The sequence below is a fragment of the Podarcis tiliguerta genome (genome assembly GCF_965153285.1).
Source record: "Podarcis tiliguerta genome assembly, chromosome: 3".
In the NCBI taxonomy this organism is placed as follows: Eukaryota; Metazoa; Chordata; class Lepidosauria; order Squamata; family Lacertidae; genus Podarcis; species Podarcis tiliguerta.
In genome coordinates, this window is record NC_139536.1 from 105,056,983 (window position 1) to 105,344,214 (window position 287,232).

General features: G+C 44.2%; 3 protein-coding genes across 8 annotated transcripts; 1 reads left to right on the forward strand and 2 right to left on the reverse strand.

The window, feature by feature from the left end:
• Positions 1-11,177: 11,177 nt before the first annotated feature.
• SLX4IP (SLX4 interacting protein) lies at positions 11,178-106,962 on the reverse strand. The gene is given in 9 exon segments (XM_083432018.1): positions 11,178-13,188; positions 13,190-13,270; positions 17,646-17,740; positions 31,433-31,500; positions 35,209-35,286; positions 51,290-51,413; positions 53,139-53,228; positions 97,393-97,446; positions 106,593-106,962. Coding segments are annotated over 8 exon segments (660 nt in total). The 5' UTR covers positions 97,417-97,446; positions 106,593-106,962; the 3' UTR covers positions 11,178-13,088.
• Positions 106,963-107,062: 100 nt separating this feature from the next.
• On the forward strand, positions 107,063-129,318 carry MKKS (MKKS centrosomal shuttling protein). Of its 5 annotated transcripts, none has more exons than XM_083431976.1 (6): positions 107,063-107,327; positions 117,047-117,150; positions 121,386-122,793; positions 124,736-124,911; positions 126,039-126,149; positions 128,009-129,318. In XM_083431976.1, exons 3-6 carry the CDS (start codon positions 121,800-121,802, stop codon positions 128,447-128,449), a joined length of 1,722 nt encoding a protein of 573 aa, XP_083288102.1. In that variant the 5' UTR covers positions 107,063-107,327; positions 117,047-117,150; positions 121,386-121,799; the 3' UTR covers positions 128,450-129,318. The 5 variants fall into 5 exon arrangements, with proteins under 5 accessions (XP_083288102.1, XP_083288101.1, XP_083288099.1 ...); XM_083431975.1 differs by having other exon boundaries at positions 107,066-107,327; positions 116,912-117,150; XM_083431973.1 differs by having other exon boundaries at positions 107,067-107,327; positions 116,916-117,150.
• A 23,035-nt stretch (positions 129,319-152,353) lies between these two features.
• Positions 152,354-228,435, reverse strand: SNAP25 (synaptosome associated protein 25). Of its 2 annotated transcripts, none has more exons than XM_083432020.1 (8): positions 228,286-228,435; positions 176,942-177,078; positions 175,195-175,236; positions 168,436-168,484; positions 161,965-162,082; positions 157,580-157,705; positions 156,604-156,748; positions 152,354-154,038 (listed from the first exon to the last, which is right to left on the reverse strand). In XM_083432020.1, the coding sequence occupies exons 2-8, from the start codon at positions 177,011-177,013 to the stop codon at positions 153,970-153,972; spliced, it is 621 nt and encodes a 206-aa protein (XP_083288146.1). In that variant the 5' UTR covers positions 177,014-177,078; positions 228,286-228,435; the 3' UTR covers positions 152,354-153,969. The 2 variants fall into 2 exon arrangements, with proteins under 2 accessions (XP_083288146.1, XP_083288145.1); XM_083432019.1 differs by lacking the exon at positions 161,965-162,082 and adding an exon at positions 161,694-161,811 and having other exon boundaries at positions 228,286-228,429.
• Positions 228,436-287,232: the final 58,797 nt, after the last annotated feature.

The following is a 287,232-nucleotide window of genomic DNA, read 5'->3' on the forward strand; positions in this document are numbered from 1 at the left end:
CACGTTTTAGGGCAGGCACACATGAAATTGGGCATGGTGGCACACAGCAATTTGATATTGACTTGGAAATGTGAGTGGGTGGGTGGATGGGGGATGGAAAGAGAATATATCCCAGTGCTGCAGCTAGTCATTGAGTTCAGCCTTTCTCAACCTTGGGTTCGCATTATGTTCTTGAACTACAACCCCTCAGCATGATGGGAATTGTAGTCCCGCAATACCTAGGGACCCAAGGTTGAGAAAGGCTGAGTTAGATGCAGACTCAGTTAGTTGAACTTTGGTTTCGCAGAAACTTAGTCTAGAACAGTGTTTCCCAATTCAGTTGTTTTTGGACTACAACTCCCATCACCCCTAGTTGCAAGACCAGGGGTCGGGGGAGATGGGAACTGTAGTCCAAAAGCAGCTCGAGACCCAGGTTTGGGAAACGCTGGTCTAGAAGATCCAACCTTCTCACATATTCTGGCAAATGATCACCTCTGTGATAGAGACTGTTGCTGCAATGGAATATACAGTGGTACCTAAGGTTAAGTACTTAATTTGTTCCGGAGGTCCGTACTTAACCTGAAACTGTTCTTAACCTGAAGCACCACTTTAGCTAATGGGGCCTCCTGCTGCCGCCGTGCCGCTGGAGCACGATTTCTGTTCTCATCCTGAAGCAAAGTTCTTAACCTGAAGCACGATTTCTGGGTTAGCGGAGTCTGTAACCTGAAGCGTATGTAACCTGAAGCGTATGTAACCCGAGGTACCACTGTAAGTGGGTAAGGAAAATTACTGCACTGAAGTGACCAAGCTTGAAGAGTCACAGAGTTTCTACTATTCCCCATGTGTACCCACAGCTAGAAGCGCCATCCTTACAAGCAGCAAAGAGATGTGGGGGTGTCGCTCTTGTTAAAATACATTTTGAGATTTATTCTCCCCAAACACGCCCCCCCCCCCAAAGAAAAGCACACTGCAGCTTGCTCTGGATTCTGTGGGAGCAAACCAGTTTATAAAGGTAGTGAATTCTCTGCCCAAATGTCTAAACATACAACTCACTGGAGAAGCACGAGCCCCTGTCATTAAAAACCAGTTTTAAGATAGCTGCGGGGAGTGGGCGCTTCTATTATCTAAGACCAGCCTTTCCCAACTTGCTGCCCTCCAGGTGTTTTGAACTACAGATCCCATCCGCTTCAGCCAGCACACCATGTTGTTTTAGGATGATGGGAACTGTAGTCCAAAACAGGATTTGTGAACAGCATTCTGGCCCGCTGCTCTTAGGAAATGGCCTTAGGAGAGTTTAAATTACTGGATCGCGTAATGTTTCAGCTGCCTCCTGCAAGCCTTCCTTAGAGTAGCCCTGCTGCCTTCCTAAGGAAATGGCTCTCAAGATTAAAAGCACCACTCCCAGCTTCGGAGTGCAAAGAGCCCCGGCTTCATTCATTCCCATCAGATTGTATCTGCCAGTCACAAGGACAGTTGCTCATTTTGTAGCTGCCTCCCACTGCAGGTTCAAACAAACCAATTAGAGATAATGAGTCCTTTGCAGGGTAGCAAGCAGTGCTTGTACAGTGTGAATGCTGAGCTGAAGAGCAGCAAAGTCCCATTTGCTGGTGTGCCTGCTGCAAAGTCCCTTATGCTGGTCCCTTATGCTGGTGTGGCAGGCTCATGGCATCCCGGCATTAAAAGGCCATGTGGACCACTTCTTACATCTCTCACCTCCCTATAAAGTGGAGGTTTTCCCCAATGGACATCTGGGATTGCTTCTGCAGCCAATGGGAAGCTGCGCACACTTCCTCCATGCCAAAAGGAGCACCGGAAATAGCGTTTGCACATGCATACTTTGCCGACCCCTGCTCCAGTTGTTAGACTATACAGCTTTTATCAGCCTCAGCCAGCTTTGCCAAGCATAAGAACAATGAAAGTTGTAATCCAACAACACCTGGAAGGCACAACCTTGGCTGCTCCCTTTACAGAGGAAGCTGGGAATTCTTCTCTGGCTCGGATTAAATCCTGAGCTACTGGAGAAGTGTGGGGATGGACTCGTAAAAGCCTCTTTCTGAGCTTGGTGAACTTTGCCAGCATCCCAACTACAGATGTGGTTATTGGGCCGAGTAAATTAGCTTCAGTTCCCCGTCTGCAAGACCGTTGGGGCTCCAGTTGGAAGATAAACAAGATAAGGAACGTAAGACAAAGAGCAGCCTTAAATTCAAATTCATAATGGAGGGACCACTGATAGAATATTCACATAGCTACTCGACCGATGCATGAGAGAGCTCAAAATAAAGGATTCTGAAATATGAAACTACTATTGCAGTTCGTTGTTTCCTCTGCTGCGGAAACAAAAAGGAAAGCAAAGAATGTTTCAGCTTAAGAAACAAGACTTGGCTGTGTTTATCTGAGTGGAAATTGCATCTTACTGTTTCACAGTATACTAGTTTGGAAGAGGCACCCACAGATTTTCTTTTTTGTCTGTCAGAGAGAGGCCTCACACAGAATAATGAATGTTTGTGCTTCGGATAATGAGTCAGCTGGAGGCTGGAAAAAGTTTGCTTCTAGAGTTACTTCATAAACAAATTTGTTTTCTGTCAACTTTGTTCTTGTGAAATCCAGCCCGTTCCTTCCTGACCAAAACTCACCTACCCAAGCGCGCAATATTTATACTAGAGCCAAATACGGCAATCTCAGATCTGCCTCCCTTGCATGCTCAATGGAGGCTCCCGGCCAAAGCGGAGGGCTCTGTGCGGGCATAAATGGTAGGACAAATAGAAAGTGACAAAATGAAAGAAAGCAGATCACCCAACGTGCTAGCCATTCCTCAGCCCTGCAACTTTCACAGGGCAGTCGCTGGCAGAAAACTCGCCCCGTGGAACCTTCTTCGTGGATCTGAAACAGTGTGATGCAAATGTTTAAGGACACAGAAAGATTTTCAGGCTTATAGGGATCAAGTTGCATAAAGCAGCAACTCTAATAGTGCGCCGAAAAACAGGCAGATGCAATTTAAACATTCCCCAAATAAGGAGATGTCCTAGTATGTCCTAATTCTCAGGAGAAGTGTCTTAGGTTCGATGAAGTGCTCAAACCAGGTTTCAGCGTTGGCTTTAGAACTTGAGCAAGATGTGCCTGTGAGCATGCGCAGAGGGCATTTCCTTCATCACCGAATAACCAGAACCTGTGCCAAGAGTCCAAGGTTGAGAATGGCTACCCCAGGGCTTGTTTAAAAATCCTGTTGCTTCTTTGTTCCAGTTGTTCTGGCAGCTAAACATGAGCTTTAGAGCAACTGAGCCCAGGCCCTTTTCATTCTTTGTGGTTTTGGGGTGGGTGGTGAAGCAAAGATTTGTGCAAAGATCCGACAAACACCATTCAGCCAAGTTGTTATCCTTCTGCCAGGGATGGGCACTTAGCTGCTGTTTCTCTCTGTGGGCCTTGATCGCCACCTTTAATGCAAGAAAGGAGGCTGCTGTGATGGTAACAGATTGGAAGCAAAATTATTCTGAACGTTGAGGCTTTGTCTCCTTTCCATTGTCAAGCCTCATTCTTTCCTAAGAGCAGACTGAAAGGGTTGCCAAATCAGAGGTTAGGAAGGGAGGCAGAAACAGCCATGCTGCTTCCAGATCATCCATGTTCTACAACACAGCTATCGATACAACATGCTTTTTCTGCTGCCCTTCCTGCAAATGAGGGATAATCACATTTAATAGCAGTTCATGCTATCATTTAGACTAGGGGTGCCACCTTTGTTTTGGCAAAGTACAGGACAGGGCCAGGCGGGGCACTTGTGGGGCGCGGTTTTTTCTTTTTCATCTGGGTGCCGAAGCGAATTCAAAGCAATCCATTACAATCTGTTGCAGCCTAACAGCATGGCCCCTCTGGAATTTGTCGCACAGGCACATAAACATGAATTTGTAACTCTTGTCTGTGCTTGGCTAAAAGTAAAGGTAAAGGTACCCCTGCCCATACGGACCAGTCTTGACAGACTCTAGGGTTGTGCGCCCATCTCACTCAAGAGGCCGGGGGCCAGCACTGTCCGGAGACACTTCCGGGTCACGTGGCCAGCGTGACGAAGCTGCTCTGGCGAGCCAGAGCCGCACACGGAAACACCGTTTACCTTCCCGCCAGTAAGCGGTCCCTATTTATCTACTTGCCCCGGGGGTGCTTTTGAACTGCTAGGTTGGCAGGCGCTGGGACCGAACGACGGGAGCGCACCCCACCGCGGGGATTCGAACCGCCGACCTTTCGATCGGCAAGCCCTAGGCACTGAGGCTTTTACCCACAGCGCCACCCGCGTCCCTTGTGCTAGGCTACTCGGAGCTTAAATATATGACATTTCACACACCCTTTCAAACAAATGCATTTGGAGAGGATGCCTCACTTGGGAGAGAGAGAGAGAGAGAGAGAGAGAGAGAGAGAGAGAGAGAGAGAGAGAGAGAGAAGGCCTGAAATACAGGACAAAGCTCTTGGGCTTGCTGATCGGGAAGTTGGCGGTTCAAATCCGTGCAATGGGGTGAGCTCCCATTGCTCTGTCCCAACTTCAGCCAACCTAGCGGTTTGAAAACATACCAATGCAAGTAGATAAATACAGTGGTACATCGGGTTAAGTACTTAATTTGTTCCGGAGGTCTGTTCTTAACGTGAAACTGTTCTTAACCTGAAGCACCACTTTAGCTAATGGGCCCCCTGCTGCTGCCGCACCGCCGGAGCACGATTTCTGTTCTCATCCTGAAGCAAAGTTCTTAACCTGAAGCACTATTTCTGGGTTAGCGGAGTTTGTAACCTGAAGCGTATGTAACCTGAAGCATATGTAACCCAAGGTACCACTGTAGGTACCGCTGTGATGGGAAGGTAAATGGTGTTTCCATGAGCTCTGGTTTCTGTCACAGTGTTCTGTTGCTCCAGAAGCAGTTTAGTCATGCTGGCCACATGACTCAGAAAGCTGTCTTTGGACAAACTCTGGCTCCCTTGGCCTGAAAGTGAGACGAGTGCCACAATCCCATAGTTGTCTTTGACTGGACTTAACTGTCCAGCGGTCCTTTACTTTTTACCTTTTTTATGTACGGGACAGGAGTTTAGGCACAGGTCACATCTACTGAAATCAGCTTTAGGCAGCTGATTTGGGGTTTCATGAAAGGGCAGCAAATTCATTACATGCCTAATGTATTAGTGTTACTATATTTCCCTCCCTCCTTTGTTAGGGATGGGAAGGAAGGGAATGCTTCTAGGATTTCCTGTCTCAGCCATCAAAGTAACTTGTCTGGCCTTCACATACCTCCATGTGTGGTGGGAATGTCCCCAAATCCAACTCTTCTGGACATCAGTCACACAAGAAATATGCAAAATAACTAAGTGAGTATTAGAAGTCTCCCCAGAACTGACCCTACTGAACATTTTCCAATACAGTGGTACCTCGGGTTAAGTACTTAATTCGTTCCGGAGGTCTGTTCTTAACCTGAAACTGTTCTTAACCTGAAGCACCACTTTAGCTAATGGGGCCTCCTGCTGCCGCTGCGCCACCAGAGCACGATTTCTGTTCCCATACTGAAGCAAAGTTCTTAACCCGAGGTAATATTTCTGGGTTAGCGGAGTCTGTAATCTGAAGCGTATGTAACCTGAAGCATGTGTAACCTGAGGTACCACTGTATAATAATGCCCACTCACATCACAAAGAGCTCATAACCCACCTACTCTCAACAGCCTGAAGCATCATTGCCAGCACTAGAGAGATCTGTCGGGAGTAAATATGGATTAATGGTGTGAAATAGTACGGGAAACAGCCTTATTAGAAAAAACTAACTAACCAATAAACTGAAACTGACACGGGGACAAATAGGAGAAGACACCTTCACCCCGGTATGGTTCCCCTTCACAGCCCAACAAGACAACAACAATAGCATAAGAATCAATATGGCTGACCTGACCCCAAAACCCACACTCTCACACACATAAAGAAATCTCACTCCAGCCAACCAAAGACAACCAACCAGTGGCGTAGCGTGGGGGGTGCAGGGGGGGCTGGCCGCACCGGGCGCAACACCTGGGGGTAGGGTTAGGGGGCGCAAATCCACGGGTTAGGGGGGCGCAAATCCACGGGTTAGGGGGTGCAAATTACTTGCCTTGCCCCGGGTGCTGACAACCCACGCTACGCCACTGCAACCAACCACACCCTAGGCCACCTGTCTCATCACCAAGGAAACACAACAAGCGAATAGAAAAAGAACCCACACAAGTGACGCTGACACAACCCCCCCCCACACACAAACTAAGGAGAAGAAAAGAAGCATAATAAGCTCCGATAAGTCTCAGTTGGGAGACAATGCTAAGAACTGGATCTCCTTCCCACGCTTTTCAAAAACCCCACATTAACTTCTGGAAATCACCTTTAATTATCCAGGCACTGGGTGTACATTTAAAATTAGGCCCAATGGGCCACTGGCACAACTCAAAATTTATCTCCTGAACTAAATCAAGCAGGTAGGAACAAACCAGACCAGATTAGGAAAAGGAGGCTGCAGAGCCCAGAAAAATGTACCGTATTTTTCACTCTATAAGACGCAGCAGACCACAAGACGCACCTAGTTTTTGGAGGAGGAATACAAGAAAAGAAATATTCTGAATCTCAGAAGCCAGAACAGCAAGAGGGATCGCTGCGCAGTGAAAGCAGCAATCCCTCTTGCTGTTCTGGCTTCTGGGATAGCTGTGCAGTCTGCATTCGCTCCATAAGACGCACACACATTTCCCTTTACTTTTTAGGAGGGAAAAAGTGAGTCTTATAGAGCAAAAATTACAGTAACTCGTAAACTGAAATGGCACATAACTATGTAAACCTTTCTGAAATGGACCAGATATGACATGTTGATTTGTTCATAGAGGAGTGAGTCTCCTAACACCCAAACACAATTTCAGGCCATGTAAGATTATTTTTGGGGAGTGCCTCTGATCAGCAATATCATTTGAACTTTCCATATCTGCTATTAGATGCAATTAAATGTGCCTTGTGTATTTAAAAAAATCTCATGTCATATATGTAAATACCCTTGGCCAAAAAAAGACAAAAGAAAAAAAGACGTTGTGGGTCTGTAATAATATTGCTAGCCAACACAAAGTATAGCAAAAGTTACTACCACAAAAAAAATATGCTTCACAGATTAGGGGCAGAATAAGCCAGAATGGTCCTTTCAATGAGCCCCAATGAAAACAAACAACAACAACTACTACTACTAGTATTTATATCTCACCCTTCTTCCCAAAAGAGCCCAGGGCAGGAAACATAGCATTCAAACAAGTACAATTATATACATTCTAAAAATAATTTAAAAGCATTCTAAAAATAGACATGAACTGTTTGACAAGATTGCTAGTCTAAGGAAATAGGTTCACAGGGGGCGAACTTTGACTCATACTTGTTCCACTGTCCCCCCCCCCCCATTATTTTCATTAATTTTCTAACTTATTACAAATCCAACCTAATTACTTTAATACAATTTCTTAAAATCAGCTTTCCTGCGCCTGTTGCAAACATAGGTCCATCATTTCATCCCATCGCTGCATCATTTGTTATTTAGTTTTCAGTTGTTATCCGTCAATCTCCATTACATTATTCTTGCAGCTGACCACATTTTCCTCCTTACAAACAGTGCCTCTGTTACATCTTACAAGTACAGTGGTACCTCGGGTTACATACGCTTCAGGTTACATACGCTTCAGGTTACAGACTCCGCTAACCCAGAAATAGTACCTCAGGTTAAGAACTTTGCTTCAGGATGAGAACAGAAATCGTGCCCAGCAGCAGCGGGAGGCTCCGATAGCTAAAATGGTGCTTCAGGTTAAGAACAGTTTCAGGTTAAGAACGGACCTCCGGAACGAATTAAGTACTTAACCTGAGGTACCACTGTATTACATGTGTAAAAGGTAAAGGGACTCTCGGGTTGCAGCGCTCATCTCGCTTTACTGGCCGAGGGAGCCGGCGTACAGCGTCCGGGTCATGTGGCAAGCATGACTAAGCCGCTTCTGGCAAACCAGAGCAGTGGACAGAAACACTGTTGACCTTCCTGCCGGAGCAGTACCTATTTATCTACTTGCACATCGTGTTTTTGAACTGCTAGGTTGGCAGGAGCTGGGACTGAGCAACGGGGGCTCACCCTGTCGCAGGGATTCGAACTGCCAATCTTCTGATCGGCAAGCCCTAGGCTCTGTGGTTTAACCCACAGCACCACCCTTATGTAGTCCTCCATAAATACTGTTGTTTCAGACCTGGTATGCTGGGATAATTTATTACTATCTTCCATTGTTCAGTTCTTTGCAGTGAGATGGTACTATATATATTTTTAAAAGTTCATTTAAACCTACTGTTCGGCCTCTGCAGAAAACTTTCCTTCTTCTTCACAATTCCTCCTCCCTTGATATATGTTGCTAATCTGTGTTTTAAGAGCATCACAGATGCCTCAGAGAACAATTGCTGCCTATAAGCCTATACTGAGATCCAAATGAATGTTTACACTGGAAGACTTAATCAAAGTTCACAACGCACTGACCCCCAGTGTAATAAAATCTTCGTTCCTGGACACTCCTGGTGTGGAAATATCAGAACCAACAGCAATGAAGTGACACTCCTTGCTAATTTGTGCAAGACACCCACTCAGTTATATCCAAGTTCCCAGGCTACATTCGCTGTTATGGCCACAGCCCCTCCCCCTGCAACCCCAAACTGCACTCATCCACTCAACTCATTTGCGCTCCCAGCGCACTCAGCTCTGCAAACACACCTGCTATAAGGCCCTTTCCACATGATCTCACTAAAACAAACCTTCATCCCCTTTCGCTGGAGATAACCGTCATCAATGCCACACTGAGAGCCAGTGTGGTGTAGTGGTTAAGAGCGGTAGTCACGTAATCTGGGTAACCGGGTTCGCGTCTCCGCTCCTCCACATGCAGCTGCTGGGTGACCTTGGGCCAGTTACACTTCTCTCAGCCCCACTCACCTCACAGAGTGTTTGTTGTGGGGGAGGAAGGGAAAGGAGAATGTTAGCCGCTTTGAGACTCCTTAAAGGGAGTGAAAGGCGGGATATCAAATGCAAACTCTTCTTCTTCTTCTTCTTCACTTCCCTCAAGCGAGATTTCCAAGTCACAGCAGTCTCTGGCCCTAAGAAATGGCCTCCTTCTCTCTAGATCAGAATGCAGCCCTCTAGATGTGGTTAGACTACAGCTAAGGGAGAGTGTTGCGCTGTGATCTAAACTACTGAGCCACTTGGGCTTGCTGATTGGAAGGTCAGCGGTTTAAATCCCTGCGATGGGGTGAGCTCTCGTTGCTCTGTCCCAGCTCCTGCCAACCTAGCAGTTTGAAAGCACGTCAAAGTGCAAGTAGATAAACGCCATCTCCAATTCCTCGAAAGATTCCATCAATGGTGTCTCCGAAAAATTTTACACGTCACCTGGGAAGACAGGCGAACTAATACCAGTGTACTGGAAGAAGCAAAGATCACCAGTGTCGAAGCCATGATTCTTCAACATCAACTTTGTTGGACTGGTCATGTTGTGCGGATCGTCTTCCAAAGCAACTACTCTATTCTGAACTTAAAAATGTAAAGCGTAATGCTGGTGGTCAACAAAAGAGGTTTAAAGACTGTCTCAAGGCAAATCTAAAAAAAAAAGTAGTATAATCACTGACAACTGGGAAACACTGGCCTGCGAGAGCTCCAGTTGGAGAACAGCCTTTACCAAAGGTGTCATGGGCTTTGAAGAGACTCAAACTCAGGACGAAAGGGAGAAACGTTCTAGGAGAAAGGCACGCTTGGCAAATCCACACTGTGATCAACTCCCACCCGGAAACCAATGTCCCCACTGTGGAAGGATGTGTGGATCCAGAATTGGCCTCCACAATCACTTACGGACTCATTGTTAAAACTGTGTTTATGGGAGACAATCTTTCTCGGCTACGAGTGATTGCCAAAAAAGAAGACCAAGAATGGTGTAGTACCTAGTGGTTCTACACAACATCCATGATATCTTTTACCGATGTGTGCCCTTTCATGATGAAAAACAGGCACATTTCATTCTATTCACTATTCAATTAAGGGGAAATTTGATTAAAGGGGTATTCCCCCAAGAAATAAAATTCAGATATACCCACAGACCCATTCAGTCTAGTAATATACTCTACATGCTACATGAGATCAGATACTTTCCTTCCGGAATTGTTTAAACTGAGTACTGAGTTTCCCCCTCCTCCTTAATACAAGGAAAGGATTTGAAGTATTTAAGAAACTAAAGCTGTGATGTTTGGGCTCTACTTGCTCAAACATGCTAAGACTCATAGAATAAATCTAGTAAATGAGTCTTGACAAAGTGGGGAGAGAATCTCTTAATGGACAAAAAATGATTTTTTATTTTTTTTTAAGAAAACAAAAAAGAACAGGGCGATTTCCTATGCGCAAGTCACTGCATGCCTACTTAACTTTTTGAAAAATAAAAGAAGATTACTGTTGTAATTTAGAGCCAAACAAGGCGAGCTAGCCATTGAGAGATCCAACGCGGTTTCTTAAACGAACATTTTCTGATCAGGATCGCAATGCTGGCAAAAGGGGAGGGGTTTTTTTATCCTGTCCTCTGCGCTGTTTTTCTCAGCTGAAATCACTTTCTGAAACAGCTCTTTGCCCCATGGGGCAAGACACAAAAGGTAGAAAAAAGAAAACAGCATGTTATTCCTTGAAGGAGAACTACCTGAAAATGATTTACAGATGGTACCTAACTCCGAGTAGGTTTTCTAAGATGTATAAGACTGGATCAGATAAGTATTGGAGATGCAAAGAGGTTGAGGGTATGTTCTTTCATATGTGGTGGACCTGTAAAAGGGTAAAAGAGTATTGGGAAATGATCCATAATGAATTGGAAAAAAATGTTTAAAAAAGCTCTTTCCCCAAAACGCCACTACTGAAGCCCGTGTTTTGTTAGCCCAAAAATGGAAATGAGCGAGGTTCCAACTAAAGAAGAACGACAACTTAAACCAGGCTTCCTCAAACTTGGCCCCCCAGATGTTTTGAGACTACAATTCCCATCATCCCTGACCACTGGTCCTGCTAGCTAGGGATCATGGGAGTTGTAGGCCAAAAACATCTGGAGGGCCGAGTTTGTGGAAGCCTGACTCAAACTGATGAAATATGCGCAACTTGTGGACCTAACATATAGACTAAGAGAACAAGAACATACGTTTAAAGGCTGGAAAATGTTTATTGAATATACGGGGGCAAATTGTGTACACTTAAAAACGTTGGCGTCATTAAGGTTAGTTTTGATGGATGTAATACTGGAATACTGAATGGTTTGGTTTATATAAAACATGCAGGGATTTATGTTATGCAAAATGAACTATGGAAGGAGAAGAAGGGAAGGCATTGCTATCTTAAGGTTGGTCAAAAATGAGTATTCTAAATTGTAAAACAGAAAATTTAATAAAAATCATATATTAAAAAGAGAGAATTGAAAGCAAATTGTGGAATGAAGCGACTGCCTAGCTCACATACCAGCAATCGTCTGCCACTTTTCATGCAGCTCATAGGCAACCAACACTGGAAACAGATGAGTACACCAATCACTGCACAAGGGCAGTGACATGGGTGGAATATCACAGCAGTTTGAATCTCCACTTTCCATGAAACTTTACTAGATGATCTTGGACCAATCAGATCCTTTCGGCAGTTTTCGCAAGCATAAAAATGGGGGCAAACGTGCATCAGAGAAGTAAAGAAAATGGGTGTATTATCTCCCTGATCAATTGCACTGCCGAGCTTTGCGAGCTCTTAGATCTCAAGCCTCCTTAAAACAATTCTGATGCAGTTTTAATGTCCTCGTAAACATTTATTGCAACGGAGAAAGAAAAGTGAGTCAAGTGAATAGTAAATCTCATAATAATCCAATAATAGAGGTTCAGCTCCAAACAAATTTAAGTGGATTTGAGATACAGAGGTGGGCTTAATTCTATCCTTTCTGCCTCTCTCTCTTCCCAACCTGCTGGTTGGGAAAATACATTCCATTCAGCACACTCTATTTCTTCTAAATGGCTTTTGCATATTAAAAGCTATACAAAAAAACCCAGGAATAAGACCGAGAGAAACAGGGGCAAAAGAACCTAAATCCCAGTTTGATTCCCATGGAAGTAAATGATGACAATTAGGCTGTAAACAACTGCAGCAGATAAAGGCCCATAATGGATTCATGACAAAATGAAGAAGGGTCTTTGAGGGAAGCCAAAAACAGATCAAAACTCGCTTCTCCAATTACCTGTTGTAGATCACTACCAGGTGTAGAATACAAAGCTATATGGAACTTGTTTCTTGTTACATTTCAGTGATGTCAAGGATCTGAAACCTTAAGAAAGTTCAGGAGAAATGCCCATTTAGATGATACTTGCAGTTACTTAGCAAGCCCCCCAAGAAACCAATATATATTAACTATGGCCCTGGCAGAAGACAGAATCATGATAGCTTTAAATTTGGGGAACTGTTTTTCTGTGGCTTGCTTTTAGGATGGCCTTTTCCCCAACCCCCGCAATTCCCAGCCAACACACACACACACACACACACACACATTGAATGAGACTCTCTGCAAGCTTGGCATACAGGGGGTTAAGCGTTAAGGGTTATTCTTTGGTGACTACAGTCGGTTTTGGTCTGTCTGCATGACGGGCCCCGTCGTATTTCTCATAAAAACAAGTCTCTCAGGAAGGCTTTTTCTTCGAGTAAGCAACTCTCCATCAGACTTGGTTCCTGCCAAAGCCTTGTGTAGAAAAAACAATGTGGGATTTGGGGGTGGGGGGAACCTCTCTGAAAGATGTCCCCGGGCAACCAGCACGACTGCAAGTCTGGGAACAGAATGATCCTGCCTCGGAGACAACCTTATTGCTCCTGCAGGACAGGACAGCAGTCGTTTCAGTCACCCTTTGACTTTGGTTTGGATGCGGCAGGGCTGCTGACTCACAGCACCGCCGAGGGTTTCTGCGTCGAAGCCCTGTCTAACCACGCCGCAAAATGAAGTTTTTGCTGGCCGGCTGCACGGCTCGGCTGTCTCCAATTCACATCACTTGTCCCATTCTGAAACAGGAAGCCCCAAGCTGCTCTCAGCTGTATTTATGCAATCCTTTGGTCGAGCTCCACGCCTACGTTTTTTGCTTCGGGCTGAGCATCGGAAGGAGCTTGAGAGGCATTCTTCCTACTCCCTGTCTGAGTGCAGAGAGCCAAGATACACTTTCATGGTGTCCTTGCTGGGCTGCTTGTTCTCGTCAGCTTTCTTTGTTTTGGTCCTCTTCACTCTAATAAGAATTTTTAAAAAAGAGATATTTTTCTTTAATAATGCGTAGCTCGCAACAGCTTTGCTCTTTCTACGAATTCAGGAAGGCTACGGGAGGATCGGCTTTTGTCAATGACAAGCCTGCTTATTGTCTTGGCAAACACCTACGGCTTGCCCAGGATGGGTAGGATCAAGCAGCCGCCGTCTGCATTGGGGGAATTGGATTTACGAAAGAATGAGTTGTGCAGGGCTTCGGGTCCAAATCCACAGGACAGGGCGGAATTTTATCCAGATGTTACAACCCACAATGCCCGTTGCCTTCACATCCTTCCCCACTGAAAGACAATGTTTTCAGGAAAATAAATAAAAAAACAAGAAAAAGACGTAGGTGCCTAGAGAGGGATTCTAGACTTTTCGGCTTGCACAAATTGTATGCCGTTTTCATTAACACAGCGGACGCTAGACTACAGCAGATGAACATAGCACACAATTCTCTCTCTCTCTCTCTCTCTCTCTCTCTCTCTTTTTTAATTAAATTTCACTTAAATAACCAAAATAAAAAATAAAACAACAGTTACAGAAAAAAAGAAAAAAGAAAGAAAAAGAATGAATATTTATACACAACACAAAAATAACATCAATTTCCGTTACAGTTCCTTGTCTTATTCCTTGAATCTTTATATCTTTACATATTTAGATCTTTCCTCTACACACCTATTGACCTCCTTCCCTCCTGATTTCGGGCTTCTTGATAAAAATTCTTTCTTTTTTTCTGCAGCTAAGAGTTGTTATGGTTTGCACATCATAAGATTTATATCAGACCTGCAGTAGTTTTTAAGTTTCTGTAGTTTCCTTCAATATATACCATAAATTTATTCCAATCGCTAATAAACTTTGTATTTTTTTGGTTTCTAATTTTTTGCGTCATTTTTGCTAGTTCAACATATTCAAATAATTTTGTTTGCCAATTTCTGACCGTTGGGGTATTTGGACTTTTCCAATTTTGCATAGCACACAATTCTGAGTCCTGTGATTTAATATTAGAGAGAACCCTCCCTTCCCACTGGAAAATGATTCTGGGGGAATGATGGTGACGAACATCTTCTGGATGCTCACAGCAGCAGAGCGTGGGTAGCCAAAACATCTTCCAGATGTTTTAGACTCCGACTCCCTTCAGTGCCAGTATGGCCAAAGGGAGATGTAGTCTACAACAACTAGAGGGCAGGACGTTGGTAGTTCTGGATCGAGGAATGTTGTTTGGGAAATACATTTCCCATGTTTCCTTGCAGACTTGATATATCTTTGCAGCACTTTCCAAGACTATGGAAGTCCTTCTATGAGCTACTAAATCCAGGTAAGATAGGGGCCAAGAACAGGTGAGAGGGATGGTTCTGGGAGTCCTAGGAACTGGTCCATTTCATTTATGGATTCCAGAGAGGGAGAGTCTGAAAAATTGGGGCATGGAAGGCCACAGACCCATAAAATTTGATGACCAAACCTCCATATTTTCACAACTCGCCGGATTACTTGAGGTTTGTGCCAATGCTTACCCATTTTAGATTTTCTGTTATGCTGGTGTGCATCCTTAATTTAAATACCATGCATGTTTCTGTTTTCTCTGCCTTGGTTTTATGTTAATATGTATTTTAAAGGTAAAGGTAAAGGGACCCCTGATCATGGCCAACTCTGGGGCTGCGTGATCATAAATTGCCTTGTTGATTTTTGGACCAGGGTGAAAATATTCCAAAGAAACATTTAGCAGAGGTATGGAAGTGTTGAGATTCCCATGCTGAATTCATGTGCACCTATGGGTTGGCTGATTCATTTCAATGGAGGTAGATCCACATATGCTTTCCTTTACATCCAGGGACCTGCTGCCTCCAATTGAACAGATGAGGATGGGCAGCCCATAAACTACTTAGTCAGCCCTCTGGAAACAAACAAACTTGAAGCCAAGAGACTGAGAATCAACTGGATTTCCATCCTACTTCCCCGCTGGCCATATTCTCTTCATTGTCAGATGTATCCCTACGGTTGTGTGGAGCAAAACCTTTTGAAAAAGTCCCACACTGCCTGACACCGGGGTCTTTGGGCCCTGGAGCCCGGCCTGGCCTTGCCACTGCATCCCTGGCCCTCTCGCTGAATGACCACCTGGCCAGCGTTCGCTCGCTCGTCACTTGGATGGTGAACGAGCTCAGATAGAGGGAGGCAGGCACGGGGCAACCCCAGCGTGGCCCTCCTCTCTACAGGCATTGGGGGGGTGTTTCGCCCCCCAAGAGCCACGCCGGCTGGCCAGGCAGTACAGCGTGGCCCCACCTGGCTGTGGTGGCAAGGGCTCGGCTGGCATGGTGGGCTCCATTTGCCCTCTGTGCTCCACGCATGCCCCAGGCACCAGCAAATGCTGTTACACCACTGCCTCAAAGTGACCTACATGTGGCTTCCTGCAGCCCACCCAAGTCCTTGCTTCTCCAGACTGATGTGCCCATGGCTATAGTCGTTCCCCAGACAACATGGTATCAAATGCCTTTCCCTAGCACATGCCACTGGCACAGATGAACTTTAAACAGGCTAGGCTGTTAACCACAGGCAGAACGAAGAGGGCAGTGTCTTGGGTTTTGTCAGGAAATCTCAGCTTTAAGGCTAAGTTAAAGTGGGGGGTAAGTCCTCTGTGCAAAGGCCACAGCATAATGAAGGCTGAAGTTCAACTAACACTAATATTTGCGGTTGGCGTAAAGAGCACAGAGGAGAAAAGGAATGTTCCTTGGCCCAGTGATTACTTAAACATAAAGGACCCTCAGCTGCTTTCCAAACGAGCAGAGAAAGGACCCAAATTTTATTCTATACCTTGGGAACTGATTCAATTCCCAAGCAGTGCAAGCTCTGGGAATGCAAGGGAAGGATCAAAGGAACATTGACAAGCCAACTGGTAACTTACGAAGGGGAACAAGCATCTTTGCCCGCCCAATTCATTTGGACACGGGGCTTCATTTTGGCCTGTTGCAAAATGAATTTCTACTTTGAATTCTGAATAAATGCATCATATGTATTGCTACATGTTGGGCAGATGGCTCTGTCAGATGGGCTAGGAAGCATATCCATTTCCAGAAAGAAAGAAAAAACAGCAAGGGGGTAGAATACCTCTCATTGCACCACAAAACACGAAGTGGGCCAAGGACTGCTCCCATATACCTGGCAGCAGAAAGAAGCACACAAATGCTATAGGTCAACTCTGTGTCCAGGGCAGCTGTCTACCAGCTCCATCTGGTATGCAGGCTGAGACCCTACCTGTCCACAGACTGTCTCGCCAGAGGGGTACATGAAGGGCCGTCTTACCCATAGGTGCAAGGGGTGCAGGGCACCTGGGCACTGGGCTCTCAGGGGCGCCAGGGTAAGAGTCCGGGGCCCGAGCATTGAGTTTGGGGAAGAGCCCGCCTGTTGGTTGGAGCGCCGCAGCGGGCTCTTCTGCTGTGGCTGAGTTCTTCTTCTCTGTGCCACGAGTTCGGGGGCGACCGAGCCAGCAAGACACTGAGGCAGCCAGCCGGATACACCCTCCTGAATGCCTGGGACTGGGCAACCGGGGGGGGGGGCTGCTGGGCAGATCTTTGCACCCTGGCACCGCATATGCTTAAGACAGCCCTGGGTGCATGCTCTAGTTATTTCCCGCTTGGACAACTGCAATGCGCTCTACCTGGGGCAACCTTTGAAGGTGACCCGGAAACTACAACTAATCCAGAATGCGGCAGCTAGACTGGTGACTGGACCGCCACCCTGACCACCCAACTTTCCCCATGATCAATTAACTATGAGAGAAAGCTGGAAGGGTATGAATGAAAAACAGTCCCTTCCCACCCACCCTGTGTGGGTTCCGGTTGTTTGTCTTTGTTGTTTATTTCTAGGAAGTTGCTTTTATTAAAAATCATGCATAAGCATGAATGACTTTGGGGACTGTGCTGCAGCCTTGGCACTATCAGGTTTCCTATTCCCATCTTAAACATGTACAGTGGTGCCCCGCAAGACGAATGCCTCGCAAGACGGAAAACCCGCTAGACGAAAGGGTTTTCCGTTTTCAATGCGCTTCGCAGGACGAATTTCTCTATGGGCTTGCTTCGCAAGACGAAAATGTCTTGCGATTCTTGCGATTTTTTTTCGCTCCCCACCCCCTTTTTCTAAGGCGCTAAGCTGCTAATAGCCTTTTAGCAGCTAATCCGCTAATCCCTTAAGCCTTTAATAGCCGCTAATAGCCGCTAAACCGCTAATAGCGCTAATCCGCTAATAGGGCTGCTTCGCAAGACGAAAAAACCGCTAGACGAAGAGACTCGCGGAACGGATTCTTTTCGTCTTGCGAGGCACCACTGTATGTGGTATGAGAGAGAGAGAGAGCAGGGGAGAGCACTCACATCTTTTTCAGGGCGTCTTGCTTTTCCTGCTGAGTCAGGGAAGTTGCCGCAGATTCTCCGAAATATTCAGATGTCCCAGGAGGAAGGGTCTCTTCCTAATCCAAAAGGTAATGCAAAGCTTTCAAACGGTGACCCATCAGCACCACATTTTTCAAAACGTTACAATATACATGTACAGTGGTACCTCGGGTTAAGCATTTAATTCGTTCTGGAGGTCTGTTCTTAACCTAAAACTGTTCTTAACCTGAAGCACCACTTTAGCTAATGGGGCCTCCCGCTGCCGCCATGTCACCGCTACACTATTTCTGTTCTCATCCTGAAGCAAAGTTCTTAACCCGAGGTAATATTTCCGGATTGGCGGAGTCTGTAACCTGAAGTGTATGTAACCTGAAGCGTATGTAACCCGAGGTACCACTGTATTCTTTATACATTTCACAGATTTTACAATCATTTTGACATTTCAAAACTTGACTTCCTTCCCCCTCTTTCTGTGGTTCCTTAAATTTATTTTTAATATCTTCTGCATATCCAAATTAACTTAATTTGTTCTTTTATTCATCTTCTTTAAATATATACTCTTCTGAAACTGCACGTTATTGCAATAATCCTGCCAATGTTCTTATCTGTTTAAAATTTATCTGTAAATAGTCAACAAACCATTTCCATACTTTTTTAAAAAAGTTTGTGATCTTGATTTCTCATTCTTCTGATAAGTTTCACCATTTCTGCATATTCCATAAGTTTTTGTATCCATTCTTCCTTTGCTGGGACTTCTTCTTCTTCTTTCCATTTGGGGGCAAGTAGCATTCTTGCCGCTGTAGTCGCATACATGAATAAATTTCTATACAGTTTGGGTAGTTCTGTCCCTATAACTCCCAAATAATGTTCCTATAATGCCCTGTGTTATTATTCATCATTCATATTATTATCAGCACCAGAATGAGATCATAAAGGCCAATCTCTCTCCTTCAGGTGGACAACATGAGGACACAATGACAAGTCTCTCTCCTTCAATGGTCACTATCAACATGAGGTCACAATGGCCAATCTCCCTCCTTCAAGTGGACAACATCAGCACAAGGACACAATGACCAGTCTCTCTCCTTCATTGGCCACTATCAACATGAGGTCACAATGTCCGGTCTCTCTCTCTCTCTCCTTCAGGGAGGCAGCATCCTCATGAGGTCACAGTGGCCAGGAGAGGGTCAGAAAAAAACAGATCACAGCAGGCTGTGTGTACAGATGGTAGATCTGTCCTTATAATTCCCCAAAGAAAAGCTTCTGGTTTGTTTGTTTTTTACAAAGGTTATTTGAAACATCCTTTTCATTTCATTATATATCATTTCCCGGTAAGCCTTAACCTTACTACAAGACCACCACATATGATAAAAAGAACCTTCTTTCTCTTTACTTATTTGATTTAGATTTATACATTTTTGCCAGTTTACTCGTTTTACTCATCCCCCCCCCCAGTTTATACATGTATTCTTTATTAACTCTTCCACCTCTCCAGAAAAAAGGGACACCAGATTGCACTAAACCAAGGGCAGTCTTTCCTGCAGTAATCTCCTGCTACACATTTTTGAGCCACTGAACTGAACCACAAACAAACAAGGCCAATGAACTAGATTCCAAGCCATCTGAAGAAATTGCTGGCAAATATTTGATGTCTTTGTGGTTCGAACTGTGACAAATGCCAGGAGTCTGTGTAGCAGACAACACCAGGTTGCTTTGTCACTTGTTATTGAAGAGTTAATGGAGCCGTGTCTATTCCATTATTCTCTGAAGAATTCCCATGATTTCCCATATTAACTACATGGGATACAGAGACTTGCAAAACTCTGTCTATCCATCCATCATATTCAGCTTTGCTAGTGACTTTCATTTTGAATTATGCTTTTGAATTATGGTGCTGGAGGAGACTCTTGAGAGTCCCATGGTCTGCAAGAAGATCAAACCTATCCATTCTGAAGGAAATCAGCCCTGAGTGCTCACTGGAAGGACAGATCATGAAGCTGAGGCTCCAATACTTTGGCCACCTCATGAGAAGAGAAGACTCCCTGGAAAAGACCCTGATGGTGGGAAAGATTGAGGGCACAAGGAGAAGGGGATGACAGAGGACGAGATGGTTGGACAGTGTTCTCGAAGCTACCAGCATGAGTTTGACCAAACTGCAGGAGGCAGTGGAAGACAGGAGTGCCTGGTGTGGTCTGGTCCAAGGGGTCACGAAGAGTCGGACATGACTAAACGACAACAACAACAACAAAGTGACTTTAATAAATATATATGTTCGTACATGCACACAGAACCGTGAATGTTCTCTTCATTATTAAAACCTATATACGAACAGAATGAGAAATTTTATTTATGTATCCCCACACACTGCTCCTGTAAAAGTAACGCTCCTCGCTGCAACCCTTCTGAATACTTGAAATTGGACCATCTAGTTGAGGCAAAAAGGTGTGGCATCCATTTGCCTTCTTGCCTAGCTGATCAAAAATTGGAGGCCTCAGTCCTCAGAGCATCATTGAATCAAAACGTGCCACACTTCTCCCATGTCACATAACGCTGTGCCTTGATGACATGAAGAAGAGTCTTGCAAGGCCAGATTCATGCATGCCATTTCACTTGTGGCCTAAACCCGCTTTGCAGTTTAGCTGCAGGGAAAGTGTTGCTGAGTGGAAAAGTTTGCACTCTTTGACTTTTGGTTTGCTTTATAGTATTTGTCCGTAGAAGGAGCCGAAAAGGGTTAACGCTTTGAAAAATAACAAGGGAAAAATGATGTATATGTGAAACACTTCTCAACATGCCCAGTAAGTATAGTAGATTTTCCCCTCAGAGCCACACCCTGTAAGTGCTATATTTTGAGAACTGAACAATTAACATAAGGAATATGAGTCATTCTTTGAACGACTCTGTGGGAACCAGAGAGCCTCTTGCTTTTAGGAGGAATGTTAAGTTGCCTGAGGCTGGAACAGCACCAGATATATATATATATGGAACAAAAAGTGGACACTTCATATATCTTATTAATGGTGATACCTGATTTAATAATTAGTTGATGAGATGGGGGATGGGGGACTGGCAAGCAAGGAGGGATGAGGAGCCTGTTTTGAGAATTCTGTTGTTTATTTCCTGTGGGAATGCCAAGGCTTCTGAATGAAAAAGGGAAGATTAAATCTGTTCTCATCCTGTCTGAGAATCCCAATTTTTTTTAAGTCAGTAAAATAAAGAAAAATATCACAGGCCGAAAGAATGACTGCAGAGGTTAGACTCTGTATGAGTATTGTAAATTGTAAAGCAGAAAAATTAATTTAAAAACTATTATTATTATTATTATTAATAATAATAATAAAGTGTTACCGCGAGAGAGAAAAGGGGATGCAGAAAAGGACAAACAAATAATCAGTGGAACTCGGGCACATTCTTCACAGAAGAAAAATAATTTCCTCAATGGAAATATGGACATCCTATTCTATTATTATTATTATTATTATTATTATTATTATTATTAAATTTATACCCCGCCCATCTGACTGGGTTGCCCCAGCCACTCTGGGTAGCTTCCAACATGTATAAAAACAGAATAAAACATCAAACATTAAAAACTTCCCCATACAGGGCTGTCTTCAGATGTCTTCTAAAGGCTGTATAGTTATCTCCTTGGCTGCAACATTTATCCAATGAAAATATGGATGTCTTAAGGAAATGCAGGACATTCTGGGATGGCTTCTGTAAATCCAGGATGGTACCTGGAAAATAGGGAAACTTGACAGGTCTGAAATCACCACCCATAGTACTAGAGTTTGGGGACAAACTGATTGGCAGAATATTCAAGACAGACAAAAGGAAGGACCTCTTCCCACAGGACAGAATTAGCATATGGAATTCACTGCCACAAGAAGTGGCCACCAGCTTGGAAGGCTTTGAGAAATTCACAGAAAAAATATAGGGACAGAACTAACCAAACTGTAGAGAAACTTATTCATGTATGCGACTACAGCGGCAAGAATGTTACTTGCCCCAAAATGGCAAGCAACAGAAGTCCCAGCAAAGGAAGAATGGATACAAAAACTTATGGAATATGCAGAAATGGCAAAACTTGCCAGAAGAATGAGAAATCAGGTGAGCATTGCTACTCCTGTCCTAATTACCTTCTCTCTTCCTCTCCAAGTGCTGGGTGCTTCCTCCTATCTTTCCTCTCTTCTTCTGTACAGTGGTACCTCGGGTTAAGAACTTAATTCGTTCTGGAGGTCTGTTCTTAACCTGAAACTGTTCTTAACCTGAGGTACTACTTTAGCTAATAGGGCCTCCCGCTGCCACCATGCCGCTGCCGCGTGATTTCTGTTCTCATCCTGAAGCAAAGTTTTTAACCCGAGGTACTATTTGTGGGTTAGCGGAGTCTGTAACCTGAAGCGTCTGTAACCTGAAGTGTCTGTAACCCGAGTTACCACGGTAGTTTCCTCTTGGCTGTTCTACTGCTGCTTTGCCCATCAGTTGCTGCCTAGTCCATCTCTTCTCTCTACTCGGCCCTCAACCTGCGACAGCTACTGGACTTTGAAGGCTCACCATTGAATTTGGGGTGCCAGGCTATACTTGCATCTACCATCTGCACACACAGCCTGCTGTGATCTGGTTTTTTCTGACCCTCTCCTGGCCATTGTGACCTCATGAGGATGCTGCCTCCCTGAAGGAGAGAGAGAGACTGGCCATTGTGACCTCATGTTGATGGTGGCCAATGAAGGAGAGAGACTTGTCATTGTGTCCTCGTGCTGATTTTGTCCACCTGAAGGAGAGAGATTGGCCTTTATGATCTCATTCTGGTGCTGGTAATAATATGAATGATGGATAATAACACAGGGCATTAAAGGAACATTATTTGGGAATTATAGGGACAGAACTACCCAAACTATATAGAAATTTATTCATGTATGCGACTACAGTGGCAAGAATTCTACTTGCCCCCAAATGGAAAGAAGAAGAAGTCCCAGCAAAGGAAGAATGGATACAAAAACTTATGGAATATGCAGAAATGGCGAAACTTGCCAGAAAAATAAGAAAGCAAGATCACAAACCTTTAAATAAAAGAACGATTTATTGAATATTTACAAATAAACTGTAAACAGGTAAGAAAATTGGCAGGGTTATTGTAAAAACCTGCAGTTTTATAAGAGCATATATTTAAAGTAAATGAATAAATGAGTAAATTGAGTTATTTGGAATATGCAGAAAATAATAATAAAAATTTAAGGAACCGTAGAAAGAGGGGGAAGGAAGCTGAGTTTTGAAATGTTAAGGTGATTGTAAAATTATTGAAATGTATAAAACTGAAAAATAATATGTTTTGGGGGGGAATCATAGAAATGAGATTGATCAACCATTGTAATCTACGGTAACTAAATGGATCCCTCCTAGTTTCCTGCTAATGCATCTTGAGGAAGTAGAGGATTGTCTGTCAAAAGCTTGCACCATAGTCAAGGAGCGTTCAAGATGCTGCAAGTCATTTTGTTGTTCTTCGCCCCTGTTGCTGACTCTTGCTTCCCCAAGACTGCACCATTTTGAGTTCTAGCACAAGAAGGAATTCACCAGGAAACTGAAAACGACTATTCTCAAGACCTGGGAAAGGCCCTTGTCATTCCCAGTGCCTTGCACTCACCTGACGGATAGCCAGGTTGGTGCCCTCTTTATAACGCTTGAGGGAAAAGGAAGGGGCTGCTCCCTGACTACTTTGCCCATCACCTAAGAATGTCTCAGTTTCTGGTGCCTTCCTTTGGAACTAAGCTCTTCACTTCTGCATACTGGAATGTGTTGTTGTTTAGTCGTTTAGTCATGTCCGACTCTTCTTGACCCCATGGACCAGAGCACGCCAGGCACTCCTGTCTTCCACTACCTCCCACAGTTTGGTCAAACTCATGTTCGTAGCTTTGAGAACACTGTCCAACCATCTCGTTGTCTGTCGTCCCCTTCTCCTTGTGCCCTCCATCTTTCCCAACATCAGGGTCTTTTCCAGGGAGTCTTCTCTTCTCATGAGGTGGCCAAAGTATTGGAGCCTCAGCTTCAGGATCTGTCCTTCCAGTGAGTACTCATCCTTCAGAATGGATAGGTTTGATCTTCTTGCAGTCCATGGGACTCTCAAGAGTCTCCCCCAGCACAATAATTTAAAAGCATCAATTCTTTGGCGACCAGCCTTCTTTATGGTCCAGCTCTCACTTCCATACATCACTACTGGGAAAAGCATAACTATAACAATACGGACCTTTGTCGGCAAGGTGATGTCTCTGCTTTTTAAGATGCTGTCTAGGTTTGTCATTGACTGGAATGTACCATATTTTAAAGGAATGTAGCCATATTTTAAAGGACTGGAATGTAGCCATATTTTAAAGGAAAGGGAGAGGAGGATAGGAGGTGAAGAATACAAAGGCATGGTTCTCTTAAACTCCCCCAGGTGCATTATTTTTAAAAAATGTGCAGGGGTACTAAAAAACAAAAGAAAGTTTTCACAGTTTGCCAAAAACAAGCTGGTTTGACAGCTAGGTACTCGTTTACCTGATTGGATTTTTACTGTGGAATACAGAGCATTTCTTGCGCTGCCTTACAAAAGAGAATTGGCGGCCACATGCAAACAGCTATAGCTTGAAGACATATGCTTAATACTGTTACTCCAAGGCTAAGATGTTAATTGAGGCATGAATTGCTTCCGATTGCACATTGTGTCATGTGACTATCAACAGTGGATTCAGAGGGAATATTTGCAGAGAATGGATCTATTGTTCAGCGATAACACAAAGGCGGGGGAAAGGTCAGTGGTTTTATAGTCAAGACAACATTTGCTTAATAACATGCAAAGGAAACTGAAGCCAAGACCGTCTTTGGAGTTTTACTTCTTTCTGGTTGTTTAATGCTTTAACAATGCTGTTATATCTGCTGAACCCTCTCTATTTCCCTACTTTAAAGAAAGCATGGGAAGGCTACGGTTACGGAGGAGGGAAGACGAAACTTTTGCATTTCTGACTCGGGAATCTTGAAAGCTTATTTTATCATTTGGCTGAAAGAAACACAGGAGGAAGCAAATCAATAAACATATTTTAAGAAGAAAGAAAGTGGAAATGTTAATAAAACTACAGGGGAAAACAAACATGGATTTCCAAATACAGTGGTACCTTGGAAGCTGAACAGAAGCCATTCCGGAAGTCCGTTCGACTTCCAAAACATCCGGAAACCAAGGAGCGGCTTCTGATTGGCTGCAGGAAGCTCCTGCCAGCCAATCAGAAGACGCAGAAGCTGTGCTGGATGTTCGGGTTCCAAAAGAATGTTTGCAAACCAAAACACTCACTTCCGGGTTTGCGGCGTTCGGGAGCCAAAACATTTGACTCGCAAGTCGTTCGTTAACCAAGGTATGACTGTATCTAAGTAGTGTTGGATATCAAAATTAAGGAACACCCATGTAAGTACTAACTTATGACAGATGAACTACACACAGCAGCAGGGCATTAGCAGGGGAGAGCTGACAGAGGGAGAGAAATGTGTTAATATATTAAAACAATTTATTCCTCTTCTTTCCAATTCTCCCCCCTCACAAGTGAGTCCCAACCCTTTTGGGAAGGAAGAGGGAGGACTGGTGGGGGACTAAGGCAGGCTTTGTCAACATGGTGCCCACCAGATGTTTTGGGTTGCAATTCCCATCAGCTCCAGCCAGCCTTGGGAGTTCCACTCCTAAACAGGTGGAGGGCACCAGGTTGTCGAAGGCTGCATTCTCCCTGCATTCTCGATCATTCTCCCTTCCACAGAGTACACTTTCTGCCGACTCACCTTTGCAATATCCCAAATATCCCAAACGGTTGCTGGAAATAAACATCCTTATTTTACAAGGGTAAATTCCAAAACAGCAATAGAAGTGGCTGTTTGCTGATCTAATTATGGCAGCATGGACAATAACTGTTGATGACTTCAAAGGTCAATAGCACTTATCCTTGATCTTGCCATTTATAGTTGGATTAGGGAGGCTCAGCTGACAGTATCAACTTGCCCTCGATGAGAATAGTGGTCAGACATGGGGAGCATCACTAACCAGGACAAATCCCCTCTCTCACACTTTCATCCCAGCCATTACTCATGCGGTCTTCATCCTGGCTGCTTCCTTTCAGAAGAAGATAGCAACAGATGTCAGGTTGAAAATTGTTGTTCAGCCAAGAGATGGAAAGGAGATAAAGTTCTGACCAGAGAAGAATGGCAGATTAAGTTGATGGATTATGCCGAAATGGCAAAAATGACCAGAAGAATCAGAAATCGGGAAGACCAAAAATTTAATAAGGAATGGGGAAATATTTATAATTTATCTTAAAAACCACTGTAAATAGCTAAAACTATTAGTAGGATGGGAATAGTTTAATAGTGAATTTTGGATATAATGGAGATGTAAAAGATGTGGATTATTATAAAATATGCAGGAGGAAATGATTAACAATAGGACCCACAAAGGGGAGGAGGGAAGTCCAGGAGATTCTATGGAATCTTGTCTTTATGTTGTATGTTGGATATGTGATTGTAAAACTGTAATTTGAAAAATAAAATAAAAAGAAAATTGTTCAAGAGGCGAGCTCAGTTTTTATTGACAGGGAAAGCAAAAACAAGTCAGCACACTGTATTAATGCATTACTAGAATGCAAAGGTGAATAGGGTTTTTATCAGTACTTTGGTATAAATGCATATTTAATTGAAGAAAATGAACCTTGCCCCTACGTCAATGTCCTTCCCCTTTGTTTATTTTTCTTCTGGCTTAGATTCAGCTACCCACTGTTGGAAAGGAAGTAGGTCTGCTAATATGTGTTCTCCCAGGAAGGCTTCAGAAATCATGGCACCGACTTCCAAAAAGTTAGAAGCCAATAGGCATAAGGCAAATTTTCATGATGCTATTTTTGCTATTTTGCTATTTTGTACAACAAGCTCCTCACAAGCTTTCCCCACTGTATAAAATTGCATTGTATAAAATCACTCCAATTAAGCTTATGTACATTTTGCACAGTTGCAAACAGAAGGAAGGAGTGTCCTTCTAGACAGTTAGCAATTCAGCAAGGTATAAAACATTATTTTCAATAGGCAATAAAGCGTAATCAAATATTTAGAAAGCAAAATAGGAATCAAATTTTACAAGACCTAGGGTAAAAGCGGGACAACGAAAAGACTTCAGGAAATAAAAGCATTACAGCTGACGTAAACATACAAGCTCTTAGTTTGAAGTGACAGTTAACACTCAGAATTCCGATTTCATGAGGATTGCTTTCCACGCTTCACTATCTTGGCATCTTTGAAAAACAACCAAGGGACTTGGTGATATATATATTTTATATATATTGCAAAATCTACGGCTTATCTTTGTAAATCGGTCTACGCTAAAAGACACTTCCCTTTCTGGTGTCCCACCCGTAAAAAGCGATATCAGAACGTATCTGTTGGATAATTATTCCAGTTGAAGGTACTGACAACCATTAATCATGGTTATGGAGAGTGAAAATGTATCATTGCTCTCTTAGAAGCTATTTCCTAATCTAAGTCTGGGTGTGCCCTCAAAGTAGCTTTGTTTCATCCAGACTTCCCCGTCTTCCCAAATATCTCCATTATTTCAACACTGAACAAATACAGATCTCTCAGAAAAGCTGGAAATATTTACTGCTTAGCCCTAGGGGCCTCTCAGCTATATTCTGTGCACAGCTATTTCAAAATATTTGCCATCTTTCATAACTTTATACCACCTCCTTTTATAGGCACGCCCCATTTCCACTTTTTAGCTTTCTCGTGAGCCAGTTTATTCATTCAGCTGGATGGAGGAATAAAGCTTTCCCCAGACCATACTATTTCAGGCTACGAGTGAGGAAGGTGCTGGTTTGAACAATTGGGACGCAAGTGGCGCTGTGGTCTAAACCACTGAGCCTCTTGGGCTTGCTGATCAGAAGGTTGGCTGTTCAAATCCCCATGACAGGGTGAGCTCCCATTGCTCTGTCCCAGCTCCTGCCAACCTAGCAGTTCGAAAGTACACCAGTGCAAGTAGATAAATAGGTACCACTGCGGCGGGAAGGTAAACGGCGTTTCCATGCGCTCTGGCTTCCATCATGGTGTTTCGTTGCACCAGAAGCAGTTTAGTCATGCTGGCCACATGACCCGGAAAGCTGTCTGTGGACAAACACCGGCTCCCTCGGCCTGAAAGCAAGATGAGCACCGCAACCCCATAGTCGCCTTTGACTAGACTAAACCATCCAGAGGTCCTTTACCTTCATACCTTGTTTGAACAATTGCTTATGATAAACCTTCCTGAACAATGGCAGGGGGCGGAATGTCTGAAAGTCATCTCAAAACTTTCCCCTATCCAACTATTTTCAAATGTGTAAGGTTTTTGTGTAGACTCTTGAAAAGGGGGAAGAAGAGTCCACCACCTCCCAAGGGAGACGGTTCCATGTTTGAACAACTCTGTCAGAAATTTCTTCCTTAATGTTCAGTCAGAATGTCTGTCCTTGTTCACTTGAAGCCATTGGTTTGAGCCCTTTCCTCCACAGCTTGTTCCCTCTTCCATGTGACTGCCCTTGAGATATTTGAAGATGGCTCTCACATCTCTTCTCAGTCTCTTTCCCGGGCTAAACATACCCAGCTCCTTCAACCGTTCATCATAAGGTTTAGTTTCCATACCCCTGATCATCGTGGTCTCTCTCATCTGCACATGTTCCAGCTTGTCAATATCCTTCTCCCCTGCAACCTGAAGTGGCGCAGTCCAAGAAAAAGCTTTGTCCTTTGATGTATGGTAGCTGAATGGATATACTGGTCCTTAATCTGCCCTGAATAGAGGAGTCAGCTCAGAATCCACGCAGGGGCCAGCTCAGGACCACTAAGAACCAACACCTGCCTGTTCCAAGCAGATGCTCAGCATCTGCTAAGCGACAATGAAAAACCAATATGTTTCCATCCTGGGAAAATGTAAAAGCTGCATTAAAGGTGTTGCAGTAAGGAACGGCATCCTTTAAAAAGGCAATGCTTGTTTCTGATAACGTGGATGACATCATAGCAGTCTATCTTGGTATCGCCATTCATCTGTCATGCTTTCAGTTAGTGTTTGATGTTGGCATTCAATGTGAAACACTGGCGTAAAGATGTCCTTAGACTCCCCGCCCCCCAAGATCAAGCTAGCTTCACCTGGTTTTTAAATAATAATAATAATTTTATTATTTATAGCCTGCCTATCTGGCTGGGTTGCCCCAGTCACCCTAGCAAACAATATATTCAAGAACAGGAGGCACCATCTATTTGGCAAGATGACAGTTTAATATGAATCTTGCCACCATCAGCGGCATAAGGCATTATCAGTGGGGAAATATTATTATTTAAGCCACGTATTTAAGAATAGAACACCAGACGTATTTCAGATGTACACAAATGTATAATCAAACCTTTCTCCTACACAGGGCATTCTAAAGCAGTCTAAACAATGTATAAGAGACCACCTAAGAAGCTGGGAGCAGCGCTATCCAAAAAATCTGGTGGGGCAGGGAGAGGTCTATCCACCATCCTTGTAGTTCAAGAGACCTTCCAACTGACCCATACTTTTTAATGGAAACTGTGCTATGCTCTTTCCGTGTGTGTGTGTGTTTCTCTTAAAAAGCATCTCAAATGACAACAGACAAAAATGACTTCTGAAAGAACCTCGAACAGCTGTCTATACAGTGGTACCTTGGGTTACAAACACCTCGGGTTACAAACACTTCAGGTTACAGATTCCTCTAACCCAGAAATAGTACCTTGGGTTAAGAAATTTACTTCAGGATGAGAACAGAAATCGCGCAGAAGCAGCACGGCGGCAGTGGGAGGCCCCATTAGCTAAAGTGGTACCTCAGGTTAAGAACGGTTTCAGGTTAAAAACAGACCTCTGGAAAGAATTAAGTTCATAACCAGAGGTACCACTGTATATTTGTTCATTCACAGCCAAGAAGACATCAGTGTCCGGGAGCTTCAAATCACAGTACAAAATTATTTCATCAGAAGATTGTCCAATAATGTTATGTGCAAATATCATTTCATCTGCAGACCATCCAACAATGAAATGTGCAAAAATAAGGCAGATTCTCAACGGCTGTAGAAACACTGAATTAAATGAATGGAAGTTGGAAGTTGAAATAAGGAGGCAACTCCAAAATGGTTGAGCATACATGCATCCCATTTGACAAATTCCTTTCCGCTGTGCTCCCATGAAAGATGTGTTGGAAAGGTCTAAGTGTGAAATTGCCCTCTGAATCCAAGGCTTCCTACTGATGCTTCCTAAAGTGGTCAGAAGTGGTGGAACCTGTATGCACTCATTTTGGGCCAGCCAACCTAAAAAATAGTGTTAAATCAACTCCCTCCCTGTTTGATTTGGACATGGCTCACAAAGAATGGTTATTTTTTAAAACACACCCAGAAAAAAAAAATTCTGTTCTGAAACGCTTTATGATGTTGAGGGTTACAACAAAACAAAACTAGTCCCAGAAGCACTTTTCATTTCTCTCGTGCCAGGCTTTGCTGCCTGCCAATAGTGCCAAGAACCAATGCCCATTGCCCAATTCATTAAAAAGAGACTGGTTACTGTTAGCAGTCTCCAATAGTGTGACCGTCGCCACACACACACACACACACGCACACACAATGCTGGAGGAGACCCTTGAGAGTCCCATGGACTGCAAGAAGATCAAACCTATCCATTCTGAAGGAGATCAGCCCTGAGTGCTCACTGGAAGGACAGATCCTGAAGCTGAGACTCCAATACTTTGGCCACCTCATGAGAAGAGAAGACTCCCTGGAAAAGACCCTGATGTTGGGAAAGGGCACAAGGAGAAGGGGACGACAGAGGATGAGATGGTTGGACAGTGTTCTCGAAGCTAGAAACATGAGTTTGACCAAACTGCGGGAGGTAGTGGAAGACAGGAGTGCCTGGCGTGGTCTGGTCCATGGGGTCACGAAGAGTCGGACACGACTAAACAACAACATATACCCAAGACATTTTACATATACTTTTGATTTTTTTTTTCAGAATCACAAAACATACTTCTAATTACTAAATTGATGTTACCTTAACTTCAGCTAAAGTTGGGGATGGATGGATCAATCAAGCAGTCACTGTTAGTTTCACTTGTGATCATCCATTCCCCCTATTCATCTGCGGGCTGTTGTTTTTTAACGCAAAAATAGCATTTAAATGCATATTTTTCACAATGTATGAACGTCTAACCCTGCCCCCTGTAAACTAGGCCTTCTTATCCACATTTTCTTTTAGCATTACAAAATTTGAAGAATGGACGACTCTATTTCGCTCTGGACGTTACTGCGGGAGATGTGTATCATATTGCAATGTGGCAAATAATTAATTCTGCAATAATCCCTAGCTGCTTAGTATGGATTGCAGAAGCACTCGAAATTAAAGCATTTAAAATATTTTTTAAAAACAAGGTTGCAATTAAAAAAATAAGCTTATAAAGTCGCTTTATTCTGCACCCTAAGGAACGACCCTGCTTTGCAGAAGTGGTCCGCTTCCCAGAAGTTCTCATCATTTCCCCTGCTTGGGTGTGTAGCTTGTGATCCCAGAGAACATTTTCTTGACTCCAAGTTTTAAACTACTTGGCCTAAGTATTTTTGTAACATTTTCCATCTCCAGCACGTGCCAAGAATCTGTGAAAGGCCAATATAAAAACCACCCACGTTTCTAACCAGCGCATGGCAAAATGTGCTGTTTCTTAATACCCTTCAGTGCGTCCCGGTGCCACACTCTCACTGACCTGAGGAGGTGGACTGGAGTCAAGTCTTGTGACACAAACCACAAATCGGTCAGGAAACACTCGCAACTCTGCAAAAGAAGGAAGCACAGGGATGTTGTGTGTATCCCTCAAATACACACATACTAACAAGCTTAGACGCCCCTCTCTAAGCTGCCTCATCCCTTAAGATTTTAAACACGCAGCACTTTTTTCAACTGGCATCTATGCTAATGGCATTACTTACTTCTCTTGACAGACAAGAGCACCCAAACTGCATAAGCCTCATGGAAATATGCTGAAGTCAATCGCTAGAACTGAAGAACCCCCCCCCAAAAAAAAAACCCCAAACCACAAGATTTTGCCACACACAGAGGACAGAAAATAAAATATTACACTTCTATTTCTTTGCACCTTGCCCAATTATTTCTTTTTCTTTTTTCCTTTTTGGGAATATGTTTTATTGGGATTTAAAGATCTACACATCATGCAGCACAGAAGCAAAAAAAGAAAAAGTCTGAATTAGGTTTTCTTTTCTTTTTCTTTCTGTCACAAGATGAGAAGATAGAGTATGACACTAATGATATTCATGTGGGTAGAGACAGTGCATCATGTTGTCATAAATCTGCTGTTTTCTTTTTTCTTTACCAAAATATGTTTTAATGACACAGCTTTGCCTTTGACTTTCAGACTATTTTTAAAATTTATTTTACAAGTGTAGAGTTATAACAACACCAAATACATATCCATATTTAGAGATTTCTCTGAATCTCGAGACTTCCCTCCATGACTCCTGTTATCAACTTTTTCAACTGCATATTATTTCATAATCCATATTTTATACCTCACCATATTATTTGCTACATTACAAGTGTTATTAAAAATCCTGCTAATGTTTTCAACTGCTTACAATGGCCTCCTAAATATAAAATTTTCCCATTCTTTATTCATGTTTTTGTCTTCTTGGTTCCTGAGCTTCCTGGTCAATTTTGCCATTTCGGCGTAGTCCAATACCTTGATTCGCCATTCCTCTCTAGTAGGGATTTCTTCTTCTTTCCAATTCTCAATCATTTCTTAACCCATATCATAACACATGGCATGGAAACTAGATTCCGTGAGCCAAGCTAGTTGTGGCATTGTGAGAATAGAATGAATGTACCCTTTTTTGATCAAACCTATCCATTCTTAAGGAAATCAGCCCTGAGTGCTCACTGGAAGGACAGATCCTGAAGCTGAGACTCCAATATTTTGGACACCTCATGAGACGAGAAGACTCCCTGGAAAAGACCCTGATGCTGGGAAAGATGGAGGGCACAAGGAGAAGCGGACGACAGAGGACGAGATGGTTGGACAGTGTTCTCGAAGCTACCAGCATGAGTTTGATCAAACTGCGGGAGGCAGTGGAAGACAGGAGTGCCTGGCGTGTTCTGGTCCATGGGGTCACGAAGAGTCGGACATGACTAAACGACTAAACAACAACAACACCCTTTTTTGTTATTCAAATAGTAGCTATGGGGATGGAGTCTCTCTCTCTCTCTCTCTCTCTCTCTCTCTCTCTCTCTCTCTCTGTAGTCCTGAGAGAAACAGCACCTCTGAAATTGCCATTCACTCATACGTGGTGAACTTGTAAAAAAAAAAAAAAAGTCACAGGCTTTTGGGAAATGATACATAATGAGTTGTAGAAGATGTTTAAAATAGTCATCTCAAAAAAAGCCTGAACAAAAAAAAATTGGTTAAATTGTTTATGCACACTACTACCGCAGCCAGAATTTTGCAGGCACAGAAATAGAAAGAAGAAGTTTCAACAAAAGAGGAGTGGACTTTAAAACTATTAAGACTATGTGGGGATGGTGAAATTGACGGCGAAAATATGAGAGCCAAAAGACGAAATGCCTGTGGAAGAGTGGAAACCCTTTTCATACCATCTGAGAAAATATTATAGTCAAATGAAATTGCAGGCAGGACTTGAGATATAAGCAAAGGAATGCAAATCATAAAGGAATATCATGTAGGATGCATGTTATAGAAAAAAAAGGATTACATTTAAGGCAGTAGATCAGGCACCCCCAAACTTGGCCCTCCAATGTTTTGGGACTACAACTCCCATCATCCCTAGCTAACAGGACCAGTGGTCAGGGATGATGGGAATTGTAGTCCCAAAACATCTGGAGGACCGAGTTTGGGGATGCCTGCAGTAGATAAAGGATTTGAACAGAAACATCATGGAAGTAAGGATGGGAAGTCAAAATGTTAAGGAAAGATTGTACTGAAACTTAATTGAATTCTTCTCTCTCCCCCCCCCCCCACATGCCCCAAAAGCGAAGAACTAGACTGATGCATTTGTTTTTTTAAAAAACTAAGCTCTGCTATAAGAGTAAACATCCAGTGTTTAAAAAAATGTAGCATTAATTTAAAGACGAACATGATTCAAGCAGGGATTTCAGCCTAACTCTTAAAAGTCCTGAGAGTGATGTTATTTCTGGCAGCGTAAGATTTGATGTCATATCCTCCTATTTGCTCCTTGGCTTGAGGAAACATGAAGAGAGACCAGGTCCAATGACATCACCTAGAATCGGTTTTCTAGAAGCAGGCTGGGCAACAGTCCTTCCTTGCATGGGCTTGTACCACCCTTTGACAATAGGCCTGACTCACAGAGCAAACTCCACTGATTCACAACCTGGAGACTCGGGGAAGAGAACGCTGAGTCTTGTCCTCGCAGAAATGTGGTGTGCGGCCCAGCCAATTACCCTGACCCGAGTTAAAAGCAAACTTTAAAAAGATTAAGAAGTTAGTTAGCAGTACAGAACGAGAGGACGACAGCCAGATCCTAACACAAATATTTGGCCCCGATTCAGCAGACGGGCTTCCCTAGCAGCTGAAAGAAAGACTGTGGTTCAGGGTGCGGCCGAAATGGATCATCAGCCCATCAGTGCTTGCTGTTGTGCTTCCGGCAGCTGCGATGTGTTGTCTCCATTCTTCTCGCACAAAAGAATGGCATGTGCACTTGGTAGCATCCTCCTTCCACCCCACACTGGTGTACATAAACATGGGATTGTGTGGCACTCAATTGTGTGGGGGGGTATGTATGTGTGTGCCACATGTATACACCCTGACATGGTCAACACAACCAGAGAAAACATCACTAGTTCAAGCAGGCAAAAGGGAGAGGGCAGTGGAAGGGATCATTCCACTCCATATTTTTTTTCTTTCTGTTCCAATCCAGAACACCACTGAGCCTGGGGCCATTTTCTTTGTTTTGTAGAAGTTCTTTTTCAAACTATAAGCTTTGCTCCGAAAAATCTCCCCCCCCCCCATCTAATTTAAACATTTCATGTAACTGATGGTATTGTAACCAATCTGTAACATGGCTCCTTACATTTTCCATTGATTTCAGTTTGGGTCCCCCTCCCTGTAAAGTACAGCAATTCCCTGTAAGTTGCCCACTGTCTATCGATATTAACTCTCTTAATAGTAATAGCCTTGATAGGAGATAGCCATAAAGGTGTTTTCCTTTCCAGCAGATTTTTATATTTCTCCCAAACTCTATACAGATTCTTCCTAAGAATATGGTTCATAAAACTTTAAAAAAAAAATTCCTTCCCATACCAAAGACATGCATGCCAGCCAAATTTGAAATCATGGCCTTCTAAGTTCAGGATGCCTGCATTCTCCAGTGTAATCCATTCTTTTAACCAACACAAACAGACTGCCTCATAATACATTTGCAAGTCTGGCCATTCTGTAAATAAACCTCTCCTGCCATCACTCGCTTTCTCCAAAGTGTTAAACAAACAGCTTACCGCCATGCTTCCGACCCATAATACATCGGAGATTCGTCCATCTTTTGACAAAGTAGGCTGAGATGTGAAAGTCGCCAGCTGCAACATAAAAAACAAAAACGAGGACAGCAATCAATAGATTTTAAAAAATTGTTTATAGCCAATGGCCATCACAATATAAGCACAAATCACCAGGGCAGGCTTATTGATCCGTGCTGCTTTCACACAAGTAGCACATGTTATCAGAATATGCCTCTACAAAAATCTAGCGAACAGAAATCCACAAAGTAGACTGCAACTTAATCCTAGCTACCAAACAATCCTGAACTGAAAACAAAACAAAAATGTATGTTTTGCTGTACGGCTTTAAAGTAAGCCAAAAAGCAGTGAATCTGTCTGCTTCTTTCCTCAAACTGCAATGTCCCTTGCGGCTTCTGAGGATGGCTTGGACAAAGGGATAGCCACTTCTCCATAAGTGGTACCTCGGGTTACATACACTTCAGGTTACATATGCTTCAGGTTACAGACTCCGCTAACACAGAAATATTACCTCGGGTTAAGAAATTTGCTTCAGGATGAGAACAGAAATCGTGCAGTGGTGGCGCAGCGGCAGCAGGAGGCCCCAATAGCTAAAGTGGTGCTTCAGGTTAAGAACAGTTTCAGGTTAAGAACGGATCTCCGAAACGAATTAAGTTCTTAACCCGAGGTACCACTGTACTATTGTATTTCCCCCACTGATAATTTTTCCTCTCTGGTCTCAAGATGCTTGGGGAGGCTCAAATGTTTGTTTGCAAAGTACAGTCAAACCTTGTTTTGCAGACGGGATCTTTTCCAGAAGCCCGTCCGCAAAGCGAAAATGACGCACGTCAAAGCATCATGTCTGCGTGCGGCACAATTTAGTGCTTCTGCACATGTGTGAGCGGCGAACCCAGAAGTAACCTGTTCTGGTAGTTCTAGGTTTGCTGCGGACGTTTGCCGAAGCAGAGGCGGATGCAGAACAAGGTTTGAGTGCAGATGCAATTGTTGCGGCAAATGCTCAAGAACCAGCTATAAATTGCATTCCTTCCTGCACAGTATATACTACATCCCTGGATAAAATGCAATGGCTTCCATGGCCTTAATTCTTTTGCAAACAGTTTAATCTGAACAAGGTAAATGACACGTAGTAAATGCTGCTTGAATGGGCTTTATAGTATTACACTACAGTGGTACCTTGGGTTAAGAACTTAATTTGTTCTGGAGGTCCGTTCTTAACCTGAAACTGTTCTTAACCTGAAGCACCACATTAGCTAATGGGGCCTCCTGCTGCCGCCACCCGATTACTGTTCTCATCCTGAAGCAAAGTTCTTAACCCGAGGTACTATTTCTGGGTTAGCGGAGTTTGTAACCTGAAGTGTCTGTAACCTGAAGCATCTGTAACCCGAGGTACCACTATATTCATATTTTTCAACTGTATTGAAAAGTAAGTACAGTGGACGCTCAGGTTGCGAACATGATCTGTGCAGGATGCACGTTCACAACCTGCAACACTCGCAACCCGCAGCGTTCACAACCTGCACCTGTGATTCATTGCTCCTGTGCATGCGCAAAGCGTGATTTAGCGCTTCTGCACATGCGCGACCGCCGAAACCCGGAAGTAACTCATTCTGGTACTTCCGGGTTTCGGCGGTCCGCAACCCAAAAAAACGCAACCCGAAGCGTCTGTAACCCAAGGTATGACACTTGCTATAAATCTACCTGTCAGGGAACTGCCATCGGAGCGGGAGGCGGAGAGGAGGCTCCCGGACGATGGTGGAGAGGGTCCTAGTAGAAGGAGGGATAGCCCATCCGCTGGGGAAGGTAATCAGCGTAACACCAGTGGGAAAGGGGAGGAGATAGAGGAATCGGAGAGGTGGCTCCAGGACTCTTCGCAGGAGACCAGCGGAGAGGGTACGAGTGCTCCGTTGCCCACACCCACCTTGCGCAGGAAACTTTCGCGCAGGCAACGGGGGAGGAGACTGGGCGTCAAACAGCTTCTATGTTGGAAGCGGTTTAAGAAACGCCCACTGACGGATTCTGCCAGTGACTGAGGCAGCCACGGAACTTGAGGCTGCCTTGACAGAAAGGGTTCAACCATGCAACCTAGCCAGGAGTAAAGGCAACTTACGCACGAGCAACCCCTAGAATCATTACACTACCCACCTTATTTTTTTATTTTTTTCATAAAAATATTTATTTCGACAAAGCAATAATCATACATAAATAAGAATAAAAATGTGCACCCCGCCACTGAGACCATTCCATTGTAACTATCCAACCTCCCAAAATTTCAATGCCTCTTGTGATGGTTTGACCCCTTTCCGTTTTAACAGTACAAATTCTACAAACACCCCCCCATATCTCCCCAATATCATCTCACCTGCATATTCCCCATCTTACCTTAGTAGCCGTTAATTTACCATTAATAGCTATATCCCACACCTTTTTATACCACTCTTCCATTTTATATTCTGCTTGCCCCTTACACTTCCTAGCTATAATAATTTGTGCAGCGGTCAAAAAATTTGTGAGCAAATCCTTCCCAGCCTGTGAACCTTCTACCCCATCGTAAATTAATAATAATGCTACCTCTGGGCTTTCAGTCAGCTTTAACGCAGTGATTTCTGTTATCTCCTTAAACACCCTTTGCCAAAAGAATGTACATATTTACACCCCCACCACATGTGAACATAATTCCCGGTTTCCTGGCATCCCCTTCAACATAACACTGAATATTCATTGTTTATTTGATTTAATCTGACTGGTGTTAAATACCATGAATTTATAATAATTTTCTTTTATTCTTATGGACAACATTTTCTTTCTTTTTTTCCTTTTTTCAGATTTGATTGTTATCATTCACTTTAACACACCAAACAGAAAAAGAAAGCAAATTTCTATCACCGCCAAACAAAAAAGAACGGAATTAATACATCAACTATTAGCCTTCAAATCATAAAATAAAAGTGGTCTTTTTCTATCGACCAGACTTCCCGTCTATTCCTTATTACAGATTCTGTATCATTTGTTCACTGCCATTGCATAACTAGTTTTGTTCAAGTTTAATAACCCTTTATCCATTAATAGGTTTTACATCACTCTTACTACTGCCACTGAAATTATTCGAACGCTGCAAATGACCTTAGACTACAATTGTTATTTTTCAAATATATTTTAAAAGCTTCCCATTTTGAGATAAATACCTGTTTTGGTTTATTTTTTTTATTTTTTTTGACATCCTATCTAATTCTGCATATTCAGCCAATTTTTGAATCCATTCTAATCTTGACGGGACTTTGTCACTTTTCCAATTTGCCGCAACGAGAACTCTTGCTGCAACCATGGCATATAAGAAGATCTCTTTAACATTTCCAAGGTATGTTTCTCCCATATTTCCCCCCAGCTTTGACTATCTATCTGCCCTGTTGTCTCCTTCTCCCACACCTCTAAATCTACCTTCCTTATAAGGTCATTCCAAAGCTCCTAGTTTATCTCTAATAAATGCAATGATAAGAAAATAACTGCTGAAAATTGTGGTGTTTTGCTCCTCCTCCTCCTGTGCTATACTAGGAGCCAAGCCTTGGCATTACAGTGGTATCTCGGGTTAAGTACTTAATTCGTTCCGGAGGTCCGTACTTAACCTGAAACTGTTCTTAACCTGAAGCACCACTTTAGCTAATGGGGCCTCCCGCTGCCGCCGTACCGCCGGAGCACGATTTCTGTTCTCATCCTGAAGCAAAGTTCTTAACCCGAGGTACTATTTCTGGGTTAGCACAGTCTGTAACCTGAATGTAACCCGAGGTACCACTGTACATCTGAACCTGGTCTTGTGGTTTGTCATCCTCTAAACTAGTGTTTCTCAAACTTGGGTCCCTGGCTGTTGTTGGACTACAACTCCCATCATCCCTGACCACAGGTCCTCCTTACTAGGGATGATGGGAGTTTTAGTCAACAACAGCTGGGAACCTTAATCGAGAAATGCTGTTGTAAACAAACTACAAGCTGTAACGTCTGTTTGCAGATTACCCCTCATGGCTTTTTTGGGTAGGGGTTGTAAACTATGGCTGAGTTCCTAGAAGCCCAGCAGGAACAGGGGAAGGAGCGATGTGCTGGTGGGTTTCTCATTGTGCACCAGAAGTTCTTCATGCAGTTCCTGGTTAAACTAGGGAACTCCCTTTCACAGCCGGCTGCAACGGCCAATGACTTTGATGGCTTTAAAAGAGGAACAGGCAACTTCACAGAGGACAAGACTGGTGGCTACTAGCCACGATGGCTCGGCTTGGCAATGGAAGCAGCAATGGAAAAAACTGCCAGTTGTTGGACACAGGTGGCGCTGTGGTCTAAACCACTGAGCCTCTTGGGCTTGCCGATCAGAAGGCTGGCTGTTTGAATCCGTGCGACGGAGTGAGCTCCCGTTGCTCTGTCCCAGCTCCTGCCAACCTAACAGTTTGAAAGCACACCAGTGCAAGTAGATAAGTAGGTACCGCTATGGCAGGAAGGTAAACAGCACTTCCATGCGCTCTGGCTTCCGTCATGACGTCCCGTTGCACCAGAAGCAGTTTAGTCATGCTGGCCACATGACCCAGAAAGCTGTCTTCAGACAAACGCCGGCTCCCTTGGCCTGAAAGTGAGGTGAGCGCCGCAACCCCAGTCACCTTTGACTGGACTTAACTGTCCAGTGGTCCTTTACCTTTTTACCTTACATGCAAACCAGGCTGTTGCATTTATTTAAAGACTTGCCCAAACCGCAAGGGTGAAAGAAGGAACTGTATGTCTTTCCACACTACTCTTTAAAATGCAATAATTAGCAGTTTACCTGCATGGAGCCATCTTAATTCATGATTTACCTGCTATTAGGAACAAGTAGTAATTAAAGATATCCCATGGATCTCTAGTGTTTAGCTCCATGACACACTGACTCATATTTAACTGTTCCTGCGGAGCGGTGTTTTACTGCCGCTCTGCGTGTGACCTCACTAATACATTGGGTCCAAAAGTCACCTTTGTCTAGGGAGGTCAGGTTTGGGGGCCGAATCGGCCATTTGTCGTGCTGATGACCTGGTCCAGGAGAGAGATGGGCGACTGAGAGCCTGTTAATCTGGCTGGCTGTCTCAGCAGCTATGGATACCATTGCTCACAATATTCCCCTGCACCATTTCAAAAGCTTAGGGATCAGAGATTTTGTATTGCAGCAGTTCAGTTTTACACATGAAGAAATGTAGCTTGAAATCTTACTAATTTGGAGAGGATTTGCAAAGAAGAGTGGGACAAAATACTACCTGAGATTTCTGAAAACCTGGTGGTCACCTACAAGAAGCATCTGACCTCTGTAATTGCCACCAAGGGTTTTGCCACCAAGTACTAAGTCATCTTTTGCAAAAGGATCAAATACTTATTTCACTCATTATAATGCACATCAATCTCTGACTTTTGTCTTCTGGGTTTCTGGGGGTTGTCCTGTTGTTATTCTGTCTCTCACAGCTACAATAAACCTGCCATTAAAATTATGGACTGGTCATTTCTTCGTCAGTGGGCAAACGGGCAAAGTTAGCAGCGGATCAAATACTTTTTTACCTCACTGTATGTGGACACGGTGAAACTCAACAGCAAAAAATAGAGACCCCAAAAGACAAAATGCTTGGGGGGGGGGGGAATGCCTGGAACATTTTTCAGGCTATCTGAGAAAATACTATGATCAGATGAAATTCCAGGCAAAGACTTGAAATATAAGCAAAGAAATGAGGATGATAAAGGAATGCAATGTAGGATGCATGTTATATATAAATTAAACGATGCGGGAGCTAGGATACAACCTTGCTTAACTCCATTTGTGGCTGGTACGGATTCTGTGAGCTGCCCATTTGTACAGCAACAAACTTTCAGCATAGTGTTTTTATGTTGTTGTTGTTTAGTCGTGTCTGACTCTTCGTGACCCCATGGACCAGAGCACACCAGGCACTCCTGTCTTCCACTGCCTCCCGCAGTTTTGTCAAACTCATGCTGGTAGCTTCAAGAACTCTGTCCAACCATTTCATCCTCTGTCATCCCCTTCTCCTTGTGTCCTCCATCTTTCCCAACATCAAGGTCTTTTCCAGGGAGTCTTCTCTTCTCATGAGGTGGCCAAAGTATTGGAACCTCAGCTTCAGGATCTGTCCTTCCAGTGAGCACTCAGGTCTGATTTCCTTAAGAATGGATAGGTTTGATCTTCTTGCAGTCCATGGGACTCTCAAGAGTCTCCTCCAGTGTTTTTATACAGTCATTTAATCAAGAACAATAATCTTTTATCTATACTTGAAGAGTCCAACTTATCCCACAGTCTTACTCAAGAGATGGAATCAAATGCAGATTTCAAATCAATGAAAGCTGCGTATAGCACACCACCTGGTTATCTATAAAATGGGCTGGTATAAAGCAATGGTCTACACTGGATCTGCCTTGTCTAAACCCAGTTTGCTCTTCGGCAAAAACAGCTTCATCAGTTATCCAATCAACAAGCTTACTGTAAAGATGCTTTGCATATAATTTGCTAATTACAGGTAGCAAACTAACTGAACTATAACTAATTGTATCAGATAAAAGGCCCTTTTTGAATAGACTACCTCATAACATTTAAGGCAGTAGATAAAGGATTTGAACAGAAACATCATGGGAGTAAAGATGGGAAGTCAAAATATTAAGGAAAGATTGTACTGAAACTTAATTGAATTTGTTAAATTGTATGAAAATCTATAAAACATTTTTTTGGGGGGGAGGGGAGAGAATTTACATGCAAGGATGGTTCCAGAAAATAGCATGGTGTGGCTCCCTGGCAACTAGAGCATTGAAGGGCCCTATCCTGTTGCCAATGCAATTTAATATTTATATGCAACTGCTGAGAACGGCTATTAGGAGAGTTGGAGCAAAGTGTCATCAGTATGTGGATGACACCCAGGTCTATTTCTCTGTAACATCTGAGTCAGGAGAGGCTGCGCATGTCATGGATCTGTGCCTGGAAGCAGCAACGTAGTGGATGAGAGCCAATAAGCCAAGACTGGATCCTGACATTATTTTAGGAGGCTTAAACACCTCCACAGAAATTCAAAGTTTCCCTAAAGCCGAGTTCCTCATCGCGGCATGCAGGCTTGAGAGAAAAAGTGTGTGATCTACGAGGAGGAAAAAATCGTTTCCGCTGGGAGTTGGAACTCATTCAAATGATACCAATTTCACTTGGAAAAGTGCCTTTGATATGACAACTACAGACAAAAGCCTTCGTCACTCTGTTCACACCCCTGTGGTTAGAGATTAGAAAAATTAGAGGAGCTGATCAACAGCCGCATCCTATGTCTTTAGTGTGTTGAATGCAAAAGACCCTAAATGCGAACTGACAGCGCCAACATTTTCTTTTCGTTTGTTTTAATAATAGCTGTTTCTATTTAGGCGGCAGCAACATTTTCATTTCGAAAAAAGAATAAATTCCTGAGGGTTAGCCAGGTTAGCCCACGGCAGCCGCCACAACAAAAATTCTTGTGACTCCTTGAAGATTAATCACTTATTGTAGAATAAGCTTTTAGGGGCCATCTCATCTCAGGCACCTGCCCGTGGGCTTTCCGGCCTACTGCAAATGCTTATATTAACAAGTTGGAAATAAGTCACAATTTGGCTCGCAAGGCCACCCCAACAAGCTACACTTCCACTCTGCAGGAAAGTGGGACCGATTTGGATGGACATAAATGGTTTCCAGAGAGTAGTAGGGGATGTTTTATCTCATGTTGATGGCCTTTCAGCTGATTCCCTGGTGGCCCACTGGAACGCGGAGTTAACCAGGGCTATCGACTGTCTGGGTCTGAAGTGCCCTCTCTGATTGAATAGAATCTGGACAGCCCCATGGTTTTCACCAGGGCTAAGGGCAATGAAAGGATGCGGGTGGCGCTGTGGGTTAAACCACAGAGCCTCTTGGGCTTGCCGATCAGAAGGTCGGTGGTTCGAATCCCCGAGAAGGGGTGAGCTCCCGTTGCTTGGTCCCTGCTCCTGCCAACCTAGCAGTTCGAAAGCATGTCAAAGTGCAAGTAGATAAATAGGTACTGCTCCGGCGGGAAGGTAAACGGTGTTTCCGTGCACTGCTCTGGTTCACCAGAAGCGGCTTAGTCATGCTGGCCACATGACCCGGGAAGCTGTACGCTGGCTCCCTCGACCAATAAAGCGAGATGAGCGCCGCAACCCCAGAGTCGGCCACGACTGGACAAATGGTCAGGGGTCCTTTTACCTTTAAGGGCAATGAAACAATCACTGAGGTGGCTGAAGCGCCAGAAAACTCTTTCTGAATCAGCCTACCAAGTGGCGATAGCAACGGCGAAGAGGATCATCTTCACCGCCTCTATTGCATCTGCAGAAAACAGCAGCAAGGGACTCTTTCAGGCGGTTCACAATTTAGCAGACCCACCATCGTCATTGGGGCCCTGTAAGGACCGCAAGATCTCCTGTAATGATCTTGCCAAGTTTTTTGCAGATAAAGTTGCTCAGATTCGGAAAGAGGGAGACTCCACCGTGGGAGCAGGGTCAAGGCAGGAGAGTGCTAGTGTCCTGTCTAGTCAAGTTGCATGGGATCAATTCCAATCTGTTACCTCCGCGGATGTGGACAGGCTGCTTGGACGAATGAAACCAACCACCTGTCTCCTTGATCCTTGCCCATCCTGGCTCATAATTATTATCCTGGCTCATATTATTATGAGCCACACCTGCCTGCCTCCCTCACCTGATGTCCTCGGTTGAGGGGCAGGTACGATAGAAGAGCTGCGAAGAAATAAATTGGAAGCTTAAAGCAAACGACTGTTTGTTCCTCTGCAAGTAGGGATCTCTGACCAGAAGCCTCATTGGGAATAGCAGAAACAGGAAGCTCCCCATCAACTACTATCGAGCAGGGCTCACTTTTTCCATTTCGAAGAAGCAGTATGAATCCAAACCGCTTCCTCCAAATGGACACCCTACAACCAACGGCCCGCTGATTGGCAGTTACTGTGGCCTCCTTGGAATACTGACAGGTGCCAATCACCCAGCATCAGGTGACTGGCAGACAAAACATGCCCAGAGTGGGTGGGGCAATTAAGAATCTGCCTGTCTGCTGCATCCAGTTCCCTGTATTTGTTCCACGCAGCCAAAAAAGCAGTCAATGAAATGTGCTATTTGAAACACCACTATTTGCAAAGAAATTAAGCTTGGAGGAGGCAAGCCTCCAGCAGCAGAGGTCTTGTTGAGATTTTTGAGTTAACTTCAGATGAAGTTTACAGCATGTCATTCCTTGAAGGAGAACTACCTGAAAATGCTTTACAGGTGGTATTTAACTCTGATTAAGCTTGCTAAGATGTAGAAGACTGAATCAGGACTTCTGGGTTAGCGCCTCCGGCAATGGCGGATTTCCTCTAATCTGGAGGAATCCGCTCCGTGAAAATCAGGGTCTGGACCACCACGGCGAGGTGGAGACCCATTAAAAACCACAGGCGGGAGAAGCCTGTGGACCTGGGATTTGGCTGGCACCTTTTGCGCCTCCCCTACTCGCGGGGAAACCTGGTTTCGGGGATCCGGAGCGACGTGGGGTGAGCGGTGCGGTGCTTCGAATCGACCACTTTTTTCAAGGAGTGAAGCCGCATTGCTGTTACAGGAAAGCGTTGACTTTTTCCTGTGGACAATTGGACTCTAAACAACTACATGTAAGTAGAACGGAAAACTGGATCTCTAAACATCAGATAAGTGCTGGAGATGCAATGAGGTTGAGGGGACGTTCTTTCATATGTGGTGGACCTGTAAAAGGATAAAAGAGTAGTGGGAAATAATTCATAATGAATTGAAAAAAAATTTAAAAGCACCTTTAAAAACAACAACCCCAGAGACGTTTTTGTTGGGGATAATTCAGATGGAAATTCCCAGGTGTCAAAAAAGGTTATTTACGTATGCCACTACTGCGGCCCGTGTTTTGTTAGCACCCAAATGAAAAATGAGTGAGGTCCCAACCAAAGAAGAATGGCAACTTAAATCGATGGAGTACGCGCAGCTTGTGGACCTAACACATAGAATAAGAGAACAAGAAGAACATACATTTAAAGAAGATTGGGAAATGTTTATTGAATATATGGGGGAAATTGTGTAAAGTTGGCAGCTTTAAGATAAATTCAACAGTGTAAATAAGTTTTGATGGATGTAATAATGGAATAATGAATGGTTTAGTTTATGTAAAATATGCAGGGATTTATGTTATGCAAAATGAACCATGGAAAGAGAAGAAGGGAAGTCATTGATAGTTTAAGGTTGTTAAGCAACCTTTTAACTTGTAAAGAAGAAAATTTAATAAAAATGTGTGTGTGCGAGAGAGAGTGAGGGGGGGGGGGGAGATTTTGGAGTTAACCACAGAAACCACAGCCTGATGGACTAAGCTTGGTGCTGCAAGTAGTGTTGTTTTGCCCCTAATTATAGCATTTTGAAGGAAGTGGTATTTCAGCCTCCTTGGTTTGCTTTGCAAGTCCCTGAACTTGCCAGGTCACCTGCAGCCTCCTCCGGAAAGCTAACTAAGGCAGTACCTGACAAGTTGACTTGGACATCTACGAGGCTGCCAGCAAGAATCTGCAGCACAGGATAGAGCAGCGTAAAGCTGTCTCCCACGGCTATTAAAGACCGTTCACCTGGGGAGCCTGGGAAAATGCCTTTTTTGCTGCTGAGTTATCCAGAATAGCCTGGCAGGTGTGCCCTTCCCAGCAAAAACTGGCAGCTGAAGAGCTCTGCGACTGAATTCAGCAAAGCCTTCTTTAAAACCACAAAACAGGCCTTAGGAGGCCCACAGTGATCCAAAACATTTCTGTACGTGTCGCTCCCATTGTTTACTCTGTTCCAAAATCTCTGTATTTCCCCCCACTTTACCGCCCAGTCATTTTAGATTAGAAATACTCTGTTCTTTGCTTCTCAGTTATGCTTTAAGACAGGCCATTTTTCTTTGCTGCAGGGACTGAAAACCTCACATATCTGGAAAAAATACATTAAAATCTAAAGTATATATATATATTAAAAAATGTGACACACAGTAGACGAGATAATTGGTTGAAGCAGAAGTTCGCAAGAGTGCTAAAAGATTTGATTGTCTAATCTGGCTAATTTCTTTTAAGAGCGTAACATTTGTTAGCCCATGTAGGCACATAAATATTTAGCATCCCTACTAGCATATCCAGCTCTCTGCATTTTCGGGACGTTTAATGATATCTAATCCCTTAATTATCTTTCTCCGCTCAATATTTCAACAGCGAAGCCTCGAAGCTACAGAAAAGAGCTTTCATTTAAAGTTTGCCTGCTGCTCCCAGTAAAAAAATTCCAGAGCAGGTCAAACACTTGAGAAATCCCATTGAGACTTGTGGGGGTGGGGGGTTAATGAGAACGGTCAATGACCATCAATAGCACCCTGCTTCAAATCTTTCCTTTGGGGTTCAAAGAACTTTCGGAGCAATTTTTGGGTGGTGGTGGGAAGCTGCAGGGGAAACAGAGATTATGTTAATTCATTATGTTCCTTCATATAAATATAAAATCACAATCAATGATATCAAAATACAACAATGCCTCTTATAGGGAAGCCTGCCTGCCTGCCTGCCTCTCCTGCAATCCTTCTCTCGGAGCAATTGGTGGCAGATAGCCCTGAGAAGTAGCTGGGGAGTGAAAATGGATAGATGTATAGGAGCCAGCATGGTGTAGTAGTTAAGAGCGGTGGACTCATAATCTGGTGAACCGGGTTCGCGTCTCCGCTCCTCCATATATATCTGCTGGGTGACCTTGGGCTAGTCACACTTCTCTGAAGTCTCTCAGCCCCAGAGTGTTTGTTGTGGGGGAGGAAGGGAAAGGAGAATGTTAGCCACTTTGAGACTCCTTAAGGGGAGTGAAAGGCGGGATATCAAGTCCAAACTCTTCTTTTTCCTATTCTCACATCTATCTGCTGTCAGCAATTTGTCTGGAAACCTAGTGAGATGAACCAAAGGGTTATGAGCAGTGCTGGATTTACGTATTAAGCTAAACAAGCTATAGCTTAGGGCCCCACACTCTTGGGGGCCCCCAAAAAAAATTAAAGGGGAAAAAACCTGGATGTACATTTCCAAAATATAAGATAAAAAACAAATAAAATAAAACCTACATACAGCAACAGTGTTTTGGGTTGTGTAGGCTCCTATTATGTAAGTAATGGGCCCCACCTGCTAGCCTGCTCCCTAAAATATCACTGGTTTGCTCATTTCTATGTATAGGGTGCCTACATTTGCTCCCAGTATGTTTCCGAGCACAATTCAAAGTGCTGGTGTTGACCTTTAAAGCCCTAAGCAGCCTCGGCCCAGTATACCTGAAGGAGCGTCTCCACCCCCATCGTTCTGCCCAGACGCTGAGGTCCAGCGCCGAGGGCCTTCTGGCGGTTCCCTCATTGTGAGAAGCAAAGCTACAGGGAACCAGGCAGAGGGCCTTCTCAGTAGTGGCGCCTGCCCTGTGGAACGCCCTCCCATCAGATGTCAAAGCGATAAATAACTACCTGATATTCAGGAGACATCTTAAGGCAGCCCTGTTCAGGGAAGTTTTTAATGTGTGATTTTTAGTGTATTTTTGGTTTCTATGGAAGCCGCCCAGAGTGGCTGGGGAAACCCAGCCAGATGGGCGGGGTACAAATAATAAATTATTATTATTGTTGTTGTTATTGTTATTATTATTATTACATTCTGCATGAACTGGTTGCATGGCAACATGTGCAAATGGCTTTAGATACCTATTAGGTCCATAAATTACCATACAGCATATATTCAACACAAAGGGCACAAAATCTCAACACTCAGTGTTGAATATAGCTGCGTGCTTCCAGCGCTGGGCTCCATTGAAAAAGGCTTCTCCACGCAAACCAGGAAGTGACCTCTCCAGACAACGGAATGACTCTTCTTTTTTATCTCTACGGCTGCGATCTCCTGGTGACACAGTTGAATGTGCATGTGTACTTTGTCCATTTCCCTTCCTCCCACCCCGTCTGCATGGCCCCGGGCTCTGGCAACCCAAGCTACACCACTGAGCTCAGTGTGATCAGGACAATGCTCCCTGCTGCTATTAGACAACAACAACATCAGGGAGCTAGTGAATGTGCAGAATAATATGGTGTGATCTCCGCAGTAAGAACCAGAAGGATATAGCATGGATTTCCATGGTCTCCAGTTTTGTGTCATGCCATGCGCCCCATGGGGGCCATTTTGTGACTGGCACAATAGCACTTTCTCTCAATATTTAAATTTCCGAAAGTCCAGAGGTAGCACTGTTATCAATTTATGATGGGGTGGAAGGTTTGCAGGCTATGAAGGTCTCGCTCACAAAATTATTGACAGCTGCACGAATTGGGGTAGCTAGGGAGTGTAAGGGGCAAGAGAATATAAAATGGAAGAATGGTACAAAGAGGTGTGAGATATTAATGATAAATTAAAATGTGTCATTAAGGTAAGATGGGGAATATGTAGGAGAGATGATTTTGAGGAGATATGGAGGGTGTTTGCAGAATTTGTACTGTTAAAGATGAAGGTTATTGACTATATGGAACAAGCAGAAATGACTGGCAGAATCAGAGACCAGGGAGAAGAGAGAGTGGAGGAAGACTGGAGGAAGTTTAAAGACTGTTTACAGAAACATTATAAGATAAAGAACGTGTGAGGACATCAGATTGAATTCAAAAGAATATTAGTATAAAAATTTAACGATTAAGAAAGATTAATGTTTTAAGACATATGGAAATGTAACTATGTTAAGATATTAAGTCAATTTGAACCGAAGATATGTTAGAGGGAAAGAATTTACTGTCAGATCATAAGATCTAGAATATAGAGTGGGAAGGTTTGGGGAAGTCGCAGACCCAGGTTAATGTTAAATAATGTAAAGACACAATGATTGTTTTTAACTTTTTTCTTTATTTTTTCTTGTATTTTGTATTTTATAATGTTTGTATGTGCTGTTTTTATTCTTTTTGTGTGTATTTGTCTGTTTGTATTGTTTGTTTACTGATTGTTAAAATAAAAAAAAATCTTAAAAAAAACAGAATTTGTACTGTTAAAATGGAAAGGGGTCAAACCATCGCAAGAAATTTGGTGAGGTTGGATAGTTACGATGGAATGGTCTCAGTGGTGGGGTGCACATTTTTATTCTTATTTATTTATGATTATTACTTTGTAGGGGGGGAAATTGGCAATCTCTGGTGCAGAGTGCACTTCCTCAGGCTGCAGGTGGGACTTTACATGGCTGAAGAGAAAACATTTCCATAAAACTTAATTCAAAAGCATCCAAGCAGGAAACTAGTATGTCACAGAGAACGTGAGTCAAGAGCTCTTTCCCCCAGCACCTAGTTGTCTAATTTTTGTGTGTAGAGGTTTTCATTTTGCCAGATCAATTCATATGAGCTCCCAACCATGGTCTGAAGCAGTTTAGACCAGACACAGGTTTATCATCTTGTCTGCTATTAGTGTGAATTAGGACTACAAAGTGCGGAAGAGAAAGCAAACAGACTAGTTGCCCCACTTTCCAAGAAGCCAGGCCTGTAATAATCCAGTCAAAACAGGCACACAGGCAACTCCTCCCAGCACATACATTTATTACTGTTTATTTCCATAAAACCATCAGTGTGTGTGGCATTTTACAAAGCAACAAACAAGAAAGGCAGTCGTCTGTCCCGAGGAACTTACAATTTAAATGTCAACAGCAGGAGAGGCAACGGAGGGAGGGAAAGGCAGAGCAAAGGAGAATGGGATGGATATGCACAAATGCAAGTAAAAACGTTGTGAAAACTAGGCAGATCTTCTCTTGCTATCTGTACTACAAGAAATCCGGAGGGGTGGGGATGGGGGCTTTCCTGTCCCACCTCCTAAGAGCTTATCCAAATGATCAAACCAAAACATTCTCCAAACTCATTTTACCATTTCTTTTGCAGGACATCCTTTTCACACTATCCCTTCCAGACACAGTAGCCGTAGGGAGAAAAACTTGGGGTGAACAAAGACTTCTGAAAATGGAGAAAGGATATCCATGCTGCTTTTAGAAATACAGTGGTGCCTCGCAAGACGAAAAGAATCCGTTCCGCGGGTCTTTTCGTCTTGCGGTTTTTTCGTCTTGCGAAGCAAGCCCATTGACGGAGTAGCGCTATTAGTGCTATTGGCTAAAAAAGGGCTAAAAACGGCTTTTTAACACTTGGGAGGTTAGCGGTTTTGCTGCTAAAATGCTTTTAGCAGCTTAGCGATTCAAAATAAGGGGTTTTGGAGCGGGAAAAAAATTCAATTTTTTTCGTCATTTTTCGTCTTGCGAAGCAAGCCCATAGGGAAATTCGTCTTGCGAAGCACCTCTGCAAACGGAAAACCCTTTCGTCTTGTGGGTTTTCCGTCTTGCGAGGCATTCGTCTTGCGGGGCACCACTGTAAGACTAAGCAACATGAGCCCCAAAACAGGAGATGGAGAGCATAGAGATGCAATTTCTTGCTTTTCTAGTAAAAAAAAAAAAAAAAAAAAGCTTTAGAATAGCAGTAGGCTCGTGGGGCAAATCCAGTTCACCAGATGCCCTACTATTCACTCATGATATAACCTAGTGGCTATTTTAAAGAAGCAAGCCAGCAAAAAAGAACACATGTCCTTCTAGTTCCATGAAGCTGTGTTCACCCTATATGAGACAGTTTTCATCCTAAGGCCGAAGCAAACCAAGAGACCAGCCTGAGCCATGGAGTTTTGCTAGTCGGCCCTATCAGTCACTAGCTAATTTGCTGCCATCCAGTGAAATTCTTCTTTCTATTCACCCCAACAGTTTTTTCAGGTGGTAGACTGTCTTATGGGTCAATTCTGAATTCTGGACCATTGTACCCCAATGGACAGAATGCCTTGTGCTGGCTTGACCCAATGACTGTATCCCTCTCCAAGCCAACGTTATCATAGGAAAAATAATTTCTAATGGCGCTCAGCTATTTCCAGGGTGTTCAGCCTGACTATTTGATGGCCGTCTAGGTAATGAGACAATTCAACACTCAAAAGCTTAAGCAAAAAAACAACTGTGGGGAAATCGCACTGTGTTTGTTGTTATAAGCAGCGCCTACCTTTCAGAGACAAAGGATTAACTTTTGTGTGTTCCGTTTCCTTCGCCTGTCCGTGCCGTTTGCGACCTTTCAGGTACTGCGTCACCCTTGAATCAACCACATCTTTTAGCAGCAAGCAGACATCCTAGAAGAAATATTTGTTTTCAGACAGGTTGGAGCATCTTCTACAAAGTTTGAGAAACCACTTGTGAATTCTCAGATTTGTTTATCGTGCAGTGTCCTTGCAAACAAGCTGAAAAGCAATGCAGGCTGCAGTTCTAAACTTGATTTGAAATCAACTGCATATATTTCTAAGTACATCGTGGTCATTCCTAGATCCACGTATACTAAGTGAGCATTTTGGATATCGGAGAGGAGGGAAATAATAGAAAACAGATTAGTGACAAATCCCAGAGCAATCTTACAGCTGAGGGCAGGGGCAGCAAAGTGACTGCTCTTTGCTTTTGTACCGTACTTTGTACACATCAGTCAAAATAAAGAGACATCCCTCAAGCTTGCAGGCAAAGGGATTTGGCAAACAGGAGAAGGCAAGCAAAGTGGGGGAGGCAGAAAGGTAAGCATCAAGATTGACGCTGCTTAGTTGCTGTCTTTTAAATGGAAAGGCAGAATATAGATGCAACACATCACTGCCCTTATTCTTCCTTAGGCAAATTTAAATGTTTTCTTTTCTACATACAGGAATCAGCGAGACAGGCACACCCCTCCAGTTGGGAGTGAAGAGAAGCAAGAAGAAGCAAGGAAGAGAGATGCTCCTTTGCCGCAGTAGCACAAATACCTGCAGCTTCAGCTGTTCTAGAAGATCATGAACTCCAGATCATACATGCAGGCAGTATCTTCAAATCTATCATCTATCTATCTATCATCTATCTATCTATCTATCTATCTATCTATCTATCTATCATCTATCTATCTATCATCTATCTATCTATCTATCTATCATCTATCTATCTATCATCTATCTATCTATCTATCATCTATCATCTATCTATCATCTATCTATCAATCTATCATCTATCATCTATCTATCTATCATCTATCTGTTTTTGATTAAATTTTCTGTTTTACAATTTAAAATACTCATTTAAACCTCCTTAAAATATCAATGACTTCCCTTCTTCTCATTCCATGGTTCATTTTACATATCATAGATCCCTGCATATTTTACAAAAACTATACTATTCAGTATTCCATTATTGCATCCATCAAAACTTGTTTACACTGCCGAATTTATCTCAATGCTGCCAGCGTTTTCAGCTGTACACAGTTATTTCTCATATATTCATTAAATGTTTTTCAGTCTTCTTTAAGTTGTCAATCTCCTTTGGTTGGGACCTCGCTTGTTTTCCATTTTGGGGCTAACAAAACAGTTGTTGCATACATAAATAACCTTTTCTGACAACTGAATTATCCCCAACAGAAAGGACTCTGGGTTTTTTGGGAAAGTACTTTAAAACATTTTTTTTTCAACATTTCCCGCTACTCTTTTACCCTTTTACAAGTCCACCACATATGAAAGAACGTTCCCTCCACCTCTTTGCATCTCCAGCACTTATCTGATTCAGTCTTATACATCCTTAGCAAGCCTACTCGGAGTTAAATAACATCTGTGAATCATTTTCAGGTAGTTCTCCTCCAAAGAATGACATGCTGTAAACTTCAGGTTACTTTTCCAGAGTTTTTCCCTGCAGTATTTTCAAATATCATATCAATTCCAACAAAAAAGGGAGCACAAATAAAAATTCCCAAGATATTTGGAACATGCAATAACCAAATGTGGATAAGCCAATGCAATCTCCTGCTTCCCCTGCTTAAATTGTGTGCTCTTAAAGCACAAACGATTGAGCCTTACCTCTCTCTTACGATCAGAAAACCACACAGTGTCCTTACTGGAGTCACGCGACGTAACATGGAAATCCACCAGAACAGCAAAGTTTCCACACTTCGGATGTTTGTGGTAGAAAGAAGAAGAGGGAGATAACAGAAAATATTTTTTATTCTGTGTTATTATACACATCATCATAGAATCATAGTTGGAAGGGACAACAGGGGTCAGCTAATCCAACCCCGTGCAATGCAGGAATCTCAACAAGCTGTTCCTCATCCAATTTGAAACCATACCGGACCCTGCTTAGCTTTGCAAACATGCTAGCCGTTTTATTGCTGCAAGCTCAGTGTGGTTCTTATAGGTCTTATATGACTGAATATTACCCATGTGCAGGATACAACATAGCATCATAACTGCCCTATGAACATGCCGTTTATCATAGGAATCTTAATATTTTGTTATGAAAACCTAATCAATTCAAAATCAATGCATCAACTAGCATGTATAAACTTTAACATAAAAATTTACCCCATTCACGCCAGCTTAATTTTTTTTAAAAATGAATTGAGAAATTCTTCTTTGAATAGTGTGCCTGACATTTCATGTTAGCCTATCAAACTGTTCACGTTACTTTTTTAAAAAAATTAATAACTGCCTTTTCCGAGCAGAGGCAAGTTACGTTGGCCTAAACAGAAATGAATGCATGAGGAACATTCTGTGGTGTTCTAGGTCTCACCTGTGGCAAGACCAGGTGAGGGTCTGGGGGTCACCTCTATCACCAAGAACCTCAAGTATCCCTTTTCCAGCAGATGAGGTGGTTTGGTAGGGAAGAGGAAGATGTGATTGACGAGTACCCAAGAGAAAGTTGGCATCCTTATTGGTGGATATTCATCCGTGGAAGCACAGAGAGATACAGGGGCTATGTGGTCATCACTGTTCAGCTGCCCAGCACAAATATGGGTCATGACATCAGAAATACATCATCTTCTTTGGCGATCACTTGTAGACAAGTAAGATTGTCTTCCATGAACACAAACTTAACAGTGAGTCCGTAAGTGAAGTCCATAAGTGACCGTGGAGGCCAATTCTGGATCCACATATCCTTCCACAGTGGGGACATAGGTTTCCGGACAGGATGTTGATCACGACGAAGGTTTGCCAAACGTGCCTTCCTCTTAGTACATTTCTCCCTTTCACCTTGAGCTTGAGCGTCTTCAAAGCCCATAGTTCTACTTACAGGTAGGCAGTCGTGTTAGTCTGCTGTAGTCAAAAATAAAATATAAAAAATCCTTCCAGTAGCACCTTAGAGACTAACTAAGTTTGTTATTGGTATGAGCTTTCGTGTATCATATAGTAAGAGGGTGGGGAGTGGTATTACTCAGAAGGGTGTATATAAGGGTCTGTTGATTTCTGTTTCAGTATATCTGAAGAAGTGTGATTGCACACGAAAGCTCATACCAGTAACAAACTTAGTTGGTCTCTAAAGTGATGCTGGAAGGAATTTTTTTATTTCAAAGCCCACGACACCTTTGGTAAAGGCTGTTCTCCAACTGAAGTGCTCCCAGGCCAGTGTTTCCCAGTTGTCGGTGTTTATGCTACATTTTTTTTAAAAAGATTTGCCTTGAGAGAGTCTTTAAACCTCTTTTGTTGACCATCACCATTAAGCTTTCCATTTTAAAATTCGGAATAGAGTAGTCGCTTTGGAAGACGATAATCAGGCATCCGCACAACATGACCAGTCCAATGAAGTTGATGTTGAAGAATCTTTGCTTTGACACTGGTGATCTTTGCTTCTTCCAATACACTGGCATTAGTTCGCCTGTCTTCCCAAGTGATGTGTAAACATTTTTGGAGACACCGTTGATGGAATCTTTCGAGGAGTTGGAGATGGCATTTATAAGTGGTCCATGTTTCACAAGCGCACAGTAAGGTTAGCAGTACAATAGCTTTGTAAACTATTACTCTGTAGACATACTGACCACAGTACTCATGCCTTCACCGCATAGCAGAACTTGCAAGCAAGGGTGCTGACCCTCCTAGTCCTTAGTTGTCTTTCAAAGGCAGTAGCCTCATGGTTACCAATTGCCACCATCCACAAAATGTTGCCATCAAACAAGCATAAACTGGAGGTGTCAGTAACTCATCTATCTGAACTACCTGTGCAGAGTGAGTGAATTGTTTGGTGCAACTCGCCATGCAAAGAAATCTCAAGTTCTCCCCGAGGACCATAAATCTACATTTATGCGGGTTTGGCCCTGCTACCGAAGGCTCCTATCTACATGGAGGCATCAACATGACGTTCTTTTCTGTCTAAAAGGGCAGACCACTGTTTCCATTTCCCACCGTTTGGGACTGGGATCAGGACGCTAATTCAGAGAGAAAGAGAGCTACCTGCTGGAAGAATGCAAATTCTTATCCCGACGAGTGAACGAGACTACAGAGGTTCAAAAGTTCACAAGGAGTTGCTCATGTTCGCGGCGAGCAATGATAGCCAAAATATGACACAAGTGGGAAATCATCTGTAGACAGGTGTCAAAACATGTTCGGTTGATTTCTAAATGCTATGGGATCTTCTTTTTTTAAAAAAAAAAAATGTTATTTTGCAATGTATGACTTCTCGGTGAAGATTTATGTGTGCCCTGTAAATTTATTTGCGAAGGGAGAAAGAATTTGTGCGGCATGTAAGTACTTAATATAAGTGCTATTTATAGACAGCTGGTCATACGCAATTCAAGTAACCACGAGAAATATTACACGGGGCACCATGGTAATGCAAACATACGTAAGCCAGGTTTGAATCCCCCATTCTAGCAGTAAATGAGGTGGAGTTAGCAGCCTTTCATCAATTCTTTCCTCCAAAACCACTTTTCGCTAACACAAGCTCTATTACTTTAAGACACGAAGGAACCAGCAGGCGATGAGGCAGAGCAAGATTTTCCCACCCACAGAACTTGGCTGTATCTGAAAACATTAACAGGTACAATACAGCTGACTTGCCTTCCTGTCTTAACCCTTTAGTAAGAAACCTCCGAAAGGAAGGCAGTGAGAACGTTTCCTCTCTCATCTACCAAGTCCTTCTCCAAGCTGTGTAAATTGGGATGAAACCTGGGGGTCTAAAAATGGGGATATTAATGCTGACAGGTGTAATGGGTGGCCCTTATCAAGGAGCTCATAAGATAAACTCAAGCTGGCCCTTACAGTGGTACCTCTGGTTACTTACTTAATACGTTCCGGAGGTCCGTTATTAACCTGAAACTGTTCTTAACCTGAAGCACCACTTTAGCTAATGGGGCCTCCTGCTGCCGCCACGCCGCAGCTGCACGATTTCTGTTCTCATCCTGAAGCAAAGTTCTTAACCCGAGGTACTATTTCTGGGTTAGCAGAGTCTGTAACCTGAAGCGTATGTAACCTGAAGCGTATGTAACCTGAAGCGTATGTAACCTGAGGTATCAAGAAGGCCCTTGGAGCTGGACCTCAGTGTCCGGGCAGAATGATGGGGGTGGAGACACTCTTTCAGGTATACTGGGCCGAGGCTGTTTAGTGCTTTAAAGGACAGCATCAACACTTTCAATTGTGCTCGACAACGTACTGGGTATTGGTCATTACTCATATTGACCATCCTTACTTAGCCAGAATGGCACCATTTACACATAAGGTGACTGGGAGAGGCCGCCGAGACCATATAACACCGGTCCTGAAAGACCTACATTGGCTCCCAGTGCGTTTCCGAGCCAATTCAAAGCGTTGGTGCTGACCTTTAAAGCCCTAAACAGCCTCGGTCCAGTATACCTGAAAGAGTATCTCCATCCCCATCGTTCTGCCCAGACACTGAGGTCCAGCACCGAGGGCCTTCTGGCGGTTCCCTCACTGCGAGAAGCCAAGTTACAGGGAACCAGGCAGAGGGCCTTCTCGGTAGTGGCACCCACCCTGTGGAACGCCCTCCCACCAGATGTCAAAGAGAACAACAACTACCAGACTTTTAGAAGACATCTGAAGGCAGCCCTGTTTAGGGAAGCTTTTAATGTTTGCTGTATTACAATATTTTAATATTTTTTTGGTAGCCGCCCAGAGTGGCTGGGGAAGCCCAGTCAGATGGGCGGGGTATAAATAAGAAATTATTATTATTATTATTATTATTATTAGTAGTAGTAGTAGTAGTAGTAGTAACAGAGGCTCAGGAAATTCCCGAGGTTTGCAGAAGTACAAACAACTTTTCAGTGGAAAGATCCCAAGGTGGGGAACCCCCAAACATGTCAGCGAGGATGCTCAGGTGGTACAAAATACTGAATGACTCTTATCAGGGTCGACTGGGAAACTGGGGTGGGTGGAGTGGAGCTTGAATGGGCACCCTGAGCAGGAACACTCCACCCTGTGACCCCTGGATTCATGCCTCACTTGTTGAATGTAACATGCTAGGTTTTTTTTATATGATATACTGGGAGTACATTTTAAAATGGCCACAGAATGTTCCCAGATCCATTCAGTGTTAACTATTGACTGGCTAGATATTTTTCAGGAGCTCTTTATCTCATCAGATTAAAAACATGAAAAGTTTCGGTCCAGCCGCCATCTGTTAATTCTTCATTCTTGGGAAGAAAACAGAGGGCAGGCTTTTGATAAAAGAAGATCAAAGCATTCTGTTCTTTCGGTGAGTGATACCTGTAACACAGAAGCCTAGCAAAACTGATTTCACAATGACCCAGTTGTAAAGGTGCCCTCCTGCTATTGATATGATATTTCTAGTACTCGAATAACCTTCAATACTTTAAAACTGCCTCGAGTAATTCTACGTCTGCAGCGGGATGAGGTAGCTAGGTAAAGGTAAAGGTATCCCTGCCCGTACGGGCCAGTCTTGCCAGACTCTAGGGTTGTGCGCTCATCTCACTCTATAGGCCAGGAGCCAGCGCTGTCCGCAGACACTTCTGGGTCACGTGGCCAGCGTGACAAGCTGCATCTGGCGAGCCAGCGCAGCACACGGAACGCTGTTTACCTTCCCGCTGGTAAGCGGTCCCTATTTATCTACTTGCACCCGGAGGTGCTTTCGAACTGCTAGGTTGGCAGGCGCTGGGACTGAACGACGGGAGTGCACCCCGCCACGGGGATTCGAACCGCCGACCTTTCGATTGACAAGTCCTAGGCGCTGAGGCTTTAACCCACAGCGCCACCCGCGTCCCTCGCCACCCGCGTCCCTGATGAGTTAGCTAGACCCAGGCAAATGCAAACTAAGCTCTTCAGGAGTGCAACCGTGGCCAACTTGGGGGGAAGAGTTGTGGAAGCTGGACCTACCAAAAGACAACGATGAAGGTCTGCCCCTAAGCACCTCCGACAGCGTCTTTGAAATTAGCCAGGCGCCAGGAGCATTTTGCATGCAGTTATCAACCACTTACGACCAAGTGAAGGTGCCTGGATGGCACCTGACATCTCCACCACCTGGAGATAATTGGATCTGGACTTTTTTCACACACTAATATCCCATCCTGTAGAATTCAATCCGTTATATTTTATCAGCACAATCAGAATGAATTTCTGGGACCAAATTGCTTTTTCCTGTGCATCCTGAGTAGCAGTCACCATTCAGAAAAAGAGGTCGGAATAGGCCAGATGGGAGAGGTATAAATAAAATAATAATAATAATAATAATAATAATAATAATAATAATAATAATAGTAAGCTTTTCTTCCTTAAGTTTTCAAAGCTCTTAACCGAGCTCAAAGTTGTCATCTGAACTAGCAATCAATCACATTCAGGACATCCTTTGGAAAATAAGACTTTAGAGCCGTGTGGCGCTATGGGTTAAACCACAGAGCCTAGGACTTGTCAATCAGAAGGTCGGCGGTTCGAATCCCCACGACGGGGTGAGCTCCCGTTGCTCGGTCCCTGCTCCTGCCAACCTAGCAGTTCAAAATTTGCATGTCAAAGTGCAAGTAGATAAACAGGTACCGCTCTGACGGGAAGGTAAACGGCGTTTCTGTGCGCTGCTCTGGTTCACCAGAAGCGGCTTAGTCATGCTGGCCACATGACCAGGAAGCTGTCTGCGTACAAATGTCGGCTCCCTCGGCCAGTAAAGCAAGATAAGCACTGCAACCCCCGAGTTGGCCACGACTGGACCTAATGGTCAGGGGTCCCTCTACCTTAACCCAAAATGACAACTAGATATTCTGTTTGGGGGACTGTACCTCTGGGCTAAGAAGCCATTTGGGGCCTAGCTTTTATATCCGAGTTTCTACACTGGCAACAACCCATGTGACATCAGGGAGTTCATGCAATGGATGGTTACATCTTCGCCAGTTAGTATCTGCATGCTGTAAAACCGTGGGCGGGGAACTTGCTATTCTATTTGATTAAATTTAATCATGCATCCCATCTTTCTGACAACGTACTTTGAGTTCAAAGCAGCTCACAATAATGTGGCCCTCCTGGTGTTACTGGGGAACATCTCCCCTGACCATTGGTCATGCTGGCACTTGACATCTCTGCCACCTGGAGGTGCATCCCTGAGGATCATTGGATCATTTTGCACACTAATACCCCATCCTGTAGAACAGGGGTGGCCAACTCTCAAGAGACTGTGATTTACTTTCAGAATTAAAAACTGGCAGTGATCTACCCCCCCCCCCTCGGGTTTTGGGGTTCAGTGGTTGAGTTTTATTTAGGGAGCAGTTAAGGGGGGGCTTAAATATGACTGTTTGGGGGGAAGGTTCCATGTTGGGGGTTAAAGGCAAGAGACAAAGGGGTAAAGTCACTCACAAAAAGATTGAAGCACAGAGAAAGCTCCGTCTTCCCATCCGGAGATCATACAACAATGGAGGGTGGGGCAGGAGTCAGTTTTAGGGATGCTAAGGAAAGGGAGTCAGAGATCGACTGCGATCTACCAAAACCTCGCAGGGATCTACCAGTAGATCGCAATCGACCTGTTGGACATCCCTGCTGTAGAATTCTACCAGTTATATTTCATCTGCACAATTGGAATGCTTTCTCTCTGCAGCCAGAGCAGTCACCATTAAGAAAAAGAGGTCGGAACAAGTATATATATATATATATGTTTGTGTGTGTGTATATATATTATATATATGTATATGCATATGTATATGTTGTGTGTGTGTGTGTGTATATATATATATATGTATGTATATGGACTGTCCCTGGATCAAGTGACTTTTCTTCTTTCTCAAAGCTCTCAACCTAGCTCAAGGTTGCCATCTGAACTAGCCAGATGTTCAACTGAGAATCAATCACAGTCAGTCCATCAATTTCCATTTGGGTGATTGTAACCTTGGTTTTAAGGAGAATATACATACAAACACTCTAACACACAGCCATATAAACAATAATAGAAGCATATATGGTGCATATTCAGTATAAAAACAAAAAGAAATTCCAGACGTGCAGTGACATATAACAAAGTTTTAAAGATGAGTCTATAGTCCAGCCACAATGAACAGTGAGTCATGGGAGGAGGTACTTGTATGAGTCTCCCTACTGGGAAAAAATGGAAACAGATCCATATGAAACTGTCTGATTCGACTTTGCTCCAGACTACCTCCTACTTTTCAATGTGAAACGCCCTTCCCCTGCAGCCAAGGGTTAGAAATCATCAACTTTAAGATTCCCTTAATTGTCTAAGAGAACCAACAGTTCCATGATAAATCATTGCAGCTCCTCCAGTTTCATATGCAGCGCTGGGAACTGACGGACAGGCTTTCATCCCTGGATTCACTGTCCCCCTCCCCATGTCCTCTGTTAATAAATAGCTAACTGGATTGAGGAGGGGGAAACAGCTGGTTGCTAAGGAAACTGGGGTTTTTCACTCATGCTCTTAATTTGTGGCCAGTTGCCAGTAGGTTCACAGTGCATCAGAGCAGAACTTGAGGAGGACAAAACCCGAATGTAGCTTATTGATTGCTTATTGGAAACTCTTCAAAGCAAGCGCACAGAAAAGCCAAGCAGCCAGGATGATCTGTTTTGAAGGAGATCCAAGAGATAGTAACAGAACAAAACCTATCTTAGGGCCAACCGAAAAAGAAGTGTGGTTGCTTCAGACAGAGACACCTCTCCAGATGTTGATGGACTTTCAACAGCCCCAGCCAACGAATGGAGATGGTGGAATTTGTAGTCCCAACAACATCTGTGGGGGCCACAGATTCCCCACTCCTGCTTTTGGCTTTCACAGAACTCTTCCTCGGATTGTAGTTAAAACAAGTGAAGGAGAATATGTTGTGTGTGAACAAAGGTAAAAGGTAAAGGGTAAAAGACCCCAGGCAGTTAAGTCCAGTCAAAGGCGACCACAGGGTTGCACCGCTCATCTCACCTTCAGGCCGAGGAAACCGGTGTTTGTCCACAGACAGCTTTCCGGGTCATGTGGCCAGCATGACTAAACCGCTTCTGGTGCAACGGGACACTGTGACGGAAACCAGAGCGCATGGAAATGCCGTTTACCTTCCCGCTGCAGTGGTACCTATTTATCTACTTGCACTGGTGTGCTTTCGAACTGCTAGGTTGGCAGGAGCTGGGACAGAGCAATGGGAGCTCACCGGGTCATGGGGATTCAAACCGACAACCTTCCAATTGACAAACCCAAGAGGCTCAGTGGTTTAGACCACAGCGCCGCCCGCATCCCTTTACAGTGGTGCCCCGCAAGACGAATGCCTCGCAAGACGGAAAACCCGCTAGACGAAAGGGTTTTCCGTTTTCAGAGGTGCTTCGCAGGACGAATTTCTCTATGGGCTTGCTTCGCAAGACGAAAATGTCTTGCGATTCTTGAGGGTTTTTTCCGCTCCCCACCCCCTTTTTCTAAGGCGCTAAGCTGCTAATAGCCTTTTAGCAGCTAATCCGCTAATCCCTTAAGCCTTTAATAGCCGCTAATAGCCGCTAAACCGCTAATAGCGCAAATCCACTAATAGGGTTGCTTCGCAAGACAAAAAAACCGCTAGACGAAGAGACTCGCGGAACGGATTAATTTCGTCTTGCGAGGCACCACTGTATTTGCAAAAAAATAATAACAGTTGCTCATGATTTAAGAAAATGGAACTGGTGAGACACTGCCATGGGAGGAGCTCCTTTGTTAAGAACATGCTAAAGTTCCACAACTGCAGAGAGAATGATGTCCAATGGATCTGGGAGCATTACAAGTAGGGCCATGCTGAATTTTGGCAAGGTTTGGTTTTTACTGCAAATGTTCCCATTTGCGGATGGGGATATTTTACAAAAAACCAACAACAACCCGTACTTTCAATGTTTTTTTTGTGTGCATTCTCCTCCCCACTCTGTTGCTTGGCAGGCATGGCGGATGAGAACTTCTGCATGTTGACGAAGAGCTGGATGCATCTCAGAGAAAGTAAAACGTAGCACAGTGGAATGGCACCCGAGTGTGTTGTTTCCTCTTGGTGCATTTCTTTCACCGGGGTGAAAATTGGATGTACATTCCACTGGAAGGGAGGGGTGGCCTGGTCTGCCCAGAAAGGGGGCGGCATTCCTTTGCCCTCCCAACAACACTCTCCCTTCCAAAACAGAATGCCACAAAAGTCACCTTCTTTAAGCTCATCGTGGCTCACAAGCGGGGCAGCAATTTCTCCAAAATTGGTACTGCCATATTTCGTAACCGAAGAGTCACCTCGCTATTTTAATTGTTGGGAATTTTGAGTCTCTCTGATGCTGCCGGAGCACTTTTCCTTCTTCTGAAAGCCAAGAGATGATGAAACACAAGCTCTTTCTGAGTAAGGAACAACTGGAGATAGCATCTGAAACTGCAACCTCATTACACATCATCTGACAGCTTCCTAGTTGCAGAGGTGCATGGAAATCCAAAGGCCGGTTGCCCACAACAAGAAAAATAATAATAACAACTGCAGGAAAGGCTTTTATTTTCCTAGCTGACTGCTGCTTCATGAGGGTGACTCACCAGATCTGCTCAGTCACAAAAACAGTCTATTCCCTGCCCCCTGAAACAGTGGCGTAGCATGGGTTGTCAGCACCCGGGGCAACGCAAGTAATTTGCGCCCCCTAACCCGGGGCAAGGCAAGTAATTTGCGCCCCCCCCCCCCGCTGCACTGTCCCTCCCCCAGATAGTCCCTCGCTCTCTCTCCGCACCACACCGCACGCCTGGCACCCTCCCCTCCACAGTGGGCGGCGACCCGGCGGTTCGGATCGGATTCGCACAGCCAGCACTGCAGTGAGAGAGAGTGAGTGAGCCAGGTAGGGGCAGAGAGCTGCGAGTGCGAGCGCGGCCCCCCCAGATGTTGCGCCCAGTGCGGCCGGCCCCCCCTGCACCCCCCACGCTACGCCACTGCCCTGAAAAAAATGGTCTGGTGAGGCAGTGGTAAGTTAATCACAAAGCAGAAGGAAAACACTGGCTGAACTGGATAGATCAACGTAGAGCAGGACAAAAGGAAACATGTCTGATCTCCTTCGTGTCCAAAGCAAAACAGAAAGCTATACACAAACAGAAGTTCCCAGCATGCAATGCTGATATGTGTTACAGACACATGACACACAACAGTCCCACGTCTGTTCCTTACGGTGGAATGGAACGTCCCAACTCATGCAACCTCACTCACTTTGCATCAAATATTCCCTTGAAGTGAAAATTGGCAGCAGAAGTCCATTGGTAAATGGCATTTCAAGTTTCACATGGCACTCATGTTGCAATCTTACGTATGCCTCCTTGGGAGGAAGCCCCACAGGATGCAGTGGTACTTGCTCCTGAGTAAACATGCCTAGGATCCTGCTGTCTGTACTCAATTTACGGGTTTAAATGGAGACTTCCAACACCAACGTCACTTGTATATTTGCTGCAAGTCTACTGAAGTAACAGCAGTACTTCGCTGAAGTGAGGACTTTGCAAAATATTGTCCCGTCATTTCGCTGGGAGCATCTCTGTCGGTGTGAATCCACTATATAGTTCAGCAGCACAGAATCGCACCGTACTCACAGGCACTCATAATGTGTGGCAATTTCATTCGAAAGCATCAGAAAATGCCGATGAAATTCAAAGCGGCAAACTATTTTGTCTAAGGAGCTGCAAAGGAAATGGAAGAAAGCAAGGGGTAAAGAGGAGCTGCTTGAATTGCCTGTATGAGATGGAGTGGATCTACACAAAGGGGGGGGGGGGCGCCTTTAAATCAGAATTAAATCATTATAACAAAAGGGGGTGGGAAACACTATGTAAAAAAATCACATAGAATTATTTTATTTTATTTTTGCTCTCTGCCACCACCTGGTGTTGCAGGTTTATAACATATTCAAATTGTTGTTTTTTGGCTAATTTCGCTGAGTCCATGGAAACAAAAACAAAAATGGCTTGGGAAAAAAGAAAGAATTCTCTTTGGTGGGCAGCGGTGGATGCCTTGCCATTTGAGCTGTTCGAAGGGAGTGGGCAGGATATGTTTGCAGGTTTCCCAATCCAGCTCTAGCCTGGCACAGTAAACAGGCCTGGCTTGGATTTCTTTGCACAATGTGCTGGTAGCTGGATTATTTTAGGATCTGGCAGATCCTTGCCGTAGCTCCACCTCCTCCCCATTACACCGGCACGACACACCCCATTACACCGGCTATTGCTTCCAGGGATACCACCAGCAGTAGCTTCTGCCTGCTCATGATTTTTGGATGCCAGAGAAGCAACCTTTTCACGTGCTGCCAATCTTCCTGACATATGCAAAACAGGTCACCTAAGCAAAACTTCATAGTCCAAAGGTAACGCTGTCCTGGCTGGATTTTCCGAGATCAGTTGATGTGAAAGTATAAACACTTCCATAATTTATTTTTTAAAGTATTATTAAATGTACTACTATATCCATCAAGGGGGCTGTTGAAAGTGCAAAGCAAAATGAAATTTTCTCATCTATATATATAAAAACTGCAAAGCAACAGGAATGAAGGGCTCTGCTCTGAGCTCTTTTGATTTAATGAAGCACAAGAACACATTCAATTACAATAAAATAGAGAAATATCTAGGAAGGAGATTATCATCTTTGCAGCTTTTGATGTGCTTTATTACTCCACTAAGAAGCTCACCTAAGTCAGACAGAGCCTGAGAAAGGCTTTCAAAGCTATGAAAGTTCGGGTAAGGTAATGCTGGATGGAAGAGCATTGAAAGGCACCCGCACCCTTCAGGCGAGTTTGGAAAGAGTTAACATCCTGAGGCATCTCTGCGCATACTGTCTGGCAGAAAGCTGGGAAGTGGAAGAAGTTTACTTTTCAGCCATGCCACTAAAGGATTGTCAAGCAGGGAATAGATTCCTCCAAATTTGCAATTAATTCCATAAAAAGTCAGCTTCCCAGCTCCACTGACAGAAGGGAGGAGAGGGTCCCATGTGCCTCAGTTCTCTTCATTTTCCCATTATTTTATGTTACCTACCGCAGCAATCAACTCATTAAGTCATCATGTGCGCACCATATTCCGGCACACACAAAAAAAACATCTGCAGATGTTACATTCCTATGCCAAAAGACTGCAGTGCATTAAAAGATGTGTTGATTGCGCAGGCATGAACTTGTAACACGGCAAAGCTTCAGCTCGTGCATTTGACTCGGTTCATATTCTTCCTTGAAGAATAGACCTGACTAGGTAAAGGTAAAGGACCCCTGGACGGTTCAGTCCAGTCAAAGGCGACGATGGGGTTGCGGCACTCATCTCGCTTTCAGGCCGAGGGAGCCGGCATTTGTTCGTAGACAGCTTTCTGGGTCATGTGGCCAGCATGACTAAACCGCTTCTGGCACAATGGAACACTGTGACAGAAGCCAGAGTGCAGGGAAATGTTGTTTACCTTCCCACCGCAGTGGTACCTATTTATCTACTTGCACTGGTGTGCTTTCAAACTGCTAGGTTGGCAGGAGCTGAAACAGAGTGACAGGAACTCACTCTGTCATGGGGATTCAAACCGCCGACCTTTCAATTGGCAAGCCCAAGAGGCTCGGTGGTTTAGACCCATGTCCCTAGACTTGACTAAGCCACCCCGCGCCTTGCTGTTTTGTATCCCACCTTTTCACCAAGGGTTGCCCCAGAGGGAGAGAAGAGAAGCAGAACCAGACTATTTGCACTTCTGAGAGACCAGAGCTCCTCTCCTTGAACAGTTTCCATTCCACCTAGTCCTTCTAAGAACTTTGCAGCCAATAATCTTAGAATCATAGCATGGGAAGCAACCTGAGAGTCATCTAGCCAGGAATCTCAACTATAGCATCCATAACAGACTACCGTCCAACCTCTGCTTAAAAACCTCCAAGGAAGAAGAAGAAGAAGAAGAGGTTGGATTTGATATCCCGCTTTATCACTACCAGAAGGAGTCTCAAAGCGGCTAACATTCTCCTTTCCCTTCCTCCCCCACAACAAACACTCTGTGAGGTGAGTGGGGCTGAGAGACTTCAGAGAAGTGTGACTAGCCCAAGGTCACCCAGCAGCTGCATGTGGAGGAGCGGGGAATCGAACCCGGTTCACCAGATTACGAGACTACCGCTCTTAACCACTACACCACACTGGTGAGAGTCCGCCACCTCTTGTGGGAATCAAACAGCTCTTACTGTCAGAAAGTTCTTCCTGATGTTTTGTCGGAATCTCCTTGTAATTTGAAGCTTTTGACCTGAGTCCTACCTTTTTTTTCAGTTACAGCCGGTACACCGGCTACAGGGGTGGCGGGGCCACAGTAGTGCAGGGCTTTGCGGACTCTTTCAATGCGCTCCCCATGGGGCTGGCATTGAGGCTGGTCTGGAAACGTCACCTAGCGCAGAACGCTGCAGCCTGGCTTTGGGCTGGAGTCGCTCTGTGTCAGCATATTACACCGGTGACGAAAGCTCTGCGCTCCCTGCCAGTGCATTCCTGTGCTGACCTAAGTTCTAGGTGTTCCTTCTAGTGCACATGACCTAGAACCACATGACCTAGAACCAGGTGACCTGAGGCAGCCCCTCCCAGCCTGTGGGAGCCTGTGCAAGTGGGTCACAGGCTCCGTAAGGGAATCCAAAACAATCATGACTTCTAATTTGTAGCTAGATTTGTCGAAAGGATGCCTGCCAGCGGTGTCACCCGCCCCTGGCCGCAAACCAGCACACCCCACGATGTAGATTTTCTGGACATCCTGCTAGGACTGAATGCCAAACAAACCCCTGTGTTGCAAAGAGAACGTCAGCAATGTCTAGGCAACACGATGACCATGTACATACACAATAGACAATCTTTATAGAATTCCTTCAGACCATAACAAGTACAAAATGAAATCTTTAGTCTCAAAGTCTCTGAAAATCTTTAAATGAAGTGAGGTACCAGACTTTGTACGATGAAAGACAAGCTGTGAAGCTCAGTGTATTCAGCAAATATGAGGTCCAACACTGAACAGTGATTCTGGATATTGACTACTGTTTCGTAGAATTCTTCGTCAGCGAGGTGGGAGGATACAGAATTGCTTCATAAACCCATCTTATTTCGAATGAATGTATGTAAATGAAAATATCAAATGCTGTGGAAGAGTGCTCATGTAATAATGTAGTCAATATCCAGAATTTTCAGAGACTTTGAGACTATTTTGTACTTGTTATGGTTTGAAGGAAATCTATAAAGATTGTCTATTGCGTATGTACACGGTCATCATGTTGCCTAGACATTGCTGAAGGACTGAATGCCAGCAGGGTCTCGCTTGCTCCCACTCCCTCCAGCCCAATTGGAGAGGAGTTATAACTTTTCACAATGGCCATGCCTTGCATCCCCTCCAACCCATCCCTTGGCAGAGCAGCTCTGGGAAGGAGAAGCAGAAAGGACCTTCAAGGGGTGGGCATGAGAGAGAGAGAAGATGCTGGAGGAAAGACCAAAGGCTGTTTGGTGTGGATGGGTCTGAGCCAAAGAGGCATAGGTGCCTGCTTTTTCTGAAGCCCACCAGATTTCTGCAAAATGAATTTCAACTGTCTTAAAGAACCGGTTATTATTATTATTACTATTATTATTATTATTAGTTCCACAAGCGTACACAAAAAGCCTCAAAAACAAAACACGTTTAGGGCAGGGTTCAAAATTAACAGGGCACTACACACATTTTGCGCCCAAAGATTCTCCATTTGCGTGCACCTCAAAAAGCCTGGGTGCCATTTTTTTTGCTCCTGGCTGATGTTCAAGAATTACCGAAATGTATGTGCTTTGAAGTCTCGAAGTATATGTTAAGGACAGACAATATGTTTAACAAGAAAGAGTGTCTTGAAAACTGAAGGAGGGTACCAATATTTTTATTGCAAGCACCAAATTAAACATGCATGAACCATTTCTGCTAAAAATGCGGTGTTAACCGTGTGTCACTTATGTGAATAGTGTAATAATTCATGCTTATCAAAATAATAAATAAGAAGTGTTGCTGACCCTCTACCAGTGGTGACTAGACATTCTGTTTTGGCACCCACCACCCAGGTGGCACTGTGGGTTAAAGCCTCAGCGCCTAGGGCTTGCCGATCAAGAGGTTGGCGGTTCGAATCCCCATGGCGGGGTGCGCTCCCGTTGTTCGGTCCCAGCGCCTGCCAACCTAGCAGTTCGAAAGCACTCTCGGGTGCAAGTAGATAAATAGGGACCGCTTACTAGCGGGAAGGTAAACAGCGTTTCCGTGTGCGGCTCTGGCTCGCCAGAGCAGCGATGTCACGCTGGCCACGTGACCCAGAAGTGTCTTCGGACAGCGCTGGCCCTCGGCCTCTTTGAGTGAGATGGGCGCACAACCCTAGAGTCTGTCAAGACTGGCCAGTACGGGCAGGGGTACCTTTACCTTTTTTTACCCAGGTCCCAGGAGCCATTTGGCTCCTAGTTTTTTTTATCCCAGGAGCCAAATGGCTCCTAGTTTTTTTTTCTAACACTGCGTTTAGGATTATATTGCTACTCAACATTTAATCCACATGTACTGAAGATCAGCACTTACTAGGTGCTAAGGCCAGAGCTTCTCTTAACTGAGATGGTCAGATTCATTGTCGTGGCTGTTGTGGAATAATACTGGACCTCTGCATAACTGGGATCGGGGAAAAGGGCTACAATACCACTGAACATAATTGTTGAGAACATTAAAACCTTTGTATCTCTCAAGATTGTCCTCTATGGTGGTTTATGGCAATCTCCTTGTCTCTAGGCTGCCGGAAGATTTTTTCATTTGTTTTGATTTTCTGGAATGCAAGCCTAATAAGAATCATTAGGCTTGGAATAGCATTCCTGTCAAGATGCAACAGGCACACCTTCCGGAAACAATTGAAAATACATCTTTTGTTCTGACAAGTTTTCCCAGCCGGATGAAAAGACCTCTGCCACGGGTGTCCACTTAGTATTGTTTTTAATTCCATCTGCTGCTATTTTGTGCGTAGTGCTTTTTAGTTGTTTTTACTGCCTTGAGACGTGTGTGGAAGGAAACAAATACATAAATAAGCAAATAGTAAACGCTGAGTTACAGGCCGTTAGCTGCCTTGGTACATTTTGCAAAGGATGACACAAAATATGTATTTTAACAAAAAAACTTTACTTGAAGATGCGGGTACTTTGCATCGCCTGCTACTTATTTTGGGTACAGACGTACCTTGGTTTTCAAACAGCTTAGTTCTCAAACATTTTGGCTCCTGAACGCTGCAAACCGGGAAGTGACTGTTCTGGTTTGCAAACTATTTTTGGAAGCCGAACGTCCAACAGGGTTTTTCCGGCTTCCGATTGGCTGCAGGAGCTTCTCGCAGCCAATCAGAAGCCGCACTTTGGCTTCCAAATGTTTTGGAAGTCGAATGGACTTCTGGAACAGATTCTGTTCCACTTCCAAGGTACGAATGTATTTCCAACGCCCGCATTACAAAGTACATATTTAATCACAGCCTATTCCTCCCTACAGCAAAATAGGAATGCAATGCTCCCTCTGCCCCACCAGTCACACGAGAAGGACCAAAGCTTAGTGGAAGGACAATTGCTTGGCACATGAAATATTACAGCTTCAATTCCTGGCAAATGAAAGACAATTCTTCACTGAAGCCCTGGACAGCCTCTGCTAGTCAGTGCTATATAGACTAGTGTTTCCCAAGCAGGGGGCATATGGCCCCAGGGAATACCTGGGTTGGCACAGGTTCAAATTGCGTGAATGGGGGGCCACAGCACAAGACTTGGGGGCCACAGAGGGAAGCGAGAAGTGAAGGGGGAAAATCATTTTACTTTTTTTTAAAATCCAGATTAACTGGCTATCTGCTTGGTCAATCAGAAGTGGGTAAGGGGGCAGCCCAACAGGGCCTAGTGCCCCTTTTTGGCACGTGCATTTTCTTATAGCAGTCCTGGTATGTTTCTGGTGGGAGAGGGCAATTGCTGAGGCTCCCGTTTTGACCTGTAGAGCCCATGATCCGGGGCCCCCAGGTCAGGTAGGTGCGGTGGTAGGTGTTAGAAGCTTGGCCTACACTCGAGTAGGACTCTGGCAGAGACACATGCCTGACTGGCATGTTCTCTCCCTCCTGGACATTTGGACATGAGCTTCAAAAGCTTTCTTCTGCCCGAACATCACAGCGACCGATGCCAACAGACATTGGCACACTTAGGGATCCGCAGAGTGTTCGCAGTTTGCGTAGCATACCTCAGCAACTCAGCATTTTGGCTAATCTACTTTATTTACATATAAACACACACAGAGCACTGCAACATGGCTCCCTCTCTCTCTAGCATCAGACAGCAAAGAGAAAAAGAACAAAGGACAATAGTTCCACTTCATGGAACACAGTAACACACACATCCTGTCTCCGTCACTTCCCACTCTGTGGAGTCAAAACATACACCGTCATGTGATAGACAAAAATCCCATGACTGCAATCATGGAGCAGGAATTCTAACAGTAGGGTGGCAATGGGTTAGGACTGGGCAAGCCCGATCTGCTTGTTGCTGCCACCAGTGCTGGGCCTGGTGGCAGCCTGGGCCTGACTCTGCAAGGCGCAGGGTGCAATCCACCCCAGCGCCCAGTGCAGACAATCCTGAGTTGGTTGAACCAATGGTTTCACTTGGTATTAGCAGAATGTTCCTGTTTTCTGAGGAATGCTGGAGGGTATGAGCATAAGTTAGCTTCCTATGTTTATATATGAAATGTCATGCTTTAGACAACTGGGCATCCTTCATAATAGATGCAAGATGTGAGTATTTCACACCAAAAACCAAGTAGAATTTGCACCCTTCAAAATAGATGCAAGATGTGAGCATTTCACACCAAAAACCAAGTAGAATTTGTTTTACAAGAATCGGGAATCGGTCCAGCCAAGGTGGAAAGGGTGTGCCATGCAGCCAGGAGAGGGGAGCTTGCTGAGGATCCTGCAAACGGGAGCTCAGCCACAGCTCTCCTGTCTGCGAGGGAGAAGACAGCACTTGCCCGGATCTTCACAGGCTTCCGATTTGCAGATAAAGCATTCAAGAATCCACATGTTCCATTTATAGAAACATTACTGACCAAAGGCGACTATTTCCAAATATACTTCCCAAAAGCAAAGATGCAAGTCCTGAGAAGTGCATTTCCAAACCTGCCCTTACAAGTTTTAATACTTCAAAGCCTCCTTTTTTAATTTCCATTGGATTGTGTTGCTACGCGGAAAATATTTCCCACAGTTAACGATTATCATGTCAAGCGGCTGCGGTAATGGGCAGTAATTAGGAAAACGAAGACACCCACCCACCTGGGAAATACGACATTGATTCAAATTATGAATGCTGCTCTTCAAAATCTAAAAAAACCAACAACAGCAAAACTGCATGGAACATCCTTTCGCCTTATGAAGTGACTTCATCGTAAAAGCTTGACAGATTTTGTAGTGCCATTAATATAACCAACCAAAACGAAAAATCTGTGAAAAGCAGGATATCTTTGCCAGATTCGTAAATGGGAGAGCTGCTTCTGATTCAGAAATAAATTAAAATGGCATTCCCCGCCCCAAGTTCAAATTTTATTTCTCGGTTAATGTTATTTCGTCACACAGATGCTCTACTTAGGGGTCAGCAAACTTTTTCAGCAGGGGGCCAGTCCACTGTCCCTCAGATCTTGTGGGGGGGGCGGACTATATTTTTTTTGGGGGGGGGGAATGAATGAATTCCTATGCCCCACAAATAACCCAGAGATGCATTTTAAATAAAAGCACACATTCTACTCATGTAAAAACACACTGATTCCCGGACCGTCCGCAGGCTGGATTGAGAAGGCGACTGGGCCGGATCTGGCCCCCAGGCCTTAGTTTGCCTACCCATGCCCTACCTTCTTAGTCCATGCCTTGGATGGACTGCAACTGAACAGAAACGGACTAGCCTTTTTAACGCCTCCTCAATAAGTGCTACCCTATTAAAAGGTAAAGGGACCCCTGCCCATTAGGTCCAGCCGTGGCCGACTCTGGGGTTGCGGCGCTCATCTCATGTGGCCAGCATGACTAAGCCGTTTCTGGCAAACCAGAGCAGCGCACGGAAACGCTGTTTACCTTCCCGCCAGAGCAGTACCTATTTATTTACTTGCACTTGACGTGCTTTTGAACTGCTAGGTTTGCCGGAGCAGGGACCAAGCAACGGGAGCCCACCCTGTCGCAGGGATTCGAACCGCCGACCTGCTGATCAGGAAGCCCTAGGTTCTGTGGTTTAGACCACAGCGCCAGCCGCATGCTGCCTAAAGGTTTACTTCTGCTCTCTCTGATATTTTTGTAGAGATTGCCATGTTCCTTTTGGCAGGAACATGGGTGTATTTGGCTTCTAGTCTTTCTCTTTTAATATTCTGTTATCTTACATTTTTGTAACTTTTTTGCACTGCGACTTTCGATTTGTACTTCACCCTTCACAAGCTACTCTTTTTGGGTGAAAGGGAGCACAAAAAGGATCTCTGGCGCAGTAATAATCTGAATGTGGTATTTGGTAGAATCTCGGCGAGCAAACTGTACATAGGAGAGAATAAAGTCACAAGGAAAGGAGAATATTCAACTCTCCCAGCACACTAGGTTTGAGACAACATAAAGATTATGAAAGACTGCGCATGAGAAATGGATTTAATGTTGAAAAGACAGAGGTGCCGTCTGTGAGGAGAAAATACGGCTGGCTGCAAGTTGGACAACAACGAGTAATGGTTGAAATGGAAATGAAAGATGAGAAGAAGTGGCAACAGGAGGAAGAGATGGACATAAGTTTGCAACAGGAATGGGAAACCTGATTTTAAAGAAATTGCATTAAATTAAAGTAATTTGATCGGATTTGTAATAATTGGGAAAACTAATAAAAATAAATATAAAAAAGAAAAAGAAAGGAGACAATGCATTTCCTTTGGAAAGAAAAATAGGTATTGATCATGTTTCTGAAAGTAAAAGATGTCAGGGGATGCTCAACTCAATATGCCAAGATGATGATGATGATGATAATTTATTCTTTATATCCCGCCTGGGCAGCTCCCAACAGAATATTAAAAACATGATAAAACATTAAACATTAAAAACTTCCCCAAACAGGGCTGCCTTCAGGTGTCTTCTAAAAGTCAGATAGTTGTTTATTTCCTCGACATCTGATGGGTGGCACCACCACCGAGAAGGCCCTCTGCCTGGTTCCCTGTAACCTCACTTCTCCCAGGGCCTCGGCGCTGGACCTCAGTGTCTGGGCTGAACAATGGAGGTGGAGACACTCTTTCAGGTATATTGGGCCGAGGCCGTTCAGGGCTTTAAAGGTCAGCACCAACACTTTGGTGTTGAAACACACTGTGAGCCAATGTAGGTCTTTCAGGACTGGTGTTATATGGTCTTGGGGGCCACTCCCATTTACCAAGAGTGGCGAACTATCGCTCTTCCGGATGTTGCGGAACCAGAAATCCCATTAGCTTGCATAGGCAATGCCAAAGGTTCCCTGCAACTGCAATGGACCCGTGGATATCCATCTGCCTTGCATGCACTTGATTAAAAGGATTATAATCTATTACATGACTTACTGTCATGTCCATGCCACAGTTATTTCAACATTTTTAATGAAAAATATATGTAATAAAGCCATCAATTCAAGTTAATCAAGGCTAAATCCTTCCAGATGTCTTCGCTGTTCTAGCAGTTATACCAAGAAATAACTGGGTAATGCATACAGTCACTTTTCGTAAATGTTCCGAAAATACACCCCAATAGGCCAGCATCTTATGCACACTTTCCTGGGACTGAGGCCCATCGAACACAACCGGGCTTACTCACAAGCAGACATGCATGAGAGTTCAATGGCAAATAAATCTCCAAAGAGAGACTTCCAAACCCTTCAGGAGTGTCTGAATCATAAAGAACACTTCGGCAGAAAGTAAGGCATTCTACACTTAAACGGGGTTTTTAGAAAATGTAAATTATGAGCTTTTAAACTGGGGGGGGGGGTCTTCTCCCCCTTCCCATGTGTCTTATGCGCCAACAAAAGCAATAATGTTTTAGCTCTCCGTTTCTTTTTATCTATCATCACAGCAAGATTAGAAATAATAATAAAAAGAAAGAAATTCTGGTTTATACAACCCGTGAATAATTGCTGGCACACTAATATTTTAAAGATTGCTTTTCTCCCTCCTACTTGCTGAAATGCAGCTCTGGTCTTCATCAGTCTGGGTTCCCAAGTGCCCTTCAACTTGCACTAATCTCTTTCAGAGGTTCCCACTGTCAAAAACCTGCTCTTGCAAGCAAGCAAAGCTGCAGTAAAGAGCGGGGATATTCCTCAGTGCTGTTGCCCTTTAACCTTGCTATCAGATGCTTGTGTAGCAGAGATCTCGGGCAAAAAGGAATGATTTCCCCCATAAATACTGACTGAAGGCATTTAGCATCCTGAATTTAGAGCTTGGTTGCTCCAGAATATCAACTATACATTCAGTTTTGGTGACTGAAACCTTGGTTTAAGCAACCATTTTGGTGCACAGCTTATATATCATGAGTTTCTAACCTGCAGCCTGAGGTGCATAGCTGTCAACTTACAGATTTGAAAATAAAGGACCAGCAGCCTTGAAAATAAGGGACCAGCAGCCTAAATAAGGGATTTTCCCAGCACAGGTATGTTCAAACTCTGAGCCCCTCTGAGCCAAAGGCAGAAAGCCCAGCCAGCAGCCAAACAAAGCCTCAAGCGGTGGTTCCCACAGCGCAGCAACCCGCCAAAGGGGATGCAGCAAGGAAAACCACCGTCACCTCCCCGCTGGGAAGCTCTGAGCAAAGGCGAGTCCCCAGGCAACATGGCCGATTTGATCAGCACAAGGCATGCAAGTTCCACCCCCCAAGTCGTTCTTAGACTCCTTATTGGGTGAGCAACGCAGCCAAGCAACACAGTTGGAGCCTCCCTCCTCCCTGGCTAGCAGGGAGGGAGGGACAGGAGCTGCTTCCTTTGAAACCCGGGAAATTTAAGGGACATCATCAATAAGGGACAGCAGCGGGACATGGCGCTGGGATAAGGGACTTTCCCGCCAAATAAGGGACGGTTGACAGCTATGCTGAGGTAGTCACCTCACCTTGACTTGTGGATGAGCTGGCCCTGGTCTCAGCCTTGAGTTCTGTTCAGGGATTCCCAACCCAAACTACAAGTAAATAAAAACTCTGAAATGGAAGGAAACTCCAATGTCAACTGAAACTTGTCAACACTTGATCATTATCACAGGGTAGAAATTATGTATCAAACAGATGGAAAGCTCATTAAACTGAGTAGGCTGAAAGCAAAGATTAAGGTAACCATAACTTCCGCCATAGAGTTTCAATATGCAGATAACAATGTAGTGTGTGTACACTCATCCTAAATATCTTTGCAGAGGCTTACGGAAAGCTTGGCCTATCGCTCAATACCCATAAAACCAAAGTGCTGCACCAACAAGAACAAATCAACCCCTCCACAGCGCCACAAATACAACTTAACAGAGTAACGCTGGAAAATATTGATCACTTTTCCTACCTGGGCAGTTAACTTTCCACAAGTGTCAACATCGATGCTGAAACCCAACATCCTCTGAGCTCTGCGAGTGCAGCTTTCTTCCGATTGAGGACCAGGACATTTGCAGGGAAACCAAAATGCTTGTTTACAAAGCTATTGTACCACCAACTTTCCTGTACGCTTGTGAAACATGGACCACTTATAAACACCATCTCCAACTCCTCAAAAGATTCCCTCAACAGTGTTTCCAAAAATGTTTACACATCACTGGAGAAGACAGGTGAACTAATGCCAGTGTACTGGAAGAAGCAAAGATCACCAGTGTCAAAGCAATGATTCTTCAACATCAACTTCATTGGACAGGTCATGTTGTGCGGATGCCTAATTATCATCTTCCAAAGCAACTACTCTACTCCCAGCTTAAGAATGGGAAGTGAAATACCAGTGGAGAACAAAAGAGGTTTAAAGACTCTCTCAAGGCAAATCTTTGAAAATGTGGTATAAGCACAGAAAATTGGGAAGCACTGGCCTGCAAGTGCTCCAATTGGAGAACAGCCTTTACCAAAGGTGTGGTGAGCTTTGAGGAAGCACAAACTCAGGATGGAAAGGAGAAACGAGCCAAGAGGAGGACACATTTGGCAAATCCTCACCGTTGATCAACTCCCACCCGGAAACCTATGTCCCCATTGTGGGAGGACGTGTGGATCCAGAAGTGGCCTCCACAGTCACTTACGGGCTCACTGTTAAAACCACTTTCATGGAAGACAATCTTACTCGGCCACGAGTGTTTGCTAAAGAAGAAAGATAATCAAATGCAGAGCTATTACTGCTCATAAATGGGTTCTTTCAACACATTATTTTGGTCACCTCCAAGAACATGGAGTCTCCCTTTGCTTTAAAGGCAGCTGACACAAAACTATGAATAATACTTAACTCGGTCCAGACACTAATTCCTGCATAAAATCTGCATAAGTAAACAGTTTAGTTCCACATTAATGGGAGGCTACAGAATGGAAGAGTTCGCCAAACAGGGCTGACATAGTTGCACACAGAACTTTTAACATGCTGATCATATTAAGAACAGGGCACAATAAATGTTTCCACTTCGTAAGAATCCAGACTGTTTACATGCTTAAGTGGCTAGAGACTTGGCTGTCTGTGTGTGGTCTATCTTTCAGTATTATAACCTCAAATATAAAGAGCAGCAGCATGGAAATCATTTTAGTTGCAAGGGAGGCCACAATTTGGTTACTGAAATTCTCAAGATACAACTTAAAGCGTGTTCTAAACACACACACACTGAATAAAAATGATTCAGCAGAAGATAAACAGCAGCAGAGGAGACAGGAAATCTAACGAGCAATTTCGGGATTTACTGAAGACACAAGTCAAACTAAGATGCTCTTAGCAATCCACAAAAGGGGAGACAGGAGGCAGAGCTTTCCATCTTAAGTTTTACCTACACGAAACAATTATTTGCCATTATAGCTGCGGTTGCTCAGATAATAAATCCTGCTCAGGAATTCAATCTGACTGGATCTCCTTGCTGCTTGAGAGTAGTAGGAAAACAGTTGTGTTTAAGTAGCATACCAAAATCTCAGGTGGTGGATGGCGTGCAGAAATGGCAAGTTATTTCTAGGGCAAAATCAGGTGATGGGAATTGTGCTGTCCGAGCTGTGTTTGAAAACTTAAAGGTAAAGCGACCCCTGACCGTTAGGTCCAACCGATGACTCTGGGGTGCAGCACTCATCTCGCTTTATTGGCCGAGGGAGCTGGCGTACAGCTTCTGGGTCATGTGGCCAGCATGACTAAGCCGCTTCTCAGTGCAGAGATTGCATTAAGTAGCATGTTTGAATGTTGAATGTGTAAGCATATGTCTAGAAACAACGGATAAAACAAACACCATTAGCTGTAACTGCTGGCTAAGTGTTTAATGGTTACTGTACAGCGGACGCTTGGGTTGCAAACGTGATCCATGCGGGAGGCACATTCGCAACCCGAGGCGTTCGCAACCCTCAGCGCCGCGTCTGTGCATGCGCGGGTCGCGATTCAGTGCTTCAGCACATGCGCAAAGCGCGATTTAGCACTTCTGTGCATGCGCAAGCGCTGAAACCCGGAAGTAACCCGTTCCGGTACTTCCAAGTTTGGTGTGGTGTGAAGCGTCTGTAACCTGAGGTATGACTTTTTTTAAAAAAAGAACAATTACCAGAGAATATGAAGATCTCGCCACCAGCCCAAGAGCATTCGTAATCATTTCAGGCGCATTTCAGAAAGCAAACATGTGTCTGGAGTATCACTTACTCACTGCATGCTTGTCAAGGAAAACCACCACAGCAGAGAAACACACTATCTTTAAATATAAAAAACTACCCAAAAAAACCACTTGACAGAGAAAAGTGATGTATTATCCTGGAATTAGATCAGGTTTCCTGGGCCATTTTGTCTCTCCTTTTGCTTTGCTGGGTTGTTTTATTATTAAAGAGAAGCAATTCAATCTGCCAGAAGGGGAGGATAACCAAACCTCTGTACTAATTGTGGTTAACACCTGCCTGCAGTTTCAAAGGGCAGATAGTGCCGGTGGCATACAAGCCGAGTGCTAGACTCACCAGGGACCTGCAAAAAGATGTGGATGGTTATCTCAATTGGTATGTGAAAATCACCTCCGTCTCTCTCACATGCACACAGGCTAATCCGTCTCTTTCCCTCAGTTGCCTGGACTTTAGTCCCACCCACCCCGCATTTCCTGCCCAGCCCTATCCCTTAGCTCTATTACCTCTTGGGCCTTCGTCCCAATTATTTTCTCAGATTCCCTGCCCACCCAGAGAGATGGAGAAAGGGCAAGCAGAAGAATAAGCATTCAGATAAGCATGCAACCGACACACACGAACATGGCAGGGATATATTGCAGAGCGCAAGATTCCTTTGTGCACCAGGGATGAGGAACCTGTGGTGTGCCGAATATTACTGAACTACAAGTCTCAAACCGGCCGGGAGTGGATTACAACAATATCTGGCAGGTCGCAGGGTGGCATCACTGCTGTGCGCCCTTACGCAACCAAACGTTGGTACATGTTGGACAACTTCTGAAGAGCTCCTGCAGGGATATATAAGCTTGCCTTATGCCAGAACCTGTTTCTGTGTAAAGGTGAAAGGTAAAGGGCCCCTGGACGGTTAAGTGTGTTTGGGTGCGGTTCATTTTGTGTATGCACAGGCAACATCTAACTGATGCGCAACCACACACATCATGGTGCATGTAAGTGGCCGGAAAAGGAGGTGTAAGGTAAAAATAAAGGACCATTGGACGGTTAAGTCCAGTCAAAGGCGGCTATGGGGCTGCGGCACTCATCTCGCTTTCAGGCCGAGGGAGCCGGCGTTTGTCCACAGACAGCTTTCCGGGTCATGTGGCCAGCATGACTAAACCGCTTCTGGCACAAGAGAACACTGTGACGGAAACCAGAGTGCATGGAAATGCCATTTCCCTTCCCGCCACAGTGGTACCAATATATCTACTTGCACTTTGATGTGCTTTCGAACTGCTAGGTTGGCAGGAGCTGGGAGCTCACCCCGTGGTGGGGATTCGAGCCTCCGACCTTCTGATTGGCAAGCCCAAGAGGCTCAGTGGTTTAGACAGGCTTCCTCAACCTCAGCCTTCCAGATGTTTTTGGCCTACAACTCCCATGATCCCTAGCTAGCAGGACCAGTGGTCAGGGATGGTGGGAATTGTAGTCTCAAAATATCTGGAAGGCCGAGGTTGAGGAAGCCTGGTTTAGACCGCAGCGCCACCCACGTCCCTTTTTGTTTCTGTGTATGTGTCCGTGTCTATAATGACAATGCTTGATGGCTTCTCCCCAAACACAGGGAACGGATCAGATAGGCTACTGAAACTTCTTCTACAAATGTGCACACTCTGAGATCAGGGCAGGAATGCCAAAAGGCCGATAGATCGCCGTTGGCTTTGGGATTTCCTCTGCTGCACAGAATTACACCGCAGCGTTACGAGGAGCTCAGGTTTCATGCAGAGGTGGCTGTGCAATGCCGTAAAGTGTTTCTGGTCACATAAGATGGCGCATCCAGTTTTCACTTATCACGCTGCAGGCTTACATGCTTTATCCAAAGCCTCCAACATTTCTCCAGTGAAACTAGGGGCTCCTTGTTCAATAGCAGTAGTTGTAGTAGTAGTGGTGGTAGTAATAGTAAAGGTAAAGGGACCCCTGACTCTGGGGTTGCGGCGTTCATCTCGCTTTATTGGCCAAGGGCGCTGGCGTACAGCTTCCGGGTCATGTGGCCAGCATGACTAAGCCGCTTCTGGCAAACCAGAGCAGCGCACGGAAACACCGTTTACCTTCCCGCCAGAGCGGTACCTATTTATCTACTTGCACTTTGACGTGCTTTCGAACTGCTAAGTTGGCAGGAGCAGAGACCGAGCAACGGGAGCTCACCCCGTCGCGGGGATTCGAACCGCCGACCTTCTGATCAGCAAGTCCAAGGCTCTGTGGTTTAACCCACAGCGCCACCTGTGTCCCTTAGGTGGTAGTAATAGTAGTAGTAATTTTCTTATTTACACCCTGCCTATCTGAGTGGGTTGCCCCAGCCACCCTGGGGGCTTCCAACATATATAAAAACATAATAAAACATTTTTAAAAAACTTCCCTATACAGGGTTGCCTTCAGATGTCTTCTAAAGGTTGTATAGCTACTTATCTCCTTAACTTGGGAGTTGGATAACTCCATACCCACCAACATTTCATGGATGGAAATAGGGTTAACGGTTCGAATCCCTGCAACTGGGCGAGCTCCCGTTGCTCGGTCCCTGTTCCTGCCAACCTAGCAGTTCGAAAGCAAGCCAGTGCAAGTAGATAAATTGGTACCACTGTGGCGGGAAGGTAAACAGCATTTCCGTGTGCTGCTCTGGTTCGCCAGAAGCGGCTTAGTCATGCTGGCCACATGACCCAGAAGCTGTACGCCGGCTCCCTCGGCCAGTAAAGTGAGATGAGCGCCACAACCCCAGAGTCGTCCGCGACTGGACCTAAAGGTCAGGGGTCCCTTTACCATACCATTCTGCATTTCTACACTGAAAATACAGATGTCCTGAGGAAAAGCAGGACATTCCAGGATCAAATCAGAAATCAGGACAACTTCTGTAAATCCGGGACTGCCCCCTGGAAAACAGGGATACTTGGAGGGCCTGTATTTCCAGAGGATCCGCTAACCCTCAAGAGCAGCTTGGTGTGTGTGGGTGTGGGTGCCCGTGTGTGTGAAAACTAAACAATACTTTCTGCTTGTGCAAAGCCACCCACTGGATACAACCCCTTTGTTTTGGGAAGGCCCGACTTCCTTGCACAGAAGTGGTGAGCTGCAGGATCTTATCTTAGCTTGAAAGTGGTTCCCACCCCCCCTTAAATCATTTATATTACTGCACTTAGCTAACTTCTCCAGGTTTAGTTTGGAGACTAACCTTTTGTCCCGAGGAATTCCATTAGAAGCCCTTAAATATTAAAGTTTCATGTTGCAGCCTGAGACCGTATTTCCCATGTCAGAAGCAAAGACAAATGGTAATATAATCTTCAAATGATTCAATATATGGAAGAATGAAGAATGGCATTTTTTCGGCCGTGCAAACCTTGCCCAGCTCTGCTGTAAGAGAGTATCCATGTGAACCAGGATAATGTTTCAATTGCTATAGCAACAGAAACTGGAGTTCCCCAAGCTTGCTACAGAGCCGTTCTGTCGGCTAAGGAGGTAGTTTTCTAGATGTGTGTTTAAGAGGGGGAAATGCAAGCCCTTGCTTGCAGAACGAAAGCAGCGCTCTTCTGACAAACTGTTTCCAAATGCATGGAAATGTTAAGATCATGACACCCCAAATGACCTAGGAAGAAAACCCACGCTTTGCCGCTACAGCTGGTGAAATCGTGGGGAAGTCTAAAGCAACAGAGAGAAAATTACTAAAACTAAAAACGAAGGGCGAAACGATTTTGCAATTGCAGCGAATACGTTTTAGGAAAGCGAGAAACATTCTCCTTTTTCTTTTCTTTCTTGAAATGATTTTTTATTTGATTTTACAAGCACAAATACCAAATAGATAACCATATATTGAGATTTCCCTGACTCTCCCAACTCCCCCCCCCCCCCCCGTGGGTCCAATTATCAAACATCTTCAGCTACATATTGTTTCACAATCCATATATTATCTCTCTCCATGTTTATCCACAGTGTTTGTTACATTACAAGTGTTATTAAAATCCTGTTAATGTTTTTATCTGCTTACAGTGGTCTCCTAAATAAATTGTAAATTTTTCCATTCTTTCTTAAAAGTTTGTCTTCTTGGTTGCTGAGCTTTAGAGACATTCTCAAAACAAATGCTGGTCAGAGGAATCGATATAATATGGTCAGGAAAGCGATGTTCAAAACCAAACAATGCTATACGGAAAAGAATTTGGAAGCTGCCCTAAAGGCAGAATGGGGTAGCCAGATTTTTTTTAGCAGTACAGGGAACCTGTAGCACATTAACTCCAATACAGAAAAACATGCACTGGTTGCCTATATGCTACAGAGCCCAGTTAATGGTGATGGAATTGAATCACTAATGATTTCTCCCTTCACCCAAACTTTTATAGGGATTTAATTCAGCCAGGCGAGATGTAAATTAGCTGTGAAATTGTTGCTAATTGGTTTTAATAGATGTTTTAGATATATGGTTATGCTAACCTACAAGCCTTGAAGAACTGAAAAGGGTTTATTTCTGAGTAGACACGGCTAGGATGCTCCTGTTAGGGTGTTCTCCAACTAAGTTAAACTCTATTAAAATTAAGGAACCCAAGCTAGCCATGTTCATTATTTTCAATGTGACCACTCTGCGTTTAACTAATTGATACAACCCTTAATCAGCGTTGTGCATTTTATTGTAGGATTGTGTTATTTTGTAACCTTGAGAGCATGGCTGATGAAGAGCGGAATTAAAAATGAGCAAATAAATGCTCAAGAAAAAAGGCAGGAGCAAAACCCCTCCTTTTCAAGTTTTCACTTTTGCATCTCTGTTTATCCAATGTCACTCTGTTGCAAATGACACTGGATTACACCGGCTCAGAAACGTACTGCAGGGAAACTCCCAAGAAGTTCCACTATTTCAAGTGATGCTTCTTAGCACAGAACCAAAATTTGCCAAATGATTCAGCTATCGAACGAAAGCTTGACTCACAAAGATTACGGCTGCTGGAGCTGGCCAAGCAAAAGGCTTCCTTTGTTTTCATCCCACTCTGCCTGAGTCTCTCCTCCCCACCACCTTATAAGACTCAATGAAGCAAGTGCAGTGGTACCTCGGGTTACAGATGCTTCAGGTTACAGACTCCGCTAACCCAGAAATAGTACCTCGGGTTAAGAACTTTGCTTCAGGATGAGAACAGAAATCGTGCTCCGGAGGCGCGGCAGCAGCGGGAAGCCCCATTAGCTAAAGTGGTACTTTGGGTTAAGAACAGTTTCAGGTTAAGAATGGAGCTCCAGAACAAATTAAGTTCTTAACCCGAGGTACCACTGTACTCTATTTACTACGCCCCACTCCCTAGAAAAAATAGGTGCCGGTACTCACCATGAAGTTGTTACAGCAAGTGTCACACTTTTTAACCGAAAAGAGGGGGGGGGTACTCACTAGGCTTGAGCAATACATCAATACGTCACCCAGGACCAGTCTGAGGAGCAGACCACAATGTCGGCTTAACTTAGTGGTATATCACAGGTGAAACCACCCCCGAGTCCCAGCAGCATCCGCTGGAGGGTGTTAAGAAGATAAAGGTAAAGGTAAAGGGACCCCTGACCATTAGGTCCAGTCGTTGCCGACTCTGGGGTTGCAGTGCTAATTTCACTTTATTGGCCGAGGGAGCCGGCGTACAGCTTCCGGGTCATACAGCCAGCATGACTAAGCCACTTCTGGCGAACCACAGCACCGCATGGGAACGCCGTTTACCTTCCCGCCAGAGCAATACTTATTTATCTACTTGCACTTTGACGCGCTTTCAAACTGCTGGGTTGGCAGGAGCAGGGACCGAGAAACGGGAGCTCACCCCGTCGTGGGGATTCGAACCGCCGACCTTCTGATCGGCAAGTCCTAGGCTCTGTGGTTTAACCCACAGTGCCACCCGCATCCCTGTTAAGAAGATACCACATTGCAATTTAAAAGGTGGTTCCTAACTCGCAGAAACCCATTCCGGATCACGTGGAATCTCTGACCACGGGCAAATGACACGTGGGTCCACTTACAAGATCCAGTGGATCGACAAACAGGCATTGCAACGCCACCCATCGATTATCTCTTGCTCAGAATACAACAAGAGGTGGAGGGTGGGGAGAGGGCTAGGGTCCTAGGTGGGACTCCTAGGAAGAGGAAATGTTCACTGGCGGGTTCCCTTTAAATAAGGAGGGCTTTGAATACTCCTGGCCCAGAAATGGAAGCAACAAGAACTCCCCACATTGGAAGATTGGGAAGTAAAGATGGTCGAATACATGAAGCTGGCGAAGCTGACGGAGAAGATTCGGAATCGCTGTGATGATTTGTTCCAAAAGGACTGGGGCAAATTTATACTCTATATGAAAGAAAATTGCAAACAGTTGAATACATTTGTAGGTTTACCGGTAAGTTGAAATGTTTGGTAATGGGAAATTAAGGAGCTGATTTACTTATAAGTAGGTGATTGTTAAAAGATTGATTTAAGGTAAAAAAGTGAATTTAGGAATGTGGAGAAATTGGTAATGAGATATGGAAGTCTGTTAGAGGGAAGGAAGGAGGTCAATGCTTTATTTAAGCAATGTCTTAAGTTATTTTTTGATACTGAAATGTAATAAAATATGGGAAACTTAATAGAAATTATATTTAAAAAAGGAAGGCTTTGGTTACAGTTTTGTGCATATTTACTTGGGAATAAATCCTTCTGAACTTAAATGGGACTTTCCAAGTAACTAGGCATAGGGAAGGTATATGGTTTTCAACAACGTCTCATGGGTTTTCCATAAGCAGTTATCTAGCCAGACAGTACAGGGAACAGGATGATGGCCTAGAGCAACGGTTCTCAACCTGTGCGTCCCCAGATGTTGTTGGACTACAACTCCCATCATTCCTGAGCTCTGGCCTTGCTAGCTAGGGGTGATGGGAGTTGTAGTTCAACAGCATCTGGCGACCCACAGGTTGAGAAAGGCTGGCCTAGAGGAAGCTTGATGAACCAGTGGCTCACTAGATATTGCTGGACTCCATCCCTGACCCTTGGCTTTGCTGCCTGAGACTGATGGGGTTCCCCGTCTCTGGATTAGAAGGAATTTTGGCTTGACCAGCAGGGCTATTGTTATGTTGGATCACATTTTATTTCTGTATCATTCTTCAGCTGATGTTGTGCTATGCGCCTTCTCAATAACTCAGAAAAGTTTGCCTCCTACTTCTGCTTTGAATTAAAAATAATAATAATCAGGCAGCCATTGAGTAGAATTTTTTTTTTTTAAGGAATGGGTAAGAAACATGAAAATTAAGTGTTGGAGAAAGGGGGATTAGCAAGAAAGATGGCTAAGACAAGGGAAGTCCCATATTATTAATGCTTTGATCAAACTTAACATAGGCAGGCAGTTTGGGGAAAAAACCTCTACATGTGCTCATAAACTTGTGTGGATGTATTTGCAAGGCTGCCGCTGATCAAGGAAAAAAACAGAGAATGTGACGGTGTTCTCTTTAATATCTCGCCCCCCCCCTATAAATCAGAATAAAACTTTATTCTGCCATAGCGACTTCCACTAGAAGTCTAAATCACCTCATAACTCTTGGGTTCTAACTGATAGCAAGATACTGGTGCCTGGCAATTTAAAGAGAAATCTAGAATGATGTTGGATAAATGAAAAGTTACTCTCTCAGTTACACATCATGGCATTCTAACAAACAATATAAGGAAGATAGATGTACAGAATAGGCTTCAAAAGTAACCACGAACCATATTCCTTGGCTTCAGTTGATTTAACTGACAATGAGGTAGGCAATATAACATTTTACTAGCACCACTCATGTCAGAAAACACCAAGCAAGACATACTTCCATAGATGTTTCATGGAACAACTGCGATTTCTTCACCTTCCAGACAGATTTTCAGTTCCTGAATTTATTTTTAGCCAAGGGGAGTTTATACATGCAGCTTTCACAATTATGGTGGCATTTTATGGATGAAGTACATGAGTACTTTGGCTAGACCGTCAGCGTGAATGAACATCCATTGCAACCAGCTGACCATCAGTCAGCGTTGAAAAGGGGTTTCTCCAAAAGCCATGAGTCAGATGCTTACTAGTCGCAATGACAGAGGCATTTTTTAAAAAACCAATCAACACAAAGCTGTCAAAATGCAGTAACTTTTTGCAGAGTCATGGTAGAGTGCTAAGAATAACAGTTTGTGTGTGATGCTCAAGTAACACCCTGGTGATTAGAGAAGTGAAACTATACCCACATCCTCACTACACAATGAACTAAACTAGCTTATTTGTGTTTGACTGGGTTTGGGATTTGTGTGGAGGAAATAACCGAGTAAAAACGTCAACAGAAAAAGGGAAGTCCATGTGGAGAAGCTGCAAGCTTTTCGTTTATCTGTTTTGTTCCGGCTTATATCATCACAGTTTATCTCACAATGCTGAAAAATTATCTGACAGAGCATTACTGGGCTGGTCCAGACATAATGCTGAGTCACGGTTTAGTGCCAACTGCACACACCTTTGGCTGGTGTGTTCGCTTCCACACAGCCACGAGAAAGAGATTACATTCATTTCCATTTTCAACTAAACGGTCTGGCATTATGTCCATACCTAGATAAAATAACTATGGCTTAATGCAAACAAGATGCAGCTCACTTTTTTCAATGAATCATAGTTAACATAATAATAATAATAATAATAATAATAATAATAATAATTTATTTATGCCCCGCCCATCTGGCTGAGTTTCCCCAGCCACTCTGGACGGCTCCCAATCGAGTATTAAAAACAATACAGCATTAAATATTAAAAACTTCCCAAAACAGGGATGCCTTCACATGTCTTTTAAAAATAGGATAGCTGTTTATTTCCTTGACATCTGATGGGTGGGTGTTCCACAGGGTGGGCGCCACTACCGAGAAGGCCCTCTGTCTGGTTCCCTGTAACCTCACTTCTTGCAATGAGGGAACCATCAGAAGGCCCTCGGCGCTGAATCTCAGTGTCCGGGCTGAATGATGGAGGTGGAGACGCTCTTTCAGGTATACGGGACCGAGGCCATTTAAGGCTTTAAAGGTCAGCACCAACACTTTGAATTGTGCTAGTGATCTTTGTTTTCGTGTGTGAGTGGGGTGGGTGGGTGTTTTGGATCAGGTTAGCCATAGTGATTTGTATGCTGTTGGTGGATTTCTGTTGTTGTCTTGTTGGGCTGTGTATGTGATAAAGGGGAGCCATACCGGGGTGAAGGTGTCTTCTTCTATTTGTTCCTGTGTCAGTTTCAGTTTATTGGTTAATTTTTCTAGTAGGGCTGTTTCCCATACTATTTGGTACCATTGGTCCATGCTCACTCCTGGCAGGTCTCTCCAGTGTCTGGTTATGATGTTTCTGGCTGCTGAAAGTAGGTGGGTTATGAGTTGTTTGTGATGTAAATGGGCGTTATTGTCTTGGAAGATGTTTAGTAGGGCCAGTTCTGGGGTGATTTCTAATACCTGCTTAGTATTTCTTATATGGCTGTTGTCCAGAATAGTTGGATTTTGGGGCATTCCCACCACATGTGGAGGAATGTGCCTGTGGAGGGGCACCCTCTCCAACATTTGTACCATGCTCTCAGTTCTCACCTTCCTACTTTCAGCCGGAGGTCTAACCCAGCACCTTTGAAGAAGTTGTTAAAACATAGTGGATAACCTTCATCAAAGGCTGGTTCCAGAAACCTGCTTTTCTCCTTTGCTCCTGTGCTATGGGCATTGTCCTGTTTCTTACTGTACCAAGTTAAACGAATCAATTCGCATTCCAGGACAGAAGAAATATCGACAGTGTATTGCTTGGAACGACCTTAGACGAGGCAGCATCGCCAACTGCGAATGCAGTCAAGGGCCTGGCGACATGTTATAGTCATCATGATAAAAGTCCAGTGTGGATCAGGATAAAGGTTGAAACCAGTTCTGATGACTATTGAGAACTCCCCCAAAGACAGCCAGAGAAAGCTTCAGAGGATTGATGTTAGGCCAAGGAACAGAGAAGCAGGAGGCATTGGCCATTTGCCACCTGTTTAACGGTGCTTATCCCATCTCTTCTCACTAATTTGCCTTGGGGATTGGAACAGGGAGGAGGGACAATTAGACACTTAAGGAAATGGAAGATAAGTGGTGATAACAGCTTCTAGAGAGAGGTGGTTCCAGCTTCCCTGCTTTGATCCCCTCCAGCTTTCTCTGCTTATCTTCAGAGATGAGCTTGGCTGGTTTTGATGTTCTGAACGCAACAGTTTGCCCAGCACAAGCCTGGCTCTCGAGACTGAGCAGTCTTGCAGAGGAGCAGTCACGGCAGCAAACCCCTGCACAAACTGGCTTCACGGGAACTTCACAGAAAGCCCCCGCAGTCGATTGCAACTATGATGATGTCAACATCAGCTACATGAGCCATTTTCCGCGACGAGCTCCAACATAGCTTGGATCACATCTGAATGGCCCTCTTCTCTTTCTCTTTGACAATCACTCATAGCCGAGTAAGATTGTCTTCCATAAACACGGTTTTAATAGTGAGTCCGTAATTGACTGTGGAGGCCGATTCTTGATCCACATATCCTTCCACAGTGGGGACATAGGTTTCCGGGAAGGAGTTGATCACAGTGAGAGTTTGCCAAACATGCATTCTGCTTAGCACGTTTCTCCCTTTCGTCCTGAGTTTGAGAGCATCTTCAAAGGCCACGACACCTTTGGAAAAGGCTGTTCTCCAATTCAAGTGCTCGCAGGCCAGTGTTTCCCAGTTGTCGGTGTTTATACTGCATTTTTAAAGATTTGCCTTGAGAGAGTCTTTAAACCTCTTTTGTTGACCACCAGAATTACGCTTTCCATTTTAAAGTTCGGAATAGAGTACAGTGCTACCTCGTTTTACGAACTTAATCCGTTCTGGAATTCCGTTTTTAAACCAAAACTGTTCTTAAACCAAAGTGCGCTTTCCCTAATGAGGCCTCCTGCCGCCAGTGCCCTTCCACTGTTCAGATTCTGTTCTTAGACCGAGGTAAAGTTCTCAAACCAAGACACTATTTCCGGTTTTGCAGAGTTTGTAAACCAAATCGTTCTTAAACCAGACTGTTCTTAAACCAAGGTACCACTGTAGTTGCTTTGGAAGATGATAACCAGGCATCCGCACAACATGACCAGTCTAATGAAGTTGATGTTGAAGAATCATTGCTTTGACATTGGTGATCTTTGCTTCTTCCAGTACACTGGCATTTGTTCACCTGTCTTCCCAAGTGATGTGTAAATTTTTCAGAGACACTATTGATGGAATATTTTGAGGAGTTGGAGATGGTGTTTATAAGTGGTCCATGTTTCACAAGAATACAGTAAGGCTGGTAGTACAATAGTCAACCGTGTTGGGGGGAGCCAATAAAACAAGCCATTCCTGTGGATTCGCTATGGTCCTTAAAAGCCGGAGTGTTGACCTTCAGCCAGACCTGAACAATTTCCAAGCATCCCTGGCCTTACCTAGAGTTGGTGGGAAGTAAACCTGGGACCTTCTGCATTAAAAACAGATAATTTCCGTGCGCTGCTCTGTTTTGCCAGAAGCGGCTTAGTCATGCTGGCCACATGACCCGGAAGCTGTTCGCCGGCTCCCTCGGCCAGTAAAGCGAGATAAGCGCCGCAACCCCAGAGTCGCCCGCGACTGGACCTAATGGTCAGGGGTCCCTTTACCTTTTTAATCTACTACTGAACTACAATGAGGCCATTTCTCACTTCCCCCCAAACTGACACTCCTTGGCCCCCCCATTTTTGTTGACCGGCCCCCCACAGATCATTTCCCCTGCCAAAACACCAACAGGACATGGCACACACAACCTGCGCTGTCCTGAGAAAACCCCTTATTCCTCATTTCATTTCATTCTTTGGAAGATTTGCACAATGGAAAACGCACACCAAGAAATAAATTTTAGAAAGGGGCAAGATTAGACAGCTAAAACCGTTAATAGGATTTGAATAACACTTGAATTTTGGAATCTGAAAAACCAAATAAATAATAATTATTTTTTAAAGAAAGAAAGAAAAAAGAGGGGAAGTAACTGGATTTAGGCCAAAGGGTGCGCTCAGACTTGCATTCTGCTCTCAAAAGCTCCTCTAGACAGTGCATCCACGTCTTGGTTTTGGCCAAATTCTTGCAGTTCACTGATACGAATCCAAAAAGGTGCACGCTGCCTGGCAAGGAAACAATTTCTCAGGGGAACCAGTAGGGAAGTTAGGGAATGAGCAGATAATCCCAGTTTTATTAGGAGTCTACTTTAAAGCCTCCCAGAGGGTGCCCTAAGGAAGTACAAAGAACTCAAACTTGTTTTTTTGTTTTGTTTTTGTGGGAGAGCATTTCATATTTCATCTTTTAATCACGGCTGTCATTTCCATCAGAGATGGCAAGAGCACATTCATTTGTTGGGCAACATCTTATTTATTTTCTGGAGGCAGGGGGAGGAGGTAGGCTGCATCCCCTCAAGGAGGTATGGAGCACAGAAAGATAAAAAGCTCTTGAAAAAACAACATTGAAGGCGAAGGAGGCTGGCACACCTAAGAGCCAAGAGAAATACGAGCAGGAGAAGGAGAAACGAGATTATTTTGATAATCCAACACCACTTCAGAGCGCTGAGCCCTTTTGAAAATTTGGTCCAGGGGGTAGTATTCTGTCATCTTTGCAAATGATAACAAACCTAAAGCTGTGGATGATTGACGTTTACTCTGAGTGAGATGCTGCCATTAATTTGGCAACCTCTTACTTTAATGCCCACAAGTTTAGTTTTGTGTAACAAATAATTTCTTTGTTTATGCTGTTTTAAAATAAAATCTGGATACCGCTGAAATTGGAGGAACAGGCAGTATTGTTGCCAAGATTAAATGGATCCATCTCTTACGGATTTAAAGATTATTTTATACACCTTATCTAAGATAGTGGAGTCAGAGAGAAACCCTACCACGTTTACCGAGAAGTAAGACATTCAGTGCGTACTCCAAATGCATAGCATTGCTGCCTCCGCTTGCTCCCCCCCCCCAATCCCCAAGTATTCGTATTTTAATGCAAATGTCAATTGTAGTATGGTTGGTTATGTTCTAAGGACGCGGATGACGCTGTGGTCTAAACCACTGAGTCTCCTGAGCCAGAAGGTCAGTGGTTCGAATCTCCGTGACAGGGTGAGCTCCTGTTGCTCTGTTCCACATCCTGCCAACCTAGCAGTTTGAAATCACACCAGTACTACTAGTGCTGTGGTGGGAAGGTAAACGGTGTTTCCATGCACTCTGGTTTAGTCACCTTGTCCCATTGTGCCAGAAGCAGTTTAGTCATGCTGGCCACATGACCCGGAAAGCTGTCTGTGGACAAACGCCGGCTCCCTCGGCCTGAAAGCGAGATGAGCGCCGCAACCCCACAGTCGTCTTTGACTGGACTTCACTGCCCAGAGGTCCTTTACCTTTAACAGCTGCTTTAAGGACAGCCAATGACTGCTACTCTGCGTACTTACTTGTTATTTTAGCACCCTTTTTAAAAAAAGGCAATGTAAAGAAATGAAAAAGCAGTGCTACCACCAGCATTGCATTTGAATCTACATGCAGTTATGTGGCTTTGTGCGTGTCAACAGGGCTTATGTTCAACTGCATTCACACGTCACTTTAACGTGTTAAATTCCACATTGTATTTGACCTTCCACATGATGTCAACACCACTTCTTGGAATACGGTGGACTATAGAGTTAAGTAGGGACGCGGATGGCCTAGGACTTGCCGATCAGAAGGTCGGCGGTTCGAATCCCCGTGATGGGGTGAGCTCCTGTTGCTCGGTCCCTGCGCCTGCCAACCTAGCAGTTTGAAATCACGTCAAAGTGCAAGTAGATAAATAGGTACCAATCCGGCGGGAAGGTAAACGGCGTTTCTGTGCACTGCTCTGGTTCGCCAGAAGCGGCTTAGTCATGCTGGCCACATGACCCGGAAGCTGTACGCCGGCTCCCTCGGCCAATAAAGCGAGATGAGCGCCACAACCCCAGAGTCGTCCGCGACTGGACCTAAAGGTCAGGGGTCCCCTTTACCTATAGCGTTAAGTGAAGCGTTGTTCACTTCCATGTTATTTGCTTCCAGAAAGAAATAAAAAAATCTGTGCGAATGCTGAAATGTAATGTGGAAATTAGGAGACAGGAAAACGCCGGGAGATGGGGAATAAACTGATGTGTGAATGCAACCTGAGGGCTGCTTTGCAGCACATGTCTGTTTGAAATATATATTATTGCAGCACATTTTGCCATTCCAGCCAAGGAACAACCAAAATGCATGCATTTGGAATGTTAACAACCTCCATAGCATACCATAAGATTAGTCAAACAATCCTCCGTTAATATGGTGTTAATTTTTCAACTAAAGATTTGCAGTTCAAATGTAGATCAAGTGCTCCCTCTTCAGAAAATGCTGCATAACTGCATCAGGAAAACTGCACTGCAATCCTTCAAATATGATACTTGTGCTGCCGTGATGAAAAGCTATTAAGACTGTAGGTGTTCTCCTCCTCCTAAATTGCATTTGAAACCACCGAGGCACAAACAGATGAGCAGGCGAATTTTCCAGAGTCTTCTTAGTGAAAACATTTTGGGCAATATATTACAGAACAGAAAACAAAATCTATTCAGCACAGAAAACAAAATCAGTTTGATACCAAACGCATTATCATGCAAACTGCTACCGATTTATCGTTTGAAACCAATTGCAAGGAATGATTTTTATACTCCCACGTTTCCTGCACTGCCTGGGCAACTGTAAAGCATTCAGGGAGAGACATTCTGGGTAAACAGCTTAGAAAATGAAATGTGTGCAAGTTCAAAAAGAAGAGAACAGAGAAAACACTTATTCTGGGGAGGAAAAAAGAGTTATAAACATCCATACCTAGAAAACATCCGCTTTCTCCACCAGTGAGCAGAAGGAAGTCTTTTGGCCTTCATGATTTAGCAAAACATTAACAAAACACTGTTTACTCAGATGTAAGTCCCTCTATGTTCAATGGCATTTACTCTTGGGTGAGTACACTCATACCTTAGTTCTCGAATGTTTGGGCTCCTGAACGTCACAAACCCGGAAATGAACTGTTCTAGTTTTTTGGAAGCCAAACGTCCGGCGGGACTTCTGTGGCTTCTGATTGGCTGCAGGAGTTTCAGAAGCCGCACTTTGGTTTGTGAACGTTTTGGAAGTCGAACGGACTTCCGGAACAGATTCCATTCAACTTCCAGCTGTATGTGTATAAGATTGCAGAGAATGAGGTGGGCCAGAATGATCCCAATGTATTTGCAGATACCATAGTGAAGAAGACAGTTCAGATCCTCCTTCACACTGTTTTCTTTTTTAAAAAAGAAAATGTTCAGATTTATTATCATTTCACAAGTAGAAATACAAGTATGTCTGTATTGTTAAATGTGTCTCTCTCATTCTGCGGAAGCTACGCTGAGAGTATGTTTACTTGTGTGGCAGTAATAAGCCCTCCAGAGGAAGCTACTGTTTTGCTTAACTATCCTGATGTCACGGCCAAAGGCTGATTGCCAAAATAAATGGAGAGGTAGACTACGAATGTCTGAATTTCTGCATTTGTACCAGGAGTCTACACAAGATTGCTGATCAGCAACCATAACAATTTCTGGACTCCCGATACGGCATGGAAACTTAACCCACTTATTTACTTTGGCAGCCGCACGTCTCCTAAGGAAACAAGGAGGACTCGAATAATCAAGCCTAATAGCCCTTCTTAGAACTGTTCCTCTCATCACATGATGAGGGTTTGCTGTTTACAAGTCAGTGGTCTCCAGACCACAGCATGGTTTGGACATTCACGGTAAAATTAGCTGGGCTCTGCCGGGGACCGAAAATACTAACAGCAGCCTATATCCCCTGACGCATTCCTTGGTGGAAGTTAATCGCAGTAGCACATGAACAATGCCAAACATTGACAGAAGACTGCTGGACTGTCATTCCTTCCATCCTGAGTTGATGGTATTATGCGTGAAGAACATTAGTCATCTTAATTTGTGACGTAACAGCACATAGCGTTAACCAAGGCTGGCTATTCTTGCACACTGAGATAATGCGTCGCTCTCGTGCTCTTCAAGCTGTTAAATCCATTACTAAATTGTGGGTGGGTGGGCTTCACATGAGGCAGGAATCTCGACCTATCAAACGACTGCTCAGGACCCTTCCCCAAGATTGTCCAGAGACTCAACTGTGTAAGGAAGTCTTTTGGAAGAGACATCCGTGTGAGAAACCCATGGCCCTCGAAAAGTTATGGACTCCCCATCAGTCCCAGCCAACATTCCCTATGACCAGGGATTATGAAATCCAAGATCTGAGACCACAGGTTCCTCGCCCTTGCGTTGCACAAAGGCAACTAGAAACGCCATCAATGTAACTTAATTGTGGGCTGGCTCGCTGCTTAATAGCTTTTTGATATCCTAGATAGCTAAAGCATGCTAAAAAGGCAGCCTCTTCTAAGGCTTTTGTTGAGAGAAGCGGGGAGATATTAATTTGTGTTGCCTCCTTGGCTGGCTGGAGGAGAGGCATAGGAAGTGCCACAGACTAAGGGTGTAATTACCCCATGGATAGCTCTCTCTTTTTGGAGGGAACATCAAGTTTCTTTCTGCAAGAGAAATCAACTGTACACCTCTACGCATCTGGCAAACTAGGCTGCTACCCACAAAACTTGTTATGTACTGAAGTTCTCACCCTGGGCCAGCAGGGAGATACTGTAGATAGTTATGCAAATAAGGGATCCAAAGTGACATTCAGTGATTGGATAGTTTTAGAAAATTGTTACAGTTACATTGTACTGGAGCTCTATATAAGCAGGCTGACTGAACCCTTCAGTTCAGTTCTGTTCTGGCCTGTGAATAAACAGCTGTTTGAAGAATCGCTGTGTCGTCTGATATGTTCACCCACAACTTAACAAAACTCATGCCACAATGAACTCTTATTTGCATGTAAATTGTCACAGCATATTTCCCCAGCAATATGAGGTGCAGAAACTCAAAAGATCTGTTTCCTAGGGTTTCTTTGCTTCCTCTTTAGAAGATACAGTGATACCTCGGGTTACAGATGCTTCATGTTACAGACGTTTCAGATTAGAGACTCCACTAACTCAGAAATAGTACCTCAGGTTAAGAACTTTGCTTCAGGATGAGAAGAGAAATCGTGTGATGGCGGCGCGGCAGCAGCGGGAGGCCCCATTAGCGAAAGTGGTGCTTCAGTTTAAGAACAGTTTCAGGTTAAGAACAGACCTCCAGAATGAATTAAGTTCTTAACCCAAGGTACCACTGTATTTAATTGCACTTAGGCTAGGAAACATACATTCCAGCTGGATTGCTTTCCTTCGCCCTACAACTTAGTAGCGTTTGATATTTAAGCGCATCCACTCAAGTCACTAGCGAAAGCAGCCCAACTGAACTTAGTGGGATTGCTGTAAATTGAATAGTTTCAGAACTACATTATCTGCAACTCAAAAATAGCCATATAATCCTAAGTGTGCTCCCAAAGCACTTCCTCTGCCCTCCGTATTACACTGAATGCAGCAGGGATTTTAAATGCCTCCAGCTTTTTGACCCTACCCAGGTCTGCCTGATCAGTACGACTTGACATTATGCAAAGCCATGCAATGGGGGGAACTGTGAAAATGCACCTCAACAGAGCAGAGATGCACTGTGCTAGAAGCCCATAAATGTTCCCCTTAACTTTTAAACTCGGAAAGTCCGGAAGATGGGTTAAGATAAGCTGCTATAGGAAAAATGAAAGATTTCGTGCAGGCATTACCAATGTGATAGACTGACCACCCAAGTGTGCAATTACTTCCAAGACACACACACAAAATTCATTTGTTTTTCCACACAGCTGACATGGGAAAATCTTGCAAGAAGAACAGACTAATTTTAATAACTAATGGTTATCCACTCAAGGTTTTTTTAAAAAATGATATTATACGAAAATGACAAAACATTGGGTTTGGATTTGATTTAAATCAATTGATTTAAATCACTAGTCAGTAAGACTCGATTTAAACCCCCCCCCTTTTTTTTTTACAGAAAGACTCATTCTTGCTGGTATAATCTTAATATTTTCAACCAGATCAAGGTTTCATTTTTTGGAATAATAAATTTTCAGAGTAGTTTTTACAGTTGTATCAAAAATGACTGATTTGGTTATACTATTTGAATACTATTGCATAGATAATTATAAAATGATTGTGCGGTTTAATAAGTTAACTGTTTTATATTTGGACGTTTCTGCTGTACTTTATTAGAAGGAGAAAAACAATCATTTTCTTAATAACAATTTAAACCATTTATTTAACTAAAGCAATAACATTATAGCACATGTATCCATGTTTGTTAACTGATGTGGTTAAACAATTTAAAACACAAACAAAAACAGACTGAGTTTTAGCACACAAGAAAAACTTAAAACAAATCCTTATTTCCTGACGGACAGCCTTTGGACTATAATGTAACTTAAATAAAAAACTATCTTTAGAAAGATTTTTCCTCCAAAAGCATTTTATTTTAAAAATCCAATTTAAATTTTAAAAAATCCGATTAAAATTTTAAAAAATCCAATTTAAATTTTAAAAAATCCAATTTGATTTTTTTTTTTAATCATTGCTTTTTATCCACCTTGGCTGAATCCAAAGATGTCCTTCTCCATGCAGAAGGCATCTTCAGCCCTCGAAAACACTGTTATACCATGTGCTATTGCACAGAAAAGTGAACTTGAATTTAGATGTGTTTTTCCACCCAGCAAGCATCATCCTTGCAGACTGATGAGATTTGTCCTAGAACGTATCAGTTATGATACTGCACAAACTCTTCCGAATACCCAAAAAAAAAAAAAAAATTTGGACAAAACTCTTCTGAATACAATTTGCTGAGCAGCTGTACTGGCTATCTGATTTCCATTCATGCCTCCTGGGATCCAACTTAGTAACATCTTTTGCCAACAACCAATAATACAGCTGGTATATTGCTTTTATTTGGTTTTATAGTATTTGATCACCTATATGGCTTATTTTTTCAGCATATTAGGTGCACTTAACACATGGTTTAGAAAGCTGCAAGCTTTGCTGCTGTCTGTCCACAAGACCACAATTTGCCATGCTAATCTGCCGCTGTACCGGAATAAGTTGAGATCCTAAGGCTGTGCACTTCAAAGCGAGAAAAGTTCACCAAGTCAGTAATCTGCTGCTATTTAGGTTCCGAAAAGCAGCTTACCTTTATAACCAATTTGTGCAACATCACGGCAGTCTCTTCGATTTCGGATGGAGCCTGCAAGTAAAGTGGAAGGAGAGTCGCTTTAGCAAAAAGGGAAGATACCCTGGCAATTGAAGTCAGCGTTCCAAAAAGAACACAGTTGAGGAAGTACCATACTCTTCTGTGTATAAGACTAGGTTTTTTATATACTTTAAAATAAGGTTAAAAATCTGGAGGCGTCTTATGCACAGATAGTGCATATGCCCATATTCTGAATTTGATGTCCCCAAAAGTAGGGGGCGCCTTATACACGAAAAAATACGGTACTTAAGAGGGAGAAATGTTGTGTGCATGTATGTACATCATTAGGTATGTATCTCTTTACTTAACAACTCACATCCAAGGTCCGAACCAGGTGTCCCCAGATGTGTGACATCATGGGAGAGTTGTTGTTCCAAGGACTAAGATGAAACTTGTCATTTTTGCTATGGGACGCTGCATATTGTTTAAGTGATCTTGTTATATTTACAGTATTGATTGGGATGTGGTTTCCGGGGATGTTATTGTATTTGCTATCAATCTGCTGCGTTACGAAATCGCTGCTGTGTTGCTTTGCTATGTTGTTAGGAATTTGTTTTTGTAGCGTCTGCTCAAAGTGCATAATAATAATAATAATAATAATAATAATAATAATAATAATATTTTTTTATTAAAGGTAAAGGTAAAGGTACCCCTGCCCGTACGGGCCAGTCTTGACAGACTCTAGGGTTGTGCGCCCATCTCACTCAAAGAGGCCAAGGGCCAGCGCTGTCCGAAGACACTTCCGGGTCACGTGGCCAGCGTGACATCGCTGCTCTGGCGAGCCAGAGCCGCACACGGAAACGCCGTTTACCTTCCCGCTAGTAAGCGGTCCCTATTTATCTACTTGCACCCAGGGGTGCTTTCGAACTGCTAGGTTGGCAGGCGCTGGGACCGAACAGCAGGAGCGCACCCCGCCGCGGGGATTCGAACCGCCGACCTTTCGATAGGCACTGAGGCTTTAACCCACAGCGCCACCCGCGTCCCCAATAATAATTTTTTATTATTGTTTCCCCAGCCACTCTGGGCTGCTTTCAACAAAGGCCAAAAATACACTAAAATGTCACACATTAAAAACTTCCCTGAAGTTTCTTCTGAATGTCTGATGTCTTCTGAATGTCAGGTAGTTGTTTATCTCTCTGATATCTGATGGGAGGGTATTCCACAGAGTGGGCGCCACTACCGATAAGGCCCTCTGCCTGGTTCCCTGTAACTTTGCTTCTCGCAATGAGGGAACCGCCAGAAGGCCCTCGACGCTGGACCTCAGCGTCCGGGCAGAACGATGGGGGTGGAGGCGCTCCTTCAGGTCTCTAACAGCATCCCTGTTTCTTTGTTGCAGGCAGCTGAGCATGATTCCTTTGTGTGGGAATGTTCAGGGAGGCAGGAGAGGATATATTGTTTATTAATTCCCTTCCTAACTTGCACTAGCAAGTTCTATAATTTAGCAGAGTTTTAACACCCCCCTTTTAAGTGCATAGCAGGTAGCTGGTTGCAAGCTTGCTTAAGCTTTTCAATATAGATTCCTGGTAAGAGCCCTTGTTTCCCTCTTAAAAGTATAAATACACCACAATCTTATTTAAGATATATAAAAGTAGTTTACTCACAGCATCATCAGTTCACAGATGGATCCCTGAAGGCAGACTTAAGTTACAGATAAACATATGAGCCTATCCCATATAGAGATAGTCTCTTTGTCCTCTGTTGGCTGAAAGCCAACGGGGCATCTCTAGCTAAAAGCTGTTGTTCCAACAACAAAGTCAAAGAGAGAGAGAGAGTGGCTGCGTGCTTTGTGCTTTTGTTACCTGCACAGGTAAGGTGATGCCCACCTCTAGTCACATACAAGAGGAAGGATGCTCCAGGCCAGGAGGAAACAGGAAGTTTTTGACTGGCTGGAACAAACATCCCCTTTGCATGTCCACTCTAGGCAAACAAGGAATGTTGTACTTGACTGCTACTTATGTATCACATCCCACACTTTGTTGCAAAAGCGGTATGCAAATTGAATGAATGAATCCTGTGGCCACAGGATTGGATCAGAGCATTGGGAACCAGTTAATGTGATTGGAGCATTGGGAACCAGAAAAAGGGACATATTTGTGGTGGCCCCCTATGTGTAGAACTGCTGAGGAACACAGGGTCGGATCCATCAAGCATTACATTGTTTCCAAATGTCTTCATTTCTGTGAGAGTTTTCAGCTAGGCTGTGAGATGCTTCAACTGCTGTTTTCAGATTACAATAGAACAAATGAAGCAATTGTATGTTTTACGTAAGGTTGCATCGGAAGGCCTTTGCCTAAAAATATTTATATTTCTATCTCTGTCTGTGGGTTGTGCTTCTGATCAAATCCCTAATCTCTGATCATATACGATGTAAGACATGAGACAAAATAAAGAAATGATGGACTGCGCATCATTGGTACTTGCAAAGACACGGGTTTTGCATGCACTGATGATCAGCGATGCTTGAAAATGCTGAGCCTCTATATGCTGGTTTAATTTCACACAGGCAAAGGAAAACAGGCCACACAGGGTGTCACTGCGGCATCAGGTAATTGATAGCCGGGTAGTCCTGCCAAAGTTGTCTCTGATGGAGGAGGTAAAGATCTGGCCTCCCAGCTAAATCTGTTTTGCTGACTGCAGACTATGAGATGAATAGGCATTTCTAAACCGCAGAAGATTGTCCTGCTATCACTTCTGCACTTACTCCAATAGCTGATTAATATCAAACATCATGCCGGCATATATATTCCTTTTTAACAGAGGCAATAAAGACTTTAACAGAGGCAATAAATAAGCAAGCATTTTCTATCCTTTTACATTAGGGAATTTTAAAAAAGCACACCACTTCAAATAAAAGAAGAGTGCCACACGCTAAATGCTATTTGCTCATTTGTTGCTTTGATGAACTGGAATATTTTTGCGAAAGGATGCAGGTTACTGAAGTGAATTTATTGCCTAGCTCCAACAGAAATAAACAGACAGGAGAAGAAAAATTACGGGCTCTGGACCACTCCATTTCTCTCCTAGTTCCCACATTTTATTAAACATAAGCCTGATTCAACTGAGCCTAAAATCCGCCATGCTGATGGAGTGCCAGAAAAATCCCAGCCCAATTACCAAAAAAATAAAATAAAAATAAGGCATTTGAAGAATTTGATCCAGCGTCAATTATAGCTTCCGATTACAGTGGTATCTCAGGTTACATACGCTTCAGTTTACATACGCTTCGGGTTACAGACTCCGCTAACCCAGAAAAAGAGCTTCAGGTTACATACACTTCAGGTTACAGACTCCGCTAACCCAGAAATAGAGCTTCAGGTTAAGAACTTTGCTTCAGGATGAGAACAGAAATCGTGCTCCGGCGGCGCGGCAGCAGCAGGAGACCCCATTAGCTAAAGTGGTGCTTCAGGTTAAGGACAGTTTCAGGTTAAGTATGGACCTCCGGAACGAATTAAGTACTTAACCTGAGGTACCACTGTATGTGCAAACCCAGAAGCAATGGCTAACAGCTTCAGAACAAGCCATGGTTTACAGTAGCCTTATTGGGAAGCTGTTAACCATGGTTGACAGTTCGCACAGCCTGGGACGCTATGGTGAACAACTTCCAGATAAAGTTAATTCAGTGCTTGGTGTAAGAGGGTGAGAGCAGGATTGCAACCCAATCCACTTTTCCAGAAACTTTTGCGCTCTGCTTCTGTGGGCTGAGACTGTTGGGAGAAGGGCAACACAAGGATATTGAATCAGCCTTCTATTTGCCAGGCAATCAAATGGGTCACAAAGTGGGGAAGAGCTCAGCTCAATTTGTCACAGTTCCAAAACTGAATTCATGTCCGCATAGACCCGAATGAAGGAATTGGCCTATTTTTTATTTTCCTGGCCGGGGAGACAATCCTAAGATTGAAAAAAGGCTTCCCAATGTTCCATCCTGTATCGTCTGCTGCCATAAATGCTTAGTTTCCCTTTTGCCTTTCCAGACACTGCCCTGAATCGTGCTTCAGGCTAAAGGGAGGGAGGGGTGGATTTGCAACACAGGCCATTCATCAGACCGACCAAAATGCTTTCTGCATTCCTCAAGTCCTGGGAAAAATAGGCTGGATTCTTTTATTACTAATCTTTGCACTTCAACACTTAACGGCCTGACAGAAGGGCTAATGCTGTGTAATTAAAAGCAAATGTTTCCTGGATTCAAAATAAAGCAGGGCAGGATAAAAGCTGGTTGAGAAGAGCAGCGGAGCAAAGGGGAAGAGAGGGAACAAGCTATTCAGACAGAATTTAAGCTTTTTTAATAAGAATGAAAAACCCACCCAATAAAAGCAAAGCAAATTAGGACCATAAAGGCACTGAATTCTATTCTGAAGCCTCCAAACAGCTATTAAGAATCCTTTAGCTAAGCAGTTTTAAGACAAGCCACTGTGTTTGTGTGCGCTTTCATTGTGTGTATGCACAGGCAACATCTAACTGATGCGCAACCACGCACATCATGGTGCATGGAAGTGGCCGGAAAAGGGGGTGGAAGGTAATGGACCCCTGGACGGTTAAGTCCAGTCAAAGGCGACTATGGGGTTGCGACGCTCACCTCACTTTCAGGCCGAGGGAGCCGGCATTTGTCCACAGACAGCTTTCTGGGTCATATGGCCAGCATGACTAAACCGCTTCTGGCGCAACGGGACACCGTGACGGAAACCAGAGGCACGGAAATGCTGTTTAACTTCCTGCCGCAGTGGTACCTATTGATCTACTTGCACTGGCGTGCTTTTGAACTGCTAGGTTGGCAGGAGCTGGGACAGAGCAACGGGAGCTCACCCCATCACGAGGATTCAAACCGCTGACCTTCTGATTGGCAAGCCCAAGAGGCTCAGTGGTTTAGGCCACAGCGCCACTGTGTCCCTCCAAAAAGGGGTGAAACCGGGATGGAACAGGGCGTAACCCATAACCCTAGAGAAACAGAGTAGTTACAACTGGGAGCCAATCTACAGTCATACCTCTTGTTACGTTTGCTTCAGGTTAAATCTTTTCAGGTTGTATCCCGCGGTGACCTGGAAGTACAGGAAAGGGTTACTTCCGGGTTTCGCCGCTCGCACATGAGCAGACGCTCAAAATGACGTCACGTGCATGTGCAGAAGCGGGTTGCGTTCTGCTCATGTTGCGAATGGGGCACCGGAACGGATCCCATTAGCAACCAGAGGTACCACTGTATTTTAGGTGGTTGTAGCCAATTTTATGACAATTATTATTAAAATTTGTATACAGGCCCTTCATCCGTGGATATCAGGGCAGTTTGCCACATAAAAATACAAGATAAAACAGAGAATACACAATATATACAAGAACAAAAATCCCCATTCCCACAACACATTTAAAAGGGTATCAGATGTTATTCAGCCCAAGGCCTGGTTGAAGCAGAACATTTTCGACCAAAGGTGTGCATTCCACACTCGTTCCTATGCTGCCACCCTCAGGACCTTTTGTGGAGTAGGTGCACCAAGAAGGTGCTCAGAGGATCATCTCAGGATCCACCCAAATTCCTGCAGAGAGAGGTGGCCTTTGAGGTCTTGTTCTCTCCTTCTGTGCCAGGGCTATGCTTGTCTGTTGTGGGCAAGGATGCTAATAGATACAGGTGTGTTCACATCACATGATCCACAAAGGCAAAAATAAATAAACAAAAAATGAGAAGAAGAGAAAGGAAGGAAATTGTTCTACTGCCACCGCTAATGGTGAACGTCCCACAGACATGAGACTGTCAAAGAACTTCTCATCCTCCCCGGACAAATTTGGTGCAATCCCACCAGCAATGCAAGCAGGTTCCATCATTCCAGGAGGCCAATTGCGTGCAGTTCTTTATTTGTAAATTACTTTTTTTGCAATCCTTCCTCTTCCCTATACTGTAATGGCCTGTTTATTTTTGATTGCAGGCCTGCAGGCAAGCCACATTTAACTGCAAGGTGCTTAGCCGCTTGTAGTAACTCAACAAACAATGAAAGACCGAAGACATGATGATGCGATCACCTTACCCTGCTTCGAAGTGGATGGGAATATTCTGGTATGTCAACATTAAAATCCCTTTATACCCTTCTGCTTTTCCATTCTGCACAGTTTCATACCAAGCTAGATGAAAACCTGACTGCTTGTGCAGTCTTATCATGAACTTCTGTTTTGCTCAGCCAGAGGCAATTAATAATTATTTTATATTACAACAAAAATGGCGCGCCACTGAAAATATGACGGACAAATAATATAAGCTGATGCAATAGCCAATATATGTAACAGCAGCAACACTCAATTAGAAAAAGAAATACAACGCCACACTTTAACAACAGAAACCCTCCCAAAATTCTTCATCCACCTCAAGCTTATAATACAACAGCAACATCTAGTGTCCAAAGGAATTATTACTGCAGAGACAGCAAAGGATAAAGAAAAGTCACTTTATCCAGGGACAGTCCACATATATATTGGCTTACTCCTCCCTCCCTCTTTTTTCTTTTGATAACAGAGGAATATTCTTCACAACTGTGAGCAGAGCAGTGGGGTGAGGGGTAAGTGAAGACGAAGTGACATTTACCGTATTTTTCGCTCCATAAGACGCACCAGACTATAAGGCGCACCTGGGTTTGGGAGGAGGAAAACAAGAAAAAATTATTCTGAATCCCAGAAGCCAGAACAGCAAGAGGGATCTGGCTTCTGGGATACCGTGTGGCTGTTCTGACTTCTGGGATAACTGCGCCAAGCCTCTTCAGGGCAGCGGGATGAAGGCTTCGCAGGAAAGGCACTGTGCAGAGAGGGAGAACTGCGCAGCGCCCCTTCAAGCGAAGCTGGAGAAGGAACAGAAGGAGACCCTTCTGTTCCTCCTCCGGCTTCACAGGACAGGCGTGTCACTAAAGGGGCGTTGCGCAGCTCTCCCTCTCTGTGCAGTGCCATTCGCTCCATAAGACACACTCACATTGCCCCTTACCTTTTAGGAGGAAAAAAGTGCATCTTATGGAGCAAAAAATACAGTAACTATAACGTTGTTTGCTGCTCCTGCTCAGGCTCCACAGAAAAAGCATTTTGGTTCCTGAAATTCATTCCGATTGTGCAGATAAAATATAATGGATAGAATTCTACAGGGTGGGCTATTAGGGTGTGAAAACAGTCAAGATCCAAGGATTCCCAGGCATGCAACTCCAGAAGATGAAGATGTCGGGCACCCAGATCTTGGCACCCAGGCATTGTCACTTGTTTGCAAGTTGCTGATAGGCTGGTGCAAAATGCTAATTCCAAACACGCCTGTTTTTTAATATATATAACTTTTATTAAATTTTCTGTAAAACAATGTAAAACACTCATTTTTCATCCTTAAAATATCAATGACTTCCCTTCTTCTCTTTCCATGCTTCATTTTACATATCATAGATCTCTGCATATTTTACAAAAACTATACCATTCAGTATTCCATTAATCCATCAAAACTTGTTTACACTGTTGAATTTATCTTAATGCTGCCAGCTTTTTCAGCTATACACAATTCTTTTTCATATATTCAATCAACATTTTCCAATCTTCTTCAAACGTATGTTCTTCTTGTTCTCTTATTCTATGTTAGGTTTGCAAGCTGCCCATATTCCAACAGTTTAAGTTGCCACTCTTTCTTTAGTCAGGACCTCGCTCGTTTTCCATTTTTGGGCTAACAAAACACAGGCCGCAGTAGTGGCATTCATACATAACCTTTTTTGACACCTGAGAATTTCCGTCTGAATTATCCCCAGCAGAAAGGACTTTGGTTTGGGGGGGGGGAGTACTTCTGAACATTTCCCCCCCAATTCATTATGGATCATTTCCCAATACTCTTTTACCCTTTTACAGGTCCACCACATATGAAAGAACGTTCCCTCTACCTCTTTACATCTCCAGCACTTATCTGATTCTGTCTTGTACATCTTAGCAAGCCTACTTGGAGTTAAATACCACCTGTGAATCATTTTCCGAACACTTCTGAGCATCCGTATTTTCACATCAAGAATCACAGACTAAGTCAGGGGCAGGGAGCTTGAGGCACATTTTTGCTGGACTACAAATCCCATCGTTCCTGACCACTGGCCATAATGGCTTGGGCTGATAGCAGTTAAGAGCCCAACCACACCTGGAGGGACAGGTTCTTGGTCCAAGTTCATCTCACTCCCTGAACATATGCGAGAAAGTTCTTCTCTGAAAAATGTATTAACGTTCATTTGCTCTGCACAAAGTTACTAAAGCAGAGAATGGAATGTCGAATTATTACCTCCAATGAAATCCCAACGGAGCACAAAGGACTATGGTAATAGGATTGCAGTCCGGGCCAATAATCCCTGGATCTCTGAGATGCCAAAATCCCAAGGGAGCAGAAAAGATTATTTATGTATGTGATCATAGCTGCACAAATGTTATTGGTCCAGAGATGGAAAGAAGAGAAGAATGGGAGATCAAATTGATGGGTTATGGCAAAATGGCTAAAATGACTGGAAGAATCAGAAATCAGGAAGACCAAATTTTTAATAAGGAATGGGGGGAATTATAACTTATCCTAAAAACCACTGCAAACAGTTAAAATGGTGTAGTATGATTGGAATAACACTTATAGTTTAATGGTGAATTTTGGACACAACGGAGAGGTAAAAGATTTGGATTGTCATAAAAGATGCAGGGGGAAATGATTAACAATAGGACCCACAAAGGGGAGAAGGGAAGTCCAGGAGATTATCTGGAATCTTGTTTTTATGTTGTTGGATATGCGACTGTGAAATTTGAATCTGAAAAACCAAATAAATAAAATTTAAAAATGCTTAAGGTTCGTGTGCTGTAGAAATGAAGGCAGCGGGATGGCTCGGTCGATCAAAGCCTGGGAGACTCTTCATTTCAGGGTACTGTAGTGGGTTCGAGCAAAAAAAATAAAAAGATTCCTGGCTGGCAGAGGGGGTTGGACTAGATGACCATCGGGTGTCCCAACTCTGCAATTCTAGGAATCTAACCTAGGGGCATAAAGCGGCACATCTTGGTGTAAAAGGCTCCAAAATAAGAGGCACCAAGGGGAAACAGAGGTTAATTCCACTATGAGAGGCCCAAACCCCCAGCTGAGCCCCTGATTCCGGTAGCAGCTCCCCTCTCTGCTTTCTCCCGCCGTAACTCACCGCGGCAACCTTGAATTCGGCTCCTCCACCGCCTTTTTTTCCTTAGAGAGAAAGAGAGGCGAGGCTAGCGCACGAGACTTCCGGCTGTGTTCGGAGTGGGTGGGTGGGAATGGAACGGACTACACCGCGAGGCGCTTTTCTCAGCTCCACTTGAGCCTCGCATTTTGCTTCCATCCCCAAAACATTTAGTCGGCTTTTCTGTTGCTTCTCTATAACGCGCCGTTTGTCGGCCTTGCCACTCTCTCTCGCTTCGAAAACGACTCGGAAATGTAGCGCGCGAGCAGCAGAGCTCGGCCCTTGGGATCCCCCCGCCCCGTTCAAAAGAGCCGATACGCGAATAGGAAACGAGGAAGGTTCCTCTCGGCTCGACGTCTTCCGGCCCATTCAAAGATATCCGCCGACTACTTCCGTTTTCCCCCCTTACGTAAGGCCTTTTCTACGGGGCCACGTGCCGGGCGGCAGCCAATAGCTCCTTCACAGCCCACGCTCCGGCAATTGGCCTGCCGGTTTCATGGGAGAGAGGCCTAGTCTCCCTCCTACATGCGCACTACAGCTCCCAGAATGCACAGAGGGCCCCTTACCGTGGACGGCCTAGCTCTTCGCGTTCGTGGTGCATCCTGGGATATGTAGTCTCATTTCTCCTTGAAGTCCATTTCAGGAGAGCTGCGGAGCTTGAGAGGTTTGGAGAATATTTGCTGGCCCGTCCAAGAGAGAGAGAGAGAGATAGAGATAGAGGTACTGGAGCAGCAGGGGGAGGAAACCCTCTGTTATTTATTATTATTATTATTATTATTATTACTACTACTACTACTACTGGGGTGGACATTGAATTGTGGAGATTTAACCTTCTCTCAGCAGCAGAGGAAGATAAGAGACTTGGCTACTTTTACTCTTCCCTTCCTCCCCTTTTTCAAAAATTCTAAATGCTGGAGAAGGGCAATTGGAAAACACGAAAAATTAATCTCAAATTCCTGACACCTGCAAAGTTGTTGAATTTTTTCTTAGGAAGACCCCAAAATTGATAGTTGTTTATTTCCTTGACATCTGATGGGAGGGCGCCACCACCGAGAAGGCCCTCTGCCTGGTTCCCTGTAACCTCACTTCTTGCAGGGAGGGAACCGCCAGAAGGCCCTCTGAGCTGTACCTCAGTGTCTGGCCTGAATGATGGGGGTGGAGACGCTCCTTTCGGTGTACTGGGCTGAGGCCGTTTAGGACTTTAAAGGTCAGCACCAACACTTTGAATTGTGCTCGGAAATGTACTGGGAGCCAATGTAGGTCTTTCAGGACCAGTGTTATGTGGTCTCAGCGGCCGCTCCCAGTCACCAGTCTAGCTGCCGCATTCCAGATTAGTTGTAGTTTCCGGGTCACCTGCAAAGGTAGCCCCACCTAGAGCGCACTGCAGTAGTCCAAGCGTGAGATAACTAGAGAATGCACCACTCTGGCGAGACAGTCTGCGGACAGGTAGGGTCTCAGCCTGCATACCAGATGGAGCTGGTAAACAGCTGCACTGGACACAGAATTGAACTGCGCCTTCATGGACAGTTGTGAGTCCAAAATGACTCCCAGGCTGTGCACCTGGTCCTTCAGCGGCACGGATACCCCATTCAGGACCAGGGAGTCCTCCACACCTGCCCTCCCCCTGTCCCCCAAAAACAATACTTCTGTCTTGTCAGGATTCAACCTCAGTCTGTTAGCTGCCATCCGTCCTCCAACACTCCAGACACTCACACAAGACATTCACCGCCTTCAGACACTCACACAAGACATTCACCGCCTTCACTGGCTCTGATGTAAAAGAGAGGTAGAGGTAGGGAAGGTGTCTGGCCCAAGGTCATCCAGCAACCTTCATGACCAAGTAGGGATTCGAACCCATGTCTTGATAGTTTCTGTTCAGCACTTCAACCACTATAACACAACTGCTTTCAAGCCCTTAGCAGCAGAATCCCCATTTATCCATGTGTGCACTGAGAGGGTAACAAAAGTCTTCTTTATTTTGGGGTTTCGGGGTGCTGCAAGACCAGAGGAAAGGACATATTGCCACCACTTGCTGACTATGGTGCTATTGTTTCACAAATGTAAAAAAGGATCATGCCAGAGAGGAGCTTTCTTGTGTAAGAAACTAGTTTCTAAACAGGAAGTTATTTTGTCTGCAGAAATAAGTCCGTCCACATGCAATCTGGAGTTTTATGTAGCCCAGAAACCAGCTTAACATCTCATTTAGAACTGGGAAGCTCATTGCATAATGTGAAAAGTTGGGTCATCCTCATTGTGATCTTGAATATTGGAGTCCAGATATTGAATTTTAACTATCCAGATATGCTTAGTTGGTAGAGCATGAGATTCTTAATCTCAGGGTCATGGGTTCGATTGGACTAGATGACTAGATCGTGGTCCCTTCTAAGTCTACAAGTGTACGAAATGAACTACTGTAATTTATCAAACTGGAAGTTTGCTCGTGTGACTTAAATTTTAAAACCTGTCATTGCTTGTAATATTTATGCAAATCTAGCATACAGAACATACAAATCTAGCTACAAACATGAGTCTGACCAAACTGCGGGAGGCAGTGGAAGACAGGAGTGCCTGGCGTGCTCTGGTCCATGGGGTCACGAAGAGTCATACACAACTAAACAACTAAACAACAACAAAGCATACAGAACTGAGCCCTGAATAGTGTCTCTCTCTGCCCGTTGTAGTTCATAGCCTATGACCAGTCACAGCAAAACCCAGAATTGATTTGTTTTGCATTTCCACTAGGCATATAAATCCTGCTTTGGGGCTTACTGCAAGCATCTGCTTGATCACTCTGAGAATAATACGTTGAACTAAATGGTCTTTTGTCCTGATCCAGAAGGCTCTTGTTCATAGCTGTCAGCCTTCCCTTTTTTTGCGGGAAGTTCCCTTATTCCAGCGCCGTTTCCCGCTGCTATCCTGGATTGTTAGATATCCCGTAGACTGTCCCCGGGACAGGTGAGGCTGCTGATCCCTTATTTTCAAGGCTGCTGATCTCTTATTTTCAAATCTGAAAGTTAACAGCTATGCTCTTGTTACGTCTTTAAATTCATGTAGACTTGGGTGTAGTTAATGATCATGCAGGCATCTGTATTGCAAGCACTGTTTTTCTGCGTTTGGTGTTCTTAAACTATGGTATTATGAGTTTACAAGTGGGACGGCAACAAAATATTGCAATATAAAATGCTTCTGTCAGGGTTCCACCCACCCAACCAGCCATGTTGTTTTCCAAGGTACTCCATTCTGACCCCTGATACGATCCTGTCAGCACTTGCCAATTGATTTTGGCCTTAAAGGGGATTATTTTGACCAAGGGCAGCTGCACATGCCCATTTTGACTAACAGCTTGCCATTTTGCTTGGGCATTAAAGTTTGCATTTGCAAAACACTGTCACCCTAGTGCAGATAATGGGATCCACCCTCAGGAGCAAGGCTTCCACATGCATGTCACTTGCTGGAGCAGGAACCACCGTCATAAATCGGACGCAGCTTCAGCTGCAGAGCTGTTCTATCTGTACTGCATTGCTTTCAGTAGGGCAGAACTGAACTTTTACTTCGTCTACGTGACTGTGCAAGCAGTAAATGTCATTGTTCCTTTTTATGTCACTAGGATGGATTATATAACCCCACCCCACCCTAAAATACTGACTTTAATTCAGCTATTTAATTCATATATTTTCTGAACAAGATAACACATGTTACTGTTTGCTGTAACAATTATAATGTTTGTTTGTTACGAAGCAGAGCATTTACACAATCTAGGACAGGAGCACAAACCTAAACCTTCATTTGAAGTCAATTGGCTTTAAAATGTCTTAACTCTAGGTGGATTGTGACCTAAATGTCCGTGCCATTTGTTTGACAGTCCTATGACCTAAATTCAGATTGTCCCTCCCACCTCCCGTTCGTTCTTCCATGTAGAAAAGCAAAAGGGTGTTTGACAGAGGAGCACGGATTTATTTTCAGTGTCATTTAAAACATGTTGGCTTGTATTAAAAGCCAGCTTCATGTTAAACCGAATAATGGGGGGGGGGGGTGTTTTTTTAAAAAAGAAGATTTTGCTTATTTTAAAAGAAAAAAAGATGTGAAATTGTAAAAATCATTTATGGTTTTTTGTTCATCCTGCCTGCAGCTCGAACTGAATTGGGACAGATGTCTCTGACTGGTCATTTATTGGAAGCAAAAGACTAGTTCATTTTAAAACTGAATCTATATATGCTCTTTAACACGGGGGAGGTGGGTCTGCAGATTAAACGTAGTTCTCACTGAGATGATATGGTGTGCCTGAGCTTTACCAATTTAGCATAGTCATATGTATGAGGCTCATATCTATGAATAATGTGCCTTAGGATGATGGACTGGCTCCTACAAAAATATTCCCTTAGCATAGAACAGGCATGTCCAACAGGTAGAGTGTGATCTTCCGGTAGATCAATGGACGTCTGTGGTAGATCACTTGCTCCCCTCCAAAGAAGCTCAACAAGTTTGGCTCCCCTACAAAAAGGGGGTTCCCTCCTCCCTACAAAAAACTCAACAACTTTGACCTGAACCCCCCAAAAGGGTGTAGATCACTACCAGTCTTTAACTCCGTGAGTAGATCGCAGTCTCTTGGGAGTTGGCCACCCCTAGCATAGAAGACTAGGCATCGAGTGAAAGATTCTAGCCTCATCTTTTCTATGTGTAGAGATCTATTAGTTGTTTTTTAAGAAATTCGTTTCTACATGACCCTTGGAGTCCCTTCCAACTCTACAGCTCTGTGATCATGGAAGTCTCCAGTGGACTTCCAAAGTTGTCTTCCTCTTTGGCGATCACTCGTAGCCGAGTAAGATTGTCTTCCATAAACATGGTTTTAACAGTGAGTCCGTAAGTGACTCTGGAGGCCAATTCTGGATCCACACATCATTCCACAGTGGGGGCATAGGTTTGCAGGCGGGAGTTGATCACGGTTAGGGTTTGCCAAGCGTGCCTTCCTCTTAGCATGTTGTGTAACCCTGGCATTACCATTTTAATTAAAAGGGAAGAATGTTCTCGAATCTGAAGAAAGAGAAATATATTGTCAGAGCTAATACGAAAGCTTTCAAGAAGCACGCACACACTTGTATAAGGAAATGAAGAATTGTTAAAAATAAACGCCTAGGAGAATATGCAGCCCACAGAACAATCAGCCCTGCAGAGATTTACTTGTAGAATCGGGAACAGACTGCGTAAAATCAAATGGTAGCCCCTGAAAGGCAGTTTATTTTATTAAATGTAAACAGATCACTAGGGAAACATGCTCAATTGATGGCCAACCTATATTTTATGACTATCTAATTTTTCAGACTAGGAAATACTGATAGCAGTAGTTAGGAGTAGGGCATTGAGTCCTGCCCAGGATAGTTCTAAGGGCAAAAATACACACTCTGGAAGGCCAAACAGTATAAATAAATAGTTTCCTTGGTTTAACAGATAAGAGAGGTATAAGCCCCTACAGTCCAAAGACAATTGGAAAGCTTTTCCCATTTCTTTCCTCCTTGCAGAGAAATGTTTGAGGTAAATTTGGGAGAGTCAAAATGGCTTCCGGATTGTTCTCCTGTACAGTGGTACTTCTGGATACAAACGGGATCCGTTCCGGAGCCCCGTTCGCATCCTGAAGCGAACACAACCTGCGCGGGTCGCGATTCGCCGCTTCTGCGCATGCGTGTGACGTCATTTTGACCGTCTGCACATGCACGAGCAGCGAAACCCAGAAGTAGCGCATTCTGTTACTTCCGGGTCGCCGTGGAGCGCAACCCGAAAACACTCAACCTGAAACAACTTCAACCCAAGGTATGACTGTACTATTTCAGACACATGATTTATATCAGGCTTCTTCAACCTCGGCCCTCCAGATGTTTTTTTGGCCTACAACTCCCATGATCCCTAGCGAGCAGGACCAGTGGTCAGCGATAATGGGAATTGTAGTCTCAAAACATCTGGAGGGCCGAGGTTGAGGAAGCCTGGTTCATATGCTGTACTTATGTATGTGTTTGCTGTGTACATTTATGAACATTTATTCTATATTTGAGACCTTGGAATTCTTGTTAACAGAGGTTGTAGGCAGAATCCAGTGAAGTCTGCGTACTTGTGCATCAAAGATCCATTTGCGCTATGGGGATCCTGGTCTTTTGGTTTTTCCCCCTTCCTCCTCCACTACTCTGCCCCGCACCCACCCCATAATCTACTCTGGAGGTTTCATGAAGCATCAACCTATATAGAGCACAGTCATACTTCCATGCAATTATTGCAACTAGAGCAAGAACTGCCTGCCCCCAGAAGTCAAATGTGCTCTTGCTCTCAAACCCAGAAGTAATCAGGATATGTGAAGAACTGCATTCCCCTCCCTGTTAATAATGCTCCAGAGACAGCAAGTGTGGGATGCTAGCAGAGCATTTCTAAGAGGTATTCTGAACCCACTCAGTGCTTATCGTGAAAAAGAACAGGCAAAACAGAAAAACGAATTTGTACTGGAGAGTAATAACCAAGAAAAAGAGCATAAGAAGGCAGCCTCTTACAACAGTTCTTAATAAATTACCGTATTTTTCGCCCTATTGGACGCACCGGCCCATAGGACGCACCTAGTTTTCAGGGGGGGAAATCAAGGAAAAAAATATGATTTCCCCCCCGCAGCTCTGGGAGCAGCGGACAGGCTGCACGCAGCCTGTGCGCTACTCCAAGACCTTCTCCCTGCTTTTGCGGGAGGTGGCGGAATTCCCCCACCTCCCGCAAAAGCTCACAGGAGCCGTGCGCGACTCCTACGGGCTTTTCGACCAGGAGGGAAAAGGGACGGACTCGGCCAGTCACTCCCTTCTCCCTCCTCGGGGAAAAGCCCCCAAGAGAGGCGCTCTTCAAAGGGTGTGCGGCTCCTGCGGGCTCCTAGAAAAGCCCGCAGAAGCCGCGGAGCCCCTTTAAAGAGCGCGCGGCTTTTGCGGGAGGTGGGGGAATTCCCCCATCTCCTGCAAAAGCCCACAGGAGGGAGAAGGGACGGACTCGGCCAGTCAGTCCCTTCTCCCTCCTCGGGGAAAAGCCCCCAAGAGGGGCGCTCTTCAAAGGGTGTGCGGCTCCTGCGGGCTCCTAGAAAAGCCAGCGGAAGCCGCGGAGCCCCTTTAAAGAGCGCACGGCTTTTGCCTGCTTTTGTGGGAGGTGGGGGAATTCCCCCATCTCCCGCAAAAGCCCACAGGATGGTTGGAGAGTAGCGGGATGGCGTCGCGCGCCTTCCTGCTGCCCCCCATCCTCTGGGGCTGGCGAGGGGGGAAGCGCTGCTTTCCCCCCGCCAGCCTCAATGCCGGGATGGAGAGTAGCAGGAAGGCGTCGCGCGCCTTCCTGCTGCCCCCCATCCTCTGGGGCTGGCGAGGGGGGAAGCGCTGCTTTCCCCCCCGCCAGCCTCAATGCCGGGATGGAGAGTAGCAGGAAGGCGTTGCGCGCCTTCCTGCTGCCCCCCATCCTCTGGGGCTGGCGAGGGGGGAAGCGCTGCTTTCCCCCCGCCAGCCTCAATGCCGGGATGGAGAGTAGCAGGAAGGCGTTGCGCGCCTTCCTGCTGCCCCCCATCCTTTGGGGCTGGCGAGGGGGGAAGCGCTGCTTTCCCCCCCGCCAGCCTCAATGCCGGGATGGAGAGTAGCAGGAAGGCGTCGCGCGCCTTCCTGCTGCCCCCCATCCTCTGGGGCTGGCGAGGGGGGAAGCGCTGCTTTCCCCCCGCCAGCCTCAATGCCGGGATGGAGAGTAGCAGGAAGGCGTTGCGCGCCTTCCTGCTGCCCCCCATCCTTTGGGGCTGGCGAGGGGGGAAGCGCTGCTTTCCCCCCCGCCAGCCTCAATGCCGGGATGGAGAGTAGCAGGAAGGCGTTGTGCGCCTTCCTGCTGCCCCCCATCCTTTGGGGCTGGCGAGGGGGGAAGCGCTGCTTTCCCCCCCGCCAGCCTCAATGCCAGGATGGAGAGTAGCAGGAAGGCGTTGCGCGCCTTCCTGCTGCCCCCCATCCTCTGGGGCTGGCGAGGGGGGAAGCAGAATCTCCTGGCTTCAGCGGAAGCAACGCAAAGACTCCGGAGCGCAGGCTTCGGAGGCTTCGCGTTGCTATCGCTGAAGCCAAGGAGCCTGCATTCGCCCCATAAGACGCACACACATTTCCCCTTCATTTTTGGAGGGGGAAATGTGCGTCTTATAGGGCGAAAAATACGGTAAGTATCTGCTAACAAATGAACTTGGAACTTTTAGAAACACAGACTCTTAATTTCAGTAAACAAAACAAAATGAATGTGGGACTAAACTGCTTGAGTTACCTGCATATCAGGTTAAAGAAAGAACAACATATGAACCCAGTTCCTCCAATAAAAAGGAGAATTGATATAGCTAGGTCTTCAGAAGAGATTATTTATTTAGGGCACTTACAAAACATGCCAGAGAATACGGGTGTTTGCAATGTTTTGGTGTTCAGCTTTGGATTGGTGGGGGATGAAGCATTCTATTCCGACTCTGTTTTTAACATGCTTATGTGGTTTCTTTTTTGTGTATTTAATTTGTTTTCAAATCACTTCAGGGTATTATTTTTTATTATTATTATTTTGTCGTGGAAAGCAATATATACATTTAATAAACCTGACCGAAACGTCATTGTACCATTTTGAAACAAACAAAAAATACAAATCAAGTTACCAAACAAATTGACTTTAAATCAGCTAAATGCCTGGGTAACGAAAATATATTAACATGCAGGCCTGGGTTAAGACCTTTAGAGGCCCTAAGCGCTTAAAAGATTTGGGTTCCTCTTCATATATATCTAATTCAAAATCTAAACTATAGAATAAAATTTTATTTTTCGAAATGAAACAACCTACAGTAAGATGGAAAATGATGTTTATTTTTCCATATAAATAATGTTTATTTTTGTTCAGCTGCGCCATATGGTTCATGGTAAATCCAGCAATGGAATTTTTTTGTGGTGCCCCCCTTCCCTTGATGCCCTAAGCATGTGATTATTTTGCTTAATGCTTAATCCAGCCCTGTTCAAAAGACACCTCCAAAACCTACCAGGGCCAAGGCCAGCTAGATTCCATAATCACTGTTCTCTTGTTGAGAAAGCCCTCTCACATATTGCTGCATATCACACAGTTGGTAAGTACGTTTCCGAGCACAATTCAAAGTGTTGGTGCTGACCTTTAAAGCCCTAAACGGCCTCGGTCCAGTATATCTGAAGGAGCGTCTCCTCCCCCATCGTTCTGCCCGGACACTGAGGTCCAGCTCCGAGGGCCTTCTGGCGGTTCCCTCACTGCGAGAGGCCAAGTTACAGGGAACCAGGCAGAGGGCCTTCTCGGTAGTGGCGCCTGCCCTGTGGAACGCCCCCCCATCAGATGTCAAAGCGATAAACAACTACCTGACATTCAGAAGACATCTGAAGGCAGCCCTGTTCAGGGAAGTTTTTAATATGTGACATTTTAGTGTATTTTTCATCTTTGTTGGAAGCCACCCAGAGTGGCTGGGGAAACCCAGCCAGATGGGCGGGGTACAAATAATAAATTATTATTATTATTATTATTATTATTATTAGTGCAGGATTTTTAAGAGTGCACCCCCACATAGAATCATATAATTGTGGAGTTGGAAGGGACCCTAAGGATTATCTAGTCCAACCCCCCTAGAATTCAGGAATCGGCAACTGCCCCATACGGGGATCAAACCTGCGACCTTGGAATTATCAGTACCATGCTCTAACCAACCAAGCTATCCAGACTCTGATCTTGTGCTGCAAGTAGTTAAGGATTTCATTATTTAATGGGCACAGAACTTAGGGAGGGAATTGTGGGGGAAAGAGCACAGGTTTTCTCCAAACATGAATCGAAAATAAAATTGCTATAAGATTATGGCTAGATGGCATGTCCTTGGAAACAAGTACAGTCGTACCTTGGAAGCTGAACACCTTAGGAGTCTAACCTTTTGGCTCCCAAACGCTGCAAAGCCGGAAGTGAGTGTTCCGGTTTGCAAACATTCTTTGGAAGCCAAATGTCCAACGTGGCTTACGCATGCAAGAAGCTCCTGCAGCCAATCGGAAGCTGCGTCTTGGTTGTCAAATGTTTCTGGAAGTCGAACGGACTTCCGGAACGGATTCCGTTCGACAACCAAGGTACGACTGTACTCCTTAAATTTGTGGGGCTTATTTCTGAGACAATATCATTAGGATCATGCTACCCAAATGCAAACGTTCAGTCTTTGCTTGATTGCACAATTATTACTGTTGGGGTATGAGGGTGCATGCGTGTTTAAATTGTGTTCAGTATTTCAAATTTTCCTATTCTTTACATAGGTAGCAGCCAGACACGCTATGGGCATTAAAACCATTTGGAAGAACTACAAAGTTTTGCTTGTTATGGGACCTAGCCTTGTGTTGATACACTGGGGCTGGTATAACATCAAATCCAATCCTATGTTCCAGCCAAAGAGTGAGGACACTGTCCCGGACCCTGGCCTTGTGACATACGCACTGCAACAGGACAGCAAAAGTAAAAAAAATAGCCAATAACGGTGCTGCAGAAAAATCGAAAGGTAAGTTCCTGCTGCAGCGAGAACAAAACCATTAAGGCAATGCAAATAAAAGAGAATCTTGTATTGCAGCAAAATTATAGAAATCGTTCCCTTTTCCTGCAGCTCTACAATCCAGAGCTTCTTCCTGTGCCCAGAACACTAGTGGTCCATAATAGGCAGTCCTTGGCTCTGCCTATTGTCGAGGACAGGCACAGATTTTACGCTAGCAACTTCCGAAAGTCAGTCCATAAGAGAGGTGGGTTTAGAAAGCACATTTGGAAGCAAATCTGCTCCACTTCCATTAATAGCATAGTTACTACGAGGCTGAACTACAAACCGGGAAGTCCTTGGTTGAGATTTAACTTCTGCTCTGAGCTCACTAAGCTTTCCTAGGCAAGGTGTTCTCCCTGGGGCTTGAGAGAATTACACAGGCCCTACCTTACAGGGTTGTTGTAAAGAGCAAAAATGCGAAGCACTTTGAAAACCCGACAGTGGTCTAGATATGCATCCATTCTGAAGGAAATCAGCCCTGAGTGCTCACTGGAAGGACAGATCGTGAAGCTGAGGCTCCAATACTTTGGCCACCTCATGAGAAGAGAAGACTCACTGGAAAAGACCCTGATGTTGGGAAAGATGGAGGGCACAAGGAGAAGGGGACGACAGAGGACGAGATGGTTAGACAGTGTTCTCGAAGCTACAAACATGAATCTGACCAAACTGCAGGTAGCAGTGGAAGACAGGAGTGCCTGGCGTGCTCTGGTCCATGGGGTCACGAAGAGTCGGACACGACTGAACGACTAAACAACAACAACAATGTCGTCGTCGTGTACAGCTCCATGACTAAAATTGTTTTCACGGAAAAACCCAATAAAAACCTGGTTTGATTTTTCTTCCTGCTAACTGAAAACCAGGCAGCTGCGTGACCCAGGAAAATGCACCGGGATTAGCGACACTTAAATTGGCGGTGGGCAACTGGGTTCTTTAAGAATCCGAGCTTTCGTTTTGGTTTTCATTTCATCCTGGTTGTGGGGCGTACGTCTGAATATGGATTTGCTGCTTTAAATTTAAGGTGCAGCCATTCCCCCAACGCCGCCGCCTGTTTATCTTTTTTAAAATGTGCTTTCCTGGTTGCTTGAATTCATCTGCTGTGACATTTTTCATCAGTTTACATTTTCATACAGGGTGGCAAAATGGGATGCGGGCACTGATCAGATCAGTAATGAATGTGAAGCATCCCAGCTGCGGTTCACCAGCTGCCTTTGCAGAGCTGCTGCAGATACGGTTCTCCATGCATAATGCATAGAAGCACATGCCTAACCTAATTTTTCTGAACCCGCCTGTCTGCAAGCTTCAATAATTATTACTAAGGTTGTTTTTTTAAAAAAATAAAAATAAAAACCGGGGTTTCTGTAAACATAGAAAAGAAAAGAGGTTTGCCATCAATACTGCAGTCCTTCGGCTAATTTATACCGACAGATTGTAGTGCATTAACATAATGCAGTCTTTATGCAGAAGTGTGTCTTAAACATTGTCTCAGGGTTTGGTTTTAAATCTGCTGTAGATCTTCATTGGGCTCTTCAGTTGTGTTTCTTTTAATTGCATTGTAATTATGTCTGCAGGAATTGGGGTGGGGATGAGAATAGAGCAGGTATAGGCAAACTCGGCCCTCCAGATGTTTTGGGACTACAACTCCCATCATCCCTGACCACTGGTCCTGTTAGCTAGGGGTGATAGGAGTTGTAGTCCCAAAACATCTGGAGGGCCGAGTTTGCCTATGCCTGGAATAGAGAGTCGAACACTAAAAGGGGGAGCTGGCAATATGGAAATGTTGCATTTGTGTTTTGCCTCATATCTCTGCAAATGCTAAATATAAATATATATTTTCAACAAGAAAGCTGAGGCTTAGAAGATCCCATTGCCCTCTTCCTCTCCTCCTGTGGACTCCCATAATTGTAGCATGATCCGAGATTGGTTGTGATGAAGAATGGGCTCATAAACATACATTTAACATAGGCAGGGGGTGCTGAGCCAATTCCAAAAGCAAACAAATAATAATTAAGCGTATTAGGTCAGATCCTTACAGCAATGATCCAAATCACACACTCCCACCCCAACAATCATTGTAATCACCAGTGCAGCACCCAAACCATCCTCCAGCATTGGTCAAAGGTGATGTGTGACTGATGTGGCCGTCGGCCCCCAGTAGGAAAACAAGCCTAATGGGCAAAGGCAGCCAAGAGGTGGCCACTGGCAGAGCAAATCTAGGAATAGCAAATTCATTCCAGCTGCTTCAAGAATTGCAGATAAATTGCCCAGGCGCAATAAATTCATTCCAGACTCGTCCTGTTTAGAGTAGGCCCATTGACTATTTCTTTTAAAAAAATTATTTATATTTTTCAAGGTTATACATTTCATTAGTTTGACAATCAGTTTAACATTTCAAAGTTTGACTCCCTTCCCCCTCTTTCTGTGGTTTTTAAATTTATTTTTTAATATCTTCTGCATATCCAAATTCATTTAATTATCTACTTTAAATATATACTCTTAGGAAATTGCAGGTTATTACAATAATCCTGCCAGTGTTTTTATCAGTTTGCATTTTATCTGTAAATATCCAACAAACCATTTCCATTCTTTAATAAAAAGTTTGTTATCTTGATTTCTTACCCTTCCGGCAAGTTTCGCCATTTCTGCATATTCCATAAGTTTTTGTCTCCATTCTTCCTTTGCTGGGACTTCTGCTTCTTTCCACTTTTGGACAAATAGCATTCTTGCTGCTGTAGTAGCATACATGAATAAGTTTCTATACAATTTAGGTAGTTCTGTCCCTATAATTCCCATTGGCTAAGTATAGGAACCACCACGGTTCCAGTTCTGCCCTCCATACCCCAATGCCCATGACAAGGTGCAGCCAGCAAATGGCTGAGATCCCTTTCCTGCCCACCTACAGGGATGGGCATGGCAACTGTGGCTTTTATTTTCCACCAGCATATGAAGTTTTGAAGGCCACGTAGTCTGACACCAACCAAGAACTACCCATGGCCAATGACACTCACGGATCCCATCTGCAAACCTGATCATATGCATTGTGGGTGCTCTTGCTACTCCCTTGTTTGGTTGGGCCATGATGGAAAGATGTGCAGCTGCATTGTCTGAACCTTGTGGCCATGCTGGCAGTACTGCTTGGGCGCATGGGTTGATTTCGGGAACCTTCTGCTGCATTGCACTGCCTACTGTTGCATTCTGATGTTTGTCCTTGGTCTGAAGGTTGGCTGTGTGGGTTTCGGCTGCAGTGGGAAGTTGTGGATTGTGGCTTCCTTTCTTCTGGCTCTTCCCCCACCCCCCAATTTAGAATTTCATTGCCAAGGACTCATGGGGCACCTGTTGGAGACCAATGTGGTTGGATATGGGAGCAGACAAAGAACTGATTGGCCAAGAAAGGATGCAACACTTACAGTGAAGAATTCCACTTTTCCTAGTTTCATCTTCAAACTCTGTATTAAACTGATAATTCCCCTAAAATTCAAGAGGTCAATAGGCTTTCTGTTTCATTTAAAATTAAATTAAAATGACATATCAGGTTTCTGAAGAGACAGTTAAAGTCTATACCATTCAGCCATGCCCCCTAACATCTTGTCGCTGGGATGTGTTGTGTCTAAAGATTCACACTAGGGTTTTTTTTGGGGGGGGTACCAGTTCCCTAACATAAACAGGATGTTTCCAATATTTCACACACCTTGCTCGTGCAGCCAGAGTTATCGGATACCCGATCACATGATGTGCCTCCTGTCAAATACATGATAGGACTTTAAATGAGCCCCAACGGTGTTAAAAAGATAAGCAGAGTGATCCGTTTGGTGTGAATTGTCTTGCTAAAATGTGAGCTGAGAAAATGCATGATTATTTCGGTCACATTTCTGCTTTGTACGCCAAAATATAGGTGAAATGAAGCCCTGCAAGTCAAAATTAGGGTGTTTCCTTGGCTGGTTGCTTTGGTTACTGTTTCTCTCTCCCAGCATTTTAAAAGAACACGGGATTTTTGCATTGTGCTTGCATAACCGATTATACAGGGAAGGACTTGTGAGGGTCTTTTAACCAGTTTGAATGCACATTATGCTATAATCACATTCTGCTGAGCTGGCCTGCTGTTTGCCCGCAGGTCTCATTGAAATATATTGTATCTACAACAAATAACAAGCAACTGTGCCTCTAACGGCAGCCTCATTCACCACCCGTCTCTTTTTCTAAAACTGTAGGTGCACTTCACTTTGTTCATTTGAGTTTTGGGCCGTGAACAAAAGAGATGAAGAAGATCAGCTGGATTCGGAAAAACTGGCTCCTTGTGGCTGGACTGTCATTTGTCGGTGTCCATCTTGGGACCTATTTCATTCAACGAGCCGCAAAGTCCTCTGCTAAATCAAACTTGGAAATCAAATCAAAGGGTCTTGACGAATGACGCAATCTCTGCATCTTCACATTGGTAGCTAGCATAGCAAGTGTGCATTTGTTTTGTCATTGACTCCATAGTTGATTAAATGTGCTTTGTGGAAACGGAAACATATCCTTTTTCTTCTTCTTTTCCTTTTAACATTTCCGTAAGTGCCGGGAAGAAGAGACAACTATATGGGGTGTAGTAAGTCCTGAATGGAATCTTACCTGGGGAGAGAAAAATGTCTCGCCTCGATGCTAAAAAGCCCTCATTGTGTACCAGCGAACCTTTGACTAAGGAAGCCATTAGCTGTGTTCTGTCTGTGTTCAGTGAAATAGTCAAGTCTTGCTATGGCCCCACAGGTAGGTTTAAACAGCTCCACAATGGTATGGGAGGATATGTCCGCACCACATCGCAGTCATCCGCGTTGCTCGCTGGCCTCTGCATCACCCACCCAGTGCTAAAACTTCTGACAGCCTCCATGCAGAGTCACCTCTCCCGTTTCAGCGACTGCGGCTTATTCACGGCCATTCTCTGCTGCAGCCTGCTTGAAAAAATCCGAGCCTTGAACGTTGCTCCATGCACTTCCATTAAAATCTGCCAGCACCTTTTGAGCCTGTGCACTGACTATCTCTCATCCGAAGCATGCGGCTGTAGAATGCCGGTGGATTTCGGCAGCTCCAAGATACCTCTCGGTTTGGTGCGCAGTGTGCTGACCAGCAAACGGGCCTGCATGCTTAGCAGGAGTGAGGCAGAGCATATCAGCACTCTGGTGCTGAAGGCCTTTGTGTTGACCATCAGCCCACAAAACATGGAGACCAGCGTTGCGTTCGGGAAATGTCTTTATATACCTGTGAAAGATAGGAGAGCTATGGATTCTGCTGTCTATCCTGGACTTCTGATTGAAACACCCGACTTGAATCTGACCACAGAGCTTCCCATCAGAACAGCTTCTTCGGGCGCAATCAAGATGGCGCTTTTCTCTCTGTCCCTATCAGGAGACTTGTCCGACACAGGAGAAGGAACCATCTTTGTCCATCAAAGAGTGTTTCTGGAAGCGGAAGTCTTGGGCCAGTTGCTTAATTTAGGCAGGCAAATGGTAGACGATGGTGTGAGCCTTGTGGTGTGCCAAAAAGTTATCCACCCAGCCTTGAAGCAGTACTTGAAAGAGGAACAGGTTGTGGCTGTAGAAAGGGTTGGGGCGGCAATGATGGAGCCGCTGAAGCAAATGACAGGTAACAAGCAGATTTTTGTTCTTATCATGTGAAAGGGGACGCGGGTGGCGCTGTGATTTAAACCACTGAGCCTAGGGCTTGCCGATCAGAAGGTCGGCGGTTAGAATCCCCGTGATGGGGTGAGCTCCCGTTGCTCGGTCCCTGCTCCTGCCAACCTAGCAGTTCGAAAGGACGTCAAAGTGCAAGTAGATAAATAGGTACCGCTCCGGTGGGAAGGTAAACGGCGTTTCCATGCGCTGCTCTGGTTCGCCAGAAGTGGCTTAGTCATGCTGGCCACATGACCCGGAAGCTGTACGCCAGCTCCCTCGGCCAGTAAAGCGAGATGAGCGTCGCAACCCCAGAGTCGGTCACGACTGGACCTAATGGTCAGGGGACCTTTAGTCATGTGAAAATGCCAAAATGAAGACTTTAAAAAGAGTTTTCGATCTTGAAAGGTTCATGATGTGCTTCTCGGGGAAGAGTAATGCTATAAGCAGTATTCTCGCTCGTGACAATTCCTCCGATGTGCTACTTTCCATCCCCATGTTTTGGTTCGTTAATGAGGGTGCGCCGTTCAAATATAGTCCATGTAGCTAATGGTGCATGTGGCTCTTCATTGGCTCTGCTGATGCAGCCCAACTATGATGATGCATATAAATTTAATAGCAATAAGAATAAACAGTGTTAAGTTAAGTTAATCGCCTTTTAGGCTTCCTCTACATGAATAGGAGTTCACTTTTTGAATAATGAGAATTATATGCCACGGGGGGAGTGGAGCACCAGGATTTTAGAGATGCTTTGCTGGGGCATGACCAAAAAAAGGTTGGGAACCACTGGTCTAGACTTAAGAGGGCACATGGTGGCGCATATAACTGACGGCAACATTTTTCAGCCCAGCCTTCTCTTGGCAACCTTGTGGGCAGAGGAACTAATGTGAATGTTACCTTTCGTACAGCAGGCTAGTTTCTAAAAACTCTCCTCCATGCAGGCAAGCAAGAGCCCTCACTGGAATTCAAGGATTTATTATTTTTTATTATTATAATTTTTTTAACTCGAAGCAACATACAACCAGATCAAAAAAAACCAGGCAATAAACCCCACTTAGATGCATTAAAACCAATAGGAAAGAGAAACATATCTCAGCTAGGCAAAAACACTGAGGGAGGGCTCCAAGCAGGACATGTGAGGGGGATGGGCTGGGGGAGAGGGAGGTGGAAGGGGGCATGACCTCTGGGAAGGTCCTGAGGGCCAGATAAGGGAGGTGGGGGCCTGCATGCCCCTGGCCTGAAGTTCCTCATCCCTGGGCTACAACCCAGGGGAAGAAGAATTAAGAATTAGAGAACCATGTAGAAAATGATAGGGACGCAGGTGGCGCTGTGGGTTAAACCACAGAGCCTAGGACTTGCCGATCAGAAGGTCGGCGGTTCGAATCCCTGCAATGGGGTGAGTGCCCGTTGCTTGGTCCCAGCTCCTGCCAACCTAGCAGTTCAAAAGCACGTCAAAGTGCAAGTAGATAAATAGGTACCGCTCTGGCGGGAAGGTAAACAGCGTTTCCGTGCGCTGCTCTGGTTCGCCACAAGCGGCTTAGTCATGCTGGCCACATGACCCGGAAGCTGTACGCCAGCTCCCTGGGTCAATAAAGCGAGATGAGCGCCACAACCCCAGAGTCGGTCACAACTGGACCTAATGGTCAGGAGTCCCTTTACCTTTACCTTTTATAGAAAATGATATGAGCCCACCCCTACATTTTGATATAATTATTTGCCTTGTGCCTCAAGGTGTCTAATGAAGGCGCCAGCCAAACCTATCTGGGGAGAGCATTCCGCAAACGGGGAGCCACTGCAGAAAAGGCCCGTTCATTCTTTTGCCTTTGAAAAATGCTCGGTTCACTTCGGTTCCATGCAACGCTACGCGCAATGTTTGTGAGATAATGCCATGCCGTGACTTCCCCTCGTTTGAACAGGTTCTCAGCCGATGCCTTCTTTGCAATTTCTGTCCCCTGCTTGCTACGGCCGCCTGAAGGACTTGCGGGCCGAGTCGTTTGCTTCAAAGCGATTCTTGCATCTAATCCCTGACGACCCGGTTGTCTGCAGCTTGGTGCTCTGTAGCAGGAACGAAACTGCATGGGAGGAGCTGAGGGTAGGTGTAATCTCTTTAAATATCGGCTGCGATGCCTATTCTTGGAGAAGCATTGAGGGGACGAATCATTAATAGTTTGTGGAAATCTGCCAGTCCACCACTGCTTACGCTAACTAAGGAGGCAGTTTGCAAGTGACCTTATGCCAGGCTTCCTCAACCTCTGCCTGCCAAATGTTTTGAGACTACAGTTCCCATCATCCCTGACCACTGGTCCTGCTAGCTAAGGATCATGGGAGTTGTAGGCCAAAAACATCTGGAGGGCTGAGGTTGAGGAAGCCTGCCTTATGCTATCGGGATTGTGTTTACAAGCGGGGTCTCTTGAGCTAATTCGCATAGGTAGCAAAATCAGCTGCAGCTGAGCGAGACTTTTCGCCTAAATCGGCCTTCCTCGATGTGTTGCCTCCCGGTTGTGGTTGGTCTTGGGTTCAAGTCTCCGTTCAGCTATAAAAGTACCGTATTTTTCGCACCATAGGACGCACCGGACAATAGGACGCACTTTGTTTTAGAGGGGGGAGAACAAGAAAAAAAAAAATCTCCCTCTCTCTGCCCAGCACCCCTTCAGCGAAGTGGCAGGAGGCGCTGCGCAGAGAGGGGGAGAACTTTCCCTCTCTTGTTTTCCCGCTCTAAAGCAAGGTGCCGTTTAAGGTGCGTTCAGGCGGCTACCTTGGAAGCCTGGAGAGCGAGAGGGGTCGGGAGCAGCGGAAAGGCGCAGCGGAGAGGCTCCTGCCATAGCCGCGCGTCACCTCTCTAGCCGGGAGAGGGTCGCGGGGCTATGGCATCTTCGCTCCATAGGACGCACACACATTTCCCCTTCATTTTTGAAGGGGAAAAAGTGCATCCTATAGAGCGAAAAATACAGTATCCTGGTGACGTGAGCAAGTCAGGACTTCGCAGCCTCGATCAGCTCACAAGGTTGCTGTGGACAGAATGGGATAAGCCTTATGTCCGCTACACAGAGCTCCTTGAGGGAATGTGGCAGATGCAGATACAATGAGCGAATGGCTTTTTGTTTTAGATGGGTTGCATAAGGAGACCTCCACTTTAAAACCATTTCTTTATTTCACCTGGATTTTTCTTCCTCGGCTTAAAGAACAGTAACAACAGGAAGTCCTTTGCTTCTTTCCTAGCTGGCTTGTCAAACGGCGGAGCATGTTTTGCAATTAACTGTCTCCGACCCCTGGGTACTGTTAGGTGGCGGCTGTACAGAAACTCATTTGTCGTCCTACGTAAGGCACAAGGTATGCTGAGATCCGCGTGGCTTTTTAAAGCTGTTTAATGCACTTAAATCCGCTCAGAGCATTGAGGGTTATTGGTTTATTGGCGGAGGTGAAACACCTTACCGAGGCTCTAAATGCCTGCGATTCTTAAAACCCTGTATGGTTTGGGGATTTTGTTGCTGCCGCTGCTGATGTTGTTTAAATCCAAAACAGCATGGGCGGGTTCCCAGGAAGGGTGAAGCGAAGGAAGATGCTCTCTCCTTCCTTCTTTATTCTCTTGTCAGCTCAAAATTGCCTCCCACACGGAGAAAACTCCAGCACAAAAACCTTCCCAAGTTGTTTTTATCCCCTGTTGAGAGACACGCGGAGAGGAAGGCATACAACTTCCCCCACCTCTGCCCTGCTTGGGAAGGGTAATTTTGGTCTGGAAAATGACGAGAGAGAAAAGCAGGGTCTCCCCCACCTTGCAGATATCTTCTCCGATGAGCATGACTGGACTACAAAGCATCACAGATACCTGTGTGTTACTGAGTAGTCTGAGCCATAGCATCCTCAAGCCTGTATTGCTCTTTTTTGAAAAAAGTAAACGCACAAGCACTTCTTAAAATCTTATCCGATCAGCACATTCTCTAGTGAAAGGCCTCAGCCTCATTTACTCTCCTATCTATTTCGTTCATTCTTCAGTATTGCGTAAATGGCTATTTGAAAAATGCTTTTCCTGCTGTAAATTGAAACTGTGGAATGAGATATTTGTTCATCACTTATCTGATGTTTAGTGTATGAAAGCAGTCTGAGTAATAAAATTAATCCATTAGTTGTATTATTACGACGATCATTAATAATAATAATGCAGAATGAACCCTGAGTAGTAGCTATTATTATTATTATTATTATTATTATTATTATTATTATTATTACTATTATTATACCCTGCCCTGGGTTTCCCCAGCCACTCTGGGCAGCTCTCAACAGAATATTAAAACATGATAAAAATCAAACTTCCCTAAACAGGGCTGCCTTCAGATGTCTTCTAAAAGTCAGATGGTTGTTTATTTCCTTGACATCTGATGGGAGGTTGTTCCACAGGGTGGGCGCCACCACCGAGAAGGCCCTCTGTCCGGTTCCCTGTAACTTGGCTTCTCGCAGGGAGGGAACTGCCAGAAGGCCCTTGGAGCTGGACCTCAGTGTCCAGGCTGAATGATGGGGGTAGAGACCCTCCTTCGGGTATACTGGGCCGAGGCTGCTTAGGGCTTTAAAGGTCAATGCTAACACTTTGAATTGTGCTCGGAAACGCACTGGGAGCCAATGAAGAACTTTTAGGACTGGTGTTATATGGTCCCGGTGGCCACTCCCAATGGCGAAGGTGGTTTTGTTAGATTGCAAACCACCTAAGTCTCCTGCTGCTGAGTACACGATCTTTAATAGTTTGGATCCAGACTTAATCATACGCAGAGTAAATTGTAAATTTAAAATAATACAGAAAGAGGAAGAATAAATAATCATTAAACTGTCATGACAGACTTAGTTCCCATTGATTTCATTAGGTTTACTTTGAGTATGACTAAGTCTGGAACCACCCCAGTGACATTTACTAATAAATAAAAGGAGTGGAATTGTAATTAACATTGTTTTCCAGGCAAAATATTAATTTAAGACACTTGTTTTCTAAAAATAATGCTATCGTTGCTTTGCTTTCTCTGGCTCTAACCCTATATGGAGGCTGTAATCCTATGCTCAGTTTCCTGAGAGTAATACAGCGAGACTTACCTCTAAGTAAACAACGCATAGGATTGCTCTGCACGTTGAATATCTTTATTTTGTATCTTAATCATAACATACTAGAAAATAGTTTTCTCAACCCCATCCCCTTCCTATTTTAGAGTTACGCTGTGACATGCAGCACCTTGGAAAATTTGTGCTGCTCTCGGGCAGAGTTCCAGTTGGTGGCCGATTCCTTTTGTGGCTCGCTAGAATCTGTGTCTCGCTGCCTAGAGCATGACGGCGGCGACGTTCTCACCGATACGAAATGGGGACACTTTTGGAGCGTTCCACCTGATCTTCCAAGCGGGTCTGATTGGTCTGACGTAGTTCAGAGGTGCGGCTGCGGCCTTTGTGGCCCTCAGCAAGGTCTCAATTGGAAGATTCTGCAGTGCCGTTCTGGTCCTTTCCCCCCGCAAAGTTGCATTGGCGAGTCTTCCGTAACCTCCACCAACAATCCCGTTCTGGACTGCTTTGCGGCGAAAAGGAACGGCCTACAAGTCGCCGTCGAGACGGCCAGTCTGCTTTTAGACCTGTCCTATATCGTGGAAGATCATAATTAGGTTTCTTTTGCAAGCGTTTCTGCGTTTCACAGGTGTGCTGGCATGTAGTGCCGCCCCCATCCCATCACGTCTCCTTGCACCCACTGAAAAACCTCTTGAGGGACCTGTCCGGAAGAAGCATTCGACTTTGCACAAGGAGCTGCAGTTGGAAAAGTACGTCAGCTCCTGCACACCTGAAGGCTCTTTGCACATGCACAAGATCTCATTGGGATCCCTGCCTCCATGCTTGGGATGGCTGCTTTTAAAAATGGGAACAGACGGCTGCGAAAATTGGAACATGTATTTTTTCCTTTTGGAAAAATGAATAAATCCTTATTTAATAAATACATCGTAATAAAACCTTTCTCTAGGAAGTATTACAGACTGATGGGCCAGCGATGCAATGGTGGCAGTTAATGGAGGTTGGTTACCTTACTTGGCTGATAAAATAACAGCTTAAAAACATCTGATGGGTTAGTCATGTATTAAAAGCAGGTTACAAAATGAACCATGTGTCGCAAGCGATGTCAGCTGTAGAATTCCTGTATCACATGGCAGCTCGAAGCATCGGATGAATCTATAAAGCCAATATTAGTAAGGGGGTGCTTCAATTCTGCTATAATTGCCCTCCATTTCCTCACCTCCCCCTTCCTTGTACACCCCTCCCAATCTGCTCTGGAGGGTCCCACACACGGGCTGCAGGGAACAAGAGAGAGAAAGGAATTTCCGTCAAGGGCATGGAGGTCTGTTGAGCAAGTGGAGCTGGAGTTTTGTACACAGCCCCAAATCTCTTTTCAGGCCTAATTCATGATGCAAACATCTAGCTTTTCCTGATGTCGTTTATGTTTGATGGTTATATTTTGTCAATAAAAATGACATCTCTTCTTCTGCTTGCTGCTGTTATCAATTTCTTTGGAGGCCACTATGGATGGTTTCCTTACTAGAAATTAAGAATAAATCTTGTGTTTGTGTGTGTGTTCCTTATAGACTTTTGAATTGGCCATTTTGAATCCAGCTGTATGGTTGAAGATGGGTTCAGAAGTAGTAATCCCATATATTATGTTAATTTCCTCAGATAATTATCCCCATAGCTGAAACTTAGATTTCGAAAGCACGATTCACCAGTTGAAGGCCGCAGTTGTACAGTCCACAATTAAAATACCTAAATGACATCCATGATATTGCAGGAAAAATAGAAGTCTGGGAACATAACCCTTAATTGATGAACAGACTTTTGATTGAGAAATATATGCATTCTTTGTTGGCCAAACAATCTTTAAACAGAGCCAGAGTTCAGAGGTTTACCAGCAGCCACAGACTTAAATATCTGCACTCCCAACAGCTGAATTAAAACCCGAGATGGCTTTGTAAGTGAAGCTGTTAATCAATGGCTCCCTGTTTCGTATGTCAACCACATTTTTAAAAATAAAGGTGATGATAAAAAATGTACAGTGGTACCTCGGGTTAAGTACCGTATTTTTCGCTCTATAAGACGCACCAGACCATAAGACGCAGCTAGTTTTTGGAGGAGGAAAACAAGAAAAAAAATATTCTGAATCTCAGAAGCCAGAACAGCAAGAGGAATTGCTGTGCAGTGAAAGCAGCAATCCCTCTTGCTGTTCTGGCTTCTGGGATAGCTGCGCAGCCTGCATTCGCTCCATAAGACGCACACACATTTCCCCTTACTTTTTAGGAGGGAAAAAGTGAGCCTTATAGAGCAAAAAATACGGTACTTAATTCGTTCCGGAGGTCCATTCTTAACCTGAAACTGTACTTAACCTGAAGCACCACTTTGGCTAATGGGGCCTCCTGCTGCCGCCACGCCTCCGGAGCACGATTTCTGTTCTCCTCCTGAAGCAAAGTTCTTAACCTGAAGCACTATTTCTGGGTTAGCAGAGTCTGTAACCTGAAGCGTATGTAACCCGAGGTACCACTGTACAGGGACCTGCTGTTTAAGACGGAAGAGAATCCCGTGGGACATGACCAAGTCATTAAGCTTCCTTAATGCACCTCTAAATAAGAACAGAAATTATTTTCTCACAATATCCTTTTTTTTTTAAGGCAAAAATTAGAACCAAACAAGTTGCCACAAATAACGTTTTTTATTTGTCCAAGTGAAGAAAGTGTTGCCTCTATTTTTGGAACCATGGTGGGATAGCTGTTTGGGGGGGGGAGAGAAAAGTCATGCTGGAACATCCTAACAAATATTCGCTTGGTCACTTCGAAAAGCATACTGTACCATCTGGCAGCAAGCAGTATGATGTCAAATAATCCTACTAAATAAAAACAAAATCAGCAGATGGGGAAGGGACGTGTAAACTACTTTATTTTTAAGTATTGATGTATTTAAAGCAGGCCTGATTACTATGAACAACTCTGCTTTTGATTTGCAATTTTTGAAAAGGAAGGATACTGCCGTTATGCAGACAACGTCCACCTCTTGCCTTTCTTGGTCCAGCTTTCTAGTAAAACTGCCCTGAGACCCCTAGGTATAGGGCGGTATATAAATTTAATCTAATAATAATAATAATAATAGGTATTGAACTTCATGCTTGGCACCAGGTTCTTGTTGGAAATCCAAGCCTTTATCAGGAGAAACTGGCAACTGTCCCAGGCACCCGGCTTGGTCTCCTGTTGACCTCCCTGTCTGCTTTCCCGGCAAGATCCAGGCAGAGGTCGCGATAGGCGATCCTTCTCAGCGTGAGAAGAACACACACCCTCTTTCCTGCCCCCCCCCCCGGGCAGGGGAAAGAGATAGACAGAAAACGTATTTACATGCCTTTATTTCTGTCTTTGCAGCGTTACAAAGAAAACATGTCTGCTCTCTTCAAACTCCAGCAGTCGACTGAGCAAACACTTCCTGTACAGCTCATATTACACTCTGAGCTAATTCCGGTGCCCTCTGTTTCCCACGGACAGTCCCAACATCATGTGATGTTGTTTTTAAACAAGCAGCTCGCAGCAGCATTGTTTCTATATCGTAACAGTTCTTTCATAGCCCATGTCATACAGTTCCAAGAAGTTTCATCCAGCTGCCCACCATGTCCCCATGGGAGGCAGGAACGTTTGCTATCCTCCAGCTCCAGAGGATGGCATGGGTGGGCATTTGACAGCACCCGCAAACCAACAGAAGGCAAACTAACATAATGGCGCTACTGTTGCCACTTACTGCAGAAAACCCCAAGAAGAGCAGGTGCGACTAAATAGAATTGTCAGTTTGTATGTCTAACCCTGTGGATTCCAACATGGGGCATATGTTCCACGAGGGGGCAATTTGATTTTTAAGGGAGGGACAATTCAAGAATGAGTTATTAGCAGTAAATGGCCTTTTAGGTTTCCTATACGTGAATAGTACACTTTTTGAATACAGTGGTACCTCGGGTTAAGTACTTAATTCGTTCCGGAGGTCCGTACTTAACCTGAAACTGTTCTTAACCTGAAGCACTACTTTAGCTAATGGGGCCTCCTGCTGCCGCCGCGCCGCCGGAGCACAATTTCTGTTCTTATCCTGAAGCAAAGTTCTTAACCTGAAGCACTATTTCTGGGTTAGCAGAGTCTGTAACCTGAAGCGTATGTAACCCGAGGTACCACTGTAATAAGAATTCTATGTCACGGGAGGGGGCATTAGGATTTTAGGTGGGGCATGGCCAAAAGAAGGTTGGGAACCACTGGTCTAACCTGGTTAGGGGAAGGGTATAATAATAATAATTAATAATAATAATTTATTATTTATACCCTGCCCATCTGGCTGCGTTTCCCCAGCCACTCTGGGCGGCTTCCAACAGAACACTAAAATACAATAACCTATTAAACATTAAAAGCATGTCAGAGGGTACCCCAAATCCTGGAGCTTGCACTGCTCCCCCACTTTTATTTATCTCATTCTGAGGGTTCAATCTGCAAGTCACCAAGAGTGATTGTTGGGGGAGTGATGTGGAATAAGAGTAAAACCATCAGGCTGGGGAACGAGCTGGTTGTAATGTAGCTGGCACTTGAAGATATCAGTGGAAACTTCCCTGTGTTTATATTTGTGTTGCAAAGACCTTGTGAGGTTTCCTGGAGTCAGTAGCTAGTGTTAGAGCAGAACGTGCTCTGACTTCTGAACAGTGAATCATCAGCCCAGGTCCTTTCCTGGAACGTACAGTGTGTGCCTGTGCAGATAATCTAGGATTTGTTTCTCCAGAGACAGAGAGGTATGATTCCCTAGGTGACATGTTCTCTCGAGTACTAATACTAGAGAAACTTGTGCAAAGGCATGAGGAGAGAGGCGTGGTAGAAAGCACCCTAAAAGGGCCCTGATCCCAGGGACACTGAATGCCAGTGCTGCTTTGGGGGGTTCGCACACAGTGGCGTAGCATGGGGGGTGCAGGGGGGGCCGGCCGTACCGGGCGCAACATCTGGGGGTTAGGGTTAGGGGGCGCAAATCCACAGGTTAGGGGGCGCAAATTACTTGCCTTGCCCCGGGTGCTGACAACCCACGCTACGCCACTGTTTGCACACACAGAAGCACTGCCATGTCTAGCTATCCGTACAAATCAGTCAGCCAGAAATGCAATGAGGTTATGCAACAGAGATATTAAACAGGTCTCCAGTTTTTCAAAGAATAGTTAAGCTGTCTACCTGTTCGTTTGTTTTTCTGTGACCTCGACAGAGAAATAGGCATGGGGGGTGTGTGTGATGATTTTGCAACGAAAAATGTCAGGAACGCTCGGCACAACCAGAAGAATCGCAAAGTGACTGCTGTCTTTTCAGCAGTTCCTACTTTTGCTTGTTTGTATGAAACTAGGCTTCTTCTTTACACTATTATGTAAGCCAGACCAGAGTGGGGAGGTATTTGGGTCATCGTAGAAAAGCCCAATATGGAGGACCACAGTGTGATTTCAGAAATGTGTAAAATGTGATTGCATTATCAAAACAGAAAGTTTTCTTTCATGATTTGTGAGATGGTATGTGTAGGATGGAATCATGGGATGCATGCCTTGATCTTGTTCTGTGAACCGCCCAGAGACCTCCGGGTATAGGGCGATATATAAATTGAATAAATAAAATAAATAGGGAGCGGTCCCATGTTACAAGCTGACATTTGGGCCCGGCCAGCCAACCAGGCAGTTTATGCCACCCCCTCTTCCCTTTCTGTAAGAGCTGTTCGACAGTGGAATTTGCTGCCAAGGAGTGTGGTGGAGTCTCCTTCTTTGGAGGTCTTTAAGCAGAGGCTTGACAACCATATGTCAGGAGTGCTCTGATGGTGTTTCCTGCTTGGCAGGGGGTTGGATTCGATGGCCCTTGTGGTCTCTTCCAACTATGATTCTATGATTCTGTTCTTTTCCATCAGGCACTCAACATTTCATGATCCCTGAGGGTTCCCAGTCCTCATTGGCCTGTTTGATGGAGGGGCACATTTAGTTTTTGCAACCTTGGAAGTGTTTTGTAGTTTGCAAAAGCTCAGATTTCCACCAAACATGGCAGATCTTCCAACTGCTGGCTGGTAAAGTTTAGGACAATGGGATTTCCTCCTCCCTTTTCTCAGCATGCCACTTACAAACGCCCCACTTTATCCTTTGAATGCCTTCTTCTCTTTAAGAAACAAACCAGAGTTTGGGGTGAGCGTACACAAGGAGTGGAGGAAATGACGAAAATCTCTCTCCCTCTCCATCCCCCCACCTGCCACACTTCCAATTCCCAAGCGAGATCAAACAGTTCTTGCAAAGACTCGTTTTCTGCCTACAGGGGGCAAGTTGCTTTCGGCGTCCCTTACCGTAAACTAGGTCTGAATTACTCACACAGGGAATCTTCTTGTCTCATGTTTCTTTCGAGTTGTATAAAGGAAGCAGGACTAAGACGCCACTTTGCGTAATTCAAATCAAAGCATATAATTAAGTTCGGATCTTCTTCTCAACACCCCTCCCCTTCCCACTTTCTCTTTTTTGACTGACAATTTTAGTAGCTGTGAGTAAGCAGCCTACTTCTACTGCAAAGGGGAGGTACCCCCCCACACACACACTATATAGAATTTTTTGGGTGTTTGTGTGCGGGGAATGGAGAGAATTGTAGATTAAAGTTGCAGGTCTGGAATTTCTGAAAATGTCTTAGAAAATATCTCATCTTTTTGGGGTTAGAGAGGCTGTAAAAATATGAAAATCTGGACACCCCCCCCCCCAAAATACTAGCGCCTGATGATACAGAAGGCAGTGATAAGATTGATACAAGTACCTGTTGCAAGGTGGAATGCTACACATTCCATTCTATTGCATCTCCCCGCCTGTTTTTGGTCCTCCAGCTGTCAGTCAGGATTTTGTACCCACTGAGCATGCTCAGTCCTCACCCACCTTTTTAAAAAATAAATCAATGAATTCCTTATACATTTCAGGTTTATGCATTTCACTGATTTGACAATCATTTCGACACTTCAAAACTTCCCCCTCTTTCTGCAGTTCCTGTGGTGTAGTGGTTAAGAGTGGTAGTCTCGTAATCTGGGGAACCGGGTTCGCGTCTCCGCTCCTCCACATGCCGCTGCTGGGTGACCTTGGGCTAGTCACACTTCTCTGAAGTCTCTCAGCCTCACTCACCTCATAGAGTGTTTGTTGTGGGGGAGGAAGGGAAAGGAGAATGTTAGCCGCTTTGAGACTCCTTAAATGGGAGTGAAAGGCGGGATATCAAATCCAAACTCCTCCTCCTCCTCCTCCTCCTCCTCCTCCTCTTCTTCTTCTTCTTCTTCTTCTTCTTCTTCCTCTTCCTTAAATTTATTCTTAATATCTTCTGCATATCCAAATTAACTGAATTTGCTCATTTATTCATCTTCTTCAAATATATACTGTTATGAAACTGCAGGTTATTACAATAATCCTGCCAATGTTCTTATCTGTTTACAATTCATCTGTAAATATTCAGTAAACCATTTCCATTCTTTTATAAAAAGTTTGTTATCTTGATTTCTAAATTTTCCGGTAAATTTCACCATTTCTGCATATTACATAAGTATTTGTATCCATTCTTCTTTTGCTGAGACTTCGGCTTCATTCCATTTTGGGGCAAGTAACATTCTTGTTGCTGTAGTAGCATACATGAATAAGTTTCTATATAGTTTAGGTAGTTCTATACAGTGGTACCTTGGTTCTCAAACGTAATCTATTCCAGAAGTCTGTTCCAAAACCAAAGCATTCCAAAACCAAGGTGTGCTTTCCCATAGAAATTAAGGCAAAATGAATTAATCCGTTCCAGACTTTTAAAAACGATCCCTAAAACATGAATTTAACATAAATTTTACTATCCAACAAGACCATTGATCCATAAAATGAAAGCAATAAACAATGTACTGCAGTCAAACAATCAATGCATCCGTAGCTGAACTGGGTTCCACAAAGTCACAAAAACAAAAATAGAGCCACAAAAATGAAAATGAATAGCAACCCACCCCGCCAGACCTCAGCGTAACACTCAAAATGGAAATCTTGCACTCAAATCGGAAGTGTAACACTCAAAATGGAGCATATTCAGCTTCCGAAAAACGTTCACAAACGGGAACAGTTACTTCCAGGCTTGCAGTGTTTGGGTTACAAGTTGTTTGAGTACCAAGGTATTTGAGAACCAAGGTAGCACTGTAGAGTTTAGGTGGTGAAATGTGTAAGCTCAATCTCTCTTTCAAATCAGAACCAGTGAAGGTGGTGAAGATCCTGTGTGAGTGTCTGGAGGCAGTTGGAGGACGGCTGGCGGCTAACAGATTGAGGTTGAATCCTGACAAGACAGAAGTACCATTTTGGGGGAACTGAAGGCGGGCAGGTGTGGAGGACTCCCTGGTCCTGACTGGGGTAACCGTGCCCCTGAAGAACCAGGTGCGCAGCCTGGGAGTCATTTTGGACTCACAGCTGTCCATGGAGGCGCAGGTCAATTCTGTGTCCAGGGCAGCTGTCTTCCAGCTCCATCTGGTATGCAGGCTGAGACTTTATCTGCCCGCAGAATGCCTAGCTGGAGTGGTGCATGCTCTGGTTATCTCCCGCTTGGACTTCTGTTATGCACTCTACGTGGGGCTACCTTTGAAGGCGACCCAGAAACTACAACTAATCCAGAATGCGGCAGCTAGACTGGTGACTGGGAGCAGCCACCGAGACCACAAAACACCAGTCTTGAAAGACCTACATTGGCTCCTAGTACATTTCCAAGCACAATTCAAAGTGTTGGTGCTGACCTTTAAAGCTCTAAACGGACTCGGTCCAGTATACCTGAAGGAGCGTCTCCACCCCCATGGTTCAACCTGGACACTGAGGTCCAGCTCCGAGGGCCTACTGGCGGTTCCCTCACTGTGAGAAGCCAGGTTACAGGGAACCAGGCAGAGGGCCTTCTTGGTAGTGGCACCCGCCCTGTGGAACGCCCTCCCACCAGATGTCAAAGAGAAGAACAACTACCAGACTTTTAGAAGACTTCTGAAGGCAGCCCTCTTTAGGGAAGCTTTTAATGTTTAACAGACTGCTGTATTTTAATACTTTGTTGGAAGCCGCCCAGAGTGGCTGGGGAAACCCAGCCAGATGGGCGGGGTATAAATAAGTTGTTGTTGTTGTTGTTGTTGTTATCCCTTCCCTTGATTCATTTACTATCATTATTATTATGAAAGCATAAATAAAATTTAGAAAAGAAAAGAAAGCGAGGAGGAGGCAGCCACAAGTGGAACTAAAGCGAACGATAGGAAGGGCAAAATCATTTTGCATTTGTTTCCATTCTCCTCCTTCTTGCATTATACAAAAGGCAGCACTGAGACTAGGAAGGAGGGAGATGATATTCAGAGCCACCTGTTGCGTTCGCAAAGTAAAGGAAGGACTGGACCCTGATTAAAATAAGACACGAGGCTTTGACCAGCAAGCCTCTTGGAGAAAAGTGCATCGACCACACCCCTCGCCAGGCCATTTTATTAGCAAAAGAATCTTTTACACAGTGCTCGTAAGAACCAATCATATTTCCTCTGAGCATTTCATCGAACCCCACGTGTGGAAAAAGTTACACCACTAAAACTAATTAAGCACAAATATTTCTGGGGTAAATAAGTTGAGAACTACAAAGAAGAGTATCTGGCAACCCCGGAGGTCATAAACAATCAGTACACATGATAAGAAGGATGGCCAGGAGGATAGCAATCAGTATCACCTTCATGTGAGATCTGTTTCCTGGCCCTAAGATTAACATCCTAAGATTGATATACATTAGAGAGCTACTTCAAATAAGCTTGCCCACAATCTTTATGGCCCGGGATGCCTGCCTGGCGAAGCAACTGCTGAGCTGCTGTTGTACGTGACATGTGAGGGGAGAGAAATGGGCAGTAGAGTCAAAAGGGCATAAAAAGGGCACGAATGTAGAATCTTATGGGATTTAATCAGAAATTATCGTCAATACAGTGGTGCCTCGCAAGACGAAAAGAATCCATTCCGCGAGTCTCTTCGTCTTGCAGTTTTTTTCGTCTTGCAAAGCAAGCCCATTAGCGGCTTAGCGGATTAGTGCTATTAGCGGCTTAGCGGGCTTAGCGGATCAGCTGATAAGTGGCTTAGCGGATCAGCTGATAAGCGGCTTAGCGGATCAGCTGTTAAGCGGCTTAGCGGCTTGGGAAAAAGGGGGGGGAGGGGAAAAAACCCGCAGGCACTCGCAATACATTTTCGTCTTGCAAAGCAAGCCCATAGAAAATTCGTTTTGCGAAGCACCTCCAAAACGGAAAACCCTTTCGTCTAGCGGGTTTTCCGTCTTGCGAGGCATTCGTCTTGCGGGGCACCACTGTATATCAAACCCAGTCAACACAGTGCTTTCATCGTGGACACGATGGCTTGATGTATATTTTATAATTCCTCATGGTAATCCCATCTGACCCCCACACCACCCTCTGCCCTGTTCAGGCTGGCAGGCAAGCGAGGGCAGACAGGTCTTGGTGGGACAGGGCTCCATTCGCCCTAATAGACCAGCATCCGCTGCCTCTGGGAACCTGCAGGAAAACAGGGAAATGCCTGAGAAACTTTCTGCTATATGTCCACCCTCACCCCAAGTGGGAGAAAAGATGTTGCAAAACATACCCACATCACAAAATGTGTTTGCAGTTTTAGGCTTGCATTTTAAAGAAAATTGTGATCATCCTCAACTGAAAGCTGATTGGTTTCGTTTGTTTCTTCCTGGAGCTAGCCTATCTCCATAGACTCGAATAAAAATCCGCAATGGAACTTTGACCTTAATTAAACAGATTTCATATTTGTTGTGCGAATTGTACCAATATACGTGTGCGGGTGTGTTTACCCTCCCACAGTGTCCAGGATGAGTCTGGAGTGCTATTTGCCAGTCTCATAAGCGCTAATTCAATGCATTGATTTCCACACCCTGCTTCCCTATCTTCTCCGGAGGCTGAATGTGGCGAATTATTATTATTTAGACGTGCTGAGCATTTAGGCGGCGGGTGCAATGACAAGGTTTGCATGTTTGCGTTTGGAGCTGAAACCAAATATTTGCACAGAAGGCTTTCCCCCTCGCTAGCGCAAAAGCATAGCTCTGTCACTGGGAATCTTAGGAGAGCTCTGTTGCCATCTGCTTAATTAAAAATGGCTACTAAACCTAGGGCTGGGGAGGAACCCCAAAGTGTGCTTTAGATGTGCTTGGTAAACAGCAGATGTCTCTCCTTCCTTTGGGCATGTAGAGTTGGGGAGATTGCTCGCTCGCTCGCCAAGAGATTAATTTCCTAAATTATTTATATCCTATTACCATTAGTATATGCCGAGAATTGCTTAACGCTTCTCTACTGACGGTGGGCTTTCAGCCCCGGTTAACTCCTTAAAAGAAGCAGCAGTAGAAGAAAATGCTTCCCTCCTCCCCTGTCTCCTTCCTCCACTTTTACTGCTGAGAAATCATCTGTTTCTTATGGGATGTAATCCACTGGTACAGTCAAATTCAACATTCCTTATTCCCCCTGCATGTGATCTGGGAGATGGGTGTGGCCCTGGCTGACTCCATAAAAGAGCCAAGTCATGCAGCCATTTTCTTAATCTCGTCCACCAGTCTTGCCTGATCTTGCTTGCTATCTTGTTGCTGCTCTCCTGCAGCTATTTTGCTGTATTAATGTAATTTTGCTGTCTGCTGGCTCTCAGCCAGCAGCCCATGAGTTCAGTCTCATCATCATCATCATCATCATCATCATCATTTTATTATTTATACTCCACCCATCTGGCTTGGTTTCCCCAGTCACTCTGGGCGGCTTCCAACAAAATTTAAAATACAATAAAACGGCAAACATTAAAAGCTTCCCTAAACAGGGCTGCCTTTAGATGTCTTCTAAAAGTCAGATAGTTGTTTATTTCCTTGACATCTGATAGGAGGGTGTTAGGGCAGGCGCCACTACCGAGAAGGCCCTCACAGTTTCTTTGTGCAACTACTAAGTAAAGTCTACCTTTCAGGGATCTAATTGTGAATTGAAATGTGAGTAAACTTTTTGTTACTTTACTCAGAAAGACTCTTGTGTCTTTACTGTTTTAAGAGGGATTAAAGGGGACACCAGGAAATAATCTTAACTAAGAGATTCAAACGAATTTTCAAACTAGCTTCCAGCTATATTGAGGGGAATCTCCTCTGCTACATCGCTTACTAGCATGAGTGAAGGAATAATAATAATAATAATAATAATAATAATAAATTATTTATACCCTGTGCTTTGTGGTTCAAAAACCGGGCTCAGGGCGGCTAGCAACAAATTTAAAACAATTATAAAAGCAGCATAAAATACAGTATAAAAACACAAATAACAATAAAATTAAAAAATCAATCCCCAGGGCTAGCTGGCTGAATTGGTCCTACTTGGGCCAGTGAGGAGGCCAGGGGAGAATTAGCTGTGGGGGTCTCAGAGCGGGTGATCTTCATAAAAGGGGAGGGGGAGGGAAGAGAAGGGAAATAAAAGATCAGGCTGAATTCAAATTGAAGGCCAGGCGGAATAGCTCTGTCTTACAGGCCTGACGGAAGGAGGTTAAATCCTGAAGGGCCCTAGTCTCATGGGACAGAGCATTCCACCAGGTCGGAGCCATCACTGAAAAGGCCCTGGCCCTGGTGGAGGATAGTCTGACTTCCTTAGGGCCTGGGACCTCTAAACTATGGTTATTCATGGACCTTAAGGTCCTCTGCGGGGCATACCAGGAGAGGTGGTCCCGTAGATACGAGGATAATACTTATTCAATATATCCTTTCCCAAATTAAGAAGCTCATTACCTATAAAATCCTTTCCCATCCTATCTTGAACATTCCCACATTTCTTAACTTCCTCCCTTTGGAGCCGCGGAAGAGGAGACGTCGCCCCTCGTTGCGAATATCCCGAGTGACATGGAAAGAAATGATTGCTCCCTGATGCAGAGAGGAAACCTGTATTTAGGCCAACAAAGCTCGTGCCTACGAGACAAACACAGTTGACGCATGAATAATATGCTCGGAAAGAGCTCTTCAGTATCTGCCTTTCCTCCCCACCACACTCGCAAACAGATGCTGAATGCTGATGCTCCTGATATTCTTGTTACGCAACACATAACTGCAATGAAAATGATCATTCCCTGCTCCCTCGCCCAAGTGATAGCTGATGCTGTTCAATTAATGGTTAGCACCCGAGGAGGAGGATTTGATTTATTTGGCGTTTAAAGGTGAATCTGCCTCATTTGTGCTTTTCTGGAAAAATACACAAACCGAAACACAGCCAGTCCTCAAAATTCGCACTTCTCCGAATTTTGCAATGCAGTTCTGCAGCCAAGGAATGTGTCTCAAAATGCATATGCTGGAGGGAAGTTTATAAAACATGCTTGCATAGATATATATATATAATGTTTTATACTAGGGGAAGTTGCTTTGAATCTTAGGCAAAAATGCTTGCAAAATGTGTATATTCAGGGAAAATAGCACTAAAATGCTGTTTAATTTTCGTGTGGACTTCTTTAAAAAATCACAAACTGATGTGGAGAACTGAATTGAAGATTGGGAAAATGAGAAACAGAGAAAAACTGAAATGGAGAAATTAATGCTGAGGAAATAAGGACTGGATCAGAAATATGGAGAGAGAAAAAACCCAGTACCCAATAAAACCCAGTCTAGATTACCTGCTCTCTACAATTTGCCCCTTGTTAAAGTTTCACCTCAAGTAAGTAATTGCCTTGACCCAGTACCCTGAAGCAAGCTTCTTTAAAAATCTCCAGACCTAATCCAATTGATGAATATGGCTCATCCTTGTGGGCATTTAATCTGCTCCACTTCTATATAAAGAATGCCTCAGTAATTCGAGTCAAGGAGGTCTCATTCTTACTATCTTGGCAAATTTGTCTCTGAGCTGTGCTATTTCAGATTACAGAAGAGAGCTCACAGGATTGAATTCTTCCCCGCAGTAAAAAAAATAAAAGACAATTCCCTGCATGCAGAAAATTAAATATCAAGGGGAGAAGGAGTCCGCCACAGCCACTTTGCAAGGATAAAGTCACCTCAATCCCATGTTAAAGCAATTCTAATATATATATAATTTTATTTTATAATTTTCAGGGCAATTCTAAAGTGCCCCGAGAAGCCTCTTTTGCAGAGGAAAAGAACATTTGAGAAATTGGAGGACAGATTTTGGTGCACCAGTGGAACACATCTCCACTTGCATGTGGCAAGGCTGGGTCTGCCCACAGAAATGGCATGCAGTACCATATAGGTGCCCATGATGTTGGCCTTAGAGAAGACTCTAGTTGGGAAGCTAGACAAGAACTTTATTGCCTTGCTGAATGAAGGACAGAGCAACAGCAGGGAACTCGTCTCCATCCAGCGCCACCTAGTGGATAAGCTATATAACAACACTATCCACACAGTGCATATGTCAGCAGTAAAAGCACCTATGACCTGTTTGATAGGGGATGTCCACATTTGTCTATTGCATGTGAGGATCTCTGAACTGAACAAAAATGGAAAACGAGCAAGGTCCCAACCAAAGAAGAATGGCAACTTCAACTGTTGGAATATGTGCAGCTTGCAGATCTAACTTATAGAGTAAGAGAACAAGAAGAACATTCGTTTAAAGAAGATTGGAAAATGTTTATTGAATATATGGGGGATAATTGTGTACACTTGAAAATGGCAGCATTTAGATAAATTCAACAGTGTAAATACGTTTTGATGGATGTAATAATGGAAGACGGAAAAGTTTAGTTTATTTAAAATATGCAGGGATTTATGTTATGCAAAATGAACCATGGGAAGAGAAGAAGGGAAGACATCGAGATTGTAAGGTTTTCTCAATATTCTAAATTGTAAAACAGAAAATTTAATAAAAATTATATATACCGTATTTTTCCATGTATAAGACTAGGTCCCCCCCCCCAAAAAAATAATGTCAAGAATTAAGGGGCATCTTATACATGGGGCCATCTCCCCCCATTTTCTTAAATATGGGTCCCCCCAAATAGGTGGCGTCTTATAGACGGAAAAATACGGTGTGTGTATATATATAAAGGATCTCTGAACTGAACTCCCCTTCCTTCTATTTATTCGAGGAGACATTAGTTTTATCTTAGAGCAGTTGTCTGATACTCAGCTCAAAGTAGGCTGTTCTTGTTGCTTTCCCCAGGTATGTTTTCTTATTTAACTTACCCTTGGCGAATAGGTTTGCAACACAGTCAGTAATTAAAGCCAGCAATATCCTCTTGGCAGGGCGACCCAAAAAGAAGCCTTCAGACTAAGAAATGAGTTCCAATATCCTTAGGAAATGTACCAAAGACTGCAACTCGGTGCACGCTGGCATGGAAGTCAGCCCCATTAAATAGAGTTGGTTCTACTTCTGAGTAAACATGCCTAGATCAGGGCGTGGCTGTACTCAGTGGCAGAGCGTGCTTTAATAATGCCCAGGGTGGGTGGGTGCACATGCGCACCAGGGTTCAAGCATGAGGCGGCGCATGGAAGGCGAAAGGAGTTCACCATACGCAAACACAGCCCTCGCCACTGATGCCCCCATAGCAAAACCAGCCCTGAGCCGCTTGCAAGGCTGGAATGATCCTAGCCTCACAAACCACTCTTGGGAGGGTGGTGTGCGCACCCCGGAAATGATCTCTTTCAGCTTCTGCCTTCTGGAAGAAGGTAAAAGTAAAGGTAAAGGGACCCCTGATCATTAGGTCCAGTCGTGACCGACTCTGGAGTTGCGGCGCTCATCACGCTTTACTGGCCGAGGGAGCTGGCATACAGCTTCCGGGTCATGTGGCCAGCATGACTAAGCCGCTTCTGGCGAACCAGAGCAGTGCACGGAAACGCCATTTACCTTCCCGCCAGAGCGGTACCTATTTATCTACTTGCACTTTGACATGCTTTCGGACTGCTAGGTTGGCAGGAGCAGGGACCGAGCAATGGGAGCTCAACCTGTCGGGGGATTCGAACTGCCAACCTTCTGATCGGCAAGTCCTAGGCTCTGTGGTTTAACCCACAGCGCCACCCATGTCCCCTGGAAGAAGGTACAGGGTTATAAAGACTAGGACTAGCCACCTGAGAAACAGTTTCTCTCCAAATGCGATTTTGGTTTTAAACGCAGTGTAAGGTAGTCTCTATGGGAGCATATTGTATTAAATTATGGGGTACCTCTGGTTACATACTTAATTTGTTCCGGAGGTCCGTTCTTAACCTGAAACTGTTCTTAACCTGAAGCACCACTTTAGCTAATGGGGCCTCCTGCTGCCTCCGCACCGCCGGAGCACAATTTCTGTTCTCATCCTGAAGCAAAGTTCTTAACCCGAGGTAATATTTCTGACTTAGCGGAGTCTGTAACCTGAAGCATATGTAACCTGAAGTGTATGTAACCCGAGGTACCACTGTATCAGAGTTTTTAGGGGGCTAATCAGGCTGGGATAGCTGGGATAGCAGGCTTGTTGGTTTCTGAATGTCTGATGTAGATTTTCAATTTTGTTGTTCTGTATGAAACAACGACAATAAAGATTATCGTATTGTGAGAATGACGTCTTGCGCCCTTCGATCACAGCCGCGCCCCCAAGGGCCTGGGATCGAAGTGCACATGGCTTCTCAGGCCATACTTGTCTTGCCACCTTCCTCAAAGCAGCCCTGAGCATCAGATCCCAGCCTTGCAAAGTGGCGCAGGACTGGCTGGGGGTGCATGCCCTGAAACATCTTTTGGACTTTAGTCTTGAGTATGGAGTATGGGCTGACTTGCCGAGAAGGAATAAAGGAACTGTCAAGATGGAAGTAAAGTGTAAGCATAAATTTGAAGAAGACCTGCAGATGGGACATGGAGAAGAGTTAAGAGCCTTGGATAGAAGATCACCAGGCTGATGGGCTATGTAGAACTGATAGAAAGGACTGACAGAATCCGAGACCAGGGAGAAGAGACGGTGGAAGAAGTTTGGGGGGAAATGTTAAAAAATCTATTTAGAGAAATATTGTAAAATTAATGAATGTTAGGAAATGTTGGGATGAAATTACATGACTTTAGTAGAAATATTATAAGGAGCTAAGCATAAATAAATTTTAAGGTTTTGATGATAAGATAAGGTAAAAATAAATTAAGATAACTAAAAGATAGAAAGCAGTGAAAGATGGAAAGGATTTGCTGATATAATTAACAACTGGAATACAAAAATGGGAGGTGTGAGGAGGTCGAGGAAATAAGTTAATGAAAGATAAGGATTTTGATGTATTATGGTGTTTTTTTTGATGTATTTTTTTTCCTTGTGTTTTGATGTATTGTGTTGTTTTTGCTTTTTTTCTATGTAACTTTTTATTCTTTTTTCTCTTCTCTTTTTTCTTTGTTTTTCTTTTTTGTGTAACTTTTAAACTTCTAATAAATATTTTTTTTTTTTAAAAAAAGGACTGGCTGGGGGTGGGTGGTGTGATCAGCCCCCCCCCAATGCACCCAGGGCAAACGTCCCAGCAGCAGCATCCCCCCTCCCCCGATGCTATGCCCCAGCCTCTACTGCTTCACGATTAGGCATTTAGACCACTTAGAAAATCTTAGTGTGACGGTTGTAACAGGCTAGAATCCCAATAATCCTGCTCATTTGAACACACCCCTCAATTCGAACATGTCAGATTTCTCAAAACATCAGTAAAACAGGATTAGCCTGCCTCCTGCTTTCCCCCAAATGAATGAGCATTTAGGCAGCTTTGTTCACACACAGCAGCCGTCAAAGCATTTAAGAAGGTGACAAGACTCAATTGCGTATGCCAGAACTGGAAAATAAATGTGCAAATCTGCTTAGGAATCATCCTTCCCCTTCTCCCATGAGGCCTTGTAGACACTTTTGCAGATTTGTAACATCTTTGACTCTGGCAAAGCAAAAACCCAGTCCAAATCTTAACTTCATCCCTTTATTTCTATTCTTTTCAGCAAGGGGGCATTGGTCTGCAGCAAGGGGAGCAGCAAACCCGGTGGCAACGGCTAGGCCTCAAAAATGCAATTTCAGGGTGTGCAAGAAATAGATTTCTGCAAATAACCGAGGGAAGCGGAGACACGACTCGATTCTGAGCCGCAGCCAAGAGGATTATTTCTGTACAGAGAAAGCAAATGCATTTGGTTTTATCATAATCACATGAAAAGATCCTCTCTCCCCAGGAAAAAAATAGACGAATTATATTTAGGACAGAATAGAAGCTTAGTTAAAAAGGGGGGGCAGAAGCTTGTGGTAAAGATTTTAGAGTGTTACAATGAGTAAAAGACAAGGTAAAAAGTCAGGGTCTTTTACAGTTTGGATTCATAATGCCCCGGTTTGCATGCCACATTAGGTAAAGGGACCCCTGACCATTAGGTCCAGTCGTGACTGACTCTGGGGTTGCGGCGCTCATCTCACTTTGTTGGCCAAGGGAGCCGGCGTACAGCTTCCAGGTCATGTGGCCAGCATGACTAAGCCACTTCTGGCAAACCAGAGCAGCGCATGGAAACACCGTTTACCTTCCCGCCTTACCTACTTATCTACTTGCACTTTGACGTGCTTTCAAACTGCTAGGTTGGCAGGAGCAGAGACCGAGAAATGGGAGCTCACCCCGTCGCGGGGATTCGAACCGCTGACCTTCTGATCGGCAAGTTCTAGGCTCTGTGGTTTAACCCACAGCGCCACCCATGTCCCCGCATGCCACATTAAACCATGGTTCAAAACAAACAATAGTTTAATATGAACCAGCAGTATATTGGTGCAAAAACTCTGTGATGTTCCTTCCTCCCTCTTGCTCTGCCACACCGTAAGAGTCCAGCTTGTTGCGTCATTCAAACCTGGCTTTATGGCTTGATTATCTCCAAAAAATCCAGGGGTAGAAAGCAAATATTTCTCTTTCTTTACTGCTATTTTTTTTGCCTACTTGGAAATGCACCGTTTGCAGTGCCAAACATTGCAGGGGGCAATTTGCAGGTGTTTGGCACTGTTTTCGAGTGAATTGTACGACGTCGGGTTTTTGGCCAAAACTGTCACCCCGAGGGCACGAAGGGCACCGATGACTCATTTTAGGGCCTATCACGAAACGTGGCATTTTCACTGCTAATAGTTTCAGGCGGCCATATGCCAGCCTTTGGCATCGTCTTTGAGTGAATCGCACGACGTAGGGTTTTGGGCCAAACTGTCGCCATGACATCTAGGAGAAGGAAAACTGTGATTCTAAACCTCCACTGCCTTGCAGAATACCTGTGGGAGAAGAAAAGGCTCGGAATAAACCCAATACAAGTTTAGTTTAGTTCCTAAATCGGTTGGATGGCGCCTTGTACGCCTCCTTCCGGCAGCTCCTGCAGCCAAACCTTTGCCAAAAGTCTTGCTCTGCTCTCCTTTGGACCACATCAGCGAGGCCAAAAGAGGGGTCTTATCTTTTGGGCAGCCCAGGATCTCCTTAGACTAGACACTTCCTAGACTTGTGCCCCAGGGAGGTCGCTTTGGTGCTGCTAACACAGATCAAAGTAGTCCTTTGAGACACATGGAGGCCAACCACCCCACACACTTTAATGGGGGCGAGCTTTTGGGAAAACATTCTGTCAAAATATCCTTTCCCCCTCTTGGTCTTGTTCTTGCTTATTTCTGTTGTGCATCCCATTAAACGAAACCACACGAGGTTCCCTTCCACTTCTGTCATTCTTAGTAACTGCACTCTTGTCCAGTCGCTGCACTACAAAGAGAATCACATTACATAACTCATTCTGTGTGTGGCTCTGTGACGTCGGCAGCTAATCCAGTCTAATCCTGCACTTTCTTTGAAGAGCTTCATTTAAGAGCCCCCACTTGGGTATATTTTCAGCTCAGCCTTTAATGGATGGGAGTCCAATGCCCTCCCTTCCCCCTTTGTGCCACACAAAGTACAATCCACGTTGCCTCCGCACAGAAGGCAGGCGATCAAAACAGGAAACAAGAGACCAGAGGTCAGGGTTGACTGGAATGTTATTTGCTATTTAGTGTCTCTAGAATGCTGATTCCTCAATTCCAGCTGTTCGCCTCCTGGACCATGACTGGGATTGTACACTGGATGGGATTCTTTTATTTCCTTTCCTCAATTTAGATCTTGCCTTTAAAGAACACATACCAAGGAATGTTAACCTTTTTTTATTTTTGGTAACAAAAAAATTAATTGGTTTTCTTTTCTTCTTTCCACAAAGAATAATGATTCCAGTCCAGTCAAAGGTCTTAGGGGTTGTGGCACTCATCTCACTTTCAGGCCGAGTGTTTGTCCACAGACAGCTTTCTGGGTCATGTGACCAGCATGACTAGACTGCTTCTGGCGCAACAAAACACCGTGACGGAAACCAGAGCGCATGGAAACGCTGTTTACCTTCCTGCCACAGCGGTACCTATTTATCTACTTGCTCTGGTGTGCTTTCAAACTGCTAGGTTGGCAGGAGCTGGGACAGAGCAACGGGAGCTCACTCTGTCGCGGGGATTTGAACTGCCGACCTTCTGATCAGCAAGCCCAAGAGGCTCAGTGGTTTAGACCACAGCGCCACCCGTGTCCCATAATGTGAGAGCATCAAAGCAAGAATTGGGAGTCTGTGTGGCCCTCCCAATCTTGCTGAACTACAGTTCCCACAATTGATGATCATTTACCATGCAGGCTAGGGCTAATGGGAGACAGTCCCATTTCCTCCATCCCTGCAGAAAAGCATCGTTGGTTCCATTGCTTAAGTTGCTTCATTGCTTGTCAAAAACTCTTCTTTCTGCAATCTGCAAAGCAGAGCCTTTCAAAGGCGTGAAATGAGAGGGGTGTATGAAGATTATCTGTTCATTGTGGACAGCAAAAACAGCAGCCAGCGTAACTAGCCCTTCTACTTCCCCCCTTCCAGTTTTCCCTTGTCCTTGCCCCCCTCACCACAAAGACCGTCTCTTCCTTTCTCCATCTCTTCCTAGAAGGTCCACTTTTCCGGTGAGTCCTGCGACTCCACACTTCGTCGAGTGGAATCCTCACGTTTCAGGCCACAACCATAAAGGACAGGGTGGGAGAGAGAATTGCCTGTCTTTCGCTTGTGCGGGCAAAGCGGAAGTGAGGTCAGAGCATCCTTGTGCTCCTTTGACCTTTCCTGCTTTCCTCCCTTAAAACCCAAGGGGGTGGAATTCAGGTCTCAGGTATTGACAATAATAAGTTTTATTAGTTCTCAATTACAACCCAATGATAGCCTCATTTTAACAATGCCAAATTATAATACAGTTAATAAAATCCAATCATTCAAATACCAAACTAAATAATTTAGGTGGCCTCCCGTGTGCTAGACTTGATGGTTTGATGATTTTTTTATGGTATCTGCGTTCCAAAATCTTATTAATTTCAATTACTGCAATATTAATGACTTCTATTTGTGTTAATGATTCAGGTCTATGAGGTAACGGAGTCTATTAGTAAATAGCAGAGAGAAATTCTAGGATTTTGGTTGTTTGGGATATGAAGGGAGAATGCTAACTGTGGAAGAATTCCTGGGCTAGCCTAAGCAAAATGACCTGGCCAAGCTAGGGCCATTAAGAAATAAAACAGGCCATTGACACCTCAGTTGGGAGAGCACAAGACTCTTAATCTGATTGTTGTGGGTTCAGATCCCATGTTGGACAAAAGATTTGGTTTGGACTTAGATGATCCTTGTGGTCCCTTCCAACCCTACAATTCTATTATTCAGCATGCCTTAAATCAGCGGTTCCCAAACACCTTATGGACCACTTGAAAACTGCGAAGGGTTTTGGCAGACCACGTAATGATTCAAGGCCATTGGTAATGCAAGAGATCTGTTCTCCCCCCCCCCCCCTATGAGGTGCGAAGAGAAATAGGAGGTGTGGAAGGTTGCCAGGGTAACTGGGTGTGATGTCTCAGGAAGAGTTGGTGGCCTGAGGATTGGAATGAATCTGGCCGGTTGGCTGAAGGCAGGCTGGGAGAGATGCCTTGCTCTCAAGAACTGCACTACTGTGGGGAACAAACCCCTCTGGAGATGACCATGCTGTAAGATCTGGGCTCCCTCCATCTAAATTCAGGTGAAAATATGGGACTGGTTAGGTGCAGAGGAATGGTGGGAGGACCCAGCTAGGGAACCCCCGAGGGAAAAAGGCTCAGAGTTTGGGGACTGGTGGTGGTGGGACAACGATGAGTGGTCAGAGGAAGAGAAGGGAGAAGGTTGGGAGGGGGAGGAGCCTCCACCACTCTTTTCTTCCCTCTTCTAGTTCTGAGAGACCAGGGTGGAGGGGAGCTTGCAGGAGGGAGAGATGCCTATGAATCTTCACCAACTCATCTTTGCCTCTTGGCCTCCCTCAACCCACTTTCCTGCTTCAGCTTCTGCCTTTGATTCTGGACTACTCTCTGCCACAGACTCCCCCAGCTCACTAAGCCCAGTTACCCCTTCAGCTTCCGACAACTCCTCTTCTCAGTCTTCTCCCTCTTACAACTTATCGTCACCCCACCACCATTCCCTAGGCTCTGAACCCTGAGCCTTCTTCTCTTGGGGTTCCCCAGCTGATTGCCCCCACTATTCCTCTTCATCCAAGCAGTCCATGCCAATATGTGAATGAATCCTATTTCTTAAAGCTATGATAGCCTCTGCCGCATCTTGATTCTCGCAGGGATACTGATCCTTGGGGATTGCCTAGACCCCCTAGAAACTTGCCACAGCATGGCAGAGATTGGGGGCATCCAAATTTTGCAACACTGCGTTTTGCTTGTTTTGGATCCATGTCTTCACCGAGTGTGTTTGGGGCTGGTCTACTGCACTTTCAGTTTGGAAATAAAGTGGCCTTGCAATAACTTAAACACCCTCTGTTTGGCTATGAGCCAGGCTTACCAGGATTGGATGCATGGCCACTTCTGGAGAAAAGCAGTTTCCCCAACAGTCTGGCAACAAAGCTAAGCTATAAAGCATGGGCAGGCAACATGATACTCTCCATATGCTGTTGCTCTCTAGCTCCCATCAGTCCCAGGCAGCATGATCAATGGTCAGGGATAATGGGAGCTGTGGTCCACTGGAGGGCATTGTATGGGCAATCTATCTGGAAGATAAATTGTCTTTCGAGGAGTTAGTGATCTGACATGGTTACCCTTCCTGCCTCTGTTCCTTCCCCCTTCTTATCCCTTGCTAAATTCTTTGATGCCATGAGAAAAGCCTTTAGTGTCCTAATCAATTGTGAGGAAGTGATAGTGCTAGGTAACTTATTTGATGTTGGACATTGTTTTGAGAAAGTGAGGCATTGGGAGGGGGTGGCTAATGAATAATTCTGCACATAGCCACTAATGGCTGCACATAATCTGCACATAGCCAGTAATGAATGATCTGCAGGTAGCCAGTAATGAATGATCTACATATAGCCAGTAACGAATAATCTGCAAGAAGCCAGTAATGAATACTCTACACGTATCCATTAATGAATAATCTGCACATAAAGGTAAAGGTAAAGGGACCCCTGACCATTAGGTCCAGTCGTGACCGACTCTGGGGTTGCAGCGCTCATCTCACTTTATTGGCCGAGAGAGCTGGCGTACAGCTTCCGGGTCATGTGGCCAGCATGACTAAGCCGCTTCTGGCGAACCAGAGCAGTGCACGGAAACACGTTTACCTTCCCGCCAGAGCGGTACCTATTTATCTACTTGCATTTTGACCTGCTTTCGAACTGCTAGGTTGGCAGGAGCAGGGACCCAGCAACGGGAGCTCACCCCATCGCGGTGATTTGAACTGCCAACCTTCTGATCAGCAAGCCCTAGGCTCTGTGGTTTAACCCACAGTGCTACCCGCGTCCCAATCTGCACATAGTCACTCATGAATAATCTGCACATAGCCACTAATGAATGATTTGCACAAAGTCACTAATGAATAATCTGCACATAGCCAATAATGAATGATCTACACATAGCTACTAATGAATAATCTGCACATAGCCACTAATGAATGATCTGCATGTAGCCAGTCGGGCAAGCCACACAAGCTAGCTATGTCTAAATTGGATGGTTTGGGGCCGAGTTAAGGAGAAGCTCATGCACAGATCAATTGGTCATGGGGCCGTGCCAACTGAGTCACTTTACCGCTTCTTGAGGGCTTCCCAGTGGCAGAATGAAGCACTTGCTTGGTATGTACATATTGCTTGCTGTTTAGAAGGAAATCTTTAATCTTCTCACTCACATGTTTTGTATTGCTTCTGAATCTCATTTTAAAAGAAGCACCTTGCATTTGGCAAGACATCTCCTGGCGCACTCTAGGGGAGATTCCACGGAGGTGGCGAGAAGCCCAGGGTAGCAGCATCTCCCTCTCTCTTTCTACCCTCACAAGAGGGAGAACTGAAATATCCTAGGGCTGCAGGAACGCCACAGTTCTGCAGGGCAGGGCTATTTTCTCTGCTCGCCTCAAACACAAAATTTCAGGCTGCTTGCTCAGAATCACCTGGGCCACCTGATCAGCACAGAATCCCTTTTGTTTCCTGATGGGTGGGAAATAACAAGGTATGGGCAGCAAAGAGCTAACAAAAAAACAGATTAAGAAAAAAGCCTTCAGAGGGTCTATAATTTTTAATATTTTTAAACTAGCTACAAAATGTCAATCACGTCACAAACTGACAGGAGACAGAAGGAATTTCATAGTACATGCGGCAACTATATTTAATCTCACAGTTTTATCTAGATTTTCATTCATGTAGGTTATTTTTTGTTTTTTGTTTTTTTTTAATTAATAACAGCTACTAAACATCGCAGTGATTTTGGTGTGCATAGCTCTAGGTAAGCAAACAGAGAACTCTACCAATAACAAACCACATTGGGGGAGGGGGAGAGAAATGGAAAGAGAGAGAGAGAGAGGAGAGAGAGAGAGAGGAGCTAGAAAGATAGAGAGAGAGCCTTATAAAAATTACATTTCTCTGCAACATTTCATATGATAGCCATTCCCTCCCCCCCCCGAAAAAAGACAGTCTTTGAAAGCAGCAGACAAACTATATATATTACACTTATTTCTTATTCGTTGATGCTTTTTTCTTCATTTTTAAATATATTTTTTTTGTCCTTGACAATAGTATCAGCCAAACATTTAATTTGCTGGCAATGGTTAAATGAGTGCCAAATCCATCTCTTTTTGAAATTAAAAGTAAGGGAAAAAAAGAAAAAGAGAAAAGAAAAGAAATGAACATGGCTCATAACTATATATATTTATATTTATAATATAATATATATATATATATATTGACAAGAAGAAATAAATGGCACTACTGCAAACTTGCTGGTATTATAACATAGTCCTGACAGTGTCCCAATACGGAGCATGCTAATTTTAATTTTTTTCTTTTTGTTGTTGTCGATGTTGCTACTGCCATGGAAAAGTCTCACTTAAGTTAAGGAGTCTAAAAGTCTATTTCTCATGCAATAAATGCATAAAATCACGTCACTTTTTTATTTATTAGTATTATTTCTTTTAGTGCAATGCTTGTTATAACTTATAGAATTCCACACTGTCTAATCAATGAACTCATAACGACCAATGGAGAGAGCGATGGAGAACCGAGAAAGAGAGAGAGAGAAAGAGAGAAAAACACCAAATTCTTAAGTGCTTAAACGACATGACACCCAAAGAAAATACTCTTGCGGGTGGCTCTGTGGAATGTTAACAGTTTTACAAGAACAATACTGTATAGTTAAAAGTTTAACAGCACGTTGAGCATTCCTACATTTGTTTGTCATTCAGCAGAAAACATCATAAAGTTGTTGTTGTTGTTTAAAAAAACCTCACCAACCAAAAACAGACAGACAGAAAGAAATGCGGGGAGAGGGAGGGGGGGAGGGAGAGGGCAATAGAAATCCAACAAATATATCGAACGTTGTCATGAGCTATAGCCATCGAATCAGTACTATATACAACCTTTGGAAAGGAAGAGATCTGGAAGATAATAATTTACAAGTATCATTTTTGGAAAGCTGACAACCTACACAGGACAACATTTACAACTGGGATATGGGCTGGGCTGGGAGAGCAGAAAGAGAAGGGTGGGGTGGTTGTTGTAGTGTGTATGTTCTTTTGATATGTGCATGTGTGCAAACCTAGTTGGTAAATACCATGAGAAAAAAGCATGAAAGTGCTGCCCTTGCGGACAGTGTTTAGAAGGAGAATCAGCACAGGGGCACATCTAACCGCTGCCCAGCATTTTTGTTGCACGTTGATTGGCCTCATCAATCCTGGTTTTGTTGGAAACAGCCTAGATGGGAGAAAGAGAGAGAGAGAGATGTAATTGTGGAATAGGTGCAACTGAGTTGGCTGAAGTTTATTCTGAGTAATATTCCAGTCCAGTCTACCTGGGGATGACCCAGGTTGCTTAGAGTGCTAAAAGTTCAGTGCTGGCGAGAAACGAACAAACCACCATCTTTATTTGCTTAGAGCAGCCTTTCTCAACCTTGGGTTCTGAGAAATTGTTGGGCTGCAACTATCATTCTTTTCCTTTTCCTTCTGTGATGGAACCCCTATTTGGGGACTTCCCTGGCTTTTTTCTGGCCCACGTAGGACCAGTCTGGATAGTTGGCCTTGGTGAAGATTTGACGTTTTCTCCCCCCAAACAGTTTTTGATCTGGGCTTCCACTGAAATGAGGCTGCATTTTAAGTAGCATTTTAATCTTATTTTAAGTTCTATTTTAATCAATTGTTTTTATACCTGATGTTAGCCGCCCTGAGCCGAGTCTTGGCCGGGGAGGGCAGAGTATAAAAATCAATCAATCAATCAATCAATCAATCATTTCTAGCTAGTATCATGGACGATTGGAGTTATGGTTCGAGAACATCTGGGAACCAAGATGAGAGAGGGTCTGGAAACGAACCCTTGTGAGGAACAGTTGAGGGAGCTGAGTATGTTTAGCCTGGTATAGAGGAGATTGAGAGGAGATGTGATAGCCATCTTGAAATATCTCAAGGGCTGTCACATGGAAGATGGAGCAAGCTTGTTTTCCCCTGCTCTGCTTCAAGTTACACGAACAGAGATTCCGACTAAACACCAGGAAGAACTTTCTGGCAGTAAGATGCTGTTTGACAGTGGAACAGGCTCCCTCAGAAGGCAGTGGACTTTCCTTCCTTGGAGGTTTTTAAGCAGAGGTTGGATCAGTCATGGATGCTTTACCTGAGATTCCTGCATTGCAGGGGTTTGGACTAGATGACCAACTCTACAATGCTATGATTCTTTGATTCTAGATACATGCAGAGTAGACAATAAAGCCAAATTCACATTCAGATGAGCTGAACTTTCCACTTACTGATAGCTACTGTGTGCATGTGTAAAAAGGTCTTCTGCAGTGATGAGGAGTTCCAGAACTTCAGGATAAAGCATGATGCATTTTATATTTGGATTGAAAGGGGCCGTTCCAGTTCCCTTAACAAATGGTACAGTTGGGCATTGAAAAGCTAACTTTGCTATACAGTGGTGCCTCGCAAGAATTTTGTCTTGCGAAGCAAGCCCATTAGCGGATTAGCACTATTAGCGGTTTAGCGGCTATTAGCGGCTATTAAAGGCTTAAGGGATTGCGGGTTAGCTGCTAAAAGGCTATTAGCAGCTTAGTGCCTTAGAAAAAGGGGGTGGGGAGTGGAAAAAAATCGCAGGAACTCACAAGACATTTTCGTCTTGCGAAGCAAGCCCATAGGAAATTCGTTTTGCGAAGCACCTCCAAAACGGAAAACCCTTTCGTCTAGCGGGTTTTCCGTCTTGTGAGGTATTCGTCTTGCGGGGCACCACTGTACTTATTCTCGAGTCCGGTGAGGATCTGTCACTATATTCAGTTACTGGATAAAGAAAATTACCTAGCTGCAGATTTCATTCCCTGAAGGTGTGCATTTATGGCAGTCTCAATCTTACATTTCTATCTTTTGCGCATGGTGAGATACCCATTTTTTTCTGATTTTATCTTTTGATACCTAGTCCTACACGCATTATGGAGGAATTATCTTTTGAGGCAACCAAAGACTTTGGGAAGGTTGGGAACTCTCCTTTATTGGAAGTTTCAAAGCAGATGTTGGATGGCCATCTGTCATGGATGTTTTAGTTGAGATTCCTGTCTCGTAGGAGGCTGAACTAGATGACCTCAGTGTCCCTTTCAAGTCTACAGTTCTATGATCTGGGAATTTAAGGTTGAGAAAGGCTGGCCTAGAGGTATCTATCTAGACCAGAAACAAATTGCATGCAAATGCCATGAGGCTTATGCCTTGAAGCCTTTATATACTGCTAAAAGGGAAGTCCCTGCACCCATCACTTTAGCATAGAAGCTAAATGCTTTGCCCCAAAAGGTAAAGGTACCCCTGACCATTAGGTCCAGTTGCGGATGACTCTGGGGTTACGTGCTCATCTCACTCTATAGGCCGAAGGAGCTGGTGTTTGTCCATAGACAGCTTCCAGGTCATGTGGCCAGCATGACTAAGCCGCTTCTGGCGAAACCAGAGCAGCGCACGGAAACGCTGTTTACCTTCCCGCCAGAGCGGTACCTATTTATCTACTTGCACTTTGACGTGCTTTTGAACTGCTAGGTGGGCAGGAGCTGGGACTGAACAACAGGAGCTCACCCCGTCGCGGGGATTTGAACCGCCGACCTTCTGATCGGCAAGCCCTAGGCTCTGTGGTTTAGACCACAGTGCCACCTGCATCCCTACAACCCCTACAACCCCACAAACTGGAGGGGAAATTAAACACACTCTTAGTTTTTATCCCAACATTTTGAACCAGAAAAAAAAACTTATTATCATGCTCAGAACTAGGAATATAGGGTACGAACAGCAGGCCAGCTCTTACCTTCTCCATGATCCTGTCAATTTGGCGGTTCTGTGTGTCAATCTCATTGCCCATATCCAGGGCCATATGACGGAGATTTCCAATGATGCCACTGACTTGTTCCAGATTTTCATCCATCTCACCTTCTCGGGCATCATTTGTTACCCTGTCAAGTAGTAAGGAGTAAAGGTGATCTGAACTGTATCATAAAGCTACATATTCATCCCAAACTGCTGGACTTCTTTGCCTTTTCAGAGCAATGCACTTGATCGCTTCTTACTGTCAGAAAGTCATGAAACAGGTGCTCATTTCTAAGCCACGCAGGAAAGATTTTATCCTAAAGTATGGTATATACATCCTTAAAAGACTGAGATAGTATTTTGCCACGTTACCCGAAGCATTCGTAAGGATGACGGTACGTAACCCAAGTTCCACTGTACTCTTTTAGTACAGTACAGTGGTACCTCTGGTTATATACTTAATTCCTTCCAGAGGTCTGTTCTTAACCTGACACTGTTCTTAACCTGAAGCACCACTTTAGTTAATGGGGCTTCCCGCTGCTGCCGCACCGCCGTCACACAATTTCTGTTCTCATCCTGAAGCAAAGTTCTTAACCCGAGGTACTGTTTCTGGGTTAGTGGAGTCTGTAACCTGAAGTGTATGTAACCTGAAGTGTATGTAACCTGAAGTGTATGTAACCTGAAGCATATGTAACCCGAGGTACCACTGTACTCTTTTACCCTTTTACAAGTCCACCAACCTGTGGGCCAATCTGAAGTTTTTTCAGAACCCCTCCCACATAGGACATAGGATGTCAGTGGAAATTTACAAAAGACTCGGACTCATTTGACTTGGATGTTGTCAACTTGGAGAATAAACAACAGTACAGCATCACCACAAACCCTCTCCGTAGGACCATATGGTCTGAATGTGCCAGTTACAGGAAAGAAAGAGGGGTAAGAATGGGTAAAAATAAGATTCCCAGAACAAGCCTCACCTGCGGATAAATCCACCGCTGATAGCCATCTGTTCTCGCTCATCCACAACGCGTGCCGGCTGGCTGGCTACAACCCCATCTTGATTATTCCCCCAGGCTTTTTTATAAGCATCACTCGATTTAAGCCTATGCAAAAAGAGACGGTGAGTAACGAAGCAGAAACTGGGCGGAAGCAACTGCAAGAAATGCGACGATTGTTATTTCTTCAAGCTAAGAGCCGAGTCAAGCAAATGAGCATTTCATACAAGGGGGTGGGACGGGACAGTCTGGTATACCGATATATCATACAACTGAACAAAAGGATTGATTTCATTTTCATCGTTTTGCTGCCACAACGACTGCGATGTTTAGAAATTTCATTTCCAATCAAGTCGCCTGCGATTGCCAAGCCAGCAAGAATTTGGGCTTGCGTTTTTGTTGTTGTTTTGTTTTAAAAAATTTTAAAAAATGAAACACAACTAGAAAACCTGTATTTCATGATACATGGGATATTTGGACATATGACACAGAGAACATACGGCCGTACAGACATGAAGACAGAAACCACAGAGGGTAGTGTGTACATCACAGCGACAGATTAAGATTAAAAGACACACAGATCTGGTCTCTTTTAAACACAAAACCATGGCCAACTTGCTTTTTTATGTGTGGCACAATAAACCTCTGTATCCGCCAAACTTTTCAGTGATTTCCAGTGAAATCAATCTTGGCTTGTTTGCCTTCTGGGGTCATATATGGCAATTTAGATTAGATATTTTCATAATATATCGGTACTTGGAAAGAATATACATCCAGAGTTGATGTACAAACCTTTGTCCACAGAGACAAAAAGTAAAATTAGGCCATAGTGGGATGAGTGCGGGAAAAATAAAGAAACAGATAAATAACTATAATACAAGCATGTGTAGCAGTTGAGCATCAGAAAGGGAAATTCTTCTAGATATAATTTTTTTTCATGCACCAGCTACAGGCATGAATAAGAAAGTGAAGCATTCTCCGTAAAGCACAGCTAACCCCAGTGGTTCAAACATTCTCTTAATGCACTAGCAGTAACAGCCTACGCAGCGAGTGGGACACAGGCAAAGGTGGATCTTCAGCTATGTTGCAAATCTTAAAACCTTCAGCCCTGGAAAGCCATGTCTTGGAGAGCCACGTTGCGAATTCAATTGCACAGGGCAACCGAGGAGCCATCTTTGACTGAGTCGCCACGGAGAAGTTAAAATCCAGGCATACCAGGAGGCGACAGATAATATTAGCATGCGCAGCATTCGTTTGGGTTGTTTCAGAACAAAAGCTATCCGAGATTACGTGATGGAAGCTCATTGTCAGAATTATCTCCCTTTCAGGAAGTCTCTCTTGGGGGTTTAAACCAAAGGCAGCGATTACTTTTATTAATGAGGTATGTACAAGTCTGTGTTTTAAATATGAAGCTCTCCTATCTGAGGGAAGAAAGGAGAAGATTAAAATTTGGAGTGCCGTTAGTAAGTAATGTCCAGTATTGCTACTTCATAATAGCGGCACGTATGATCTGAACACTGTTCAATGTTTTCCATTTGGCCATAGATTTCAAACAATGTGCTAATCAACAATACTTTTAATGAGCGCTGTATTTTAGAAATTGCATGAAGAAAGATGTTTCAGTTGGGTACTTTTGGAGACTGAGTGGGCTAAATGAAGAATCCTTACTACAGTCAAACCTCAGTTCTCAAAGGGCTCCGTTTTTTAACGTTTTGGCCGAAAACCAGGAAGTAACTGCTCCGGTTTTTGAACGATTTTCAGAAGCCGAACGGGCTACATGGCTTCTGTTTTGAGTTTCCCTATTGTATTGAGGCTTCCACTTTCAGTTGTCGAATGTTTCAAAAGTCTAATCCAGAACAGATTACGTTTGACAACCAGGGTTTGACTGTAGTTCCATAAACCACCATTGGATTTAATAGCACAAACATACACTTGCTGACCCAGGTGTTAGTTTCATTGCCCTCAATGTCAACACAGGAATTAATCCCATTGAACTCAGTGGGTCTTCTTTATGAGTAGACATGCATAGGACTGCATTGTTAAATTAGAAGTAAGTTACATTAAAATCAAGAGGCCTGACTTCTGAATAAATATAGTTAGGGTTGTGCAGTCCAGCTGAAATCCTAGGGATATTTGGTAGTAAGGCCCATAAAACTCATTAGGGTGTGCTTCTGAATAACCATACAGATGAACAGGCTGCATACTAGCAGGGACTGTTAGAAGAAGTTGCTTGATAAGCAATCCAGAAATTTTGTGTTGTATGCTATCTTTTTGGCTTTGACTTGATTTTATCTGTTTGGGTTTTGTCTTGTTAAATCTCTTTGAGACTCTTTTGGTATAAAGTGGCTAACAAATGTTAATAATAATAATAATAATAATAATGCATGATTGAACAGTCCTACCAGCCTGAATGCTAGTTGGATTTTGATAGTTCAGGTGCCTTTTTTTAGCACAGTAATTGACCCTTGAGATTAGAATTTCCTTTAGATTGTCAGGTGTACTTAGGACAATAGACTCTTTCCCCCTTTCAATACACACACACACACTTTACCCACTGGTTGACTCTCTTATCTATGCAAAAGGGTAGCCAGCATAAAGTTCAGCCATCCAAACTTTTTACTGCCATTGCAGATTTTGTCATCTCCTGTTTCAATATTCTCTTTAAGTTCTGCAAGGGCTCTGGCTGGTTTTTGCTGCTTGCTTTGAAGGACTGATCCAGCCTTGCACATCAGAACAAGAAACATACCTTCCCAGAAATATTTGGCAATTTATTCACCCAGAGGAATTATTATTCACCCCAGGTGAGTAGGCGAATACCCTACTGTAAAGCTGGACTAATGAAATGCTGAAACAGAAGATTACAAACACACTTGAACACAGTCACTCGCTGACATACACACCATTTGGGGCGGCCCTACTTATTAATGTATTTTTAGTAATTCCTTCATGCAGTGTCAGTGCATACTAAGTCTGCTATCCATCAGAAAGCCTGTTCTTTCACGTCTACTGCCTCCCTCCAAAGTCCAGACATCACATTTTTTAATGCTGCATTTTCATTTTGTGACAATAACATGCAAGCAAACCCAGCACATTTCAACATTTCTGCTTGGTGTACACTACCCAATTGGGGAACGACAATTAGCAAAATGGGTCTAGTTTTCCTGCCCATATATATAAATAAATTTAAAAACTCCCCATTTCTTGGGATCAGACAAGAAACTACGGCACGTCTCCAGACCTTGCAAAGAGAGATTAACTGATTAAATAGGATGTTGGTATTGTTTTTGGTTCGAAATGGTCATTTTCTGCAATTTTGGAGCACAGCTCATGGTCAAGAAAGCATTCCCTTTAAAGCTTGAGAACGAGAGAGAAAAGTCAGTATTCTGCGATAGCGCCATAATTTTTTGAAGCTTAGGTTATTACGACATAGTACACACTCTGTAAAATGTTGAAATCTTCATCATTTAAAAGTGTCCACAGTGAAGGTTTCAGTGTGGTATGCCTGATTTTAAATGCAGCTACGGTGATCTCACTGTTTTGCCAAAGATTCCCAAACATTAAACCCATAAGCCACTCGTGAACTCTGAGATGATGGCAAGTGGCTCTCAAATAGCTAACAAAGCCACCATGATCCCGACCTCGTCTAGTTCCCATGTCACACCAGTGACCATCCATGGAGGGGAAGGGCAATGTGCGACTTCTTCTCCACTGGGACTGATGTGAAGCCACAACCCCCCCGTGTCAACATTCAAGTTTCCAGGTAACTGCTTTTGGGAATAAATGGTTGGATCCATAGCGCTTGGGAATTTGGATGCTGACAGTGGGGAGAAGAGGAGGAACCTGGGAGGTTTTTATTTTTTATTTTCATAAAAGCAGGGCAAGAGTGGTTTGTCGGTCCCTAAAATTTGGGAACCTCTGGTCTCCGTTATGAGATGAACGCATTGGAACCAGAATTGTTCTCTCTGCATGCCACATGCTCATCCTGCCCAGGTGCCTTAAGCAAGGATGAGCATCACAAGGCTTGCTAGCTTGCGATCAGCCTTGGGTGCTCAAAATTTCAGGCAGGCAGGCAGGCAGGCAGGCAGGCAACACCTACTTGTTGCATGGACAGGCACAAAGACCACAGAATTTTCCTAGGTCCGTCAAATTCTTTTCTGCTTCTTTCATGTCCTTATTGATTTGGTCCATTCCCTCTTCGATGCGCTCCAGTTGTTCTGATTAAACACAAGTATTTTATCCCCACAGTATGAAGCAGATGGAAAGGGACAAAGAAAAGAAAAAAAGACAAAAAAGAAAAGAAAACTTCAGACATTCACTCATGACAAAGAACTGGACATCACAGAGCAGAGCTGGTACCCAGTACCTACTTGTTACAAGGACATATGAAAAGGCCACAGCATTTCCCTAAATCTTTTAAATTTTTCTCGGCCTCCTTCATGTCTTGGTTGATATGGTTCATGCCCTCTTCGACTCGATCAAGTTGCTCTGGTCAGGACAAAGGGATGACAGTATGGAATGAATTGTACTTTTGTTTCGTTTCGCGGTTGCAGCTGTTTGTCTTCAACAGAACATGAACAAATGACGGATGGAGGAACTGAATCGTGATGGGGGCATTTCAATGCATTAATTGCAAATGATGCATTGGAGCAAAGATGGAAGCAAACCTAGAGGCTGAAGAGTGACGCCCTTTGCTAATATGGTAAAGCACACGCACATTCACATACAATGAAAATAAAAAATAAAATGAGATCTAGTCATTTGAGCAAAATGTAAACGTGGATGTACTACCAAATACCTCAGTATCCAGAAACATAATACTATACATCTAGATACTAAGACATCAATGGCATCCAAGAGAAAGAAAGAAATGGGGTTATTACCTTGTATGTATGTACATTAATTACAAAAAAAAACCTCCAACACAATTTAAGTGGTGGCCTTCCATGGAAAATATCTACAGTACTTCCACTTATGAGTTTGATGGCGGTTGAAAATGTAATTGGTTTGACTTGAGAGTTGGTGGGAAAGCAGACAGTTAATAATGGCATTAAGAATGGATATGAGGAGTTGAGTTAAGATCCATGTCTAGATACAAACTTTTTCAAAGAATGAGGCTCTTCAGATCTGATTTTTTGGCCGTGGTCCATCTCTAAAGAAGAGAAGACCATGGGTCTTATTCCTCTGTCAGTGACAATGTTATACGTCAGGAGTAACCCCACTGCAGTAGGAGGAACTACAAGAATCAACAGACCTAGTTTGATGCCCAGGGAAGCAGTGAGAGGACTTCTATATGCTCCAAAGTAGCTTCAGAGCAGATGGACTACGTAAGGATACAAACTGTTGCATTTTCCTGTTCTTGACTAGAATAATTCCCTATTCTTGCTGCTTACCTCACTTTGCCATGACTTCCAGGACATGATTAGGCCAATGTAATTCCTTTTACTTCAATGGAGTTACACCTGTTTTTTCATCATAACAGTTTAACATAACTATCTGGTGTTATCACAGTGGGTTCACATGCAAACAATAAATGACTTTCATGAACACCCACAGCCTGGTGCTTACTTAGGGTAGCACAAATTGCACCCTCCATTTTCTCAAGTGGGAGACAGTGGTTCCATGCCACTATTATATCTACAGAAGCAAAAATAACCCACCCCAATGTAATGATATGCGCTGAGATTGCAAAAGCAACCACGCAGCACAATCTAAGCATGTGTAGAGTTGCCACCTTACTGAGAATAGGTGGTATTCAACTGTTTCACTCAAAGTAGACCCATTGAAATAAACGGCCCTAACTTAGGCATGGTCATGAATCTCAATGGGTCTACTGATTAAAACTTGGTCAGACACTACCCTCTTAGTCAATTGTTTCAACACCAGTGTAGACCAGATCACTTTACTGGCCCATCACAAGCTGGTTCTCCTTAAGAGAACAATCTGATTCAGAGCCCAGCTTTCAAACACAGTGTGGTAGCCAGTTATAGGAAATAAACATTTTAATCCAAGGAGGAAAAATCATCGCAGCTACTCAGGGAAAAGAAATGAAATGTTAGAATCCTGAAGCAAGTTCTATTCTCATTTTCTGCATTGGAACGAAAATATAGATGCATGTTTCAACAGATTAGTAGAAGAAAAGAAGAAATCAATTCACAAACAACAAATACAAGGCTGGTTCCTGAAGTTAAAGAGAAGAGAGAGAGAAAAGAATGGTTTGCATACTGTTTCGGAAAGCATTAATTGGATAGATTTGCACCAATAGCCTTACGGAACCAAATTCCTCCCTCATTCCTAAGCAAGATTGAACATAGGGTCTTATGCATGCAGAGTACCTGTTGGTCTAGGCTACATAAACTAGGACAGGGGTAGCCCATGCGGTGATCCCCAGATGTTCTGGGTAACAACTGCCATCACTCCTGATCATTGGCCGTGCTGGCTGGCGTTGATGGGAGTGGTACTCTGCAGGGCACCATATTGTCTACTCCTGAACTAGGATGCACAGCTCATATCAGCCCCAAACCACACATCCAGCTTTTAGTGATTATGAGAGTTTGAGTCTGGAGGCCTTAACTATCCATGGAACAGAGGAAGATATGAGAACATAAGGAGAAAATTCCATCCATGTTCATTGCGGAGGAAATCAAGGCCCTTGAACTTTTACAAAGTCCTCCTCTGTACAATGATCACTGGCAGACTGGTTTGTGGGAGAGGGGACAATAGTACTTTGTGAATCCTATACTGTCGTACCTTGGATCTCAAATGCCTTGGCTCACAAGCAAATCGGCTCCCCAACAATCGAGACCCAGAAGTGAGTGTTCCAGTTTTTGAACATTCTTTTAGAAGCCCAACGTCTGACGGGGCTTCCATGGCTTCCGATTGGCTGCAGGAGCTTCCTGCAGCCAATCAGAAGCCGCGCTTTAGTTTCTGAATGTTTTGGAAGTTGAATGGACTTCCATAATGGATTCTGTTCGACTTCCAAGGTACGACTGTAATAAGGATTTTGTTGTAATTGTGCTGTTTATTCTTTTAGCTGTTTTGCCAATAGCGTAATTGGGACAGATTGCAATTGTCTTACTGACGATTTGCCAATCGTTCTTTATGATTTACATTGCATTTCCGATGTTCTGTTCTGTTACAGTTATTGCTTGCTTTCAAGCCGCTTTGCGATTCACATGAATGAAAAGCAGCATAGAAACATAATGAGTAAAATCAAATCGAAGTTTCAGGGTCCTGGTTTGAGAGCTTGTTGTGGAATGGGCGAGATAGCAAGAGAGGAAGAGTCAGGTACATCAGGGCAGAGTTTGCTTGCCACAAGGGCAGCTTTACATTGCTCTGCCCGTGCAAATCTTCCAGGAAGCCAGCTTAGTTAGCCGCAGGAAGATGACCTCAGTGTAGGGCAATGTTCAGGTGGCTTTGGAGTACAAGCAGCAGCTGGTCTGTTTCTATTTCAAGACTTGAGCAGCCGGCTAAGGGACAATTGCCAGGAGTAGAGAGAATGTGCAGGATGAACGCCTGATGCAACAGACAATTAATTTTGCCGCACAGAAAGATGAAGTGGCTCATGCATGCCTGGAAACCAGGCTCTCCTGCATGACTTCCATGTCCTTAATCACTTGCTGCATGCACACTTTAACATTATTCAATTACAAAGGCTAAGCTCTCTGTACATGCTCAGAGGCCTTTTGTTGTTTACTTTGTATGTTGTGGGGACGAGCCTAGGACTGAAAGTGTGTCCCAGAATTCAGCAAAACCAAGACCTGCTGCAAATTAAGACCTAGTAAACTCCAATTAACCCAAAGCGCTTGGACTTCATCCAGTTTTGACCCCTAATATAACTCAATGTAACACAGCCACAGTGACTGAATTATATGTTTTTGGAATGGGAAAGCTATGGCTGCAGTACCGAACACAGTTTTTACAGGGTAAAATCTATTGATTAGTGGGACTTACTTCTGAGTAAATGTGTTTAGGACAGCACTGCATATTATGCTCTCTCTAGCACAGCTACACTAGTGGCCAAAATTGTGGAAACCTTTTGGGAAAAGCGTATTTCCGAGGTTTGATGGCTCATAACACCTGATTGGCTCTCTTAAATACTCATGCTCATTGGCTACATTCACATGAAGGAAAGCTACTGCATATCAACCTAAGCAAGCTGTGCTTCTTTTTCTGGTTATTTGGCTATAACTTTTAATAGAATACAGATAATTGAACAAACTTTGTTGCATTACATTCTTCATTAAATTATCTTTCCATTGATATATAATTTTATGCTATTACTCTAAAAGAAAATGGTGTTAAGAGCCATCAAACCTCAGAATTACACTTTTCCCAAAAGGTTTCTACAATTTTGGCCACTAGTGTAGTCTTATCATTTTGGGCTTGGTTTTACTAACCATTGATAGGAAACCAAAGCATATAGAACTGAAACTGGATTTTTTTTTTTTTCACCTGGAGGAGAATTAGATACATGGGACATGCCAAAACGTCTCACGAAAACACACCCTTTAAATGTGCTTAATAACCCTTCTAATGTCGGATCGTGTCCTCCATCATGGAGGGCACGTGTTGTGGTGAGATCACCTAAACTGCCTCCCTGTTGTGGGGCAACATCCCAATGGTTGCCCCTCAGATGCTGGGCAGAAATTTGGCCTGTTGGGTTGTCTATTGGCTGTTGTTGTTTTGTCGTTTAGTCGTGTCCGACTCTTCGTGACCCCGTGGACCAGAGCACGCCAGGCATTCCTGTCTTCCACTGCCTCCCGCAGTTTGGTCAGACTCATGTTTGTAGCTTATCTATTGGCTACTGAGGGGCTATTTAAGCTGCTGCACGTTGCTGGGAGCTTTCTCTTTCCTGTGATGTGCATCGGATCACCCGCCCTCCCACCCTATATTTAGGGCTGTCCTTTGGCCTTGCTATGCCTGTCTAGGGGTCATCTGTTTTGGAGCAGGGGCCCGGTAGGAATTTTGCCATTTGGCTGATTGGCTGTTGCCATTTGGTTTTTGCCTACTGTGTAGCAAATGGTCACAACTTTGTAAGGTTGGCAGTTAGGCATTGGTTCAATGTTTTGTGGAGGGGAAGTGGTTGGCTGTGCCTGCCCCTCCATCACTGCTGCTAGGGAATTCTGCTAAAGGAATCCAGAGGCTCTCCTTGCTTTTGTCCGAACCCTGTCCAGGGGCTCGGGCCACACCAGAGCCCCTGGAAGCATCTGGGGTGAGCTGTGAGATGGAAGTCAGCTTCTTACTCGCCTTTCTCTTACTGACACATGGTGGTGCCCAGTGTCAGTCCTGTTCCTGCCACTGTGCAGGTTCATGTAATCTGCAACCAATGCCTAAGCAACCACTCACATGCTGTAATCAATAAAGCTGTGGCCAAAATGAATGCCAAAAACCTTAAACTAAAATCTGTGTCTACTGTGTCTTTATTTTGGGGGTGGTTTTGGGAGTCTTCACACGCAACTGAATTTCTCAAGATATCAGCAAGGGAACCAAGAGGCTTCATGGAGGTGCTTTGTGATTTGCCATGTGGGCTACACACTCAGCACGTCACATCACTGCACTGATGACCTCAAAGGCACTTGCTTTCTATACCAGAAATAAACCCTTGTTCTCCTATATAGTGCTTTCACTGAAGTTGACTCAGGAGGCTTCTGTCTTGCAAATCACTCACAGCATCAAAGCAAACAGGTGCCTTAAGAAAACCGGGCAGGGAGAAGGGGTATGGCACACAAAGGAATGTGATACTCTTTGTCATCTGCACGTTCCAATGATCCATATCAGAATCCTCTATATAACACCTAACAATCCTAAGTAACTTCTGCTGTCAGGGTCATCTGGGAAAAGATCACATGGCAAGGTTAACAAACGGTTTCATTAATCGGATCATCTGCCGAGGCATACATTGCTAAGGCACAAACGACAGGAGGGGTCCCCGAAGACAGCAGAGACACAGCTGCTCCAGCTGCACACAATAGGCAAATCACATTTTCCCCAAGTCACATTTATCCAACCTGCACAATGCTTTAAAAAAAAAAGTGATACAAATTTGGTTAAATAACATTGAAATTGGTGCGGTGATCACTTTCAAAATCTTTTCACCTGCCTCTGCAATATGGTTGCATGCTCTCTATATCCAGCTTTGCCCTTTAGGTCTCAATGCTCAATAGGAATTGAGTATCAAAATTACTTCTTACACCCAGAGTTTAGAGAATTTGATCCCCCAAGGAACCTGTACTTAGGAGTGAAATGGAGCTTCCATCAGTCAAACTGATTATGAACTACTAAGCACCCTTGCCTCGATTTAACTACTCTGGCGAGAGCTCTAGTGAACCAACAGCAAGGTGGATGTGCCCCATTCTGTTCAATGCTGTCCATGTTCCATGTGTGCAAAGGCTTATGTTTGTTGACATCGAAGATGATGGGGCAACCTCAGGTTCTGCAGAATTCTGTAGGCACACTGCGGACTTGTAGAGCTTTGGCTTACAGATCCTTTGTGTAGATAAGCATGGCCAAAATTGAACGGTTATAGTCTTCGAACCTCACACTCTAAAAAGCAGTGGGGTTATTTTGGAAATGTTGGGTTCAGGAATTCCTGTTGATTCCGATGGGTGCTGGGAAAAGACGTTTTCAACTTTCTGTCCCTGGTAACCAGGTTCGTACATGCATGCGTTACTGATACCTTTAAAAGATATCTACAGTTAATCATTCACTTCATTGAAAAGATGCTTTTGACTTCTTATGTTAGTTGGAAGCTGCCTGGGGTAACCTAGTCAGATGGGTGGGGCACAAATAATAAAATTATTATTATTATTATTATTATTATGTAAATGATCTGAACTTACCTCCTTGCTCATCCAACATAACCAAGGTCCTGATACCAGCATCTTTGCTCTACATTCCAGCAAGAATAAGAGGATGAAACGAAGAGACAGAGATAGAGAAAGAAAGAAATTAGTGGGAGAACAAGCAGTCCTAGATCTGGAAAAAATTAGAAGCTCAAAGATCAACAGTGAAAGGAATGGCAAGGGATAAGGGAATCAACAGGAACCCATCACATGAGAGATGATGAAGCTGTCAGTTGGTTTCTTTTAGTTTCTCATTTTTCCAGTCTTAAATTTACTTCTCCACATTTCCACATTTGCTTGCAATGTTTGTAAAAAAGAAGTCACCAGCATTTTAGTGAAAATTTATCCCAATATACAGATTTTAAAATGCAATTTTGCCTAATATAGACATTTTTTCTTCAATATTTCTATTTTCCCTAATATAATGCCTTTCTGCATGCTATTGTCACTAATATATGCATTTTAATGCACATTTTACCTTGGCATATGCATACTTGAACCCATTGCTCTGCTGGAGAACTCCATTACAAAATTCAGAAAAATGTGAATTTTGAGGGATTGCTGTGTTTTGGTTTGCATCTTGTTTTGGGGGAATGTGAATCAGGTAGGTTCGGCTTTAAATGCTAAGTGAATCTAATTCCTCAATTGCATCCATTAACACTGTGAAATACATGGAAGATTCTCTACCGCATTAGTATTCATTGCAATACTTGACAGTTTGAGAAGGAGCAAAAGGAAAAGCGAGGCTCGTCTTAAAAAAAACTGGATGTGTGAACCAAATTTTGGGGCTGGGGAGAAACAGTGATTTAAAATTTGTGAAATGGACCCCATGATTCAAGGTGAAATGGTCCATTTCCCTTCTTTGTTTTTTCAATTTTTTCCCACTCATTCTTCAGCATGTTTGTCTGGGAGTAATTTCCATTGAACTCAATTATTCTTACTTCTGATTACACATACATACATACATACATACATAGGTGTACTTTGTTAACCTCCAATGCCTCTCTATCCCCAAGCAGCATTTTTAAACCTTGGGGTCTGCTTTTGAATAAATCACCTTTAGCTTTATTGCAAGACATTGTTAAAAAAGAAGGAAAGAAACAGGGGAGTTTCCCCTGGTAGCTCAGGTTTTAAAAATAAGAGCTGCATGGAATAGCTCTGTGTGATATTAGATTTTTAACAAGTCACTGCCCTTTGTCTAGACTGCACCTCTCCAATAAAATGAGCTGTTGGAGGAATGATTCACCCATTCTGTCAAAGGTTGTCTTTTTCTGTAGCTGCCATCAGTGGCAGAGCTTCATGCTCCAGCACTGGGGGGGGGGGGGGTGGAGAGCAGGTGGGAGCAGGGATGCCGTGCATCCTGGGAGCGTGGAACACATCCTGGGGGCGTGGCATGCCACCTGTGGGGGCGTGGTGCCCAGCATGGGTGTGGGGGCAGCCGTGATGGCACCCCACTGGGATTGCACTACCAGGGGCAGTGTGCTCCCTCTGCACTCGTCTTCCTCTGCCAGTGGCTGCCATAATAATAATAATAATAATAATAATAATAATAATAATAATAATTATTATTATTATAATTATATAATTATAATAATTATATTATTATAATTATTATAATTATTATAATTATTATTATTATTATTATTATTATTATTTATTACAGTCAAAGACCAGTTCAGAGTGGCTGCCATATTTTATGGCGGTAGCTACTCTGAACTTCCTAAAATTCAAAATGCACCCCAGGATAGAAAACAAAATGGCAGCAGCTCTGATCCTCTTACTTCCCCCCAAAATCCTGACACCCTTGAAATTCAATGGAAACAGAACTGCTAGCACCAAGGTGGGCAAAACAGCTAAGAAACAGTTTATATCAAATATGTGCAATCCTTGGACTAATAGTATTTGTGACCTAGGCCTCATTTGGACAATATTCTCCTCTAGTCTCTCCTACAAATGATGGGGGAATAAGATCACATCTTCTCCCTTCTCCTACAGGGCATGACTATCCAGTAGGGTGTTCATGTGAGGCAGGGATGGAGAACTTCAGAATGTGGCCTTCAAGGGTTCTTTGTCTGGTTCTGCTCCAGGCCACACCCAGTCTATCTAGACCGCACCCCTCATTGGCACTGCTTTCCACCTTGGGTGTTTTTGCCTGGCTGCAATGTATTATTAAATTTTGGCAGTGCCTTTTGCTTGCCTGGGTGAAGGACAGAGAGTTGTGATGCATAAGCACACTCACCAAGTTAGGCTAGTCACTGAGGGTAAATATGGTAAAAAAAGTTAAAGTTAAAGGACCCTGGACAGTTAAGTCCAGTCAAATTTCCATTGAACTCAATTAGTCTGACCTGTAGGAGCACAGGATCAAAATCTTTGATTACTCATAACTCATGTAATGATGCTATTGTTGATGCGAGCAGCAATTTTGTCATGGAGTCAGTGGGTGATATTCTACAGGTAAAAAAAGGTAAAGGACCCCTGGACAGTTAAGTCCAGTCAAAGGCAACTATGGGGTTGCTGCGCTCATCTTGCTTTGAGGCCGAGGGAGCCAGCGTTTGTCCACAGACAGCTTTCTGGGTCATGTGGCCAGCATGACTGAAACGCTTCTGGTGCAACGGGACACCATGACGGAAACCAGAGCGCACGGAAATGCCATTTACCTTCCCACCTCAGTGGTACCTATTTATCTACTTGCACTGGTGTGATTTTGAACTGCTAGCTTGGCAGAAGCTGGGACAGAGCAACAGGAGCTCACCCTGTCAAGTGGGTTCGAACTGCCGACCTTCCGATCGGCAAGCCCAAGAGGCTCAGTGGTTTAGACCACAGCTCCACTCGTGTCACGACAAGGGTAAATAAATACAATATTAAAAAACCAGAAATCAAGATTAAGGTGAAGGAAGGCAGAGGCAGGAATGTGGACAAGACAAAGAATAGTCTCTGCTTGAGTGAGAACCGGAAACAGAATCTGAACCTTGGTTAGTGAATGCCACACATAGTTTGATGGAGAATGGCCCTCACAAATACCCACGCTGAGTCAAACAGGGATCAGGAGTGGAGGATTTCACTGAACAGTCTCTGTTGAGGGAGGCAGAATTTCCCCAAAAGTGGAGAGGCTGGGGGGAGCTCTCGGAAAATTTATGAGAAGATTCTCTGAGATGTTATGGTTTCAGTTTGGTGGGTCAAAAGTTGTCTAAGCAAAGAGAAAGGCTTGAATCCTAAGAAGCAAAGTGGCGGCACCTACTGTAGGTTCTGGCAAGATCTCACCGAAATCAGTGTTGATGGTGGCACTGCTTCTCTGCCACCGGTGGAGGCAGGGGGACAGTGGGGCACCCACAGGGGTACCACCTTGGGAGCTTCAGCCGCCCAAGGCAGCTGCTTCCCTCTGCCTCATAGGTGGGCCAGCCCTGCTAAGAAGAGCTGATGGATGGGGGATGGTAGAAGAGGACTTGTCCATCCCTTGTTCCCACCTGCTCATGGATATGAAAAGACCCTCCTGAACAGAATGGGCTGTGCAGCAAGAGATTGTGTGTGAGAAACCACTCCAAACACTTGTATGTCATCATGTCCCATAAGCACTCCTCAAGATCGAAAGGGAACATATCATGTCTGCTTGGAGGAACTGAGCACACAGTCTAAAAGCAGACAATTAAATAGATTTTATTTCATTTACTCTGGGGTAGCAACCTTGTTTTGATTGAGGTAGGAGAGACATTAAACTACTAGGACAGCCTGACATTGCCAACAGTTAGAAGACACTAAAAGGATGTGTCAGTTGCCTAAGGACACAGGAATGGCTGCAGAACCATTTCTTAGGCATGAGTTACAATTTATTTTCTCAGTCCTGCGCCTCCCAGCTGTACAAGGAACTCCTTATTTACCATTTGCGTGTGTTGACACCATCCTGTAGCCCAGCCTTAACCACCTAGGTGCTCTCCATATGGTTTGGACTACTATGTTTTGGAGTTGTAGTCCAAAAGATCTGGAGAGCATCAGGTTAAAGGCTGGTGTAGCCCAATGGCCCATTAAAATATGGAAAGGTAATCACTTGGAAGGCAACCATCTCCCTCTAGATGCCACCCACTCCTGCTCATTTCTTGACTCCTGCAAAAAAATGGAGCCCCTTTTTAGAGAACCTTCCCCCATCATAAAGAAACCTTTTCATTTCCACTGGGGCATGCGAACATGGGAAAAAATCTTTGCCATAATGTGTGCATTTGTGTGTGTGTGTGTGTTTCAAGAGAGTCATGACTTCAGAGGAAAAGGTGATGTGCAGCACTAATTAGGCATATAGGAAGATTTCTTACACTAATAATAATAATAATAATAATAATAATAATAATAATAATTTTTATTTATACCCTGCCCTCCACAGCCAAGGCTGGGCTCGGGGCGGCTAACAAGCAATAATAAAAACAAGTTGAATGAATACAACTTAAAAACAAGATTAAAATACATTAAAATATTGAAACATTAAAATATTAAAATGCAGCCTCATCACAGGAGGAGAAAAGAAAAAGAAAGAGGGGGAGGGAATCAAATTGGCTCCAAGCCAAAGGCCAGGTGGAACAACTCTGTCTTACAGGCCCTGCGGAAAGAAATCAGATCCTGCAGGGCCCTGGTCTCATGAGACAGAGCATTCCACCAGGCCAGAGCCAGTGTTGAAAAGGCCCTGACTCTGGTTGAAGCTAATCTAAAGTCTGAAGCTAATCAGACTAATGACTCAATCTAGCTTAGTATTGTCTACACCGAATGGAAGTGGCTCTCCATGGTTTCAGGCAGGGAATACTAACAGCCCCACCTAGAGGCACCAGGGTTCGAAGCAGGCATCTTCTGCATTCAATGTTGATGCATGCAGACTCCTGAGCTATGGCCCTCCCAGTGGCCAATGAGCTTACTCTCTTAAGTAAATGTGCTCAGGACTGCAGCTTTATGCTAGGGCAGTGCTGATCTTTGGGAGAAGATTTCATACATGCTTTCCCTACCCTCCCAATTGTTATCACTGCAAAAATGAAAAATAGAACAGCACAAAAATTAAACCCATCCCTAACACCAGTAGTTCATGACATTTCCCTTGATGGCTGATCTTTTCTGAAAGCAGAATGCTTAAATGCCAAGCAGATTTATCATGAGAACTGGCCTTTTCCTTCATGTTTTTCTCCTCCAGACTTGGCCCAGAGGTCAAATGTTTCAATAGGAAAGGATGTCTGCTCCAGATTTGGTGACACTCACCTATATGTGAAAAGTGCCTCCTTACCCTTTGCAAAAGGCCTTCATTCTGCCCCAGTGCCCTGTTATAAATTTGCTGCATGATCACAGCCAAGACATCACCATCAACAGGGGAGAGGCTCAGCACTAGATCAAATAGCTTGCACTCAGCTGGTATCTGGGCTCAGTCAATGGCATCTCCAGTAGGAAAGATCAGAAAGCAGCTGATGGGCATGATCCTTGTCTGAGAGCTGCTGGTGGGCAGAGTAGCTCAGGGGTCGTGAACCTTTTGGGCTCCATGCAGGCCAGGGTCTAGTCTTGTGGGCCAAATTTGACGGGGCAGGAATGCCCACCTTGTTGCCAAGCAATTAGGAGTTTGGATGTCTCAGGACTTCAAAACACCATGCCCAGCCCAGGCACGGCATGTGACCACCAAATCCAGCTCTACTGCCTATCAGTTGATGAGCAGTAGTGCTGGAGCCTATTTTATGCACAATCTGGAGTGCACTTGCAGGTTTGGGTTTCATTTATTCTGGACAGCATAGCATTTCAAAGGGAGGGTGCAATGAGAGCTACCACCTCCATCCAGAAGTGACAGCATGGACAAAAAGAGCTCTGAATTCATGACTCACCACAGAGAAAGCCAACTTTGATACCTGTCAATCTGATGGATTCATACTGATGTCGAATTGAAAGTTGTTGGCTCTATCCATCTTAACAGGACAGCAGTAACACAACATTTCTGGTGTTATGTATTCTTCTGCCACACCACCAAAAAGCAGCTGCAGGAAGCTTTCCGTTGTGTGGCATTGCAGCAATGACTCTGTCAGTTTTATGTATGTTTATTTACAAGAAAAACACATCCAGAGCACAGCCCCCACCTGCTTGCATTAACAGTAGTTGATCAGTCTGAATCATTGTCCCTCCTCCAACAGGAAGGACACCAAAATCCCACCTTTCTTCTCCTTTTCTTCCGTTGTTCTCTGAGCTTCTCCAGTCTCCTAGTGCGGGGACTGAACAGCTAGCCCGCGTCCTCCCCGCTCCCAGAATACACAGCACCAGACTCTGGCTTATCTGCTGGCTGCCTGCCAATGCTCTGGCTGCCTTCTAACTCTCCCTCTCCTTGTGAGCTAACAGCATCTTCCTTGGGAAGGAGGGGGGCTGGGCTGCCCTTTCTAGACTCTGACAGCCAGCTCTTGTCTGCAGAGTTGGCCCCTTGCTCGCTTAGCTCAGTTTCTGAGGCTGACTCTTCCTCTGTGCTCTGGTGTGGGTGGGGGGTGGGCACGTTCCTGACATTGAGCATGGAGAAGGCACCACCACCTGGCTTAATGTATGCTGGATGAGCATGTGCCTTCACCCAAAACTGTAGAAGTGCTTTGAAATAAAAACAAACCACTGTGTTTAGAGAGGTCATTCCATAGATGGGACAATCTCCAGGAGGCAATGAGTGGGACCTTCGTCATCATGCGCATCATGGGCTTTGAGATGGGTCAACTCCTGCAAACCATTCAGCATTCCCGAGAAAACACTGAAGTTAAACCATGGATTTCTTACCTCTTCCACAAGCTGCAGCATACGACGAGTGCTTTCGAGTGACTGAGAAGGAAATGGGGGGGGGGGACAGAGGAAGAGAGTTAGAATTGCTAAACAGTTTCAGCTCAGAAACATGCAGAGCATAAGTACATCAAATAAAAAAAATGATGACATCTGTCTTATTTTAATTTATTTGCATGGTTCTCTTCCCCCTCTCACTTTATTTCCCCAACAACCCCATGACATAGGCTGGGCTAAGAGATAGTGATTGGCCCACAACCAGCCAGTGAGCTTCGTGAAGCAGGGGTTTGAATCTGGGTCCCTCTAGTCCTAGTCTAACACTATACCACTCTAACTCTTCTGATTGTTTTCCAACTACACCACACCAGACTATGGCTGCTTCAGGTGAAAAGGACAAGGTTCTTGTCCAGGTTCTAAGTAGAGGAAGTCATGAGAACCTTGCAACCAAAAATTTGCAGGTTAGTTGGGAGAAGCATTGGTGATAAATGTATCACCAATGGGGGAGAAGCTTCATTCTAAAGTTCTTTGTGATGGCGGCATATCATGGACTAAATACCACAAGGAGCAACACACCTTCAATGAGCAGTACATGTGTGGTTGCTTATTTAGATAATTTATGCCATCTTTCCCCCACCCAAAATACTGCTCAAAGAGGCTGCCCAAAGAAGCTTGTTAGATCTGTACCTAGCTAAATGCCCTAGCTTGTTTGTTGGTTGTAAAGACTAGAACAGAGAAGAGGAACCGGTAGTTCTCCAAATGTTGGTGGACTACAATTCCCACCATCCCTGGTCACTGGCTATACTGTTTGGGGCTGATGGGAACTGAAGTCCAACAACTTCTAGAGGGCCACAGGTTCTTCTTTGCTTGCCGAGGTGCATAAATGAAAGGCACAGAAAAATGACTCAATTTGCACTTTCTGGTATGTTTTAAACAAACAAAAGACACTTAAGTCACCAGAGGCGTTCTTCCTTCCTACATGAAGACTTCACAAAGTCAACAGCAGAATCTGGGAGAGGCCTTGCCGTTGGACCATATTTTGACCCCTCTAGAATTACTCTTCTGCATTCTTTCATGAGAAGGGTCACAGCTCATTAGTAGAGCACCTGGTTTTTCATGCAGAAGGTCCTGGGTTCAAACTCTTGCTTCTCTAGTTGGTGGGGAAGCCATGGCTCTTTGCTTGCTCTTGGACTCCAGCTCCCATCAGTCTCAGCCAGCATGGCCAACGGCCAGCGGTGGAGGAAGCCACTCAGGCCCAGGGATGGGGCGAGCTGCCCCTAGGGGCAGGGCACACCACGGGGTCTCTGGAGTCTGCCTGTCTCCTCCCACTCAGCCGCCCTACAGCTGGGGGCGGGGAGGCTGTGGGCAGACAATTTGGGCAGCATGGAGCCTGCGTGCGCCCAAGCCACAGAGTCTCTCCCAGGGGAGATGCATGTCTCGGGCATGCTGCAGGCCCCATGGTGAGTGTCGCCTGGCATTTTGTCACCCCCTCAGTGGTGACACCTGGGGCAGTCCGCACCCACCGCACCCCCTTCCTCCGCCCCTGCCAATGGCTAGGGATGGTGGAAGGTGTAGCAGCAGCTTTCTCATTTCTGAGTTCAGAACATCAAAATGACGGAGCTGAGAACGCAGGAACCAACAGAAAAACTCCACATTTATCTGGGTGAGGATCTTAGCCTGCAGACAACAGGCTGCATGAGGAGGCTGTGGGTTTTTTCCCTGCTTATCATTCCAGCCACATTTCCCTCACCTCATCGGTCATCTGGTCAGCACGCTGCTGCATTTCTTCCAACTCATTGCGCATGTCAGCGTCTTCGGCCATTTTGGCTGTGGGTGTGTGGGCTGGCCCTCTGCGTCAAGCAAATTTCCTTGGCTCTGCCAGCAAGCCTAGAACACAAGAAAGAAAGAAAGAAAGAAAGAAAGAAAGAAAGAAAGAGGAATAAATTCAGTGAAGCAAAATCAAACAGGTTTCACTCTGGACATTTGCGTGCTATGATGATCATTTTGAAAAGCAACATTAGATTAGTGACCTCACAGAAACAATTCTCTTCTGGATTATATCTGTGCGTCAGTGCCAGGTATTTTCAAAGAACCCTCTTAGATTACCGCTCTCACCGTCAAATCATTTAACTGTGCCAGGCAATTCTTATGAGCTAGAGAACAGTCATAGATTGTTCCCAAGGTGATGTTGTTCTATTTCTGGGGTATTAGTCACTCTCTTCAATAGGAACCCAAATGTTTGCTTCCTTGGTGCAATCACGAAGAAGAACTGATTCATTTCTGTTTTCTAAAGACACCAAGTCAGCCTCCATGGAGCTGCTAATCCGATGCAAAGTGACTGCAAGGAAAGATCTCACAAACAACGTTTTACCTCAGATGGTCAGAACTTTATTCAAAGTTGGTGACAGTATTAAAACAGCCATTTCTAAGGATCAGAATGTACCACAAAGCCCCAGCTGTTCCAGTTCCCCAAGCTTCAAAACTTGAGTAGAAATGGTTGGACTGTGGGTTGGGTCTTTGTTCTGCATGAAAGTTGTCTTCACTGAAAGAAGAAATATGGGGACACGGCCTTGTATGTTACCCCCTATGCCATCAGGAAAGGATAAAGCAATGGAGCTTGAAAACTTATTACGTAATAATACTAATACTACTACTAATAATAATTTATACCCCGCCCATCTGACTGTTTCTCCAGTCTACTTCCAGTCCATGTCAGTAGCACATTTTAAAGTTTGTTCCACACACCCCATTCCATGTTATTGTGCAGAATTTTAGAAACAAATCCATGTGAAAATGTGTATTGAAAAAGGAGGTAAGGAACAGGTCCATTCACATTGGAATACAAGCTGAACATATTCCTTGAACATCATTGCCTTGCTTGCAAAGCTGGTTTCCATAATACCATAATGCCTTCTGATCATGGGTGTTCTACAGCACAAAATGTTCCCCACCCCACTTCACACTGAGGAAGAACTTCTGAGGAAAAGCAGCAAGGACGCCCTTCTTTTTTCTATGACACACCATGGGAGGTCCCATAAACGGTGACATTTCACTATTGGCATAAACTGATGAAGCACACCTGTTGTCAGGGACCGTGCTGAGGAGGGCTGCACTGATGAGGGATGGTGGGAGTCTCCCCCTCCCCCTGCTCCAGGATCCTGAATCTTCCCAGGGACAGTGGGACAATATAGATTTGGAACAGTGGTTTGCAAAGGGACATAGTACAGAAGACAGAAATTGGGAAGAACTGGGTGGTGAACAGCTAGGAGGAGAAGAACTGGGACAGAGAGAGTTAACAGACTCACTTTCGCTGGAAAGCATCCATCTGCTCAGCCCAAGGTCAAGGAGAGCAGATAAGGTGGCAGTAAAGAAAGCACAATGGTTGCGAGATCAGGTTGCAAGACGCAGAAGTGACATGGATGACTAGGGGGGAAGTGGGTGGAACCCTTAATTGGGAGCACCTTCATCGCTCGGAATGGATTCTTTGTTCTCTCGCTGTGATCATTAAAATTTCTAACTGGTAAGAGACTCCTTTCCCTTTGTTCTACTTATCTACTGCCAAAGGGGGGGGGGGAGCTGAGTCCTTGAACTGACACCTGTCTTCTATAAGGACTGAAAACCATCAGTCATAATTTACAGCGGTTAAGGCTGACCCAGCTTTCAGAGAGCATCTAAACTACTTTGTTGTTGTTGTTTAGTTGTTTAGTCGTGTCCAACTCTTTTTGACCCCATGGACCAGAGCACGCCAGACACTCCTGTCTCCCACTGCCTCCCGCAGTTTGGTCAAACTCATGCTGGTAGCTTCGAGAATACTGTCCAACCCTCTTGTCCTCTGCCGTCCCCTTCTCCTTCTGTCCTCAACCTTTCCCTACTTTAGTTGATAGGATGAACTTGGCATCAGGGAACTCCTCTGAAACCTGTGTCCATTGACAGTGAGAGGATTTCAGTTTATGAAATCGCTTTTCCTCGATGACGCATCACCACTGTGGGAGAGAGGACTCTTCTCACTGAGATGCATCTGTTAATTAAATCTGAACAAGAGGCAATTGCCTGGATGTTGACATAACCGCTATCTCGCAGACATGACAAACCAAACAAACCTTAAATAAGCCATCAAGCGTTATATCGGAGGCTCAGATTTTCAAAACTGTATTCCACATGAATGTATTTTCAGTGTCTCCTCCATTTCAGAAATACAGTGGTACCTCAGGTTAAGAACTTAATTCGTTCCAGAGGTCTGTTCTTAACCCGAAACTGTTCTTAAACTGAGGTACCACTTTACTTAATGGGGCCTCCCGCTGCGGCTGCACCGCTGCCATGCAATTTCTGTTCTCATCCTGAAGTAAAGTTCTTAACCCGAGGTACTATTTCTGGGTTAGCGTAGTCTGTAACCTGAAGTGTCTGTAACCCAAGGTACCACTGTAATTGTGCAGCAATCTGGCTGTCAACAGGAAGATTGACTTGAAAGTGAGGGGGTAGGTAGAGATTGGGGGAGCATCCCAGGAACCCACCAGGAACCCCAATATGAAGAGGAGAAACAACCAGGAATGGCAATGAAGAGGAACTAGACATGTGCAGATGGGTGGAGCAAAAAAATGACAGAGACAGAAGTGGCCAGAGACAGAGATGGCACACATGACATTTATGTGGAGGAATATCAGTTGTGGCTCCAGATCAATCCCGAGATCCAAGATGGCTTATTTATTTTTAAAATTTATAAATCATCCTTCATCCAGAAATGGATTTCAGAGTGGTAAACATAGGCATAGGTTCCCAACAGAATAAAACATCAACTATTAAAAACTTCCCTAAACAGGGCTGCCTTCAGTTGTCTTCTAAAAGTCAGATAGTTGTTCATTTCCTTGACATCTGATGGGAGAGCTTTCCACAGGGCGGGCGTCAATACCAAGAAGGCCCTCTGCCTGGTTCCCTGTAACCTCACTTCTCACAATGAGGGAAGCACCAGAAGGCCCTCGGCGCTGGATCTCAGTGTCCTGGCTGAATGATGGGGGTGGAGACGCTCCTTCAGGTATACTGCGCCGAGGTCGTTTAGGGCTTTAAAGGTCAGCACCAACACTTTGAATTGTGCTCAGAAATGTACTGGGAGCCAATGTAGGTCTTTCAGGACCAGTGTTATATGGTCTCAGCGGCCACTCCCATTCACCAGTGTAGCTGCCACATTCTGGATTACTTGTAGTTTCCGGGTCACCTTCAAAGGTAGGCCCACACAGAGCACATTGCAGTAGTCTAAGCAGGAGATAACTAGAGCATGCACCACTCTGGCGAGACAGTCTGCGGACAGGTAGGGTCTCAGCCTGTGTACCAGGTGGAGCTGATAAACAGCTGCCCTGGACACAGAATTGACCTGTGCCTCCATGGACAGCTGTGAGTCCAAAATGACTCCCAGGCTGCACACCTGGTCCTTCAGGGGCACAGCTACCCCATTCACGACCAGGAAGATTGCAAATACATATGTGGCCACAATAAAATTGAAAGGAATAAAACCATTCAGGCAGCTATAAAGTAGGTTGCAGGAGATAGTATATTAAATGAGAACTTCTCTATGCTACTTTTGCAAGACAGGGCAAAATACAAGGACTACAGCCCAAGGCTGTGCATCTCCTCTTCACAGTAAGCTGATATACTTTTTCACACATTAATACAGTGGTACCTCGCAAGACGAATGCCTCACAAGACGAAAAACTCGCAAGATGAAAGAGTTTTTTGTTTTTTGAGTTGCTTCGCAAGACGAATTTCCCTATGGGCTTGCTTCGCAAGACGAAAACGTCTTTCGCCTTTTTCTTAAAACCGTCAATGCATTCCTATGGGAAACCATCAATACATTTCCTATGGGAAACCGTGCTTCGCAAGATGAAAAATTCACAAGACGAAAAAACTCGCAGAACGAATTAATTCCGTCTTGCGAGGCACCACTGTACCGTATTTTTCGCCCCATAGGACGCACCGCCCTATAGGACACACCTAGGTTTTTTTTGGGGGGGGGGAAATAAAGAAAAAAAATTATTCCCCCCCCCGCCAGGCATGGGGCTGGCGCGGGGGAAGCCTGAGCTTCCCCCAGCCCCCAGAACAGCCTGCTATCCGCAAGCCTAGGGAGCCGTGTCGGTCTCCCCAGGCTTGCGGACAGCTGTGCGAAGCCTGATCTTTATTAAAGGAAATGAACTGTTGCAACAGAGTCGCCACTCACCACACACAGGAGGGAGGAGAACACGGAACAATGGTGTGTGAGCCCCTATACAGACTTTTGAAATTGCCCCCTCTGTAGCTCAAGACCACCCCCTCCAAAACATACATACATCACAGAAGGAGGAGGTCTGCAGCAGAAATTTGAGCGTTGCTTCTCTCCTGTCTGCCAGGATACCTCATAATGCCTTACTTGCTTGCATTTTCTGGATAGCCTGGCCATTCCTTTGAGATGGTAAATACAGTGGTACCTTGGTTTTCAAATGCCTTGGTACTCAAATGCCTTGGTTCCCAAACACCGGAAACCCAGAAGTAAGTGTTCTGGTTTTAGAACGTTTTTCTGAAGCCGAACATGCAATGCAGCTGTCGGCTATTGTTTCCAAGGCTCCTGCACCAATCAGAAGCCACTCCTTGGTTTTCAAACATTTTGGGAGTCAAACAGACTTCTGGAGCGGATTAAGTTCGAGAACCAAGGTACCACTGTATTTGGCGCTTTTGTTTTTGCTATTTATTTTGCGTTTTTGAGGCTTTTTCGGTTCATTTGTTTTTGTGACTGTGTGGAACCCAGTTCAGCTACTGATTGATTGATTGATTGATTGATTGTGTGACTGTGGAAATGGATCAAAGCCCCCCATCCAAACAATGCCTATCATCAGTGCATGTAAGAAAAACAATTAATTTTAATTTTTATCATATACAATACCGTCTTATTTATTTTATAGTACAGTACATTGATTATTGCTTTATATTTTTGTTAGTCTTGTTAGTGAAATTCATGTTAAATTGCTGTTTTAGGGGTGGTTTTTAAAAGTCTGGAACGGATTAATCCATTTTGCATTACTTTCTATGGGATAGCGCGCCTTGGTTTTGGAACACTTTGGTTTTGGAATGGACTTCTGGAACGGATTAAGTTTGAGAACCAAGGCACCACTGTGCTTTAGTTCCTGAATTCCTTACGCATATTGATAGTTTGCTCAGCTTAACAGATATTTACCTGACTGTATTTGAAAGCCTTTGTAAGCCTCTACAGTCCAAAGACAATTGGAAAGCTTTTCCCATTTCCTTCTTCCTTGCAGATAAATATTTGAGGTCAATTTGGGAGAGTCAAAATGGCTTCAGGATTGTTCTCCTCTACTGTTTCAGACACGTGGTTTATATGCTTGTGTATGTATGGTTTGCCTTGTACGTTTATGCAGTGTTTTTTCTGGGGGGTACGCATACCCCTAAACATTTTATGAATCTTTGTACTTTTGTCCATTTACTGTTTTTATTTTTCCCAATTTGAACTATAAAGTGGTGATTTTCTTGAGTCAAAATGAGAGTACCCCTAAACATTTTCTTTTAGAAAAAAGCACTGCATTTATGAACATTTATTTTATATTTGAGATTCTTATAACAGTTGTTGTTGTTGTTTAGTCGTTTAGTAGTGTCCGACTCTTTGTGACCCCATGGACCAGAGCACGCCAGGCACTTATGTCTTCCACTGCCTCCCGCAGTTTGGTCAAACTCATGCTGGTAGCTTCGAGAACTCTATCCAACCATCTTGTCCTCTGTCATCCCCTTCTCCTTGTGCCCTCCATCTTTCCCAACATCAGGGTCTTTTCCAGGGAGTCTTCTCATGAGGTGGCCAAAGTATTGGAGCCTCAGCTTCAGGATCTGTCCTTCCAGTGAGCACTCAGGGCTGATTTCCTTAAGAATGGATAGGTTTGATCTTCTTGCAGTCCATGGGACTCTCAAGAGTCTCCTCCAGCACCATAATTCAAAAGCATCATTCGGCGATCAGCCTTCTTTATGGTCCAGCTTTCACTTCCATACATCACTACTGGGAAAACCATAGCTTTTACTATACGGACCTTTGTTGGCAAGGGGATGTCTCTACTTTTTAAGATGCTGTCTTATAACAGAGGTTTTCCTTATTCCTAGAAGTATAGCTTCCGATGAGCTGTACCACCCACATCCAGCTCCTCAGGGGTCAGAACAGCAAAAGTGTTTTGTAATATGTGGATTGCTCTGACAAGGTCATCCGTGTTTGTAAAGCACCGCAAATGATTTCTTTAAGAAAAGGGGATTGTATACCAGTATTTAGTCATAATTAACGATGCCCCACAGGAGGCCTGGCTCATCTTTATTTATAGAAACAGCAGAGCAATTCAACAAGGTTACTCATTTGCAAAAAGTACATTGCACAGAAGAATAATTCCAGATTTCCAGCTACGGACCCCGCAGAATCTGCACAATTTACTACTAATTGATATCTTTGCAATAAATTGTCTTAATTGCGTGCAATTAACGTTACAGCTGTGCTGTGGTGCATAGGCTAGAAAAGGGAGAGACAAAAAAATGTCTCAGGTAATGATTCTGAATCTGTTTGATGCTCGGAGCCTCAGACAACCACCCATTGTAGCAGCTAGAAAAATAGTTTCTCGTAGTGTTAAGCCAAAAATGGGGAAAGGATGGTGACAACATCTTTCAAGATCGTTTCATCATCCATGAATTAAGCCCCCAGGTTTGAGGTATTTTTAAAGACTCCTTTGCAGAGGGGTGTGAAATTGTAATGGAAATGGTTTATTGAATATTTACAGATAAATTGTAAACAGATAAGAACATTGGCAGGAATGGGGGAAATTTATAACTTATCTTAAAGACCACTGTAAACAGTTAAAATCATAAGTAGGCTATCACTTGTAGTTTAAGGTTGAATTCTGGACATAATGGGAGATGTAAAAGATTTGGATTATCATAAAAGATGCAGGAGGAAATGATTAATAATAGGACCCAGAAAATGTTCAAATAAAATATTTGTAAAACAAAACCAAACCCAGAAACCTTCTATCTAGGTATTTTGTCCACAGACATCCCAGGTGATAAGAAAAGGATATTTTTATACGCAACAGCAGCAGTGAGAATGTTGGTTGCCAGAGATTGGAAGGGAGAGAAAACCCCATCGAAGGAATCAAACAATCTAAAGGTTTACAAAGGTGTGGGAAGGTTATAGAGGGTATTTTAAAACAACATTGTTCCCAACTAAAATCTTTATTTACCTGGACTAATTTTCACAAATTGCATGAGTGATAAATATTGTATTGGATATAACATAGATGATGGTTAAGGTGATAAAGGACGCAGTCAGCACCAACACTTAGAATTGTGCTCAGAAATGTACTGGGAGCCAATGTAGGTTTTCAGGACATGGTCTCGCCGCTGCTCCCAGTCACCAGTCTAGCTGCCACATTCTGGATTAGTTGTAGTTTCACCAGATCTGCAATCAGGGCTAATTAACAGTTTAGCCAAGGGTGATTTGAAGTTTGTTTAGTCAAATTTTGTCACTCCTTTTCTGCTGAAGAAACAGAAGTTCATTTTCCACCGGGAAATGATATACAGTAATACCTCCACTAACGTCCACCTTGTCTAGCATCCATTCCGGCGAACGTCCGCAGCAAACCCGGAAGTACCAGAATGGGTTACTTCCAGGTTTGCCACTTGCATATGTGCAGAAGTGCTAAATTGCGCTTCCCGCATGCGCAGAAGCACAAACCACTCCACATGCATGCACAGATGTGGCGCTTTGCCCTACGTCCTTTTCGGCTAGCGGCTGGGGCTCCGGAACAGATCCCAGTCACAAAACAAGCTACAGTGGTGCCTCGCAAGACGAAAAGAATCCGTTCCGCGAGTCTCTTCGTCTTGCGGTTTTTTTCGTCTTGCGAAGCAAGCCCATTAGCGGATTAGCGCTATTAGCGCTATTAGCGGTTTAGCGGCTATTAGCGGCTATTAAAGGCTTAAGGGATTAGCGGATTAGCTGCTAAAAGGCTATTAGCGGCTTAGATCAGCTGATAAGCGGCTTAGATCAGCTGTTAAGTGGCTTAGCGATCAGCTGTTAAGCGGCTTAGCGAACAGCTGTTAAGCGGCTTAGGGGCTTGGGGAAAGGGGGGGGGAGGGGAAAAAAACCCCAGGAATCGCAAGACATTTTCGTCTTGCGAAGCAAGCCCATAGCAAATTTGTTTTGCGAAGCACCTCCAAAACGGAAAACCCTTTCGTCTAGCGGGTTTTCCGTCTTGCGAGGCATTCGTCTTGCGGGGCACCACTGTACGTCTGTACAATGTAATGAAAAGGATGTTTAAAATAACTTTTGTAAACAAACAAACAAACACCAGAAGCTTTAATTTTGGGAATTATAGGGACAAAACTACCTAAACAGTATAGAAACTTATTCATGTATGCGACTACTATGGCAAGAATGTTACTTGCCCCAAAACAAAAAGAAGTCGCAGCAAAGGAAGAATGGATCCAAAAACCTATGGAATATGCAGAAATGGCGAAACCTATCAGAAGAATAAGAAATCAAGATAACAAACTTTTAATAAAAGAATGGAAATGGTTTATTGAATATTTACAGATAAATTGTAAACAGATAAGAACATTGGCAGGATTATTGAAGTAACCTGCAGTTTCATAAGAGTACAGTGGTGCCTCGCAAGACAAAAAGAATCCGTTCCGTGAGTCTCTTCGTCTAGCGGTTTTTTCGTCTTGCGAAGCAAGCCCATTAGCGGATTAGCGGATTAGCACTATTAGCGGTTTAGCGGCTATTAAAGGCTATTAAAGGCTTAAGGGATTAGCGGATTAGCTGCTAAAAGGCTATTAGCAGTTTAGTGCCTTAGGAAAAGCGGGTGGGGAGCGAAAAAAACAACAACCCAGGAATCGCAAGACATTTTCGTCTTGCGAAGCAGGCCCATAGCAAATTCGTCCTGCGAAGCACCTCCAAAACGGAAAATCCTTTCGTCTAGCGGGTTTTCCATCTTGCGAGGCATTCGTCTTGCGGGGCACCACTGTATATATTTAAAGAAGACGAATAAATGAGCAATTTAAGTTAATTTGGATATGCAGAAGATATGAATAATAAATTTAAGGAACCACAGACAGAGGTGGAAGGAAGTCAAGTTTTGAAATGTCAAAATGATTGTAAAACTAGTGAAATGTATAAACTTGAAAAGTATATATATATATTTTTAAAAAGGAACAGATGTTCAAGTGGGTGCGAAACTCATTTGCAAATGATGTCACCAAGTTGTCTTTGATTGCGCAAGAAGAACAACCCATTGTCATGCAATACATAGGACCCTCAAGGATAGATTTTTGGAAGAGAGGTTACCTGAATTCTGGCTTCATGTTACCAGAATTACTGAATTTCCACTGACCTTGCTGATGAAGCTATATTTGTGCTGGTGCCATTTGGTGGTACATATTTTTGCAAGACAGATTTTTCAGCAGCGACTGCTGTGAAGATGAAATACAGCGGCAGGCTACATATCAATAATGCTCTGAGACCATGGGCGACAGCCATCAAACCCTGCGTTGACCTACTTGTTGGCAAAATGCAAGCTCAGCAATCCTACTGATACTTGCCCAAATGGGACTTCATTGTGATTATTTTTTTAAAAAAAGAATATTTATAGTTGGTTATATATAACATTGCTTGTGTAACCATTTTTAGAATAAACCATTTTTAGATTAAATCAATTTTATAATAATGTTTTATAGCTTACAAGGCAATATCCCGCAATTGGGTGATTGGGGTTCTGACATTCCCATCAAAATAAATGGCAAATAGCTTTGTCAGTGCTGTGCACAATTTCTTTTTCTTTTCTATTTTAGTGTTCTATACGATCGTTCCTTCTCTCTCTCTTTTCCCCCCTGATAGTAATTTTTATTAATTTTCAATTATAATCCAATAATAGCCTCATTATAACAATACCAATTTATAATACAATTAATAATATCAATCATTCAAATACCAAATTATATAATTTAGATAAGGTCGCCCCCACATAATAATAATAATAATAATAATAATAATAATAATAATAATAATAATAATAATTTTTATACTCCACCCATCTTGCTGGGTTTCCCCAGCCACTCTGGGCAGCTTCCAACAAAACACTAAAATACAATAACCTATAAAACATTAAAAGCTTCCCTAAACAGGGCTGCCTTCAGATGTCTTCTAAAAGTTTGGTAGTTATTTTTCTCTTTGACATCTGGTGGGAGGGTGTTCCACAGGGCAGGTGCCACTACCGAGAAGGCCCTCTGCCTGGTTCCCTGGTTCTTGAACGTAATCTGTTCCAGAAGTCTGTTCGGCTTCTGAAACATTTGAAAACCAAGGCACGGCTTCCAATTGGCACAGGTGCCCCCGAAACAATAGCTGACAACCTCAACTGTTTGGGGTTTTCGGTATTCAGGAGCCAATTTGTTCAGCAATTAAGCCGTTCGAGAACCAGGGTTCCACTGTATATATAAATAAAGAAATCAACACAATTGAAATAACCCTTAGTATTGGGAAGGGGGTGAACCTGCTGTAGAATCTTACTCCACACATTAATTCTGAATCACAGTAAAATTGCTGAGTTTCATCTGGTTCATACCACATGGATCTACCCATAGATAGATGACCGTTCCCAAGTACAGTGGTACCTTGGGTTACATACGCTTTGGGTTACAGACGCTTCAGGTTACAGACTCTGCTAATCCAGAAATAGTACCTTGGGTTAAGAACTTTGCTTCAGGATGAGAACAGAAATCATGCTCCAGCGGCGCGGCGGCAGCAGGAGGCCCCATTAGCTAAAGTGGTGCTTCTGGTTAAGAACAGTTTCAGGTTAAGAACGGATGTCCGGAACGAATTAAGTACTTAACCCAAGGTACCACTGTACTGGAAAGAACTTCTAAATAGTGCTGCGAGCCTTCCTCTCTGCAATTTTCCGTAGCTGGAAAGAGTTTTCAAGCAGCAGATGCCAAGCCACTGGGGGCAGAAGCTAAGTCAGAGAGAAGATCCGGCACTGGGAAATTCATTTCCCACCCTCAGGGTAGCTGTGGTGAAGTCCTATGGCTCAGAAATACTCAGAAGCACAATCATTTCTGTTCTGCTCAATCTATCCATGCAGAGATCCAAGGGAAAGTATAGGAAGTCTTTTCTTCATAGAATCATAGAATAGAATCATAGAATCATAGAGTTGGAATAGACCACAAGGGCCATCGAGTCCAACCCCCTGCCAAGCAGGAAACACCATCAGAGCACTCCTGACATATGGTTGTCAAGCCTCTGCTTAAAGACCTCCAAAGAAGGAGACTCCACCACACTCCTTGGCAGCAAATTCCACTGTCGAACAGCTCTTACTGTCAGGAAGTTCTTCCTAATGTTTAGGAGGAATCTTCTTTCTTTTAGTTTGGATCCATTGCTCCCTGTCCACTTCTCTGGAGCAGCAGAAAACAACCTTTCTCCCTCCTCTATATGACATCCTTTTATATATTTGAACATGGCTATCATATCACCCCTTAACCTCCTCTTCTCCAGGCTAAACTTGGTGAGATATATCCTTTGTTCACTTCTCCGTCTGTGGAACTGCAGGCTGTGGGAAATTTAGGTCCTTCTTTTCCTTGTGTCTCTTTCTGGTGGATAAAAGGCTATGATGCACTCCACAGTTGCAAGCCAAGATTCCTTTTCTCTTCTGCTCAACAACCCCTGGTCAAATTCAACAAATAAATCTATGCAATGGATCCATGGCTCAAGCACTAAGCCAGGGATAGCTAACCAGATGTTGCTGCAAAACTATTTCCATCTTCTCTGACTCTTGGTCATGCTGGCTGATGCTTATGGGAGTTGACATCAGGAGTGCCTCAGGTTAGCTCTCAAATGCTTGCTGCATCATACATATTAGGTCAGGTGCTAAGCTCTTTTTAAAGAGCTCTGGGTTGGGCTGATGACAATGTAATCTGACCTCTCCAAGCACAGGATCAAATCTTTGATTACTCATAACTCTTGTAATGATGCTATTGTTGATGCTGGCAGCAATTTTATCATGGAGTCTACTGTAAAGGTAAAGGACCCCTGGACGGTTAAGTCCAGTCAAAAGCGACTATGGGATTGTGGTGCTCATCCTGCTTTCAGGCTGAGGCAGCCAGTGTTTGTCCACAGACAGCTTTCTGGGTCATGTGGCCAGCATGACTAAACCGCTCTTGGCACAATGGAACACCATGACGGAAACCAGAGCACATGGAAATGCTGTTTACCTTCCTGCTGCAGCGGTACCTATTTATCTACTTGTACTGGCATGCTTTCAAACTGCTAGGTTGGCAGGAGCTGGGACAGAGCAATGGGAGCTCAACAAGTTGCGGGGATTCGAGCCGCCAACCTTCCAATTGGCAAGCCCAAGAGTCTCAATGGTTTAGACCACAGAGCCACCTGCGTCCCCTACAAAGGGCTTATCCACACTTACTTTTCCTCAACTCTTTCCAGGTGCAGGTCGCGCTTTAAAGCTTTGTGTCTGAGTGCCCTTTTTTCCTTTTGCTCCACAGTGTTCCCCTCAAAGGTTCGCTCTTTAAAGCTCAGTCGGCACAAACAGCAATCTGCAGAAATCCCAGATTGACATTTGCTCCAATTGAACGCTAAAGAGCAGGCTTTCATGGGGAAAGCTCAGGGCAAAACACACACAAAGCATAGGCTTTGGACACAGAACTTTTAAGTGTGGACCTGCCTGGATAGAACAGAGCAAAACCTAAGTGTGGATAAGCCTTATGTTTTAGTCAGAGTAGACTTGCTGAACATAATTAACCTAATTTAGGCTAGTTCATTAATTTCAATAAGTCTACTATGAGTAAAACTTAGTTGGTCCAAATCCCAGTGTACTTTTATTTAGTTCGCACAACTGGTTGGGAAGACCACAGAGCTCATCTGTTCTTACTTGATTCAAAGAATGCTTTGGCCCTCATTCCGCCCAATAGTTTTGGATGGGGATGTTCACACACAGCTACATCAAATGTGTTCAAGTACACTGAGATGATGATTGTAATGCACTTGTAATGCATATCCAAATGTGCAAATTTTTCAGTGTTGGTTACATGTGCATTGAAGGCATCTTCCACCTGCAGGAAACGGGGTGCGTATCTGCAGCGGTTCCAATCTCTTCTCTCTCCTTGAAAACCCCCAGCGACAGCAAACCCCAAACTTTCCTGAATGTTGTCTGTACACAGATAAGAGGGTTCAGACAGAAGGATGCACCTCACCCTGAATGCCTCATAATTGCTTTGTTTTTCTGCTTTTGTTTTTAGCATCCAAGTGTTTCAAATGTATATAAACCTGCAACCTTACAACAACTATGTAAGGCAAACAACCATTATTATGCCCATATTGCAGACACCAGACTGAGGCTGAGAGAAAGACTTGCAGAGAGTTCAGGACAATGGCAAGAGTCAAATCTGGAACTCCCTGAGTCATATGCTAAACTGGTTAGCATGTAATGTTAAACTATGGTTTCATGTGGAAGAGTAGCATGCAGCTGCACCAAGTCAATGCAATGCTTGCTTCATTCTTCCCTTGATCCCATATTCCTCCGATTGTTTATTTTATGGTTTGGTCACAAAACAAAGTACGCCACGTCCCCAGTGAAATTCTATAGAGGCTACTCATCAGTTTTCAGACTTCAGCCTAAGAATGAAAGGAAGTCAAACAAATACAGCCCAGCAATCAAGTGCTGCTGCTTTTATTATGAACTTGAAATTTGGATAGTATTCTATTAATGCTCAATTTTATTCCTGCCCAGATGCTGTGCTGTTATTCCACGGTTCATCTAAACTAAAATTACAAATCTTGGCAGGCAACCCAGCTGAAGTGTGTGCGTGCCTTGCAGGAAAGTCAAATAAAGTACTGTAATTTTCCACAGCAAAACCAGCACATTGGACAGACAAGGTTCTCTTTTAAAAGTCCGGCCCCTTTCAAAGCATGCACACAGGGGCAGCATCAACAAGACAGAGCTGCCTTGGGGCTATTCTGTTAAAAGGCAGTGAAGACCAACCCAAATACATTTTAGCTCTGCTGCCTGAACAAACAGCGGATATTTTATTTGTGTGCTCTATTTGCCCCCGATGTTAGGTTTTGTTTTTCTTTTCAAATGCACACGTTGCAAGCTAAGACAGTGCTTGTTTTTTTAAACATCGTTATCAGCGTCATCATCAACAAGAACAAAACAGAAGCCTTGGTTATGTAAAAAATATGATTAACGTCTACCCTGATAACATATTGTTGCATTGCACCCCAATTTCTGAGCAGTGGGAGATTCCAGGGTCTGTGTTTTCTTTTGGAGCACCAGAAACTGTGGTGTCTTGAGGATATATGGTTTATTCACACAAATATGCAACCCGAGCCAGTGATGGGGAGGTTCACAGCATTAATGCTCCAAGTTGGTCCTGTTTCTCCCATAACTGCAGCCTTGGATTCAAACAGAAATCAAACGTTGTGCTTGCTGCTTTCCCTCTCATTCACATCACAGCCCCCAAACTCTGGTTTTGTCTATTAAGGGAGGGAGCCCCCATCCATTTGACATCTAACACCAAGCCCCTTAACCCTTTGTTCTCTTACTGGCCCATCACCCAGGTGATCGGCTCATTAGAAAGCTAGCCTGGTTATATTTTAACACTGCATCCAGGGGTTAGAAGGGTATTGCAGACAGCCTACTCCCCACCCCATTCCCCCACTCATAACAAGATAATTCCAAATTGACAACAACAGAGAACTAGTATTCTGCTCTTGTATTTCACAGAACGGATGATTAACAGCTCTCCTTCTCTCACTTTTCTAGTCTCATCTCCATTGCCTGATGTTCTGGCAATGTGCATCTCTTTATTCCTTCTCGCCCCTGAGTAAAAGCTAAGCAAACAAAATATCACTGCAGAATGGCTGCTGTATTTTTTTAATAAAATAAAAAATGCAGTGAAGAGAAGAAATCACCACCGCCCTTTACGTTTTCTGAGCAGCGGAGCCACTAATATTATGATGTAGGCAGAAGGAGCTGCTGTCAGTGGAAGTATCTGATCATCTAGCATGCAAAAAATTAAAAAAAAAATTCACCAGGAGAAAACATGCACACAGCCTTGCATATGAACACACACGTGCTTGTGCATATACATGTGTGCAAACACACACATGTGTAAAGATGCACACATGCACACACAGAGGAGGCTTTCCACTAACATTTGATGCATACCCACACATGTGTGCTAATGCATAATACTGGCTAACTCCTTGTGGTGGGGGGTGGAGCTTAGGAATGGTAAACAGCCATGCAAGTCCCCACCCACCCCTCCATGTTAACTGCTGTGCATAATGCGTGCATAGAACGCACACTCTGCCCTCGCCATCTCCCTTCAGCCACCAGATATGACTGTGTTTTAATTGAGCCTTGTCATCTTACAAAGCCAACTGATCGAAGCAGCGTACGGTCATGACTAATAAGCAGGATCTGAGTGGCTCTGTGGCAAGGCCCGAGGCGAATGAGTAAGCACTAAAGGGGAGGGAGGGGGGAGGGAACAGGCAGCTTCCACCCCCTCGTGCTGCCTGCACAGAGGCCTGTCACATGGACCTTCTCCGTGAACTGTGAGGAGCAGCTCCCTGAATCCCTCTGGAAGGCGAGACCACATGCCAGACCTTTCACAGAGCTGATGTGCAGATCAGCAGACAAAGTCAGCCTGCAGAGTCTTTCCCCCAAGCTTTTTCTTAAATCCTGCAATCCTCCCGTCCCTCCACCGCAACTGAATGAGTAATCATTGGCTGACCCACACAAGTGTGTGTCCATTCTTGAAGGCAGGGGTAACACAGTGGTGCCCTCTGTGGGATAAATCCAGCTTCATTTAATCAGCATGCTTAATTCATGCATGAAGGGGTTAAGACCATAGACTAAGTTGTCCTGCCAGGGTTAGCTAGGTCACACCTCCTCTCCTTGGGTGAGGAAGGGTTACCAAACTCTTTGTTCTCCTACTTCCACCATGTGAATCCCACCAGTAAGGAGGTGTAATCTGGAGGCTCCAAGCTTAGACTCTGTGGCTTTAAGCAAGCCATCTTTGTGTTTCAAATAATTTAGAAACATTTATTGTTCTACTGCCTGTCTTTTCTTACTGCTGTATGGAAAAGCACATGATTCTGACCTTTGAAGAATTTGTAAGTAAACTTTTTAAAAAAATAAAAAATACTAAATGGGTCGTCTCTCTTTATGCTAAGGGAACTGGGGTAAATTGGGAGCAACTTAGAAGAGGATATTTTAAAGATTTAATGGTAAATCACACTTTACTTTGCTGAATATTTTGTGATTTTAAAATAATCTCTGCTGGAGTTTTCTAACTTGGTTCTTGGCATCTGAGGATTTCCCCTTTTGGTTAACCCCTCCTAGAGGTGCCACAATAAAACTACTACCACACTTGCAAAGCTAAGCAGGGTCTGGTATGGTTTCAAATTGGATGGGAGACCATGTGCTGAGATTCCTGCATCGCAGGGGGTTGGACTAGATAACCCTTGGACCCCTTCCAACTCTCAGGTTCTGCAATTCTGTGATATTACCCTAAAGTATTTTTCCCATTTAACCAAAATGCAAAAATCAACCCCCCCCTCCAGATGTGGCATGGGATCACTCTGATTTGGTAGTCTACCCACGTGACTTTAAGTGGTTCACCAGAAAGCAGAGGACTTGCATTTAGCACTGAATATAAACAGTCCTGAGTGTGCAAAGGAATATTTGGTAATACACTTCTTATCGTTGCCGAGCAGTTGTAGCTTGAGGTGGTCATTTTTACTCTTTTTCCAGAGGCTTCCCTCTTGTATTTAACTGAACTCTCTCAAATACTCCTTTAAAATTAGCAGTTAGGCAGTTGAAACAATCTCAGGCTACCATTTCTAACCCCACTTACCTGGGAATAAGCCCTGTTGACTTCAAGAGGGCTGACATAGTTAGGATTGCACTATAAGTTATTAAATTGTTTTAGCATTAGGCTCCATCTGCACTGTACATTTTGAGCAGCGTCATGCCACCTTAAAGATCCTTAAAGGATCTTGGGAACTGTAGTTTGCTAAGGGCGCTGAGGGTTGTGAGGAGACCTCCTACTCCCCCCTCCCCTCACATTTCTCAGAGTTGCCCAGGAACAGCAATTGGGTTCCTAAACTGTATTGAGAACTGTTGCTCTGTAAGGGTAATAGGGGGACGCGGGTGGCGCTGTGGATTAAACCACAGAGCCTAGGACTTGCTGATCAGAAGGTCAGCAGTTCGAATCCCTGCGATGGGGTGAGCTCCCGTTGCTCGGTCCCTGCTCCTGCCAACCTAGCAGTTTGAAAGCACGTCAAAGTGCAAGTAGATAAATAGGTGCCGCTCCAGCGGGAAGGTAAACGGCATTTCCGTGCGCTGCTCTGGTTCACCAGAAGTGGCTTAGTCATGCTGGCCACATGACCCGGAAGCTGTATGCTGGCTGCCTCGACCAATAAAACGAGATGAGCACCGCAACCCCAGAGTCGGCCACGACTGGACCTAATGGTCAGGGGTCCTTTTCCTTTAACGACTCTCAGCACCCGTAACAAACTACAGTCAGGGGCGTACGAAGGGGAGGGGCGGAGGGCGGTATGCCCCAGGTGCCACCCTGGGGAGGGTTGACAAGATGGCTCGCTGCCTCCCCCCCCAGCTCTAGAGCAGCCAAGGGTGCCGCATGTGCCCCATCTGTATGGGTGTCACACTTGCGCCGCCGGGCGGTTTGCCCTGCCCCTCAGTGCCCCGCCCCAGGTGCCAGAGCAGCTTCCTCCGCCACTGACTACAGTTCCCAGAATCCTTTGGGGGAAAGCCATGACTCTTGAAAGTGGTATGATGCTGCTTAGTTATGAATCAGTTAATGAAGACTGCATAAATATGCCTATCTGGAAGGGGGGGAGGGGAAGTTCTTTGATTTTAGCTCTGTGTTGTGTCTTCCTTATCATTTCCATCCCTTGACATCTGACTGGAATGGTCCCAAGAGCCTCAGAACCCTAGATAGTCAACACATTTGCCCAGTGCTTTCCCCCCCTAAAAACATGTTTAGGGGTACAGTGGTATCTCGGGTTACATACGCTTCAGGTTACATACGCTTCAGGTTACATATGCTTCAGGTTACAGACTCCACAAACCAAGAAATAGTGCTTCAGGTTAAGAACTTTGCTTCAGGATGAGAACATAAATCGTGCTCCGGTGGCGCGGCAGCAGCAGGAGGCCCCTTTGGCTCAAGTGGTGCTTCAGGTTAAGTACAGTTTCAGGTTAAGTACAGATCTCCGGAACGAATTAAGTACTTAACCCAAGGTACCACTGTACTCTCATTTTGACTCAAGAAAACCACCATTTTATAGTTCAGATTGGGGAAAATAAATACAGTAAATGGACAAAAGTACAAAGATTCACAAAATGCTTAGGGGTATGCGTACCCCTGAGACCCCCCCCCCCCAGGAAAAAAGCACTGTATTTGCTCATTCCATTAGTTGTTGGTCTAGGCAAAGTAAGCAAATATTCACCAACGTCAATGGTTCCCAACGTGATCATTAGACAGCAACGGCTTGACGTTGGAAATAAAATCCCTGGGTTCTCCAGGTGCGACTCGTTAAAGAAAAGGTACAAATGATTTGATTTAGGCTTGCCACCATCCCTTTTGGCAGGCATATTCATCCACTTGAAAGGCAAAATCATATAAGCATTCACGCCAATCCGTTAATTGGAGGTCAAATTGCTCCTGCGATAATGTTTCGGAGCCGAGGCCGACGACTGCATAAAAACCCGTAGCTTTGCTATTCATACACGTTTGATAGCGTTTGACATTTGTAGGCTGACTAACAAATTATATTAGCCACAGGAGTGTTCAACAGAACCCCACAGACGCATAATTCTTATTTGCTCGTTTCCAAAGCACGGTGCCGGTTCACTCCCCGACTTCTGGTCCTCAGCTACGGCACACATCCTGCTCAGCAATGTTAATACGACGAAGCCCCAAGAACCACACACCTGTGTTTTGTTAGCCCCAAAATGCAAAATGAGCGAGGTCCCAACTAAAGAAGAATGGCAACTTAAACTGATGGAATATGCGCAGCTTGCAGATTTAACATATAGAATTAGAGAACAAGAAGAACATTTGTTTAGAGAAGATTGGAAAACGTCTGTTGCATATATGGGGAGAAATTGTGTACACCTGGAAACACTGGCAGCACTAAGATAAATTCAACAGTGTAAATAACATTTGATGGATATTTTAATGGACTGTTGAATATTAAACAGCCCTGTTTAGAGAAGTTTTTAATGACTGATGCTTTAATGTATTTTTAATCTTTTGTTGGAAGCTACCCAGAGTGGCTGGGGAAACCCAGCCAGATGGGTGGGGTATAAATAAAAATTATTATTATTATTATTATTATTATTATTATTATTATTATTATTATTAAATGGTTTAGTTTTCATAAAATATGCAAGAATCTATGATATGCAAAATGAACCATGGAAAGAGAAGAAGGGAAATCATTGACATTTTAAGGATGCTATAAAGTGGTTGCACATGCCTGGTTTGGGAAGCCAGGATAGAAGAACGTGAACACCAAATTTCGTTTCCACCCCTCCGAGTACTCAACACAAACCAACACACAAACGCACAACCTTTGTGTTTCCAGCGATTAAATCATAGCTTGGCAGGAGACGATTTATCATGTACTAATATAGGCATTGAACTTGCACCCCCTCCGTCTCCCCGTGACCAATCAGCAAGGCTTCTAGGGCATCAGCATGTCGCGTGAGCAGCAGATTAATGGAAAGATGCAGCAAGCAAAATCCTTTCTGCTCAGACTGTTTCTATCCAAGGATCAAGCCCTTCCCCTCTGCAGAAGGTTTTATTGATTTGTCTTCTTTAGGTTGGTTTTGCTGCTGCGTTTCGATATGGGTGCTGATACAGAACTACGGAAAATGGCACAAGATGGGCTGATCTTCTCTTCCACCATCATAGGCTGGATAATGGATTCCATTAGTTAAAATCATTGGCAGGGATACAGTGACACTTGTAATGTGAAATGAACTTTGGAAATTATGAATCTATAACAGATAGATAACAGTAAAAGAGGGATGCGGGTGGTGCTGTGGGTTAAACCACAGAGCCTAGGACTTGCCGATCAGAAGGTCGGCGGTTCGAATCCCCGTGATGGGGTGAGCTCCCGTTGCCCGGTCTCTGCTCCTGCCAACCTAGCAGTTCGAAAGCACGTCAAAGTGCAAGTAGATAAATAGGTACCAATCCGGTGGGAAGGTAAACGGGGTTTCTGTGTGCTGCTCTGATTCTCCAGCAGCGGCTTAGTCATGCTGGCCACATGACCAGGAAGCTGTACGCCGGCTCCCTCGGCCAAAAGCGAGATGAACGCCGCAACCCCAGAGTCGGTCACAAATGGACCTACTAGTTAGGGGTCCCTTTACCTTTACTAACAGTAAAAGATGCAGAGAAAGAAAAAAGAATTTATTTTCTTTGGAAATGGAGGGAGGTAAGGAGTTCCAAAGGTTTGAAAGAACCTTTTTATTTTTATGTTTTGAAACGGTTAAAGTTATAATGCATAAATTTATATAAAACCTATATATATATATTAGATCTTATTTCACAAAGCGATTGTCCACAGAGCTCCCTGAGTTCCCCTGTTTGCTGCTGCAAACTTTGTAAAGGGACTGAAGGATGGAACGAATAAATGTGATACCTTTGCTACAACTGAATTCAAAATGGCTTCTGCTCTGGGTTTATATCCTCTCTTGGTGTTTCCCAGAACTGCTTCTCTCCATGTACTGACTCAGAGAACACTTTGATTCCTTCTATTGTTACATGGAGATTCACTCAGTGGCGTAGCGTGGGTTGTCAGCACCCGGGGCAAGGCAAGTAATTTGCGCCCCCTAACCCGTGGATTTTAGCACTCAGAGAGCTGCGAGTGCGAGCGCGCCCCCCCCCCCGATGTTGCGCCCGGTGCGGCCGGCCCCCCCTACACCCCCCACACTACGCCACTGCATTCACTGTCCATTCATTCATTCCTGTGATTGTAGAAAGGGACCACAGATCATATACAGGGCTCATATTTTCCCAAATCCCTGATACTTTTAGTTAAAAGGTGTCAAGGCTGGGCTGAGAGAGGCTATGGACTGACAACCTTGGATAGCTGCAGACAGTTCTGAGCTAAACAGATCAGAGGTTTGATTCAGCAGAAGGCATTTTTGTAGCATGTTTGTCAAATCTGTAAGATTAAATTACAGCCTGGGTACAGGCTCCTGTTATGCACTCCTGCTGATGGTTTGTGAAGCCATTTACAAATGCCATTGCCAGACCCTTCCAAGTGTCCCTGTTTTCCAGAGACAGTCCTGGATTCACAGAAGCCACCCTGGTTTCTGATCTGATCCCGGAATGTCCTGCTTTCTCTTAGGACATCCGTATTTTCATTGGAGAAATGTTGGAGGGTATGGAGTTTTGTGTCCAAGGAGATAAATAACAGTACAACCTTTAAAAGACATCTGAAGGCAGCCCTGTATAGGGAAGGTGTTTTTTTTTTAAAAAAATTAATGTTTTATTTTGCTTTTATAAATATTGCAAGCTGCCCAGAGTGGCAGGGGAGACCCAGTCAGATGCGTGGGGTATAAATAGTAAAATTATCATCATGAGAATCAGAAATCAGGAAGACCAAAATTTTAATGAGGAATGGGGAAAACGTATGACATCTTAAAGACCATTGTAAACAGTAAAAATTGTTAGCAGGATTGGAATATCACTTGTGGTTTAAGGGTGAATTCTGGACACAATGGGGATGTAAAAGACTTGGATTATTACAAAAGATGCAGGAGAAAATGACTAACAATAGGGCCCACAAAGGGGAAGAGGGAAGCCCATGAGATTCCTTGGAATCTTGTTTTTATGATTTATGTTTGATATAGCTCTGAAAATTTTTAATTTTAAAAAACAAATACATACTTTTTTTTAAAAAAAGCAAAATTATCATTATGGAATGGGATGTCCCTATTTTCATCGGAGAAACATTGTACGGAATGCATTACCTGAAATCCACAACCTGCAATCCACAACCAACCTGCCCTTTTTTTGAGAAATACTGTATTTTCATGCGTATTACTTCAGTGTGAACATTGTGAACTTGGGAGCGCATGTGTTCTGCGACATGCAAGTGCGATTTGAAATGCAGCAGTGGGTGTGAGAGGATGTTTCAAGCTACATTTCACTTCAATCTTATCAAATAGCAGCTTGGGGTTACTATCCCTCCCCTCACTCTTTTTCCCCGGCCACCTTTATATTCACTGAAAGGTTCAGGAGCTGAAACGTAAGAAAATGATTCAAGCAGCTCTGAAAGAGGAACCCCACAGAAAAAAACAAAAGGCAGTCTTGTGTAGTGGGTAGAGCAGGCATAGGCAAACCCGGCCCTCCAGATGTTTTCAGGCTACAAATCCCATCATCCCTGACCACTGGTCCTGTTAGCTAGGGATGATGGGAGTTGTAGTCCCAAAACATCTGGAGGGCCGAGTTTGCCTATGCCTGGGTAGAGCAAAGAACTGGAATCACCAAATGCTGGAATCAGATCTCTGCCTAGTCATGAAACTTACAAATGTAGCAAATAAACAGCAGCTGTGCCCAAAACCAAGTTGTTTGGGACTTATTATTATTATTATTATTTGTTAAATTTAAATACCGCCCTATACCCGGAGGTCTCAGGGCGATACACAGAAAAGATCAACATAAAAACAACAATATATACAATCAAAATACAAACAACAACCCAATAACACCCTCCCCACCCCCCAGAAAAGAGCCACATTTTAATAAGTGATGTAAATCAGATCAACCAAAGGCCTGGTTAAAAAGGAACATTTTTGCCTGGTGCCTAAAGGTATATAATGAAGGTGCCAGGTGAACTTCCCTGGGGAGAGCATTCCACAGATGGGGGCCACTGCAGAGAAGGCCTGTTCTCATGTTACCACCCTCCAGACGACTTGAGGAGGAGGCACACGAAGAAGGGCCTCAGAATATGATCTCAGGATCTAGGTAGGTTCATATGGAAAGAGGCGGTCCTTAAGGTATTGTGGTCCTGAGCCGTTTAAGGCTTTATAGGTCAAAACCAGCACTTTCATTTGTGCCCAGAAATTAATTGGTAGCCAGAGCAGTCGGACCAGGTTCAGTGTAATATGCTCAAACCGTCTTGCTCTGGTGAGCAACCTGGCCGCTGAATTCTGCACTAGCTGAAGTTTCTGACTTTGTTTAATATTGTAGGATATAGAGTATATTTTCAGCAATGTGAACATTGCAAATCAATCAAATTGAGTGACAGTTGATGTTGATGTAGCAATCTTAGTTGTAATCTTAGTAGCCTCCCTCTCTTGGGATCTCAAATATCTAAACACTCTACCCCTAAAACCAATTCAGGTGATAAGATGAGAGAAGGAAGAGCTTTCTATACCACTAATGCAGGGGTGGGTGGAATCTGTGGATTCCCAGATGTTGCTTGATTTCAAGTCTGTGCCTCCAAATTATTATTTTAATCCTCCTACCCCTCCTGTTTGGCTGATCGCCGAAGAATTGATGCTTTTGAATTATGGTGCTGGAGGAGAATCTTGAGAGTCCCATGGACTGCAAGAAGATCAAACCTCTTCTTAAGGAAATCAGCCCTGAGTGCTCACTGGAAGGACAGATCCTGAAGCTGAGGCTCCAATACTTTGGCCACCTCATGAGAAGAGAAGACTCCCTGGAAAAGACCCTGATGTTGGGAAAGATTGAGGGCACAAGGAGAAGGGGACGGCAGAGGACGAGATGGTTGCACAGTGTTCTCGAAGCTATGAACATGAGTTTGACCAAACTGCGGGAGGCAGTGGAAGACAGGAGTGCCTGGCGTGCTCTGGTCCATGGGGTCACAAAGAGTCGGACACGACTAAATGACTAAACAACAACAACAACCCCTCCTGTATCAGTCTCTACAGCCACAGCAGGCATTACAACTGTCCAACAGTTGGACCAGCCCCCAAGGTGCCCCCTTCTATTATCTCCCAAGACAGACGGATGCCCACAGCTTCTACCCCAGTCTTCAATTAAAACAAATACTCAAAGCAGCTTACAAAAGAAACCGGAACCCAATACAGAATACTAAAACCACAAAATGCAATCGTTAAAAGGAGCACTCATTAAGAGCGGCGGAAAAACAAGTATTACATTTCTCTATAAGCCTATACAGAAGTGCCCCCCTCCCATGAAAAGGGCAGGTTGGACTGTACACAAATGCTCCGTGGGCTACATTTGTTCTTATTTACATGGCTAGGAATCCAAAGTAACCTTCAGCGGAGCCACATTAGACTCTTGTCATTAGGAATTAGAGGCACATTGGGCCCCAGGCCAAGAGCAATGCTAATAAAAGTGACTCCACAGCAACATATTAAAAAAGTGGCGGGGGCCAAAGGGGGAGGAATGACTCAGAGCCAGCAGCCAAACTCGAAAGCAAAAAAATAAAAATTTTAAAAATGGCCTTAGTCACAAGGCTTTCTGAGTCTTGCTGACCACAGGGTGGCACTGAGGATGCCAAGCTCTGAATTCATTCTGCCTTATACGGAGCTGGCCTGATGAGGCAGAGGATTTGACAAGACCACCGAGGAAACAGCATGCAGGCACAAATCAGCATCATCATGGCTACAATGCTACAGGGAGGCCTCTCTCAGAGAGCCGGGCTGCATTTCAGGGCAAGCATGAGTAAGACAAACGCTGCGTTTGACATCCACTGCGGTAAGCACAGAGGGGAACCAGACACCACTGCAGATTCCTGGAGAACGGTGTAAAAATTGATCTCTCTGGGTGACAAAGCACTTTGCGCCTTTCTGCCTGTCATCTGCGGGGCTCTGGCTCGAGAGCTCTGAGTTCTCAGAGAAAAAGAGGAATCCTGAGAAGAGCTGCTGTTTCTGCCACCGCAGTGGTTTCTCGCCCGTTGCCTGGCGTGATCCCTGGTGCGCTGTGGCCTCAAATGGAGTCAGGACTCTGTGACGCCTCCACCCACTCAATGCCACTAGCTTGCTGCAATGCAGGTTCACAGGACAAAACTCTGAGCAGGTGTTCTTCCTTTTGCTGCCAACCTCATCTCGTTACCTTCATGCGCCAAGGACTGAACTGCAGGTGGAGGCAGTGTCCTTTCTGTGTCATTATAAAGTGTGATGTGATACATCACTTTAGCCGGTGGCTTGCAAGCTGCAAAGCCCTCTAGCTGGTTGGCACTCGGTACATCTCAGCAATGACCGCTCCCCACACATTAAATGGGGGGCGCCCTTTGCGTGGTCGTACGCAGCCCCCTGGACCCTATGCAGCACCATTAAAACAGGCTTGGCTTCACCTTCCCCAGGTGGGATACCTGGAGGTCTCCGCCTACTTCAGCCAGCTGCCCAATCCCGGCTGGGGAGGCGTTGCCAAGGTGATCAGGCCAGGTAGGGGGAGGGACCATCCTGCCCACACAATAGGGGGAGGATCTTGCCTGCCTCCCCCAGGCCAGGGGACAACAAAACCCACTGACCTGGCTGACACCGAGGTCGGTGTCAGAACATCCCTAACCCCACCCCAGCTCTGCCGAGCAAACTATTTCCTGTCAGGCTCTCTGGTGATTTACAACAAAGCTATTTTAAACCAGAAATACAAACAACACATTCTCAATAACCAGAGCAAAACAGCACAGGAATAAATACCTACCATAGAGACGACAGCAGGGCAAAAATACCTTAAACCCACTGAAATCCACACGGGGGTCAGGCATGCTGCTTTGGGGAGGGCGTTCTACACCCGGGGTGCTACCACCAGGAAAACACTCTGTTTCTCATAGCCACCCATCATCATTTGGCGACAGCACTCAGAGAAGCATACGGTATATGTATAGGTATAGGCTTCCATTCTAAACAATTGTTAGCACAAACCATGGCTTAGTGTGATGCCTGAATCGAGCAAGCATGTCAACTTGGAAGCAAACAATTTGAAAATTGCAGCCTGTACTTCCCCCTCGACAGCCTTCTCCTTTCTAACAGCGAACCTTAATTCCCCATTCCCCCATGACACTCCCGCCAAGGGAAAATCCAACTGCAAGCTAACTGCTTGAAACTAATTGTTACGTTAACAATCTTTGCCTTGCTTTATTACCAGGCGGCAGGAGAACTATAAAACAAGCTGATTCATACAGAGTCTTTTTCTTTCATTGTTATTCTGGTATATGAGAGGTGATGTGGGGGGATTGTGTGGGTGTGCATATAGAATCTACAGGTAGAAGCATAGAAGCATGAGTAAAATAAGATTTTTTGGGGAGGGATGGGAGGTGGGAGTTCATGGAAGTGGTTTCATGTTCAGCTGTGCCTCTTTCACAAATCGATGGCTTCAGACAACCATTCATTGTACAGTTGTACCTTGGATCCTGAACACCTTGCGAGTCGAACGTTTTGACTCCCAAATGCCACAAACCCGGAAGTGAGTGTTCCGGTTTGCAATCGTTCTTCGGAACCCGAACGTCGGACGCTGGTTCTGATTGGCTGCAGGAGCTTCCTTCAGCCAATCGGAACCTGCGCCTTGGTTTCCGAATGTTTTGGAAGTCGAACTGACTTCCGGAACGGATTCTGTTCAGCTTCCGAGGTACAACTGTAATTGTCGCCTGATAGCTGAGGAGTGCACTCCTAAAGATGCCTACTCAGAAGTAAGGCCCCTCGAGTTCAATGGGCTTTCTTCCCAGATTAAGTGTGCATTGCTACCTTAACTTCCTTGGCCTGAAAAATCTGCTTGTGATGTTCCTTTTGTTTCTCCAAAAGTGGCAGCAACGAAGGGGGAGTAAGCTCCAGGGTGAATGGCTGTGTTTAAAGACCCTCTGGATTTACCAGTGGATTTCTAATCCATCTCCTAGGAAGGTTCTGTTTACTTCCATGCACCTTTGATGTGTTTGGGGCTGGTCTACTGCACTTTCAGTTTGGAAAGAAAGTGGCCTTGCAATAACTTAAACACAATCTGTTTGGCTATGAGCCAGGCTTACCAGGAATGGATGCAAGGCCACTTCTGGAGAAAAGCAGTTTCTCCAACTGGCAACAAACCTAAGCTATAAAGCATGGGCAGGCAACATGATACTCTCCATATGCTGTTGCTCTCAAGCTCCCATCAGTCCCAGGCAGCATGATCAATGGTCAGGGATAATGGGAGCTGTGGTCCACTGGAGGGCACTGTATGGGCAATCTATCTGGAAGATAAATTGTATTTTGAGGAGTTAGTGATCTGACATGGTTGCCGGTACTGCCTCTGTTCCTTCCCCTTCTTATCTCTTGTTAAGTTCTTCGATGACATGAGAACAGCCTTTAATGCCCTAATTAGCTGGAAGGAAGGGGTAGTGCTAGGTACCTTCTTTGATGTTGGACATTGTTTTGAGAAAGTGAGGCATTGGGAGGAGGTGAATGATCTGCACATAGCTACTAATGAATAATCTGTACGTAGCCAATAATGAATAATCTGCACATAGCCAGTAATGAGTGATCTGCACGTAGTCATTTGGGCAAGCCACATAGGCTAGCTATGCCTAACTTGGATGGTTTTGGGCAGAGTTAGGGAGAAGCTTGTGCACAGATCAATCAGTCGTGGGGCCATGCAAACTGTGGCTACCTGGGGGAAGTCACTTCGCTGCTTCTTGAGGGCTTCCAAGTGGCAGTTTGAAGCGCTTGCTTGGTATGTGTATATTGCTTGCTGTTTTTTTAAAAAAATATTTAATATTCTCACTCACGTGTTTTTTATGACTTCTGAATCTCATTTTAAAAGAACCCTACCTGCCCACAGACTGTCTCGCCAGAGTGGTGAATGCTCTAATTATCTCCCGCTTGGACCACTGCAACGTGTCTCTATGTGGGGCTACCTTTGAAGGTGAACCAGAAACTGCAACTAATCCAAAATGTGGCAGCTAGACTGGTGACTGGGAGTGGCCACCGAGACCACATAACACCGGTCCTGAAAGACCTAGATTGGCTCCCAGTACATTTCCGAGCACAATTCAAAGTGTTGGTGCTGACCTTTAAAGCCCTAAATGGCCTTGGCTCAGTATACCTGAAGGAGCGTCTCTACCCCCATTGTCCGGCCCGGACACTGAGGTCCAGCTCCAAGCGCCTTCTGGTGGTTCCCTCACTGCGAGAAGCAAAATTACAGGGAACCAGGCAGACGGCCTTCTTGGTAGTGGCGCCTGCCCTGTGGAACCCCCTCCCATCAGATGTCAAGGAAATAAACAACTGTCTGACTTTTAGAAGACATCTGAAGGCAGCCCTATTTAGGGAAGTTTTTAATGTTTGAAGTTTTATTCTGTTTAATATTCTGTTGGGAGCCACCCAGAGTGGCTGGGGAAACCCAGCCAGATGGGTGGGCCATAAATGATGTGGGCAGCAGCAAGCAGGTCTACCAAGGCTGGACACTGCAGCATCTTTCCTTTTTTTCATATTGTTATAGATTTGAGAGGGGTGGACAGCCCTAAACCCTAGAAATCAATAAACAGCAGGATTTTGCTTATTTGGAATATGAAGATAGAATACAAGCTGCAGAGGAATTCTTGAGCTAGCCTGACAAAACGACCTGGCTAAGCAAGGGCTATTAAGAAACAATACAGGGCCCTTGAGAGACATTGGCAATGCAAGAGAACTGCCCTTCCACTTTGCCCTGAGATGTGAACAGAGACTGGGGATTTGGAAGGTTGCCAGGGTAACTGGGTGTGAGGTGACTGGGAAAGGGAGTCTTGCTGGGGAGAAGGAGGAGGAAGAAGAAAGACTGGGATCCAACTTGGGCAGGCTGTGTGAAGACTATCTGGGAGATATGGCTTGGAATTCCATGGCTAGCCTGCTGTGGAGGGCAAGCCGCTCTTGAAATGTTCATGCTATGAGATCTGGACTCCCTCCATGCAGACTGAAGGCGTAAACAGGTGGATAAACCATATTTATTAAAGCTACAACAGTCTCTGCCATGTCCCAATTCTCCGAAGTAACCTAAACCCTGGAACCCCCTGGGATCTTGCTATCGCTTGGCAGAGAATGGAGGTGGCACCCAACTTTTGTAACAATATGTATATATGTCAGGGGAATGGCTAGTACATGTTTTGAGACGCTCATGGTTTTATTTTTACTTTAAAAATATTCAGCAAAGCAGTGATTCTTCTCAGCAAATGTGCTAACCACCACAGCAGCAGAAACCAAATCTCATCTTTATTCCCTTCGTCACGATACTGCTATGATTCAATTTATATGCAAAACTGTGCATGATTGGAGCATTTGTATTCTTTTCATTCCCCCCCCCCCCATAAAAAAATCAAGATTGGCAAATGTTTTCTTTGCTAGCTTTTTCTAAGAAACCAGGAATGTAGACACAGTTGTGAGGCACGAAACTGCACCACTGTTTTTAATGGTCAAAAGCAGCTACCTTTGGGGGGGGGGATTCAATTATTTTATAACATTTTTTTTTTGGTTTTACATAATTTTATACATTTTAACTTTGACCATTTCAAACATTAAAATAAAAGGTTCTTTTGGACCATCAAACCTCCTTCCCTCCCTCCATGGGTTCCATATTTAAGGTAAGGGTTTCTGCATCTTTTACCATTATGCCTCTGTTATATAGCCATAGTTACCATAATTAGTTCCACATTACAAGTGTCATTAGAGACACTGGAGAACCAGTGTGGTGCAGTGGTTAAGAGCGGTAGTCTCGTAATCTGGGGAACCGGGTTCGCGTCTCCACTCCTCCACATGCAGCTGCTGGGTGACCTTGGGCCAGTCACACTTCTTTGAAGTCTCTCAGCTCCACTCACCTCACAGAGTGTTTGTTGTGAGGGAGGAAGGGAAAGGAGATTGTTAGCCGCTTTGAGACTCCTGAAGGGGAGTGAAAGGCGAGATATCAAATCCAAACTCTTCTTGTTCTTCATTACATCCCTGCCCATGATTTTAACTGTTTACAGTGGTCTTTTAAATAAATTAAGAATTTACTCCAGTCTTTTTAAAAATACTTGATCTTCCTGGTTCCTGCTCTTCTCTGTCAGTTTCGCCATTTCTAAAAGCAGCTACCTTTTACTGAATCAGACTAACCCTCCATCTTGTATAATACTGTATACACTGAATGGAAAGGGCTCTCTAGGGTTATCTTTCCCTGCCTGGAATGCCAGGGACTGACGCATGCAAGCAGATGGTCTGCCTCTGGGCTATGACTCTTCCCATCAATTCCCCTAGACTGTGGGTATTCTATCCTGGGAATGATAGATAGGTCCAAGGGGTCTCCTGTCCTTGAGCACGGAGACAGAGGGTAGCAGCATTGTATCAAAAACACAAAATATTTATACTGTTGCATGCTGCCTTGTTGCAAAGCTAATAGACTCTGGAACTCTGCTTTGGTGTCTCATTACAGATACTAGAATATAATCCTAGCTAATCACGATGCACAGAAGTAAACATCTCTCTTTATTTACAGTCAGATGAAGTAATATTTAAAGAGATATAATCAATGGACAACTCAGATGACAAGAAACACCAGGAGTGAGGTTACAGGGAACCAGGCAGAGGGCCTTCTCAGTAGTGGCACCCTCACTGTGGACCACCCTCCTGTCAGATGTCAGTGAGATAAAGAACTACGTAACTTTTAGAAGACATCTGAAGGCAGCCCTGTATCGGGAATTTTTAAATGTTTGGTGTTTTATTATGTTTCGATATATGCTGTAAGCCGCCGAGAGTGGCTGGGGAAACCCAACCAGATGGATGGGGTATAGTAATAATAGTAGTAGTAGTAGTAAAGTAAAGGTAAAGGGACCCCTGACCATTAGGTCCAGTCATGGCCGACTCTGGGGTTGTGACGCTCATCTCGCTTTATTGGCCGAGGGAGCCGGCATACAGCTTCTGGGTCATGTGGCCAGCATGACTAAGCCACTTCTGGTGAACCAGAGCAGCGCACAGAAATGCCGTTTACCTTCCCGCTGGAGCAGTACCTATTTATCTACTTGCACTTTGATGTGCTTTCAAACCGCTAGGTTGGCAGGAGCAGGGACCAAGCAACAGGAGCTCACCCCGTTGCGGGGATTCGAACCACTGACCTTCTGATCGGCAAGTCCTAGGCTCTGTGGTTTAACCCACAGTGCCACCCACGTCCCTAGTAGTAGTAGTAGTAGTAATATTTTTGGTGATTGTGATGCAACCTAGCATGGGCCTCAGAAATATATGCACTCTGAATATATACTGCATTCTGAGTGCATGTTCCAAAAAAACAGGTTATTCAGTCAGCAAACCCTACTCACAGAGGAGTAAGCACCACTGAATGCAACTGGACTTACTTCTGAGGAGACATGGTAAGGATTGCACTGAAACTCCTTTTAAATAATGCTGGAAAATCAGCTGCTTTTTAAATATTTAATGCTAAATGCCCTTTTGCAACACATGGATTGTGCAAGGATTTTCTGTCTGCTGCACAATCCAGCTCTAGAATGTTACAGTCGTAAGACAGAAATGCTGAATCCTCTTTCATTGCCGAAGACTGACAAGACTAGGGACGAGATTCAGTTGGGCCTCTGCCTAAGAAAGGGAGAAGTTGCTTCCTCTCACACTTTGGCTTCGTGCTTCATGCTTCATTTTGTTGTTATAAAACACTGCTTGGAATTTGGGCGGACTTTTTTGGGGTGTCGGCCATTTTGTGAAGCAGCATCTTGCAAAAGAGCTGACTGTCTCCTAAAGCTTCTCCCTCACCATCCTGATTGCACACTCTAGTATATGTGTAACACATAAATGGACACAATACTCCAGGTACCTAAGTGCCATGATTCTTCTTCTACAGGCGATGAAGTCAAGGATTCAGGGTGAAATTGCTCTCAGGGTGAGCCCCAGATGTGTATACTGAACCCAAAGCACTGGTGCATTACCCTCCTCTGATTCTGAAGACTCTAACTGAGCTGTGCCCCGTTAGATGAAGAGATTTCTCGCACGGAAAGCAGTGGTAGCTAATGAGACAGAGTTGCAGCTCCTCAGGTTCAGCTTGAGGATGCCTGGTGCTGAAACAACATTTGAGCCCTGCTCTTATGGAGTCTCCGCATGGAGCTGTCCAGGGTGCTACTGAAACCAGGCCAAGCCCTGCCTGCTGCTCAAAACAGAACACCAGGGAGCAATGCAATAATGCACATGTGTAGCACTATTAGCTTATGTGCCGGCCAGACCTCAAAGTGGCATCCAACCCCCACCAGGGAAAAAACAGTGAGTAAAGATCTAATTCAGGAACAAGGGAGGAGTGAAGATCTACATTGGGAGCAAGGTGGGGAATCAAATCAACCTTACCCAACAGTTGAAGCGGAAACCAACGGCTATTGTGGAAGTGAAGGGCCCCTGTTCTGAATCACACCAGCTGGGTGCAGAGCCCAGGAGAACCCAGTGTCAGTTTGCATTTCTTAGTGCAGAAAGTATTGATCTGAGGTGTAGAGATCTTTCCTATTCTAATTAATTCAAGAGGGTTCTGGAAGTTTCTCTGTGTGAAAGATGCAAGCAGAAGGTTCATGATGTTTGGGTTCATGATTTGCTGCCCCCGTGGATCCTGCCACCTGAGGTAGCCACCTCACCTTGCCTCATGGGTGGGCTGGTCATGTGTGCCAACATTACATGCTTGTACAGAACCCTCAGAGAGGAGATTAGCTTTCCCCCAATACTCATCAAGAAAGCTTATGAATACCAAGCCAATTTCAAATTGAGCTGAACAGAGCTCATACTTGGACTTTGAGTACCTTCACTTAACTACTCAATCTTATAAAGTTAATAGCTACCAGATTTTGCTGTGCTGCATTTTATATAACTCTGTGTGTGTACGTGTGTGCTAAGAATGTGAGGCAAAATAAAGAAATAAAACATATCTACAGGAGGAAAAATACAAAACCTATACGTTTCTCAAAGGATTTTCACATGCAAACAACATTTCTAAGGTAAGTAGGTAAGCAAGTAAATAAATATCAACGCATAGCATCAACGTTATAGAATGGTATATGTATGATATGACTCCCATTTGTAAACAAAGCAGTGCAGGGTTAAAATTTGGATATCTGCACTCAGTTCATAAGAAACCCAGAACATAAGGCAGTGATTATTTGTAGAAATTCAGCAATTAATTGTAAGCAGGTTACCTGTCTTGGGAACATGCTAATGGAATATCCATGAATGAAAAAGAGATGCCACATTCCATTAGAAATGACTGGATGCAAATTATCATCCCACATAAACAGCTGAGTCATACTTCAAGTGTTTCTCTCTAGATGGTCAGACAGTTACTGAACTGCTGATGAGTTGGCGGGCTCCCTGTGACATTCTGCTTGATATTTCATTTTCCGTGCTAAATAATTAGGTGCAATTGAACCATTTCTGGCTTGATATGAGAAATAAATAAATAAGGAAGTCTGAACATGCTAGCTCTTGCATATAATGTTGAAAATCAAGGCACTTCTTTTTTATGCATTATTTTCTAATGATTTCAAAAGTTTCTTTTCAGGGCTAGATCCTTAGGTTGGACCCAAATACAGAGACTCTCTTAGACCATAAATGATGTACCATGATTATGGTTTATTATTATCAGTATGGGTGCTCTTGGAGGTAACTGGTTTTCTCGATCCATTTCAATTGGTTTTGGCACAGAAACTGCTTTGGTTGCCCTGGATTGTGATCTCTGTCAGGAGACAGGGCAAAGGTGTCCTTGTTAATTCTCCTTGACCTTTCAGCAGCTTTTGATACCATCAGCCATGGTATCCTTCTCTAGTGGCTGTCTGAGTTAGGGGTGGGTGGGACTGCTTTGTGGTGGTTCTGGTCCTACTTAGATTCTTGTTTCCATAGGGTGATGCTTGGGGAGTGCTTTCAGCCCTGTGGAACCTTCAATATGGGGTTCCTCAGGGTTTGAATCCCCATCAGCACCACCACGGTGTTTAACATCTACATGAAACCGCTGAGTGGGGTCACCCAAAGTTTTGGAGTATGTTGTCAGCAACATGCTGATGACACAAACCTCTACTTCTCCTTTACATCTGCAACTGTGGCAGTGGGTGTCCTGGACTGATGTCTTGACTCAAGAATGGACTGGATGAAAGCCAATAAATTGAAGCTCGATCCAGATAAGACAGGCACTTATAGTGGGTGGTTCTCTAGATCGGATAGATGGGAGGTTGCTTGCTCTTGATGAAGTTGCACTCTCTCTGAAGGAGCAGGTTATGCAGCTTGGGAGTCCTTCTGAATCCATCCTGCCACTGAAAGTGGCCTCGGTGTCATGGAGTGCCTTCCATCAGCTTTTGTTGGTGGCCCAGCTATGCTCCTATCTGGACACGGATAGCCAAACTTCTGTTGTCTATGCTCTGCTAACCTCTAGGTTAGATTACTAGAATGTCTTCTGAAGACAGTTCAGAAACTTCAGTTGGTACAAAATTCAGCAACTGGGTTGATCACTGGACTAAGACATTTTGCGCATTTAACACCATTCCTGGCCCAACTGCACTGGCTGCCAATTAGTTTCCAGGCCCAATTCCAAGTGCTGGCTTTGACCTATAAAGCCTTAAATGGCTCAGGACCACAATACTTCAAGGATAACCTCTCCCCATATGAACCGACCTACATCCTGCAATAATTATCAAAGGTCCATTTTCATGTGCCTCCTCCACAGGAGGTCTGGAGGGTGGCAACACAAGAATGAGCCCTTTCTGCCCTGACTCCTCATTTGTGGAATGTTCTCTCCAGGGGCAATTAATTATTATTATTATTACCTTTCAAATATTTGCTGAGGATGCATCGTTTCAGCTGTATCATCTCAGAAATATTCCAGCCCCCTCTCCTGAAACCCATTGAACATTTGCTCAAACATTTTACACCTCGAGTCAATCCAAAACACTGATATGCTGCTGGCATGCTGTGAAAGTCTGCCGGGTCTCCACCATGCATTTCAAATGCCACACCCAACTGTGTGACAATATTTACTGCTTTGTTCACAGGCCTGACTCTCTGATAAGATGCCATCTGAGCTGCCGTTAAAATACCCACCCTCTGCAAACATTGCTTTCCTGCAGGCATCTGGGCTTATGCAGGCTGGTACCAGCTGTGCTTTTAGCTAACAACAGGAAAGCTGATTTGTGGATGCTAGATTTGAAAAACGAAGAAACATTCAAGAGATGCAATAATCGGCCTACACATTCCCCATGCAAAATCTCTAGAGAGTTAGACTGCTGAGGGTTCATCATTGACCTGCTGGACCTGTTCAGAAGAGCTAGATTTGGTGGGGTGGAGATGGAGGTCAAGAGGTTTCTTTCATCCTGTGTTGCATTAGACTCACAAACACTAAAGTTGTACAGGAGGAAGGAATTACAATGTCATTCACTCTTTGCACTGAGGTTGCCCAAAGGCCTGTATTCTCCTACACACAAGTGCATATAATCACACACAAAGGGAAAGGAATGAACTGGGCTATACCAAGATATTGCCATAGTGATTCCTTTGGTTGCAGTCTAGATGGAGTCAGTTTCATGAATAATTCTGGGTTTTCCTCTATAACTCACACTTACCAGATGGATGAAACATGCCAGAAAGTTTTACGCTAATGGGGTGAATGGGGCTTAAAACATACCAATCTTTGTGTCTTGCCAATCAATGAACCATAGGTTGCAACCATCGTGCAATGGCTTTACTTTATACTTCATCAAGTGCTCTCTCTCTCTTATCTTCTTTTCATCGCACACAGGTGCTAATGTAAGGGGAAAACACTTGTCCACAATCATCTAAGGGGCATGTCAAAGTTCTTTGTAATCAAATCAGTTTCATATTGTCATAGATGTATGCCAAGGACCAAAGCATCTAAAAGGTTTTATTTGCACGAAGTTTAGAATGTCTAAGATGGCTTGCCCACAGTTATTCATAACTTCCAGGCAAGATTACCACAATGTGTTATACATGGGGCTACCTCTGAAAAGTGTTGGGAAATTTCAGTGGTTCTAGAATATGGCAGCCATAGGAGCCAACTCTTAGGGGCCCTTTGGCTCCCCCAATAGAATATTTGAGGGGGCTGCCCCCCAAGTTGATGGGCCTTGCCATTCAAATGGTGTACATGCACTGTGTCTTGTGATTGATTATATGGGGCAGGTAAGGCCCCATATTTTATTCAAGTTGGCACCCCTGATGGCTGCTAAGTTGTTTGTCATGATGAACATTATTCCACCGGTACTTAAAGATCTTCATTATCTTCAAGCTGGTTTATAGGCAAAAATCAAACAAAGTGCTTCACTTGATTTTTGGAGACCCAATTAAGGTACCAAGCTATGAGTTTCAAGTGGCTCACTCTGTCCCCACCATTTTTGCTGAAACTATTAAACTTTGGCCTAAGGATTCCGGATCAATCCTTTTTAGAGGAGCTTAGGAAGGTCAAATGATAAAGCTGAGAGAATGTTTGACAAAAAGCCAAACAGAATGAGAAATATGGAAGAAGAATTGATGAAGGAAAAAACCATAACTCCCAACCCAATTAATCAAATTTAGGACAAATAGATCTGGAGAAAGACTGTCAATACATTCTGCATCTACCTTCATCACTGTAAATGGACTGTAATATTTTTTACATCTGACTTTATAATTTCTTGCATTTCCTTTGCTACATTGTGCTAGATTGATTTTTCATAGTAGTATATACACACAATTTTTTCTGGACCTCTTCACACGTCTGGAAAAGTAGGCTGTTGCCCATGTATGGCCAGCCAGAATACTCTTCAAGATGCCATGAGACTACTTGCTATTTCTGGCTATCATAACAAGGTATCATTAGTCCTCAGTAAGTGTCAAAGAGTGAGCTAGCAGGAAATCACACCGTTCAAAGTTGGAGTTAACTCTTGATTAACAAAAACACATTTTGCACAGACTTGGCTGAATGTTAGGCCTAATGAGCACAGCACCTCATTTGTGTAGGCACAGAAAAAGAGGTGCCGGAACTCACCACGAACACCTCCCTTGTTCTCTTAGAATGGCAATGGTGCCCACCTGAGAGGTGCTAGAACTGAGTTCCGGCTGCAAAAAGCCCTGCTGGTAGATCTTAACCCATGAATCAGTTGCTGAGGCTGAAAGTCCCTGTCTCCTCACATTCATTTAAGTCCCCTCCTCTCAATGGTTTTCTCCTTGGCTCAGCATCTCCACCCCCATTGTTCAGCCCAGACACTGAGGTCCAGCTCCAAGGGCCTTCTGGTGGTTCCCTCACTGTGAGAAGTGAGGTTACAGGGAACCAGGCAGAGGGCCTTCTCGGTAGACCCATCAGATGTCAAGGAAATAAACAACTATCCGACTTTTGGAAGACATCTGAAGGCAGCTCTGTTTAGGTAGGGAAGCTTTTAATGTTTGATGTTTTATCATGTTTTTAATATCCTGTTGGGAGCCACCCAGAGTGGCTGGGGAAACCCAACCAGATGGATGGGGTATAAATAAATTTATTATTATTATTATTATTATTATTATTATTGACAGTGCCTGCATGCAGCCTGCTGATGCTCTGATCGTTTCAGTCTCCTTCTGGTTTTGGAAGACAGTGGGGAGAAGAGCTTGTCACAGCAGGAGGGGGATACATCTCTGACTCTTCACCAGCCTGACTCATATCTATGTCTTGTTCTTCCTCCTTTCCTGCTTCAGCTTCTACCTCTGATTCTAGACTTCTCTGCCATGGACTCTCCCAGCTCACTAAGCCCTGTCTCTTCATCAGCTTCCAACACCTCCTCTTCCCAGTCTTCTCCCTCTGACTACTCATTGTTGTCCGACCGCCACTCCCTGGGCTCTGAGCCTTCTTCCCTTGGTGGTTTGCCAGCTGGTTCCTCCCAGCATTCCTCTGCGTCCAGCCAGTCATCATCCAAATCCAGAGCAAAATGAGAAAACTGATAATTATCAAAATATTGGCCTCATTTCCTGGGTCCCAAATATTTACTGGTACGTGTGTGTGAGAGAGTATAGGTATGCATGCAGTCTTCATTTTTAAACCTATATGAATAAATACATATCTACAGATCCATTGAATGCTACCAGCCTGTTCTGCAATGCACTCAGACTGGCCCTCCCATTAAAGGTAAAAGGTAAAGGGACCCCTGACCATTAGGTCCAGTCGTGACTGACTCTGGGGTTGCGGCCCTCATCTCGCTTTACTGGCTGAGGGAGCCGGCGCACAGCTTCCGGGTCATGTGGCCAGCATGACTAAGCCGCTTCTGGAGAACCAGAGCAGCGCACGGAAATGCCATTTACCTTCCCGCTGGAGTGGTACCTATTTCTCTACTTGCACTTTGATATGCTTTCGAACTGGCAGGAGGGCCCTCCCATTAGGCAGAGTAAAATAACCACCTCAGACAGTAGAGTTTGGGTGTCAGGAAAGGGAAGCAAAATGTTCGTTATGTAATTTGTTTTTATTGTGTTTTTACTGCTAGGGAGTAGGAGAGGTGCTTGTTGAATGTTCTGCCTCAGATGTCAAAATAACTTGCCTGCCTTTAGTATTATGTATCCTGACTTTGGGATGGGGGCACCATTTGCTGTTCTGACTCAGGGCATCAAAATACATTGTGTCTGCTCTGAGTATCTAGCAATGGCTAAGGTCCCTCCTTCAGAGAGCTAGTATTTACGCACACAGACACACAGACACACACACACACACACACACACACACACAAAGAGATAGACGAGTGTTACTAATCTGTTCTGCTGCACAGTAAAAACTGCTTAGCTCCACCCTTCATGTACCCAGTGTAGTATAGGGACTGGAGCATTGGATTTTGAATTAGGAGATTTAAATCAAATACACTCTCAGTCATGAAGCTCACTATCTCAGCTTGGACCAATCCGAATATATCAGTCTAACCTATACCGAATGGGAGGGAGGTTATGTTCACCACTAGGGATAGAAGGGTCTGTTAATTTCAGTTCTCTAAGATTCTCACTTTCTAATCTTAATTTCTGTTCTTCGTGTTTTGCAGCAATTTGCATATATATTTTTTAAAAAAATCCTCATGAAAATTCTTCAATTCTTTAGTGTGAATTTCTCCTAAGAAATAGATTTTTTTCTGTGGTTTTGACTAATATAAACTTTTTTTTGCAAGTAATGCATTTTTGTATATTATTTTCACAAATATATTCCTTTTTGCACACATTTCCCCTAATATATGCATTTTTATAATCACTGCTTGGCTGAAGAACTGTATCACAAAATTCAGATAAGTGTGAATCTTGAGGGATGGCTGTGTTTCGATGCTCATATTGCTTTGGAAAGCACAGATTAGATATATTCAGCTTCATGAATCTGAACAGAGTCACATTTATTCCCCATCTCTAGACACCACCTTTATCTTACTGAGGGAACGGTGGTACACAAACGTGATAGATTCAGTAACGACAAATGATAATTTCCCCGGGCACCGTTTTTCTCCTTGACAACAGTAGGTTGCAATGGATTGTCATTTCTTCCATGGCCATAAATATAGGGGTGTACTTTTTTATTAATAAGTGAATGGGACATTCTCAAGGTCAGAACGTGTTCTCAGGGCAGGGACCGAAACTGTGAAATTTGAGATACAGAATGGATGGACACAATAGCCTAATAGGCTTCTGCCACCAGAGGGGAGGAGAAAATATTGATGTCTTAGAAATCCCTGCACAGTGTAGAATTCTTTTTTTTAAAAAAAAATTGTTAAGCTTTCCCTACAGCACAACGTGAAAGATGACATCTATGTATCAGTGCTCAATGACTACTCAGAACCCTGGAGGTTTTTCCATTCCGTTTCATTATGCTCTCCTTTTCTAAAGGGTACCGGACGAACAGGATTTCACAAATGCTAACTGCTACCGCATCCAAAATCCATCTCTCTCAGAGCCATTTGCCTGTTTTCAAAAAAATATACACTGGATAATGACACTAGATAATGACTACCAGCATCTTAAATATATTGTGCCCTGTATGATGAGAGAGGCAATGCTTTCTAGCTGGTGACGCAGTTTATTTGTGGAGTTAAATACATGTTGGGCAGGCTCTACAAGGCACTTCAGATGATTACATAAGCACCCCATATTGTTTCAAAGGGGCTCCATGCACCAAGTCACAGCGTGATAATGTGACATCTATAGGTAGGTGGATTGTCAAGCCCTTGGAAGGGCAGTGTCAGTGGAGATCCCACTGCTTCGCCCCCCCCCCCAACCCTCAACTCACTGTTCTTCTTTTTTCTTGGAATTAAAAGGCTGGGGAGGCTGTCTCCACCATTCTTCCTCTGCCCACTCCCTGACGTCACCACATCTCAACCAGTGTGATATGTCAACAGAGTATGCAGAGCCCCAGCAGAGTCTTCCAGAGATTCCCTGTCACCAGCAGACAGCTTCTCCCAGAGTCCCCGATTACAGGGTGGGGGGGGGGACTCCTCTTCCACACAGTTCGAAGTAAAAACGCGTTTCTAAGATGCAGCAAAACACTACTGTCTACTATATATGCATTTCTTCTGGCCATTGAAGATACATATGTGCAGGAAGATCCCCTAACACTATCGCCATGCTAGCAAACGCTGCTGTGTAAAACCCACAGCCTCTTCTCCTGACTCTCGCAGAGTCAGCCCCTGACAGCAAACAGGACAGGACATAGATGTGCAACAGGACAAGATGTAATGAAAACAATGCACTAGAGATTACTATGCCTGCCTCCACGTGTAGGCTTAATTCCTGAACCAATGGGAGGCTGAATGACTCAACAGGTCGGACATTCAACCTTGCTGGTGTTGCTATGGTAACCCACTGCACCTGGAACCCTTATCTCACAAAATTCAGGCATGGGGAACGTGCTAGAGCTCAAGCTCAAGCCTGTGCAATTTAACTCACTGTTCACATCACACCAACATATAGTCCTACTGTACGAAAGTAAGAACCACATCCTTTGGCCTTCCCACTTTTGACTCTTGTCCTGCTCACCATTGGCAATAATGTTTGATGTTTTATCATGCTTTTTTATTATTCTATTGGGAACCGCCCAGAGTGGCTGGGGAAACCGAGTCAGGTGGGTGGGGTATAAATAAACCATCATCATCATCATCATCATCATCATCATCATCATTTGGCCTCCAGAATGTTGTACTGGAGGGAATATAGCTCTAGATATGGATTGCAAAATATTCCCTGCCACTGACTTCCTACTAGTCTTGATATGGCTAGGGAACTTTTTTTTTTTACGGTGGGGTATGCATGTGTTGGGGACGCGGGTGGCGCTGTGGGTAAAAGCCTCAGCGCCTAGGGCTTGCCAATCGAAAGGTCGGCAGTTCGAATCCCCGCAGCGGGGTACGCTCCCGTTGCTCGGTCCCAGCGCCTGCCAACCTAGCAGTTCGAAAGCACTCTTGGGTGCAAGTAGATAAATAGGGACCGCATACTAGCGGGAAGGTAAACGGCGTTCCGTGTGCGGCTCTGGCTCGCCAGAGCAGCGATGTCACGCTGGCCACGTGACCCAGAAGTGTCTTTGGACAGCGCTGGCCCTTGGCCTCTTTGAGTGAGATGGGCGCACAACCCTAGAGTCTGTCAAGACTGGCCCGTACGGGCAGGGGTACCTTTACCTTATGCATGCGTTGAAGCCTACTGACTACAAACAAGCCCTGCTAATAGTTATTGATCTTGTTGATACGATTCATGAGAAGTTTTCCTTTTGTTTGTGGCTCTAACAGGGCATTTCTAAATTAGACAATAGGCTTCAAAGGAGCAACCAAATACAAAGCAGTCATGTCAGAAATCACATGTAAAGAAGCATCTTTTTGTATTCATGGTTAAAGATGGAAGTTGCCAGTTATTAGCAGCCATTATGCTCAGCTACAATCATTCTAAAGTTATCCAATTTCTCTAGCATTAAATAGTGGACGTTAAAAATTTGAAAAATTAAAATGATGTGCAAAACATAATTACTTGGACATGTATACAAATGGTCCCTCCCTCCCCTGCTAGAAGTGTACTTTAAATGGTAGTTCCTTCCCTCCACCGTGTAAATATTCTTATTGCTGAGTCATATCCCAGGCACAGTGAAGAACAACACTAGAATGATGTGTGTGTGTGTGTGTGTATGTGCATTTAAAAAATGTTATTCTTCAAGAAAAAGTCATATAATTTTTAAACTTGTATACTACCCTGGAATCTGGATGAAGGGTGATATACAAAATTAACAAATTCTAAAATCCAGCAAAAGTTTAACATGAGCCTCCCCCCTTCCAGATGTTTTGGACCACAATACTCATCATCCCTACCAGTTGAAGTCCAAAACATATGGAGGGCACCAGGTTGGGAAGGGCTGGCTTAACTGCAGACATGGTAAGGCAATGATTGCAAGCAAAATATGCTGCTCTTTTCAAAGTAAGAGATTTGAAAATCCATTAGTTTTATTTATTTATGCTTAAGATTGATAGATGCGATTCTTCGTAGCCCACAAGGTCCCCCTATCTGCACTTAAGAGGTTCTTAGGTAGCAGAAGGGCTTGAAAGGATGTCTTCTCTTGAGCCTGATGAGCCAGTGTCTGGGGTTCAATTTTCATATGTTCGAAGCAGTTTCATATTTTCAAATTGTCAGCATCAGCACTAGATTGCTAAATGTGAACCTGTCAACTGAAAATTATTTTTGCTTGCTAGGAAGGGGAGATTCTGACCCAGAATTACCAGACTCTTGGCATAAGGTTTGACCAAAAATGATTACTTCCAGGAATGCAACAAACCCAATTCCTAAGACTAACCCTCCCCCCCCTTTAACACAGGGCTACATATTCTTTCTTTAGCAAACCCCTCAACTACGCCATCACTTTCACAGTTTGAAAGAAATGCATTTTGGTCGGCGTAGGAGAAACTATTTCACCTATTCACACAACAGTTTAATACTTCAAAATCTATGAAACAATGAATGCATAAAAGAAGAAGAAGAAGGGGAAAAAAATCAGATTTGCAATCCTGAGATTAAATCACCAGTCTGTATGAATGTAATGGCACACATATAACTGGAGAAAATACCTGATGGGTGTAAATCAACATATTCCCATTAGGTGTCGTTAATGTGGTTATAAATGATTTTGATGCCCAGATCTCAGTTTTTAATGGGGGCTTTTTAGAACACAAAACACACATGGCTTGGGATAGTTCCAGCTGAAAAGCTAAATGCATTTGATAGCTGCAGCCAGCATGAATTCAATTTGGTCAATGCCAGATGAGAATTCATCATGCAAAGTAACAGTGAAACATTCAGGACAAATTGCTTCTGGTCTTTCTTTCCCCTTGGATTAGAAATTCAGCTTCTGCGACTGGGAAAGATGAGATACCGTATCTACCACTGCCAAAGAAGGGACACTATAAAGCTATGATAAAGGGGATGAGGCATAACAATATATTTCACCCATGTGCATGCGTGGGTAGCCTCTTAATGTTTAAATTGCAGAAGGTTTCCAAAATTTGCAGTGGAAGTAAGCTGTAGAAAATTGGTTGTATGCGTCATTCCCAACTGACTGAGATGGGAGGATCAACACTGCATCTTGGAATTGCATGTCCTGGAATTATATAACACGCTCTACTTTGCACATTCCTACTGCATTTATGACACAGAAGCAATGTTGTAACACTCACCCCTAGAGCAGGAAATAATTGGGTGGATGATAGCCCCCAGTGTGGAAGATTCTGCTAGCACAGCCCTATACATGCCCACACAGAAGCAAGTCCCATTGCGTTCAAGGGAATTAACTCCCAGATAAATAGGTACAGTGGTACCTCGGGTTACAGATGCTTCAGGTTTACAGACGCTTCAGGTTACAGACTCCGCTAACTCAGAAATAGTACCTCGGGTTAAGAACTTTGCTTCAGAATGAAAACAGAAATCGTGCGGCGGCAGTGGGAGGCCCCATTAGCTAAAGTGGTGCCTCAGGTTAAGAACAGTTTCAGGTTAATAATGGACCTCCAGAACAAATTAAGTTCTTAACCCGAGGTACCACTGTATAGAGTCAAAGCCGGAAAAGCAAGGTCTTCTGCATGACGGGGTTTCCCCACATGAGCCATAGCATTTAAATGCTGCTTACTAAAGATCTAGCCGGCTACAGAAGTGAAATGCAGATATATAAATACTGCCCTCCCAGTCCAGTAAATTAGAATGCAAACAGTTTAGCTCTGCTCAGCAGAGATGTTCATCAATGTAAGTTAAATTCAGCTGGCAAGGAAGATTGCTCAGGCCATTGTCCAGCATCAACACCAGAAGAAATTAATCACAGTAGAATGAATTCACTTCAGCTCCATCAATTTATGTCAGTAATGATATTTCAAGACTCTGTCAAAGGATGTCAGCTGAACCCTAAGGCTCGGGTTCAACAATGCGGCTAAGAATGTGTCTGGGCAACCGAGCTCCACAATCAGCAGCCCCATGCTATAAGATGGCGGCCAGACTGTATGGCCAATTTGGATGGGGCAGAAGAGGAATGGGATGGTGAATGCACGCAATTCATTGACTCGGAAGAAGGCTATATATGGAGTTTGGGGGTGGGTAATGGCATGTCAGAGAGAATGATCTAGCTAGGCACATGCTAACTTTGATTTGCTTTACGCAGCAGGGTCATTCAACCATTCAGCACAGTCTGATGTGGTGCAGTCCAATCACAGATACATCACATGGAGCTGCTGCGGGTGTGTTTTGTCTCTATTGCCATAGCTGTCAACCTTTCCCTTTTCTTGCGAGGAATCCTATTCAGAATAAGGGAATTTCCCTTAAAAAAAGGGGAAAGTTGACAGCTATGCTCTATTGCTAAGCTCCTGCTTCCCTATTGTGAAACGGAAAACGTTGCCATGCAATTTAGTACATTCTTAAATTATTTCCGAAGTGCATACAGTATATGCTGGCTGCTCCAGGGGTAGCCAACATGGTGCCCTCCAATGTTGTTGGACTACAGCTCCCACTTGCTCACTATTAAGGCATTGATTTTTGGACCATTAAAGCATCCCAACCCATCCTTCTTCCTTATGGTGTCACCTGCAGAAAGCCACTTTAACCTGCCCCATCCCAAAGACTGAATTGCCTTCCTCTGTTTTTTGTCACACAGAAACGGTAAAAAGGTAAAGGATCCCTGGACGGTTAAATCCAAAGGCGAATAGGGGGTTGTGACGCTCATCTCACTTCGGGCCGAGGGAGCCGGTGGTTGTCCACAGACAGCTTTCCGGGTCATGTGGCCAGCATGACTAAACCGCTTCTGGTGCAGCGGAACACCATGACAGAAACCAGAGCGCACGGAAATGCCATTTACCTTCCTGCTGCAGCAGTACCTATTTATCTACTTGCAGTGGTGTTCTTCCGAACTGCTAGGTTGGCAGGAGCTGGGACAGAGCAACGGGAGCTCACTCCATTGTGGGGATTCAAACCACTGACCTTCTGATCAGCAAGCTCAAGAGGCTCAGTGGATTAGACCACAGCGCCACCAGGGGCAGCCACACAGCCAGGGTTGGGCAACCTGACACCTTCTGTGTTGTTGGCCATGCTAACAGGAGTTGAGAGCCAGCATGGCATAATGGACCCTGGAGCCCAATCCCAACTCAACCATGAAGCTTACTGGATGACCTTCAGTCAGTCACTTTCTCTCAGCCTACCCTACCTCACAGGGTTGTTGTGATGGTAAAATGGAGGGCAGGGAGAACCATGTATGCCACCTTCAGCTCCTTGGAGGAAAGGTGGGAGAGAAACTGAATAGTAATAAATTATGAGAATTCCTCGTTGGCACCCTATTGACCTGGCTTCCTCCAACTCAGCCTTCCAGATGTTTTGGGACTGCAGTTCCCATCATCCCTGAACACTGGTCCTGCTAGCTAGGGATCATGCGAGTTGTAGGCCAAAAACATCTGGAGGGCCAAGTTTGAGGAAGCCTGCTATTGACTATCATGACGTGAGTCTCACAAAGCAGCACAAGGTGTTGTATTTTTGATTTGAGGATATGTATTACGATTTCTGATGTGGCCAGTTCACCCCTTTCTAGTTGATCTTGGCACTGGAAGTGGGTCTGAGAACTGAAATGACCAACAGGCAAAACACTATACCACATGTGGGACACAATCTAAACAGTCTATGAAAAGCTAAAAATTGCTATTCCTAGACTGGGAAAACGGTTCAAATGTCAAATGGTTCCCTGCCTGTTATTCTTTTCAGTTCCCAACCCAATCCACCTACAGTGGTAAAGGAATATCATAGAGGAACAGCATAAAGTGGATGGGCAGCTGAGAGCAAGGCATAAATGTAATATAAAAAACATATACTATATTCAAATATGCATTTTGCTTATATCAAAACATAAAGGGAGCAGGAAATGTAAATGAACAGAAGATCAGGCCAGAGGCCCATCTGGTCCAGCACATTGCTTTCACAGTGGCCAAGCAGATGCCCATAGCGAGCAGAACCTAAGCATAACATCACTCTCCCCATCTGTGAATAATATTTAAAGACATACAACTGCTCAAAGAAAACAGGAAACCCAAAGCAACACTGCATCCCGTTCGCCGAGCCCTAAGACTTTCTTGCAACGGTGCTGCATTGGACAGGGAAGAGGCGTCATTGCAAATTAAAAAGACATTTGAATCATTTATTCTTCTTCCCCACTACAGCACTGGAGTAGGAAAAGAGACTCCTAGCCAGCAACGGGCAGGAAAAACACTCTGCTGTGGGAGTGTGGTCCATATGCATGTGTGTGTGTGTGTGTGTGTGTATTGGGGGTGCATCCATGTGAGTGTGCATTAACCACACCCACTTCAGTTCATCACTGGCATATAACCCTCTGAGGGGTGGCCAATGCTCAGGGCAGAAAAGTTAGCTGCTCCAAGATATAAAACTAAACATTAAATCCTTGCCATAAATCCTTGAGTGAGTGAGAAACTTGGGTGTTAGGAATGGGCAAAACCATTGCCTGAGTTGGCTGATGACAAGCCTGGACTAAACAAATCAGTGTTGTGACTCAGGAGAAGGTAGTTTTGAAGGGTGAATAATAGTAATAATAATAATTTTTATTATTTATACCTCACCCATCTGGGTGGGTTTCCCCAGCCACTCTGGGCAACTTACAGCATATAAAAAAAATGGAAAACATCAGACATTAAAAACTTCCCTAAACAGGGCTGCTTTCAGATGTCTTCTAAAAGTCAGATAGTTGTTTATTTCCTTGACATCTGATGGGAGGGCATTCCACAGGGTGGGCACCACTACCGAGAAGGCCCTCTGTAGTGGCGCTACAAATTTATTATACAAATTTAATAAACAACAACAACAACAACAATAATAATAATCTTGGCACACTAGGGCATGCATTACTCGTTCATTGGGATACCCCCTCTGACAGCTCTTTGGAACCAAGGGCCCAAAGTCATCTTTGTTGTTGCAGTCTGGAAATATCCTCCTGGCTGATTTGCACTCTTTGCAAAAGCAGCAGCCATCAGCTCCATCCAATTCCCGCTGCCTGCAACATTTGGCAATCAAACAAGCCATTGTGGAATTATGCATTGGCAGGTCCTAATGGAAAGATTTTGTTCAGGTTGTTCCCTAAGAGATGGTCTCTGGTTCTGCTTGTGTTGGCTCGTTTGCTTCCAGGTCTGCATTGCTGATTGGTTGGTGCGCCTTCTGTCTCCGTTCCACATGCCAGCCACTGCAAGGTGACGCTGTCAGTTCTTTTAGGGTCCATCTTCTCATTTGTTTGATATCCAGGCACATGGAGAACCTTCCTGGACCTGGCTGTTGCAAGAAAGGCATTCTGCCCATGCTTAGAAACGCTGTTATTGCTTCATAGGGATATAAGAAGATTCCTGCTCCATCAGTGACCCGTCATCATGTTCTTATGGGGGACCAACCAGATGCCTATGGGAAGATTTCAAGCAGAATCTGTGCTTCAGAAGCAGCAAGACCATGATAGGCTTGGCATCGAAATCAGGTTCTGGGGTTACAGCCTGCCCCACATCCCTCCCAATCGGTCCTCTTCTGATCTACCAGCTGCATTCTCCACTCCCACCTCGTTTCTTCTTCCTACTGCGAGGCACGATTGCTCGGTCTTGGCTGCTCGCGGTTCCTCGAGATTATTCTGGGTTCCCATTCTCTGAGTCACGAGGCACCCGAAGGACATTGCTGCTGCTTAACGTCGTGAGCCCGAGGAAGACACCCTTTGCTCGCCTTGTCTGCTGCGACTTCATCCTTCAAACCACCCCCCTCTTCCCCTCCCTGCTTTGTCCAGATGGACCTGACAAGCCCGCACCTTAAAACAAAACAACAACAACAAAAACACGATAGCAACAATCTCATGGAGGGGTTAATTTGTTTAACAAATCGATTAAGGGAAAGGTGTATCAGTCGTGTTTAGATTGTCACGTGATAAGTCTCGCTCGCTTCTGTTTTGCTGCGTAGAGATCTGCTGGGAGAGCTGGCCTTGGGCAGCCGTCGCCAGCTAGATTAATAATAACCCCACCTGATTCTTATCACCAAGAGCAGGACCAAGAGCGGAAAACAAGCTCTGCTCAGTAGAGCCCCTGCGATTTGGACCTGAAAGCTTTTTAGACAACCGAATGGGGGTGGGAGACAGGAAGAAGTCACCGCACCTCACCACTCCCAGCTAAGTAGCCTCTTTTCGATGTAGGCACCCCTTGATTCAACGTGCTTCCTCCACGCCAGCAGTTAATGCAGCAGATGGACGCAGAGGCCAGGAAACGTGACAGTGGGAAGCAAACGTCGGGCTGGGCGCATCAAATCTGGTGCTTGCTGCCTGATCTCCGGGAGTTTTCTCAATCAGCCCTCTTAATCCGTCAGCTGAGCTGAGCTGACGCGTCCCTCTCTCTTTCCACCCTGCAGCCATGAATGGGCGCCACCTGAGATCTCGCCCCGCATCACTTATCCAGAGACGCTGCTAAGATGGAAACAAAGCCTCACGGTCCCCTGGTTTTCCTATCAGTCTCAGACGCAAGGATTTTTCTTTTCCGCCCCCGCCCCCTGTAACACTGCAGGCTTCCTCCCCTCCCACTCGCTTTCTTCTTCTTCACCCCTTCGCCTGCGATGAAGAAGAAAACTACCAGGAATCGTTTTTACTGGTGATTTCGCACGTAAGAGCTTTCCTCTGACGCAAACATGTGAAGCGCTCTGTGGCCGGGAGCTCCGAGGAAGCGCAAAGCTGTATTTGTGAATACCCTGCTCCCCCCACACTTAAGTAAACAATCTCTCTTGAAGCTTCCTTGCTTAGGGGCCCCCGGCCCGCTGTCCTTTTCTCTCCTCTCAATGCAACGCCTCCCCCATGGCAGGAAGAAGCGTCGACGGTTCTGAACCCCGCATGTTCTATGTGGGCCAGGAATGTTGCTTTAGACATTCCAGCAAATCGGTTACATAAGATGCACGCACAGTTAAGGGAAGCTCTGCGGTGCACACGAGACCAGAGTCCTCTTCGCTCGGTTCCCCTCCCCTCCGGTCGAGGGCTTGGGAGTGGGTTGGCCAGTTGTTCTTGTTTTTTATTTTAAAAAACCTACATCCAGCACAGATCTCCCTACTGCATCCCAGAGGCTCTGGCCCCATTGCTTCCCATAGCCTCGTGGGAATGGCCGTCCGACGTGTACTAGCAAGGAAAAGATGAATGAAGGTGCCCAGCCCAGTCTATGGGAAAATTACAGGGCGCCGGGCTCACGAGTGGTTTGTTTTCAAACCCAATGGAAGTTTAGCAATTTGGCCATTGCAAACGTCGTCATTAAAATGATGAGGTGGGCGGGGTGGGTGGAGAGACAGGGAGAGAAATAAAAAAATACCGGATTTTTTTTAACTTATTGAAAACAGAGCACACAACGTGACAAGCAAATAATAAAACTTTAATATTGGAAAGTGAAGGCACCAAAAGCTATCTCACGCCCCTTCCCCCCCGCCTCCCCCCCCGTCACCTTTTAGAATTTATCTGCTTAAACACAGGCTTTCCCCTCAGGAAAACGAGGATCCACGGGTTGTTTTTTTGGGGGTGGGGGTGGACGAAAAGCCGAGGTTTCGCAATTCTGGACTCTGCAATACGGAGGTTAGGAAAGGCTTTTTGCCTTTCCTAAGTGGCGATGAATGCGGATATTCCGAGATGGAGAAACAGCGTGATCTCGGGTGATGGCGTGTAAACAGAGGCACCTCTGGGCGGTGGGGGGGGGGGGTAAAGCATTGTTGACAAAAAGACGCCAAGGAAGCTGGAAACTTGGAACTAGATCGGCGTCGCCTTTTAAAGATTTTAATGTGCCTCTACACGAGCACATACAATATGTCTGACATATTTAAGTTTGGTTTCAATCCCCTGCCTTCTAACCCCCCCCCAACCTCACTTCACGTTATCATTTTGCAGTTATTTGCAAATCTGGGTCTCTGCAACCAGGCGAGCGCTGTCCAAGGTGCTGACCACGACCCTACGGTCTCCATGCAGGAGGTTAGCTGTCCGAGGTGCTGAATCGAAGCCCACTGCTGCAGTGAAGCTTTTCGCTGCGCAAGCTGCCCTGATGGATTTCTACCGCCGCTGCGACGCAGTCCGCAGCCGTAGCCGCTATCCAGGGTGCTGAACCTATATCTGCCATTGAAGGCTGTCGGCTAATGTGGAAGGCGGGGAGGCAAAACAACCGAAAAGAAAACCCCAACCTCCGCCCGATATCGTATCCCACCTCGACACTCCAGCGCCAGATACGCAGACGAGAGCCATGCACGACAACGCGGGAGAGAGAGGTTGGTTGTTCCCAGACAGGAAAACAACCACCATCTCTTAAAAGAAGGAAACGATATAGGTTTAAGTATTCTCTCCCTAACCCGCCCCCTCACGCACAAAGAGTTAAGGCTGCAGGAAAACTCTTAAAACGCACAGCAACATAAAATAATAAGAATAATAAAATCGGCCGTGTGAAATAGGGTTTCATTTCTTCTCCTTTCCTCTTATTCGCTCAGTCAGAAAACAACAACATGGTTGGTGAGATTACAGCTCTCCCAGAAATATATTTCCTCCACACCTTTGCGAGCGGGGGAAGCGGGGGGAGAAAAGGATTCCTATGAGGCTTTTATCCGTTGCTTCTCTTACCTTGGCTGCAGAAGAGCTCTGTCCGGTTGCCTCCGACGAAGGTTGTGAGACTGGGGTGCACTGCTGCAGTCGGGAAGTAAGCACAGCCGCTGCTGACCTCCCCGAGTCTCCTTCTTCAATGGAATGGGAGCTGTGCCCTCATCAAAGATGGCCGTCGTTTCCAACGTCAGCAGCTTTTAATAGACATCTATTGAGGGGCGGAGGAGAGGGAAAGGAGGGCTCGCGCGGGTGGGGGCGCAGGGAACTGGAGAGGCAGGCTGGCGTCTGTGGGAGCTTGACTCATCAGAAGCTGCTGCTGTTGCTGCACTGTACCGCAATCCTTTGCATTTTGCTCCACCGGTTATTAAAAGCGATAAATCTGTTTTAAAATTATTTAAAGGAGACACGACGGGGCGTGACCTTTCCTAGTGCGTACTGTAGCCTGAAGATACCTTGTTCACCTTTGCAGGGCATTTGTTAGCTGAAGCTTTGGTTGGGGGCGGGGAGGGAGAGCAATAATGCGGTAATGATTTGTTTTCGCCAAAGGGGTGGTGCGAAAAGGGTATCCCTCTGAAGTCTCCAGTACTCCATATATGGCCCGTCGACGTGGGCTTCTATTTTTATGTAAGATTTCTCTCTCCTTCTCTGTGTTGTTTTCTGTGCCCCCAGCAAGCAAGCCAACTTTGCATAGGGGCTTTAATTATGCCAATCTATCTGGTTGGGACCCCTCCTCCTTAGCAAAGAGAATGCAAACAAAATCGCCTTGTTGTTGTTTTGTTTTTACATTCCTGTCGGCAGCTTTACAATGTACAGTAGCTGTTAAAACGTCAAAAGTTATTTTTTATATTTACAGTGTATAAAAACTCTTAGTCTAAAGAACAGCAGTACACGGATGGCATGAATCCAAATTTCTCAGATCGTATCTATTTTGCTCATTTTAAAAGCTTAAGCTAAACTCTGAGAAGGCTTTCTTGCTCTTATCTGCCCAAATGCCACATTCTATTTAATCCATATCTAATGACATACGTAAAGCATTACTCCTAGATTATTAAGACAAGTAAGCATCAATCACACTATTGCATGCTTACTTCAGTATAGCAGAATCATAACGAAACTAAGCGTTGTTATGAGTTGAGACTGAAATGTATCTTTCCCCACTAAAAAACATTTCTGGCTGGATTCATGGGGCCCTCCAGGAGAGAGATCAAATACCATGCAAAATTTAAAAGTGTGCCTGTCAAGCACTGAGCTTGTGTGGGACATGAAGAAAAGCAGAAATACAGATTATTTGGCCCCCTTGAACATTGCTCTTTCTCCTTCATCCCTCCCTCTTCACCAAAAGCTTGATAGTTAATTGTACACTGAAAACCCAGGAAAGGACAGCTCTCCCACCCAAAAAACAAACAAAAAACCCCTCATTTAAATACAGGTGTTCTAAAAACGAGGAAAAGGAGGTCTCTGACAAGGAAAGGAAGAACAAGTACTGTAATAAAGAAGACTCTTCAACAGTCTGTGTGATCTGTACTGCTGCTCCAACAAGAGCCTGATTTTGCCAGGTTTTCCGGCTTACGTTGGCTGTGAGAACAGTCCTTCCTTCTTTCGAATGCAACAGCAAAACTCCCATTGAATGAAATGAGATAGGATGACACTTTTGGAACAAGTTAAACATAACTTAGGCCCCCTAACTTCACCTCCCAAAAGATATGTATTTGTAAGGACAGCTCATGAAAATCTTTATTTAGGTGCTGTCTTTGGAGATCTTTGAGGCGATTGTGCAATGATCCAGAGTACAAGGCCACACTTGTGAACCATAGTGTAAAGGCCATATGGAGCAAGGGTGTGTGTGGTTGTGCATGGCTCCATAGTACAGTATCATGCCACTCACGCTACTGAAAGATTTGCAAACAGTCGATGCAAAGGGCATATGCTGCGTGCCAGTTCTGGTCTCCCACAGTGCCCGTGTGATTTGCATAGCCCAGGGGAAAGCATTAGCGAACCATATTATGACATTATATGGCTTTATGACCAGTGTAGTGTAGCGGTTACAGTAGGGGACTAGGAGCTGGTAGACCAGGGTTCAAATCCTCTCTAGGCCATGAAATTCACTGGGTGGCTTTGGGCCAGTTACAGTCTCCACCCCCATTGTTCAGCCCGGACACTGAGGTCCAGCTCTGAGGGCCTTCTGACAGTTCCCTCACTGTGAGAAGTGAAGCTACAGGGAACCAGAGAGAGGGCCTTCTTGGTAGTGGTGCCCACCCTGTAGAATGCCCTCCCATCGGATGTCAAGGAAATAAACAACTATCTGACTTTCAGAAGACATCTGAAGGCAGCCCTTTTTAGGGAAGTTTTTAATGTTTGATGTTTTATCATGTTTTTAATATTCTGTTGGGAGCTGCTCAGAGTGGCTGGGGAAATAAATTATTATTATTATTATTATTATTATTATTATTATTATTATTACTATTTACATCATCATCTCTCAGCCTACCCTATTTCGAAGATGAAATGGGGAGAACCACATATACCATCTTAATCATCTCCAGGGTATTTTTTAGCAGAAGAGCAAGATATATGGTAAGTAAATTATTATATCATTATGTATATAAGATGTGCTGAGGTTCCTGTCTATCTCCACTTCCCCCATTCCCCACAGACACATTGACCCATGTACTGAAGTCCAGCTGATCACTTGCGATGTGATGTTGCGGTTCTTTTGCACCACATCTCCAATCTGGTGTGGTGTACGCCAGTGTGGTGTAGTGGTTAAGAGCGGTAGTCACGTAATCTGGGTAACCGGGTTCGCGTCTCCGCTCCTCCACATGCAGCTGCTGGGTGACCTTGGGCCAGTCACAGTTTCTCAGCCCCACTCACCTCACAGAGTATTTGTTGTGGGGGAGGAAGGGAAAGGAGAATGTGAGCCGCTTTGAGACTCCTTAAAGGGAGTGAAAGGCGGGATATCAAATCAAAACTCTTCTTCTTCTTCTTCAATCTCCATTTGAAGGAAATGTTATTAAATGTATCATTCCATCTGGCTCTCGATTCGATTGCTAGTTGTTGTTTTTTTTAAAAAAAGGCTGAGGATGCCTAACAGATGTGTGGGGGTGGCCCTGAAGCTGAGTCTGGGAGGGGAATGTCGGCCGCGTTACCAGGCAACAGAGACAAGTTCCCTGGTCTTGCGGGAGATTACATCATGAGGGATGTGGGGAAGAAACAGGAAATGGGCCTTGCCTGGTAAGGAAGCGGGTTTTGGCGGGCACTGGCAACACCAAGCATTTAAGGGCTAGAGGCAGCCAGGTCAAGTAAGGTTTCCTTCAGTGTAGAAATGACAAGTGAAGGGAACAAATGTTCAAAAGGGTTTTTCATGCATTCCACTAGTGGTGCTCTGTGCATGTTACAGTTCCAAGAAAGCCAGGTTCATGCCACATGAGGCAATGTGGTGTAGTGGTTAAGAGTGTTGAACTAGGAGCTGGGAGACCAGGGGTCACTGGGTGACCTTGGAGCAGTCAGTGTCTCTTAGCCTAACCTTTCTCACAGGGTTGTTGTGAAGATAAATTGGGAAGGGTGGTGTGTGGTGCTATTTTGAGCTCCTTGGAAGAATGGTGGGATATAAATCTAATGAACAAATAAATAACCCAGGTGCCTAGCATTTGAGCCAGGAAAAAAAGAAAGAAAGCCACGGGCTATTTTTTTATCTGAGATTTGTCTTTTGAATCCTTGTGCACCTGACATTTCATCACAAGCCATATCTACCTGATACAGGTAGGTAGCCATGTTGGTCTGCCGTAGTCAAAACAAAATTTAAAAAAATCCTTCCAGTAGCACCTTAGAGACCAACTAAGTTTGTTATGGGACACGGGTGGCACTGTGGGTTAAACCACAGAGCCTAGGACTTGCCGATCAGAAGGTCGGCGGTTCGAATCCCCATGACGGGGTGAGCTCCCGTTGCTTGGTCCCTGCTCCTGCCAACCTAGCAGTTCGAAAGCACGTCAAAGTGCAAGTAGATAAATAGGTACCGCTCCGGCGGGAATTTAAACAGCATTTCCGTGAGCTGCTCTGGTTCGCCAGAAGCGGCTTAGTCATGCTGGCCACATGACCTGGAAGTTGTACGCCGGCTCCCTCGGCCAATAAAGAGAGATGAGCGCCGCAACCCCAGAGTCGGCCACGACTGGGCCTAATGGTCAGGGGTCCCTTTACCTTTAAGTTTGTTATTGGTATGAGCTTTGGTGTGCATGCACACTTGAAAAATAGTATATGAAGTGTTTCCCCTCAAACCAGCTTCCATCAGATTTAAAAATGTAAACCATGTTCATTTTGCAGTTAAACCGAGGTGTGTACATTTGAGATGGCCATTGCACATGCATGGATGTCAGTGCATGAACAGATGACACCTTAATGATTAAGAGTTTTGGGGTGGGAGATTAAAGGGGCAGGGAAACCAAACCATCCATTCCCTAAATGCCAAGATCCAAGTTTGGAGCAATTTGAAAGCCCTTGCAGAGCTAGTCTGAGATGTGGGAGTCTTGTTAGAATAAAGTTATAAACACAAACCAAAAAGATTTAAAATCAAAGAATGTGAAGCAAAGTACAGTGTGGAAATATAAGCTGTTAGACCATTAAAATATGCCCTTCCAAGTTCTTTCCAGAGTTTCCCACTTCATCCAGCATAGGAAAAGACTACACATTTGGTAAGTTTAAAAATGCTTGACTTACAAACTATTCAAAGGTCTGATTCTTGTGTTTTTTCATACATCAGTCAGAAATGTTGCACAGGCAGTAAAACTTAGCTTAGTTACAAAATAGTGAAAATTCCAAAATTTTTGATATAAGAACTCAAGAGTGGCTTGTGAGAGCCATGCGGTTGAGGTGGATCAACCGGCTCAAACCTCTTTGCACACTGCGCTTCTCAGCTACACAGTGGTGAAGGGACAATAAAGTTGATTGCCTATTTCCTCCCAAGGTAAAGGGAAGTGACCAACTGAGTCTAGCAGAACAGCTTACTCTATGGTATTAACCCCTCCATTCATTAATTAGATTTAAGCATATTGGTTAAATGAGGCTAGTTATCCCACAGCATTTTAAGATGTTAATGTGTACATGGCCTTACAATTCCTTCTGAGTGCTGCTGCCACCTTCTACACATCAGAATACAGATTATTTCTAATATATTCTAACTAAATACTCTGGTGGCACTGTAATAATCTCAAAAATCTCAAGCCATGTCTGGATGCATTTCTAAAAAGGCACTGGGAAAGAGATTCAGCCTACTGAAATAAGCAGAAATTAATGTGGCACATAGGGACGTGGGTGGCGCTGTGGGTTAAACCACAGAGCCTAGGACTTGCTGATCAGAAGGTTGGCGGTATGAATCCCTGCGACGGGGTGAGCTCCTGTTGCTCGGTCCCTGCTCCTGTCCACCTAGCAGTTCGAAAGCACATCAAAGTGCAAGTAGATAAATAGGTACCGCTCCAGCGGGAAGGTAAACGGCGTTTCCGTGTGCTGCTCTGGTTTGCCAGAAGCGGCTTAGTCATGCTGGCCACATGACCTGGAAGCTGTATGCCGGCTCCCTCGGCCAATAAAGCAAGATGAGCGCCGCAACCCCAGAGTTGGTCACGACTGGACCTAATGGTCAGGGGTCCCTTTACCCTTTACCTTTAATGTGGCACATCATATTCAAACTGGATTTGAAAACGTGCACTTCTGAGGGCATGAGAGGAAGGCAGTATGACGTACTATCATGGGCAGCCTTCAACTAAGTAATTGTGCTACTGCAAGGATTAGCACTTGTGCAACAGGACTTTACCCCTCTCCTACCCCTGTACATGTCGTGTATCCGCTCCCCACAAAGATATTGCAAGCATCCCTGTGGGAAGGCAAATGTTTTCCTGTTAAAATATGTTGATTGGTGCCCTAGGATATCTGTTTTTATTTTTTGTTAAATTCCAGTGTAGCCTGTCCTTACTGGAAATTCTTGGCAAGTCATCTCACTTTCAGTTCTGGTGTCTATTTCCACTATGTGAAATTGGAATATTCCTCGCTGGCATCATAGAAGCTGAGCTGGTGGATAAAAAAGGCCAAAACCCAAGAGGACTGCACACAGCTGGATTTCTGATATCCCCCAAAACAGTACTATTTCCATCCTTATGTCACAGAAGGACTGTAGCTGGAGAAAGGCAATGGCTCAGTTGTAGAGTCTTGGTCTAGGATGCAGAAAGCCTCGAGGTCAATTTCCAGCATTTCCAGGCAAAGATGGGATTGTCCCCTGCCTGAAACCCGGGAGAACTGCTGCCAGGCAAAGTAGACAGAACTGAACTAAGTGGACCAGTGGTTTAGTACCAGGCAGCTTCCTATGTTCCAGAAAGCTACTTCTGAAAATGAGAGCAGTTTGAAACACAGCACAAGGGAGGGAAGGATGGGCAGGTGGTCAAAGCAAAACAATCATGACTCCCCCTGAGTCCACACAAAAGCTTACTAACAGCTATGGGAGCTGCCAGGGTTAGAGCCATAAAGATCATAAAGTACTCTGTTGCATTAAAAAAGGGAAACACGGCCGGTCTGAATTTGTGCTCCAATTTGCGCTGCAGCAAAATCAGATAGTACAGTGGTACCTCGGGTTAAATACTTAATTCGTTCCGGAGATCCGTACTTAACCTGAAACTGTTCTTAACCTGAAGCACCACTTTAGCTAATGGGCCTCCTGCTGCTGTTCTCATCCTGAAGCAAAGTTCTTAACCTGAAGCACTATTTCTGGGTTAGCTGAGTCTGTAACCTGAAGCGTATGTAACCTGAAGCGTATGTAACCCGAGGTACCACTGTACTGCCATATAACAACACGGTTGCCCGGCTCTGTTGTGTGGAGTGGCCCCTAGAATCAATGGGAATAAGCTTGAACTTTTATTGGATTTAAGTAAAGAGAGGTGTAGGGCTAAAATGCACGTCTGACGTTGTCAGCGGGCAACAGGGCAAACTGCCATGGCCCCCAAAAGTGGCTTCTTCTTATGGACTTCCAATTAGTAGGACTGCATTTTGGATGGGATCCATTTTGTTTCGGTGAAAAAATAAAATAAAATAAAATAATGGGGGGAAATCAGCTTACCAACTGTTGTGCATATGTTCAGTTATGAAATCACTATTCCCTTGTAAGGGAATAGCTCTGAAAACAAAGCAGGAGAAGAAGGCTGTGATTTGATTTCGTAGAGTTGCAGTTTTCCTGTTATTTCTGATCATATCTTCTACAGATTGTACTTGTCAGGGACTGGGCAGAGGAGGAATGGTGGAGACCGCATCCCCAGCCTGACCCTTCCAAAGAAGAAGAAGAAGACAGTTCAGAATTACAACAGGGGTTTGAGGGAGGTCACGGCTCAGAGGAAGATGAGGAGGAAAGCTGGGGAATAATGAGAGAGGAGGAGGAGGAGGAAGAAGAAGCAGCAGCAGCAGTACCAGGGGAGTGACAGCTGATGGACTCAGTGTCTTTAGAAAGCATTCCAGACCCCCCCCCCTAGAACACAGCGGGCCTTGAAAGTAGGAGAGCAAAGAGGTCAAAGGCAGAGGGCACTTTTCAGCACCTGTAGTGATGAAGCTATGGTTTTCCCAGTAGTGATGTATGGAAGTGGGAGCTGGACCATAAAGAAGGCTGATCGCCGAAGAATTGATGCTTTTGAATTATGGTGCTGTAGGAGACTCTTGAGAGTCCCATGGACTGCAAGAAGATCAAACCTATCCATTCTGAAGGAAATCAGCCCTGAGTGCTCACTCCAAGACAGATCCTGAAGCTGAGGCTCCAATACTTTGGCCACCTCATGAGAAGACTCCCTGGAAAAGACCCTGATGTTGGGAAAGATGGAGAGCACAAGGAGAAGGGGACGACAGAGGACAAGATGGTTGGACAGTGTTCTCGAAGCTACCAGCATGAGTTTCACCAAACTGCGGGAGGCAGTGGAAGACAGGAGTGCCTGGCGTGCTCTGGTCCACGGGGTCACGAAGAGTCGGACATGACCAAACGACTAAAGAACAACAGTGATGACTCTTGGGGAAATGGGAGAGACAGAGGGGGTGGAGATTCACTCAGAGCAATGCTATTATTCTGAGAGGCTGCATTCCAAGCCTCTCTAAATATTGAATAAAAGCAGACAGTAAGGACGTTTCCTTGTCTTATCTGTTCCTGGCAACCTGGGTTGGTTCCTCTGCCACCTGACAGTACTGTACACCCCAATCTCTGAGTGGTGAGAGATTCCACAAAGGCCGGTGCCCAACCAGGGTTTGGTTTCTTTGAAATAAAGGCCAACAGAGACTGTGATGTACGGTATTTAGGATATCTGGTTTTATTTACACATATATTCAACCTCGGCATAAGATGGAAGCAACAGAGTTAAAAGGGCTTCCTTGTGGCACTGAAAAGACAGCCTGGTAGGTGCCTCTGGAGAGAATGTTACAAACCTGACACCATCACCAAGAAGGCCCTGCCTCTGGAAAACCACCTGTCTTATTTCAGATGGCGAGGGCACCTACAGGAAGCCCTCTGCTGAAGATCTTGTATGGCCAGTGTTAACGCAATTTATGGAAAGGTTGGGGAGTTGCCCCTCCAGCGGACATCATACACCCCACCGACTCCTGGAAATGTCCCCACAAAACACTTCATCATACAGTATTTCCCCCCTATCTCTATTCAAAGGGCCTCTGCTGCACATTACCAAATGTAACAATTCACTGGCTTAGTGGGAAAACTTTAGAAAGTCGTATTAAAATCGCTCCATATAAAAATGGATTTGCACCATTCCAACTTTGTTCTGCTCAGGAAAGGAATGGCTACCAAAGGGGGAGTCTGGGATGTGGGCAGCCATAATTCCTCAAGCCTGACACCACATACTCAGTAGCCTCTTGCATGGGAGATACTCGCTGGCATCCTGGCCCTGAGTGCCAGACAGGTAGCCATTCCAGAGACAATAGTAAAACCCAACCTCAGTTGATTAGGATCTTGTTCAAGACAAAGGGGTGTGATTAACTTGACCAGGAGGACAGGAATGCTCAGGTTTCTGCCAGAAGACCCCTCCCAGATTATGACATAGTTGTGATGTATATATGATGTATGTGTGATGCTTCACTAAGGGTGTTGTGGGTAAAAAGGGAAAGTTATTTAAAAAAGGGAGCCATCCTTTGTTCGGGGCTTCTTCTTGCTTCTTCCATGTGGTGGGTAGAAGTCCTGTTGCAACAGTTCTTTTAATAAAGATCAGGCCTACAGGCTGCTGTTTTGCTCATATATTCCTGGCTGGTGTCTTTGTTTGGCAACCCAAGTGAGCCCAAGGATTTTCCTATAACACCAGAGATATATATATAGATCCAGGCGATCTTTCAAGCAAGCTGATCCTAGGCTGCGAAGGTGTTAAAGGTCAGAACCAGTACTTTAAACAGGGCCTGGAATGAAGCACAGTTTCACTGCAATAACTCACAGAATTAAAGAATATGCACACATCCCGAGAGGGACATTTTAACCATGCAGTGAAGGACACTGTGGTTTTTTGTATGTGTGGGTTTTTTTAATAGGCTAAAGGTTTCAGAGATATAGATCAAAAAACAAATCAGCAGGCATTTGAGAAAAACAATATCTCCTCGCAGCTCTGTAACCAACAATGCCTTCCGCTTGCTTCCATTTCACATTCTGTTTCTCTAAAATAGCACTGCATTGCAGCACTGAAACCTTCACAGAAACTCTACAAATGATGGGAGATTTTCAGCCCTTTAGGAAAACTGGACTCTGACATTTTTTTTGCTTCTCTTTGAAAGCTTTTTATACTATGGCTGCCAAGGCTCTTTAAAAGCACCACCCTGTACATGTCTGCTCAAAAGTAAGTCCCACTAGGGCTTGCTTCCAGGTAAATTTTGTATAGACTTGCAGGCTTGCAGTACAGTCCTGTGCATGTCTCCTGAGATGTAGGTCCTACTGAGTTTAGTGGGACTTATTCCCAGAGAAGTGAGTATAGGATTACTGCCTAAAGGGTTTAAAGCTCTTAAACAACACAAAATAGTCTCTCTCTCTCTCTCTCTCTCTCTCTCTCTCACACACACACACACACACTTCAAACCCCCCCCCCCCAAAAAAAAAACCTCCTGAATTTAAGGAGCTCACAGCCTGGACTGTGTCCCCACAATAGGCAGAGTGCCTGTTTCATGCAATGCCATATAAACACATGTACACAGTGTAGTTTATGAGCATTTAAGTATCAATGGAGAACCAGCCATTCCATTGTACTCATGGGCAGGCATGCAAGGGAGTTATAAAGTACAACGGGAGACTATTGGGCTCATATCCCTTAAAAATACCTGTTTTGGAAACGCTTTTCCCCAACATGAATGCTCCTCTCACAGGCCTTTGATACAAACAAACAAACAAACAAACAAACAAACAAACAAATATCAATGAACTGAAAATTTTAAAAGGTGCAGTCCTATACATGACTGCTCAAAACCAGAAGGCTTGCTCCTTTGCAAGTGTGTATAGGATTGCAGAAAAAAACATTTACTATGGAAAAAAACACACAATCGCAATGGCGATTTAATTAACATGGCAGCAAATTGTACTTTCCAGGTTTGCTACTATAATGCTTCTCATTAATATCCCTATGGCACAATGGCATCTGGTTCCTAGGCAGGTGTTTTGGATGCTGAGTAGCACTGCTGCAAAAATGACCCTGCTGAACTTCTCCCTGAATTTGGGAATTCTGAATGTCTAGAACACTTTCCCAGAGTGGCATTGACAATGTCGAAACCTGCCGCTCCTCCAGAAAGCCTCTCCCTTAAAGCCTATCATTACATTACAAAGGTGTTGGGTTTTTTTAAAGAACAACTTAAATGACAGGACATTGATCAAAACCAGGAGACATCTACCCTTGACATGAAATGATTTTTGAAGCCTTTATTTAGCCCTGCTTTTTGAATTTATATTGCCTTGATATGCCTCTCAGATATAAGAAAAGCGATGCTGCTGTCCGTCCGACTACTTAAAATTCTTGGTAACACTCTGTGACTCAGCAAACTGAAAATAATAATTTTTTTTGGGAGGGGGAAACCCACAAGACCTAAACAGCTGTGAAGATGAGTTATTACCTAAGTGTGGACTCAGGTTAAGAAAGGGAGCGAGGGAAGCTCTCTGCTTCTTATTTTAAAATAAAATAAAAAAGGACAACCAAAATGATCAAGAGGCTGGGACGCTTTTCATATGATGAAAAGATTAAGCTCTGTGCTTTTTAGTTAATAATTGGGATCCGGGTGGCGCTGTGGTCTAAACCACAGAGCCTAGGGCTTGCCAATCAGAAGGTCAGCGGTTTGAATCCCCGTGATGGGGTGAGCTCCCATTGCCCGGTCCCTGCTCCTGCCAACCTAGCAGTTCGAAAGTATGCCAGTGCAAGTAGATAAATAGGTACTGCTCCGGTGGGAAGGTAAACGGAGTTTCCATGCGCTGCTCTGGTTTGCCAGAAGCGGCTTAGTCATGCTGGCCACGTGACCCAGAAAAACTGTCTGCAGACAAACGCCGGCTTCCTCGGCCAGTAAAGCGAGATGAGCGCCGCAACCCCAGAGTCGGTCACGACTGGACTTAATGGTTAGGGGTCCCTTTACCTTTACCTTTGTAGTTAATATAAATAGTGGGTAAAGGGGCATAGCAGAGATGAATGAAAAATGCAAACAGAGCTCCTCCCTCACCAGAAGTCCGTTTGCCTCTTCTTCGGTGGGCGGCTTTGAGGACGGCCCCCGGGCCGCCATGTTAACCAGTGAACGGCAAGCTGGATCATCCTCCTGCCACCCAATCGGCCAATGGCGGCAGGAATAGGAGGGCGTTCCCCTGGGTGCAGGACCAATTGCCCAGTGATGGCACTTGGCCCCATGCCCAGGGCCAGGATAAATTGCAGGCCTGCCTGGCATTTCGGCCTCTTGTTCGCTGTTCCAGCTCTCCCACCTGCCCTCTCTTAGTTTAGGGTTGTCTTCTGATGGGATGACATTGCTATGGGCAATGTCAGTAGCCGTATTTTGGGGGCCGGGCCGGAATTTTCCCCATCTAGCAAATTGGCTCCACCATTTGTGTTTTCTCCTACCTCATAGCAATCGTCACAACTCTGTAAGGCAGATAGGCATTGGGTAAGCTTAGATCTTGGTTGGAGGGGAGGTTGTAGCCTCTGCCTGCCCCTCCATGGTTAAGGATATCTTGGTAAAAGGATCCAGGAGGAGTGACTCCTGGACTCCTGTCCAACAGCCAGATGGGGGCTAGGTCCATACCACTCCTCCAACGGGGACTGCTTAGGGGATGCCCCAATTTGACGTAGGTCATAGGGCGTCCCTTCTGATTGGCTTCACCCTTAGTGGTACTGCTAGCAGGCGGGCTAGAGTGATGGAGTCACTTACCCCAGTGCCTATGGCCAAACATTCACATCCATAACAATAAAATTGTGGCCTTATTTGATCCCATAAGCCAACATTGAAGCAACTTGAACTTGGGTTTACCAAATGAAACTGGTAGGCAGTAAATTCAGGATAGGTAAAAGAAAGTATTTTTTAACACACACACAGTTGCTGTCATGGGATGTGGCTGCAGATGCTGGTTTAAGATGACTCTCTTTTTTAATGTGTGTGCGTGTGTATGCATACAATTTTTATTAAATTTCTGTTTTGCATTTTAGAAAACTCACTTACACAACCTTAAACTATCAATGACCCTCCTTTCTTTCCATGGTTCATTTTGCACAACATAAATCCCTGCATATTTTATATAAACTAAACTATTCTGTATTCCATTATTTCATCCTTCAAAACTTATTTACACCGTTGAATTTATCTTAATGCTGCCCACGTTTTCAAATATACACAATTTTCCTCCATATATTCAACAAACATTTTCCAATATTCTTTAAATGTATATTCTTCTTGTTCTCTTATTCTGTATGTTAGATCCTCAAGCTGCACATATTTCATCAGTTTATGCTGCCATTCTTCTTTAGCTGGGACTTCTCTCATTTTCCATTTTTGGGATAATGGCTTAAGATGACTCTCAAAGGGGCTTGACCGCTTCATTGCAACAATCTGCCTTTAAACCTAAATAGAACTTCCATATGCACAGGGAGTTTATCCGAGAATACCAGCAGGGAAAGGTGGCTGTGCTCAGGCCTTGCTCGTGCGAATTTTCCAGAAGCTTCTGGTTGTTGGCTGCTGCTGGAAATTAGGCTAGATGACCGCTTGTTTGCATCCAGCAGAGTTCTTCTCATTCTTCTTAGAGAGAGGGCATGAAGTATGAATCTGAAATCAGGGGAAGGGATTATCAAGCCAATTATCCTGACTCAAATGTGCTTGCACAAGCTTTATGTTCCCTTCATTTGGATTTTGTCCAAAATTCTCAGTGTCAAATGCTGTTGGCTCCAAAGCCTTTATAAGGAACAGGGAAAGGCTGTCTTAAACTCTTCTAAGGCTTAAAGATTATCAGCGAGGTTTTCGATTTGCGGTTGGGATGTGGGGATTTTGTGTTGCCTTTGCTACTTATATGTTGTGAGATTACTTGAAAACAGCGTCTAAGTGAATACTAAATACAAATCTTATACTAATCAGCACATATCTCATGTACTTATATCTTATAGGCATACACTAATTAGGCATCGTATTATAATAAATTACATTTTAAATAAATAAATACACTTGGGACCCCCATTATAAGTGTGAGCCACTGAGCCCATATTGAAGAGTGATGATAGTTGCCCCCGAGTTACAGAGGCCCAACTGGCTTCAACTTAAAGCTGGCCATTTAGTGTCACTGGTCCCATACTGTGGAACACTCTTTTATTATTATAAATAATAAAATTGTTAATTCCAGCAGGGATTTGGCAGGAATCCTCACTTTTGACTTTCAGTTCTTTCTTGAATACTTTTTAATGCTTAATATTGATGTTTATTTTTGATTAGTCAGTCACTTTAATGTTTATCTGGTTTTGTGTGTGTGTAATTTTAAAAATGGTGCTTTAATTATTGATTTCATTTAGAGCCCTACTTTTCTCCATGGAGCTCATTGTGGCTTACCTGGTTCTTTCCCTCTCCAGTTAATCCCAAAACAACTCTTTGAGGTAGGTTAGGCTGAGAGTGAGTGACTGGCACTCATGGTCAGGAGAGAGTCAGCAATAAATCACACAGAGTAAGTGAAGTTAACTCTTTCTTAGAAGAACCAAGGTCTTCTGCTCTGGAGTTCCAGGCCTAATGAGCACAAACTCTTCTCAGTAGATCTTTCCCCTATGGGGCAGTTGTGGAGGTTGAAGGTCCCCACCTTCTTGCAGCTGTCTAAGTCTCATCCTACCCTGGGTCATTCCCAAGCGATTGGAGATTACGCCGGTGTGCCTGTATTTGCTCCTCTCACTTCATACCTCTCTTGGTCCTGGGAGACAAGTGGGGAAGAGAGATTGTCCAACTGGCTTCTTCACCAGCATGACTCCTGTCTGCCTCTTGGCCTTCCTCCTCCCCTGCTTCAGCTTCTGCCTCCAATTCTAGACTTCTCTCTGCCACAGATTCCCCCAGCTCACATCTACATGAAACCACTGGGTGGGGTTATCCGGAGGTTTGGAGTACGTTGTCAGCAGTATGCTGATGGCACTTGGCTCTGTTTCTCCTTTACATCAGCAGGTGAGGCAGTAGAGGTGCTGGACCAGTGTCTTGCCTTGATAATGGACTGGATGAGAGCCAACAAACTGAAGCTCAATCCAGATAAGACAGAGGCACTGTCAGTGGGTTGTTCCCTCGACCAGATGGCTAGGAGATCACCTGCTCTTGGTGGGGTTACACTTCCCTTGAAGGAGCAAGTTCGTAGCTTGGGGGTTCTCCTGGATCCTTTGCTGTCGCTCAAGGCTCAGGTGGCCTCAGTGGCCCGGAGTGCCTTCCATCAGCTTTGGCTGGTGGCCCAGCTACGCCCCTGTCTGAACAGGGATAGCCTAACTACTGTTGTCTATGCTCTGGTAACCTCAATGTTAGATTACTGCAATGTGTTATATGTAGGGCTGCCTCTGAAGATGGTTTGGAAATTTTAGCTAGTGCAGAATTCAGCGGCCAAGTTGCTCACTGGAGCAAGATGGTTTGAGCATATTACACCAATCCTGGTCCGACTGCACTGGCTACCAGTTAGTTTCTGGGCCCAATTCAAAATGCTGGTTTTGACCCATAAAGCCTTAAACAGCTCAGGACCACAATACCTCAAGGACTGCCTCTTTCCATATGAACCTACCTGGACCCTGAGATCATCTTCTAAGGCCCTTCTTCGTGTGCCTCCTCCTCGAGAGGTCCAGAGGGTGGCAACACGAGAATGGGCCTTCTCTGCAGTGGCTCCCCATCTGTGAAATGCCCTCCCCAGGGAAGTTTGCCTGGTGCCTTCATTATACACCATTAGGCACCAGGCAAAAACGTTCCCTTTTATCCATGCCTTTGGTTTATTTGATTGACATCCTATGCCCTTTTAAAATGTGTTTTTTTGGGGTGTGTGTGGCTATTTCGTTGTTGCTTTTATTTTTATTAGGTATTTTGTGGTTTTATTTCTTGATTTTATTTTGTGAACCTCCCTGAGACCCCTGGGTATAGGGAGGCATATCAATTCAATAATAATAATAATAATAAGAAGAAGAAGAAGAAGAAGAAGAAGAAGAAGAAGAAGAAGAAGAAGAAGAAGCAGCTTAGTTATCTCATCAGCTTCCAACAACTCATTTCCCCAGTCTTCTCCCCCTGTCCACTTATTGTCATCTCAACATCAATCCCCAGTCTCTGAGCCTACTTCCCTTGGGGTTTCCCCAGCAGATGTCTCCCACCATTCCTCTGTGTCCAGCCAGCTTCATAGTTGAGTGGGGACTCCAACTCTGGTCCTAGGTCATTGTTCTAACCACTGCAGCACCCTGGGTTTCTTGCAGAAAACCCATCTCCCATTGCTTCATAGAAACCCGACAGTGCAATTCTATACAGGTCTACTTGGAAGTAAGCCCAGCTCAGTTAAACAGAACTTACTTCTCAGCAATTTCCTTTTCAGATAGCAGTCCCAAAGAACTGTCGTCTCTGCACAGCATTGCACAGAAGCCTTTCTAGGTTTGAATGCTGCTTAGCTGATTAGCCTGCTTGAAGGAATTTCTTCCCTCCCTCCCTCCCTCCCTCCCTCGACTTCTCCAGAAATAACTTGAGCACTTATATAATAATGGTAGGTCCAAAGCATGCAATTTCCCATGCATTCCTCATGAGCGATTTGTTCGCATGTCACATTTTTACTCCACCATCACTTTACAACCTTATTAAGTGTGGCTTTATTATTGTTATGTAATGATGAAATATCTATAATAAACATGGCAGTGCTTTGCCTGTCCCCTCCTTCAGCATCGCTTGATGTAGGCAGCCTGGGGCACCTGCATTAATGTATCAGCTCTTCCCACCAGAAGAAGTCTAAGATATGAGCTTCTTTCTTTCTTTACCTCACTTGAGTTCGCTGCATGCTTCCCTCATCGTTTAGCAAGGATTCTAGGTCAGTGCTTTTTGAACTGTGTTGCAGGATTCAGAAGTAAGAAGGCTGAGGGTGATGGGCAGGCTCCCCCCCCCCCAATTTTGGGCTGCAGGGAAATGTTGGATGCCATCTAAGGTGGATTCAGCTGAGGCAAGGAGTCAGTGAGACTCACAATGAACTGAAAAGCCCCCTTTCAGCCAATATTCTCCATCCAATTTGTAATTGGATAGAGCTCCCTCTGTGATTTAGGACCTTGATCAGTGCTATAGTATGCCTTCCATCTTGGATAGCCAAGATGGATATCCTCATGTGCTTGGTCCACAGTTTGTATTTTTAAATTGGCAATTCAAGAGTGTATTCTCAGGATCTCTCAACACCTGAGGCAGTGCTAAAAGGTAAAGTTAAAGGTCCCCTGACCGTTAGGTCTAGTCGTGGACGACTCTGGGGTTGTGGCCCTCATCTCGCTTTACTGGCCAAGGGAGCCAGCATTTGTCCGCAGACAGTTTTTACGGGTCATGTGGCCAGCATGACTAAGTCGCTTCTGGCGAAACCAGAGCAGCACACGGAAACGCCGTTTACCTTCCCACCGGAGCAGTACCTATTTATCTACTTGCACTTTGATGTGTTTTCAAACTGCTAGGTTGACAGGAGCAGGGACTGAGCAATGGGAGCTCACCCCATCGCAGGGATTTGAACTGCTGACCTTCCAACCAGCAAGCCCTAGGCTCAGTGGTTTAGACCACAGTGTCACCCGCATCGAGGCAGAACTAATTTGTGTTAAATGATCCTAAGTAGGCATTCATTTATTGATTTTGGTTCAAGAACAGGATAAAGTCCTTGTTGGCTAAGACTGTAAAATCCCACCAAATCACATAGCTGAAAAAGGAGCTTGAAGATCACCCATTCTGACCCCTCTGCAAAATGCAGCATGCAACTGAAATTGCCAGTGATCCACCAATGGGGTCACTGGGATTCATCCAGAGGCGCCAACTTCTCAAGATGATTGAGGGGGCTCAATGCGACATCCTGACGTCATGCACACGACATCACCAGGGGGTGGAGCTAAACACCCTCTGAACATTGAGGGAGATTGCCCCCTCCCAAAAAATTGGGGCCCCCTTAAAAAAACATGGGAGAGAGTACCTCAGTCCCTAGGAGCTGGTACCTATGGATTTATCTGATGCCCACCTATACCTTAGACAAGCGTTTCCCAAACTTGGGTCTCCAGCTATTTTCAGACTACAGTTCCCATCATCCCTGACCACTGGTAATGCCAGCTAGGGTTGATGGGAGTTGTAGTCCAAAAACAGCTGGAGACCCAAGTTTGGGGAACACTTCCCTAAACAGAGGAAGTCGAGACCCCGCCCCCACTTTTTTTTAAAAAAAGAAAAAAACATGCAGGGATTTCTCAGAAGACCTGTCATGACTCTCAGGTGTCTATGCAACACACTCACAACTTGAAATGGACACTGTCCTTTAAGGGATGGTCAGGGAGCCCTTAACCCTCTGAGACCAGATGAAAGAAGGTTTAAATATTCCATGCAGATGTACAGATTTCCTAAGAAAGCTGACTGCACATAAAGAAGGGCCTGGCAACGCTAATAAGATCTGACTCTAGATGCCAGAGAAACCACACCGGTCTGTAGAATGTGATTCCATAACAAAATACGTGTACACTCATCAATGCCACCTCAGCACAGAAGCACATGAGCTCCCTGGACATTTTGCTATAATGGAATCGACTGTATACAGCTCATGACATGTTCCGTAAAATGTATTCATTACAGCATGTTTCTCATTGTGGATGTGTGAAGAGGTTGCTGGAGGTCCTTTAGGAAAACAGTCCCTGCTTCACAACTCTCCTTTCTAAAAATGACAACACTCCCCACCCCCGCAACACTCAGATTTAATTTTTAATGAAAGGGAAGATGTTTTTAAAAATCCCCTGTTATATCATCCGAATTTCCGGGCCAGCTTAAGAGAGAGAGAGAGAGAGAGAGAGAGAGAGAGAGAGAGAGAGAGAGAGAATGCAACTGGTGAACTAAAATGTTATTTCTAACTTTAATATGACTGTAATTGTGAAGAATTAGGTATTATTGAAAGCGGGAGAATGGCACATCTGGTTTCAGGAGATGTGATAAATATTATTAGAGGAATGGATGAATGAGTCTTAATGTGAAAACCTCTGCATATTTACCCAGAAGTAAGTTTTGCTGTGTTCAGTCGGGCTTACTTCCACGTAAATAGGTTTGTTTTTTTAATTTATATATTTATTTCATTTCTATCCCACTTTTTTCTCCAGGCAGTTCAATGTGGCATACATGGTTCTCCTCCTCCTCATATAATCCCACAAGGTGGGTTAGGCCATGGGTAGGCAAACTAAGGCCTGGGGGCCAGATCTGGCCCGATCGCCTTCTAAATCTGGCCTGCGGATGGTCCAGGAATCAGCATGTTTTTACATGAGTAGAATGTGTGCTTTTATTTAAAATGCATCTCTGGGTTATTTGTGGGGCATAGGAATTCATTCATTTTTTTCCTTCGAAATATAGTCTGGCTCCCGACAAGGCATGAGGGACAGTGGACCGGCCCCCTGCTGAAAATGTTTGCTGACCCCTGGGTTAGGCTGAAAGGCAGTGAACGACCTAAGGTCACCCATTGAGCTTCATGGCTAAGTTGGAATTCGAACCCATGTGCACAACTCAATTTGGCTCAATGTGTGAGCCAAAATTCCACCTGCATCTGTAATCAATAAAGTTGTGGCCATTTGGAACCCAGATCATTGTCTGCTTGATTCCATTTTATAACACCTCACTACCTTAAACAGAATAGAAATTCATTCATGTATGTGACTACAGCGGCAAGAATGTTACTTGCCCCAAAATGGAAAGAAGAAGAAGTCCCAGCAAAGGAAGGATGGATACAAAAACTTATGGAGTATGCAGAAATGGTGAAACTTTCCAGAAGAATAAGAAATCAAGATCACAATTTTTTAAAACAAAAGAATGGAAATGGTTTATGGAATATTTACAGATAAGAGATAAGAACAGTGGCAGGATTATTGTAATAACCTGCAGTTTCATAAAAGTATAGATTTAAAGAAGATGAATAAATGAGCAAATTAAGTTAATTTGGATATGCAGAAGATATTAAAAACCAATTTAAGGAACCACAGAAAGATGGGGAAGGAAGTCAAGTTTTGAAATGTCAAAATGATTGTGATATTAATGAAATGTCTAAAATTAGTAAAATGTATAAACTTTTAAAGTATAAATAAATAAATATTATTTATACACACACACACACACACACACACCTTACTTTAGTCACTGTCAGGGGAGTGTGGAGCTGTGACTGCAACTGCAACCATGCAACCTACTTCATAACAATGCAAAATTGTAACTCGATGTGGTACCCTGTACAAAATGATTATGCGACCACACTGTTCCTGGATAATGCTATTTCAGACTGGAAACAGGCAACAGCCAATCTGAAAGCTTTCTCATACTACCAAAAAAAATATATGAAAATCATGCAGGTGACAAAACTATTATATGCACAAAGATGGAAAGACTCATCATTACCAGCAATGGAAGAATGGTTATTAAAATTAGCTGAGATTGCAAAAATGACATGTTTAATCAAAGAAAGTCATTGTTAACGTTTACTAAAAATTGGAAACCTCTCATAGACTTTTTGTGTGAAAAAGAAAGCGAAATAATGACATTTGAATTTGGAGTCTTATATTGGAGTGGATGAAGTGAGTATTGATTATATAGAGCGGACAAATGAAGAATTTGAAATCTTTTCTTTTTTCTAAGTTTTTTTCTATTTCTTTCTTTGTATCTCTCTCTCTTTTTCTCTTTTGCTATTTTTCTAAATCTTATTTAGACTAATGTTGGATAAAAAAGATATTTGATATTAAGTTTTGTATTTTTCTTTATAAACTCTGATAAAATTTATTTTTTAAAAAATAATAATCCTGCACATAAACAATCATAATAATTTATGACAGGTTTTTTTAAAAAAAGACCACCCACCTTTCATTAGGCCCCCCTCATGCCAACCCTGACCGCATCACACTTGCCCGGCCAATCAGGGCTGGGGGTGTGTGGTTGCGGGTGTCTTAAACCATGGCATGGCTGGGAAGGCTTCCCTCTCTCACCTAGGGCTCTCCCTTCTGGTGGTTTACCCTTAGTTAGACTCCCTGAAGAAGGGTAGGAGTCAAGATATAGCCTGGTTTCACCCAATGCCTAAGCCAAACCGCTCACATCTGTAACCAATAAAGTTGTGGCCTGTTTTAGCCCATAATCCTAAATACTCGTGTTTGTGTGTTTATTGATCAATGGGGAACTGCAGGCCATGGGGCCTTGGTACGCAAGTTAGTCTGTGTGTACTCAACATTTTAATGGAGATTGATTCTGGGACATTGGGCAACTTACATGGAATTGCTGCATTTCACAGAGGGGGAACCTAAACTGAAATCAATGGGAATTGTAAGGAGCCATGTTACGGACTGGCTACAATATCATCAGTTACGTGAAATGTTTAAAATAGATAATAGACCAGCAAAATTAGCCAAAAGCTTCCCTGAACAGGGCTGCCTTCAGATGTCTTCTAAAAGTCTGGTAGTTGTTCTTCTCTTTGACATCAGGTATTGTGGCCTTGATGCGCAATGATGGAGGGATGAAAGCTACTTCAGTCCTGGTGGAACTTCATTTCTCAGCAGGATCAAAAGGTTGTAAGAGCTGCTTAGCCTGACATTTGGAGTCTTCTTATTTTGCACTCAATTAGTATGCAGAAATGATGAGCGTGTGCAGGCAAAAGCATTCTGTGTGTATTAATAGACCATAGACCATTTTGGAATGGCAGGTTCTGTCAAGCTTACCTGCCTAACAATTGCTTGCCTTTATCCCTCTGGCTTCATCCTATTTCTGTTGGGATCCCTGCCATGCAATGCACCAGTTCTATTGCTTATTTGGTAATTATAGCTTCTTTGCTCGTGTGTGTCTGTGTTCTCCTTCATGGCACAGAGTATAGATCTGCAATAGAAAGACATTCTCCCACACAGGAGCAACTCCCCCACACTGGAAAAACAAAGTCAGACTTGCTGCTAAAGTGCTATGTGCATCTGGGATTGTTTTTTTTTCCCAATGTGCATAAGCCTTTGCACAGGTATGACACATTGCAATAAAAATGCCATGCTCATGTTTTGAATAACTCCGGTTTTGTGACCCAAATGTTTTTGCATTTCATCTAATCAGCCACAGATAGGCATATGATCTCTGAGTCACTGGGTTCAGATCCACAAAACAGATAAAAAACAAAGCAGTTGGATGTAATGACAGTGGGATGGTTTCTGCAGAACTCATTTTAACTTGTTGTTGTTGTTGTTTAGTTGTTCAGTCGTGTCTGACTCTTTGTGACCCCATGGACCAGAGCACACCAGGCACTTCTGTCTTCCACTGCCTCCTGCAGTTTGGTCAAACTTAACATAAAGTCCCCTTTCACTTTTTTGCAAGGATAAAGCTTTCTCTGCAGCCTCCTGCATGAAGGAATTGAAATAATTTAATTTCACCCTTGTTATGTACTGAGTTGAATAGGATCCAAAAGGCAGCTGTCTGATTGGACCTAGAACAATAGGATTTAGAATGCAGCAGTCTGATTGGCCCTAGAATAATAGGATCCAGAATGCAGTAGTCTGATTGGTCCACAGGAGCCACCCAATCCAACTCCAGGTGGAAGTGAAGCCGCAACCTGATTGGCCTACAGGAGAATCCCGGAATTAGCCAATCATGTGGCTCCCATTGTGTAAATAATGTATATAAAGCAGACATTTTGGGGGAACTTGCATTCCTCACTACTATGAGCTGAATAAAGAGCATAAAATCCACACTCGACTCCGAGTATATTTCACCGCTCAATTCCCCTGTCCCAAAGCAGTGGATTTTCATGGCAAAACAATCTACAGCTTCTAATATTAGTTATGGTTGCATTTCCATTCTTTCATTCCCTGCCCCGACCCACCCCCCAATTGGGAAACTTTCACACATGAAAGCGGGCCAATGCACCAGAGTGTTTAACCTTTAAAATACAGTGGTACCTCAGGTTAAATACTTAATTCGTTCTGGAGGTCCGTTCTTAACCTGAAACTGTTCTTAACCTGAAGCACCACTTTAGCTAATGGGACCTCCTGCTGCCGCCGCACTGCCGGAGCACGATTTCTGTTCTCATTCTGAAGCAAAGTTCTTAACCTGAAGCACTATTTCTGGGTTAGCGGAGCCTGTAACCTGAAGCATATGTAACCTGAAGCGTACATAACCTGAGGTACCACTGTATATAGAAACGTGTATCCACTCCCACTTGCACTGCAATGTGTGTTTTGTAGTCATAACCAAAGTCTTGATGGACCATGGTCTATTTCTCTCCAGCTCTGAGATCCCATACATGACATTTTCATGAACACACACAGAGTAGAAAACAAAAACAAAACTATGTTAGGTACAAAAATAGTGTGTGAAATATTACAAACCCTAGTGGAGCATCATCTACGGTGCTTTCCTTGAAGCAAAGGACTCTCACAACCCAGTTTTCCTGTTTTCTGTCACAAGTCCCTCAGCACTGTCAGGATTGGGATTGGGAAGAAGAAACAAGGAGGTGGCTGAACTGTGTTGGAAGAGGGTTGATTTGGAAGGGATGTTGGTTCTCCCCTCGAAACTTTCTGTGAATGCAGAGGGCTTTGATCAATGAAGTGGGGTGGGGTGGGGGCTAAACAGAGCATTTTCTTGAAGTCTCACTATTCTCAAGGCAAGGGAGCCTTGTGAGAGATCATGCAATGCCTCCTCTTTATAAGCTTGGTGGAAGGGGTTGGGAAAACTCGTTCATACACCTTTGTCACTTCCTTCCGGTTCTGACCTTTTTGCCCTGCTCCTGAACTCCTGAATCGTGACTCCTGGGTGCAGTGCCGGCCCACCCGTGAGGCAAGGTGAGGTGGCTGCCTCAGGTGGCCGGATCCACAGGGGCAGTGGATCCTGATGTAGATCTTTACCCCCCCCTCCCTTTGTTCCTGATGTCAATCTTTACTCCCAGCTTTTTCCCTGGTGGGGGAGTCATTTTGTGGCTCGCCTCAGGTGCCAGAATTTCTTGCGCTGGCCCTGCCTGAGAACTGTATCCGCTGCTGAATATGTACCATGACTTGCCTGAATGAAGACCTGTTCCTTACTTCCAAGTAAGGACTTCTGTGTGTGTTTGGGCAGAAGCCAGGATCATTTCTCAAGGATAGAGTGTTGATCAACCATTTCATTCTGAATCACTCTAATGCAGGCAGACAGGCAGGGAGGCAGGCTATGTGGTTATTTATTATATACTTCCTTTCATCTTGACAGGCAGTTCCGGCAACCCAGTGTGACAGTCCCTCTTTTCCACTCAGTATTTTAGCTTTCCCTTGAGAATCTTTGATTAGCCGGCACTTCCCTGTTCCCAGCTACCTTTTTCATCCCTGACCTGGGTTGAGAAAGCTTGAGTGCAGTGAGGCAAGCCATGATTAGGTTGTGCTTACATTCCTTTCTTTGTCCTGAAGTAAATACATCCCATATTCCCCTCTGCATTTGCTCGCTATCATCTCCTTTGTGCTGCTATGTTTCCTCCTCTCAAGAATGAGTAATATACTCACTCAGGCTTTGAAATCTTTTGTGAGATCTGACCCTTCACATTGAGGAGCATGAATGCCCCACATCCAGTTTTGAGTAATGATGACAATAGAATAGGGGTATCAACAAACTAAAATGCGTCCAGAGGAGGATGGCAAAAACAGTGAGGACCTCAGAGACCAGGTCTTAGGAGGAAAAATGGGAGAAGTCGGGTATGTTTAGTCTGAAGAAGAAATGATTATAGCCTTCTTCAAATATCTCCTGGGCTATCACATAGATGATGGAGCCAGTTTGTTTTCTGTTGCTCCAGGGCAGGGATTGTCAACCTGGTACCCAAGAAGGCCTTCTTTGGTCTTCTGAATACCATTTGCTGATAACCAATGGAAAGGAGACTGCTCTTGTGCTCAGGTCTCGTTTGCTAGCCATTGTGAGGACAGAGAGTTGATGGACCATTGACCTAATCTAGCACCTTATGTTCTTGTGTTCTCATTCAAAGGTAACCAAAGCCCAGAGTAAGCAATGGAAACATCTGAAATCACTGGGTTCAGATAATTTAACAATATATTCCTTTGATTAAACATCAAACCTGTTATTCTGAAATGGTTCAGATTTATTTATTTTTAACCTTAGGGAATCAGTTCCAATTCTGGTTCTTGGCAATTCAGAGATTTACAGTTCAGCTTTTACTGAAGGAAGAAGAAGAGGAAGAAGAAGAAGAAGAAGAAGAAGAAGAAGAGGCAATTCAGTCCTATGTGGGTCTACTCAGAAGTAAGCCCTGTTCAGTTTAATGGAACTTCACGCTGGATTGTAGTCTAAATTGCCATGAGCTTTCAAGCTCTGGTTCAGTTTTATTTTCATTTGGATTAACTCCCCACCCCCATGGCATCTCATATCTGGAACTGAAGCAAACAGTCTCCCAACAAGCTAGATCCAGCCACCATTTATTTCTTTTAGGTCAGTGATGGGCAAATCAGTGGCTGTAAAGGTGGTGTTCCCTCTTCGCAGTAAAACTCCAGCACACGCAGTGTGATATTTACAGTCTTTATTACATATATACAAAGAACAGCTGCAGTTCAAAATCATGCGTCCGAAACTGTCGAGTCAGATTCGGAGAGTGGCTTCCTTCGATTTCAGTGCCAACAAAGTAGGTGTGGAAATCTCGCGATACGTCTTTGCTCTTTACGTTTCATTTCCCTCCTTGCCTGTGCTGGTGTGAAAGCCCCCTACCAGCTCTGGTGGGTTGTAGGATTCTTCACCATCCCTGACCCCTTGCTCCTCCTGATTATGGCTCACCCCCTGCTCTGCTTCATGTGTCAGTTCCCTGTCTTCCTCTTCTGCCAGTTCCTGCTCAGAACCCTCCCCTGCTACTGACGAAACTGCGCATTCTGGCTCTTCCCTGACATCGGCCCTCCATATTGTTGCACAGCACCCAACCTCCTAGTGGTGTGGGATACTAGGAGTTACTGTCTTGCTAACCCAGGGTCCATGCTTCCTTTTGGAAATGAGGTACAGCAGAGACTGTGGTGTCTTTATGATAAATGGTTTGTTTACACATATGAGCAACGGAGGGGTTCACAGCATTAACACTCCAAGTGTCTTGCTTCTCCCACATCTGCAGCCGTGGATACTACAGACACCAACCATGGCTCTGTCTCTCTGCAACTTGCCGCATTTAACAGACTGCAACCTCTCTCGTCTAGGTCACATCAGCGTCACTGCTATCCTAAACTCAGTCTTAAAAATCTGGCATTTTCTTCTGACTAACTCTCTGTTGAAGGATGAACTCACACCCATCTGCTGTCTGGCACAGAGTATTTGCTTTGTTAATGGCCTAGTACTTTCCTTTCATTCTCTGTAATGGTTGTTATCCCAGGTGATTTCTTGAACTGAGGAAGCTGGCCTGTCTTATATTTTAACACTCACCAAATCTGCCACCCATGTTAAGACTCCAGGTATTTATTTGATTCTAACCTCTTCCAGTCCCAGGAGTCTAGCACCCTTGAACCTATAACATATGATGCTTGACTCCCACCAATCTCCAGCTAGTATGGCCAATGGTCAGTGATGATGGGAGTTGTAGTCTAACAGCATCTGGTGGTCCACTAGTATTTTATGTCATTGACAAACTCCTGCATAACTTATAACTTACTCCTTCCTTCCTTCCTTCCTCTCTCCCTATAGCCTAAGGCTTTTCATATTCTTCACTAGATATGAAGAGCTTTGAATGCTTGACCTCAAAAAGACTGGAGCAGTCTTAAGGGGCCAGAAACAGATGCCACCCATTCAGTGTAAATAATTCCCCCCCTTCGATATGAGACCATATGAACAGAAATGAAATAAGCACAGCTTGTCAGCCTATCATACCATAATAAAATATTTATTTACCAAAAATAGGCTAGCAAGAAGGGTGCATGGTTAGAAACATTTGGCCTGAGAGGTACTGTTAAAAAAGGGGGGGCTACCTTTCTGGAAGGGTTGGTTCATTAACATAAATAAAGCAGATGCCAAGGACTGGGTTTGAATGCAAATCTCCAGGCCAGAATTTTCACCTGAGGGATGCTCAAAACATCACAATGAGAATTTTCCTGCCGGGTAGAGAAACAGCCCTGGCAAGACTGATGGAGAAGAGACAGTATGCAGAGCAATGCGGCACTGAAAGGGAAGCAGGAGAGGAGGAGAGCTAAAAATAAAAGCCAAGATGTGTGATTGCCACAAAAGCTTCTCTCACTTTGCTGATTGTGTGTGTGTGCGTGGAGGTGAAAGATGCAGAATTGTTGCTCTGTGCATACTAAATCTGGGCAGTGGGTGCGGAAGATCTACAGAAATCTACAGGCAACCAGGTCATTTCTGGCTCAGCAGAAGGGTCCAGGTGAGCCAAGATGAGATTGAAAATGAAATGGGAGGGGCCAAACAGATGAGGAAAGGATTTGGGGTGAAAGGAGCTATTGTCCATGTAGCCCAGTGCTATTCCAACTGGCAATAGCTCTCCTCTTGCCAGAGGAAAGAAGTAGACAGAGCAACCAATGTGGATTTTACATTTATTTTACATTCTACATCCACACCCACCCACCCCGTTTTGTCCTGCATCCAGGCAAGCAAAATGCTTGATCAGAGTTTAAGGACAACATTACAGGTAGACGAAAGCATTTGTGGGGTGGTATTCAACTGCCAAGGGCCGCGGGTGGCACTGTGGGTTGAACCACAGAGCCTACGACTTGCCAATCAGAAGGTCGGCGGTTCGAATCCCCGCGACAGGGTGAGCTCCCATTGCTGGGTCCCTGCTCCTGCCAACCTAGCAGTTTGAAAGCACTTGAACAAAGTTCAAAGTGCAAGTAGATAAATAGGTACCACTCTGGCGGGAAGGTAAACGCCGTTTCCGTGCGCTGTTCTGGTTCGCCAGAAGCGGCTTAGTCATGCTGCCCACATGACCTGGAAGCTGTACGCTGGCTCCCTTGGCCAATAAAGCGAGATGAGTGCCACAAGCCCAGAGTCAATCATGACTGGACCTAATGGTCAGGGGTCCCTTTACCTTTATTCAACTGCCACACCCCCTCAGTGCAGAGATGTCTGCTTGCACAGTGGGGTTTCCCCCCCTCCTTCCCTGAGCAAACCCCATGCCCTCCCCAGATCTGCTCCAGAGGGTCAGGGGAACCCCCAGGAACAGATCTGGGTTTGGGGAGGGCCTGGAGAGAGGTGAAGGAGAAGGGGCAAACTTCTCATTACACAAGCAGAAATCCTTGCATTGTTGGAACGGAAGATTGAGTGTCACATTGGAGTGCATCCTCGAGGTGGGGGCAAAGTGGGGCTGCTATGGGGCGTGGCTCAAGGTGGCATTAGAGAATCTGAAGGGGCAGCTAGAGAGGCCTGGAGGGATACATTTGCTTCCTGCTCTCAAGGGTATCAGGTAGAAAGATGCCTTTCACATAATCTGAATAGCGCCACCACCTGTTACCTGACACTTCATATACTGAAGTTCTGCCTGGACACTGAGGTCCAGTGCCGAGGGCCTTCTGGCGGTTCCTTCACTGTGAGAAGAAAGGCTACAGGGAACCAGGCAGAGGGCCTTCTTGGTAGTGGCGCCCGCCCTGTGGAACGCCCTCCCATCAGATGTCAAAGAGATAAACAACTACCTGACATTTAGAAGACATCTGAAGGCAGCCCTATTTAGGGAAGTTTTTAATGTGTGACATTTTAATGTATTTTTAATCTTTGTTGGAAGCCGCCCAGAGTGGCTGGGGAAACCCGGCCAGATGGGCGGGATATAAATAATAAATTATTATTATATTATTATGAGATACCTTGAATGCAGCACCTCTGTGCTGCAAAAAAGGCTTTCTGTTCAAATCAGACTACTTTTGCAGCCCATGCTCAGACCGCAGTAATGACTCAATTTGTCATTAAAGATGTATATTGCTACAGGGAAAAACAGAAAAACATTATATTAAAAATAATTCCAAATTAACATAACCCCCCCCCCCCAGCTTAAAAACCATAACAATTTCAACCTGCGAATTCTAAACCCAAGAAAGATATAAATGGCCATCATTTTATCTTTGTTGCTGCTGCTTTAATGACGGAAACAGTCTCTCATGCATGGTCATAACCGATTCCTCCCAGCTTCCTCATTCCAGATGTTCCAACATTCCCCCATGTATTTCAGGCGATTCAGCAACAGCCTGCCCAAATACTCTCAATTCCAAAGAACTGCTCAACCAAGTCTGCATGCCAAAAAGGATTTTGTGATTGGTGTGTATGGTGTGTATGTGTTTGTTTTATGTAATGCCATGTGGCAAAGACAACACAGAGGAAATGTTCAAAGAAAGAAAGAAAGCCAGACTCCCACTGAGTGCGGGCAATCATTTGGGAATGCTTAAAGTAGGTATTTGGCCCCAAGATTCCCAGCCTTAATATTTAACAAGAGATCCACGGGATTGAATTCAGAATTCAGAAACCTGGCTTGAATTCAGGATTCTTAAAAGATGGGAGCATGATTAGTGATCATTTTCCAGAGAATTTTGCAAATTTGGAACAGCATTCCCACCAGAAGAACAGCATCAGCTCATGAGTCACCCTAGTTGCTAGTTGTACAGGTCTTGGCAATGGCTGGATAATTGCCTTGACAGCTTTGCTTGCCATAGGCTAGATCATGCCATGTACGCTCCAACTCTTTTGCCTACTTCAAAACTTGGCGAGGGGGCAGAAATGTTTGGCTGCGAGCCACAGGCACTTCCCTCCAGAAGATTCATACTAAAAAAAGATTTAAAAAGGAAGCTGGACTGCGCCAAAGGATAGGGATGGAGGAATCTGACGTCTTAGTAGAACCCCTGACAGCTGGAGGGGTTGGTGGTGGTCATAGCGCACAAGGCAGACAAAGACATTTTGCTGTCTGAGACAAAGAATCAAATGCTGCCCCACAAGTTAAGGTGCTCAGTATCTGAGGCCAGTCAAGTTACCTTAGAATCATAGAATCATAGAGCTGGAAGAGACCACAAGGGCCATCAAGTCCAACCCCCTGCCAAGCAGGAAACACCATCAGAGCACTCCTGACATATGGTTGTCAAGCCTCTGCTTAAAGACCTCCAAAGAAGGAGACTCCACCACACTCCTTGGCAGCAAATTCCACTGTCGAACAGCTCTTACTGTCAGGAAGTTCTTCCTAATGTTTAGGTGAAATCTTCTTTCCTGTAGTTTGGATCCATTGCTCCGTGTCCGCTTCTCTGGAGCAGAAACTTGAAACTTGAGTTTTAAAAAAGCAGAACAATTCACACAATCATTGTATTGTACCCAGTTGGTTAGCAAAAACATATTAGACAAGTACAAATATCTGCTGGAAATGTAAAGAAAAAGAAGGTGCCTTTTACCGTATGTGGTGTTTGTGTAAGGTTATAAAAGCATTTTGGGAAATGATAGACAATGAATTGAAAAAAATGTTTAAAATAACTTTTGTAAAACAAACACACCCAGAAGCTTTTGTATTAGCAATTGTAGGTACAGACATTCCAAAGGAACAGAAAATACTTTTTATGTATGTGACCACAATCGCACGGATGTTACTAGCCCAGAGATGGAAAGAAGAAAGAGTCCCTACCAGAGAGGAATGGCAAACCAAGCTGTTAGAATACGCCAAAATGGCAAAACTGACCAGAAAGCCAGGAACCAAGAAGACCAAAACTTCAACAAAGAATGGACCTTTTTAAAAAAAATTATCTAGACGACCACTGTAAGCAGATGAAAACATTAGCCGGATTTTAATAACACTTGTAATGTAGTGAATGGACAATATGGAGAGATATAAAATATGGATCATAAAATAATATGCAGCTGAGAGGGTGTACAATAGGACCCATGGAAGGGAAGGTGGGAAGTCCAGAGATTCGGAGAAATCTTTAAATAATTTTATATTTGTAAAATCAAATAAAAATTATTATTATTAATAATTATAATTATCATATTGTATGGTAAAGGTAAAGGGACCCCTGACCATTAGGTCCAGTTGTGACCGACTCTGGGGTTGCGGCGCTCATCCTGCTTTTTTGGCCTAGGGAGCCAGCGTACAGCTTCCGGGTCATGTGGCCAGCATGACTAAGCAGCTTCTGGCAAACCAGAGCAGCTCACGGAAATGCCATTTACCTTCCTGCCAGAGCGGTACCTATTTATCTACTTGCACTTTGACATGCTTTCAAACTGCTAGGTTGGCAGGAGCAGGGACGGAGCAACGGGAGCTTACCCCATCCCGGGGATTCGAACTGCCGACCTTCTGATTGGCAAGTCCTAGGCTCTGTGGTTTAACCCACAGCACCACCCACGTCCCTATTGTATATTACATTGTATAATTATATTGCACACCATTGTATACAATACAATTGATAGTAACAATAAGAAAACAACAATAGCAACAAATAAGAACTTGCTACTCTTTCATGACACTCAGAATGAGCTGCCTGAGACGGCTGCCTCAGTCCGCCTAATGGTAGAGGTAATTCAGTGAGAGCAAGCATGCACATTGTTCTAGATCTAATAAAAGGACTTTGGCTTTTAAAAAATGGATCTTCTTTGGTATGAGGATTGGGAAAGTTATCTACCTGAGACCTTGGAAAGCTGGTATCAAAGAATAGACCTTATTGGGCGAGTTCTGCCTCAGGATATACAGTGCTTTTTTCTGGGGGTACACAGGGTTACGCTTACTACTAAACATGTTGTGAATCTTCGTATTTTTGACCATTTACTGTATTTCTTTCCCCCGATTTGAACTATAAATACAATAATGTACAATACAGTGGTACCTCGGGTTAAGAAGTTAATTCATTCTGGAGGTCCGTTCTTAACCTGAAACTGTTCTTAACCTGAGATATCACTTTAGCTAATGGGGCCTCCTGCTGCTGCCGCGCCACCACCACACGATTTCTGTTCTCCTCCTGAAGCAAAGTTCTTAACCCGAGGTACTGTTTCTGGGTTAGGGGAGTCTGTAACCTGAAGCATCTGTAAGCTGAAGCGTCTGTAACCTGATGAACCACTGTATAATCATGGGGGGTGCAGGTGGCGCTTGTTAGGTTTCTGTTATGCCACTGTGCAGTTCTTGGAGTCACAAGACTCTGTTGACATTCCAGGCTGTTGGAAGTTTCATGGGAGATGGGAGACGGATGTTGAAGTTACTGGTTTCCTGTTTCTTTGTTCCTGTTGTTTTCTGTCTCTCATAGAGAGCAGACGAATATTCTTTTCTGTCCTGCGTAGTCAGAAATAAAGCAGCAATGTAGTACATATTTCTGTCTCCTTCTGCAGTTGTCTGGGTACTCTGCAGAATGGAGAGCGTGCCTGGAGTCTCATTCAAAGGCTTAGGTTGTTGATCACTGTCGGAGGAGAGCCGGAGGAGTAGCTTCACAGCTTGGTCGTATGGAGGCTCTGACAGCGCTGTGGTCTAAGCCACTGAGCCTCTTGGGCTTGCCAATCGGGGTCCTTTACCTTTATCCTTTACTTATTCATAGGAGTGACAGGCCAGAGGGAAGGCAAGCTGAGACTGAGACTTCAATGTGCTGAAATTCTCAGCTGCAAGAATTTGGGCGCCCAGAGATCATTGGCAAGGAATATAAATGTGAGCCACCTTCAGCAACCTTGCCAGGTGCATGGCTCAGCGGGATTCCAGGTGACAGAGAGGAGAAGGCCACCGGAATACCTTGCCATATTTTGCTGTTGCCCAGAAGAAATCCCTTGTAATAGGGGGTAGAGTCAGGCCACGTACAAGAGGTGGTATCTGACCACGCAGAAAATCTCACTGTGTGAGCTGAGGCTGGCAGAGTCCAATTTGCCTCTCCATACCCGGTTTCTCTGCTGACGTCGTGCAGCAAACGGTCATCTGCATCCAAATGTCTCAAAGTGCCTTCCAGGATATTGCAGTTGTGCTGAGGAAATAAATAGTGCAGAAATAAAACAGTGCCTTTTCAGATGGAGCTGGCATGTCCCCATGCCTCATCTTCCCACAGTGTCTGAAGCGGCTCTTAAGAGCCTGTAGCGGTAAGAGCAGTTGCCAGGGAGCGTTGCAATATGGTGAATCAGGAGTCAGTGGCTGCCTTGTCACAGGGGAGACGGGAAACCTGGGAGGTGAGGTTCAGGTCAAGGGAGAGGAGCATCATTTAGGCACACAGACCAGGCTCTAGGTGAGCATCCCCGGTTTTGTTGCTGGTTTACAATGCTAAAAAGGTAAAGGTACCCCTGCCCGTACGGGCCAGTCGTGTCCGACTCTAGGGTTGCGTGCTCATCTCGCTCTATAGGCCGTGAGCCGGCGCCATCCGAAGACACTTCCAGATCACGTGGCCAGCGTGACAAAGCTGCTCTGGCGAGCCTGCACCAGCGCAGCACACAGAAACACCATTTACCTTCCCGCTATAGAGCGGTACCTATTTATCTACTTGCACTTAAGAGTGCTTTCGAACTGCTAGGTGGGCAGGAGCTGGGACTGAACGATGGGAGCTCACCCCGCCGCGGGGATTCGAACCGCCGACCATACGATCAGCAAGTCCTAGGCACTGAGGTTTTACCCATAGCGCCACCCGCGTCCCTAGTTTACAATGCTATATTATGCTTAAAGGGGTCAGTCCTAGACGACCCAAATAGCTGGAAATATATGCCTCAGTTAAGGAGGATAACAACAAATCTAGGGACGCGGGTGGCGCTGTGGGTTAAACCACAGAGCCTAGGACCTGCCGATCAAAAGGTCGGCGGTTCGAATCCCCGCGGCAGGGTGAGTTCCCATCGTTCGGTCCCAGCTCCTGCCTACCTAGCAGTTCGAAAGCACCCCTAAGTGCAAGTAGATAAATAGGGACCGCTTTCTAGCGGGAAGGTAAACGGCGTTTCCGTCTGCGGTGCTGGTGCTGGCTCGCCAGATGCAGCTTAGTCACGCTGGCCACGTGACCCGGAAGTGTCTTCGGACAGCGTCGGCTCCCGGCCTCTTGAGCGAGATGAGCACGCAACCCTAGAGTCGGTCACGACTGACCCTGATGGGCAGGTACCTTTACCTTTTTAAGGTCACATAAAGCATCCTCAATCAACACACAAGACATAACTGGCTGTGCTCTTAGATACATAAGATATACTATTCATTACATCAAATTGTAAATTTCAACAGAAGTAACTCATAAAGTTCAAAGCAGAAGACCCAGTGGATCAGATCATTCTCTAGTCAGTTCATGCATAAGCTCCACCCATGTAATGGTATCTATTCCACCTGTCTGTTCATAAAGTCCAAACTATCCACATGAAATGTTGTTACAGTTCCGCAAAATGCTTGGGGGTCGCATAACTAGTTAGCATGCCAGAGCCTCGTTCGTTATCGGAATTAACCAGACAAATGGCCCAACCAACTGCTTTGTTTGTTTCTTGAAGTTTATGAGTTACTTCTGTTGAAATTTACAATTTGTTACAATGAATAGGGTATCTGATTTATCTAAAAGCACAGCCGGTTACATCAGTTAAGGAAGATGGCATTTGTGCCAATTAACATTTACAGTACCTTTGAGAATATGATTTCAACGTGTCTCTGGGTTGCTTGGCCACACATCTAAGGGCGATGTGCAATCAAAACGTTTTGCAAAAGCACATTATATATATATATATATATATATATATATATATATATATATATATATATATATATTGGTACCTCGGGTTAAGTACTTGTTCTGGAGGTCCATACTTAATCTGAAACTGTTCTTAACCTGAAGCACCACTTTAGCTAATGGGGCCTCCCGCTGCCGCCGCGCCGCCGGAGCATGATTTCTGTTCTCATCCTGAAGCAAATTTCTTAACCTGAAGCACAATTTCTGGGTTAGCGGAGTCTGTAACCTGAAGCGTCTGTAACCCGAGGTACAACTGTGTGTGTGTGTGTGTGTGTGTGTGTGTGTGTATCTATATCATCTATATCTATATATCTATATCTATATCTATATCTATATCTGTATATCTCTATATCTATATCATCTCTATATCTATATCTATATCATCTATATCATCTATATCTATATCTATATCTATATCTATATCTATATCTATATCTATATCTATATCTATATCTATATCTATATCTATCTATCTATATCTATCATTACTAGGACACCTAGGCTTTTCTCACCCTGTGCCATGCTTCTTATTAAGCTACATATTTCAATGAGAATGCAGAGAGTACTCATTTCAGTTGGCAAAAATGGGTCGTATGGATTTGAAGCTACTAGGTGAGAGAGTCAAAGATGTGTTTGGGGAGTCTTTTTTTATCTTCTATATTGCTAAAAGCTGCCAACAGACCATCTTTCCTCTAGGCAGATCATCTGATAAAGAGTTCAGCATGATCAGCAGATGTTTCATCGGTGGGAGCGAATGACAAATGATGGCCTCCTGATAGCTGAAGATATCTCTCGAGCTTCTGGAATGAGATACCCATCGGAGCTCAAAGATGGTGACAGTCCTCCACTTGGGGAGAATGGATGAAGAGATAGCAAAATGTTGTTTCGTCCTGCAAAGGAACTCGGGGAGTTGTGAGGACTTCATTATCTGGAAACTTTGGCAGGTCTTTGTAAGTTTCTCTTGGGAAAGCTGATGTAGGCTGTGCTCACTCCTTAATAGTGTATCCAATTGTCTTCACTGTGCCAGGATTATAGGTTTAAATACAACCAGGGTTACAAAGAAGCCTTCGTTCTTCAGGGTACTCTTTTTAAAAAAGTTTTTATTTATACTTTTCAAATTTACACATTTCATTAATTTTACAATCATTGTAACATTTCAAAGTTTGACTTCCTTCCTCGTCTTTCTGCGGTTCCTTAAATTATTTTTTGTAGTATCATCTGCATATCCAAATTCATTTGATTTGCTCATTTAATGATCTAATTTAAATATCTACTCTTCTATAGCTGCAGATTATTACAATAATCCTGCCAATGTTTTTATCTGTTTGGAGTTTATCTGTAAATATTCAATAAACCATTTCCATTCTTTTATAAAAAGTTTGTCATCTTGATTTCTTCTTCTTCCAACAAGTTTCACCATTTCTGCATATTCCATAAGTTTTTGTATCCATTCTTCCTTTGCTGGGACTTCTGCTTCTTTCCATTTTTGGACGAGTAGCATTCCTGCTGCTGTAGTCGCATCCATTAAAAAATGTCTATACAATGTAGGTAGTTCTGTCCCTATAATTCCCCAAAGAAAAGCTTCTGTTGTTGTTTTTTTACAAAAGTTATTTTAAACATCATTTTCAATTCATTATATATCATTTCCCAGTAAGCTTTAACCTTACTACAAGACCACTCATGGTCTTGAAGGTACTCTCAGGCAACTAAAGCCTCTTCTTGTATTGCACCCGGAACTCACCACCACTGGGAATATGCTGGAGGTGAGGAGCTCTATAACAGTATGCTTGCTTGAAGCAGGTAAAATTTCCATATAATCTTAATTTTATTAATTGCACCCTGCCCATCTGACTGCGTTGCTCCAGCCAGTCTCGGCAGCTTCCAGATCTACAAACACATAATAAAGCACTAAACATTAAAAGCTTCCTTATATAGGGCTGTCTTCAGATGTCTTCTAAAGGTTGTGCAGTTACTTATCTCCTTGACATCTGATGGGAGGGCATTCCACAGGGTGGGTGCCACCACCGAGAAGGCTCTCTACCTGGTTCCCTGTAACCTCACTTCTCACAGGGAGGGAACCACCAGAAGGCCTTCGGAGCTGGACCTTAGGGGTAGAGACGCTCCTTCAGGTATACTGGGCCGAGGCCGTTTAGGGCTTTAAAGGTCAACACCAACACTTCGAATTGAATTGTGCTTGGAAACATACTGGGAGCCAATATAGGTCTTTCAGGACCGGTGTTATATCATCCCAGCAGCCACTACCCGTCGCCAGTTTAGCTGCAGCAATCTATTAAAGCCATCCTCCATCCTTATATACCAGGCATAAACAACTCAGCCCTCCAGAAGTTTTGGGACTACAATTCCTATCATCCCTGACCACTGGTCCTGTTAGCTAGGGATGATGGGAGTTGTAGTCCCAAAACATCTGGAGGGCCGAGTTTGCCTATGCCAGTTATATACTTATCAGCAAAACTTACATAAGAACATTGGGAGCTGCCTTGTGGTCTATCATGCTCAATGTTGACTACACTGACAATAGTAGTTTTGTAGGGAGAATGAAATGTCATGCTGGATAACTTTTTTTTTTTTAAAGCAAATGAAATTTGTACAACATACAGTGGTACCTCGGGTTAAGAACTTAATGCATTCTGGAGATCTGTTCTTAACCTGAAACTGTTCTTAACCTGAGGTACCACTTTAGCTAACGGGGCCTCCTGCTCCTGCCACGCCACCGCTGCGCCATTTCTGTTCCCATCCTGAAGCAAAGTTCTTAACCCGAGGTAATATTTCTGGGTTAGCGGAGTCTGTAACCTGAAGCGTCTGTAACCTGAAGCGTCTGTAGCCTGAGGCACCACTGTACTGACCAAGCCTCTGACCTTCAGATGTTTAGCCACAAACAAAGAGATGAGTTAGCAATATCTCGATGCGGCTTCCGCCTGAAAATGAACTGTATCTAAGTGTGTTTTGCTGCCGAGTAGTTCTGATTTCTTCCAGACACCTGCATAGATTTTCTGGGCTTCTCTCCTCTCTGCCTTCTGTGCCTGGAGTGCCACAGAACAAAATGCAGCAGGAGTGAAAAGGCATGCCCTGGAATACTAATGAAGCCAGGGCTCTCTCTCTATCCTTCTCCCCATTGATAAGATTCTGGAGACGGGAGAGTGTAGACACAGCCATTTCATCTCCATCCATTGAGGGAAGGAAATATATATATATATATATATATACATACAGAGAAATAAAATGTTTATGGCTGCAAGGATTTGGGTCACGTGGTTAAACGAGACAAACAAACAGCAGTATGCTTTTCTGCAGCAATCCAGCTAACCCCCACACAGGTGGAGGGGGTTTAACGAATCGCGGCCGAGTGTGGCAGAATCGATTCATTGCAGCAGTGGCTTGGCACAGGCAAGCAGGAGAATTCTGTATCTCGCTTTCCTATTGCAGCATTCGATGGCAGAGGACTTTTGACTCATTCACCCGGCGCTAAGGAGTGTGGAGGGGGGAGATGGAGAGGGGAAGAGAGCGTGGCTGGATTCGAAGGAAGAGATGCAGCAGGAACGATTGTGGAATATGGATATGAAATTTACAGCATGTTACAGTTTAAGAGAAAATCGTATGAAAATGATGCATAGATGGTACCTAACACCAAGTAAATGGGCAAAAATGTGTAAATCTAAACCGATTAAGTGTTGGAAATGTAAAGAGAAAGAAGGTTCTTTTTATCATGTGTGGTGGTCTTGTAGTAAGGTTAAAGCTTACTGGGAATTTGGTATATAATGAATTGAAAAGTTTAAAATAACCTTTGTAAAAACCTTTGTAAAAACAAACAAACCCAGAAGATTTTGGGAATTATAGGGACAGAACTACCTAAACTCTATAGATTTTTATTTTTTTAATGTATGCTACTACGGTGGCAAGAATGTTGTTCACCCTAAAATGGAAAGAAGCAGAGCTCCCAGCAAAGGAAAAATGGATACAAAAACTTATGGAATATTCACAAATGAATAAGAAATCAAGATAACAGATAGGATAAGGAATCAAGATAACAGATAGGATAAGAAATCAAGATAATAAACTTTTTGTAAAAGAATGGAAATGGTTTATTGAATATTTACAGATAAATTGCAAACAGATAAAAACATTAGTAGAAATATTGTAATAACCTGCAGTTTTATATTTAAAGAAGATGAATAAATGAGCAAATTAAGTTAATTTGGATATGCAGAAGATATTAAAAATAAATTTAAGGAACCACAGAAAGAAGGGGAAGGAAGTCAAGTTTTGAAATATCAAGATGATTGTAAGTTTGATGAAATGTATTAATTTGAAAAGTATAAATAAAATTTAAGAAGAAGGAGGAGGAGGAGAAGAGTTTGGATTTGATATCCCGCTTTATCACTACCCGAAGGAGTCTCAAAACGGCTCCCATTCTCCTTTCCCTTCCTCCCCCACAACAAACACTCTTTGAGGTGAGTGAGGCTGAGAGACTTCAGAGAAGTGTGACTAGCCCAAGGTCACCCAGCAGCTGAATGTGGAGGAGCAGGGAAGCGAACCCGGTTCACCAGATTACAATTACCACCGCTCTTAACAACTACACCATACTGGCTCTTGAGGAGGAGGAAGAGATGCAGGTATGAGGCACTGTGGGTTTCATGCATACACGTTCTCTTCCCTTTCAAAGCCCTAGGGACAGTTTAAGGCAGGGGAGGAAGAAAACACAGAATAAGCCACTGAGAGGCTCTGCACATTCATCAGCCAGTCACACATTATGGCTGGCTGACTTCAGTGCAAGGGAGATGAGGGCAGGAGAGGCCTTTGATAAAATAATAAAATAACACCCACCCATCGATTCTTTACTTTCTGATGGTGCTCTGTTTACTGTTTTAATGTTGAGCATACTAATGTACTTGGGGAATGGGGGGTTCATTGTTGAGAATCAGTGTAGAATCACTTGTTGTCACGTTTATTGTATCTACTGTATGTCGCCTTGAGACCCAATAAAGATGAATTAAACGATTTGATTAATTAGCAAAGATTTAATAGAGAGCAATAATTACCATCGCCCATTGGCAACTGATCAAGAGGGCATGGAATTGTTTTTACCCCTCATAAGGAAAGGTAAATTGGGGAGGGGGAGACAGGCATCAGTAATGTATTTAGGAAACCAGACAAGGTATTAAATAGAGTGGTTGTTTTCTTTTTGGGTGGTTGGATAACTTCCTTAGTGTGGCACATTCTTCATAAAACAGGGCCACTTGATCCTTAAGTTCTCAGGCAGCCAATCCCATTTATTTGTTTGTCTATTTTGCAAAATTAAAATAGCGTTTCGTTGTAATAAAACCAGCAGTGCCATCTCAATGGCATCCCGCAAAGTAAGCACAAAACTCCAACAATAATGGTCATAGAGTCCACACAACCTGAATAGCTCTTTGCTGAGTAATAATAATAATAATAATAATAATAATAATTTATTTGTACCCCGACCATCTGGCTGGGTTTCCCCTGCCACTCTGGGCGGCTTCCAACAAAGATTATGATGGGTTTTCCCCAGAGGAAGAAGAAGAATAAGAGTTTGGATTTGATATCCTGCCTTTCACTCCCTTTTAAGGAGTCTCAAAGCGGCTAACATTCTCCTTTCCCTTCCTCCCTCACAACAAACACTCTGTGAGGTGAGTGGGGCTGAGAGACTTCAAAGAAATGTGACTGGCCCAAGGTCACCCAGCAGCTGCATGTGGAGGAGCGGAGACGCGAACCCGGTTCCCCAGATTATGAGACTACCACTCTTAACCACTTCTCCTCAGAATAGACCCACTGTAATTTAGGGACCGAAATAACATTTGGTTCCCTAATTTCAATGGATCCGTTCTGAGTACATGTATGTTGGATTGAACCCAACATCATTCTTGGGTGACTTCCCTAATGATCACACACAAGGAAAAGTATAGCTACCCCTTTGGCAATCATTCGTAGCTGAGTAAGATTACCTTCCATGAACATGGTTTTAACAGTGAGTCCATAAGTGACTGCAGAGGCTAATTCTAGATCCACACATCATTCCATAGTGGGGACATAGATTTCCGAGCAGGAGTTGATCATGGTGAGGGTTTGCCAAGTGTGCCTTCCTCTTAGCACGTTTCTCCCTTTCGTCCTGGGTTCGAGTGTCTTCAAAGCCCATGGCACCTTTGGTAAAGACTGTTCTCCAATTGGAGTGCTTGCAGGCCACTGTTTCCCAGTTGTTGGTGTTTATACTGCTTTTTTAAAAGATTTGCCTTGAGAGAGTCTTTAAATCTCTTTTGTTGACCATCAGCTTTCCATTTTAAAGTTTGGAATAGAGAAGTTGTTTTGGAAGACAATAATCAGGCATCCACACAACATGATCAGTCCAACGAAATTGATGTTGAAGGATCATTGCTTTCTCACTTCCGTCCTGAGTTTCAACATCTTTAAAGCCAATGACACCTTTGGTAAAGGCTGTTCTTCAATTGGAGCGCTCGCAGGACAGGGTTTCCCATTTGTCGGTGTTTATACTACATTTTTATAGATGCCTTGAGAGTGTCTTTAAACCTCTTTTGTTGACCACCAGCATGACACTTTCCATTCTTAAGTTTGGAATAGAGTAGTTGCTTTGGAAGACAATCATCAGGCATCCGCACAACATGACCAGTCCAACAAACTTGATGCTGAAGAATCATTGCTTTGATGCTGGTGATGTTTGCTTCTTCCAGCACACTGGCATTTGTTTGCCTGTCTTCCCAAGTGATGTGTTACATTTTTCAGACACACTGTTGCTGGAATCTTTCCAGGAGTTGGAGATGGTGTTTTTAAGTGGTCCATGTTCCACAAGCATACAGTAAGGTTGGTAGTATAACAGCTTTGTAAACAAGCATTTGGGTTTCCCTGTGAATGTCCTGGTCCTCAAACACTCAGTGGTTCAATAAGGAGAAAGCTGCACTCGCAGAGCTCAGGCGATGCTGGATTTTGGCATCAGTGTTGGCCCTTGTGGAAAGATAACTGCCCAGGTAGGAGAAGTGATCAAAATATAACTACCCACCATATAGCAAATGTGATACCTGCAATTCTGGTGACTTGTCAGACACACTCTCTGAAGCACCTCTATCCATACTATGACCACAGAGAAGAAATCAGAATTGAAATGTTCACACATCCATGGAGGCAGGATTGAAATCTAACTAGTCCTACTAGAAATGGTGTGAGAAACTTTGACCTTCCTGATATTGCTGAACTACAGCTCCCATCATCCCTAGCTATTGACCATGCATATAAACTGCTGTTGAAGTACAACCTCCAATCTGTATCTTAATCAACCCAGTACACTGGAAAAAGGGATGATTCCCCAACAACAACATCTCTGGGCTCCTTTAATTAGATCAAATAATCCAGGGCACAATCACCTCCTGAGTCCACCTAAATTTTAGGACAATAGTCTCATCTGTGCATCCATGTGGGGTCCGTAGCTTTGGTCAGGCCACGAGATCAATGCAGTTGACTTTACACTGATAATTTGGAGCAGATTTATTCACCTGCTTTTTGTTCTGCTAAAGAACACCCCCCCCCCACAAAAAAAATCATATTTCAACACTATTAAGGTGTGACAACAAAATAGATATACTCTCAAGCCTTCTTTGTGCATGACGGGTTATGTACACATCTATACAGTAATACCTCAGGTTAAGAACTTAATTCGTTTTGGAGGTCCGTTCTTAACCTGAAACTTTTTGTAACCTGAGGTACCACTTTAGCTAATGGGGCCTCCTGCTGCTGCCGCTGCGCAATTTCTGTTCTCATCCTGAGGTAAAGTTCTTAACCCGAGGTACTATTTCTGGGTTAGCGGAGTCTGTAGCCTGAAGCATCTGTAACCTGAAGCGTCTGTAACCCGAGGTACCACTGTACAGAGATTAATGGAAGAAAATATCATTGGGGGGGGGGGAGTTAAATGGCCATCTCTTAAACACACACACACAAACCACCAATAGCCTATCAGTGGTAATAAAACTGTAGACAAAAATATTGCTTATTTGTATATAATCCCCTGGCTTTGGGGATAAATCAGCTCCCTCAAAGTTGAAGCCAGCTCTTCTGCAGTAGAAAACACATTCCATTTCCTAGCATGTATTTTCTTCTGATACTGTGACCTTAGTGCAAATATAATATATATTTTGGTTGTCACAATATAGCTTCTGGAAATTACACAAACTTTTTTGAAAGTTCTATCTGAAAGTTTTCTTTGCCGCCATTCATTTAACTTTCATGCATTATCTCCTTTGATGTGTACATGTTTCAGACGGAGAGAGCGAAATGCCTTGCTTTTGATAGGAAAGGCCATTTATTTTGACCAAATGGTCCCTTGCTGATTGTGAGTCTCATTGCATGGAGGTTTATTTTAAGCCAGCTCATTTTTAATGACACTTTATGTATGACTGTAAATTCCATTAGCCATGGATCTTAACAACCAATACGTTAAAATATGATGTCAGTGATTTGATCCCATTTGGCAGTCTGGAATGTTAATAAATCACATAAGCAAATTTACTGCTTCTTTATTTTTTGGGGGAAAAAATCATTCCTTTGCTCACCCCACTTCTGCAAGCAGTGTGTTTACAAATACATTAGGGGAAAGTACACATGAAAATGAAGATATTAGTGAAAATAACTTACATAACTGCATTATATTAGGGGGAATTGTTTGTAAAAATGTGAGCATTAGTCAAAACTACATATAAAAATAAGTTAATTAGGAGAAATTGCAGTAACATGCTCAGGAATTTTCATGAAGGCTATTATTTTTAAAACACGTGAATTGCTGTGAAATGTGGGGAACTGAATTGAAGACCAGAAAAATGAGAAACTGAAAGAATTGAAATGGACAGATCCTTCCTTCTCAAGATGAGAGCTATGATTTCCAGAGTGAATCAACCCCTCTTCCCAGGGATCTCTGGGGATTGTAGCCCTGTAGGGGTCTTTTAAACAACTCTCAGCAGCCTTAACAAACTACAGTTCCCAGAATTCTTTGGGGCAAACCATGACTAATAAAGTGGTAGAAATGTGCTTATAGTGTAATCAAATGTTAGTCCCATTGGAATTAATGGACCTACGTTAGCCATTTCATCTCAATTGAGTCAGACTAGCATTGAATACAACCCATTGGTTCCCTTTGGAAGGAAGTTAAAGGTAAAGGACCCCTGACCATTAGGTCCAGTCGTGACCAACTCTGGGATTGCTGCGCTCATCTCACTTTACTGGCCGAGGGAGCCGGCATACAGCTTCCGGGTCATGTGGCCAGCATGACTAAGCCGCTTCTGGTGAACCAGAGCAGCGCACGGAAACGCCGTTTACCTTCCCGCAGGAGCGGTACCTATTTATCTACTTGCACTTTGATGTGCTTTTGAACTGCTAGGTTGGCAGGAGCAGGGACCGAGCAACGGGAGCTCACTCCATTGCAGGGATTCAAACCGCCGACCTTCTGATCGACAAGTCCTAGGCTCTGAAGTCATAATGCCATTTTGTACTGTTTATGCATTAATTACAAATTAGCCAGCCAAAGTAGTGGAGGAACTTAGACACCTGATCAGACAGTCAAATCCACTTATTTCTCTTTGCTCTCAAAGTAGAGGTGACTCCTCAAATTTCTACTACCTTCCGGGGCCCAAACTCAGCTCTATCTCCGTTCTAAACTGTAGACTTATGATCCCTTTTTTGACTAGTTCTCATGGACTTGGCTTGGAGGTGGAAGTTGGGTGGGTCATCTCTTCTGACCATAACCTAGTCTTTGTAGGGTTTTAAACCTCCCCCCCCCAAATAAATAAGCAAACAAATAAACATTTGGAGGGCCACAGGTTCCTCACCCATAAGCCAAATGTCTTCCCTAGGTTTCTCTATGCAGGCTACATTTGTTTGATTAGCATTCTTAAGGAAGCTAATGAGATATACTGGCTGAGATACTTTGATGAGATGGGACAGAGCAATGGAGAAATTTCTGAAGCAACCAAGGCATGATGGAGAACAGCAACAACTGGGAAAAGATAGACATAACATTTTTCAAGGAGAGAAAGAAACATCATGGACAGAATAATTGCCACACATAGGAAGAACAAGAATATCGTTTGAGTGCCTCACTTGTAGCTTTATAAATCATTTAATGTGTCAATACGAATAGAAGTTATTAATATTGCAGTTGTTTATAAGGGATTATTATTTTGACCAGAATGAAATTGAAATTAATAAGATTTTGAAACGCAGAAATAAAGAAATCATCAAACCATCAATTCTAGCATGTGTGTGGGGGGGTGTACCTAAATTATATATTTTGGTATTTGAACGATTGGTATTACTAACTGTATTATAATTTGGCATTGTTATAATGAGGCTATTATTGGATTGTAATTGAAAACTAATAAAAATTATTATCCAAAACGAAAAGAAAATAGATACTTTGATGAGATGTTTCTTGTTGGATCACATTGCTAGCAGAAGTAGCCACACACATGGCAGAACATTTGCTTATGTGTGTGTATATGTCTGTCTTTTAATGATAAACATAATCAGCTGGACTCGAACCACCACCAGTTTTATTGTAAGGGAAGCTTAAAAGTTCACAGGACATTTCCAGTTCAGCATTTCCTTTCCCCTTTCCTTGCTATCTCCAAAAAGACATTAGCTACAACAACACAGAATATGTCCCCTAGATCATTTCACCTAGATCATTTTAGCCCCATCGAGACCACATCTACCTTGGCATTTTAAAAAAACAACAGTCTAATCCCAAGCAGTCTTTTATGTCCTTGGTTCGAGGTCAAAAGCAATCCAACTGCTTCTGGATCTTTAACATGATACTCAAGTGGGAATAAAGTAACTCTGCTTACAACAGCCTAAATTCTTTTTCTAATTCTCTGCAAAACAAGGGAAATATAATTCTCTGATCTGTTCTCTGTTTCTCTGAACATTCACCTTGGGTATTTGCATAAGATGCAATCCCCACCATCACCGGCCCTAAGAAGCAAGCTTTCTATTGTGGCATTTTTTTTTATAAATAGGGAAAGCAAACAGAAGTGTTCCATTTATTGCTCTGGACTTCTCAACTCTGAAGACCCCGAGAAAGACAATGATTCCAACTATGTGTCATATTCCCAGTGGCGTAGCGTGGGGGGTGCATGGGGGGCCGACCGCACCGGGTGCAACATCGGGGGGGGGGGCGCTCGCACTCGCAGCTCTCTGCCCCTACCTGGCTCACTCACTCTCTCTCACTGCAGTGCTGGCTGTGCGAATCCGATCCGAGCCGCCGGGTCACCGCCCACTGTGGAGGGGAGGGTGCCAGGCATGCGGTGCGGTGCGGAGAGAGAGCGAGGGACTATCTGGGGGAGGGACAGTGCAGCGGGGGGCGCAAATTACTTGCCTTGCCCCGGGTGCTGACAACCCACGCTACGCCACTGCATATTCCTACCAGTATTATTCAGAAAGTACTAGCAGTGCTCTGGAATCAGAAGGCAGAACAGCTCTTCCTTAAATAGAGAAGCCATCATTCACAATCAGCTAGCTCCAGCTCCTCAATTACAGAGGAATTCATGAAGGGAAAATAAAACATTCTTTAGGAGGAGTTGGTAAGGATGCGGAACACATCTGAAAATGCTGACACCGCTGTCTAAGATGAAAGAAAGAGATGCATTCTGCACCCCCCCTCCCCGCTAACCAAAAAGGATGTTTGAAGCCCATCGTACTAAGTGACAGGAGATGGGGAGACTGGCAGAGGAGGGGGCGGCAGGGAACAGAGATTTCTATTCCACTCTGCTGGGAATAGAAAATGCTGCTTTCTGGATGCCTGTTTATGGCGCCAATTCAGCAGGGCAGTTTAAATCAGGTGTGGGGAACCTGTGGTCCTCTAGATATTATTGGACTACAACTCTCATAATCCCTGACCACTGGCTGGAACTGATGGGATTTGGAGTCCAACAGTAGGCCAGAGGTTCCCCAGTTCATGCTAAAAGCTCAGTCCCTAGGAGAGGCCAAGCAAACTCCGGGGGTGTAGAGGACCACCAGAAAGATCTCAGTGATCTATGTATACATGGTGACTGGGCAGTTGAACCCTACTTCAACCCATATATAAAAGGTAAAGGGGCCCCTGACAAATTAGGTCCAGTTGTGGCCGACTCTGGGGTTGTGGCGCTCATCGCGCTTTATTGGCCGGGGTAGCTGGCATACAGCTTCCGGGTCACGTGGCCAGCATGACTAAGCTACTTCTGGCGAACCAGAGCAGCGCACGGAAACACTGTTTACCTTCCCGGCGGAGTGGTACCTATTTATCTACTTGCACTTTGATGTGCTTTCGAACTGCTAGGTTGGCTGGAGCAGGGACCGAGCAACAGGAGCTCACCCCATCACGGGGATTCAAACCCGCAGACCTTCTGATCGGCAAGTCCTAGGCTCTGTGGTTTAACCCACAGCGCCACCCGCGTCCCTTCAACCTATATATGCAACAACTCTAAAAGCCTTGCCCAAGCCATGTTCTCTTGGCCTTCTTATTTAATTCCACTTAGCCCTTATAAGGAAGTGGTTTCCAAATCTCCCCACTCCCCATGAATCACTTGAAAGTTGCTGATGGCCATGCTCTAACTTAGTCATGCCCATTGGGTGAATTCAGTTAAAACAGCTCCAATCATCCCTTCACTGCCTAGGACTGATGAGAGTTGGAAGTCCAACAATATCTGGAGGACCACGTACAAATTAGGGTATCTTCTTCAGGTCCTTATGGGGAAGTGGTTTCCAAATCTCTCTGCTCCCCACAGATCACTTGAAAGTTGCTGGTGGTCTTGGGGGACCACTTAATGATTTTTCTGCCTGCTATAGCAATTGTAGTGCACTGTGCCAAATGCCGAACGATTTTCCATTACATTTTTATTGCTTATTTTACTTCTTATATATTGTATTGAATTGTATTCCATACAACTCAAAGTGCAACGCACTCAAATACAACATAAGAAATAAAAGCAGCAATAAAAATACAATTAAAAATCAATATGTCCATTTAATGTGTCGGGTGGGCCATCTCCCATTTTCAGCAACAAATCCACAGGTATGCCACAGATCACCTGAATAAAACTCACAGACCACTGGTGGTCCCTTGTCTACAGCTTGGGAACCTCTGTAATTGGGGTTTTAATTTTGTTTGCATTTTGGAGGGTTGGCAGCACTGCGAAAATCTCACATAGCAATCAGCCTTCACTTCTAAAGAACAGAACATTCGTTGCCAGTGACTTTCCATGTTTGATCTTCACAGTGCTAATGAGAAATTCGCTAAGGATTTCCCTGCCTCCTCATCTTTTAAGTGTCTGGCTGGCATGATTAAAGCGACTCACATTTCTGCCAAAGGCCGGTTCATGAAAATAACTTCCATGCCCTTCACTGAAGAGGGTGGAGGAGTTCCTTGCTATGACCTCAGTGCTACCCCTTGAAATAGGACAGCAGACCTATTTTCCAGGGACAGTCCCAGATTTACAGAAGCCATCCCAGTTTCTGATGTTCCACTTTTCCTTAGGATGTCCTTATTTTCATTGGAGAAATGTTGGAGGGTATGGAGATATGTGACCCCCCCAAGCTAAGGAGGTAAGTAACTATACAACCTTGAGAAGACATCTTACGTTATGGTGGACTTGTACAAGGGTAAAAGAGTATTGGGAAATAATCATGAAGTGAAATAACAATGAACTGAAAAAAATGTTTAAAAGTACTTTCCCAAAAAAAACCCAGAGTCCTTTCTGTTGGGAATAATTCAGATGGAAATTCCCAGGTGTCAAATAAGGTTATTTATGTATGCCACTACTGCAGCCCGTGTTTTGTTAGCCCCAAAATGGAAAATGAGCAAGGTCCCAACCAAAGAAGAATGGCAACTTAAGCTGACAGAATATGTGCAGCTTGCAAAACTAAGATATAGAATAAGAGAACAAGAATAATATACATTTAGAGAAGATTGGAAAAAGTTTATTGAATATATGCGGAAAGAATGTGCACACTTGAAAACGTTGGCAGCATTAAGATAAATTCAGCAGTGTAAATAAGTTTTGATGGATGTAATAATGGAATACTGAATGGTTTAGTTTTTGTAAAATATGCAGGGATTTATGATATGCAAAATGAACCATGGAAAGAGAAGAAGGGAAGTCATCGATATTTTATGTACGTTTAAATGAGTATTTTAAATTGTAAAACAGAAAATTTAATAAATGTGTTTACAAAAATAAATAAATAGAAGACATCTGAAGGTAGCCCTGTATAGGTAAGTTTTTTGAGTTTTTTAAAGTAATGTTTTATTATGTTTTTATATATGTTGGAAGTCACCCACAGTGGCTGGGGCAACCCAGTCAGATGGGTGGAGTATAAGTAGTAGTAATGATGTTAGAAGGAATGGACAAAACACTGAAGGGGCCAACTCTTGCATGGGTAAAATGGCTGTTTCACTCTGTCCCTTCAATTTAGCTAAAGGCTGTGTTGCCAGAGTTAAAGTATGTTTCCTTTGCCTACACTGCAAAGTGACATACCACCATTTGCAGGGCCCACATAAATGTATGTGGAATGTGAAACACAAGAGCAGTCAAGTACAACATTCCTAGAGTGAACATGTTTACACATGGGGAGGAATGTTTGTCCAGCCAGCAGGTAAACTTTCTGTTTCCTCCTGGGCTGGGACAGACTTCCTCTGCATGTGACTAGAGGTGGGTGTGGCCTCACCTGTGCAGGTCACAACAAAAGCACAGGGCAGGGCAGCCATCTCTCTCTCTTTGAGTACATGCATTGAAGAAGCAACATCTGCTTAGCCAAAGATGCCCTTTTGGCTTCCAGCTAAGAGAGGACAAAGGGACTGTCTTCTTATGAGATAGTTTCCAGGTATATGTTACTTTTCTAAGCTAAGTCTGCCTTCTGGGATCCTATTGTGAACAGAATGATGTGTGAGTAAACCTTTTTATATTTTTGTAGAAGACTGTGTCGTGTCTTATCTTTTATGAGGGAATAAGGGGGAAATACCAGAACAGTTATTATAGAGGCTTTAGTGAGCCTGAGCAAACGCATCCGCTGCAAGTTTTAAAGGTGGAATGTTATTCTGCTAAATTCTGAACTTATTAACACAAGTTGGAAAGATATATTGTCAGACAATATATCCTCTCCTGCATCCCTGAACATTCCCACAATGTAGAGGCAGTTCTGTTCCCCCAGCTGCTTTACCTTTGCCCTTTTAAGATTACGATAGGCAACTTGAACAGTCCAGGCCATCCTGCTCTGCCAGGAGAAGAGCAGCATGACCCTGTGATGGCTGCATGGACTCCCACAAGCAGAAGCACTCTCCATCCTAATTTTAAAGGGCCACTAGTCCTGGCAAAGAGAGCATAGGCTCAGTCGCCATAGCTTGGACTGTGACAGCCTTAGCAGTTCAGCATGGTCAAGGCAACCTGAACTAACTTCCCCAGTTTTAAAGGGTCATATTTATGAAAGCAAGAAAGTAGAATTTTATAGATCAGGCTGTTTTCTGAGTTAGGGTTTTTGGTTTTGTTGTTGTTGTAATTTTGAATGTAAGCACTGGGCCCAAGAATCTGGCCCAGAGTCATAATTTTAGAGGAGCGATACCCACAACTGCTAGATAAATATTCATGAGGCTTCTTTTTATTTATTCAAGGTGAGATGGCAAGAAGTTTCCCCCCTTTCTTTTGAACATTGCCAACATCAGTCCATTGCTGTTCCTCCTTCAGTGGCTGGCATGGTTAGTCTCTGCAGAATGCTGCAAATCAGGAGAAGTCAATATGGTGCCCTCCAGATGTTTGTTGGACTGCAACTCCCATCTGTCCCAGCCAGCATGACCAATGGTCAGGAACTGTGGGATTTATGGTCCAGCAATGTCTGCAGGTGATCACATTACCTACATCTGGACTAAGGGTATGATGCTGCTTGATACTTTGGTCCTTTGAGAGTGGTGTTGGTCTGATGTGGATATTTGGCCCACAGAAGCATTTATTGACTTGAGCAAGCCACCTTCAGTTTTGTGTCTAGGTAATAAGGCAGGATCTAAATATTAAAAATGCAGAAATTGAGTTTTCCATCCATTCTGGCCCAGAGAGCAAGCACTAACTATAGAGTTCCAACTCTGATGTCACAATGAATTATGGTGAGCACTAAACTGCAAGTAAAGCAAATCCATGAGTGTGTGGCGTATTTCAGCATCTCCAAACCATGGTTTGGTTGTGGGTCTGAATTGAGCTATTGCATTGCTGCAATATTTTCAAGAATCCTGAAATGTAGAACCCCATATTGTTGGAAGAGGCAGAGGGTGAGGAAGGCCACAAGCTGTGTTCCTGGTAGAGGCAAGATTTGAAGTAGGGTCATTGTGATTCATAGCTTGGTCTCTTCTAGTACAGTTCTATCATGTCTACTCAGGGGGTAGCCAATGGGTCTCAAAGCCTCGGTACATTAGGGACTTCCTCCGGAATGTGAAGATAGGCTCCAGTGGATTTAGTGAATGAGACCAATAGTGGGTCCAACAGTCAAGAAGGGAGGTGAGGGGCAGGTGGAGCTCATCAACCTGGGAAGGTAGAAGGAAAACTGTGATCCTAAATCTCTGCTGCTCTGAGGGATATTTTGGGAGAAGAAAGGACTAAGAAGTAAACCCTACACAAATCCAGAGTGGAGTCTCTAAGATGGTTGGATGGCATCTTGCATGCCTCTTTCGGGCAAGTCCTGCAGCCCAACTGGTTTCCTCTGGACCACATCAGCAAGGCCAAGATCTTGTCCTCTTGGTAGCCCAGGACCTCCGTACACGCTGCTCAGACTTGCACCCTGGGGAGGTCACTTTGGTGCTACTAACACAGCAGTTTGACTTCACCCCTGGAGGTGCACTCCAGTCTCTCTCTCTTGAGATGGATGATGAGAACAACAAACTCAGAAATGAAGTTCAGTTGAATTTGTTGTTGTTGTTTAGTCGTTTAGTCATGTCTGACTCTTTATGACCCCGTGGACCAGAGCACGCCAGGCACGCCTGTCTTCCACTGCCTCCCGCAGTTTGGTCAAACTCATGTTGGTAGCTTCGAGAACACTGTCCAACCATACTGCCCTCTGTCATCCCCTTCTCCTTGTGCCCTCCATCTTTCCCAACATCAGGGTCTTTTCCAGGGAGTCTTCTCTTCTCATGAGGTGGCCAAAGTATTGGAGCCTCAGCTTCACGATGTGTCCTTCCAGTGAACATTCAGGGCTGATTTCCTTCAGAATGGTTAGATTTGATCTTCTTGCAGTCCATGGGACTCTCAAGAGTCTCCTCCAGCACCATAATTCAAAAGCATCAATTCTTCGGCCTTCTTTATGGTCCAGCTCTCACTTCCATACATCACTACTGGGAAAACCATAGCTTTAATTATACGGACAACTATACAGTTGGATTTGCTTCCAGTAAATATCTATAGGAACACAGCCTTCATTGCCACTATACTATGCTGGCTAACGTTTTTCCTCTTTATTCTGATTTCTGCAGAATACTGGCCCTCTCTGTAGCGGTGCTAACCTTTTCTGCACTGTGGCAACATGCCAAGCTATTTACCTGTCCAACAGAAGCTGACAGTGTGCCATGATACAATGTAACAGCTGCTCCTTTGAACACTTTAGTTTTTCCTGGATTCCAATCTATGTCGAAGTTGCTTTAAAATGATCAGCACTGTAGCATTTCAATGCAAGTGCTAAACCATGACAGACTTTCAAGTATTCCTTGGAAGCCCCAGCTTCAGCAATGGAATGCCTTGAACTCCTCCCAATTTGGGGCACGGAAAATTGTTGGCATTTTCTTTGGAAGAAGTTCCAGAAGCCAAATGCATTAGTATTAACATTTCCTCAAGCATCAGATCTTGGATTGCTTATGGAAACACGAAGCTATTTAAGGCATCTACAAACACCCCTATCCTTCAACAATATTAAAAAGGTAAAGGTACCCCTGCCCGTACGGGCCAGTCTTGACAGACTGTAGGGTTGTGCGCCCATCTCACTCAAAGAGGCCGGGGGCCAGCGCTGTCCGAAGACACTTCCGGGTCACGTGGCCAGCGTGACGAAGCTGCTCTGGCGAGCCAGAGCCGCACACGGAAACGCCGTTTACCTTCCCGCTAGTAAGTGGTCCCTATTTATCTACTTGCACCCGAGAGTGCTTTCGAACTGCTAGGTTGGCAGACGCTGGGACTGAACAGCGGGAGCGCACCCCGCCGCAGGGATTCGAACCGCCGACCTTTCGATCGGCAAGCCCTAGGCGCTGAGGCTTTAACCCACAGCGCCACCCGCGCCCCTGTTCAACAATATTGTGGTGGAGTAAAAACCAACCAACCAACCAACCAACCAACCAAAGATGTATATAAAGTTAAGTTGGTAATGGGTATCGTTCCATCTAGCCCAGGATTGTCAATGCTGATTTAGCTATTGCTCTGGGTCACAGGCGGGACGCGGGTGGCACTTTCTCTAGGGAGAAAGAGAAGATCTTGCTGAAGGTCAAGACAAGGAGCAGTCAACAGATGCTGGCAGAGGTATGGGGAGATAAGAGCCAGTCGTCTGTCCCTGATAAGCTGGAGAGCATTAATGATCCTGAAAATGTTAGCTCACAGAGGCAGTGTGTCGAGGAGGGCGATGGAGCCCTCTTTGTATTCAATCTGCCTCCATATATTCTTTTACAGCAGACAGGGCTAATTGAGGGCAAAGACTCGGGTGCAGCACTGCTTCGGAGAGCTTGCGAACATGAAAGAGGAAGGTGGCAGCACAGTAAGTGTGCGCACATGGCAACTGCCAATCTTAAGGCTCAGCTCCAAGCCTCTGTAGTCTCTTCGAGTGCTACTTGGCGCAACTCGTTGGGGGAGGGCGAGGCCTCCCTTTGAGTTATGGCTTCATGGCAAATCCCCGCTGCCTGGCGCAACCTGAGGCTTAGCAGGTTAATCTCTGGGCTGATTAAAGGTCCCTTGTTGAGTCAGGAACCAGGGGCAGAAGTACATGATGCTCCAGAAAGCACATGTTTGCCAGTTAATTGGAAAAGGGGAGCGGGGAGTTGGGGACATTTATCGGGGAGAAACAGCATTGCTTAATCCTTGAAACCTGAAACTCACCTCTGTAGGACTTTCCCAAGGTGGCGCAGGAAATAAGGGTGCCTAGGGTGAAGCAGTGTGGTGGATTTAGGGTGGTGCGTATGGGTCCTCCCCCCAGGGCTTTGAGACAAGGAGCTGCAAAATTGAGAAGATCCATCATCATCACCATCATCATCATGAATGATAATTTATTTATACAGCCCCCATCTGGGTGGGTTTCCCCAGCCACTCTGGGTGGCTCCCAACAGAATATTAAAAACATGATAAAACATTAAACATTACAAACTTCCCTAAACAAGGCTGCCTTCAGATGTCTTCTAAAAGTCAGATAGTTGTTTATTTCCTTGATGGGAGGGTGTTCCATAGGGCGGGTGCCACCACCGAGAAGGCCTTCTGCCTGGTTCCCTTTAACCTCACTTCTCACAGTGAGGGAATCGCCAGAAGGCCCTCGGAGCTGGACCTCAGTGTCCGGGCTGAACGTTGGGGGGGTGGAGACGCTCCTTTAGGTATACTGGGCCGAGGCCATTTAAGGCTTTAAAGGTCAGCACCAACGCTTTGAATTGTGCTCAGAAATGTACTGGGAGCCAATGTAGGTCTTTCAAGACCGGTGTTATGTGGTCTTGGAGGCCACTCTCATTCACCAGTCTAGCCGCTGCATTCTGGATTAGTTGCAGTTTCCAGGTCAGCTTCAAAGGTAGCCCCACGTAGAGCACATTGCAGTAGTCCAAGCGGGAGATAACCAGAGCATGCACCACTCTGGCAAGACAGTATGCGAGCAGGTAGGGTCTCAGCTTGCATTGCGCAGGGTCCCTTCCAACTCTCCAAATCTGTGATTCTATGACTGAGAAGATTCATTTAAAAGTAAAGGTAAAGGTAAAGGTAAAGGGACCCCTGACCATTAGGTCCAGACGTGGCCGACTCTGGGGTTGCGGCGCTCATCTCGCTTTACTGGTCAAGGGAGCCGGCGTACAGCTTCCGGGTCATGTGGCTAGCATGACTAAGCCGCTTCTGGCGAACCAGAGCAGCGCACAGAAATGCCGTTTACCTTCCCGCTGGAGCGGTACCTATTTATCTACTTGCACTTTTGACGTGCTTTCAAACTGCTAGGTGGGCAGGAGCAGGGACCGAGCAACGGGAGCTCACCCCGTCGCGGGGATTTGAACCGCCGACCTTCTGATCGGTAAGTCCTAGGCTCTGTGGTTTAACCCACAGCGCTATCCGCATCCGATTCATTTGGGGACACCTACTTATGGGCTCATTCAGTGCATCATATGACCAAGGATTACTATATTCCTTCCTTGGCTGACATCCAGAGTCTCATATCCTGAACACATACACATCATGTGAAAAGTGACAGATGATGAAGAGAGCATCAAGCAGATCTCACTGCTGCAACTGAACATGCTTGAGCCAAGTGAGACTGCCACAGGTCACAGCAGCACCATTCCACCCTTTATTATTTTAAAAACATTTTATATTCTGGGATGGGGCCATGGACTTGATTACAGATGCTCATTCTACTTCTTGAAATAGATATATTTCTTTTCTTTTCTTGTACAGTGGTGCCTCGCAAGACGAAAAGAATCCGTTCCGCGAGTCTCTTCGTCTTGCGGTTTTTTCGTCTTGCGAAGCAACCCCATTAGCGGATTAGCGCTATTAGTGCTATTAGCAGTTTAAGGGCTATTAAAGGCTTAAGAGATTAGCGGATTAGCTGCTAAAAGGCTATTAGCAGCTTAGCGCTTTAGAAAAAGGGGTTGGGGAGCGGAAAAAACCCTCAAGAATCGCAAGACATTTTCGTCTTGCGAAGCAAGCCCATAGAGAAATTCGTCCTGCGAAGCACCTCTGAAAACGGAAAACCCTTTCGTCTTGCGGGTTTTCCATCTTGCGAGGCATTCATCTTGCGGGGCACCACTGTATATAAAAGGACAGGCAGCGCAGAGAGAGGGAAAGGAATCCACGATGTATCAACTTTGTGGAGGATACACGGAGGCAAGAAATCAAGCAAGACAACACTGTCACGAGAAAGAGCAAAGAAAGCAAGGACATGATTGCCGAGGAAATATAGCAGCCTCGAGCAAAAATCGAATGCAAACAGAAAAAAGGTGTGTTGATTTGACTCAGAATAACTTTCAGCGACAGCTCTAGGTCTGGAGAAACCAAGGCCTTGAAAGCATCTCTCTCTTTTTGCCATGTTATCTGTACAGGCAGCAGGAAAACAATTGCCGCTTATTAGATGATGCTATTTTCTTCGTACGCCTTGCTGATTCGGGTCCCTAGCTTCTCTCTCTCAATCTCTCTCTCTCTCTCTCTGCTCAAGCGACAATGAAGCTTCCTTTAAGATCTTTTCTTGCCTCTTGTGCCATTTCCACACTCAGGGTGTTTTGAGGTTAGCACAGATTAGGTGCAAACACTGTGGTGTCTGTCTTAAAGGAATCCAAGCTGCTACCCGCTGTCCAAGGCTGTGGGGGCAGAAAGAGAGAGAGAGAGAGAGCATTAGCAAAGTTTGCTGCAGTATGGGAGGAGGGTTTAAATCAACAGAGGTTTAAATCAAGATGACATTTCTTAAAAGATCAGCAGCAGGCTGTATTGTGCTGGCCTCCTTCCTCATACACAGATGCTAAATCATGAAGTGCTCGCTACAGCAGCTTCTGGTGGATTCCTCAGCATGGCGTCCAGGTAACTAATACACAGAAGCAATTTTTAATGGTGCAACAGAGGTAGGATTGCCATCTCCAGGTGCATCAGACGCCGATGCTTGTAGTGTCAGGGGGAAACTCAGCAGGTACACTGCAGAGCAGACCTGCAAGAGAGGAAGCTACACCTAGAAACAGATTTTTTTAATTAAAGGAGGACTCGGTGTCTATCTATTTTGGGACAGAGAAATATGCCCATTTCAGTATTTCATTTTTCCAACCTTAAGTTCAGTTTTTCACATTTCCACATAGTTTGCAGATTTCTTCTTTTTTAAGTCCTCGTGATAATTTATCAGCATATTCACTAACATATACATTTATGTGCACACTCTATCCTAGAATGTGCATTTTTCAGAGAAGTGTGGGTTTCAAAGGACTTGGTTAGCATATTATTTCAAAAAATGTGGATTCTCTATGTTCACCTAACTGAAATTCTCCTCTATCGCTACATTTATTTCATTATTCATTTATTTATTACATTTATTTTCCAAAGCTAGGGTAGTTCAGCAATAATTTCTACTCGTTTTCAACCAGGTCGCAAGACACAATGGCTCAGTTCTGACATTTTTGCCAAATCATGGCTAAGTAAACTTAACTTTGGGGTTTTTTTTTGTGATTTCTGAATTGATAAAACATAGTTTGCTCCATGAATGTGGTGAGAATTTGTGGCCCTCCAGATGTTGTGGGACTACAACTCCCATCATCTGACCATGAGCCATTATGGCTAGGGCTGATGGGAACCTGGTAACATCTGCAGGGCCACAAGTCCCCCACCACAGCATTACACCAAATCCCCTGTTGGATGCCTTTAATCCATTAAAACTGTGGTAGGCTATGATAGGATTTGCAGTCTTACAGCTCAATGTTCCTCTGGTTATGTTTGAATTCCAGCAGACCCCTCTAACTTATGAATGGGTTGGTTTGATTAAGAGATGGTGATTGTAAATCGAAGCACTGGCTGTGTGTTGCAGACCTACATGGATCACAACCATGATTAAAATACTTGTGCCCTGCTCCATGCATTTGAGATTGTGTGGGATGGAATTCAAATCACATAAAGAATAATAAATTCTATATAATGCTACTACTAATATATTACAAAGGATGGAAAGATCTTCTCACAAAGGGTTAGCATAGGGTTGGGGAACCTCAGGCCCAAAGACCAAAGGTGAAACAGTCTTAAAACCAGTTACATATAAATGTTGCAAAGAACAAAATACAAATGTAGCAGGCAATGTGGTTCAGTCTTTTAAGTTCTTTAATGCAGTCCAGTAACTTCTTTCTCTGATCCCAGAGAGAGTCTCCAGTTTGCTGGAAATTCCTTCTCCCAACACACTGAGCTGGCAAACTCTGCTGGCTTCACACAACACAGAGACACAGAGCTTCTGAGGGAGGGACCTGCTCAGGTTTCAAGGGATGAGTCATCAGGTAGCCTAAACACTCTGAAATGGAAATGCACTAGCCTTCCGCTTTCACCTAGAGTGAAACCTCTTGCTTAATGCAAACTTCTCTGCTTTGGAAATGCAAAATTTTACACAAGTTTTAACTTCAATGCATACAAACATTACATTTTATGCACATTACACTTTTAACTTTAACACCCAGTAATGCTGGTATCTTCTCACTTGTGAGAGAAATGACTGGGGAGGAAAGGGTGAAGCAGCCCCTCCCCTTCCCTCCTACCTTTCCAGGATTCCAATTGACAGCCTGCCTAACCTGATTAAAATCTGCATCCCTGGAGAAAAGAGAACCAAAACACAGTGTAGTTTGAGCCTAAGTTCTAGGCCTTAACAACAGCACATATAAGAAGCAACTGTCTTGTGTGTCCATATTATTATAGGCTACATCTCCTGTTCACTTGCCACTGCTCTTCGGCAGAATTACCAAGCCTGCCTTTAGGGACAGGAGCCTGAAACAGGCCACAGCACAAAGGATGGAGAGCAAAAAGGTCTCAAAAAAATTATATCAAAGCCCATCTGAAACCTCATGGTCTGAAGAGCCAGGTCAAGACCAGCTGGCACAAAATCTGCAGCTCTGCATATAACAAAGTTGGGATGCAAACCACATCAGACATGCCAAAGGAAAATAAATATACCGGAAAGAGAGGAGGGCTGCTTTTCGAGTTTCTCATTTCAGAATCATCTGCAGTGAATCAAGTTCTGTGTCTTTATTCACTCGTCAACAGAATTGGAACAGCAACTGAGCCAAGATATATCTGACTGGAGTACTTAATCCAGTAAATACATAGCAATCAATAATATCAATTAGTTATATTGCAAGCAATAACAGCCTGGCACCTCTCTTATTCAGGATTTCTCTGAATCTTGGGGAACCCATTCTCTTCCTCTCCCTTTCAAAATAACTAGCACAGTAATGACAAATATATACAGTTGGCAAACGAAGTTATATATAACTCTATTAATATTAATCTAGGTCTCTACTGATACCGGCAAACTGATGCTTTTTGTCTGCTGTGTTGGGTGAAATGCTATTTAATCCTTACTACTTAAATGTGAAAACCTACTCTTTTTTTCTTTTTAAAGTGATAATTTTCCAACTTGCAGTCAGTTTGCAAAGAGCATAAGTTTGTGGAATGCTTTATGTCCTATTAAATCATGTCTTATTAAATCAAGGCTACCATCCCACTTACCTGGGAGTAATCCCTGCTAAATGCAATAGAATTTACTTCTGAGTAAATATGGTAAGCATTATTCGGCTTTTAGGGTACAGTCCTAGGAGTACCCAACTTTATTGGGATATACTTCTGAACAGATATGTATAGAATTATGTTGCAAAGGATGGCTAACAAGAAATAGGCAAAGATGGAAACTGTCAGGGACTGGGCAGAGGAGGAATGGTGGAGACCGTCTCCATATCCTGACCCCTCCAGTGAGAAGGAAGAGGAAGACAGAGTAGATTTACAACAGGGGTTTGAGG

Coding starts and splice junctions, on each gene's coding strand:
- MKKS (XM_083431976.1), top strand. CDS start 121,800: ATGTCTCGCCTCGATGCTAAAAAGCCCTCATTGTGTACCAGCGAACCT. Junction 124,912..126,038: donor CTGCATGGGAGGAGCTGAGG/GTAGGTGTAATC, acceptor CTTCTTTCCTAG/CTGGCTTGTCAAACGGCGGA. Junction 126,150..128,008: donor CGTCCTACGTAAGGCACAAG/GTATGCTGAGAT, acceptor TTCCTATTTTAG/AGTTACGCTGTGACATGCAG.
- SNAP25 (XM_083432020.1), bottom strand. CDS start 177,013: ATGGCCGAAGACGCTGACATGCGCAATGAGTTGGAAGAAATGCAGCAG. Junction 162,083..168,435: donor TATGTTGGATGAGCAAGGAG/GTAAGTTCAGAT, acceptor TGTCCTGACCAG/AGCAACTTGATCGAGTCGAA. Junction 156,749..157,579: donor AGCGGTGGATTTATCCGCAG/GTGAGGCTTGTT, acceptor ACTACTTGACAG/GGTAACAAATGATGCCCGAG.